General features: G+C 46.5%; 2 protein-coding genes across 3 annotated transcripts; one reads left to right on the forward strand and one right to left on the reverse strand.

Annotated features, from left to right (window-relative positions):
• Positions 1 to 1,772: 1,772 nt before the first annotated feature.
• On the reverse strand, positions 1,773 to 67,033 carry EVC (EvC ciliary complex subunit 1). 2 transcript variants are annotated; one of them, XM_063108200.1, is made up of 21 exons: positions 66,860 to 67,033; positions 63,105 to 63,230; positions 57,142 to 57,225; positions 54,721 to 54,953; positions 52,837 to 52,921; positions 48,091 to 48,189; positions 44,413 to 44,550; positions 41,516 to 41,674; positions 37,194 to 37,410; positions 36,425 to 36,573; positions 34,017 to 34,115; positions 20,457 to 20,669; positions 14,600 to 14,709; positions 11,380 to 11,590; positions 9,803 to 10,009; positions 6,885 to 7,029; positions 5,877 to 5,988; positions 4,990 to 5,116; positions 3,760 to 3,853; positions 2,938 to 3,049; positions 1,773 to 2,405 (listed from the first exon to the last, which is right to left on the reverse strand). In XM_063108200.1, the coding sequence occupies exons 1-21, from the start codon at positions 67,031 to 67,033 to the stop codon at positions 2,324 to 2,326; spliced, it is 2,976 nt and encodes a 991-aa protein (XP_062964270.1). In that variant the 3' UTR covers positions 1,773 to 2,323. The 2 variants fall into 2 exon arrangements, with proteins under 2 accessions (XP_062964270.1, XP_062964267.1); XM_063108197.1 differs by having other exon boundaries at positions 1,773 to 2,408.
• A 2,780-nt stretch (positions 67,034 to 69,813) lies between these two features.
• Positions 69,814 to 219,536, forward strand: EVC2 (EvC ciliary complex subunit 2). The gene is made up of 22 exons (XM_063108511.1): positions 69,814 to 70,041; positions 80,236 to 80,290; positions 83,935 to 84,101; positions 86,699 to 86,755; positions 89,797 to 89,983; positions 92,477 to 92,586; positions 97,364 to 97,417; positions 118,539 to 118,673; positions 120,808 to 120,947; positions 142,156 to 142,480; positions 150,210 to 150,449; positions 153,215 to 153,390; positions 155,305 to 155,464; positions 165,514 to 165,968; positions 169,873 to 170,077; positions 174,190 to 174,312; positions 201,498 to 201,725; positions 208,805 to 209,019; positions 211,034 to 211,121; positions 214,021 to 214,217; positions 216,978 to 217,079; positions 218,942 to 219,536. Exons 1-22 carry the CDS (start codon positions 69,814 to 69,816, stop codon positions 219,207 to 219,209), a joined length of 3,915 nt encoding a protein of 1,304 aa, XP_062964581.1. The 3' UTR covers positions 219,210 to 219,536.
• Positions 219,537 to 224,473: the final 4,937 nt, after the last annotated feature.

Below are 224,473 nucleotides of genomic sequence, written 5' to 3' on the forward strand. Positions count from 1 at the left end.
TACCACCACTCACGGCCCTCTTCCAATTCCACCTCTGTCCATTGCCATAACAACCCACTGCCCACGGAAGAACTGAGACCTGGAGCCGAAGTGGGGGGAGGGCAGTTGAGACATGTCCTGGGGCCTCAGCGCTGACCTTCCTCTTTCTCCCCTGGCCCTCCGTGTGCCACATTCAGCTTTAAAGCCCTCATCAGGGTCAGGTGTCCCCAAGCCTCCTCCCGGGGACCTGCTGGGCATCCCATGTCTCTTCCAGACAGCCACATTTTATGTTAATCAGGGAGGCAATTCCATGGCAGAAGTCACTGCTGTGCTCCTGTTCACAGAAGTGTCAAGTTGTGGTGTGATGAGAACACGACAGTCCTTACCGAGTTATGGGCCCCAAAGTGTGCCAAGCACACAGCTGGGTGGCGAGGGTGGGGCAGGGCCCAAGAGCAAATGACATACTCCCTGGGGCTAAGAAAGCTACATGTGAGAAGCAAAAGGGCTGATGCAACAGCCGTGAATTGGGCCTGCAAGGCCAGTGGAGGGCAGTGGCCAGGGGCGTCTCACAGGGAGGGGTGTGCACTGGCCTTGCGAGCGACACTTGAAATCCACCTGTGATCTCTCAGTGCTCTCATCTCAGGTGGACTGGCCCATCCTGGTGCAGCCAGGGGGCCTGCCTGTACCATACGCACATCCCCAAATCAGGCATCCCCAACATAGGAGCCGTCTGCCTCCAGAATGCCTCTGTGCAGATGACCCGTGTGACAAGAGAAAAAGGATTTCTGTGCAAACCAGGTTCTGAGAATGCCGCAGGAAGGAAGCCATCGCCTTTTACAAAAGACCTCACAGAGTAATGAAATATTTTATTGGGCCACAAGAGGGAACTGTTGGTTAACACTGGAAATCCCGCCTGCTGCCCAGTTAGGGATTTAAGGGTGCTCTGATGGTAGTTTTCTGGGTTTTTTTGATGGTAGTTTTGCTAACAAATGATGTAATATTTATGAATTACTTCTGTGAAGAAGCCATTCTTTGCTAGCTAAGAGTGTCTGATTTAGGTTTTAAGAAATGAGAATTCTCAAATAGCCCAGAATATCCCTGAGCCATGGAACCCACTACATTCTGGGAATTCGTGGAAACATCTAGCTATCATATCCTGGACTTGCCCAGGGAAGGCACACATTGACTTATATCAGTGGGTAATGCCTCTTGGGGATACTGGGTGATGTCTGGAGACAGCTGGGAGGGGTGCTACTGGCATCTAGTGGGTAGAGGCCAGGGATGCTGTGAAACAACCTCCAATACATAGGACAGCCCCCACCCCCAACTAAGGAATTATCTTGCCCAAAATGTCCATAGTGCCGAGGTTGAGAATCCCTGATTGCGATGAAAAGAGCAATTTTCTCTCTGGGTGGGGAAAGCTTCTCCTGGCTTTGGTTTGTGTGTGGCTGATCTGGAAGCTTCTGGATGTTCTCAGCATCCATCAGGAGAAGCAGGTGCCCCTGGGGACATTTCTCCTCAGGGAAGGGGCTGCTGTCTGGCAGAAGAGCTCACCACCCCCCAAGGGTGAATCCCGAGGGCTAGACAAGGCCTCCTTCTGTGTACTTGAAATGCCCCGCCAAGAGAAGACGCTGCAGCACGTATCATGTATCTGTGGGTCCTCAGGCCCCTGGGTGGGTCAGGACAGGCCTGAGGTCCAGAGATTCCTCGGTCAGGGTCAGTCCGAGACTCAGACCCTGCCATGGCCAGGCCTCAGCTGCTGGTTGAGCCAAAGGACAGGAATGTAGCAAAGCTGGCAATCAGTCCATGAGAATATTGTGACAGCCAATGGCCAGGGTGAAAGGGGGAGAGAGGACAGGGTGTGGAGGCAGCAGAGACAAAGGCTTCAGATCCAGAAAACACCAGCATTGCCAGAGACCCTCCCCATCCGGCAGTACTCACGAGAGGCTGGCAAGCAGAGGCCCCTCAGCTGCAATGCGACAACTTCCAGCTCAGGGAAGGCAGGTTCGGGCAGAATCAGGACAGGGGGTGTGGGGTTGGGGTTCGGGGGCCAGGGAAGGGGGGACTCTCCTGAGGAAGGAAGAGCTTGAAGCCAAATGAGATGCAAAACTCACAAAGACATATTTCCAACACTGGCTCCTGATTTTTGCAGGTGGCGGGGCCCCCGCCCTTCTTTATGCTCTTTAGGGCAGGTTTCTGTCCTTTCTCCGTCCACTCTCACGAAAAGCCTGTGAGGCACAGGGAAGACCCACGTCCTCCCGTCCTCACCATTTCTCACATGGCTGCAGGAGGGGAGCGGTGCTCACAGCCAGGGCTTTGGTCCCGTCCCCTGGACAGTCTGACATTACACATTGCTTCTTTTCTGCAGCATCTTCTTTGAGTTCTCGCCGGTGCCAGATTCACTTTCTTGCAGACTCAGCCTTTTGCTGCTTAACACACAGAAGAAATGCAGCTGGTTAGAGCTTTGACGCCGTGCCCGTCCCAATGCAAGAACACATCCAATCAGATTAAATAAAAAGGCAGCAGCAGGAGAGCAAAGCAATTTTCATTTTGACATGGGTTGTTAAGAAAGAAATAAAACCCCCAGTTTGCCTCTGTTGGGGGGAGATCATCCAAGTGCCATGGGAGAAAGGATTCGCATGCTCATGCGACCGAGGTGGCCTGGGACTGATCAGCCTATTGCAAATCCCAAAGTGTCTGTGGCCAGCTGCCGGCCGTGCTGAGGGAGGGGGCTGCCTGGCTCTTCAGGCTGGATGCTGATGGGGTATGGCCCACCTGGCCAAATGGGTCGCAGACAGCAACAGTGACAGTAAAGCCAGCACTTCCAATTATTGTCAAGGTTGTCAACCTCCATATGAATGCCTCCAAGGGCAGTGCTGATTTTCTCACCCAGACTTTAGGCATACAGTGGCTGGTCAATAAGCATCCACAGGCAATTAGCTGGGGATACCCTTGTACCTGATGGATCCTGAGGTGTGGTCGCCAGAGGCTGGGTCATCATGGCGGGGTTCTCCTGGGTCCCCTCTCTCCTGGGGTGGGGGCTTTTTCCTTTTGGTCCTTAGGGGCTTCTCTGTAGAACACAGACGAACCCAGGCATGGCTCTGTGATTTCAGGTAAGTGAGAACTTCTCCCAGCCTCATGCCAACCCAGCCTGACATTTTTTGAGCATGCTCTGTGGGCCAACTATGCACTTGGTACCTTACTGTTCTTATACCCACTTAATTGATAAGGAAACTGAGGCCCAGGAAGGTGCAGTGCTCTCCTAAGCCTGCACAGCTGGCAAGTGGCAGAGCTGGGACTCAGCCTCAGGTCTGCCAGGCTCCCGCTGTGTTTCTGCTCTACCCAGCGGACTTTAAGACTTAACAAAGCAGTAAGAAATTAAAAACAGCACCAGTCCTATAGCTTTTGTTTAATAGGTCTCTGTGTTTTACACCCCCTCCCAAGTCACTCATCCATTACCAGGTTACGACATCCTGTGATATCACTGAAGGGGGAAGAAGGCTTATTATCCCCACTTTACAGATAGAAAAATAGAGTCAGAGATGAGACACAGCTAGTGAGTGGTAACCTGGGAACCAGAATTATCAAATGCCAGAGAGCACGGGGTCCCACGGGGTGTCCTAACTGAGTCTGCTCATTTACAGACAAGGGCATGAAAGCTGAGAGAGGTTAAGTAAGATGCCTAAGGCCACACAGCTAGTTAGTGGTGGACATGGGACTAGAATCCATACTTCTCAGCCCAGAGAGCCTCCCGCGGTAGCCCAGTGCCATCTGACTTACCCAGCAGCCCACGCTTAGTGGAGAACAGTTTGCTTTCAGCCAGGGGCACTCGGGCCAAGGCTGCCAGCTCAGAGATGAAGTTCTGCTCAGCTTCCTGAATTGCAAATGGGAGAGGATTAGCGGGGCCTCTCTCTGCCCTTCTCCACCTCTCTAAATCCTCCTCCACTGGAATGACACCATCTGACATGTGAGATGGCTGCTGGACCGTGTCTCCAGTGTGGAGAATTTTCTAAGAAGCATTCCATAGAGGTCAGGAGCAGGGCAGAGGCTCCTGAGAGGGCAGGAGCTGACATTCACCAGCTCGGGCCAGGTGCTGGTCTTCACTCAAATCAGCCACGGGTCCCTATTTTACAGTTGAGAATACTGAGGTGAGAGGGACTCGGGACCTGCCACAGAGGTGGCCACAGCAGAACGGGAACCAACCCACTTCTGCCTGGCCCCAGAGCTGGAGCACTTAACTGCCACCACTGTGGTCTAAACAGGCAGACTGGAGTCCATGACTTACTGTGGGACCCCGGATGGTAATGAGACCTCTGCAAGCCTCAGTTTCCCCATCTGTGAGTGAGATAATAATAACGCTTCCTCCGTTGCTGGCGGATGACATTAGGAAGTGTGTGTAAAGCTCTCAGCCAGTGGCTATCCGTAACAGACCCTCAGTGCATAAATGTAACTACATACTGTCACTCATTATTGACACTGCTACTATTACCACCAGTGGTGGAAACACTCCGAAAGTGCCCACACTCTGCTAAATGCTTCCTTTCTGGAATATTTGATTTTTTTAAAAAGGTACCCACTTTGCTTTATGGCTGCACCTTGTTATCTCACACAAAAGAGATTTTTTTTTTTCTGTGATGAAATATCCCCTTTCTATCATGACAGCTGGGCTTCCTGCATGTTCTAGATAAAGTTCAAACCTCAGTTACCACCAACACTGCCCAATGGTGCAGGTGTGAGCCCTGACACTGAGGAGCCTGCCTGGTGGCAATTCACACATGAGAAATGCCCATTTCTCGGGTGGTACCATAGACCTGGGCCCTGGCCCTGTTGCAGACCTGCGAGGAGTCAGCACAGGCCCTGCCCAACCTCCAGGGGCTCAATGATGCCACACATGGAGAGAATCACAGGGATGGCTGATGGGGTCTGGAGCAGGGGCATGGGGTCCCCTCACAGCGGCCCCCATTGCCAACCTCTTTAAACTGTTCAAATGCCCCTTTCCATAACTCATACCTGCAGCTGTGTCTCGAGCTGGGCTTCCAGATGGTCCATAACGCTCGCCTTCTGCTTCCAAGCGTCCAGGCGGACCTGCTGGTGCACAGTGAACTGGGCCAGGAACCTTTTCTGCTGTGACAACATCCTGAAGGAAGGAATGAAGCTGTCAGCGTGGCCCAGGACAGCAGGTTAATCGGAGCCCAACATAGGCCTTCCTCAAGGGCTTGCCAAGTGGAGGCAATTAGTGCCTGTTGGACGTATGTGAGCCCTTGGAGGCCCAAGAGGAGACCAGCCTTCTGGGCAGGGTTTGCTGTGGCTACACACACGGTGGACACAACTCGAGTCCCCCCACACAGGCTGGCTCATCGCAGCAGGGGACACCGTTTGATTAACACTTGGGAGTTTACAGAATCTTGCCCGCACACTTTTCACTGCATCTTCAGTGTAGATTGGTGACATCGCAGGACAGAGCAGAACAGTCGGGGGATGGAAGAGCTCAGAGAAGCAGGGCTTCCCTGAGGTCCTGCAGCTGCAGAATGGCTGTGCATCTTATGAGAAAACAGTCTTACCCCCGGGAGGGACGCGCTCCTCTAAGGATCAGGGCCTGCCCACGACCATCCTCACTCAACTCAGATTTGCCCCGGCCCCTCCCTGGTAAAACTGGAAGCTCATTTCCTGGGACGCAGTGTCTGAAATCCTGAATACGGCAGCCTGGTTCATGGCGGCCAGGCGCTATTCCAGGTGGCGTGTGGGGCCAGAGCCTGTGGTTCCACACGGGCGGAGAGGCAGATGAGTCACAAGACAACAGGCAGCTGCGCGCCAAGTCACATGCTAAGAGAGTGACAGAGACAAGCGCCATGAAGGGGTCAAGGATGCGGGACCCCAGAACAAAGTTGGGAACTCACCTCTGGTAGACAGCCTGGGATGCTTTCTGGCCTCCACCTGCCATCCCGGTCCCTGACAAAGGGTCGCCCAGTGCTTGCTTTTTCCGCAGCTTGTAATTTTCCATTCTGTCACCTGCATCCATTGAAGACATGGCAATCAGGGGAACGTTTGGAGGATCGACTCTGCTGGGGTCTGGGGCAGAGGCTAGGGGTGCAGGGGTGAGCAGGATATGCCTGCTGTCAGCGGGTGTAGGGTGTGCCACTCTCGCCAGCACCGGGAAAGGGCTTGTGTGGGTGAGAACAGGCAGCTTCCACCCCAGGCCACGCCTGGGCTCTCTGTCAGCCTCCCCACCTCCAGCTTTCTGGTAAGTATCAGGAGAAAGGGGAGCTGAAGGAGAAAGCCGCACCACCAAGATACCACCACAAAGAACGATGATTTGCCAAGCAGAGCTGCCGGGGGCAGCGAGCCTCACAAATGCTGGTGCCAAAGCGAAGGCCTTCCCGGGAGCTGGGAGCCTGGCCTCGGAGTCACGCCCATTCCTTGGAGCTCTTTCTTGTTTGCAGATTCAGCTGCTCAGAAAACTCTTGGTTTTTAGAAATTTCAGGGTTTTGGGAACATTTTATGGGCCACTTTCCTGCTCCCACTCATAGTCTCTGCAGCCACTTTAACCAAGTAAGTTTTTGTCTCTTTGTCCACTAGAAAGCTCAGAGACAAAACCATTTTACCTCTAAGGGGGCTCTGCTGGGGTAGGCCCTGGATAATGACATAACCCTCACTCCACCTCACTGACCCATCCTTGTCCTGATTTATCCACTTAAAGAAAATCTTATTGTACTGTATGCATATGTTTCTTTAAGTCCTTTTAAAAAGCCTTTTGGGGACAAATCAGGGAATGAAAAAATATGTAAAAAAATTTAAAACTTAAATTTCCAAAAATAAAACTCGAACCACTTCGTATCCCATCCTGCCCCAAACTAAAAGCACGTTTGGCTCGTCTCTGCTGGGGCTTCCCCAGGGAGGTGCTGTACCCTGCAGGGTCTGCAGGTGCTGCAGTCTTCTCTCCTCGTGGTCCTGCACAACCCTCCCAATCTGCTGGTAATACGCCTGCATGAGGCGGCTGATGCCAGCGCTGGTCACGTAGACACTCTCCACCGCCGCCTCCATCAGTGTCCTCTGTGGGGAGGGGGGAAGGATGGGACAGTAGAGAAGTCACATGTGGGAGTCACCATAGCCAACCTGGGACCCCCCGCCCTTGTCCTGGTTCATATCTTCCAACTGGATTGGTCAGGGAGCAGGCAGAGAGTGCACAGCTGGTTGAAACAAGTCACCACAATTTTATTTTCTGATGTTGGATGGCCTAAGGCTGGCTGTGTGACCCATCTCTGGCCAATGAAATGCAATGTCAGGGAGTCTGCTAGGGGTCCTTCCCTTTCTGAACATTGAGGAAAAGCCTCAGTGAGTGAAACACTTTGCTGCTTCCCTCTTTTTGTCTGGAATGCAGACCTGATGTCTCGAGAGGCAGCAGCCATTTTGAGACTATGAGGCAACACAATAACAGCAAGAATGGTGGACCAGGATAAAAGAGCCTTGTCCTTGTCACATCACAGAGCCACTGAGCCAGCCTGGAACAGTCCACCTCCATATTTCTTATGTGGGATAAGTAACTTTTTTTTTTTTGAGCCATTTTAGTATGGCTTTCTGTTACTTGCAGCTGGCTGTATGTATCCCTAAATGTTACACCTTCACACCAAAAAAAGAAAAGAGAAGAAACACTGAGACGCCCCATTACTGGGGGTGTGCTTATTGTGCACTGACAAAGTCACCACCTTGTACTTCATAAAATGATGGGCAAAAGTCAGAAAAGTTAGACTTAAGAGCCTGCATATCAATAAATATTTATTGGGTAGTGCCAGGGTTTGGGCAAGAAAAACCATCTCTTTATTATTGAGTGGTCATGTTCCAAGGGCTGTGCTACTCACTTATTCTCACAGTACCATTTGAGAAATGTGCCTGGTTTTGCAGACATGGACCTGTGGCTGCAGAGGTGAAGAGGTGGTACAGCCCAGGTGGCAGGTCCAGCAGTCTTGTGACTCCCAAGCTCATCCCTGACTGCCGCTGGCTCTCTCCTCCCCCCACCTGACTCCTGCATCCAGAGGGGGGCTCTGAGGCCACTTCTCCATGGAGTCTGGGTTCTGGCCCTACACTTCTCGTCAGGAGCTCCCACTGACAACTGGTGGCCTTCTTTGAATTTCACTGAGGACATGGAAGTCGGGAGACAGGAAATCCCTCCTCTTCTCCCCTCAGGTTGGCAAACCTGCCTGCACCCTCACACCCTCTGTCCACCTGCCTTCCTGCCACCATGGGCAGCTGTCCACTACCCCTGCACACGCCCCCCCCCTTCTCCAGGACCTCAGTCCTTGGTCACCCTTTCTCTCCTCCTCTGCTTTGTCTGGCTGGCATATTGTTTACATCAGTGAATGCATCTGCTCCAGTATTCCGATTTTTCCACCCATCTCTGATCCCCTTCGGGTGCTGTCTGTGTCTGTCCCTCCAGCAGTACAGTCCATGCTGGCTGTGGCCACTTCTTCCTCCATGGTCTTCTCTGCCACTGACAACAAGCTCCATGAAGGCAGGAATGCAACATTGGTCTCTGTCCCCAACAGCCACCACAGGGCCTGGGGCCAAGACGCTCTGTGAGTAGATGTCACATAAATGACCCTTCTTCTAGAAACTGAGCACTATGTTCTTTCTTGTAGGTGTGAAGTGTGGGGGAGGGGTACTCATTTTCTAATTTCAACTCAAAGTCCCTTATATCTTATTCCATTTCATGCAACAAGCATTTATTATTAGGTAAGAGTTGGAGAACTTTAGGGAAAGGGGGTGACATTCCCAATATCACCAGCCGGGCACAGCCTTGATGTCTGGATGACCTGAGGCAGATGTGAGATATTCAGGATGAGACATCGTGTCACAGAAATAGAAATACATGGGTCTAACCTCTTTGCTGTGCAGATAAGCAGAGCGATTCACTTTATGTAAATGAAAAGACTCACTGCGAGGTGCCTGGAAGTGACTGGCACATCACAGTGCAAGTGCTGCCTACTGGTCACAGGTCTGCAACAGCTCTGGTGGCACTCTTTCTGCCAGGATGGTCTGCCACAAGTGGGGAGTTACCTTTTCTTACCACTGGAGGGGGCCTGCAACCAGGCAGATGTGGTACATGCACCAGGCATGCTGCAGAAGACCTGGCTCCAGTCCCAACTCTGCCCCTCACTAGCTGGGAGGCTTTAACCACATCTTCTCCCCCATCACAAGCCTCAGTTTTCCCAATGGGAAGAAAAATGATCCTTACTGTACAGGGTTGTGGGGAGAATCTGATGAGCAGTTAGACTTAGGTGCAATGCTAATGTGACTTCTCACTATTATCACTTTGTCACTGTTGTTTATCATTATTGTCAGTAAAAGGAGTAAACCACTACCTACTTGAGTCAAACTGAGTTTAGAGGCATTGCTCAGCAGTCAGGATTAACTCTGAAAGTCTCAGTGTCTCAGTAGAGGTGGCCAGGGTCTGGGAAAACATGTCTCTCTTGGGGAGAGGGGCTTGGGTTTGGATCCTGGTTCTGCCACTGACCGGCTGTGCAGCTCTGGGTGAAACCACATCCCTCTCTGGGCTGCTACTGTAAGGATTGAGCCAGCGCTCAGAATGATGCAACACAGGGCTTAATAACGGTGAAAAACCTGCCATCTGTTGCAACTGAATCTCACCCTTCTATCAGGGAGAAGTGCCCATCTCACAGATGAGAAAAACAAGGTTTAGAGAAGTCAGGTAAACTCCACAAGGCCAGAAGCTCTCGTAAAGGGTGGCAAGGGCCATACTCAGGCATGCTGACCTCACCCCAACCCTTCCTGCCCCTGCGTTTCCCTGGGATGGCAAGTGGGCACGTACCTTGAAGTCCTCCCTGTCCTTGACTCTGCTCTTGGAGGCCACAGCCCGTGTGTGCCCCAGCAGTGCCTGCCCGATGGCCCTCTCTGTGTGCTGCTGCAGGAGCTGCCCAACCTCCTGTGCCTCGGCCAAGAGTTGCTGCTGGAGCTGCAGCCGCGTCTGCTGCGTCTCATCCTCCAGCCTGCCTGCCTCCTCCAGGACACGCGCCTCCTGGGAAGGAAAGACCGGGACAGGGAGGGACCCACACTGCTGGCCTGCACAGAGAAGCTCCGGTCAGGGCCAGGACATGGGGTTGGCCCTGCTCAGGGTCCCAAGTTTGGAGAAGCTTGGAGAAGGGGTAGAAAGAGCTGGATCTGGGCTTGCAGAAACCCACATGCAATGGATGAGCCTACGTGTCTGTTGAAGATTCCACCCCAAAAGGCATTTATTGAGCACCAGCTCTGTGCCCAGTGCTACCTGTGGCCCCTCACAAGGTGAGGGGACTTGGTCATCCTTCTAGAACACCGTGAAGCCTGAACACTAGGACTGATGAGGACACCAAGTCTCAGAGAAGTTAAGAAACTTTTAAAAAGATACTCAGCAGAGCCAGGTTTTGAAGCTTGACTTGAGCCTGACAGTAGTCTCTCAGGACATCACTGAAGCTGGGGCAGGGCACACAGGAGCCTGAGGACTGCCTTTCCTTGTAGCAAAAAGGGAGAAAGAAGGAAGGGGAGTGGACGCTGGGGCAGTGAGTCTGACTGCTTCCCTCAGAACTCCCCTGGGCAGACTAGAGACTGCGAGGTTGTGCCTCACTTGTGGGTCAAAAATCGTCAGCTGCTCCTGTAGCTTAGCAGCTACATGAGTGGGACCTGGGGTCAGCCTACTTGGGTTTAAATCCCAGCTCTCCAATTTATAAATTCTTCCTTTCAACTTGTTAAAACCTTCGAAGAGATTACAGAGGCCTTTTCTCCCATGCCCCTGAGGACGGCTGTGCCTATCTCCTTTTGATATCATATGGATTTTCTAGTTATGTCACCTATACTCGAACTGTTTGGCACATGGGTGCTCCCTTCAGTGGGCTGCCATTGTCCCCACCTGTTAGGGGCTAAACTGTGTCCCCTCAAAACTCATATGTTGAAGTTCTAACTCCAAGACCTCAGAATGTGACTGTCTTTTACATGGAGATAGGGTCTTTAAGGAGGTAATTAGGGTAAAATGAGGTCATATGGGTGGACCCTATTCCAATATGACTGGTGTCCTTATAGAAAGAGGAGATTAGGACACAGACACACAGAGGGATGACCAGGAGGACACAGGGAGAAGATGGCCATCTGTAAGCCAAAGAGAGAGGCCTCAGAAGAACCAACCCTGCTGACACCTAGATCTCAGACTTCCAGCCTCCAGAATTTTAAGAAAATAAAGTTCTGTGACTTAAGCCACCCAGTGTGTGGAACTTTGTTATGGCAGCCCTAGCAAATGTATGTGCCACCCTACAACAATAGGGCAGTAGCATGAGGGTTTGGCAAACACGGCTGGAACCTGGGACCTGATGAAGGGGCACTGCCTGTGGGAGAGATGGGGGGGCGATGTGCAGATCTTACCAGGGCTTTGAGTAGCTGCCACTGGTGCTCATCCAGGCACTGGGAGGAGCCCTGCTCCAGCGCATGCTGCTCACGCAGCTCCTGGAGGAGGCTCTTCTTCCCAGACAGCCTCATCTGGGTCAGGGTGGTGATGGTGCTGCCACGGAGAGCCAGCCTCCGGAGGGCTGAGCGCAGCAGCAGGTCATGCCCCTGCAGGATACACTGTGTGGACCTTAAGGAGAGCAGGAGGAGGGGCAAGGGGTCAATGCTCTTGGCTTCACTGAGCTACTGAGAAATAACCCAAATAGTCATTCCCAACAGGGAGCCAAAAGAAAGTGGGTTGAAATCATCCCATGCTCTTCTGCCAATTCTCCAAGACATGGGTGCTCACCTGGGTTATTTTCAGCCATCTGTCCTTTTATTAATCTTTTTACCTTTATCCCATCCTGCCCAACTGTCAGATGCATATATGCAGCTGCTGACTGTGTGTATCCACTTGAATTTCTTACATAACTCTCAAAATTAACAGGTCAAAAAAACAAAATCATGAGCTATTTTTGAATTCCTATCTCAGCAACCAATAAAAAATCTCAGTCTACCAGAAAGGCCCACCATTTGGTTTTCTAACTTGAGGTATTTGTTGAGAGGTTGAAAAGCTGAACAGAGGTTTGGCAGTCAGCCCACCAAAGAAGAGAGAGCTTGCAAACACAGGCTTTCAGTTGACAGCCTTTGTCCTAGGACAAGGAATACATCCCTTATAAAGATCTAATTTTGAATCAGCTAAATTCCCAATGTAGAGTTAATCTGCCACTATCTGAAATTCCTGCTATAAGTAAGATAAATCCCCTCTGGAGGAAGACCAGACTTTTTAAATTACCTCTACAATTTTTTATGCATAGTGTCTCTCATTTAATAGAAATGACCAGACAAGCAAACAGATAAGAATTAGCTAAAAACAAAGAGAAAAAACAGACAATAGAAACAGACTCACAAGATACCAGATAGTGGAATGATTATTTTATAATAAATACATTTGAGAAATTAAATAATAAGATGAAAAATTTCTGCAGATAACTGGAAACTATGAAAAATATCAAATGGAAATTCTAGAACTGAAAACACAGTAACCAACATTAAGAACTCAATAGATGAATTTAACAGCAGATAAAGATATAGCTAAAGAGAGAATGAACTGGAAGACAGCTCAAAAGAAAATATTCAGACAGAACCACAGAGAACAAAAGAATGACAAATACATAACAACATGTAAGAGACATAGGATGAGGTGAAAAAGTCTAATAAACGTGTAACTGGAGCCCCAGAAAGAGAGGAGGAAGAAAATAGGCAGAGAAATATTTAAAGAGATAATGACTGAGAAATTTCATAAACTGGTGAAAGAAAGTAAATCACAGATTCAGAAGCACTACAAATTTATTAAACAGGCAAAAAATGCACACAAAACTCACACACTGTTTAGGCATATCATAACAAAGTGATGAAAACCAAAGAATAAAAGAAAATCTTAAAAGCAGCCAGAAACAACTGATATCAGGAGACAACAGATTATCTCTAATAATATTTTAAGAATAACAACCAAACTAGGGTTCTATACCCACTGAAGATATTCCTCAAAAATGAAGATGAAATAAGACATTTTCAGACAAACAAAACCTAACAGAATTCGTCACTAGCAGATCTGAAATAAAGAGAGCCCTTCAGACAAAGGAAAATAATCCCAGATGGAAGTTTAGAGATATAGACAAGAATCAAGATCAACAGAAAGGGGAAAAATAGGTGACTAAATCTAAATGAATATTGACTGCATAAAAGTATAATGATAATATCTTTTGGAGTTGAAATATAGAGAGAATTGTAATGTACAATTACAAAAGCAAAATCTGTGAGAGAGGAATAAATGTGTAACAGTGCATACAATGTCCAGGAAGAAGTAACATATTGATATAAAATAGATTTTGACAAGTCAAGGATGCAATTTGAAATCTCTGGACCACAAAAAAATCATAGTAAAAAGAATATTACCTAACAAGCCAAAAGAGAGATAAGAAAGAATAACCATAAAACACAATCCAAAAGAAGGCAAGAAAGGAGAGAAAAAGGAACATAGACCAAAGTGGGAGAAACATGAAACAAACAGAAAGATGGTAGATTTAAAACCCAAATATACCAGCATTCGGATTTACATTAAACATAAATGGACTAAATATGAACACAATTAAAAGACACAGGTTTGCAGGCTCCACAAATCCCCCAATTGCTCTCTGCTTCATCAGCATGGTTCTCACCAGTTTCCCCTGGTCTAGTCCCGCTTATGTTTCCATTCTCTTCTCCTGATGCTTCCCCTACATTATGCAATACTATACAAGAGTACTTCAAAAAGTTCATGGAAAGATTTGCATTACTGTTTTTTGTTTTTTTTGGTGGCTGGCCAGTATGGGGATCGGAACCCTTGACCTAGGTGTTATAACACCATGCTCTAACCAACTGAGCTAACTGGCCAGGCCTGTATTATCCTTTATTTCTATTTTCCCACTAACTTTTTGAGGTACTCTTGTAGCTATAAACCTGATTCTTGATGTATACACAGATTAGGTTCCTGGAAAGGGCGGGGCAACTAAAAAAATTTATGTCAGAATAATTTTTTTCGTATGAAATAAAAAAAAAGAAATATTTTTCAGCAATTGACAAAAACATTGAAATTGAAACTGCACTGCAAGCATGATGTGAAAAATGAATATAAAAATCGATTAATAAATGGGGAATGACTGCAAATGGGCACAAGGGTTCTTTTTGGGGTGATGGAAATGTTCTAAATTTCGATTGCGGTGATGTGCGCAGAACTTTGTAAATTTACTAAAAATCATTGAATTGTACTCTTAAAATGAATGTATGTAAATTACAACTCAAAAAAGCTAATCAAAAAAGTTCCTATGAAAGGTAACTCTATGAAATAGGTATCATTAGCCCCATTTTATAGATGAGGAAATTGAGGCTAAAAAAATAAGTCATTTGGCCAAATTAATTCTAATTCCAAGCTTTTAATATCCATGGCACTCTGCTATTGCTTTATTCCACATTTATATTTACGGTTTGGTTGTTCTCAAGCTACTCAGTAAGGAAGGCAGGGGAAAGTCAATGTGTCCACCTTACAGATGAGGATGCTAAGTCTAGTGTGGAATATCACACAGACACAAAGCAAGATCCTTGCGAGAGCTGTACTCACTCATCACTGAGGCTGCCGAGTCGGCCCAAGACTCCGTGGACAGTGCTCTTGTGGTCTTCCCGCAGGTGTGTCTGCAGCACAGAGGACAGCGCCCACTCTTCCATCCATGCCTACACCCCAGGACACAGGAACAGAGCATGCACCAGGTTATGCAGCCAGAGCTCATTCCATCTATCACCGCTTTGTTAGATGGGCCTCTCATTTCTTGTTTTAAAAATCCCTACCTCCTTTGATTTCGCTAAAGTTTTCTCCTATGTTTTCTTCTAAAAGTTAAAGAAGTTTTCTATTTGCAGTTAGGTCTTAAAACATCTAAATTTTATTACGTGTGGAATGTGGAAGAAATCTAATTTTCTCTAAATAAATGGATAACTAATTGTCCCAGCACCGTTTATTAAATAATTTATCTTTTTTTCTGACTAGTCAGCTAATAAATAGTGGAGGAGGGACTGAAGTCTAAATCTGTCTGTCCCTGTCTCCAAAGTCCAAATACTTCCTAGCTCCACTATGCTCTTCACCGACTATTTCATAGCACCAGGAGGAAAATGCACCTACGTCAGCAAGACCATGGTACAACCACAGACTCTTTTTCATTTTTCCTGATCTGTAGCTTTTTAAAAGGCTCTACCTCCAGCAGTCTGGAGATGGCGCATACTGCATTCAGAATAAAGACAAAACACAGGTCTGGACAGAAGCACCTGTGGCCTGGACTGCAATTCTTCTGAGCACTGTGGTTCATCACACTTACACTTAATATCACAAAGCCACATTGTGTTACCTGGAACATTTCATTAAAGTCAGCCTCTGACTCCTCTTGTGAGGAATTTACAATAATCAAAGTGCTTGGGAAACCAGAACATTCTAGAAAATTCAACAGGTCTTGATTCTTTAAAAGATGAATTAACATGGTCACTAAAGTATATGGGAGTCTTTGCTGTGCATTTTGAGGATGCAGATAAAAGTAGCAACAGGATTCAAAGACGATCAAGATGCTCATTGGACTAGATGTACCTGCACCTATCCCACCAGCCTCTTGTACATTATCAAACACAGGCTCATAAAATGTCCAAATGCAGAAGCAGCAAGCTGCTTCAGCAGGCAAGAGTGCTGACCCTGGTCACAGCCACCAGGTCATGTTGTGGCCTTGGCTCTGTTATACACTCTATTTTAAATGCTCGTGTATCATGGGAGAAAGGGGAAGGGTGCTAACAGACATGACACCTGGAATGTGCCAAGGGTTTGGTGGTCTGCTCCTTGAAACAGGGAGGGTTTACAGAGGGGTGGGTTCCAGTCCACACACTGGAGCACTGGCAGTGAGGAGGCATAAAGAGCACGGTCAGGGCAGGCTACATTGTGAAGGTGACAGGGGAGCAAAGACCTAGAACAGGGGCAGGCAGGAGCATGCCCGGTGGCAAGGGGCCAGTGAGGCTGGAGGGGAGTGAGCCGGGGCAGAGAGTGGGCAGATGAGCCAGAGGGCAGCCAGGTCCTGGCATGGAGGGCCTCGCAGGGCATGGTGAGCACTCTGGCTGTTACGCTGCCTGAAATGAGGAGACAGTGGGAGTTTGAGCAGAGAAGTGGCAAATGTGACTTAGTGTTTCATATCAAATCTATTGTGCTGACAATTGTGAGATGTCCAATTATTTTGGGTATCATGAACAGAGAAAACTCACTGCCAATTAAATTAAGATGCATCTCAATTTCGGGGATGTTAAAATAAGTTAAATGTGCATCCTAAAAATTAGTGGCATGTAGTATGTTTTAAAAGTTTTGCTCTGGCTGGGGTTGAGAATAGACCACAGGGGCCAGGGTGGATTCAGGGAGACCAGCTGGCCACTGTCATGGTAGTCCAGGGTGCTAAAAGTGGAGGTGACAAGAAGCAGTTACATTCTGGATTAGACTGAGGGTAGAACCAGTGGGATTTCCTGTCGATCACATGCAGGGCAGGAAAGGAAGAGGAGTCAAGGACACCCCCAATGTTTTTGCCCCAAATAAGTGAAAAGACAAAGGAAGGGTAAAGTAAGGTGGCAGGAAGAGCAGCAGTTCTGCTCTGGACACACCAAATTGACGTTTCATTGATCATCTAAATGGAGACCTCATGTGGGGAGCTGACCTGATGAACAGATTCTGAGCTGAAGACAGGAATTTGGGAGTTTTGGTCCTCAGTCCAACAACCCCTGAGGAACCGAATCCTGCCAAGAACCATGTAGGTGCACTTGGAAGAGATTCTTCTCCTTTGATCCTTTGGATGAGACCCCATCCCTGGCCAACACTTTGGATGCAGGTTTGTGAGAGACCCCCGAGCCGAGGACCCAGTTAAACTATGCCTGGATTTGTGATCTATGTAAACTATGAGGTAGTAAATGTGCATTGTTTTAACCTGCTTCTTTGGGGGTTGTGGGGCTGCATTAGAAAACTAATACAGATGGCGTGTGACAGGATGGGATCACCAAGTGCTATGGGTCGAATGTGTCCCCCAAGAGTTCATGTGCTACAAACTCGATCCCCATTGTAACAGTGTTAAGAGGGTGGGAAATATGATTACGTATTTGAAAAGTGGGGCCTTTGAAAGGTGATTGGATTGTGAGGACTATGCTCTCATGAATGGATTAATCCACTCATGGAATAAGGTGGACTGGTGACTTTATGAGGAGAGCACATGAAAACGCTCTTGCAGTTCTTTCCATGTGACACCCTGGTCATCACGGGACTCTGCAGCGACTCCCTCCCAAGAAGAAGGCCCTCACTAGATGTGTCCTCTGGACCTTGGACTTCCCAGCCTCCAGCACTGTAAGAAATAAATTTCATTTCTGTATAAATTGCCCAGTTGCAGTACTCTGTTATAAGCCACAGAAAGTGTATTAATATACCAAGACTGCACATGTAGATAGAGAAGAGAGCCACGGACTGCATCCTGGGGTGCTCAGTGTTCAGAAATCAGGGGGAGGAGGAGTCACCAGTGAGGTGAGAGAGGAAGCAAAAGGTCAAGCAGGTGCTTCAAGGAGGAGGGACACACCAGCCTTGCCAAATGCCACTGCCGAGTCCAGTATGGTGAGGCCTGAGGGCTTTGCACAGAGGGGAGCAGATTTTGTGGGACGTGATAGAAACCCGCCTGGAGTGGAGATGATGAGAGTAGGAAGAGATTCAGGATTCAAAGCCTGGCAGACTGACTCCGGTGCTGGTGTTCTCTACAGCCAGCTAAAGAGTGCGTGGACAGCCACATTCCCATGAAAAATGCAGACTTTACAGAGTGGAATATTAGTTTCCTGTGGCTACTGTAACAAATGATCACACATTTAGCAGCTCACAACAGCACAAACTTATCCTACAGTTCTGGAAGGCAGAAGTCTAAAACGTGTGTCTCCAGGGGCTCAGCAAGGTGTCGCAGGCCCGATTCCTCCTGGAGGGGCCAGGGCAGAGCCTGTTCCTTTCCTTCTCCAGCTCCAGCAGTGACTGAATCCTTCTCACACTGCTTGACTGACACTGACGCTCCTTTTTCACTTAGAAGGACCCTAGTGATCACATTGGGTCCAGCCAGATAATGGGGAAGATCTCCCTGTCTCAAGATTCTTAACATAATCACGTCTGCAAAGTCCTTTCTGCCTTGTAACCCAACATATTCACAGGTTTTAGGTGTGAGGGTGTGGAGCTCTTTGGGGGGCTGTTATGCTGCCCACCACAAGTGGGCTGGGAAAAGCCCAGAAACCTGTACTAGAGCAGATTACACTTTGAGAAACCTGCTCCAATAGCATAATTCTCAAATTCCGTAACTTTTAATAATTTCTCTAAGCAACAGAATATGTAGCCACCAAGGCCTTTTTGGATAGAAAACAATGTGGGAACGGCAATTCATAGTCTCAATGTGTTTTCAATTTTCCACGAACAGTTTTGTGGTTCTTTTCTTCTTGTGACTAATACCCATCTGAACCACAGCAGGTTCGTTTCTCATTTTTCTCATCAACAGGAAATATGGCAAGTGGGAGAGAAAATGGATCTCTAAATATCTTGTGTAATTTAAGGCAGTTAAGCAACCAATCAGTAAATTGATTATGACCTCCACACTTTGTGAAAACAGTTTTGGGTCATATTTGTTTAATTAGTTGATGGGATCGTTAACTTTGCTGTTTGCTTCTTGCATGCAAAAATCATCCTGAAAAACTTTCCACGAGCCAGGAAAGACTCACAATAATATGCTCACAAAGAAAAAAATAAAAAATGCAAAACAGAGTTGCCTATTCTGACATTCGCCTGAAATAACTTAAGGCTCATAACCAGAGTTTTAGATGAATCACAGGTGTTCTATCGGAAAGGAAATTCTGGATTTTTCAATGTTAATACCATTAAAAGATTCAATGGACATTGTGCAAAAGGTCTTAACCTGCATTGTCTCAAAGCAATCTCTTGGGTATTTTGATCCCTAGTTTTCACACAGAAGCTGGGGTTCTGAGACATTTAGCAAGTTGTGCAAAAATCACAGAGTTGTAGAAGGTCAGCTAACTGGCTGAAGTCACACAGCCCATTAGTGCATTTGCTCTGGCTCAAACAACCAGCACCTAGAGTTGGGTGGTCCAGGATTATGACAGTGGCTCAGCACCGCCACCAGGGCCTTGGGCTGCCCACCTCTCTGCTCCACCGTCCTGAGCATGCTGGCCTCCATCTCCATGCAAACTGCCTCTAAGTCAGAGCAAGGCTGGTGCACACGTTCTAGGCAGGAAGAATGGGAATGCTGACGGAGGGGAAAGCATGGTCCTAGCAGGACTCGGCCTTCCCATTAGTAAAGAGGAGCCCTTTGCAGGTTCCACACTTGTCTCAGGCCAGAACCATGTCACTCGGCCACTGCTAGTTGCAAGGATACTGGGATACTGATCATGTTAGTTGTTCAGCCTCTAGAGTGCAGAGAGCAAGAGAGAAAGCAGACGTGGGCGGTCTTGGTGTCTGCCACATTTGGAAATCCCTTCTTCTATTTCACAGTTTTCAATGTTTTAAAATAAAATTAATGTACATCGTGTCAGTTTCCTATTGCTGCTGTAATATATTGCCACAAACTCTGAGGCTTAAAGTAACACAAACTTATTTTCTTACAGTTCTGGAGGTCAGAATTCTGAGACGCATCTTAATAGGCTGAAATAAAGGTGTTTGGGCAGTTCTGTGTTCTTCATTAGAGGTTCTAGGGGAAAATCTGCTCCTTGCCTTTACCAGCTTCTAGAAGCCACCAGGGTTCCTGGGCTCGTGCCTGCATCACCCCATCCTCTGCTTATATCATCAAATCTCCTTCTCTGACTGTGACTATCCTTCCCTCTCGTAAGGACCCTGTGATGACATTGGGCGCAACCGGATAACCCAGGATAACCTCCCCATCTCAAGATCCTTAACTTAATCACATTAGCAAAGTCCCTTTTGCCATGTTAGGTGACATATGCAAAGGGTCTGGGGGTTAAGACGTGACACCTGCAGGGGCCATTATTGTATTTACAGCATATATGTATAGTTTTAATAATCAAATAGGCATCACTGAAAAGCAGGTGCCCCTGTGTGCAGTCCCTCTCACCGAGCCCACTCCCCTGTGAACCACCTTCCCTTCTGCCGCCGTGTGGCTGGTCATTTAATTCCCTCACCTAAAAGGATGCTTTCCTGCTCTTTCTTCATCAATGTAAGGCCTTATCTCCTGGCTTCCTATCATAGGAGAGGCGGTTCTGCTGCCATATCTAACCCACCTTAGTGGGCTGCTGCGAAAAGTTGGCAATGGTCATCTTTGTAGAGGGTCTAGAATAGGCACTGGGGGATGCTCAATACATGAAATCTCTCATTAATCTTCATAAGTTTCCAAAAGGCAGACCCAACCCCTGGGTTCCAGCTGCCACACCTGCTGGTCTTGCTCCAGGAGATCCTGAACAAGTTTCCACTGCTGTCTCCGGAAGCGGTCCGACTTCCCCAGCTGCCGGGCGGCGTTCTCCTGCACCTCCTGCCTCAAGTGTTCACATTCTGCCCCAGGGAGGCCGGTCACGCCCGGGAGAGTCTGAAGGAACAGGACGTCCACAAACTTCTGGAAGGTGTCCATGGCACTGCAGTACAGCTCCTGAAGCCAGAATGACACCTGGGGTTACGGGTCACTATCTCACCCTGCGAGGGGCCTGAGCTTCCCTCTGTCCCTCCTCCACACCTCTCCCAAGAGACACAGGAAATCCAGAGACAAGAACCTTCAAGTCACACAGGCATGCATACATGCGCACACACCTACGCACATAGACACGCACATGCACACACAAACACACACAGAAACACAAATACACACTTATACACAGACATAGACATGCACACATACATAAACATATGTACACACACAGAGATGCAGATACAGAAACACAGAGACATAGACAGACATACATGGCTACACAGACACACATAAACACATGTGCACACACAAACACACAGAGACAGACACACACATACATGGACACATGCACGTGTGCACACACATTTGTACCCACACATACGCATGTACACACACACATAGAGTCTTGGGACACACCCACCACCTTTGAGTCCTCTCACCCCATCCAGTCAAGCTCCAGATCTGCCTCTGACCCTGACCCAATGAACTCTTCACCTCTGGCATCTATGAACCACCATCTAGGCCTCCCCCCAGGTCACCATCTAGATGATTTTCACAAGCCCCTCTGGTCTCTCTACCTCTCCACCCTGTACATTTAGGTGAGTAAGTTGCAAAAACCTCAATTTTATCATGAGTCTTCCCTGCTCAAATAACCCGGAAGACCTCTGTCCCTGTCACAGTAAAATTACCCAGCAGGCTTCTGGGGGGTCCAGAACCTGGCCCCGGTTATCCTATCTCATGTCCCAACACCCTGTTGCCTTCATCACTGTCCCCACCCCAGTTTCTTCTGAAAAATGTTATTTCATTAAATTATGGGGAAAAAACCCACACCACAGATAATAATGATTAAACACCAAACCTTGTAGGTTTGGTTGGAGTCATTTATGTCCCCCTGCAATTCTTTTCCCTCCCTCCTAGCCTCGGGGACAGCCATGCCATGAATACAGTGTCTCTCTCTCCAGTTTACACTTCTGTACGTTCACTATCGATGATGATTGTAAATGTGGCTGGTGTATGTTAATTCACACAGAAACGGCATCTCATTGCATGTTTCATTATGCAGATGCTTTTCCAGACACTCCCTTTGCCCTGCTTCCAGCACATTCACACCTGGAACGAACTCCTCAGCAAAACTGTCTCTAAATAATCCCTTCTCTGTGGAGGGCCCAGACATGCCCTCAGCTGCTCAGACTAACATGGGCACTTCTGACCCTGGGCTCTCACAGCTCTTTGGTTAGCGCACCAGGGAATCTAAACCACAATGTATCTGTCATCCCCCCTGGACCGCAGCTTCCCGAGCACGAGGCTGTATCATACTTAGGTCTGCACCCACGTCTTGCATCCTCCCCAACCGAGCACCAGCATGACTAGAATGCCTCCCTTTCTCTATCTAGGAACTCTCCACCCACATTCTAAATGCAATTCCAGGCAAGGCCCCCTGACCACAGGGTTGGATTAGGTGCAACGTGGCTTAGCTGAACAACTGCTCTCTCCTGGAGTCTGCAGTCCTGGAACCTACCAGGCGGACAGGACCTGACAAAAACCTTGGACTCCTAGCTCAGGTGAATTTGCCTCATAGGCAACATTTCACACATGCTCTCACAACTCGTCATTATGGAAATTAAATGTATTCTGTGCAACTCCACGGGGAAAGGGCTCTGGAAGCCTGTGCCTGGTTTCCTCCAGGTTTCACCCCATGTGCCTTTCCCCTTTGCTGATGTTGCTTTGAATCCTTTCACGGCAATAAATCATAGCCATGGGTACGACTACAGGCTGAGTGCTATGAGCTGTCCTAGTGACTCATGGAGTCTGGTGGTCCTGGGAACCCTGGCAGAGGTGCCCTTCCTTTGCTGGTAGCCCTTTAGCACTTACCACCTGTAGCAGCCACTGGTGGTTTGATTGTATTTTTCGGGGGCTGGAACACGAGGCTTCTTAAAGACAAAGTTTCTCTTACTACCTTTGCACTTGCAGGGCCTAGCACGTGCCTGGCCAATGGCAGGTAGTAATAATTACAGTTGTTAATAGTTATGAATTCTTATCATTGTCAGTGTCATAAACACTGTTCTTGTATAACTTTATTCACTCTGTATAAGACCCCAATGGAGGTGTTTTATTATAATTACTATTATTTTACAGATGAAGAAACTGAGGCACTGAGCAGATAGGTAACTGGGACATAGTTTATAGATGGTGGGTCCTGGCTGTTGGACCCTTGGACTTGTACTTTTCACTACCATGCTACATGGATAACTGGTTTTTTGAAAGAAAAATAAACATGTCTTCAGCACCTGGTATGGGGCATACACCTAGGTCATACTTGGTGTGCTCAATGAATGTAAGTTAAATTTAATTCAAACTGAAGAAAAAAGCATTTTACAAAATTTAAGTTCCATGCATGAGAAACATTCTTAGCAAATTAGGAATGGAAGGAAATCTCCTTAATCTAATAAAAATATCAACTATAGCAAACATTATACCTAATGGTGGAAATCATAAACAATATTAAGAAAAATTAAATAAGTAAGACCTACATCAATGTAGAAATATAGACGTTTCTGGATTGGCAGACTTGATACCGTAAAGATATTAATCCTTTCCAAATTGATCTATAAATTCAAAATCCTAATCAATAACTACACAGAATAACATTCGAAGCTACACATACTCTTTAACCCAACAATTTGACTCCTTGGTATGTACCCAAGAGAAATGTATCACACAAATTCATTGTAAGCCAAACATGTAACAGGCTCAAATAAGAAGATACAGATGTCATCAGCAGTCGAATAGGTAAATGCATGGTGGTGTATTTATCCCATGAAATGCTTCCCAGCAACAGAAAAGAAGGAATTACTGCCACATGCAGACATAGTGATGAACCTTGTGGACGTCAAGTTGAGCAGAAGCCCGGCAGGAAAGAGTACAGGCTGTGTGACTCCACTTACAGATGGTTCAAAAGCCACCAAAGCTACGCAGCAGTGTTCAGGGACATGCTCTGAGGGTAAAACTGTAAACAAAGCCGAGGCCTTGAATTCCATATCTGCAGGAAAACGGCTCCCGAGCGGGGAGGGTGTTAGGACAGGGAAGGGACACAGGGCACGGGGTAGGGGTGGCGGTTCTGGGTCCCAGCCCTGTTGTCTTTCTTGATCTAGCTGGTGGTTACAAAGGAGTGTTTTAAACAATCATTTGTTAATCTGTACGCTTATGCTTTATCCATTTATTCATGTGTACTATATTTCACAATAAAAAACAGTTTAATAATAGGAGAGTATTTACATTTTTTCCTAGCCTCTAAAATTCCCAATTTTCTGCCAGTAGACAGATTTTTAAAATTTGCCTACCTTGGAATCCATCATTCTCCAGCAGTGGTTGCAATACTGAGATACCTTTTTCTTTATCGTTCACGATTGTCACACCACAAAAATACATGGTTTGCAAATGACAGAAAGGTTAACTCTGTAAAAGCTTCATGGTCCAGTAGCCTAGGCTCTTTCTAACAAAAAATGTGCTGAATCCTCTCTGCTGCCCTGAAAGAGTTGAGTCTGTGTTCTTCGTCACACGCTCTGACTGGCCATAAAACACACGGCTTCCCACTTACTGCCGGCATGTTTCGTTTGGGAGATGCTGATTTATTCCATGCCTGAATTAGATACAGAATCAATCTGTGTCACTACTGTCCTGGTATGTGTGAAAGGGTCAGGACAGCAGGGGAGCCAGCTGGTGAGAGAGGCTGGGTGCAGCCTTGACCCCGAGCTCAGGAGGGTGTGCCCTTCCCTCAAACAGAAGCGACAGAGCCCAAGCAAAGGCGCCAGCTCATTCTTGATTTGCTCCTTCACTCAGGTCTCTGCCACTGCAGCCCAACCCAAATGATTACCTGTCCTCCCCAGGTTTCCTGCAGAGAAGCAACAGGGACAGGGAAGGTGCGTGGAGTCTGGAACCTTCAAAGTCACTCAACCTACCTGAGGGCTGGTAAGAGCTGCTTTGAAGCTGATGATGAAGACTAGACATGATTTATGGGGCTTGGCCAGCACACAGCACACAGAAAGCATGTAATAAACGCTTACCAATTATCACTAGATAAAAATTTGAAAAGTGTGTGACTCTCAGTAAGTGTTATCCTTGGAGATTTCCGTGCTAGGAACAAAGCATTTTGCAGAAAAGGGGTGAGAAGGCTCCCTCTGAGCAGGGGCAGTTCGTGTTTCGGTTGTTTGCGGGGTGGGTAGGAGGGAGGGGGCATTCTAGGCAGAGGTGCGGGGGCAGGGGTGGGCAGGTTCCCTTTGGAGAGAGGCAGGTGGCACAGTGGGGCTGGAGTACAGGGTGCTGGGGAGGTCTGGGACTATTGAGGGGGTCAGCCCCACACGGGGGTGCCCAATGCCACACCAAGGAGTGGATTCCTGGTAGTCTGGACCAGGAGGGGCTCCGGCAGGTGGGGAAGTGGCAGGTCTGAAGGTCACTGATGACAGTGGGCAGTTTCTGAGTCAATTAAATGGACGCTTCAGGGTGCTCCAGACATGGCCTGGCCCCGTGACCTTTTTATTCCTCATCACAGTAACCAAAAACATTCCCCTATAGGGACCAGCACCTGATTATGTTGCAGGGACCCAATCACCAACTTCAGAGTAAGGTGAGTTTGGGTCTCTTAAAAATGGGAAGTGGGCTGGACCAACAGCCAGCACCGGGCACCTGTCTGTGCTGGGCCATCCACCAGTAGTGTGACCAAGGACCAACTCCCTGCCCCTCTGGGCCTCTTCTGTCAACAAAGGAGGGTACCTGAGCCACGAACTTATGAAATGTTTGGAGATCACATGAAACACCTGCACAGCTTGACACGTGGCCTCCAATTCTCTCTCTCTCCAGTCCTGGTGCCCCTGCCACACAGCTCTGCAGAGCCTTCCCATGGTGAGTAGGGCAGACCCTCCACCCCTTTCACTCTGGGCTAGGCATGTGACTTGCTCTAGCTGACAGAATCAGTGTGATTTCAGCACTGGGAAACTCACATCAGACTTCTGACCTTGAGGACTGTAACATAATAACTTTGTGTTGTTTTAAGCCATCAAGCATGTGGGAATTTGTTATAGCAGCAATTGCAAACTAATACATCATCTTAAGAATGCCAATAATGCAGTGATTAGTTGACGTATTAACTGATTCATTCATTGATCAATATGGACTGACAGCTGGAGTGTGTGTCACCCCTGGGCTAGACCCGAGGGTAGAAAAACGAACAAGTTCCTACATCCAGGACAGCTCACTCCTCCCTTCTCTTGTCCACAAATCACTGCTCCCCATTTGAATGTTTCCAGCCCTGGGCCTGACTGCCAGGCTCCCCAGCTCAGTGACCTTCAACAAACACTTTAACCTTTCAGTGCTATGCAGTAAACAATTCATCTTGACCAAAGAGGGGTCTGGCCTTTGCCCTTGGCTCCTGGAAGGTGATCTCTTAGCTCCTAGACTTTCTTTTATTTTTTTTTTTTAACATTTTTTTTTTTTTTTTTTGTCGTTTTTTTGTGACCGGCACTCAGCCAGTGAGTGCACTGGTCAGTCCTATATAGGATCCGAACCCGCGGCGGGAGCGTCGCCGCGCTCCCAGCGCAGCACTCTACCAAGTGCGCCACGGGCTCGGCCCAGCTCCTAGACTTTCTGACTGATAGGAGTGTTTTTGCTTACTGGGGCCAGGCAGATAAATCACAACAATGTGATTTACATTGGGGCTTTGGGCACGCGGTACCAGCTTGACCTCTGCAAGGGCTGGAGGGTAAGGGCAGCCATGTGGGTGGTCAGCCAGGCCTATGTGACAGAGCCCAATAAAAACCCTGGACACCAGGGCTCACGTGAGCTTCCCTGGTTGGCACACTTCGTGCATGCTGTCACATGTCATTGCCAGGAGGAGTTAACGCTGTCCCCGACTCCATGGGGAGGGCGCCTGGAAATTGCATGCATGGAGCTCTCCTGGACTTTGCCCCGTGTGCCCCTTCTCTTGGCTGATTTTAATCTGCATCCTTCTGCTGCAATAAATCGCAGCCAGGAGTACAATAGCTGTCAGTGGTCCCTGTGGGTCCTTCCAGTGAATCAAAGAGACTGAGGGTGGTCGTGGGGGCCCCCAATCTTGTAGTTGGTGTCAGAAGCAAGGGTGGTCTTAGGGACTCCTCTCAGATGCATCATAAGTGCCTATGATTATTATTATTCCTGGATCTGTGAGGGCAGAGTTTGATTTTTCTCTTTTTCTCAGCCCTAATCCTATAAGAGACTGAAGCTGAGAAGTCCCCACAATGGCAGGGCTGCTGCTTCACCACCTTCTCCCTGGAGCCTTTCAAGAGAACCAGCTCAGGTGGAGCAGTCACAAAATAAACCCACGAAACGAGCAGGTCTGCATGACACGCTAGTGGAATGACGGCAGCTCCTCTCAGAGCCTGTCATTGTCAGGACAACTCTGGGCTCACTGCGGTGACTTCGTGAGTTGCCGAGACACTGAGCTCATGTAATTTCACAGCATCCATCTCAACAAAACAGAGAATTTACTGTTTGTTTAAAGGCCAAGAGACAGTGGGAATTTAGAAAAATGCACTTTCTCTGCAGCCTGGAGACCGTTAGGAGGCCAGCAAATTTATCTCACAGCCACTGTGCCCACAATCTCATGATGGGCGTCATGCCCAAAGAGAGGGCAGAATCATGTCTCGGGGTGACTGGGCCTGGGCAGCAGCCAGCCAGACAGAAAGGACAGCTGACCTGTGAGCGTATTCTATGCATCCTCACCCTTCTAGATAGTGAATGGGAACAGCAGTGACAATGTTAACATATTCCGAGTGCTCCCTGTGTGCCTGATACCCTTGTATGTGCTTTACAGGTGTGAACTGACTTAAACCTCTTAGCAGATAAAGAAAGCTTGTTAGCTCCACTTTAACAGAGGCAGAGACTGGGATGTTGACCAAAACAGACCCAGGTCCCCACGCTTTCTCACTGCCCCCATCAGAACCAGCCTAGCCAGGCCTCTGAGGTCTCTTGTCTGGGCCCCTGCGATGCCTCCCAGTGGGGCTCCCTGCATCCACCTCTGCCCCTGCAGTCTGTTCTCTGCCCCCAAACCAGAGGGATCCTTGTAAAACATATAGCAAGTCACCTCCCTACTCAAAGCACACCAGTGACTTCCCTTCTCACTCAGAAGGAAATGAAAGCACCTTAGGGTGGTCTGCAAAGTCTTACAAGTTGAGGTTCCCTGGCCTTGTGCCCTACCCTTTGGCCCATACCTCCCCCACTCCCCACTGCCCCCACACTGGCTCCTTACTGCTGCTGCTGCTGGAAGCCCAAGCATGCTCCTGCCCCTTGAGCTCCATAAAAACAAACACTTTATCTACGTGGTTTAAACCTCTGGTACTGAGAACTGCGTGCTGCACAGAGGTGTTCCATATTTGTTAAATGAACAAAGGAATGGGCAACTCTCCCGAGGCCACTGGCTAGCCAGTGAAGAGGCAGGTTTGCACCCAGGACTCCGGGCCTGTATCTGAGCCCAGCAGCAGTGGGCTCAATGCCTCCTGATGACTGCTCTCAGAGCGGGGCAGGTGGGGAGGTGTTTACTGAGCACCTACCGTGAGCCAGGCCCTGGCCTCAGACTTGCCCTCCTAAGCTCCACACTGCCTGAGAGGTAGATAGGGCCTGATATAGTGTGGACATGTTTCCACCCATGCTTGCTCTCCAAGCTCATGTTGGAAACTTAATCCCCACTGTGACAGTGTTAAGAGGGTGGAAAATCCTATTACAGTAATTGAAAGGTGGGGCCTTCAAGAGGTGATTAAATTCTAAGGACCATACCCTGGTGAATGGATTAATCCATCGATGGTTTAATGGTGGTCATGGTCATGGTTCTGATAGCTTTAAAGGGGAGCACACGAGAAGCTCACTCTCTTGCTCCTGCCATATTCGCCACGTGACACCCTACATTCCTGTAGAGTCACCACCAAGAATGAGGCCCTCACCAGATGTGTTCCCTGACCTTTGGGCTTCCCAGCCTCTGAAATTGTAAACTCTAAATATTGTTCCTTACAAATTACCCAGTTTCAGGTATTTCTGTTATAAGCAGCAGGAGCAGACTAATACATGCCCCCTGTCTCCATGCCACAGGTAAGGAAACTGGAGCTCAGAGCAACTCAGGCTCTCTCGTGAGGCTGCCCAGCCAGCATTCCTATCAGCAGTGGAGGACTCCAGCCTCCTCCTTTTGGAATACCAGGTAAAGCAGTTTCCAATAACCAAAGCCAATGATTTCCACAATTAGGAAACATATTACTTAACTTGGTTCATTTTACATTTTGAAGTCAGAGAGTGTGATGCCTCCTGCTTTGCTCCTTTTGCTCTGGATCGCTCTGGCTATCTGGGGTCTTTTGCTGTTCCGTATGAATTTTAGAAATGCTTTTTCTATTTCTGTGAAGAATGTCATTGGTATTTTGGTAGGGATTGCATTGAATCTGTAGATCATTTTAGATAGTTTGGTCATTTTGACAATATTCTTTTAATCCATGAATATGGTATGTCTTTCTACTTTTTTGTGTACTCTTGAATTTCTTTCCTCAGTGCTTTGTAGTTTTCATTGTAGAGATTTTTCACCACCTTGTTTAAATTTATTCCCAGGTATTTTATTTTATTTTATTTTTTGTAGCTATTATAAATGGGATTGCTTTCTTGGCTTCTTTTTCAGCTACTTCATTGTTGATGTATAGAAATGTTACTGGTTTTTGTAGGCTGATTTTGTATCCTGTAACTTTACTGAATTCATTTATAGTTCTGATTTTTCACAAAGGCACCAAGAACATAAATTGAAAAGGACAACCTCTTCAATAAATGGTGCTGGGAAAACTTGATATCTATATGCAGAAGAATGGAACTAGACTCCTCTCACCATATACAAAAATCAACTCAAAATGGATTAAAGACTTAAGTGTAAAACCTGAAACTATAAAACTGCTAGACGAAAACATAGGGGAAATGCTTCAAGACACTGGTCTGGACAAAGATTTTATGAAGAAGACTTCAAAAGCACAGGTGACAAAAGCAAAAATAGACAAATGGGATTTCATCAAACTAAAAAGCTTCTACACAGCAAAGTAAACAATCAACAGAGTGAAGATGCAACCTGAATACTGGGAGAAATTATTTGTAATCAACAAGAGATCGATATCCAAGATATACAAGAAACTCAACTTGACAGCAAAAAAGTAAATAATCCAATTAAAAAATGTGCGAATGACCTGAATAGACATTTCTAAAAAGAGGATATACAAATGGCCAACAGGTATATAAAAAAATGCTCAACATCACTAATCATCAGGGAAATGCAAATGAAAACCACGGTGAGATATCATCTCATCCCAGCTAGACTGGCTATTATCAAAAGGACAAAAAATAACAGATGCTAGTCAGGATGAAGAGGAAAGGGAACTCTTATACACTGTTGGTGGGAATGTAAATTAGGAGAGCCATTATGGAAAACAGTAAGGAGCTTCTCGAAAAACTAAAAATAAAACTATCATATGATCTAGTAATCCCACTACTGGGTAGTTATCCAAAGGAAAGGAAACCAGTATGTCAAAGAGATATCTGCACCCCCATGTTTACTGCAGCACTATTCACAATAGCCAAGATATGGAATCAGTCTAAGTGTCCAACCACAGATGACTGGATAAAGAAACTGTGGTGTACACATACAATGTAATACTACTCATTCATAAAAAAGAATGAAATACTGTCATTCACAGCAACACAAATGAGCCTGGAAGACATTATGCTAAGTGAAATAAGTCAGGCACAGATAGGTGAATACTGCATATTCTCACTTATATGCAGGAGCTAAAAAGGTTGAGTTCATAGAAGTAGGGAGTAGAATGTGGTTTCTAGAGACTGGTGGGGGTGGTTGGGAAGAGGGTGGTTGATGGATATGAACTTACAGCTAGAAAGGAGGAATAAGTTCTAGTGTTCATAGCGGTGCTGTGTGACTATAACAACAATTTATTGTATATTTTCAAATGGCTAAAAGAGAGGAGTTCGAATGTTCTGAATATGAAGAAATGGTAAATGTTTGCAGTGATGGATATGGTAATCACCTTGACTTGATCATTACATGGTGTATACATATATCAAAATATCACTCTGTACCCCATAAACACATGCAATTATTGAGTCAATAAAAACAAAACAAAATAAAAAACAAGTTACCTGGAACCTAAAGGCTTGAGATGAAATGACAAAATAAATCCAGGGAAACCTCCAGACTAATTTTGGGAGACCAGCTGACGCGGGTCTTTGGCTACTTCCCTTAAAACACGCATGAAGATGCACAGAATGCCCTGCGTACCTTCTTTTGCCAGACTCCTTCTTATACAGTGCATTTGCAATCATCTCCTCCCAAGATACAGACCCAGCCAGTCTCATCCACACCTGACAGCTTATTCTGATGCTAGATAAAAGCTCTATCTTTACCATCTTGGCCCAAGCTCTCAGGGGCCAGCAGCTTGACCCACGCACAGAAAAACCAAACGCATGACATCCTAAGGATGTTGCTGAGACAGATGAAGCATTGGCAACAAACCTTTATTGAAATGGGTGTATTTACCAGCACCATTGAGGTTGTCCAGGTGCTTTGCTAGGTATTGCTCTGTTTTCTCCTTGCAGAAATAATTGTGGGTGTTTTATCCTTGCTTTATGGAGAGTGGGACTCAGTTGATCAAGATTTTAGATTCAAATCCCAGCTGAAGGTAGGAAGTGTCGCCTGCTGGAGACTGTCCCCTGCCAGAGGCAAGCTCAGGTGGACCCAGGAAAAACGGGGCCATGTCAATAGCTTCTCCCCTCAGGTGTCAGCCCAGTGGATTCTCATCCCATCCCCTCTAAGACAGCAGCTCTCAAATGTTGCCGTGCATCAGAATGTCATTAAGATTAGGGAAACTGAGGCACAGGTTAGAAAAGTTGGTTCTGAGCTCACAATCAGAAAATGGCCTGGTTGGGATTTGAACCCAGGCCATCTGGCTCCAGAGCCCAGCCTTCACTATTCTCCTGCACAGTCCACAATCAGCAGTGTGGGTAGGGGTGAGAATATCAGCACTGAAGTTAGAAAGACCTTATTTTATATCCCATCTTCACTGCTTGCTGGCTGTGTAGAACTTGAGCAGGGTGCTTGCACAGAGAGGTTAGGTAACCAGCCCAAGGTCACACAGCATGTCAGCACTCAAATAAGGACTAGAACTTGGTTTCTTCACTCCTAGCCCAGGAATTTGAGCACTGATTCCTCAGAAGACAAGGATTTTCCTTTCCTGCCTGGTGGGCCTGGGGCTTTGACAAATTGAGTCCCACCCTGTGCATTTCTCAAGAAGGCCTTTCCTAGCTCCACAAAGAAGAAGGGAGATGCAGTGTCCACCTCACAGGACTCTCATGAGCACGAAATGACCAAATACTCAGAAAGCTCTTACCACAGCAGCTGCCCCGAGCAGAGGTCGGCTGCTGCATTAGTTTCCCGGGACTGTCATGACAAAACACCACAAACTGGGAGCTTAAAACAACAGATATTTATCCTCTCACAGTTCCGGAGGCCAGAAGTTGGAAATCAAGATGTTGGCAGGGCCACGCTTCCTCCAAAGGCTCTAAGAGAGGATCCCTCTGCGTCTCCTCTGGCTTCTGGTAGCCCCAGGTATTCATTGGCTTGTGGCCGCGTCACTCCAGCCTCTGCCTCCGTGTTCCCATGGCCTTATTCCCTGTGTCTCTGTGTCTTCTTGTATAAGTCACAGAGATTATCACCAGTCATTAGATTCAGGGCTCACCCTAATCCAACATGACCTCATCTTAACTAACTGCAACCACAAAGACCCCATTTCCAAGTGTAATCACATTCTGAGGTTCCAGGTGTACATGAAATTTTGTGGGTCACAGTTATGGGCTAAATTGTGTCCCTCCCCCAAATTCTTAGGTTGAAGCCCTAACTTTCAATGTGACTGTATTCGGAGGTAGGGCCTTTAAGGAGATAATTAAGGTTAAATGAGGTCATGAGGGTGGGCCCTAATCTGACGGAGCTGGTGTCCTTATAAGAGCCAAAGACATCAGAGCGCACTCTCTCTTTCTCTCTGCACTCTCACGAGCACAGAGAAAAGACCATGTGAAGACACAGTGAGAAGGTGACTGTCTGCAAGCCAGAAAGGGAGGCCTCACCAGAAACCAACCATGCTGGCATCTTGATCTTAGACTTCCAGCCTCCAGAGCTATTATACAATACATGTCTGTCATTTAACCCGCCCAGTCTGTGGCGCTCTGTTACAGCAGCCTGAGCTGATTGATACAGACAGTGTTCAACCCAGTACAGCCACCATTGTGATGATGGTTCACACTTCCTGTGTTTGCACATGTCTCTCCTGGTCCCTTTGTCTCCTTCAAAGCTTAGCTCAGGCAACCCTTCCTGCAGATTGCTGTCCTTGACCTCACCTTCACCCCTGCTGTGCCTTGCCCCTCTTCTCTGTACTCATAAGTGGGGACATCTGATGGAGGCTGACACAGATTGGGCATGTCCTGAGTGCCAGCTGCTGTCTGAGGGCCTCAAACTCATTTGATCCTCACAACGTCACCATGATGAAGGACCATGACTGTGGCCATTTCACAGATGGAGAAACTGAGAGCTAGAGGGACTAGGAGATGTGCTTGTAGCCATGCAACAAGGAAGGGGAAGAGCCTGGACGCAGACCGAGGCACTCCGGTCCAGATCGACCCTCCTGCATGGTGCTACCCACCCCTACAGCCAGGGGTCCACGTTTCACCTTTCTGACAGCTCCGGGGACTGCCTGAGGCAGGGGCTCTGTCCTGCGTGTCAACCTACCCCAGGGGCCCTGCCATTCTGTGCTCTCTCCTGCACTCTCAAAGCCAGCCTTCGAGGTGAGCACTGTAGGCTTCCCCTCCCGATTCCAGAGTTGCCCGAGGTTGCACAGAGAGGAAGAGGCAGTGCCGACACTGATCCCAGGCTCCTTCCCTGTCACTGCTCTACACCGACGGCACCCACAAATGCCAGGGGTCTGCTTTGCATCCTGGGAGAACTGACTTGCAAAAGACCTTTTCCTATAGGCACATTTGGAGGTGAGAGTCCTAAGCACCCCAGACATGGAAGGTGCCTCAGAGAGAACCTGGACCAACCTCCTGGGTTTCTGATGTGGACAGGGAGGACCCATAGAGGGGCTGTGGCCTGCCCATGTCACCTGGCCAGTGAGTGCCAGGGTTGGACCTGAACCTACCTATGGGGTCCCTCGCCAGGAGAATATGAGGTTCTCATGTACATGCAGATCCTGAGGTCCCATATACCTGGCAGAGTGCAGCCACCACCTCGGTGGTTCTGATGTCCTCCTCTTCCTCCAGGTGGCTCCTTGTCAACCTCTGCCTCTCCAGCACCTCGTGAAAAGCCTGTGAGGAAAACAGGAGCTGAAACTGGTAGAAAAATGCAAATTTTTTTTCCAGAAAGTTCTCTCTAGCTGAACCCTGCCGCTCAGACGGGAAGGAAGTTTGCCCCTGACACATATACATGGAAACCAAGGCTCGGGGCTGCCATGTGGCTTCCACAGCCGAGGCCATGCCAACAAACCTGATTTCCATGGAAACCACAAGCTGTGCTTTTGTTAAACCCAGTGTGAGGAGAGGCCACTGGCCACTCAGACATCATTCTCTGATTCAGCTGCTGGAGACTACCTCCCAGGCCCTGGGAGACTCACCTGGGAGAGCTCACAGGGTTGGTGCAGACAGGTGATCAGAAGCTAGTGTGGCCAGTGACCAGCCAGGCCCTGCTCTGACCTGGCTGGACCCTGCCCTGAGGAGCCCGGCAGAGCAGCAGGGAGACGGGGCAGACCAGTCCATGCAGCAGAGGCCCCAAAACAGTCAGAGTACACAGCAGGGCATGAGAGGGGAAATGTTTAAGAGAGTCTTCAAGGATGAGGAAGGGTCCCCTGCAGGGGAGATGGGGAGCCAAGGCGATCCAGGTGCAAGGACAACAGCAGCAAAGACCAAGAGACAGGAGTCTGGAGTGACGTGAGAGGCCAGTGAGCGAGGCTGGGCTGGAGTGACGTGAGAGGCCAGTGAGTGAGGACAGGGACCAGCAAAGGGAGGACGCCAGGTGTGTGTGTGCTCGAGTGTGGTGTTCATTCACTCATTCATGCATTCAGTCCTTTGTTTTTTTGTTCATCCATTTTTTCCTTCATTCATTCATTCGCTTGTTTGTTCATTCATTCATTCGTTAGTCTGTCTGTTTGTTCATTCATTCATTCGTTAGTTTATTCATTCATTCATGCATGCATTCATGCATTCATTCAACCCTCCCTGCCTCCATCGCATGTTTCCTATACCCTAGCTATGCACCTGGCCCATGCTGAGGTGCTGGGACAAAGACATGGCTCCTTCACCTTCTCCACACTCAGATCTCACAATGAGCAACATGATGTCAGGGAGAAGGGCCCAGGAATTGCAGAATAACAAACAGCTGAATAATCACATCTTATTTTAAATAGATCTTGTCAAAGACAGAAACAGCCCTCCACCCCTTTATGACAAACCCTGGCACCCCCCCCAGCCATGGACCCTGAAAGGGGCTTCCTGGGTAGCAAGGGGCAGCTGGACCAGGGACCTAAAGGCTGCTCCTCTGTTCTCAGGGGGTCCCATCCCTTGGCTTCTAATTGAGGTGCTGCTGCTGCCACCACCACACTGGCCCCCTGGGGATGGCCGCCTTGCCTGTGTGCTGGGCCAAGCTTAGACCCAGACCCTGTCCTGCCTTCACCTCAGCAGAGCAGAGATGAGCTGTACCAAAAGCTAACACAGGGCAAAGGGACCCCGAGAAACAGTCAGGCCATGCTACCCCTTGCTTGGTGTCACCGAATCCTAACAGCACTGTGACACAGGGACTTTCATTCCCATTTCATAGATAAGGAAGCTGAGGGTGGGGGCAGGGGGCGGTAAGCGATGTGCTAGTCACTCAACTAGTTAGCAGCAAAGTCAGCATTCAAACCCAGGGGTGGCTGGCCCTGACCCCCAGTACCTAATCTCCATGCAGATGCCACGGACAAGAAGTCCCTCCCCCACCCCATCCCCCATCACCAGGGAAAACACATGGGGCAGAGCAGTTCTGTTTTCTCTCTGAGACCTGGCAAGCCCGGTCGTTCCAGCCTGTGCTGGCTCCAGCTGGTTCTTTTTCCCTCAAGAGGGTGACATCTTTTTTCCTGTCCTCCTATGTGTCTCCCTGTCCCCTTCCCAGGCAAGACTAAGGGCATGTTCCAGTTGGCCACTCCCCATTTCCTGCCTGCCCAGCCCCACACACAGGCTGAGGGCTCCTTCCCTTCCCCTGCATTTGTACCCGACCCATGAGGGGCCCCATCCTGGGCGTGTGAGCCTGCCTTGCACTCCGGGACACGTGTGTCCCCTCTGGCCTGTGCAACACTCCCTCCATCCCTCCTGCTTTGCACCAGTGCTCTGCCAAGCTCTCTCTATGATCTTCTCACGTCCTTCTCAACAGCCCAGTGAGGGCACTGTGACCCTCACCGCTGGCTTACAGGGGAGGAACGAGGGACAAAGGGGCTGAGGGAGTTGGCTGTGTCCCTCAACTGACACCTGGGGGCTGAAGAGTTGACCTCATGTCTGATGGATGCCTCTGGCTTCCTGTGCTTGGTAATGCGGACAGAACCACCACTCAACATGAGCCACGTGTGCCTAAGGACGGGGGTGTGGATCACCTTGAGGAACTCCTCCCAGTTGGTGGTGAGCCGGGCCTCAGCCAGGAAGCTTCTCCGCTCCTCTTCTTGGGCCAGCGAGAGCTTTGCCATCTCCTCCGCCAGGTGAACTAGAGACTCCCTCACCAGCTCTTTGCCTCTCTGGACAAACTCTGGGATTGAAATAAGCCACAGGACAGGAGGTGACTCTCCTAGGAAGACTTTCAGTGGGGAGCACCCATGCAATCTCCTGCCAAGGGGCAGAGGCAGCTGGTGTTGGCTGCAGAGACAGTACCTGCCCTAAGGTGACAGACCTGGGATTCTCCTTGTGGGTCCCACTAACCTCTAAGTCTTAAGCCCTGCCCTGTCCACCCTCCAAGGTCAGTCCCAGGGGTGCAGCTCAGCCACTCCAGGCTCCCCTCTCCACACGCTCGACCTTGACACACTCTGGCCCACCCCGCAGCTGAGCAGGGCTGTGGGCTACAGCTGAGCAATGCGGGTCCCTTCTGGGCATTTCTGTGTTGGTTTCTGGTGTGAGGCCCTCTGCCCTCCTCTGCCCCTCAATGATCCGGGTGATTCTGCTGCAGGACTTTGGAGTCTCTGCCAGCCTGAACCGCTGATCACTAAAGGGAGCCCTGGGCAGTGGCCAGCATTAACTCTGCTCTACAGAGAAGGGAGGCGAGGCCTGGAGAAGCTGAGTAACCCGTCTCCAGGGCAGGACTGGATGACAGCTGTGCTAGGTCTCATGGGCCACACAGGGACCACGCCCCGGCCCTCAGCGCTGCCCGCTCACCCCTGCCGAAGTGCTCTGCCTCCTCCCAGAAGGCCTTGTGCTGCTGGGTCAACATCTCCTCCTTCTGCTGCCCGGACAGCTTCCCCTCGATGGTCGGCAGCTCCAGGCTGCGGGAGATGGCGGCCAGTCGGCATTTGGTCTCCTCCTGGATCTGCAGCCTCAGGGACTCGATTGTTTTTGCCATGTGCATTCGCCCCATCGTTCTCTCCAGGGTGTCCTGAGAGTAGAAACGCACAGGACAATAGGCCGGGCATCCGGGTCAGTGCTCAGACACGGGAGGGTCTGTTCAGGGTGTGGCTTGTGGGAGGATCGGGTTCCAGTCCTGCACCCCGGCCCCCCTATGAGCAGAGCACGGGCGGACGCACTCTCCTTCTGAGCCTCGGGGGTGCATAAAAACACCTCTCACAGGAACGTGGGGAGGCCCAAATTGGAAAACACTGTAACGCACTCAGCACCTACCAAGCGCTCCACTGAGGGTCACTCTTATGGGAGGGAATCCAACACATGCAAGTAATAAAAAAGGAAAATCCACCTTTCTTATAATCCTCCCTCCCCCAATCCATTTGTCCCTGTGGCCTCCATTCCTCCATTTCTGGAAAAGAACCACAAGGAGAAACAATGAAATTTACAGGAGTTCTTGGCTTTGGCACTTCAGAGAGCCTGACTCCTGGCAATTTTAGAGATTTTCAAGGGTCAGATCGGGTTTGTGTGACTCCCCAGCTGGCAGATGTTAGAGCAGGCCCCTCCCTGCCCTGCCACATGATCATTTTAGGGGACACGACTTGGAAAAGACAGTAGGAAGTGGAGACCAGAGGCAGATGCGGGACCCCACGTGTCTCAGAGAGCAGGTGCTTGTTGAATGGGAGAAAGGGCGGGGTGAGCGGGCAGAGCCACCTCTACCACGCTTGGTGGACCCCGCGCCCCTCAGCTAGGGCTCCGCATTTCTTGACCTGGCCCACAGCCACACCCAGCTCAGGCCCTGTCACCTCTGTCCTGGGCTAACACCATGGTCCGTTCCTGCTCTCCCCCACCCCCACCACCACCACATAGCAGACAGAGACCTTTCAGAGATGCCGACGTGGCTCTGTCACCCCAGGCCCCAAACCTTCCTGTTGCTGCCCTTGGATCAGGTCCAATCTCCTGGGCATGGCACACAAGGCCCTTCAGGGCTGCCCAGCCTTTGCACACGTGGGGCCCTCTGCCTGGAGCACCCTTGCTGAACAGCCTGGCCAAGTCCTACTCATCCTATGGACTCCTATGCACTCCCTCCCTTAATCTTCCCCACCCCTCTGGTCCCCTCCTCTGTGCTCTGCAGTCTCAATGCTTCTGTCTTTGAGGACTAATTGCAAGCAACAGTCCCAGGCAGGACTGAGAGCCCTTGAAGACGGCGGCCATACCTGCGTCACTGGTGTCCCCTCCACCCAGCCCCAGCTCACTGTTTGCTGAACCACGCTGGTTTGTGTGCTAACAATGTGCGACTGGGCAAGGAGAATTTCCCCAATGACAGATGCTTTGATCCTTCCTCTCCTGCAATCCCACAAAACTGGCAGAAGTCGGTTGCCCGCGACCCCTAGAGGGTGCAAGAGGATAAGCCGAGGTGCCAGGTATGGGCGGCGGGAAGGGGCCCAAGCTCTGGCCACCTCTAATTGGGCAAGGTGAGGATGCCCAGAGTCCAATGCAGGGCTCGGTGACAATGGGTCTACATGCAAGGGAAGATGGGCACAGGGAGAGGTGCATGAACAGAGGGACATCGGATGGGGAAGGGTTGGTGTTACCACTTGCCCTGAGAGCGAGCAGAGTCTCTGAGGCACTGGAGCTCAAGCTTGGCTCTGCCACTCAGAGCTGCCCGACCTTGGGCAGTTTCCTCACCTGACCGCTAACCTACAGGGCTGATGTGAAAGTTATGTAAAGCATTCAGAATAATGGCCAGAGCAGAGTCATTGCTCCACGAGCACCAACTGGTCTCCCAATCACCTACGGCAAGTCCCTCACCTCTGTTCGCAACCGTTTTTTTTTCTCATACATCTTGAGATACTGAATCTGATCACCTCCAGAGTCCCTTTAAGGGCTCTTCCAGTTGTGACATTAAGGGATGCTCGTGACACGTTCTAGGACAACTGCCCAGGCTGGAACTGCTCAGATGCCTTCCTGAGAACTTACGCTCTTCTGGAGTTTATCAATAACGTGGTCTGATATACGGAAGTTACCTTTCCCTCTTTGGTACACAAGATGCAGGCAGAGCTGATCTGTCCCTCTTCTGCACAAGCACAAATGGTAGCCTTTCCCGCATCGTTGCAATGATTTGTTCACGGTGATTTTGTCTGCACACGTGTGATCTGCAGGATTCCAATGACTAACACACACTGAGCGCTTCCTGTGTGCCAGGCTCCGCTCTAAGGACCTTACACATTGTCGACTCTTTCATACTCTGAACTTCCCTGGAGACAGCAGGTGCTGTTAGGGTCCCCATTTCACAGATGACAAAACTGAGCCACAGAGAGGTTAAGTAACCTGCCCAAGATGACACAGCTCATCAGTGGCAAGACTGTGGCTGGAGCTCAGCTTTCTTCCTCAAGTCTGCATTCTTAACCTCTGCAATGCCTTTCCATTAGCAGAATGTGGCACACAGCAGGCGCTCACTAAATGTTGGCTGAAGGAGGGCCATGCTGTTAAATTGGATAATCCCTTCCCTTCTACCTATTTGGAACTTACTGGCTGATACAATGGCCAGTGCCAGCTAAGAATCTTTTTTTATCCTGTATCAATATCCTGCTGACAGCCAAACAAAAAAAGAAAGAAAAAAAAAAAGTCCTTCTCCTTTGATGAGCATTAATACGAGTCAGCAACCTTATCATATTAAATCCAAGTCAAAGGGGCCTGGGCAGCAAGCCAGGAGCTTGGGGCTGAGGCTTAGCAGTGTCACTAGATGGGATGAGGACCCTAAATGAGTCACTGAGCTGGCCCCTCAGCCATTCACTGGGAGTGAAGCCTCTGCTGTGCCCATCTTTCAGCAGCGCCGAGCAGAAAAGAAACACTGTGTGCCTGCGTTGAGAAAAAGCATACCAGTTCTCACACAACCGTGTGCACGTGGGGGTCTTGCTAAAATGCAGGTTCTGGTTGGGAGGGTGGGACTCTGCATTTCTGACCAGCTCCCGGGTAAATCTGATGCCGCTGGTCTGCAACCATACTTGGAGGAGCACAGCAGTTTGGGAGAGGCCTGCGGTGAACAGCAGGGACCTGCGCGGGCTTGGCTTCTCCACGGGCCTGAGGAGCTGAGTCTGCACTGAGGGCAGGTGGCTGTTGGAGGGTTCTCAGCAGGGGTGTCACCTGGGCAGTGCACAGGACAGGGAAATGGGTGCAGAGAACCATCAGAGGCATGTTCCCTGGGCCTCGCACACAGAGGCCTTGCACATGGAACAAGCCCAGAGCCTGCACAGAGAAACCCGATGGTGACTAGGGTGTTATGAGTCACTCAGCACCAACCTAGGTCCCGTCTGTGGCAACTCTTAGAAAACCACTCTTTTATAAAAAGAGTAATGGAAGCTCAGAGAGGTTAAGTAACGTGTTCAAGATCACACAGCTCCAAGTGGCTGAGCCTGGATTCAAAGCAGGATTCTGGGCTTCCTCTATACCAGTGGTGTGCATCCCTGGCCTCGCATCAGAGAAATTTTGGGAATTTTAACACCCGAGTTGCCAGGACCTCCATTCCACGCCAAGCAGATTGGAATTTCTAAGGGTCAGGCCCAGGCATAAGAACTTTATAAAAACTCCCCAGGTGGCACAGGGGGCAGTCAGGAGAGCAAACCAATGTTCCACTGACACTGGGGTCATCAACCCCGGCTGTTCACTGTCGTCACCTGGGAGCTCTAAAAACTCCAATGTCCAGGTCAAACCCCAACTGGATTAAGCCAGAATCTCTAGGGTGGGGACACATCTGGGACTCAAGCACCAGTACTTTTTAAAGCTCCCAGATAATTTCAATGTATAATTTAAGGTTTGAGAACCAGTACTCTATGTTGTAGTAACACTGAGCTGGCCAGCACCTCCACTTACTGGATAGATGGATGGACGGGTGGGTGGGTGGATGCGTGGGTGGGTGGGTGCGTGGGTGGATGGGCGGGTGGATAAATGGATGGACAGATGTATGGGTGGATGGACGGATGAATCCACTGCTTTCTTCTGGGGCTCTGTATCCCTACCTACAACATCAAGGAGTTTGACTTAATGATCTCCAAGGTGCTTCAAGCCTCTGGATTCCATATCTCCTGTTTCAATATCCACATGTTCCCTCCCTGCCCCCTCCCTGCCCCCTCCAGCATTACCAGAGCCTGGAGATCCTGAGAGTCACACAATAGCCCTTCAGCTGCAATCATTCTTTCCGTCAGCATCATCATGAGCTGTCGGGCTTTGGAGCTGGAACACTTAAATTGGTCCACAAGAAAGTGCTGGATGCTTTCCATCTGTTTCCAGAAAGCTTCCATCTGTGAAATCAGCATGAGAAGCAAGAGGTGGGGGAGAAAACTTGTTTAAGAAAGCTACATGGTTAGTGCTCGGGAATTACAATTCATGCCTTATCGCAAACAGAGATTCTAAACAATTCTACAATCCCAGCGAGTTTATCTCGGCAATGACCGCATTCTATAGAGAGCTTCCTCCTCCCGCCACGGAGGGTGCCAGATAGTTTTGAGACGGTTTTTCAGCAAACAGCAATGCACTGTTGACAAGGAAGGAAAGTGATGTGCTCGCCCCATGCAAAGACCCTCAAACAGGTGGGAATCACACCTGGGGGCACATGGCATGTGACAATGTGCTCCTGGAAGCTTCAGGATCTTTAAAAGGGATTAAAGCGCAAATGGCCATTTAAATATTAGTTATTAACCTAAAAGCAAAAAAAAAAAAAAAAAAAAAGCAATGTGGGCAGAGATGATGCTGACACTGAAAACATTTGGCTTTAAAACCTTTTTCCTTTTTCTTTCATCTTATCAGTTGCAGAGCCAGGAGTCGCCAAGGAGCTTAGGATGTCAGGGACTTTAATCTGCACCATCGCAACCTCCCAGAGCTCCAAGAACAGAGACACCAGGAATCAAAACCACTCGCCTTCATGGCATGCAGTTTGTGTGCCAGGCTCTGTGCCTCACACATTTTATTTCTATATAAAATATGTATTCGGAGGATATAGGAACGGGCTCTGAAGTTAGGTCACTTGTCAAAGGTCACAGAACTAACGAGAGGCAGGGTTTGGTTCAGGCCCATTTAACGCCACAGCTGGTATTTTCTCCGTCTTGGCTGGGCCTCCCAGGTGCCGGAATGGACACTTCTTGCTGGACGGGGTATGGGAGGGGACAGGGGTTAGTGGCACCAGAACCCCATGCTGACCTTGCTGCTGTGACTAAAGGTCACGGCACTTCTAACACTCCTCTGTTAACCTTAAGTGCTGCGTCAGTCTGGCTCTGCACCTGTATGTCTTGGCACCTCTTCGACAGCTTGGTTTCCCAGCCCAGGGGCCTCACTGTGGCTCTGTAAACCCTGTATCTGCTGCTGATCAGCTCCTCATCCCATCCCCACCAGGAGGGACCACAGACCTCCCCCAGTCCCCCAAGCTCTCCCCCTGCTCTTGTCCTGAGTGCTGTAAGAGAACGCAGCTATCAACCATGAACTCCTGCACATCCAGAAACACGGTTCCAAGTGCACCAGCTTTGCCCCTTCTCTGACAGTCCCAGAGAGCCAGAAGTCCACTCTATTCTCCTTAAAAACTCTCGTTTCCCTCTTAGCTTCCTCAAAGCCCCACACAGTTCCAATTCTCCTTGATTCCTCCTCCTTAAATGCTGGCAGCATCCAAGATTTGGCACCAGGCTCCTTTCTCTTCCCATTCTACACACACTCCTAGTCTGGAGGCATCTCCATTTCTGAAGGTCACCCATACTTTTGGGGGTCTTATGAAAACTATGAACCCTCTCTCTGAAAAATGCAGACATGGACAAGATTTTCCACAGAGCTGGGGAGTCTGCGGACCACTGGAATCGAGGCTAAGCCCCTCTCCCTTAGCCATGTCACCCTGGCTCACAGATCCAAGAACTTACTTGCCTTCCATGACCCCTTACCTGACTCTCACGGAGACCCTCCATCCCCAGGCTCCTCCACTCAACACGTCCAGGTTGGGCTCCCCACCTCCCTACCCACCTGCCACCCACGGTGCACAACTAGATCAGCTCTTCTAGTTTTCCTCCCCTCCTCATCCCTACTGTGGTTGCCCCAGTGAAGTTCCTGCTGGACTAGCCCAATAGCTCTCAACTGCTCTCAACACAGCAACCTGAGCATCCCTCTAAAACAGAAGCTGGACCAAGCCAGACCCTGCTTCTAACCTTCCGTGACTCCCACCTCCCTGACATAAGATGCAAACCCTCTGGCCAGACCTCTCCAACTTTACCTTGTTTTGCCTTCTCCACAGCCTTTCCTGGCCTGTCTCTGCCCACCCACTGGCTGGCAACCACACTTCTCCCAACTAGCCTCTTGCTGGTCCCTTCTTCTGTGGAGACTTTCCTAATCCTGGGGCAAAACAAACTGCTCTCCACTGGGCCTTCCTCAGCCTTCCCCTGCGTTTCCTTCTGTTGCAACACCTGTAACGCCAGGAAGTCCTCATCTGCTCACCTGTCGGTCTTGCCTGACAGGCTGGTGTGAGCATCTGTCAGGTAGGGCCAGGTCTAAATGAATGCTGAATCCCCAGTAGCCAGCACAACGCCTGGCCGAGAGCAAGTGCCGAGGAAATGTTTGTTTAATACATAATATATGAACAGGGGGTGGTGGAACCCAGGAGGAAAAGAAGGGACATCTGGGGAAGCTATCCTCTCCAGAATTTAAAACCCACTTTTATGAGTGATGCCTAGCATTTGAGAAGTGAGCAGCCAGCATCTATCTATCCCAAAGGGCACTAATGACATCCAGCGTTATAGCAATCTTTGCTTTGAATGATAAAAAGACTGATTTAAAATTTAAATGAGGGGAATTCATTATATTTAAAAACCTCCCTCTGTAAATCTTTGCTCCTTAATTACACCTTCTCTATTGCTTAACTTTAGAAACCAGATCCTTGTCTCTGGGGCAGAACAGGACAGGGAAATCAAGTATTAAATGTGTTTCTCAGTATCATCTCTTTAATCAAGCCAATTAAACTGTCCCAGAAACCAAGGTTTTTATATGGGAAAGAAAACCCATCACATACATTATCTATCAGCTGCTCAGAGTATTCTCTCTCCTTCTTCTCCACGTCTGCCAGGGTGGTGTAGGCAGAGTCACCAGCGCCCAGCATTTCTGTGCTTGACAGTTTGACCTGAAGTCCCTTTTCCAATTCCTCCAAATCCTGTTGGGGGAGAAAGGGGGAAGCAAATAAATAAAGAAAAATATCTTACGTTTCTTAAATTCTAGAAAAACAAATGTTTTTTTTTCACCACATCATCATGAAATCTCTCTTAATAACTAAATGCTCTGGGCTTTGTCCTACTTAAGGTTTCATGATAAAAATCTATTTTCTTATTAAACACAGAGCCTCAAGAATAACGAATAATTTTCTTCTATATCACTCTCCTCAAAAAACCCCCAAACAACCCATACTTAAAAAACAGCGAAATAGTATCATTTAATCATCGTGAAGTCCTGGAAAATGTTATGACATCTGGGGGATTGGGAGGGAATGTTTCTTTTCTCCTCTTATGGTTTCCATGGGGAGGAATTACTCACTACACCTTAGGGAAGGGGAAAGTGATATGTATTTGACTGGTGGGTTCAAGAGCAGGAAGTGAGCAGCAGCTTAGCTCACCCAGTACTTTCTCTTTGGGATGAACCATTCAGGGGAGGCCATTGCTCTGGTGTAGTCTCAGCCTACAGTGATCTGGTGAGCAAAGGCCCTGCATCCCTGTGGGGAAGCCTCAAGTAGCCCAGCTTTGCAGGTGACTAGGTAGACAGTTGAACTCATTCTGGGATTCAGTACTAGGAAGCCATGATGGCTGCACATCTAAACCACATCCTTCAAGCCTCTACAGTAATAGAGCTGACATTTCTATATCCGTCTCCCTGACCTTTTGTCTCCCAGTTGATTCTGAACTCAGGAAAGAAAAGGAGTGTCCTATGTATGAAGTCCTTTGTACTATAACACAGAATGTGGGAGGCAGTTCTATTTTCTCCAGAGCTGTGTTCATTGCTGTGTAACTAACACAGTGGGAGTCCAGATTCATTAGAAAAAATAACATTAATAAAAACTGCTACTGAGGACCCAAGTCGAGGCCGTATGTGATTTCTAATCTTCACAGCATCGCTGCAAGAGAGACATTATAGCTCTTTTGCAGATGAGGAACCTGGTATATGGGAAATAAACATACGTTGTTCAAAGGCTCCCAGGCAGGAAGTGGCAGTGCTAGGTTTGTCCCTATTCTTCCAACTTCATGTATCAACCTGATCCAATGAGCCGCTGCCATTTCTGAGTTCTTCTTGTCCTATTCTAGAAGTTTCAAGTCTGCTGCGAGTATTAAATGTAATTATGCATTTAAAGCACTTGGCTAGACTGTCTCAAGAAATAGTAGCCACTATTATAATTAAGATGCTTGCCCGAGGTAAAAAATCTCTGTAAGTGGCAGAGGTGGGATTTGATCTCAGGTCTGCAGACTCCAAAACTCTTATTCTTCCTGTTATAACATACAGTATTGTGTCATTATTACTGGTATAATTACAAATATAATCACCATTGTAATTACTTTAACCATTGGAAAGTCAGTTAAATTCAGTGAGCCTCAGTTTCCTTAGCTGTAAAACAAAATAGTAGTCACTCACAGGCTGCCACAAATACTAAGTGAAATAATGTACGTCAAGCAGTATGTGTCTCGCCTGATGAAGATGATCATGGTAGTGGTGGTACTGAGGATGATGATGAAGATGATTTACCTCCTCCACACTGGGACATAGTGAGTAATTTTTCCCTATGGAATCCAGAGGAGTGGAGAAAAAATATTCCCTCTCAAATCCCCAAATCACATGGTTGTGCTAACAAGGATGATGACAATCACCATCATCAAGATAATGAAGATGAAGGTAGTGGTGGCAGCAATGAGGATGATGAAGGTGATGGTGGTGGTGATGGTGGTGGTAATGAAGATGATCATGACAATGATGCAGATGATGACAGTGGTGCAGAGTAGTAATGAGAGTGATGACAATAATGACAATGATAAAAATGAAGATGATGGCATTGGTGGGTGGTGATAATGAGGATGACGATGAAGGTGTTGATGAAAATGATGATGGATGATGGCAGTAATGAGAATGCTGATGACCACAGCAATGAAGATGATGGAGACAGTGGTCACGATGGTGGTAATGAAGAGGAGGAAGATGGCGATGATGTCAATGGTGATGGTGGTAATGAGAATGCTGATGACTACAGCAGTGAAGATGATGGAGACGATGGTCACGGTGATGGTAATGAAGAGGAGGAAGATGGCGATGATGTCAATGGTGATGGTGGTAATGAGAATGCTGATGACTACAGCAGTGAAGATGATGGAGACGATGGTCACGGTGATGGTAATGAAGAGGAGGAAGATGGCGATGATGTCAATGGTGATGGTGGTAATGAGAATGCTGATGACCACAGCAGTGAAGATGATGGAGACAGTGGTCACGATGATGGTCATGAAGAGGAGGAAGATGGCGATGATGTCAATGGTGATGGTGGTAATGAGAATGCTGATGACTACAGCAGTGAAGATGATGGAGACGATGGTCACGATGATGGTCATGAGGAGGAGGAAGATGGCGATGATGTCAATGGTGATGGTGGTAATGAGAATGCTGATGACTACAGCAGTGAAGATGATGGAGACGATGGTCACGATGATGGTCATGAGGAGGAGGAAGATGGCGATGATGTCAATGGTGATGGTGGTAATGAGAATGCTGATGACTACAGCAGTGAAGATGATGGAGACAATGGTCATGGTGATGGTAATGAAGAGGAGGAAGATGGCGATGATGTCAATGGTGATGGTGGTGATGAGAATGATGATGACTACAGCAGTGAAGATGATGGAGACAGTGGTCACGATGATGGTAATGAAGAGGAGGAAGATGGCGATGATGGTGGTGATGGTGGTAATGAGAATGATGATGACAATAATGACGATGACAATGATGATGGTGATAATGACGACGACAACACTGACATGCTGATGAAGATGATGATGACAGTAGTAGTGATGGTGGTGGTAATAAAGTGAAATGATGGCAGTCGTGATGACGATAGGAGGATGGTGACGACTGTGGCAGTGGTGTGGTACCGAACGTGGCAGCAGCTATGACATATTCACGGCCTAGTGCTCTGCCGGGGCTTCACCCCCATTTCTATTACCCTTTCTGCACACTCATAGGACAGCAATTATTTCATTGCACAAAGAAGGAAACTAGGATTCTGAGAGCTTGTAAAAAATAGAACCAGGACACCACCTTTGACCAGTCTGACCCCAAGCCCTAACTCTTTTGCTGCACATGAAACAATATAAACAATACAAAGCAGTATAAACAGCTATAACCAATAAACAAGTGATACCTTTAAAAATACCCTCTACTTGTGCAGGAAATATTAACAGTGATTGTCTTCAAGAGGTGGGTATGACCAACATTTTTCTCATTTGTCTGCTTTCAATTGTTTTGCAAATTTTAATAATACACATTGTTATTTTTATATTTATATACATACCTTTATATATCATTATATTATGTTTAAAAGTGTATATCGTAATAAACTTTTTATACATGAAAGCAAAAATAGTTTTACATCATAACATTATGTTTTATGTATTATAATAAACTATTTTTTAAATTACCTTGAAATATAGCTTGAAGACATACTCACATTTTCCTGTTTTGAAAGAATTTTCTGGTATAATTCATCGTCAGACTTCTTTTTAGGAAGAAGGTCAAGAAGGCACGTTTTAAAGATCTGAATAAACACCTATTGCCAAAACAGGAAAGATAACAAGAGAAAGGTTTAAATAGCAGCGTCTGCCCCCCCTCCCTCGCTGCTTCTCTCCTGCCTTTCTGCTCTCTCTCTCTCCCCACACATACTTTTTCTATAGGAAAAGACCTCAGATGATAAATCTTGACAATGGCTTATAAGGGATTACATTTTCATGAAGCTTCTGAAGAACCTTCATTTCTTCATTTATTTAACAAACACAGGGTCCCCCTCATTCCCCATGACCATATGAATCCAGGAAATAGGAAGGCAAACGGGGAAGCTTGCTTCTTTGTGAAAGAATCTCCTATGGAATCAGGACGTGTAAAGTCATCCACTGCAGCCTCCTGTCTCCACAGATGAAGATGTCCCCAAAACCAAGAAGGGCCCTCCCATAAGCAGGGACACCCAGAAAAGTGCAGAGTGCCCTATCCACGATTTGTTTAACTATTCACACATAGTAAGACTTCTGGGGGGCTGGCTGGTTAGCTCAGTTGGTGAGAGCACAGCCTTGTAACACCAAGGACAAAGGCTCAGTTCCTGGCACCAACCAGCTACCAAAAAAAAAAAAAGGGCAGGGGGAATCTGGGTTGTTTCCAGGTTTGGGCTATTACAAATAATGCTGCTATAAACATTCACGTATGGGTTTTTGTGTAATCCTAAGTTTCTCGGGATAAATGCCTTGGAGTCCAATTGCTGAGTCTTTTAGTAATTGCATGTTTAGTTTTATAAGAAATTGCCAAAACATTTTCCAGGGTGGCCGTACCATTTTACATTCCCACCAGCAATTATGAATGATCTAGTTTCTCCAAATCCTTGTGAGCATTTGTTATGGTCATTATTTTTTATTTTAGTCATTCCAATAGGTGTGTACTGATCTCTCATTGTGGTTTTAACTTGCATGTCCCTAATGGCTTAATGACATTAAACATCTTTTCATGGGTTTACTTGCTATCTGTGTATCCTTTTTGGTAAAATGCTCACATTTTTTGCCCATTTTCTAATTGGATTATTTCCTTTTTTCGGATGAGTCTGAGATTTCTTTATACATTCTAGGTTCTAATCCTTGGTGGATATGTGATTTGTACATATTTTCTCTCATTCTGTAGTTTGTCTTTTCATTCTCTTAACAAGATCTTTTGCAGAGCCAAAGCTTTTCATTTTGATAAGTCCAATTTATTTATTTTTCCTTTTATGGGTCATGCTTTCATTGTCAAGTCTAAGATTTTCTCACATTTTTTTCTAAAAGAGTTTTATAGTTTACATTTAAGGAGGTGATTTACTTTGAGTTAATTTTTGTATAAGATGTGAAATTTAAGTTGAGGTCCATTTTTTTTTTTGCTATGGATGCCAAATTGCTCCAGGACCGTTTATCGAAACCTTAGCATTCCTCCATTGAATTGCTTTTGCATTTTTCTCAAAGGTCAGTTAGACATGTTTGTACAGTAAACATTTTTAAATGCAGGGGTCAGCAAACTTTTCCTATAAAGGTCCACACAGCAATTATTTTTTGGCTTTGCAGGCCGTAAGATCTCTTTTGCAACTAAATTCTGCTGCTATAGCATGAAAGCAGCTGTAAGTGATCTGTAAAAGAACAGGTGTGCTCAGACTTGGCTCAAGGGCCATAATTTTCAATCTCTTTTAATGGCTGAAGGTTTGTTAAATTCTCTTCTGTGCTAAACTAGTATATATATTACATGGACTATCATGTGGTCTCCACAACATGTGGAGCGGTTGGTAGAAACTTCACCCATGCTGAGAAAGCTGGGCAATTTGCTTCATGTCACTCAGCAATGAGGGACGGAGCTGAGATTCAAACCTAAAACTCCCCCGCCCTTCATTACATTTAAAGTTAGCAGAAGTGGTGTCCTGGCTTCCTACCCACTGCAGCCCAAGGTGGCATACAGTAGCATTCTTTTCTCAAGATGTTAGTAGTCCATCTTCTTTGTGACCCCAAACTGAATCAGCAACATTTACAGTCCTCATCCTATCCCTTTAAATAGGGCCATTTTTTAAACTTTCAATTTTGAAGTAATTATAGACTCAAAGGAAGGTGCAAAATCTTACAGAGCTTGCTCTGCCCGTGGGTTGGCATCTGATGTCACTGTGCACAATACCAAAACCAGGGAATCGCCATTGGTTCCATACTATTAACTACAGGTCTTATCCAGCTTTTGCTCGTTTTTACATGCACTTCTTGGGTGTGTGCGTGTGCTGGCGTGTGTGCATGTAGTTCTATGCAATTTTACCCTATGAATAGATTCGGGTCAGCACTGCCACAATCAAGACACAGAACATTCCATCACCATGAGAAATTCCCTTGTCCTAATGCACCTCTTTATTCAACCCCCACCCCCCACATCCCTGGATCTGTTCTCAGCTCTGCCATTCTGATTTTAAAGGTCACCACTGCAGCTTCCCCTACCTCCTAGACAAGCCCAGGGCCAGCCAGAGAGCTCCAACCTTCTGGGCTGCGTGACGGTCATGCCTGGTCTGAATCACTCCTGAACCCCGACTGATCTCCTCCAGAGAAACAACACTTGTGGTGTTCATGTGCATGGCTTCCCGCGGCTCACCACGTCTCTGCAGACCCTGTGCACAGAGCACACACACACGAGGGTGTGCTCCTGAGTGAACGAAAGGCCATCCTGGAAAGCCACTCTCCCAGGGCAGGGCCACTCCTTTGTGCATCCAGGACACATTTCTTTGGAGCACCTACTACGTGCAGGGTGCAGTGCTGGGCCCTGGGGACACATGGGCCTTGCCCTCGGACAGATCTCATTTGGGTTCTGACTCTGTCATCCATCAGCCGTGTGACCTTGGGCAACTGACTCAACCTGTCTGAGCCTCAGGTTCCTCATCAGCGAAACTGCACAGAAGGAGCCCAGCAGAGCCTAAGTGCTGTCAAGACGCTACCGTAAGGATGCCCTGCACAGAGCCCCGCACAGAGCCCAGGGCTTTGTCCACAGAGCCCTCTCAAAGTGGGACCGCTTGACTTCCCAGTAATCCCACAGAGTAAGAGCTGAAAGGATATTTCCTGTAAACCTTTCCTAAAGTGGCCCAGAGAGGGAAGGTCACTTACTCAAAGACACACAGCTCCTAAATGTCAGAGGGTGGAACAGAGCCCAAGTCTCTGACCCCTAATCCAGTGATCCTGGAACTTCCCCAGGTTCCTGCTATGTCTCCCCAGGGAAGTCTGACCCCTCCCCAGCCCTACACTCACTCAAGTGCCCTTTGGTATTTGGCAGTTGCCTTTGTCACGCTGTTTGCTGTTGCATATTCTGTGATGTCTGTTTACTATCCCTGCCACCCCAGACAGTGGGCTCCATAAAGGCAGGCACTGGCCCCCGGTGCTCGCTCGGCACTGTGCCCAGCAGGGTAGGAGGCCACACACCAGTGCTGGGTGGTGATTGATGGAGAAGGTTCCCCGTGACAGCAGGCTGCCTTCTCAGTGTGTACCTGCTGGCTTCTTCACGGGCAAGGCCAGCCAGAACCACTCACTTTCTGGCTCACTGGGATTCTAAGCACAGAAACAACCAATCCTCCTAGGGAGCACAGAGCCTTTGAGAAAATAGCTTGAGCCACCTGCCCCTAGGAGATCAGGTGTGGCCCACTAAAAGGTGCCCCATGTCCACGGACCTCTGCAGGGGTGGGGCAGGTGGGGTGCAGGGACATGCTCTATTTCTTGAATTCTAGTATAATTTATGGTTGCAGTTCTGCTCACACAGAACCCAAATTTCTTTGAGGTGCATCCCCAGTTTGAGACTCCTTTATTCTCCAGTTTGTAACTAAGCGCCCTTGGGCAAATCTGTCTGTCTGTGTCTCTGGTTCTCTCTGTCACTGTGTCCATCTGTCTTTCTCCTTTTCTCTTTCCAAGAGTCTGTCTCTCTCCTCCATTTTTCCTGTAGGTCTCATCCGTCATTCAACAATCCAGACACTGTGCCTCAGGGAAAAATAATTCCTCCCTTTAACCTCGTAGTCTTGGGGCCTGGCTATGCCCATCGGGGGTTCTGTAGCCGTAGTGGGCTCACCTCTCTGGCTTCCCATAGCTCAGAGCCAGGGTTGATACAACCAGAGACCATGCGCATCTGGCAAAGATCTGACTAGTCTTGTTTTCCTAATGTCTATGGCTCTGATTTCTCATTTATTCAATCAGAGAACACATGCCTATAAAAAGGGACTAGACTCTCCATCTCAGCTCCACATCTGCAGCTTTATGTTTTGGGGCAAGTCTTCCTCTCGGTGTCTCAGCTTCCTCACCTATAAAGTGGAGATAATAATGGTGCACACCTCTCTGGGCTGTGGTGGGGTTTAAATGTAATCCCCTGTTTGATACCTCCAGAACCTAGTACATAGCAAGCACTCAATAAATCAGTGCTCACAAGTGTTATCAGTATTACTGCTCCTTTCGAGATACTGTTCTCACTCATCTTTCTGCTTAAGCCCCTATAGCTCTGGTTAAGGTAGAGGCTGTGCCCCATCTGCAGGCACAAATTGCTTTTCCATTTTGTGGTTGGATGCCAGGTGCCCCCACTCCCCTCTCCTGGGGTGGCTCAGTTTCTCAAGGGTCACAAGGACTCAGGGAGCCCTGTCTCCCAGTTCCTGTCCCCATGAGAGGGAGAGAAAGTGAACATCACCACCTACCATGTGCTTCTCCTGTCTCAGTGCTGTGTCCAAATGCAGCAGATCTTTTAAGTGAAGGTTATAGATACACAGGTCAATGTCTGCACTGCAACATCAAAAGAGAAGCAGAGAAGACTTTCAGAGTGTTTGAAATGAGGAGTGAGGTCACAGAACATTACACATCCCTGCTCAGTACAAGCCACAGCGCATCTCACTCCAGATTTCATTCTGCAGTGTGCTGAGATTCCTAACACCTGCACAAGTGTTTGTAAGAAGGAATCAAATGAGCTGTTTGAAACCCATGAATGATCAGAAGGGAACAGTTAGTGTCAGAGATGAAGCTGCCTGGGACATCCAAGATAAAACATATGAAGAGAGTCATGGCAAGAGAAATGAATATAATATCCTTCTTTGAGCACTTTCACATCTGTCATCATGTGTAATCTTTCCTCAGTGCTGTAATGGAGACATTCTTATGCCCATTTCACAGATGAGTAAACTGAGTCAGGCAGATAAGTGGCAGAGTGTAAATAAAGGTCTTTGACCTTTTTTCCCTCATAGCAAATGCATCTTTAATGATGACACCCCCACCGAAACTATTGCAAATCCTCTAAGTCCAGATTCTGAAAACCACCCGTCCTCATCCTGGGTGGGCTGGTCCAAGAAGGCTCCTATTCAATAAGACCTCTGCTTCCCTGGGCCACCTTCAGGGTCAGCACTAAGCTCAAGGCTCTGAGCCCATTCTTTCTGCAGCCCTGAGCCGGGCCGTGCCCTGGTTCATCACACCCCTTGGACTCTGGGAACTTCAGAGCAGAAGGGAGCCAGAGGACCAATACATGGACCTGCCACACTGAGTTTCTTGAGCACCTACCACTGAGCTGCTGAGCCTTGCTCTGGGCTGGAGAGTTTGGTGACTTAGAGCATGGGCTTCGAAGGGAAGGTGGTTGAGTCAAACCTGGCTCTGTCACTCACTGCTGTGTGACCTCGGGCAAGGCACTCAGCCTCTGCGTGTCTCACTTTATTCTTTGTAAAATGGGGGATATAATAGTACCACCTCATAGGGCTGTTAGGAGCAATTCGTTTATTCATTGATTAATATTTATTGATCACTGAGCCTGTCCCAGGTTCCCCCTGCCAGGAAATAGGGGCACAGCAGTGAACAAGGGACTTGGTCGTTGTGCTCCTGAGATAATTAATCCCTGCAAAGCACTTGGCACTCTGCCCAGTACACAGAAGGCGTTTAGTCCATGCTAGCTGCTGTGATGACATGCACAGGCATGTTAGTGCTTAAAGGAGGAAACTTGCCATCTCTCCCCGGGTGACAGAGTTTGGATGTGTTGTTCCCCCAAACCTCATGTGGAAATCTGATCCCCAATGTGACAGTGTTGGAAGCTGTTTGAGTCATGGGGGCAGATCTCTCATGAATGGATTAATGTTCTCCCTGGGGGGTGAGGGTTCTGAGTAAGTTCTTGCTCTATTAGTTCCCGTGAGAGCTGGTTGTTTAAAAGACCCTGGCACCTCCTCTCTCTCTCTTGCTTCCTCTCACCATGTGATCTGCTTGTATCCACCGGCTGCCTGCCACTTTCCACCATGAGTAGAAGCAGCCTGAGGCCCGTGCCAGATGCAGCTGTCCCAGAATTGTAAGCCAAATAAATCTCTGTTCTTTATAAATTACCTAGTCTCAGGTATTTCTGTTATAGCAACATAAATAGACTAATACACCAGGTTTCAGGCCTGAGTCTGTAACTCCAGTGCAGGCCAACACTGCACAGTAAGTGACAAACATCCCCAGCTCTGACACTGGGTCACTGTGTGTCTGTGGCTGAATCACTTAACCTCTCTGGGCCTCTGTTTCCTCCTCTGACCCACTGACTGGCTCCAAACCACAGGCCTCCTCCTCCTTACCTCTCGCAGGCTAGCACCTCTGGGAAGGTCCTCACCCGGAGGAAGGTACGGCTGAGAACCCTGTTGTCGCTGGTGGCCGAGTGGATGCTGGACGAGGAACTGCAGTCATCCTTCTCGACCTGGCTCAGGCTCCCCAGGCTGCTGGAAGGGGAGGCCTCTGCTGGCTGGTGTGGCAAAACAGCCTGCTTTAAATTTTCATGCAGGGACGGGTTGGAGGATCCATCAGCCAGAGGCTGGAACGGCAGAAGGGAAATCACTGTTACTCCACATGACACATCATGGATCTGTTCTAGCAATTGCCCCTGGTGGCACACGATGGCGGCTCGCAGGAGAGCCTGGCTGCAGCTGACTGGTCAGGGGTGTGAGTGGACACACAGAGCTTCTGCCTCAGGATCACGCCCATGCCCCAGAGACCCGAATCACAGCTTATTTGTTACTCACCTGTCCCCATGAGGCCAGCCCTTCTGCACGTGGCTCCTACCCCTAAGCTTCTAACCTGAATCTATTCCCCAAACATACACCTGCACCCCACCCCTCGCTGCCAATTCTGACCTCCTCCAGAGCAGCCTCCCACCCTCTCCCACCTCTCTCGCTGCTATCCCAGACCCCCGGCCTGCTCTGTCCACTAACCCTGCTGACCACCTGCTCTTCTTCACTTGCACAGATGTGAGGGTCACCCTCCTCCCCCAGGCCCCTCCCCCCAAACAGGCCCCAAGCTCCTGGTCAACGAGCTCAAGCCAGCACACCATGACCTCCTGAATCAGAGCCCAGCACCCAGCACAGCTGGAGACTCAGCAGACGCAGGCTGCCCCCGTCCAGCCTTGATTCTGCTGCTCCTGGATTCACATGCCCAAGCCCTACTAAGCTGGCTGCGGCTCCAGCCCCGCCTGGTCATGTCCTTCTCTGGGGCCTTTCCAGACTCTGCCCCCCCACCTGAAACACACTGCACTGGTTGTTTGCTGGGCTGAACCCCCCTGCCCCTCAGGCATAGACCCCATAGCCCACGCTGGGTTCCAGTTGAAGGTCCCTGGTCATTTCTATCTTGCTTCTTTGGTCACAAGCAATCTCCCATGTATAAGATCTGCCCAGACTGTGAGGGCCTCCAGGGAGAGGCCAATGTTCCCCTGATCACTGGATGACCCCCAGGGGCCACCACAGGGCCTGTCCACAGGGCTGCCCAGCCACGGGTGTTGGTGATGAACAAATACCCTTTCTTCCCCCTCCAGATAGCTATGTGAAGGGCATGGCTCCCAGTGCGTGTTCCGGGGAATGGTTCCGTGAGCTGTAACCAGTTACTGCTTACCACAAGGGTTCTGTGGAAAAGTGAGTTTGGGAAAGGCTGTGTTACACAAGAGAGAGTATTTTTTTTGGTGCAGGAATTCTCAGAGCCTTCAAGGTGTGTGCTGGCTCTCTTCAAAAGCAAACAATAATTGAAAAAATCTAACATACACTGAGAGCTGAGATATCACACTGGTCTAGCCCTTATGTGTATATTCTATTTGATGCTCAAAACAATTGGGTGAGGGGGGAGCACCCATCATCTCCGTTTCATAGACAAAGAAACTGAGGCATGGATAAGTCAGCAAACAGCCACACATCAAATGGCTGAGATGGGAGTTAGGACTGAGTCGGTGTTACTCCAGTGCTTGTCCTCCTGACCACCAGGACAGCAGGCGGCATTTTGCTAAACTCACTTGACTCGAAAACTTTTCCCCTGAGTGCGTCACAGGCTGAGGGCCCCTCGCAGCACCGCGGTGCCACTCACTGCAAAACTCCCAGCCGCAGTGGGAGCTCCCAGTGACAGGTGTAAGATCTGTAGCCAGGTGTGGAGGGTTTAGTCTGGCCCTGCCACTTCCTGCCATTTAACCTCAGGCAGGTCATTAGCCTCTCTGGATCTGTTTCCTTGTGTATAAAGTGGAGACAATATTGTTTACCTCACAGGGACATTGTGAAGTTGACATGCCTAATGCACGAGGAACACTGAGCCCTGTGCCAGCCCGGCAGGAAGTGTTCAGTACGTGCCAGTGCTGGCATTCGTCCAGGGGTCTGTGGATAAAGACGAATGTTAGCAATGGTGTCGGAGTCACTATCTGTATTAGTGTTAAAAGGGCAAAGTGGATGCTGTCCTACTAGGTTGCTGTCCTACTGTGCTGTCACCTGGTGTCCCTGGGGATATGAGGAACTACAGTAATTCCTTACCTTGATATGACATGGGCATGCCTTGTCCTGCCAATGTGGTCATAAAATGGATTAACCCTAAGTTTTGCTCACAAAGCCTCAACATTATGCCTATTAAAATGACTTGCCATAAAACCCTGAAAGAGGGCCCCAAATCACACATCTAATCTCCCCACTCCTGCCCCAGTCTTTAGTACACTATTGAACTAAATGCATTTCTAAGATGGAGCTCAGAACTCTCACCCGGAACTTCTGATTGATGGGGTAGACGACTTTTGCCTTCAGTGCAAATGCTGTGACATTGCTGTTGACAGACGGCTCACCCTCCTGGGAAGCAGAGAAAACAAAAGACACGGAAGGCTTTCTGTAAAATGAAGCGTAAACTGCCACGAGCTTCCAAAATGCCACATTCCATTTGTAAGAGTGGCCTCAGGAAGGGACCACCACAGGTAAGTTTAAGGGACCACCATCCAAGTAAGTGTTTGCTTGCTAGAAGGACGGATGGAGAGATGAGTGGATGGACGGATGGATGGATGGATGGATGGATGGACAGGTGGTGGATGGACAGGTGGACAGACTGACAGACGGATGGACAGATAGGTATATGGAGAGATGGATAGACAGACAGATGCTATCAAAAGAGAATGGCATATTCTTCACTTAATTCTAATTTTTCAGCTTTGTAAGAAATAAGGAGTTGAATAATGAGAATAACTAATGAGTCTCCTAAATAATTATAAACCACCTTTAAGTGGAAAAAGGCAACACACAAAATAATTTTTGCATTTTTGGGGGTATAAATACACGTGACAATATTCACATGAGATTTTGGATTAGACCCCAAAATGAAAGGAGTGGCCGGGCAAGTCTTCTAACTTCTCCCAGCCTAGCCTAGGCTTCCCACATGGTAAACAAGCAGAGCGTCTGCCCCGAGGACTGCGTAGCTAAGGCTCCCAGTTGCGCCGCTGGGACAGAGGAGCTAAACAAGCTAAGCAACAGGCAGCTGCATGTAGCGGTGGTAACAATCTGCTGTCAGACCCTGCTCAGGAATCACCTGCCCCGAGAAGCCCTCCCTTACTGCCGCTGGATGGACTTATTCACAGCCTGCCTTACATCCTGACATCTTCTGTCTCTCTCCTGTTGGGTCGCCCTACTCCTCCTGCACTCTGCAAAGTCAGTGCTACATAAAGACTTTGGAAACAACCAGCAAGTGAAAGAGACGAGCAGACAGGCAGGCCAGGAGCCTGGCACCCCGACCACGAGAAACCCCTGCTGAACAATTCCGAACAGGCTGACCGATGGAAGTGGAATCCGTATCTTAAATGCTTCTCAACTACATCTTGAAGAAAGAGCTCCACAACACACAATTGACTTCCAGTTGCTGAGTTCACCTTGCAATAAGACGCCCTGTCACGGTGAACGTAGAGGATTTATCGCTTGCTCATAATTTGGGGTGTTGAAACAGCCCCTGACTGAGCCAGCAATGTGGCTTGTTTCTGTCTCAAGAGGGCTTCACTGCGACATGCTTGAGAGCAGGGTGGGAGGGAAGCTACGTGTTGGGGGCCGGGTTCTCGTCACTTCTGTCTCATCACTCACGTGGACAGGCTTGGACGACGTGAATGCGGGAAGAGCACCAGCGTGAGCCGCCTCCCTCAGCTTCCGGGCGTCCCGCCACAGAGGAGACCGTCTCACTTCCCAGATGGGGAAAACGAGACACAGAGAGGCTAAGCCATGTGCCCAAGGTCACACAGCTAACAAATGCCAGAACTGGGATCTGAACTCAGATTTGCCAGCCCCAGGTCCACCCTCTTTATCTGGCTCCTTCAGCATGATACAAATAAGGACGAGAGGAAGAGCCATGACGTTTTAAGGGAAGCAGGAGTTCAGAAGAGAAGGCCCTGGGCTTGGCTACACTGTGCCCGGGAAGCCGCGTCAGATGCAGCGGCACCTCGTCACTCCCACACTCCAACTCTCCACGTCAAGTCAACCACAAAACCTAGATATCTCTCAAATCCACAGCCTCGGTGTAAACCACCACCATGTTTACTCTGAAGGGCTGCCAGAGCCCCCAGCTGGCTCCCCATCCATGGACTGAAGGCCTACTATGTGCTCGCCCCTTTGTGCATATGTGCTCATTGAACTATCACACTGTAGCCAGCGTGGGGAGGTCAGACTATTACTATCATGCCCATTTTATGGAAGGGCAAACTAAGGCTCAGAGGTTAACACCTTCCAATTCATTCTCCATGTGGGACTCAAATGATCTCTTAAACACACAATTCCCATCGCTACTCATCTTAAAGCCCTCCCCGGCTCCCTCTGATCTGGGAGTGCACAGCACGGTCTGCTCTCAACCACAGCATCCAGCCTCTCTCTGCTTGAAGATTTTTTTTGTGAATAAGGCTGAATTCAGGACTAGCTTCATAATTTGTGGGGCCCAGTGCAAAATGCAAATGTGGTTCTTATGAAAAATGATTAAGAATTTTAGGCTGGGGACGGCAGAGTCCAGGAGCCTGGGGTGGCCCTGCTGAGCACGGTCCCTGTGAAGGTGCAGGCTGCAGGCCCAGGATGCCGGCCCTGGCCAATTTTCCAGAGGAGACACCTTTGCTCCAGGGAAAGACACAAAAGCAGAAAGGGCCCTTTAAACTGCTCACAAATGAGGTGAAAAGAACAGAAAGGAGGAGATGTCACTGAGCGGAAGCACGGCCCTGCCTCCCTGGAGTTCATCTTTAACAGAGGAGACATGAAACAAAACTTGCACTTGGTCTGAACACCACAATTAGAAGAAAAGGATGCTGGTGCAGCGTCCACCTGAGGCCTGTGGGAGCAGTCCCGGGCACTTGGGAGCCAGGGCGTCTCTTCCACCCCGTCCAGCTGCAGCTGCAATCGCAGCAGGGAGCCCCGAGCACTCGGCACATGGAATCAAGGGGTGAGCAGTCTTCCGCTACCTGAACAGGATGCACTGTTCCCAGCTTTAGAAAGCTCTCCTTATTAAGTTTAGATGTCCTCCAAACTCTGACAGTCTCCTCAGCCGAAGCAACACAATTATCCAGAAAACTGGTTGGAGTGCAAGTGTACAAGGCAAAACTCCTTGAGCTGAAGCAACATAATTATTCAGAAAACTGGCTAAAGCATAATTGTAGGAAAGAAAAACCATTTCACTCACCGATATGAAGATGTTCTTTTCAGCAAACACATACTGCATGCATAAAGGATCTACCTCCCCCTCCCTCCAAAGCAAAGGAACAGGATGGAGAGACTGAAGGAGTGGAGTAGCAGGCCTCGGAGCCTTCTGGAATTTTCTGTTTGTTTTTGGCTGATATGAGCTATTCATTAAGCAGAGTTCATCCAAGGAGTGGCATAAGCCACACACCTTGTTTTTCTGTGCACTAGAGGACAACAGAGTCAGAGCTTGCCTCATCTGGCTAAAAACAGTCCTGGCCACATACATTGAGGAGGTTGGCCTGCAGAAGGTGGGAATTCTGGCAAGCCAGTCACTGGAACAGGCAGATCTTTAACTGAACTCTTGGCAATGATTAGCTTGATAATGCGCATCTGGTAGGTGCAGCTAAACAGTTAACAGGCAAAACACTACTAGGCAGAAAAGAATGAGTTAACCTTGGGTGCCCCGCAAGCATTGACTGAGCTCCTATTCGAGGGCAGGATTGTTCACAGGAGTCAACTCAGCCCTGGGTAACCCTGGGGAGCCACCATCATTACTGTCATTTTAAAGGTGAGAAACCTGAGGCTCAGACAGGTTATATTTCTTGCTTAACATCACACAGCAAACACGTGGCAGAGCTGGCAGTGAGTTCCAGGATTCTGGATTCTGGATCCCAAAGCCAGTGTTGTTTTCATCCCATCCAAAGCCACCCTATGTGGGAGCAGGGTTGTTTTTTGTATTTTTTTTAAACAGTTTCATTGAGATATAATTTACACACCGTACAATTCACTCATGCAAAGTGTACAATTCAATGGTTTTCAGTATATTCACAGATATGCGCAACCATTGCCACAATTTTAGAACATTTTCATCGCGTCGAAGAGAAACCCTGTACCGTTTGTCTATCACCCCATCCCCCCATTTCCCTGCCCCAGCCCCTGACAACCTCTAGTCTACTTTCTGTCTATATAAATTTCCCTGTTCTGGACATCTCTAAGTGACTGGCTTCTTTCACTTAGCATAACATTTTCAAGGTTCACCCATGCTGCAGCACGTATCAGTACTTTATGCCTTTTTATGGCCAAATAATATTCCACTGTATGGATAGACCACATTTATTTGTTTGTCAGTCAATGCACATTTGGGTTGTTTCCACAGTTTGGCTGTTGTGAATAACGTTGCTATGAACATTTGTACACAAGTCTTTGTGTGGACACGTTTTCATTTCTGTGAGCAGAATTTTAATGGTATAGAGAGAGGGGGGCAGAGTGGGGGAGAGAGAGAGATGCTGGAAAGGGGAAAACAAAGAGACAGGGAGACACCACACACCCTCAGACTCACACACGCTGTCATGCAGAGACACGCACACTGAGACCCCAGAGATGTGCATGTAGACAGATGGCCCACAGGCTCCACAGAGAGATATGCAGATCCACACACACGCAGACACATGTGGAGAGACAGACACATAGAAACAGGGACAGGGAGCTGGAGCTAGAGACACACAGCATCCACGTGCAAGTGCAGGCTCACCTCCTGCAAGCCCTGCTCCTTCCTGGCCTAGCAGCGGGAGCTGGCTCTCACCTCTCATGACACTGGTGGGTGCCAGCCCTGGGGAGGGCAACTCTGCTTCCACAGGGTCCCACCCACGTAGGCCAGGAGAGCTCTGCTGCCGGGGTCTTTGGGAAGTGCGGGCAGTGGTGGCTTTTGAAGACTGGTTTTTCAGTGTAACTAGAAGCCTACCCCTGTGGATTTTAAACCTTTGGTGAAATTCATTTTAAGACACCCTGCCTGCTTTCTCCCACAGCAAACTGAGCTGCAGAACATGGGGGAGTATGACGGGACATGACAGAAAGTGGCAGAGGCCATGGGTGAGGGCAGCAGTGCCCCTGGGCAGAAGCCAGACAGAGCCAGCACAGAGCTCAGCTCAGCCACTCCCCAGCTGGGCAACCCATCTCCCTGAGCCTCAGTTTTCTCATTTGGAAAATGGGAATATAAATAAGATCCGCCTCATGGGGCTGCTGAGAGAACTGCATGAGAGAACTCACAGGAGTGCTTGTATTACTCACAGATGCTGTATGTAAAACTGCCTGGCACCCAGCAGATGCTAAAAAAAAGTCAGTTCAACCTTTCCCTCTTCCCAGGATATCTATATATCTATATCAGTAGCTCTATCTATCTATCTATCATCTATCTATCTATCTATCTATCTACCTACCTACTTACCTGCCTGCCGCTGGGCAAGTGAGGCTGAATGACTAACTCTGCAGTACTTTCTTGGGGACCAGAAAGTAGCTAGATATATTGTGCTCTCTCCATGGGGTTCACCCGGGAAGCAGTGCTCCCTGGACAGGCTCAGGTGGGACAGAGGGCACCAGTCGGGAAGGAACAGGGAGTATCCACCTTTGAACATCTCTGCCAGAGGCACCGCACTACCACCCCTAGATTTTTATTTAAAATAAATAAAATGAAATGAAAGCAAGCAGATTTGTACACAATCCTTCACAGCAGCCTTATTCATAACAGCCAAACCCAGAAAACAACCCAGTCCGACAGCCAAACATGCATCAAATGGTGAGCAATGGACAGACCGTGACAGGTGCATGCAATGGACTGCTACCAAGCCATGAGAAGGACGAGTTATTGACACACACGATCAAATGGGTAAACCTCAAAAGCATTCTGTTGAGGGAGTGCAGCACGAAAAAGCACGTGCTTGCAGTTATATGAAGTACTAGAACAACAAATCCAGCCTATGGTTGGAAGGGGGTGTATATGTGGGGGTGGGGGCACTGACCAGAAAGAGGCACCAGAGAATTTCTGGGATGATAAAAACATTCTCAATGGGGTTTTGGTTCCACGGGTGTTCACATATGTCAAAACTCACCACATTGTAAACTTAAAATCTGTGCATATTATCGTATGTAGACTATACCTCAGAAAAGAAGCCTACTGGAAAAATCCATCTGTCAGAGGCTTACGTGCGTGACACCTGGGAAGCCAGGTGGGACATCTGACACCCAAACCCAAGCACAGAGCTTACCTCCAGGGCCCCCGCATCCTTTGACGTCTGCCCTTCTCTCTTCCTCCTTGCCAATGGGGAGCCTGTTTCCGAGGGGGTCTGTATGCTAGACTCCAAGTTCTTGAGGAGGCTTTGAGAGTCGTCTTTCTAAAACCCAAAGAGGGGTGGTGGGTAGAAGCATGTCATTAAAGTCAATCAGCTCAGTCCCCCCTGTGACTTTAGCCAATCCACTCCTCCACCCAGTAGTCACTTCTGTGCAGGCCCAGCCCTCTGGGTGCACTGCCTGCCACCCACACCCAGCTAGAGTCACCATATGTCCTTCAAGACTGTCCAGCTCACCTTTCTGAGAAGTCCCCCCAGAACCCCATGATGCCCAATCTCAGTGCACCCTCAGGACTTTGGAGGCAAATGCTTTAAAAACTCTGGGGGAAAATGATTTCCAACCAACCTGGAATTCTATACCTAACTAATTTAATGAAATTAAATATAAAGACAGAAGAATATAGGTATTTTCAGACACAGAAGTTCTCAAAAGAGCTGCGACCCTCCCTTTCTCAGAAAGCTACTGGAAGATGTTCTCAGCCATGCAAGGATTCACCAAAGACAGGTGAGTGCAGGGGATTCCTGCAACAGGCTCCAACTCAGGAAAGAGATGAGAAAGTCCAGCATCATGGCCCCAGAGGTCTCCATGGTGACAGGGAAAGCCCAGAGCAGATGTTTCTCAAACTTTCAGAACAGGTAAATCATAAATTATCAATCATAAATTGCTGGGAGGCTTGTTAGCCACAGCTTGCTGGGCCCCACCCCCAGAGATTCTCATTGAGTGAGTCTGGGTTGGGGTCCAAGAATCTGTGTTTCTGTCAAGCACCCCTCAGTGTTGATGCTGCTGGTCTGGCCCACACTTTGGAGTGCTGCGGTCTAAGAGAGCAACTAGCTTCAAACTGGAGCATATCAGAACGTTTCTGGGAGTGATATTTTTCTCAAGAAGATAAAATGGATCAAACATCGAATGTATTCAAATGTCTCAAAGGATATGCTCATCAGCGGGGGACAGGTCTGCATTAAATGAATGATGAGTGCACAGAATCTAAGCAAATGAAAAGATACTGAGTAACTACTAATTTCAGGGAAAACAAAATGTGGTACAAGACAGGAAGGTATTCATAATCATAACTGACCCTTGACTTACAGCAAAAAATGTTTACAGAATTGTCATAATGGAAACACTGAATGTTGATTTAACCCAAAGTACCCTATAACTACATAGAGGGGGTGGTGGTATTGGGAGGGGTGGGCCTACTTATGGAAGAGGGGAGAAAGAGACCTAAGTCCTCATTCTCCCCAGGGTGGAAAGTCAACAGCTACTGCCTATAGCCAAAAAACTCAAGCAGCCTTAATGCAGGCAAGTTACTTATAAATGGGAAGTAAATTACCAAAACAACCAGCTGAAAGGATTGAACACGGTGGCTTACGAGAAGTGGAAAACAGGTGCGGGTGTGGCTGCTTGTACTCTAACACTTTAAATTATATGCATGGATAATTTTGATACAAATAAAAAAGTTTTAATGATGAAATGAATAAAAATAATAAAATAAAACAAACACAACAAAAGCAAATTGGTGTAAGATAAAATCACGACTTGGGCCAGAGGACAAAGAGTGTGCCCAGAAGCAGAAGGAGGAGGTGCCAATCTAGTCTGGAGGGTCAGGAAGGCATCCCCAGGCGATCTCTCTGGGTCCTGCAGGCTGAGCAGGACCAGAGGTGAAGGCAGAGAGAACAGCTGTGCAGAAGCACAGAGGCATCTGGGAACAGCACGATGTCTCACATGGCTGGAGGGCAGGGCGGGGTGGGTGCCCAGGCACCCGCATGTTGGGCTGGGAGCTCTGGGGAAGGTAAGCTACCTTATACACCATGGTAGGAATTGTACATTATCTTTTGTGGGCAACCAGATGTCCCTGGAGGTTTTTAATCAGGCAAATCGTATTGTCAGACGTGCATTTTAGAAACAGAGACAGGAAGGAGGAGACAGGAGGAAAGGTGTCCCATTAGAAAGGAGGTTGTTGCAAAGATCACAGGAAACCATAAGAAAAACCCATCAGCCCTGCCTTTGTCAGAGCCCCCTCCAGGCGAACAGCCAGGTCTGAGCCACCACCACCCTCAACTGACCAGCTGTGCGAGCCGAGACAGCTTGGTTAACCCCGTGAGCATCACTCGGCTGACTCAGCTACCAAGTGGGCCACCAGCCATGCAGCAGGTGATTGGAGCTCTGGCTTTGGAGTTCAGACAGATGGGGGTTGGAGTCCAGACCCGTGCTTATTCATCATGTGACCCTGGGCAATTAACAACCTTACAGAGCCTGAACCACCTCATGGTAAAGTGGGGATAATAACAGTTCCCCCACCTCCCAGGCTTGGGGTGACAATTAAGAATCAAATGCCCGTAAACACTCCGCAGGGGCCTGGCACCCTGCAAAGTCTCCCCATGTTCCTTCCCCTCCCGTTCTCACGCAGGAAGCCAGCGTCTCTTAACAGGGTACTTCAAAAAGTTCATGGAAAGACTCACAGTACCTTTCAGTTCTATCTTTCCATGAACTTTTAGAATACCCTTGTAGTGTCTCTTAATCACCAGTGGGATCTGACCATCCCAAACTTACCTACAAGCATCTTGCACTATTTTAGACTCAGCCCCTATCAGCCCTCTGCAGCACAGCACTCCCAGGGAGTCGCCTGCAGGGCAAGAGCCCAGATGCTTACATCTGCTAGACTCGTCTCCTACATCTGCTAGACTCATCTCCTCGAAGGGACCAGGAATCGGGAACAGACCACAGCACCTTATCTCTGTTCCTGCCAGACTTTATCTCTCAAAGAGGCCAAAGCTGCAAGGACCTAAGATGGTGATCTGAATGCTGTCTTATGCCAGACATTTCCATGAATATGCAATTTCATTAGGACAAGTGCCATATGCGGCAGCCATCAACCTCCTTCAGGCAGCCAGCCCTGACCCTCATCCACACAGAATACGGTGGCTTTGGGGGTAGACACATCTGTCATTTTGGCAGGTGACTTAACCTCCCTGTGCCTCAGTTTCCTCATCTGTGAATAGGGACATTAATAGAATGGACTCAAAGCTGTTTGTGGGTATCCCGCGGGACAAATCAGGCAAAGGGTCTAGCTCAGTGCAGGGACAGTCGGTACTCAATAAATGCCAGCACGACTGCCCCTCCACCACAGAACTCACCACGCTGTGTTAGAACCAAATGTTTACTTTTAATGTGTGTCTGTCTTCTGCTTGGGGCTATGAGCTTCAAGCGGGCAAGGGCCGGCTCTGTCCTGCTCATGAATGTGGCATCTAAGGCCCCAGGCCAGTGACTGGCAGTAGAAGGTGCGCAGCAAGCTTTTACCGTGGGAATGAAGGAAGGAATGAACGAACGCCGAGGGGACAGCTGGGACTCCCGGGAGCCAGGATCCACCCCTCAGGGAAGGAAGCAGAAGCAGGAACGGCCTCCGGGGTGGGAATCCCCAGGCCTCCCGCCGTCCGGCGCTCTGAGCTGGGCCTCTCCGCCCGCGTCGGGTCCAAACCCTCGGTGCTACGGACGAGGAGACTGAGGCCCGGAGTGGTTTGGCAGCTGGGATCGCAGAGCAGCGCAGGACGGACAAGGCACTGCCGCGGGACCCCAGGCCGGCGCCCTTGTCACGCCGCCGCCTGCCTCGGACATCACGGCCTCCTGGAGCAGCCGGGGAATCCGAGGCCCGCGGCCGCCGGCTCAGCCCACCTACCTGGCGGCGCGGGCGCGGGCGGCCCTCGCGGCAGCCGAGCCAGAGGCCGAGGCCCAGGCCGAGCGCGGCGCCCAGCAGCACGGCGGGGGCCAGCAGCGCGGGCGCCGGCCGCAGCGCGTCCCGGCCCAGCAGCAGGCGCGTGTCGCTCGCGCAGGCCGCCGCGCCGCGGGCCATCGGGGGCGCTCAGGCCGCCGGCCGGACGCATCCCGGCCGCCGCGAGGTCCCCGCCAGGGCGGCGACGCGGGACTCCGAGCCCGACTTCCCGGCCTGGGCAGGCCCCGTGCGGCTGCTCCTGTCCCCCGCCCTGCTCGGGCCCAGCCGCGGGGAGGAGCCTGGACCCGCCGCCCCAAACTTTGGGCCGCCCCCGCCCCCAGCGCCGGCGGTGCACTGAGCATGCCCCGCAGAGGCGCGCCGCCCTGCCCGTGCCCGCGCTTGACACCCCGCCTCGGCTGCCAGGGCAGACCCGCCCCTCGCCCACCCCGGAGCGCTTTGCTCCTTTAGGTTCACTGGGCGCCTACGATATGCTCGGCATTTAGCCTGGTGGTCTCATTGACTTGCTCAGCAAGCCTGAGAAGGGTACTGTGATCCACCCATCCTGATGAAGCAGCTCATGGCAGAGCCTCCAAGTGACCAATGACTGGATTGACACCAGTCTCCTCTAGGCCGGGACACTACGTCCTTACTCATCCACTCAGCGGTGTGTGCAGAACCCGATTTGGGTGTGGGTGTGGGTGAGGGTGGGAGTGGGGGTTGGGGCCGACGAAGAATCAGACAAGGCTCGGGCACTGAGGATCTCGGGGGTGTGGGGAGATAAACAGTTAGATGAGTTCATCACCGTGTTCTTTCTTCCAGCAGCTATTTACTGAGCAGCTACTAGATGCTAGCCCTTGTCCTGGGTGCTGGGGTGCAGTAGTGAACGCGTGGGTACACACACACACACACACACACACACACACACACACACACTCCTTCCCTTAGGAGCTTAATTCCCTACAAGGGCAAGGGCAGGGGTACCAGGGGATGTGCTTCAACAGAGAAGGGCTTTTGTGTTTTCAACCTGGATATCCAGCTCAAGTTTCTAGTTTCTTCCATCATGTCCTCATCAACCCTTCTAGGTGGGCAAGATGGGAACTACTATCTAAATTTCCTTTCTATAGATGAAGAAACTGACAGCTAGAGAGCAGAGGTCACTCCTTTGAAGACAGAATATAGTCACATCAGACTCTGGGGACCCCGTGCTCTGCTATGTGGAGCTTCTTAAAATGTTTCCTTAGAAGCATCTCCAAGGCTCCTGGGAAGGTCTACAGGGGAAATTGTAGAGGATTCTTAAAGCAAATGTGCTTCACAGGGCCTGGTTTTCCAAAGCCTTGCAGTTTCAAATATTGACCTTGCAGAGGACTGGAAATTTTCCTCAGGCTATAAAGTCTCTGGTGTAAGATAAAGATTTGTAACACACAAGGTTGCTGGCTCAAAGACAGACTAGTTACTGATTGATGTGTAAAGATTCTGGAAAATTGCTGGGGGAGAAGGAATGTTTGCTAGATCCAGCTTTTGTTGGTGGGTCACTTAGTTGTCTAATGGAATGTCATCTGACTGGTTTCACTGAAAGTGACCAGCCTATACTGTTTAACGATAACCCCACCTATGGTCTCTTCCTGTAACTTCCTGGTCTGGAAAATAAGTGCAGGAAGAGAACCCCAATTTGGGGTTAATTTCCCGAGGAAGGGTTGCCTCTCGCTTGAGGGTTCCAGGGCTTCTCACTGCTCAGAAGAGATGGGCTTTGAGTAATCCTTCGTGGCTCCATCACCCAGGGGAAGTGGGGTGACAAATCCATGGGGGGCAAAGCAACAGGAAATAATCTGAAGTTCTTGTTTTATGCTGGGTATTTCTTTGGTTGCTCAGGCTTTAGTTTTAAAAATGTAATGTTCTTTGTGTTTTACTTTTTTAAAAAGTTGCTTGAATATTAAAATCATCCTTTAGATTACTCACCATCAAATAACATTGATGATCCAGTAAGATGCTGGCATTTTGCCTTTGGCCTTGTCACTCCTGGAACGCTGCCAGATACCCCCAAGGCGGCATACCTGATGTGGGAGGCTTGGCTGATAAATTCTCAGATTCTTAAACTCCATCACCTTGTCCATGTCAGGTCAGGGAAGGCCTGTCTTTGGAGGAACGGAGAGATGGGCTTCCTGGCTGAGGCTGCAGACAGCCTGACAGGCTGCCCTGCAGAAAGGCTGGCAGGAGAGAGGCCCTCTCCCCAGTGAACAGATGTGAGCTATCAACAAGGTCCGAAGGGGATGAGGAAGCATTCAGAAGCAGAGCAACTGTCCCCCAGGCCCCCTCTTAGGGTCTCATCCCCCCCTCCTCCTGCCTCCCGTAGAAAGTTCAGAGAGAGCTTGCTCAGCTGCTGCCTGGCTTCGGATACCCAGGTCTGAACCAGCGTTTGGGCGGAACTGAACCCAGCAAGTCGCTTTTCCTTCTCTGCCCCCTCCCTGCGGTCCCCCTCCCTACCCCTCTGTGCTGTCCTGTCCCCTCTGGGCTCTCCACGACCCATGGCCCTGCCTCTCCCAGTGTTTCTCAGTTTTCTAATAGGGGGCTGGTGAGGCTGGGGCGAATTCTAGATCCATCCTGGCGCTTCTGGGAAGACTTCCTAGGGGGGGTGAGTCTGAGCTGAGACAGGACCACCGGGTCGTCGCTAGTGGAGGGGCGCCCGCCGCCTTTGTTACCATGGGAGCGGGGGAGTGACCGGTCTGATTCGGGAGGTGCCGGGCGCCCGGGCCGCCAGCCTCGCTCCGTCCTTCCCGCCAAGCCCCAGATGAGGGTGTTTGTTCCAGAAAACTTTCCGCTGCCGCTCGCACTGAGCATGCTCGGCGGCGGGGCGGGCCTGGGGTCCGGAAGCTCCGGAGGCTCCACCGCGCCCGCCACTTCGGGATCGCGGGTCCCGGCGGACGATGGGTGCCCCGGGCGCCCTGGGGCGCGCCACGTGGGTACTGTCCGGGAGCCTCCTGGCCGCGGCCCTGGCGCTGGTGGGCCGAGGCCGGCTCCCCGCAGGCCCGGGCCCCCTCCGTGGCGCCCTCGGCGCGCAGCCTCCCTCGGATCCCCCCGCGGCTCCCGGAGCCCGGCCCTGCCCGGAGACGCCTCCCGGGCGGAGCGGGGCGGGGCCCCAGAGGACGGCGCAGGTAAGGCGGGCCCGCCCCCGGGCTCTGGGTGGCGCGGGCGGCGGGGCTCGGTCCACACCGGCGGCGGGGAGGCCCCTAAGTGCTGGGCAAGGACTCCGGACCGGAGGGCAGGATCCGAGTGGGATGCGTCGCTGTCGCTTAGGTGCATGTCGCTATGGCCGGAAACCTTTGAAGAAAGGTGGAGACAGCGGGTGCGTGGCTACTTTGCCAGCGGCCCGGGGTCGTATCCCACCCCGCATCCTACGAGGTCACTTGACTTCGGTGCCTCCGTTTCCTGATCTGTACAACGGGGCCATTGCAGAGTCTGCCCCGGGGGTCGATGTGAGTTAAGGTATGCAGAGCGTCTTGCACAGGCACGCGCTGGACGGGAGGGTAGCAGGTGTAGGAAGAGGAGTTGGGACTGCACTGTCGTGGTGGGTGGGATTATTGACCGGTTTTTACGTGACTGCACTGTCACGGCTGGTGAGTTTAGCCACTTGCCACTTCACTCTGGCCCTCCCTCTGTAGTCCCGAAGTTGGAAAGGCACAGAGCCCTGACTGCCACCCTAGATTTCCTCCCACCCCCCCAAAGCTGGCCACCAGTCCTCCTACCTTTTCCTTTTAATTGGCTCTGATGTCTGCCTCTTCGCCTCCTCACTGCCTCCTCTGGGTTCAGGCCCCACCACCTTGCCTCTGGCTCTTAGTGACTGTTTCCCCTGGGTCTCCCCCCAACCCCTTATTTGTGCTGTCTCCCATCCATTTTCCCCCCAGACCTCTACGGTGGTCTGTCCAAGGTAGACATCCCACCACTTCCCTTTCCTGCTTGCACTCTCCCCTCCCCCACCTTTGCTCCCGGCAGCAAACCCAGGCTTCTATTCCCAGGAATGCCCCAGCCAGTGGTCCTCCCAGCTCTCCCTCAGCCCCTTGGCCCTGTCCTGCTGAGTTCTCTACCGGCAGACCCCAGGACACTGGCTGCACGTGCCACAGATGTTTCAGTCTCTTAAAGGGGTTCTGTTCACTTTCTTTGATGTGTTTTCTTAGGTTCTCACTAGAAAAATACTGTATCAATGTACTGAGCTTTAAGATGTCCAATGACAGAACATCTTCACATGGTCTTTTCACTTGCACCTACCCTGTGAAGTGGGCAGATGACAAGACCAAGGTTCGGGGAGCCCTGCCCCAGTCCCTCACGTTCAGGTTCGCAGCCTGCTCACCTGGCCTTATCTACTTTACATCTGCTCTCCCCTCTGAGAAGCCAGTGCCAGAATATCCTGGCAGGCCTTTGCCTCTGTAGAAAGCAGTGGTTTTGAGGGTGGTCCCTGCCAGGAGGTAGGGACAGTGCCCACTGGGAAAAGCCTGAGGCCTTCCAGGACCAGGGTGAGCCTAGGGTACCTCACTCTGAGCACCTGTGTCCAGGTGCCCTTGGTGCCTTGCCTGGGTCCTGGCCTTGCCCACGCCCATCCCGGCTCTCCATCGGGCCAACCCTTCTTCATTACTCTGGGCCTGTCTCAGACAATCCTACAGGAAAGAACCTGGGCCTTGGGCGTCCCTGCCATGGCCACTCCCACTCTGTGGTACCCGGGGCAGGTCACAGCCTTTCAGGACCTCAACTTGTCCATCTGCAGGTGTAGTGCGATTCCTGATGGCACTTGTTCCTATTGTGGTTATCTGAAGACTTAACTCAGGTCTCCCTCCGGTCATTCATTCATTCATTTATTCAATATATATATTTATTGCACCTTTGCTAACTACCATGCTGTGTGCAGGGGCTGGGGAGACCAATGCAGGATGGCGCACGTTGATTAAGTGCCGTGAGGAGAATGATGGGGAGCCATGCAGGGGGGTTAGGGGAGGAAGGTTGTTTAGTTTGGGAGGTCAGAGGAAGGTAATTCAATTGAGACTTGAAGGATGAGCAGGTTTAGACAGGGAAAGAGTGGGGTGAGAACACCCCAGATGGACTGAATGTCCTGGATGCGGCCCTCAGGTGCGAGGGGTTTGGCATGTTCCACATGTGGGTCTGTGGCCCGATGACGTGGGGATATCCCTTGGTGGGAACATTTACGCATTGTTTGGGTTACCTGTCTGTCTCCCTTGCTTGTGGCTGTGAGTGCCAGTGGGGCAGGTTTTGCCTGCTTTCGCTTCTTTGTTTGATGCTCAATGAGAACGCCTCGTATTCCCCCATGGGTCTCAAAGTGGGGCCTAGGAACCTTTGGGGTCACTGAATCATTGCAAGGGCCACAGAGTTAGAGCAATTTTCATAGTAATGCTGAGGCATTACTTACCTTTCCCACCCTACTTTTCTCACAAGTGTCCAGTGGAGTTTTGCAGACATGACAGGACATGTGATATTGCACCAGATTTAATGTAGAAGCAGATTTGTGAATCCAGCTTCTTCTATTATCAGACAGAGATGAGATTGGCAAATGTGTCAAATAATGCCATTCTTCTCACTATTTTTTTATTTTGGAAAATATAGTTATTTTTCATAAAATATTCCATTTATGTTAAGGCAATAAAACGATCATTCCTTTATAAAATGAATTAGTAGACATTTAAAAAATTCTCACTTTTAATTTAAATACAGTCAATATTGATAAATATAATCTGCACAAATAAAAGCTTTTTGAAGTCTTCAGTAATTGTTAAGCATGTGAAGGAGTCTTGAGACCAAGTGTGGAATCATTGTTACAGCAAGTCCTGTCTGGTGACCTGTCTGACTTAGAGATAAACCACCTGCCCCTTTGAAAGATAAACATGTGTTTCAGAATGGGGTCCTGTCATCATTTTCATCACTTGATTATGCTAATAGTATCATTTTGTTGTTCTTTTACTTGAAATACCAAACAACAGTAACTCAAGTTGGTTGTGATGCCAAGTTCAATGAATCAAGTGTGTCCCAGGTTGTGTGAATTTATAGAAAACAAAATTAAAAATCAGCCAGATACTTTATAACATTAAGTGATACATTGTATACTTATGATAGCTTCAAAATAGCAGCCTTGGAATTCCAAGGTGAGGGAACCCACCCTCAAATACTTCTGAGAGCTTAGTCAGGAAGGATGGTTTCTTTGGGGATGTCTCTGCTTCCCCTTGACCTTTACTGGCTGGAGCACCCCAGAGCTCAGTGCTCAGCTCTCTTCTCTACTGACACTTATACCCATGGTGATCTATCCACTAACAGCTCCTAAAGTTCGATCTCCAGCTAAGGTTTCCCCTGAGCTCCAGTGTAGATCCTCCTGCCTACCTGACATCACCCTGAGGGCTCACAGGCACCCCAGAACACGTGCGTGCAACACAGAGGCTAAATCCTGCTCCTCTCCTCCTTTGCTGCTGGTGGCACCTCTGTCCTTTTGTTGGGCCCCAAAGCCTTGGCACTGTCCTCGCCTCCTTTCTTTCTCTACACTCTACATTCAATCGTTCAGCAAATCCCATGGGTTCTGTTTTCAAAAATATTCAGAATCAACAGTTTTCACTCTTTACAACCACCATCTCAGTCCAAGTTCCCATCCTCTCTCTTGGACCATCGTGGAGCCTCCTGACAAACACCCCGCTTCCACCCTTGTCTACCTTCTCTCTTCTCAGCAGAGCAGCTGGAGTGTCCCATTTAAAACAGCCACATCACGCCACTCCCCATGGGGTAGCCCACCAGTGGCTTCCCTTTGTACTCAGAGCAGAAACCAAACTTTCCCATGTGACCTAAAAGTCACTCCATCGCCCCATTACCACTCTGACCCCATGTCCTGTATCTGTTCCTGTCACTCACTGTGTCAGGCACCCCAGCCTCCTTGCTTCTCCATGAACACTCTAGGCATGTCCCACCTCAGGGCCTTTGCACATGCTCTTCCCTCTGCCCCAGTGCTCCTCCGCTAGCTGTCCCCATGTCCCCTCCCTCACCTCCTTCAGGCATTCACTGCTATGTCACCTTCCACATCACTCTATTTAAAATTGCAACTCCCATTACTCTCTGTCCCCCTTTCCTTCTTTATTTCTCTACACTGCTCTTACCACTTTCTAACATACTATTTATGGTGTATTACTATTTTGTTTGCAGTATATTATGTATAGTATATTATTTTTTTGTTTCTAATTTTCCTAAATAGGGTCTTGAGAGGAGGACATTTTTGCGTCTTGTTTGGTGATTATCCCTGTTTTCAAAATAGTACATAGCAGATGACAGAACACACTTGTAGAGTGGATGAATAAGAAGTAACAGAGCTTGGTAGGGGGAGGCGCGGCAGTAGCGGAGAATAGAAAACTGGGGTGGGAGCCTGGAAACATGAGTTCTAGTCTCAGCCCTGCCATTTACTAGCTGTGGACACTTGGGCATTTCAGTCCTGAACTTGTATTTGAGTACCTTTGATGTTTCTGTGCCAGCTCCTGGGGATATAGCAGTAAATATAGTGTGATATAGTGAACATAGTGTAAATATGGTAAATATAGTGTAAATATAGTATACAGTGCAAGTCCTGCCCTCCTAAGGCTGATGGACAGCCCAACTCTGAGTCTCACTTTCCTCACCTGATTTTTATAGTTACCTGTTAGTATTATCCCAGAGATGACAGTGATAATAGTAATGATACAGTAATCACAGTGCTAGTAATAATAGTTATAGTAACATACAGCAATACATAGTAATATGCAGTAACAATAGCAATAATGAAAACAATAGTAGTTATCTGTACTGAGTCTTGACCATGTGCTGGGCACTATCCTAAATGCTTTATGTATGTTGTCTGGTTTAATCCTTTAGAACCCCCTTATGAAGAGAATATACTATCCCCATTTTACAGATGTGAAGATTGAGGTCATGGTGGTTCCAGGTGGGATGAGGGTGGCCACCCAGACCTGTTCATCCCAAAGCACTTGCCCTCAATGCCTAGGCTCTACAAGAAAGTGCTTTGGAAACCCAAACATGAATGCTCCATGTTAACTTAGTATCTCTCCCTCCTCCAGAGGGTGAACTAGTAGGCAGTTACAGCCATTTCCCAAATCTAGGTGGTGAGGGTTGAGTGGGGACCAGGCCTCTGAGGCGGCTGTTCATTCCTGATGATATGCCAGGCTCTGTCCTAGGTGCTTGGGAAACAACAGGACAAGACAGGCCAAGACCAGTCCCTGCTCTTAAGGAACCTAATTCTCAGAGCAGGAGAAAGACAGTAAGTAGTCGTGTTAATATATGGGGAGCAGTTGGTAGATAGGGCTGTGGAGGTACACACAGTGGGCCAGGTGGACTGAGAGAGGTGGTGGTGGGAACCATCTAGACAGAATCGGCAGGGAAGGTGCTTTGAGGAGGTGACAACTGAGCAGAGCCCTGTGTGGAATCAGGGAGGGGCAAGGACGTGACTGTAGGAAGCGCTTTCTGGCCAGGACTCTGTGTTGTTCTGAGTAAGATATGAACCATCAATGGGCTTTGAGCAAAGCATGTCCGTGGCAGGTGCAGGAATAGGTGACAGCAGAAGGGTAAGCAAGAAAACCTATTAGGAGGCAGGTGGGAGACCAGGCAGACGGTGGAGGTGAACTGGACCAGGTGGTTAACAGTGCACTGCTGAGAAGTTGTTGGAGCTTGGGTATATTTTGAAGGTAGAGCCGGTGGGATTTGCTGGCATTGGCATAGTTTCAGAGAGAAAGCAAGGAGTCAAGGACAAAACCAAAAATTTTGGCCTGAGCAAATGGAATAATTAGAGACACTTCTAGCTAATATGCAGAAGTCTCAGAGAGGAAATCAAGAATCTGTTTTGGTCTTGCTGAGTCTGACATGCCTACCAGGCATTCAAGTAGAGATGCACTGTAGAGCATTGGGAGCGTTGGGTGGGTAAGTCTGGATTTCAGGGGAGAAATATGGACTAGAGATTTACTCTGGGCAGTGGTCTGTGTATAGATGGCCTCTAATGATAGAGGGCCTGGCTGAGCTCACCTCAGGAGGAATTCTTGATTGGAAAGAGTCAGGGCCTAGGGCCGATCCCTGGGGCAACCCCACAACTAGTGGCCAGGATGAAGAAAGCACCCAACAAAGGAAGTGGAGAACGTGTGGCTGCTGTGATAGGAAGAAACCAGGACTGTGACCCAAAGAACAGGGGAGAGAGGTGTTTCAGGAAAGGAGGAAAGACCCACCACGGTCTCCAGAGATGCCCACATCCTGATCCCCAGATACTGTGTATGTGCTAGGTTACATGACAAAGGGGAATTAATGTTGTACATGCAATTCAGGTTGCTAATCAGCTGACATTAAAATAGGGAGTTTATCCTGGATTATCCAGGTGGTCCCAATGTAATCACAAGGGTCCTTAAAAGTGGAAGAGGGAGGCAGAGGAGAGGGTCAGAAGGAGGTGTTGGAGGAAAGTCAGATGCAGAGTGAGAGGGACTCAACCTGCTGTTTCTGGCTTCAAAGGTGGAGGAAGGGGCCGTAAGCCAAGAAATGCAGCTGGCCTCTAGAAACTGGAAAAGGCAAAGGTTCTCCCCCAGAACCTCCAGAAAAGAATGCAGCCCTGCCAATACCTTTATTTTAGTCCAATGACCTATGTTGGACTTCCAACCTCTAGGACTGTCAGAGAATAAATTTGTGTTGTTTTAAGTTCTCTCTGTCATCGTACACAACTAAATTTATGGTAATTTGTTACAGCAGTCACAGAAGACTAGTACACACAATATCAAATAGTAAGTTGTGTACGATGACAGAGAGAACTGGTCATTAAATGGGCGATGGTGACCTTGACAGGAGCTGTGTCACCTTGGAGAGAGGGATAACCAGGGAGGGTGAGGCTGGGGTCTGGAAGGCAGTGTCAGCATGGTCCCAGCATGGTCCTTGTGATCACAGGCTGGTGACTTCTCTGGGAGCCATGGCCAAGGTTCCTCGGCACCTGGGGACACCTGAGGGCTTCCTCATAGAGCTCAGCCTGAGTTTTTTGCTCCCTTAGACCTGCCCCTTCTTCCTGAGCAGCAATGTCTGCTGGTAAGGAGAACTTTGTCTCTGGGTGAGGTCAAGGGCCAGGTCTGCTTTGCTCAACACATGATGCCCAGCACAGTGCCTGACATGCCACAGATGCTGATTGAAAGAATAGACAGAGAGTTCTAGGTGCAGGGCTTGTAGAGATGTATGCATTGTGTGCTGTTGGGTACACCATGGCACCATGTCCAAGGGCCACATCAAAGACCTCACAGATATATATATATATTTTTAACTAATAGATTTTATTTTTTAGAACAGTTTTAGACTTACAGAAAAATCGAGCCCATCAAATGGAAGGTTCACATATGCTGCCCCCTCCAGGTTCCCCTGTTATTAACTATGTACTCGTGTGGTGTGTCTGTTACAGTTAATGGACCAATGTTGAACTTATGTTATTATTAAAGTCCACAGTTTTTTCAGATATCCTTGGTTTTTACCTAATGTCCCTTTTCCATTCCAGCATCCCATCCAGGATCCCACATTACATTTAGTTAGGCATCGCGTCTCCTTAGGCTTCTCTGGGTTTTCTTGGCTTTTCTCAGGCTTTCCTTGTTTTTGATGACCTTGACAGTTCTGCAGAAGACTGGACAGTACCCTGTAGGATGCCCCACTCTCGGAGTTTGTCTGGGTGCACGCTGTCAGCAGGACTTATCACTGTGCTGTTGACCTTGACCACCTGGCTGGAGTGGCGTGTGTCAGCTTTCTCCATTGGGAAATTACCTGTTGCACCCTTCTGTATTGTACTTGTCAGAAGGAAGTCACTAGGCACAGCCCAGGCATATATTTTTATCATATTTTTTCCTGCCAGGTGGCAGTAAAGACTTATTCCATCGCCGTGAGGATAGTACAACAGATGGACACATTCTCTTGAGGAAGGGAGCTTTTCTGTACCTTATGGAAGACACTTCCTGGACTAGCAGTTGTCCTGGGCACACACGATTGTCCAAGGAGGCCTCTGGGGACAACATTCACATCAGATGTGAGGGGCCTGGAAGCTGGAACCCCAAAGCCTGGTTTCCATTATTCAGTCTCCATGGTTGTCATTTTTGCAGCTGTCATAAGGACACATGGACATGTGCTCCTCGCTGTCAGAACAAAGCAGTATGGACAGCAGGGAGCGAATATGTCTTCCCCACGCCTCCACCCGCACGCTCCTCTCCTGTCAGGAACCAGTGTTCACTCTAGTGTTCTAGGCTTTAAAAAATAGTATATTATTATGATATATTGTATCGTACATTATATAATTAAATATTTCATTATATGTTAACTATGTAAATATTAGTATTAAGTATATTACAAAATAAGTAAATATAAGATTGAATATATAAATACACATATAAATGTATGTATAAATAAATGTGAGTGTATAAATAAATAGAAATGTATAAATAGATAAATATAATTTATTAAATATTACTAAATATTTTTATGAAATGGGATCATATTATTTATAATTTTGTGATTTGGAGATTTCGTTTGATAGGTCTTAGAGTTCCTTGTAGGTAAGTGTAAGGTTGCTCCATTTATTATATATTGATTTATTTATATTTTTAACTGTAGTAAGATACACATAACAAAATTCGCCATCTTACCCATTTTTAAGTGTACAGTTCAACAATGTTAAGTACAGTTACATTGCAGGGCAGCCAATCTCCAGAATTCTTTTGAATCTTGTAAAATGGAAACTCTGTCCCCATGAAACACTAACTCACCTTTCTCACCTTCCCCAACCCCTGGCAACCACCTTTCTACCTTCTGTCTCTACGACTTTGACTACTTTAGGGTCCTTATATAAGTGGAATCAAACAGTATGTGTCTTTCTGTACTTCACTTAGTGGGATGTCTCCAAGGTTCGTCCTGTTGTAGCAGGTGTTGGAATTTCCTTCCTCTTCCAGGCTGAGTCATATTGCATGGTACGGACAGACCACATGTTGTTTATCCATTCGTCCACTGGTGGACACGTGGGTTGCTTCCACCTTTTGGCTACCGTGAATAAGGCTGTTGTGAACATGGGTGTACAAACATCTCTTCAAGACCCTGCTTTCAGTTCTTTGGGGTATATGCCGGGAAGTGGGATTGCTGGATCACATTGCTTCATTCCATGCAATAGCTGCGTAGTGCTCCATGGAATGGTTGTACTGTAATCGACTCTTTTAAATAGGATTCTTTAGGCTGCTCATTCATAAGATCCATACGACCAAGCTGAAGCCAAAACTTTGGCTCCATAAGCTGGGACTTGCGGGGTGGGTTTGGTGTAAGACCGGCTGGGTCAGCTGCTTTGGTTCCCTCATTCTTGCGCCTTCTGCCTGTCTCCACATCTGTGTTCGCATTTTCCCTCATTCCTTCTGCATCCCTCCACAATGATGTCACATTGTACCCCCGTGGGTGGGCCTCTTCCACGCAGCTGGGAGAGTTGGCCTCCAGCACTGCTGGGCATATGTCCTCCCAGCAGAGCTGCCCTGGCCTGGAGGCTTGGAAGGACTGGGTCTGAAACACACGGCCCCTTAATAATAATACTTCCCTGGGTTATTAAGAGGACTACTTGTATGATTCACTTAGAGTGCACAGCATGGGGCCTGGCTCTTTGAGACGGCTCCATGCAGGGCAGCTATTATTATTATTATCATATTCGTAGTAGTAGTAGTAATATTACCATGATTTTTCAGTAGAGAAGTCTGGGCCTTTCTAAAGCACAGTATTTCACAAAGGTGAGTGGTAGGGTTTGGCTGACGAAGTGTGGACAAATTTTCATCACTGAATGAGGCGAAGCAAGCTGGCAGAAGGCTTTGAGGTCACTTTTCAGAAGAGGGATCTGGGGCTCAGAGAGGCTGAGAGACTTAGTGGGGTACATAGAGCAAGTAAATGGTTCCAGCTAAAACCCAGATGTCCTGACGAGTAGCCTAGAGTTTTCTCTGCCACTCTGAAAACTTGCAGGATTTTGGGCATTCAGAGGCTCTTGGCTTACCCAGGGTCACAGGTTTTGTGAAAAGCAGGGCTGAGATTCGAACCCAGATCCATCTGACTGTATGAAATTTCAGCTGCCGTCCTAGACAGCTCCCAGAAATGCAGTACGACGCAGCTGATGCTCTCTAAGGGGAAGGAAGGTAGTCCTGTTCTCAAAGCTAGCAGGGATGGCTGACTTAGACAAGTTTACTCCAGACTTCTGGATAAAAGTGCGCCTCGTCTGCATGTGAGCCATTCATGAAAGTTACTTCCAACCACATATGCGTGTGTGCTTCAGTTGATGACTTGGTGCCTTTTGACTTTTGTAGGACATGCCCCGTGTGATTTGGCCCAATGTGGAAAGCGCACACGTTAGGACTTCAGGTAAGTTTTTCTTCTGGCTGATTTTTCCTTCTTGTGACATGAAAGAGAAGAGAAGCCTAAAAGCCCTGCCCGCCTCCACCTTTCTCATGCTCAGCTGATCCTTTCAGCATCTCCCTTCCCTGGGCAGATGGGTTATTCCCTGACCTTAAAAAATGAGGGCAGCGTGCCTTGTCCTCCAGCAGCTGGCTGCGGCAGAATTTAGGGTAAGGTGGGCCTGTTGGGAGTCCTCCTGTCTGCTGAATAAAATGCAGAATGTGTGTTAGGCAGGTGTACCAGCTTCCTGCAGCTGCTCTAACACGTTCACAGACTCAGTGGCTTAAAACAACACACATCTATTCTCACAGTTCTGGAGGGCAGAAGTTCCACATCAGTTTCACTGGGCTAAAGTCAAGGTGTAGGCAGGGCCACCCCAGGCTCAGGAGAGAATCCGTGTCCTCGCCTCCCCAGCTCCTACAGCAGCACTGCTTGCGTTCCTTAGGCGGTGGCCCCTTTGTCTTCAGAGCCAGCAAGGTAGCATCTTGCCTCAGTGGTCACATTGCCTTCTTCTCTTCTGTCTGTCAAATCTCTCTCTATCTCCCTCTTACAAGGACAGCTGTGATTACACTTAGGGCCTACCTGGGTAATACAGGTTGTTTTCCCAACTCAAAGCCCTTAATTTAATCACACCTGCAAAGTTCCTATTACCCTAAGATGACATTCACAGGTTCATGGGATTAGGACCTGGGTATCTGTAGGGGCCATTTTGCAGCCTGCCACTCCTGGTGACAGAAATGCAACTGACACTAACTTAAGCAAAAGGGAATTGATCGGCTTATGTCACCGAGGGGCCCAGGAGCGCAGTATTCTCTCGGCTCTGCCTCTCTCTTTCCGTCTCTGTCCCCATTTTCCTCTGGTGAGCACCCTTCTCAGGTGCATCCTTTCCACGTGGTGGGAAAGATGCTGCTGGTAGTCCCAGCTTATAGGAGCCTCGAGGCTGGCACTTGGAGAGCATAAGAGACTTTTCCCGGTAGCTGTGGCAGAAATTCCAGGGAAGACCGTTGGGCTCAGCTTGGGTCTCATGCCTGTCCCTGACCTTATCACGGTGACCAGGAGGTGGAGTTTTCTGGATGCTGTGCCTAATTCTGCCATCCTGGGGACCGGGATGGGCTGGGGTCCGGGTGGGCCTCACTTGTCTATATAGACTGAGCAGGATTCCTGCTCACTCCAGGAGGGGGTTGTTCCCTGAACGGAAGCATCTGTTTGAGTCTTCATTAGAGCTGAGGACCAGGAGGAGCCTGCAGGGCATGAAAGGGTGTGTGCATGGGGCAGATGAAGCCCTTAAGAGTAGGGGTGGCTTAAGATTTATGTCCAGCAAGTCTCCTGGGCAAGCATTTGTCCCTGAGCCCGAGGGTCTGTACTGGGGTCTGGGGATGGGCATCTAGTCTCTCCTAGCACCCGTCTGATTTCCCCGAACACTTCTGACTCTGAGGTGGCAGCTGACCTGACCTGGGGAAGGGCCCCTCTGTTTCCACGCTGAGGGCCGTCACTTCACCGATGCTCAGTTTCTCGATGTGAATAGTTTTGAAGTAGGGACCTTTATCTCCATTCCAACTTTGTGAAATTCAACCACAGATACTATTCAAGGAAAAAAAGACTTTAATTTCATCTGGCACCCAGCTTTGCATCTTTTTTCCCAAGTTTTTATTTTTTTTCTACATATATTTTGAAATTCTGTGGAAGGTTTCAAAAGCACTTCCAAATACCTTGGTATCTATACACTGGGTAAGAAAGACTGAAAAATACAATCATGTCAGTCAAACTACAGTTTGTATTTATATAGAAGATAAATGTTGAAGGAAAGCATAACTTTATGCTCCAGGGCATTTCAAAAATATAAATTTCTAACTTTAAGCATTTCATAGGTTTATATACAGTATGGCGTTTAATTAGCTCCTCAGATAAGATAACCCCGTCTGATTGGTATTTAACCCCATTCCCAGGTGGGGAGCTGAGGCTCAGAGAACTCAGCTGACTGTCCAGGGCTGCTCAGCTGACCGGTCTCTGAGCAGGGCCCACTCCTGCTCCAGGGAGAGCTCCTGACAGAACCCTTTCAGCGATGTTTCTGTGCTTTACACAGAATGCTCATGAACTTTGCAAACACATAAGAGATTTTGGTCAACGACAAGCCACGTACATGATGATGGCTATACCATGCAGCCCAGGCATGTAGCAGGTGAGAGCATCTAGGTTTATGTAAGTACACTCCATGAGGTTCACACAATGACTAAGTACCCTAATGACACATTTCTGAGATCTATCCCTGTTGTTAAACGACACATGACTGTATACTGACAGAGCAAATTCTGGATGGAGTCACCTCACATTGGAGACTCAGTGGGCATTTGCGTCTGGCCGAGCACAGAGTCTCCTTCCAGCCAATAGCCGTCCACAGCATTCATTGAGAGCTTACTCTGCAGTAGGCAGGTGCTCAGAAGGACCCGATGAGGTAAGAGTTACTCTTTCCACTTTAGAGTTAAGAAAACTGAGGCAGAGAGCGGTTAGGGGCTATGCCTAAGGACTCATAGCTGGTGAGTGGCAGAGCCAGGATTTGGACCCAGGGCTGTCTGACGCCATGTGTGTAAGAATCAATCACCCAGGGAACCACCCTTGCCTAGCAGTTCTGATTCCCGGGTGGGACCAGGAATGTAGGCTTTAGTACACAACCCAGATAAGGAAACCCCACTTTAAGAAACATTCTTTTGTTAAAAGTTGAAACATAATTGATTGTACATATCTATGGGGTACAGAGTTGAATATCAACCTGTGTACAATATGTAATGTTCAAATCAGGATAATTAGTATATTCAACATTACACAATTAAATCATTTTTTTTGTGACCCTCTCCCAATTTCTCATAACCCCTACTTCCCCTTTGCCACCTCTGATAACCTCAGTTCTGTTCTCTCCTTTTGAAAGTTCAACAAATTATTGTGATTGTTGTATCTTTCTTTTTTTTATTTGTTTATTTTTTTTAGCTCCCACTTATGAGTGAGGACATATATATTTCTCTCTCTGTGTCTGGCTTATTTCACTTAACATAATTTACTCTAAGTTTATCCATGTTGCTGCGAATGGCAGAATCTCATTCTTTTTTATGGCTGAGTAGTATTCCATTGAGTATATATACCACATTTTCCTTATCCAGTCATCCACTGATGGACATTTAGGTTCGTTCCAATTCTTGGCTATTGTAAATAGAGCTCTGATAAACCTGGAAGTGCAAGTATCCCTTCACCATGATGATGTCCCCTCCTTTGGGTATACACCCAGTAGTGGAATTGCTGGATCATATGGCAGTTCTCTTTGTAGTTGTTTGAAGAACCTCCATACTGTTTTCCACAATAGCTGCAGCAATTTACAGTCCCATCAACAGTGTAGGAGGGTTCCCCTGCGAAACACTCTTAAGTCTATAGCTTCCCAATGACTGTGTCTTCTTTTCCTGGCAGAGATGATAAGCCATTCATTCATTCATTCATTTACTCACTTATTTAGCAAACATTTTCCAGGTGCCTTTTACAGAACTTGCAGTCTTCCTCCGGACTTTCGCCACTGCATCTTACTGTCTTTCTGCATTATATAATGCATGTGCATTGCTGTTTTGCAGTGGAAGCACCACTTGGAATGAAATTCAACCAGAAAACAGAAGTCTTTGACCCACTCCCAACTTCTGCAGCCTCTAGTGGGCTGTGGACTCATTCCTTATTTGCTTTTATACCATCATGGCCTAAGAAGACCTTATTTAAAAGAGAGTCTCCTATAACACACCTCCTGGTAAGTAACTGATTCAATAGTTTAACACAAATATTGGAGGTTGGAAAAAAACCAAGTTTGAGTCAACTGTGTATAAAAGGTCATAGGCTTTTGTTCCTCAAAAAAGCTTATTCCTTCTCTTTCATGTAGTTGTCATTGGGGAGCACATCCATTTATCTTTCCAAAGTGCTATTTCTGCTGCACAACATTTTTAGTGTTTAGATAAGTACGAGCCTTGAATCGGAGCATTCGGATGCCTCAGCTGGTGCTGAGCTTGGGCCCTGCTTTAACCAGACCGATTCACTCTCACAGTAGCAGTGAGCATTTACAAATATTTACTACGTGCCAGGCACTGGACTTAGCAATTTATATCCATAATCTCACTTGAGCCTCATTGTAAGTTTCTTAATGGGGTAGTACTTTTATTCCCATGTTATAGACGGGAAGTTGAGGATTAGAGAGGTTGAGAAACTTGCACCAGGTCCCACAGGCAGAAGTGGCAGAGCCCAAATCTGAAGCCCTGCTCTTACACTCCTCTGTTCTCTGGCTGTTGTTTACATCCTGCTTTGTGTGTTGGCTCCACATAGGACTGTCCTTCAATGTGATGCCTAATGGTGTGGGAGCCACAGAGCTTAACCAATGGGCTACCACGGTGATGAGCCCCTTCTCGGTCACCCGCTAAGTGGTTATATTAGTTGCTTGGGCTGCCGTAACAAGTTACCACAAACTGGTGGCGTTAAACCACAGGAATTCTCTCGCTGTTCTGGAGGCCAGAAGTCTGAAGTCAAGGTGTTGGCCACAGCAAGCTCCCTCTGCAGGCCCTGGGGGAGGACCCTTCCTACCTCTTCCAGCTTCCGGCAGCTCCAAGCATTGCTTGGCTGTGGCCGTGTCACTCCGGTCCCTGCCTCCGTCTGCACTTGACCTCCTCCTCTGTGTCTGTCTTCTCCTCTGTGTGTCACTTATAAGCACACCTGTCATTAGATGTAGGGCCCACTCGGATAATCGAGGATGACCCTGACGTCCTTAGCTTACTAATATCTCCAAGATCCCTTTCCAAACAAGGTCACATTCACAGGTTCTGGGGGTCAAGACATGGACACATCCTTTTGGGGGCCACCATTCAACGCATGACATTGGTCACTGTGGTTCTTTCCAGTCCTTTGGAGTAATGGGTAGTTTGTCACCTCACACCGCAGCCCTGTCTGTGCTCAGTCACCCCTCCTGCATTTATCTGCTTGACAAACTGTATTCATCAATTAGTGTTCACAGGATCCTGTGTGAGGGCACCATAAAAAATTCCTGGAAAAACAGAAAGTAAAGATAATAGAAATCTTTTCATGAGGATCAGAAGAATAGAGAGCCAGGTCCCTGCTTGAGGGCCCTGGCCCATCACAGAGGCATTGGAGTAGATCTGATGGACAGAAAGCTCAGCTGGTCAGAGGCCTGGGGCAGGCTCTTGCTGCCGTGAGGCGTCAGTGCATTCTCTGAAAAATCACATCCCCTTTCTGCATCTTGTTCATTTTCTGCACCATGGGAGGTTTATGTTGTGGAGAGGGGATGTGGGTTGTGGAAAGGCCATAGGATTTGGAGTCACACAGGCCTGTGTAGAGCCCCACACCTCCTGCCTGTGTGACCTTGGGCAAGTGCATACACCTTTCTGAGCCTTAGTTTCCTCATATGCAAAATGGGAGAAGTAGAATTCACGTAGGTAAAGTGACGGTACAGTGGCTGGCACTTGGTAAATGACAGCCCTTGTTATGATTATTACGATCACTGAATGCTGCGATAGCCTGTGACTCAGAATGCAGCTCGTTCCACTGCTGGGGACAGGTGGGCAAGACAGAGAGCCAGGGAGGCATGGCCAACCCAGCGAGGGGAGCCAGGGAAGGCTTTCTCAACGAGGTAAGGGGCCAGTCTGGTCTAAAGGATGCGTTATTAATGCCGTGGGGTCCAGGGTCTGGGGACGAGGAGGATGGCAGGGGTGGAAATGAGCAGATGTAGCCTGTGATTTTGAGGTGAACTGAAACCTGGTGTCCAGAGCAGCAGGAGGCTTGCGCTGGATGGGTGCGCCCTGGCTTTCCTTTGGTACCTCTCCGTGGAAGCTTTTGCAGGGCTGGAGGCAGCCAACCCTGGGTGGATTCTCTGTGTTGGGATGGAAGCAGCTCACGGAAGGCCACCCCCGCACACTGCTGTTTGTGTCACTCAGTCCCACCGTGGGGTGGCTGGTATACTGCATCAGCCCACAGTCGGGAGGCACACGGTGCGTGTTCCTGTGATTAAGTGATGCTTTCATACATAGTTCCACTTGCCTTCCTCCTGCACATGTGTCAGCCCTGGTTTGCTGAGTCCTTGTGACTACAAATGTCCTTCACGTGTACTCAGACCAGGAGTAAGCTACAGTGTAACCTCACATCCACATTCTTCTTTCCACATAGGTGTTGATTCCCAATCCTTTAATGCGCTTTTAGAAAAAAAAATCTTCAAGATTACTTAAGACAGGGATCAGAAGAAGTGGTCCTTCTACCTTCTTTTAAAAAGTTTGTCATCTTGTACTTTTGTTAAATATGTGTAGCATGAAATATTTTTCATTTTCTGATAATTTCTGTATTTTATTGTAGTATGGAGATATTTTACGAAGTTCTGAAAATGGAGTAATTTTCCAGAAATGTGCACTGGTAAGTCTCCATAGGTGGCTTATACTTGAAGAGAAAATAATTGGGTTTTGCCCAAATCATGTTAGTCATGTATTTAAGAACTTGCAAACCCACGTCTGGATGCAGGAGTGAGGAAGTAAACGATGAGGGATCTGACATCTGGCAACACTAGGGTGGAGTTTTTTTTTTTTAATAACAAATTACTGTTAATACAAATCCACAGTGATCATTTAAAATGGGAAAGAAAGCATGATATGTTTTCTTTCAAATTATAAATATTAATATGGTACCTGATGGTTTTAAAAATTTGTTTAATGTTCTTTGGGTCTTTTATCTCACTAATCCCACGACATGGTTATTCAGATTATGCTTGTGTCAGGGGTTCCCATACCACCCTCGGGTTCAGTGATTTGCTAGAAGGACTCACCGAACTCAGATAAGGCATTGTACTCATAGGTACAGTTTATTTCAGTGAAATGATACCGATTAAAGTCAGCAGAGGGAAAAGGCGGGCATGGTGGAGCCCAGGGGAGACTGGGCATGATCTCCCAGCTGTCCTCTCTATGTAGAGTCATGTAGACAGTGCTTAATTCTCCCAGCAACGTTGTGTGACAACACATATGGAATATCGTCAACAGGGAAGCTCACTCGAGCCTAGGGCTCGGTCGTGCAGGCATGGAGGTCCCATGAGACTAACCTCATTTACTCATTCTCCAGCCCCTGCAGAGGTCATGTCAATAGAGGGTGGCCAAGGCACCTATCCCAAACAACTTAGCACAAATTAACAATCTGGTGCGATTCCAGGCCCCAGGTATACAAGAACACTCTTATTAGGCAGGATATTCCACAGGTCTTAGAGGTTACCTCTCAGGAGCTGGTCAAAGGCCAGTCCTTTCTTTGAAACGTGCAGGGTTTGGACAGCCCACGCCTGTTGAGTTAACCATTTCCTGCACCACCCCCATTTTATCACAGGCCCTCAGCTACCTAGTTTGCCTTCCTGGATGCAATCAGTGTTACCAGTTTCTCATAAATCCTTCTAAAGACATTTTCTGCCATATGCATGCAATTATGAGCATAAGTGTATGTTACACTTCTCTCTGTGTAATGGAGATGCAAAAAAGGATTACTCAAAGCAGCATGAATGCGATGAGACGCCCAAGGGGCTGCACCCCAGCAACTCCTCTATTAGAAGGAGAAACTGGGTGCAGCCCTGATTCAAAGTTAGCTTCAGTTTTTTATTGTAAAATCAAGGAAGTTTTACAAGAAAATTCAGTTGATTCAATCATTACAAAAGGACACAAGGACATGGGCAGTGTTACAAAAGTTATCTATGGCTAAGTATAGCTTAACCATGGAAACTAGTGACATCAGTAAAGTTAACAATGTGACATCCCAAAGTACAATTAGTGAAAAGCTAAGTTGGTCAAACTGGCTTATTATCTAAAGTATAACCTCTCCTTAAGCAAAAGTTACATTCTTATGATAAAATCTATGTATAATTATTTCTAAAGTTTCCACCAACAGACAGCTTGCCCCTAGCAAACATTTTTTTCACATCTTGCCCTACAGCAATTCTTAAACTCTCTTATCAGGATCCATATGACAACCACCTGTAAGCTCGAAAATCATTAAAGCATGCAATCCCATACCTAAGTAGTGATTAGATGGGCTGTCGCCCCCTGGCTGTAGGCTGTGGCCTCCTACCCGGGGGCTTTTGCCCCATATATGTATTTGCCTAAAAACCCTATTTTAAAAATCAAATGAGAATCAACATTATTTAATTAGAATTGATTAAATGGGCTTTTGCCATGCTATCTGTAGACTGTGGTCTCCTACCAGAGGGCTTTTGCCCCATACATGCATTTACCTAAAAACCCTATTCTAAAATCAAACGAGAATCAAGATTTCTAACCCTCCACAAGTCTGTGTGTGTGTACATGCATGTATATGTACGTATACCTTCCTTCCCCCCCCTTTTTACATAGGTTGCAGTGTACTATACACAGTTCCGAAGCTTGCTTTTTTTTCCACTTATATTCTGGAGCTCACTCATTTTGGAACATAGATCGCTTCCTTCTCTTTTCTGTGGCTTCTGCATCTGTTTCAGTAGCTCTGGGGAAAGTGGGGTGTGGGAGTGGTGGGAGATAAGGTTTGAGGGAGGGGAGTGGGACAAGGTGGCAGAGTCCTGGAGGTGAGCTTGCTGCATGGGCCACTGGATGGCTTCTAACAGCAGAGTCACTCAAACACGTGGACAGGAAGAACCTGGATGGCACAGACCAGCCAGGAGGCAGGTGACCAGCTCAGGTCATTCCTGGAGATCAAATGTGAAAGGAATAAAATTCAGCGCCAGTTAAAGGATGAGACACAAACGCAAGGCAGCTCGCCGGAGAAGGTTTTTAATTCAGCGGGCACATCTGCTTTTATAGGGTTAGAAGAGAGCTGATAGGTTTGCTGAGGACAGGGGGCGTTCGGGGATCGGATGGATTGTGTTGCTAAGGGGCCAGGAGCAGGGAGCCTGTGCTGACTGGCGTGTGATTCACGCCGGCAGGAAGGTATTGTGGCGCCGGTGGGAAGGAGAAGGTGGAAGAGAAGGGTAGCCAGAGCCATGATGGGGAGTGGCCGAAAGGGTTCTCATAAGACCTAATAAAATGGCCATCAGAGACTCTGGGAAGGGCTCTGGGGCTGGGGCTTTAACTTCAAAATAGCTAAGTATGAAAGAGCTATGGTTTGCTTTCCTTGGTAACACTGGTTGTCACAATTTCCCCAACCTGATTAGGGCTCTGCACTTGGACATTTCTCCTCTAAGATTCTCTGCAGGAATGATTTCACTGCATTTCAGGGTCCCAGCTTCTCTAAAACTGTCTCCGAGCAACAGCTTGGCAAGTGCGGGCAAAGCCCTCCCAGGGCCTTTGAAATCAGATAGATGCTGAGAAGTTCTCAGAGCTTCTATGATACCGCAGTCCTTCCTGGAAACCTAATGTGGACAGGCCAGGTTTGGGCATCGTTTCAGGAAGCTGGACCTGTCAGCAAATCTGCTCTCATCTCATCTCCTCCCGTCCCAGGTGTTTGGGCAGAGCGAATCGCAGACAGTGCACGTGCAGCTGCTGGTGAACAACACCAGGACACCCTTGTCGGCCACCCTCTTGGACCTGCTCCTGCTGGACAACATCACTGGCCTCAGCATTAGGGAGTCAATTGGAAATAAGACCTCAGAAGGATTCCAGGTGTTCAGAAAGCAGTTTCTGCCAGGTAATAGCAGGACATCCCTAAGTCAGGGATGGCGAAGGATGGAAATTACAGATGCGTAGAGGTCAACGTGCCGTGCCTCGGGCTGTTCTTAGTCACATCACCTGTGCCCACACAGTTAATCCTCACAGCAGACCTTCCTGGCAGGGCATCAGAGGAAGAGACCACCACTCAGTCTCTGCAACCAAAAGCTTAATTTCTGACTTACATTAGAGAGAGGTGGGATTTGAGGAAAGAATGGTATTTTTTAAAAAAATACATGTGTTCAATTTTTATTATGGAAAATTTTAAACATACATGAAGTTGAGTGAACCCCAGTATACTGATCACCCAGATGACCCAAATTACCATCACTCAGTACAATGAAGAGTTCATTTTGGCTTGTGCTGGGTGAGGTGGGAGTAGGTTGGCGTCAGCTGCAGAAGCATGTTCATGAGATGTTCACGTGTGTTCAGGCGTGTTCAAGCGTGTTCTCTGGGGTAACCCCACTGCCGACTGGCTGGCTTGCACAGTGTGCCACCATCACTGGTTGGCTTTTAGAAGTGTGTTTCCTGAGGTGAGCTGTCATTGGTTAATTAAGCAAGTTTAAAGCCAATTCTGAGATTCAGTTGTTACCATGACTTCAGAACTGTCAGTTTCCCTAGAAGGGTGGAGACTTCTTTTATTCTTAGTAGGTACCTCGTTTATAGAAAAAGAGACTGAGACTGAAGTGGCTGAGAAACTTGCCCAAGGCCATAGGGCTGGCAGTCCCGGGCTGAGATTCAAGCTCGGGCAGTCTGGTCCCCCCACCCTGGTAACTACTACACTGCGGTGCTTTTCACAGCGACTCAATGACCTCTATGCTTGCTGACTCACACCCACATTGCCCATCGGTCATGCCCCTCTTTCCCTCTGAGCCTAGATGAGGCCTCAGAATCCTTCTTAACACAGTACTATTGACAGAAGCTACTGGTGAAGCTAGGCCACAAATGTGGATTCTCTTTGCGGGTTCGGGTTTAAGTGATGTCATAAAAATTGTTGGTATGTCCCAGCTAAGCAGCCTTCAGCATTTTCCTTCCTTCAATGATATAAAAACAACCCCCCAATTCTTAAGCTGGTGTTCAGAGAATGGAACGTGGGGCTGTGAGCAGACTCAGCCTCTAACAGCCCTGGGCTTGGCTCCTAGCCCGGCTACTTAGCAGCTGCATGGCCTCTGGGAAGTTCGAACTTCTCAGATCTTCAGATGTCATGTGTGTATGGCAGTGCCTTGTACAGTCGTTGTAGAGATGGAATTGATGAGGTCACATGACTGGCTCTGCTGGGCAAAGGGAGGGTGTCTGCCTTCAGTCCCCCCACCAGCCCTCCCCAGCCCATGGGCCTGCCCCGCCTGCCTCTCTCATCAGTTCCCCAGTGGCCTTTCATAGCTCACTCTCCTGTGGGACCCAATTTGACACTCTTCTCCCACTTCATTCCCCGAGGACATTGTCGGAAGCATATTTACCTGTGAATTCACTTCTATGCCAAGAGACGTGACATTGATTATCAACTTAGGGCATAGGTGACTTTTTCCCCAAAGAATAAGCAGCCAACTATCAAATCAAGTGACCTATCAGATCCCAGTTCATTGGCACTCTGACATTATTGTTCTTTGGCGCTTTACTTTTTATTTTACAATTTTAAGTTTTGGAGTTTTTGTTTGGTTTTTCTGATGCTCTACTTTTATCGGAGCCAGTGCCATGTAGAGAAAAGATGACAGGACCAAGAAGGTTAGGGGACTTCCTACTTATGAACGAGGTGATCCCAAGCAAGCCAACCTATCGTAGTTGGAGTTTTTTCTTCTGTGTATTGCAGGAAATAACATGTTCCCCACCTGTGGGCAGTATTTGGGGATCAGCTGGGTTAATGTATGCAGATGCTTGGGTGGTGATATAATCCCTGTGCCCGGAGGAGGTCTGTGATTACCTTCCCCATTATTGCCATCCTCTTATCTTCATCACCTTTGAGGTCTCCAGCAATTGAGCAATGAAGCACATTGTAGCATGTTAGGGCTAAAATGTAACCCCTGCTACGGATGAAGGCAGAATTGAACAAGCTTAGGTGAGCACAGCAGCTGGCAGAGTAGGACGGGCTTTGTCACCCAGGGTCCCGGTCCCAGAGGAGCCAGTGGTCCTGTGTGCTGCTGGGAGCCCACTCTCATGAGCAGGACCGGCTGAGTGGTGATGCACGCCCAAACTTGCCAACCAGATGGGGGGGCTACAGGGACCCTGGTGGCCAGCCCTGGTGCAGGGAGGGCGCCCCAGCTCGTGGAAGGAAACAGCAGGAGTGGGAGTCAGGAGCAGGCATAACCAGCTTTATTCTCCCCAATTCACCTGGCCCAGAACCCCCACTAGCAGGTATGTGGGACCCCAGGGCTCCAGTGCCACAGGTGTCACTGTGCTCAGAGCTGCATCCCGGGTGAGTGGGGTGGGGACATGGTCAAGGCCTTGACGTGCATGTGCTCCTCCCCTCTCCGTGCAGTGGGAGATGCCTACACCGTGAGCTACACAGCCGCGCTGCAGCCTGGAGCAGTCGGGAACCGGGAGAGCCTGACACTGCCTGCCCAGCTCACCTTCCAGAGCTCCTCACCGGTATTTCCATTGCTACTCCGATTTCTCTCTTGTCACTGCCCTGTGATGTTGTTTGAGAAACACTGACACTCGGTGCAAGGTCTGTTAGCTCCTTCCTTCATGCATTCATCCCGAATAAGGGCTTGGCCTTGAAGTGCGACACACACTGCCATGAACCTGACTCTGTTGGGAATGCTCCTGTGACCTAGAGTAAGTTAACTAACCCTCTGGGCCTCACATGGGGTTATCATAAGGGTAATACTTGTTAACTTCATCACTGCCTTGCACATTGTAAGCAGTTAACCAGTCGTTACTGTGGCTATTACAGTGGTCCCCCCTTATCCGTGGTTTCACTTTAGAGGGTTTCAGTCACCTATGGCACAGTACTATAAAATATTTTTATATTTTATAAAATAAAATATAGAGATAAGACACTACATTCATATAACTTTTATTACATTATTGTACTTGTTCTATTTTATTATTAGTTATTGTTGTTAATCTCTTATTGTGTCTAATTTCTAAATTCAGCTTTATCATAGGTATGTACGTGTAGGAGAAAACATAGTATATACAGGGTTTGATGTCAGGCAGCCACTGCAGCTCTTGGAATGTAACCCCCTACAGATAAGTGGGGACTGCTATAGATTGCTGGGGCTGACATGACAAAGTACTACAGACTAGGGGGCTTAAAACAACAGAGTTCTTTTTTCTCATAGTCCTGTAGTCCAGAAGTCCAAGATTGAGGTGTCAGCAGGGTTGGTTTCAGTCTGAGGCCTCTCTCCTTGACTCGTCGATGCCTGTCTTCTCCCTGTGTCTTCACATGGTCTCTGTGTGTCTGTGTCCTAGTCTCCTTTATTTATAAGGACAGCAGTCAGATTGGATTAGGGCCCATCCATACGACCTCATTTTACCTTAATCACCTCTTTAAAGGCCCTGTCTCTACATACAGTCACATTCTGAGATCCTGGGTGCGAGGACTTCAACATGTGGATTTTGGGGGACACAATTCAGCCCACAGCACCATTACTACTAGTCTTTTCAGTTCTCACTTACCTTTTGTGAATCCACATGTGTGCAGTGCTTGCTGGTTGGCTGCATGTCATGGGGAGGCAGGCACTGCACACCCAAGGGACAGGCTGGAGGAGATCTTGTCCTCATCCTCAAGGAGGTCACAATGCTCTGGTTCCTTTTGTCATTTTATTATGACTTCAGCCCCTGGAGAAAATCCCTTTTCACAGACATGGAAAATGTGGCTTAGAGCGTGACTGTGACTGTTCCAGGTCAAATTAACAGAAACAAAATTGGACCCTGCAGCCTCTGGCTCCTCTCTGGGGGCCCCTTTGTCTCCCAAGGCTGCAGGGCTTATGTGACATTTCAGCTGCAATAAGAAAAAAAAAAAACCTAGATAAAATTAGATAAAATGAAAGATGCTGAAAAGATAAAGACCAAATACAAGAAAACTGTATAAAAGTGTTGGAAAAGACAGATCTCTCAGGAAATAATTAAGTGCAAAATGAAAAAACAGAGGACAAAGAAAGATAAAAATAGAGATGAAATGGCCCAGAAGAAATACCATCAACAATTTCAGAGGACAGAAAACCAAGTTAAGTTAAGATCAAAATTTAAGGTAAGGCAAGAGCCAGAAACCAATCCAGAAACTCAGAATAAAATGAAACCGAAGCTTCCATCTTCTCAGGCAGGAGCATCGAGAGCTCTGGCTGGGCAGCTGTGAAACCTCACAGCTCCCGTGTGCCTCGGCAGGGCTGGCTGGGGCAGCAGGAGGTGTGGGGTCAGAGCTTGGCCCCCCTGTGTGCTGTGGGGTGACCTTCCTGGCTCTGCCACGTCCTGACATGGTCCTGTCTGTTACTTTGCTTGGTTCCTTGTCTCTTTGTGATATTGACTCTACCCTCCCAGTAGCCCCCTCCTCCCTGACTCTGATGTCAGCCCATGAGAAAGGGACCTCATCTGTCCTATTCACAGCTGTGTCCCTAGTGCCAAAAAGAGAGTCCTGCACATAATAGGTGCTCAGGCACTATGGGGAGGAGCGGGCCTTTAAAAAGTTCAAGGAAAAATTTGTATTATCTTTTAATTGTACTTTTCCATGAACTTTTTGAAGTACCCTCGACTTTGTTGAATGAATGAATGAACATGTTAATGAACTAATCAATCTTGGGTAAGTTTTTTTTTTTAACTTCTCTGAGCCTGTGGTTTCTAATTTCTGAAAATATCATTTTGTCCATGTCTCCGGTCTTTTGTGGGGTAAAGAAAACGATGTATGTCTACAATGGCTGGCAGTTTCCTGCCCTTCCCAAGCCTTCAAAACTCTCTGGGCAGTTCCATGAACATAAGGCAGGGCCCAGCTCACTGCCTGAAGATTCCAGAGTTGCAAGCTTCATCGGCTTGAGTTCTAAGCTCCTGCCTGCCCTGTCAGACCGTCAGTGTCCCCCTCACCCAGACCCCGCCAAAGAAACCACTTGTAGAAGGCGCTCAGCCAGTGTTTGCTGAGGGAATGAGCTCCAAAAGCTGGCAAAGGGCTGCTGCGCCTCGTGCTCAACCGTTTCATCCAGATGGACTTGGAAGTCCCTTTGGGTGACACCTGGGCTTTCGTAAATGAAGGAAAGAAGGTCATGGTGTATTAGGGGCTGAAAGTGATCATACCCGCAGGCTGAGTGAGATGTATGTCAGCTGCACATGAGAACACTGGTTTTCTATGCTTGAGTGTCAGTCCTAAAAGGCCTTACCTACAAGTGGGAAAACACAGGAATTGTTTAAAGACGCAGTGTGCTCATGGGACGAGGTCCTTCAAGGTAGAAGGGAGACGATGCCTGATGGCTCAGAGGCTGGGACCACTGCCCTCGGTGCATTTTCAGAAGCTGTGCAACTTCTCTGGGCCTCAGTTTCCCCACTTGAGAAGTAGAGGAGTGGGAAGACTTCTCCCAAATCTCTTCTAGTTCTGCCATTTTAGAATTGTAGGAGAGTGTGGAGGAGGCAGTGAAAATAGTTATAACCAATGAAGAGCCTACTCTGTGCCAGGTACGTGTCATCATCATAGCAAGGGAGAGGTACTGTCGGAAGTGCATTGCATTTGGGTCTGGAAACACACACACGTGCGTGCGCACACACACACACAGACACACACACAGACACACACACACACACACACACACACACACACACACACACACACACACGGCTACCTAATCTATATGTAATGGATGAGACAGGACCTAGACGAAGTCAGGTCAAGAGGGAAAAGGCTGGAACAGTTATCTCAAGTTCTTTACAATACGTTATGTAAACTTTATGCCCACCGTATAAAACTATCACCGTACCCCACTTGCTCCGTGTATTCTGACGTCATGCTAGGGTCTAAAACATTCCTCGTGCTTTGCTGTTTTTGTGGTAATGCGGGGGTGAGGATTTATGTTTTGCAAAGCATTGAAGACAAGCTCCATGCACACTTTACACTCCTATCTGCTTAGACCTTGGGTGTCAGAAAACACAGGAGGGAGGATCCCAGAGAAGGGAAGAGCACAGCAAAACATGATGAATGTCGCCCCTGAATTTGGCCTCCAGCGTCCAGCTCAGGAGACCTGAAACTCATAGGGCACCACAAATATTTCAGAGCAGAAGCAGCTCAAAACAAGAAAGGGCTGAGGGACTGCTTCACAGTTATGTCCTCTTAAAGGCTCATATTTAAAATTTTTTCAATATCCCTTCTAAAAAGGGGGCTTATTTAGACTTCCTTTGAAGCCTCCTTGAGGCTGCCCTGCAGTCCTGTGACGGTTTGGGACGCCCCAGTGCTCCCCAGCGTTACTGCTGTAACAAAAGGAGGGTGTGGCCAGGGAATTTTCTACTTTGGGGAAGCCATAGCTGAGGTTAGGGAATTGCACAGGGATTGCTCAGCTCACTGGATGCCATGCTGCAAGTCCCAAGGCCAGGTTATGTGCAGTGATGCTTACGATGCTGCTCCTGCTACCACCAATTGCAGTGACACTTTGTAGCACTCCCCATGAGCCAGGCACTCTTCTAGGTTCTGTAGTAACTAATCCTCACAGCAACCTTATGAGTTGAATATGATTTCCATTTTACAGATGAGAAAACTGAGACACACGTTCATACCTGGCCCCAGGTCAGACTCCTGGTGAGTGACGTAGCCACATATGAACCCAGGCAGACTGGCTCTAACCATGACCCTACACTGTCCTTCTGTTGTAAGATGTTCTGCCTCTATCCCCAGGAGGAAGCACATTCTCACGGCAGGTCTCCTCAGACACCATGCAGTTGGGGAGGTCACCCTTCATTTTTCCATTTTCTGTGTTTTCTCAGCAGAGGAATATTAGTAGGCCTTAGCAGTAGACTGTAGGGAGTCAGGGTTTGGTGAGAGGTCAGAGCTCAGAATTCTATCCACCTTTTGTGAAGGCAGCAGATGCTCCAAGAGTGGGAGACACCAGCTCCCGGTCACACACCAGCAAGCTATGGAGTCTGCGCTCAACCCCAGCTGGCTTGACGCCAACCCAAGCATTTCACAAGGGCATGCCGCCATGACTTTTCTTGGCTCTTAGGGAAAGTGGTATTTGGACTTCACACAAGCCTTTGTTAGAGAAGGTGGGATCATAATTCCACTGACCTTTCCCCCTGAAGGGACTTGAAGACCTCCACAAGCTCTAATGCCCCCAACAGCAGGGGCCGATTATAGTCCAGGCATGGCGGGTTGGAAGTAATGCCGAACATTACCTCAGGTACCAGACTCCAAAGACTGTTGACTAACGCATTTTCTTTTTCCCTCTTCTAGAACAGAACACAGCTAAAAGCCCTTTTCACCATAACAGCAGAAGAAAAGATAACGGTAAGAGAAAACATATGTCCTGACACTCCCACCCCGCCTATCTCAGACCCATGTGTCTTTTGTGCCTGTGTCTTGCCTGTCCGCAGAGCCTAGGGGAGGGGTTGGCTGCTGGCCATGGCACCCCAGATGTGTGTTGAGGCTGGGGACTTCGTGCTGTCTCTTGATGTCCCCATGTGGCCCACAGCTGTGCAGCTAATTTCCCTGGATGATCCTCCATCTGGAGAAGACGGGTCGGCCACTGCAGGGCAGGCTGAGGCTCCACTGCCTGTCTGTGCTGCTGGTCACTGTGCCTCTACCTACCTGCCCCCAGCGTCCAGGTTCTGGTGACATTTTGTCTTCCCAGATCTTCCCAACACTCAGTCCATGGGCAACTTTCCCTGCTTCTGCTGTTCACCATTTCCAGAAGGAAATAGTTCTCCACTTTTGATCGTCATTTTGATCATTCACAGCTCACATATTCACTCACACACATGTTACCCTGCGTTAATTCACGATATGACAACACGTCACATTTCTGAAGCACCCACCGGCCCAGGCACTCTAAGCAGTTTGCATGTGCTGGATCACATCATCTTCACCACAGTCGTGTGAGATAGATACATCACCCCCATTTCACAGATGGAGGAACTGAGGCACACCAAGGTCAGGTAATTCGCCCAAGATGCACAGCTAGAATGTCACAGTCCCCAGACCACGCTGGGTGTGATGATTCTCTAGGATGACTCGCAGGACTTACGTAGAGTTGTGCTCGCGGCTGTGATGTATTACAGCATTAAGGACACAAACAAAATCAGCAAAGGGAAAAGGTGAGTGGGGAGAGGTTTGGAGAAAACCAGCCTCAAGCTCCCAGAATCCTCTCCCAGCAGAGTCACATAGGACGTGCTTAATTCCCCAGCAGTGAGTTGTGACAGCATGTGTGAAGTGCTATCCACTGGTTGCTCCTTAGAGACTCAGTGCCAGGGTTTTCATGGAGGCCATCCACGTGGGTGCCCTGCCTGCATGTACCGAGACTCCAGACTCCCAGAGGATGGCAGGTGTTCAGCACGTGGCACATTGTTTGCATAGAAGGTTTGAGGACAGCGAGCCACAGTTACCTGGGAGTGGTGGGAACCCTCCCCTAATCCACATTTCCTGACACCAGCCAAGGCCCATCCATGCAGGCGGGCCTTTCAGAGGACTGCAGCCCGGGCTGGATATATTAACTCTTCTCTGCCTGGCTATCAGTGGTAGAAGCAGCCTTTGAACTCAGGCACTTTGGCTCCAGAGCCCTGTGTTGAGCATTGGGCCACACTGCCTCCTAGTGAGCTGAAGTCCTGCACAGAAGTTGTGGAATTAACATGTGAGGCCAGCATGAGCAAGCTGGCAGTCTAATGGGGCAGTCAGTACACAGGTAACATCCTCCTGGCTGGTCTGTGAGCTCTTGGCAGTGAGGCCATGTCTGATTCATCCGTGTCCCCCACTGTGCCTTATGTGTAGGTGGCACTCAGCAGGTAAATACCCCTTGATTGAGCTGATCGTCATCAGGGAGGATGATTGCCACTCAGTGGAGGAGGAAACTCGTTGCCGTATGATTGAACAAAAGGCAAAGGACATTCACTTGGCAATTATTTATGAGCCCTGTGTCCCTGCCCCAGGCCCTCTCATGCGGACAGAGATGAGCCATGTCCAGGTCTCAGGAATGTCTCTTGCCCACATGTTGCCTTTGGAGAAGCAGGACTAGGTGCCCCCTGGCATGCAGATCATGGGTGCAGGTCTTGGCAGTGGAGCAGGTGCCCCCAAGCTGTGGACCACGAGCTCACTATTGAGTGGAGAGACAAGGCGTGTGCATGCAGCGGCCCTGCGGTGGTGGTATGGACACAGCAGGATCTTGAACTAGAAGGTCTGGCTTTGAATCCCTGTCCTTCCACTGATTGCGACCTTGGGCCTGTAGTTACCTCTGGACCTCAGTTTCCCCAGCTGTAAGATGAGAGCAATAGGAGTGCTCCCTCATAGGGTGGTGGTTGAGGTAAATGGATCAGTAGGTGTAAAGCGCTCAGTACAGTGCTCAGCATTTTGTAAGTGCTCAGTAAACACCAGCTGTTGTCATTGGTATCGTTATCATACTCACAAAAACAGCACAGCTTTGCCACGTATTGGGTGATAATCCTGAGTGAATGTTATGTATTGGGGTGTCATGCTCAGATGCCCACGGGGGCCACACAGGTGCTGTAAGTGCAAGATTCCAGGGGGTGGTGGAGTGTGGGACAGCCTGGGGACTCAGATTGCCCATTGCCCCATGGTCCTTACCCTTGCACTGAGACATTAAGTGAAAAAAGTAAGACTAAACAATGTGCAGTTACAACAGTTATGACTGAATTTGTGAGTTTATGACTTGAAACAGGTTGTATGTACTGTGTATGCTGAGAGGAGAGAAAGAGAGAGCTCCTTGGGCTGGGTAGACTGGCAGTCTTCCTGGAGGAGGAAGAAATCATTTGGGCCTTAATGGTAAGATTTGGTTAAAGATAGGAAGGGGTATTCCAAAATAACCAGCTGAAAATTCTACTTCAAGGTGAAGCAGGTATTGACGGTTGGTCGGACAGAAGCCAGGATCTCCTGGGTGAGATGCACGTGAGGTGCAGCATGGCCCTTGCCAGTCACAGTGTGTGTCCCTCAGGGCTGACACGGGCACCCACGGAGATGACGTACTCATCTTGGAACGTGTGATGTGATAACAGGAAATGGCTGGCGAGGGCAGTCAAGCAAAGTAACACAGGGTAAGACATGAAGTTATCCACAGTGTGAGTTGGGATTCTGCAACACTTGGACGCTGCCCATCATCTCCTGAATTTTCTGTTACTTTCCTGAGAACAGAACTGACACCTGTCAAGCAAGGAGAACAAAGCCCCGAGAACTTGCTCCTGTTTTGCCTCATGGAGTCTTCTTTCCCTTCTGTCTCCTGAATGAGTAGAGTCTCTTCCAAAGGGAAACAAAGGTCACACTGTGCTGGACATTGAGACCAGATTGTACCAGACGTCACTTACGGCTTCCCCTGTTCACCACGTGCACCATGGAAGGGCTGGGCACTGCCAGGCACTGGGGGACAGGCCACTGTATCCTGCTGCAAGGATCTTGGGTCTAACCAAGACAGAGACCTTTAAACCAGATTCATGTAGAGTGTAATTTAGTGATAATTCTAATGGGACTTTGGGAGGAATATGATCAAATCAAAGTTTCACCTGAAAATATTTATTCACTTATGGAACTAGATGAAAAGTTTTTAAAAATGAAGAGTAAAGTGGAAAGATTTGCCCTAGTGGATATTAAAAATATTCTGAAGCTACATTAATGCAGTATGCAATGGAACAAAAGAGAGTATCTACACGTACGTGTATATAATAAAACAGTGTTTAAAACCATTGAGAGAAGAATGCATCATACATGAATGCGGGGGCAACTGACTGGATCATTCGAGAGAAATATAAAGGCAAATTCCTGAACCAATTAAAATCTAATTAGATAAAATAAATTGTGAAATGTAGATATGGGCTAATATTACATGATCTGAAGAAAACCATGGATTTGAGCATACAAGTAGTTGTAAACTTTACCATTAAAAACTGCACAAAGAAAGATAAATGAGAAACTTGGAGAAATGTTTGTGATGTACATAAGAGACAAAAAATTAATGTGCTTAATACATAAAAAGCATCTATTCATAAGAGCAGGAATGCCTCAGTAGACAGCTACCAAAAGTACGAGAATTTCCTCAATACAAGGTTTTATGAGGTGCCCTGGAGTCACAGTGGAGGTGCCTGTAACCATTGGCAAATCATGGTTTTGAGCTGAATTCAGGGGACCAGGCTGTGCAGGTGATCAAGTATGATCACATCTACCTTCTCTTCACATCATTTGCAAGCAACCTAGCCATTGCCCTAGTTCAGTTCGTGTCTCTTATTTGGATTACTGCTCAGTCCCCTAACTGTCCCTTCCTGCCTCCAGCCTTGCTCCCTGACTGCCCAATGTCCACACTGCAATGACCTTCCTTAAAACACTAACCTGCTGCTTTATGTTCCTGAGGGGGTCCCCACTCAGCATTAGGACAGTTGGCCCTTGCTGACCCTTTCCCTGTGCCACTGGGTCCCCACATTGCTCTGGTTTTGCATGTGGTGTTCTTTTCTTAAGTGTTGTTTGAGCAACTTCTAAATGTCCTACAGAATTCCAGTCAAGATGGCAGGATAGACAGTCCCCAGCGTCACTCTCTCCCACAAATCAACCAATTTACAACTATAAAAAAGCAACAGTATCCAAGCTGGGGCTGCTAGAGCTGAGGGGAAGAGGAAGAGAGACCTATGGAGTGCATGAAGGCAGGAGAAACCATGATGAGGGAAAGAAAAACTGCTCCATCCATTTTGAGACCTGACTGCTTCCAGGCTGGAGCTGCTGAGTGCACGAAGCAGGAGCTGGCAAAAGCCACAGTTGTGCCCTTTGGATGAAGTTGCTTGGAGGTGGCAGGGAAGAAGAGGGCCTTGGTGGCCTCCAGACCAGCAAGACCACTAATAGGGTTCCGGTGGGCCCACATAGGAGCAACGAGCCACGAGAACTGAAAAAAAGGAGCCACTCAGAGGCCGGTGAGTCATTGTAATGGACCAGTGCATGGCCCATCCCATGGGGAGTGTTTGCAGCATGAGCGGTAGAGATGGGCCCACTGGGGGAACACTGGGGCACAGCAAGGACAGCTGATCTGCACCCCAATCAGCAGAGGACCGCTCAGAGGAGACTGGTCAGGAATATAAAATGCATGAGGTACAGTTTGATGAAAAGATTCAGGCCCAGATCAGAGTTTCTACACAACCCAGGTGTACTGGGTCTCTGGAGAGCTAGAAGTACCTATAAGGTCAACCATTAAAACCTGAGCTGCACAAAAAGTCTTCCTTAGGGAATCAGCAGCAAAGCAGCAATTTAGCTGAACCACAGAGCTCAAGTACTGGTCCCCACAGGAAGTTTGACCATTTTAGAAGTAAGGAAAGGACAAAAAATTAGTTCTGGCCCAGGCACACTGCCAGTGCCTTGGGGGCCCCCCCCCCCAGGGACCTGAGGCATGGATCCAGGGACTGGACCCCACTCCCACAACCAGGCACACTACCAGGACCAAGGAGCATGCCAAAAACATCACCTCCATGTGGGTGACCTACCACAGCCACCACAATAACCACTACTGCTGCAAAAGTGGCTAGACTCCATAACCACCATGCAGGTGGTCTGCCAGTTACTGGAGTGCAGTAAGGAGAGTCACCAGCAGAGACCAAAGAAGAGGATGTCTCTCTCCACAAAGCCCATTCCAGAGTGACAGAAGAAGCATCTGCTCTACGATAATCTTGGGGGACGTGAACACACCTCTCAGCATTGGACAGAACATCTAGGCAACAAATCAACAGAATAACCATTACCCTTTCAGAGGGAGAGAAGAAATCTAGGGTTATTAGAGGTGGGAGGGGGGAGGGAGAGGGGGATGGGGAGAGATTGGTCAAGGGGTATAAAGAATAAGTACTATTTGTAACAATAGATATGATAGTAATATTGATTTGATCAACATATGTCAGCATTGAACCCCCAAAATATGTATAATCAATTATGATTCAATAAAAATTAAATGTCTTATACGACGCTGGCCAACTTCTCCCCTCTGTGATTCCCTGGGCTCCCCCAGACAAGCTGGTTGCATCCTTTGCTGGACTCACATGGCACTGCGACATCTGTTAAACCTTGTCACTCTGTGACTTGGAGATTATTCCTCTGGATGGCAGTTCATACGCTTTTGTTGACATTAGAACAGAATTTTTATCCTGGAAAAGACTTTAAGGATTACCTAGTCCCACTTCTTCATTGTAGAGCAGGAAACTCAGGTCCCGAGAGGCTCTGGGAACTGGCCGCTGTCCTAAAGCTCGACAACATTGCTGCAGTGTGAAGTCATGTTCTGCAGCTCGTTCTCTAATCCAAGCTTTATTTGCTAGATTGTTCCACTAGCAGAGCTCCATCGGTGAGTGTGGTTACCTCTGAGCTCTCTCTATCCAGAATTGCCAGCTCAGAGGCCAAGATCCTCTTTGCCCTCAGGGATGCCCCTCAAAGGCTATGGGACAAGGGTCAGCAAGCCACTGATCACTCTGCTTCTTCGATCTTCAGCTCAAAGTGAAGGATTTCAGCTAAATTACTTCTAAAATCTCTTCCAGAGAAATCATTCTATATGGTCTCCAGTTTTCTTCAAACTTTTCTGTGTTTTGGGGGGTGGGTGGGTGGGATTTAATATATGGCCATTGTGGACATTTTGAGGAAACATCCCCTCCACAAGTCCCCCTTCCTCTTTCACATACAGTTGTAAGAATTAAATAGTTATCTCATGATCCCACCACCAGAGAGAAACATTGCTAACATGTTAGCTTCTTGCTTTCCACAAGTTTATGAATATATTTATTGCATAATCGAAGCCAAACTCTATAGACAATTCTTCATTGTGCTTTTGTAACTCAGTGTTGAATTCTAAGCACTTGAAGCTTTCCTTTTTCAAGGCTTTTTTGTCTAGCATCTCTCTTTGTAAATGCAGTGATAGAATTCATCAAAGGCGTCTGCTCCAGCTCATGTGTGATTAAAGGAGTGGTGATAGTAGGCGATTCTTTTCCAGAGACAAGGGGGAAAGTTAGCCAGGGCTCTGGGGGATGGGAAGCCAAGGTAACCACCTCTTTTTCTTTATTCTAAGACAATGAAGTTTATGGTAAATATGCTCTTTGGAATCTATGCTTACAATGATTATCAGTGGAATTTCGCTGCAGCATTTTTAGGGGAAATCTCAAAAGTATGGTTAACTTGGGGCTGATTCTAGTGGTCTAAGATGCTTCGACTGCAGTACTTATCACTGTACCGGTGGATCTCTCCAGCACCAGCCTCCCAAGCAAGACATTCAGGGACATCTTGGGCTCCTCCTGTCTTTGGAATCCTATGCATCTGTTCCACCGGTCAGTCACTACATCCCGTTGATTCTGTCTCCTAAATACTCCTCTAATCCGTGCCCTTCCCTCCTGCCTGACAACAGCAGTGCTCAGGTTTACTGATTCTGTGTGCTACAATCCTGCAAAGTGGGCACTATTTGTGTGTGTGTGGTAAGGGACACATTATATAAAATTTACTGTTTTTGACACCTAGTACATTTATAGTGTTGTGCAACCATCACCACTATCTCGTTCCAGAACATTCTCTTCACTCCAAAAGGAGACTCAGTGCCCATTAAGCAGTTGCTCCCCATCTCCCCCTCCCTCAGCTGCTGGCAGCCACTAATCTACTTTCTGTCTCTGTGAATTTGCTGACTCTGGAAATTTCATGGAAATGGACTCACAGTATGTGACCGTTCATGTCTGGCTTCTTCTATTTAGCATAATGTTGTCAATGTTCCTCCATGCTGTGGCATGAATCAGAACTTCATTCCTGTTTATGGCTGAATAATATTCCCTTGTACAGGTGTACAGCATTTTGTCTCCCTATTCATGAGGACATTTGGGCTTTTCCTACCTTTCGGCTATTGTGAATAGTGATGCTGTGAACATTTGGGTACAGGTTTTTTCTTTGAACACCTGTTTTCAATTCTTCTGGATATATACTTAGGAGGGAGATTGTTGGGTTGTATTATAATTCTATTTTTAACTTACTGAAGAACCACAGACACTATTTTTATCTTCATTTTACAGATGAGAAAACTGCAGCCTAGGGAGGGGAGGCCCAGGGCCCTACAGTGGTGGTAGGGGCGGATCCAGGAGCTGAACCCCCAGCTAGGGCCGAAGTCATTAGTCTTCACTAGCATGTCCTGCTGCTTCCCGTGGCATGTTTCATGTTCCATGCCCCATTGCTTTTCCTTTGGCCGTGGCCTCCAGGCTGAAAGCACACAGTAGCCTGGATTATCTTTCTAAAATATTGGTCTGACCATGTTTCTTCCTGGCTTAAAACCCTGCAGTGATTCCCTTAATGCCCTTAGGATGATTTTCAAATCTCTAATCTGCTCTTAAAGGCCCTTGGGGCCTGGGCTGCTTCTCTTGCCAACTGCAGGCCCTGCTCTTGCTGCTCTCTCTGCCGGCTGTCCCTCCTCCTGGCCTGGCTCATTCTCTTCTGCCCATGGGGGTCACCTCTTGGAAAGCCTTCTTTGGTCCTTTGATCTAGAATAGAGGCTGCCCCCTTGCCCCCTCATCCTCCAGGCTTCCTGCCTCAGCCCAGGCACACTGTGTCATCTGTCTGCTTGCCTGTCCATTCCTCTGCAGGATTATGAGCTGCTTGGACCAGGGACTGAGTCTGCTTCCTCCTTGTCCTTCCAGTGCTCAGCACAGAGCTCTTCAAATCAGTGAGTTAACTAGACATCAGGAACGCTTACCATCACATCGAAACACTGGGTCAAAACCTGCCAGCCCACTGTGATGTAACCACTTAAATAGGGAGATCCAGGAAAACAGAATCATAACAAAGCTTGGTTTCAACACATGTGAAATGGATGTAAGAATTCTGAGTTTAAAGTGTTGTTTGAAAGATAGAAATAGGGCCTGGCCTGTGGAAAAAGCTCAATAAAGATGTTGGTTAAGTGTACTTTTGAAGGAATTATGAAGGCTTTTATCCAGAGACTCAGAAATTCCCAAATCCTGCCCTGCTACTCATTCACTGCCAAAAGGTGGGCTGTAGACTTAGGGTGGGAAAAGGTTGACGGGGCAAAAGCCCTTGATGACCCAAAGCAGGGCTCCTGGTAAAAGGCCAGAAAGGCCAGGCTGGAGCCTGAATCCTAGAGAGGCAGCTGCAGCATGAAGGCTACTAGTCCAGATTGCTGGGTGTGAATCTTGGGTCCATTACTTACTACCTCTGTGACCTTGGGCCATTTATTTAACTTATTTGTACATTGGCATTATAATTTATAAAATAGGGCACACCTCACAGTATTGTTGTGGGGATTAAATGGATTGGTACATGTAAAGCACTCAGGACCATCACTGATGCTTAGTGTCTGCTCAATACATGTTAGCTACAATGATGGTGATCATGATGATGATGGAGATGATGAAGTTGGCAGTAGTGATGATGATGGTACTGATGATGGTGATGGTGTTGATGGTGATGGTTGTAATGCTGGTGGTGATGGTGATGGTGGTGGTGGTGGTGGTGGTGGTGATGATGGTGATGATGGTGTTGATGCTGATGGTTGTAATGGTGATGATGGTGATGATGATGATGGTGACAGTGGTGATGATGAGGATGATGGTGATGATGGTGGTGATGATGAGGAGGAGGAGGACGAGGATGGTGATGATGAAGTTGACAGTAATGATGATGATACTGATGATGATGATGGTGTTGATGATGGTGATGGTGATGATGGTGATGGTGATGGTGATGATGGTGATGGTGTTGATGGTGATGATGGTGTTGATGGTGATGGTGATGATGGTGATGGTGATGGTGATGGTGATGATGGTGATGGTGATGGTGGTGATGGTGATGATGATGGTGATGGCGATGGCGATAGTGGTGATGAGGAGGAGGAGGATGGGGATGATGAAATTGACAGTAATGATGATGATACTGATGATGGTGATGGTGTTGATGATAATGGTGATGATGGTGATGATGGTGATGGTGATGATGATGATGGTGATGGTGATGGTGATGGTGATGGCAATAGTGGTGATGAGGAGGAGGAGGATGGGGATGATGAAATTGACAGTAATGATGATGATACTGATAATTGTGATGATGGTGTTGATGATGCTGATGGTGGTGATGATGATGATGATGATGGTGATGATGATGGTAATTGTGAGGACGATGATGATGATGATGATGGCAGTGATTATGTGGAGCCTCCGTCTTCCCATAAAGCCACATCTTGAGCTCTTACTCTTCTTTGGATCTCTTCATGGAGGAAGAAAGTTGAAATGTAGAGGCATTTTGGGCGGGACAGGGGAGCAGGGCCTAGCATAGTTTAGCAACACAGAAAAGTGAAGGAAGTAGGCATCATGAGTGGCAGGTTTGCCCCATGGAGGCAGGCTCTACCTGGGTTTGCTCATTACTTGCTGTCAGAGAGTAGAAATTGTATGAGAGAGGACTAAAAGATGGTAGGTTCTGCAGAGCTGGCCCTGGCTTTTCTCTCTCCCTAGACACAGTGTTCCTGCAGCTGTGCTGCTGCACTGAGATAGGCCCTGCTCTGCTGAGCTCCCCACATGCCTCCACTCTCCAGATTCTCCTGGCCATGCATCTGGCCCAAGGAGACTAAGATCTCAAGATGCAGACTCAGAAAAGAGAAAAGAGCATGTGTGGTGAGACAGTTCTGTTCTTGCCTTTTACAGTACAGTGACCCTGCCCACATGCAGTTCTGTCCCACTCTTTGTTTCTAGTTCTCACCAATGAGGTAAGTAACTTCCACCATAGTGTGGGAGGCTGGAACTAAAAATGTTTTAGAAAACCACTCAGACCCCTGGACAGTAAGTAGTGTGATCTAGTGGGGAGAATATAGATGTTGGAGTCCAGCAGAGCTAACTCTCATGTTTTAGCTATGGACTTTGGTTAATTATTTAAGCTCTTTGCACCTCCATTTGTCTATCAGTAGTGTGGGGATTATACATGCCCCACAGGATTGCTGGAGATTGAATGAGATAAAGTGTGTAATGCACTGTATTAGTGTCCTCAGGCTGCCATAACAAATCCCCACAAGCTTATTGCCTTAAGCAACAGAATTTATTCTTTCACAGTCCTGAAGGCTGGAAGTTTGGGCACCAAGTCTTTCTTTTTTTTTTGACCGGTAAGGGGATCGCAACCCTCGGCATGGTGTGGTCTGCACCACACTCAGCCAATGAGCGCACCGGCCATCCCTATATAGGATCCGAACCCATGGCCTCGGCGCTACCAGTGCCACACTCACCCGAGGGAGCCACGGGGTCGGCCCTTGAAGGATGATCTGGGTGGTACTCAAGGTGTTGGCAGGGCCATGTTCCTTCTGAAGATTTTATAGAAGCGTCTTCCCTTGCCTCTTCCTAACTTCTGGTAACTGTGGGAATCCTTGGCATTCCTTGGCTTATAGCTTTATCATTCCAGTATCACCTCCATCTTCTCTGTATGTTTCCATTTGCCTCCAAATCTCTCTCTCCTTATAAAGATACAGTCATTGGATTTAGGACTCACCCTACTCCAATATGACCTCATCTTAACTTGATTACATCTACAGAGACCCAATTTCCAAATAAGGTCACATTCACAGGTACTGGGGGTTTGGACTTCAATGTATCTTTTTGGAGGACACAGTTCAACTCACTACATGAACCTAACCCAGAGACCGGCATACTATAGGTGATCAAAATCATTAATTTCCTTCACCTCCTTCTTCCTAAAACTGTAAAAACAAATTGTTGTCTTCTTTCAGAGGGCAAACCTTGAAGACAGATCCTGATCTCCAATGCCTTTGAACTCTTTAGAGAAAGAATTTTTTGTCTCCTATCAGTATTTTAATCTAACCTCCATGCAATGCTATTCATATTTATCCAGTTTATTAACTTTTTTTTTTCTTGTCCAGTAGGTACACAATCAGGGCTCAGGGCTCAGAGGGATATTTGCAGCACAAATGGAGAACATGAATTTCATTGTGGTGCTCATCAAAATTCAAAATTTAGGATCAGGAAGATGTTAGAATGGGTTCCCTAACAATCTCTGATAACAGCCTCTGTGGACAGAGGCTGATTCATCATAGGCAAGTTCTGTGTAGCATCACTCTTTGATGCAGGTTCCAATAAACATCTGGGCCAAAGTTCCTGTATTTTATCCGACCTCGCCTTGACAGTCTAGAAGGTCAGTTTGGCCTTGTTGGTCTGTCAGAAAAATTTAACCTTGACTACAATCTGCATTGTGGCTCCAGGAATGAGGAATAGGTTAATTGTCTTTTTCTAGCTCCTAAACAGTACATTTTCTGTTCCCAAAATGGTCTGCAGGCATTTTGAAGTCAACTTGTCACAGGTTGGCTTTTCTGGAAGTAAGTGCTGAGACAGAGTTTGGGGTATAATATACTTCCCAGTGTGTGGAAAAGACTTAACATATCCGACCTGAGGCTGACATCCTCAGAAAGGCCTGCTTACAATATTGGTTGTTGGATAGCATCTGGGAATCAGATTCCCACCAGTCCCCGAAAGAGGGGCTCACTGTGCCTGAACTGTTTTTACAAGCAATGTAGTCCATCTGGGAGTCTGGAAGTTTGGTACATGCCAGACAGAGGACGCCCAAGAGATGAGCCCCTAATAAAAACCCTGGACATTGAGTCCTTAATGAGCTTCCTTGTTAGAAAGCATTTTACTTGAGTTGTCACAACTCACTTCTGGGGGAATTAAGCACATCTTGTGTAACTTTGCTGAGAGAGGACTCTAGAAGCTCATGCCTGGTTTTCCTTAGGCATTACTCCATCATTTCTTCCCTTTTCAGATTTCACTTTGCATCTTTTCACTGTAATAATTCATAGCTGAGAGTAGGGCCATGTGCTGAGTCTTGTGAGCCATGTTAATGAATCATCAAACCTGCAGGTGGTCTTGGGGACCCCTGACACGATCAGCAATCCCCTGCAAAAGGAAGAACTTAGGTTGTGATCTGGTTTGACAAAGCCTCAGCCAACCTGTTGGGGAGCTAGGAGCAAGTGTTGCCTGTCACAGTGGTTCTTGTCAGGCTGGAAAGGTTGGCCATTATGCCCCTGCCATGCTTTGCTACCAGAGGTGGGCTGTCCCAGAAAGGCATGACCACAGGTGAGTTGGCTCTCTGCAGCAGACTCAGATATTGAAGCTGGAGGCTGTCTACTGACAACATGGTCCACAGCTGGGCACCAAGTCCTTCTTCAAAGGAGGACCTAGGTGGTCCATCTCCTTGTCTACCAAACTTGCCTTAAAATCATTAGTATTATTATTTGTCTCCTGCTGTATAAGTAATATTGCTCATTGAAGAGATCTTAGGAAAAAAAAAACATAAAGATGAAAAACCTCATCAAGTATCACATTCAACAAAATTTTGGAGGATTTTCTTCACAGTTTACACATGCATATTATTTTTATTTTTGTGAAGTTGGGAAGTTCTAATAAGTTACATTAGGATATATGTCTTTTTCGTATCATTAAAAATTCATTTAAAATCTTCTTTTAAATGGTTAGGCATTCAGAACTTCAGGAGAAAGGGGAAAAACTTAAACGTACCAGAAAGCAAAATCAGTTCCTTCTAAAAGGTCATCGCGCACATTTATGTCATAAGACAGTGGAGTGGTACCATCAGCATTCTGAGGGAAAGTGATTGTGGGCCATGAATTATGTACCCAGCCAAGATGTCAATCAAAATGAGGGCAAAGTAACATTCTGAGAGGTGAGATAAGAATGTCTATTCTAAACACATTAACTTGAGAATAAATAAATACTGAGAATACTTCACCATAAATATTTTTAAAAGTATCCAAGAAAAAGGAAGAAATGGGATTCAAGAAATACAGTTACTCTTCCCTGCCTGCCCCCCACACTTTAAGTGGATTACCTTATTTAATATTTACGGTATTTTCCAGAGCAAGCCTTGGTATTATTTCCTGCACCTTTTCTTTTATTGAAATATAATTGATTGTACATACCTGTGGGGTACAATATTGAATATCAATACTTGTGTATAACATGTGATACTGAAATCAGAATAATTAGTATATTCAGCATTACACAGTATAATCATGTTTTCGTGGCCCTTTACCAATTTCTCACTAAACCCTGCCTCCTTTCTCACTTCTGTTGGCCTCAGTTTTGTTCTCTCTTTTTGGAAGTGCAGTGAATTATTGTGACTGTTGTATCTTTCTTTCTTTCTTTTTTTATTAATTTGTTTATTTTATTTTATTTTATTTCTTTTTAGCTCCCATTATGAGTGAGGACATACTGTATTTCTTTCTGTGCCAGGCTTATTTAACTTAACATAATTGCAATTCAGTCTTTCTGATTATTTATAGGTGAATTCTAAAAACTAAAAAGAAAAAAGAAAATATCATTATTATGATTAGGCAAATGTTATTCACCACAGAATAAAGTAATTAAATATCTGCTCCTGAAAGGAGTACATTTCTAATGCATTCCCTTTTTACAGTTTATTCAAAATCACATGGCATTTTCAGTTTGCTTCAATTTGGACCGTTATTTTCCTTACGTAACTTTTTGGTTTTTTTCCTGGGGTTTCTCATTGCCTTACTTTTTTCTTCCTGGCATATACCTATTTCCTTAATAATACTATCTGTTGCAAGGAGTTGATTTTTTTTTTCTTAAAGTCATTGCTCCCAGAGTTCTCTTTCTGATTTAATCAGGAGTGGCTACTTTCTGCGTCTGCTGCACAGCTATCATACTGTGCCGTAGAAATAGAGTTATTCATTAATAGTAATGCTGTGACAATAGAGATGGTAGTGAAGAAAAAGCTCAGTCGGACTGAAATTGACTCCTTGGCTATTGTAAATAGAGCTGCAATAAACATTGGAGTACAGGTATCCCTTCAGCATGATGATTTCCATTCCTCTAGGTATATTCCCAGCAGTAGAATAGCTGGGTCATATGGTAAATCTATCTGTAATTGTCTGAGAAATCTCCATATCATTTTCCATAAAGGCTGCCCCATTTTGCAGCACCACCAACAGTGGATGAGAGTTCCTATTTCTGTGCAACCTCTCCAGCATTTATCATTCTCAGTCTTTTGGATATTAACCATCCTAACCGGAGTGAGATGGTATCTCAAAGTGGTCTTGATTTGCATTTCCTGGATGCTGAGTGAGGTTGAGCATTTTTTCGTGTGTCTGTTGACCATTTGTATATCTTCCTTTGAGAAATGCCTATTCAGCTCCTTTGCCCATTTTTTAATTGGTTTATTTATTTATTTATTTATTTGCTGTAAAGTTGTTTGAGTTCCTTGTATATTCTGGATATTAATCCTTTGTCAGATGTATATTTTGCAAATATTTTCTCACCCTGTTGGTTGTTTTTTTACTCCATTTATTGTTTCTTTTGCTGTGCAGTATCTTTTTAGTTCGATATAATCCCATTTGTTTATTTTACCTTTAGTCACCTGTGCTTTTTGGGTCCTATTCATGAATTCTGTACCCATTCCTACTTCCTGGAGTGTTTCCCCTATGTTTTCTTTAAGGAGTTTTATTGTTTTAGGATGTATATTTAATTCTTTAATCCATTTTGAGTTGATTTTGGTATATGGTGAAAGGCACAGGTTAAGTTTCATTCTCCTACATATGAGTATCCAGTTTTCCCAGCACCACTTGTTGAAAAAGCAGTCTCTTCCCCAGTACGTAGAGTTGCTGCCTTTGTCCATGATCAGATGGCTGTGGGTGTATGGATTGATTTCTGGGTTCTATTCTATTCCACTGATCCGTGTGTCTATTTTTATACCAGTACCATGCTGTTTTGATTATTATAGCTCTGCAATATAGTTTAAAGTCAGGTAGTGTTATGCCTCCAGTTTTATTTTTTTGCTCAGGATTGCTTTGGTTATGTGTGGTCTTTTGTTGTTCCATATAAATGCCTGAATAGCTTTTTCCATCTCAGAAAAAATGGCATTGGAATTTTGATGGGTATTGCATGGAATCTGTAGATCATTTTGGGTAATATGGACATTTTCATAAGGTTAATTCTTCCAATCCAAGAGCATGGGATATCTTTTCATCTTCTCATGTCCTCTTTAATTTCTCTCAACAGTGGTTTGTAGTTCTCTTTGTAGAGATTTTTCACATTCTTGGTCAGCTTTATGCCTAAGTGTTTTATTTTTTTAGTGGGTATTTTAAATGGGCTAGCTTTCTTGATTTCTTTTCTACATGTTCACTGTTGGAGTATAGAAATACTACTGATTTTTGTGTGTTGATTTTGTATCCTGCAATTTTGCTGAAATCATTTATCAACTCTAGGAGTTTTTTTTACAGAGGCTTTAGGCTGTTCAATATATAGGATCATGTCATCCACAAAAAGGGACAGCTTGGCTCCATCCTTTCCAATCTGGATGCCCTTTATTTCCTTCTCTTCTCTGATTGCTCAGGCTAATACTTCCACCACTATGTTGAATAGGAGTGGTGAGAATGGGCATCCTTTTCTAGTTCCTGTTTTTAAGGGAAAAGCTTTCAGCTTTTCCCTGTTCAGGATGATATTGGCAGTGGGCTTATTGTATATGGCTTTAATTATGTTGAGATACTTTCTGTCTATACCTAAGTTGTAGAGAGTCTTTATCATGATAGGATGTTTAATTTTATCAAATGCTTTTTCAGCATCAATAGAGATGATGATGTGGTTTTTGTCTTTGCTTTTATTAATGTGGTGTATCACATTTATTGATTTGCATATGTTGAACCAACCTTGCATCCTTGGGATGAATCCCACATGATCATGGTGTATAATTTTGTGTATGTGTTGCTGTATTCTGTTAGCTAGTATTTTATTGAGGATTTTTGCATCTATATGCATCAAGGATATTGGCCTGTAGTTTTCTATTTCTGATGCATCTCTGTCTGGTTTTGGTATCAGGGTGATGTTTGCCTCATAGAATGAGTTTGGCAGAATGGCCTCTGTTTCAATCTTTTTGTACAATTTGTAGAGAATTGGTATCAGTTCCTCTTTGAAGGTTTGGTAGAACTCTGCAGTGAACCCATCTGGTCCTGGGCTTTTCTTTTTTGGGAGCCTTCTGATAAAAGCTTCAATCTCTTTTATTGTTATTGGTCTGTTCAGATTTTCTGTATCTTCTTGGCTCAGTTTTGGTAGTTTGTATGCGTCCAGAAATTTATCCATTTCCTCCATATTTTTCATATTTGTTGGCATATAGTTGTTTATAGTAGTCTCTAATGATTCCTTGTATTTCTGAGGTGTCAGTTGTAATATCACCTTTTTCATTTTTCATTTTTGTTATTTGGGTCTTCTGTCTTCTTTTCTTAGTTAATCTTGCTAAAGGTTTGTCAATTTTATTTATCTTTTAAAAAACCAACTTTTTGTTCCATTGATCTGTTGTATTGTTTTTTGTGTTTCTATTTCATTTAGTTCTGTTCTGATCTTACTTATTTCTCTCCATCTACTAACTTTAGGTTTGGATTGTTCTCGTTTTTCTGGATCTTTAAGGTGAAGTGTTAGGTTATTTATTTGCCATCTTTCTATTCTTCTGAAGTAAGCATTTATAACAAATTTCCCCGTTAGTACTGCTTTTGCAGTATCCCAAAAGTTTTGGTATGATGGGTCATTATTTTCATTAGTTTCAAGAAATTTTTTGATTTCCTATTTAATTTCTTCTTGGACCCACATGTCATTAAGTAGAATGTTGTTTAATTTCCATGTGTTTGTATAGTTTTCAGAGTTTTGTCTATTATTGATTTCTAATTTCAATCCATTGTGATCAGAAAAAATACATGGAATAATTCCAATTTTTTTGAATTTGTTGAGACTTGCTTTGTGACCTAACATGTGGTCTATCCTGGAGAATGTTCCATGTGCTGATGAGAAGAATGAATATTCTGAGGTTATTAGATGGAATGTTCAGTCCTGTAGATATCTGCCAAATCCAATTGTTCTAAAGTATTGTTTAGATCTTGTGTTTCTTTGTTGATATTTTGCCTAGATGATTTGTCCAATGATGAGAGTGGGATGTTCAGGTCCCATGTTATTATGGTGTTAGTTTCTGTCTCTTTCTTTAGATCTAATAGTGTTTGCTTTGTAAATCTGGCTGTTCTGACATTGGGTGTGTATATATTTATGATTGTTATGTCTTTTTGATGGATAGATTCTTTTATCACTATATAGTTGCCTTCTTTATCTCTTTTAATGGTTTTTGCTTTAAAGTCTATTTTATCTGATACAAAAATAACTACTCCAGCTCATTTTTCATTTCTATTTGCATGATATCTCTTTTTCCATCCTTTCGCTCTTATTCTATGTGTATCTTTACAGGTCAAGTGAGTCTCTTGAAGGCAGCATATTGTTGGGTCCATCTTTTTATTCCAGTCAGTCTGTGTCTTTTGAATGGGGGAATGTAATCCCTTTACATTTAGAGTTATTATTGAAAGGTGTTGATTTACTCCTAGCATTTTACTGATTTTTGTTTAGATGTCTTAAGTTTCTTTTGTTCCTTTCTTTCTAATTTTCTGTTTGTCTTCCATATTTGTTGGTTTCTTGGGGTGATAGATAAACTACTTTTCTCTCTTTTGTTAGCATTTTTGTTTTGCTGGTAGGTATTGTTCTTTCTTGCATATTCATGGCAGTGATGGTTGTTTTTGTGGTATCAAACCCAGTACTTCCTTTAGAATTTCTTGAAGGGCTGGTCATGTGGTTGTGAACTCCCACCATTTTTGTTAGTCTGAGAAATATACTGTTTGTCCTTCATTTCAGAAGGATAGCCTTGCCGGGTACAGTGCTCTTGGCTGGCAATTTTTGTCCTTTAGTATTTTGAATATATCATCCCATTCTTTTCTGGCTTTTAGGGTTTCTGATGAAAAGTCTGATGTTATTCTGATTGGGGCTCCCTTATAGGTGACTTGCCACTTCTCTCTTGCAGCTTTTAAGATTCTCTCTTTGTCTTTGAGTTTTGTCAGTTTGATTATTACATGTCTTGGAGAGGACCTTTTTGAGTTGAATGTGTTTGGTGATCTTTGGGCCTCCTGAATCTGGAGATCTGTGACTTTCCCTATACCTGTGAAGTTTCCTGCTATTATTTCGTTGAATATTTTTTCAATGCCATTTCCTTTTTCCTCCCCTTCTGTAATACCCATGATTTGGATATTTGAGTGCTTAAGCTTGTCAGTTGTTTCTCTTAGATTTTCTTCAATTTTTTGGATTCTTTTTTCTTTTTTCTGGTCTACCTGTGTTAATTCAAACAGCCTGTCTTCAAGGTCAGAAATTCTCTCTTCTGCTTGTTCAAGTCTGCTGGTTAGACTCTCTGTTGTGTTTTTTATTTTGTTGAATGAATCCTTCAGCTCCAGAAGCTTGGCTACATTCTTTTTCCAGGCATTGATTTCTTTGTACATTTCTTCTTTCAGATCCTGTATATTTTTTCATTGTGTTCTCTAACTGAGTTACCTTGTGTCTCATTTAGTTTCCTTAGAATAGTTACTCTAAATTCCTTGTCTGTCATTTCAAAGACTTCCTGATCTATAGGATCTAGTGCTTGAGAGTTATTATTTTCCTTTGGTGGCTATGTACTTCCTTGATTTTTCATATTTCTGGTATCTTTCCTTTGGTGTTTTGTCATTGTGGCCAGGGGTATCACCATCCACTCATTTCACCCTGATGTCTGGCTTGGATCCTGAAGGTACTGCCACTTCTGAGCAGCAGAAACTAGCCTGGGCCAGAAGTCCCACCTGCCTGTCTTCTCTGGCTTGGCTGGCTTGGGGTATGGGGGCTCTGAGTCTCTTAAGTCATTCCCGGAGGCGGGGACGGCCTGGGCTGGAATTCCCACCCAGCCTGCCTTCTCCAGGATGGCTGGCTTGGGGTGTGGGGGCTCAGAGCCTCTTAAGTCACTCCTGGAGGTGGTGACAGCCTGGGCTGGGTGTCCCGCCCCACCTGCCTTCTCCGGCTCAGCTTGCTTAGGTTGCGGGAGCCCCAAGGCTGTTAGGTCTCTCCTGGTGGCGGGACAGCCTAGGCCGGAATTCCCACCCCGCCTGCCTTCTCCATGATGGCTGGCTCAGAGTGTGGGAGCCCCAAGGCTGTTAAGGCTCTCCTGGTGGCAGGATGGCCTGGGCTGGGAGTCTCACCCTGCCTGCCTTCTACGGCCCAGAAGGCTTGGGGCATGTGGGCCCAGAAGCTCTAAAGTCTCTCTATGCATTGGGGAGCAACCTGAACTGGGGTCCCACGGTGTGCATCTCCCATCCGTTCCAGTGCAGATCTCAGGCCCTTTGTCGCTGCTCCTCAATAGCTGCAAATTGGTCGCTCTGTGGGAGAGAGCGATACCAGGAACCAACTACTCTGCCTTCTTGACTGGAACTACCGAAACTTTCAGTAGCTACCTGTATCTGTTTATTTTTAGTTTTTAGAATTCACCTATAAATAACCAAAAAGACTGAATTGTGGTTACAGAACAAAGTATATATGTTATAAAACTAATAAATGCTGGAAGGTAGAAGTGTTTTGGGGAGAATTCAGTAGGTTCATGCTGGTGGAATCCTTAGGCCAGGGGTTCTCAAAGTGTGGTCCTCAGACCAGAAACAGCAGCAGCAGCAGTGTCCCCTGGGAACTTGTTAGAAATGCCACTTCTCAGGCCCAGCTGCAGGTCCAGTGAATGAGGAACTCTGAGGTGAGCCCAGGAATCCGTGTTTTCATAAGCCCTCCAGGTAGTTCTGATGCATGTACAAGTTTGATGACACAGTCTAAGCCCACAACTTGACCCGTTCCACTTGCTTAGTAAGATGTCAACTGCTGTGTTGGCATCATTTTCTAGATCTTAAGGAAAGAGTGGGGAAGGGGTGGGGTGTGGAGCTTTTTGAACTCACGTGCTTCTCACAGTTGTCATTTGACATCAGCTGCGCCTGGACTATCACTTGGATTCACATTAGTCCCTGGGCTGTCGCTGGCTGGATCCCAGAAGAAACTTTAGAGGGGAGAGAAATACACAGGGCATGTCCAGCCTCAAGGGTTGCCCAGCACTTGGCCTGCCTCCTGCCTCCCTGCCACATGCAGCCTCTACTGTGCCCTGAAGTCTTTGCAGGGCAGTAGGGGAAGGCAAGTGTTCTCTGCAGCCTCTGCAGAATTCTGCCCCTGACTCTTGGTAAATGGCATGGATCCCTAGTCATGCCTTAGATTTGCTACATTTTTGATTTGGGAACTTAACGTTCTCAAGTGTCTGTGATGTGCTGGGCTTGGGACTGGGTAGCTCTGTTATTGCAAGCCACTGTGCATCAGCTCCTTGAAGTGTGCATCCTGTTTAAGTCTAGGAGGAAACAGCCTCAGAGAGGTCTGGTGAGAGCCTCAAGGCAACCAGCCAGTAGCTGGTGGATCTGGGTTCAGACACAGGTGGGTCTTCCAGACTCCTGCCCATTCCACTGTGACGCTTAATCTTCTGCTTGTCTTGGGAGATGTAAAGTGCCGCCATGCAGGAATCCCGCTCTCTTTTGTCCCCGCAGGTTCTGCCACACCACGGTCTCCACGCAGCAGGCTTCTTCATTGCATTCCTCGTCTCCTTTGTGCTGAGCTGGATCTCACTTTTCTTCCTGGTTCGACATCAGTGTCTGAAGGGAGATGTGTTTACCAGACATCGGGTGAGCCTTCATCCCCGAGGGTAGTTTGGTTGGTGGTAGATGTGAGGTTGAAGTTCATCCTCCAGCTCGGTGGGTCTCCACCCTGGATCGACGTCAGAATCACCTGGGGAGATATGGGCCAATGCCCAGACCCCACCTCTGGAGATGGATTTGTTTGTCCCCATCGTGAGTTATTTTTGTGACTCTAACCGATAGCCAGGTGTGAGAGTCCCTGGAGTCTAGCACCCACCTGTGTGGGCAGCTTTGTCTTCCTGCCACACCCTAATTCAGGCCTTGTTCTGCATTCCCTGCTGCCATCCTCCAGGTGATGCCCACTCCCTGGCATGACTTACAAAGCCCCTGGAGGATGAGTGAGCAGCAGAAGGGGAGCAGGGGGGCAGTTCACAGAGTGAGACGAGCTTTCTGAAGCTGTCACCAAGGTGCGTTGCTGGGGGTGGGTGTCCTTGGCTTTGTTCCTGCAGGGCCATCGAAGGCTGTCTGACTTGGTGTCACCCAGAGGTGCGACACCTGGAAAGGAACATTGGTCCTCTTTCTCCCTCACTTTATGTTGAGAAAACTGAGGCCCATGAGGTTAAACAACTTGTTTAAAGTGGCCAAGCACAAGCCAGGACCTGGCTCTGGGGACTTCTCTCTGGAGGCTGGAAGTTCTGCCCTAGCCCAGAGGAAGGGCCCATTGCTCTTTTAGTCCTCGCTTCCTGGAGGGAAGGACTGTCATTTCCAAGTGAGGTCAGCCCAGTCTCATTGGCAGGAAGAAAAATGGGCCATCTAATCAGAACTTGTGCTTACTGTCCTGAAGCTGTTGTCAATCAGAAGAATAAAATGCTCCCTGCTGCGCTGACGGATTCACTTTCCAGAGATGAAGGCAGGCTGTTCCAGCTGCGGAGAGGAAAGCAGAGTGTGGGTTTGGTTCAAGGTCTGAAGCCCCTTGCAGTATTTTTTCCCCTGGTATCACAGAGTGAACTCTTTCACAGTTTTCTTTTTTTCTTTTTTTTTTTACTAGCGTGGTGGCAACTAATGAGACAACATGCTTTAAATCAGAAGATAGACTTCAGAGTTAGATTGAGGACAAATACCAGCGTGGCTCTTTCTGAGCTTTGTGACCTTCAGTAATGCTGTTTTGCCTCTCTAAACCTCAGTTTCCTTATTTGTAAAGTAAATAAGGGGCACCCACACTCACTTTGTCATTGTGACAGTTTTATGATATAGCACTTATGGAGCATCCAGAATAGTACCAGGGACAGGAATTCTTGAATGTTAGCTATAGATATCATCCATTTCTGCAGTATTAGTCATATTGAGAACAAAACAGATATATCATCTATCTAATCAGAAGTTTGGACTTAGGGCTGACCCCGTGGCTCACTCAGGAGAGTGCGGTGCTAGGAGCACAGTGGCGCTGGGAGCGCCGAGGCTGCGGGTTTGGATCCTATATAGGGATGGCCATTGTGCTCACTGGCTGGGAGCTCCGAGGCTGCGGGTTCGGATCCTATATAGGGATGGCCATTGTGCTCACTGGCTGGGAGCTCCGAGGCTGCGGGTTCGGATCCTATATAGGGATGGCCATTGTGCTCACTGGCTGGGAGCTCCGAGGCTGCGGGTTCGGATCCTATATAGGGATGGCCATTGCGCTCACTGGCTGAGCACGGTGTGGGCGACACCAAGCCACGGGTTACGATCCCCTTACTGGTCGCAAAAAAAAAAAAAAAAAAAAAGAAGTTTGGACTTAATTATCTCTAATGTCAGTTCCATCTCCCTATCCTGTATTCTGATTAAAAGCCACATCCATGGTGTTGAGGGCCACCATTTCTATTGTGAGTTTTCTTCTACCTGGTGATGATGATGAAAGTGGAATATTTTTGTAGGTCTTTACAGGTTGGAAAGGCTTCTCCAACCATTGCTTCTTTTTATCTGCACAACACCCCTGTGCAGGGCTACTGGAATTATGATCCCATCTCTCTGATGAGAAATGGGAGGCTCAGTGAAGTACAGTGTTTTGTCTGAGTTTACAATGCTCACAGGTGGTGGGGCAGAGCAGTCTCTCTGACTGCAGGTCTCTGGCCTTCCCGCCTGATTCTCCCAGCACGTGGCATTCACAGGATGGCCCACTCAATCATTGTCTGCAATTCTCCCAAAGGTCTGGCGTCACGAGAACAAGCTGGAACCCTCACCGTTCACCTCAGCTGATGGTGTGAATGAGGACCTTTCCCTTAACGACCAAATGATAGACATTCTGTCTTCCGAGGACCCCGGGAGCATGCTTCAAGCCTTAGAAGAGTAAGAATTCTAAATCCCATTATACTTTCACAGACATGATGAGTGTTCTAAGCACAGCGGCACGAGAGCAGACACTGAGTATATCTCATTTGTGCATTCGGTTAATTACCCATCTGTCCCTCAGTAGTCATCAAACAATGGCTACGCACTGAGAACTGTGCATGGCATTTAGGAAAGAGATATATGGGACATGCTTTCTGCCCTAAGGCAATTCAGTCTCAGTCTCATGACGAAGACATAAACAGAGATGACCATGAAGTTTGGTGAGTGTCATGCTAGTGGGAAGATCAGGGCTGGCTGAGCCCAGAACGGGAGGTAATTATTTCTGAGAAGGTCACAGAAATGCTACCCAGAGGAGGTGACATTTAACCAATTCTTGAAGCTTGTGTAGAAGCGTTCCACGTGGATTGAGTGAGGAAAGCTTTTCAGACACAGGGAAGAAAGGGCAAATCCAAGGATGAGAAATGAGGAAGATGTGTTTTTTGAAGTGTAAGTAGCTCAGTGTGATCCATGTGTGGGTTGAGGACAGAAAAACAGCAGAGGCAGCTGGAGAGAGAGGCCGGACCAAGTGATGTGACCTGTTTGCCAAACTGAATTCAGTTATTTTTATTTATTTAATGAATACTGACATTATACTGCCTGCGTACAAAAGAGCATAGCACCAGACACTGTTTTACCAACTCTACAAAATTAACTCATGTAATCCTCTTAACAACCCTATGAAGTAGGTATTGCTGTTTTTGTTGTCTTGTGGGTGAGGACTTGAGAGGTTAAGTAACTTGCCCGAGGGCACACACTACTAAATGATAGGGTTTCAAATGCAGGCAGTCTGGCTCAGGGTCCAAGCTCTTAAGCAGGGTGCTACATCGCCCTAGACTTCTCCTGGCCAGGCACACGGGTCACAGTCTGATGGTTGACTGTCACTAGATAAGGCTCATCAATGTGGCCTGTCCTTCTTTTCTTTCAACTAATATTTACAGATAACTTCTTTATATGTGGGTTTTTTTTTTTACAGTTTCCAATTGTCTGTCAAAAGTCTCAGTCTTATTTTTTATTTCCTCAAACATATTAAGCATAATTATTTTAAAGCCTCTGTCTGAAAACTGTATTATCTCTACCCCTGTTCTGTGTCTATTATCTGTTGTTCCTCTTCGATTTTTTTTTTTAAATCATATTTTCTTCTCCTCATATGCCTGGGCATTTTTTGTGTGCCAGACATTGTATATGAAAATTGAGAAGACAATTTGAGGACTGGATAATATGATCTTCTTCCAGGCAGCTAGGGGTGTAGTTATGGATTACCTTAATTTAATCAGAGATTGGCACCTTTCAAAGTGGGGCTTCGTTTCTTCTGGATCAGATTTTTATTTGGTTATATCTGATTATTTTTATTTTTACTTTCTTTGCTTGTTTGACTGCTGTTTATTAATAACAAGGCCACATGGGAACTCCTCAAATTGGATTCCATTTACAGGAAACCTTTCTGATTCTATATTCTACACACACATCTCACTGCCCACTGGGAAGTGGTTTTTATGGATTTGGGATTATCATGATGCTGATAAACTATAATGCCTTATTATTTTTATATAATACCTTGTATTTGTGTCATATTTGAAAACGTACAGTCTCTTTCACTTACCTTATTTAATTCATAATAAATTAAATAAGGTAATTTATCCTCATAGTAAAATGCTTGGTAGGGCATCATATTTTTGGTATTTGATAGCTGAAGTATCTGAGGCTAAGCTAGATTAAGAGGGTTATCCATAGTTACACATCTAGTGAGTGAAGAATATTGGGATTTCTCACTATTTAGTCTCAGGAACGTTATGTTTTACAAAAAATGTTCTGAGCCTCAGTTTCCTTATCTCTCAAGTGGGGAAACCATAACCTACCACCTTGGGACACTGTGAGTTTAATGATATGAAAAAGACTGGTTATGGTAAAGCAGCCTTACTGCAGTGGTTGCCCCCGAGCCTGGGTGAGATTAGCCTGTGATGAAGAGCATCATTCAGGGTGAGCAGTACTTCCCTGAGTCTTTCTCAAGAAAATTGAAAAGTGCATTGAAAATAGGAGGCTTAGAAACAGAACTGAGCAGCTGCCGGATCCTGTCTCCCTGGATCCTGGACACAGTGTAGAGACGGGCCCAAGACAGAACCACAGACAGCTCCGCCTCTTCCTTCTCAGGAGGGAATACTTGTTGGCCTGAAAGCACAGCTGTGCCATGTCCAACTCATGACGCTCTGTGGGCTGCATGGGTGTTCTCAGCAGAGGGACTCGCCTACTATTTGGAAGGATGCTTCCCCCAAGCTAAGCACCTTTGTGAAGAGCCTGGCCCGGAGCCTCCTGAGTGCAGGTGACCTTGCACCAAGCTGGGAATTGGGCCTCATTAATCCATTTCTGGGTCCAGGGTTGTGTGGCTCTGTTAATTAAGCTTTGGGCAGCCCTTCAGATGCAATTCTTCACTTTAGCTTAATTCCCTAATAAGAATGCCAGGGATGACAAATTAAAATTTGCCACTCTGTCCGAGAGGCAGGAGGGAGGGGTGGACGGGCAATGGGGAGAAAAGTTATTGGCACCAAGCCATAAATGTCACTGGTTGTATTGGGTGGTATGAGCAGGTAATTATCAAAGTGCTTCCTAGCTAAAAGTCAGTTTTCTTCCAAAACGTGAAAAGAAAAGTAAGAGTGACATGATCTGGTTTGAATAACCAGCACCTGAATATTTAATTTGCAAGTATGGAGCACTCTATCGCCTTCTCACCAGAGTACTTAGAACTGTACAACAAGGAAGTTTTAATCCTCCTGTCTTTGTTTCTGATTCAAGGAGCCTAAGAGGCCCCGTCTTCCTTTATCCCTGCGTGATATGAGATTGTCAACGGCTGCTGCAGTTGCTAGCGCTGACACGTGAATGCAGTGGAAATGTGGACGTTTACAAAAATTTCATTCTTGTACATGGCTTAGTAGCTCTGGAATTTTATGTTTATTTCTCCTTGGGAGCTGATCATATTTTGCCTGAAGAGTGTTTAACATTGATTATCAAGCATGACCTGAGACTGTTCAGCTTGAGAGCTAAATTTATCCCTCCCTTCCTCTCTCCCAGCTTCCTCTCTTCCGTCTGCAACATCACATTCAATATTTATTGAATGCCAAATGTGTTTCAGGCACTGTGGTTAGATACCGGTTTTAGGAACCCAGTCTTTTTTTTTTTTTTTTTTTTTTGTAAATCGCAGCATTGTTAATTACTTTTAATCTTTCTCCATCTTTCGCCCCAGTCTTCCTCTCAATTGACTTATAGTCAGGCTTTGGAGCTCCCAGGAAGAAAATGTCACTCAGAATGTCAGGGGCGTAGTATGTATGGAAGTCTGTGATACTCTCCACACTAAAAATAGCTTCTTTTCTCTAGCAAATCACTTATCCTGTTTGTAATTCTTTCATGAGTTTTAGCTGGGATTCTACATAGGTGACTTGATTGCCACATTTCTAAAACCCATCAGAGCCATTACTTTGCTCCAGTTTGCTAATTTATTTTTGACAAAGAGCATTTCCTTGGTTTGCTTGTTTGTCTTTTGCATTGCTTATTCATAGGCTGCCTCTTACAGAGAGCATTTGAGGAGGGAATGTTTCCTTTGATTTTTATCAGGCTCCTTGACTGTTGTCATAATGGAGGTTATGCTGGACCCGGAGGAAGGAGGGGCTGGGCAGGTCTGGCTGGTCCCAGCAGCCACTAGGGGTGTGGAGTGTTCACGGTGTCTTAGCTCCGGCCTTGCTCTGGGTCTGACCACGGCCAAGCACCTGATGACTGCAGTCCTATTTAATCCTCACAGCAATGCTCACTTTTTAAACCAGAAATCCGAGGTTCAGAAAGGTTTATTGGTTTTGCCTAAGCTCATACAGTTGAAAATGGATTTGGGCCCAGGCCTGAGTGCTTTCAAATCCACTGTTCTATGGGCAGAACAGCTTTTTTAAAAGACAGATTTTCCAGAGAAGCAAAGAAAATAAGGAAAAAAAAAAAAAGTCCAGACCTGTGTTTGTTTCCTCTGTTACAAGAAGCAGCCTATCCCTGTTCTGTTGCTACCAACATTGCCTCTAAACTGTCTCAAAAGTATGTTTTGTACAAAGTAGGTGTTTATCAAATGGAGACTTCTATATACGTGTTGAGTCGTTTTTATGTGCCAGCCATATGGTATATTTTTCCAACTACTGTCCTTTCTATTCTTTACAAACACTCTGCAGACAAATGAATTCATTCCTCACCTCTAACAGCCTGCAGCCCAGAGAGATTAAGCAGCTCGCCCAAGTTTCTTCAGTTCATTCTTTGATTGGGCTGCTGTTTCATGCATGCAGTACTTTTTACAAAGAAATTAATTGATTATTTAGCAGCTTATTGCCTTGGCCAGTTACTGGAAAACCAGAGTCTTGTTTTTTGTCCTCACTGAGCATACACAAGCAAAATGCAAATGCACTGATAGCCACGTGATTCTACAGCGTGGTAAGAGCTTTAAAGGAACAACGTGCTCTATTAAAGAACAGCAGGGTCGGGGGGCTGCTTTAGTTTGTAGACTCATGGAGAGTCAGTTAAGCTGAGAGCTGGTGATGAGCATTTGGAGGAGCAGCATGCACAGGAGGTGGAAAGGGATGTGGTCCTTAGAGGATCAAAGAAAGGACCAGGCCAAGGTGGCAGGTGCACGGGGCACAGTGGATTGGAGAGTCACGCAAGCCAGTGAGGGGCCTCACTGCCCCAGTCTTTCTCCTAAAACTCTCATTTTCTTCATAACACTCAAAGCTGCCAGAAACCACTTATTGTATTTTTAAAAATTCATGTTGTTATGGGGTTGTTACAGCGCTATGAGGGCAAGGACTTTGTGTCTTGCTACTGATTTGTCTATCTGCTGTCCCTCCAACAGTGCCTGGCACGCAGTAGGTCCCTGTGTGGTTGATGTCACCACGCAGTGTGGTGCTTGCTGGAAGCTCACCAGCAGATGCAATTAGAGGCTGCAAGCTCTAATTGGTAGCAAAGATGTGGGGAAGGTGTGACGTTGCTCAGACCAGAGATGACACAGCATGTCTCTAGATGTGACAAGTCCTCACAGGTTATCAGAGTTCCTCTGAGGACATCTGGTTGTAGCTGGCTTGACACCATGCAGAGAGCGATTCCGCAGGGAGCCAGGGCTCCGAGAGAAGTACTGGATAGGAGCTGGGCCAGCACCGTCACGGGAGGGAGGAAAGCAGAGTCTGTCGAGGTGCAGGCAGGTGTGTGGATTGAGGGCAGGAACATGCGATGCACCTGTCTGATGCTTGTCAATGAAGTTCAAGCTGAGGACACCAGGGGAGAGAAGAGTGGGACTGCAGAAAAATGTGGACTAGTGCTGATGGGAGCGGGGAGGTGGCCGTGTGAGAGACCCAGAAGAATTGTCGGGCAGCATGGATGAGGCTTCCTCCTGCGTGGTCTGGGTGAGGGTACAGAGGCTGCTGAGGGTGAGTGTTGAGCCAGTGGTTAAAAACTCAGGCTGAGCCGCCACACTAATGGGTTTGAGTCCCAGCTCTGCAATTTAGTGTTTCCATGACACGAGTTGCCTTATCTATAAAATGGGGATACAATGCCAGTGTCACTGTAGTGCTGGGGCCAGAGCTGGACCAATGCTCTGCAGGTTCAGGGCTTTTCCAGGTGAGTGGGAGAGGGACAGGGAGCTGGTTGTATTTGTTTCCTGTGGCTGCTGTAACAAATTACCATGGCCTTGGTGGCTGAAAACAACAGAAGCTTATTCTCTTCTAGTTCTGGAGGCAAGAAGTCCAGGATCAGTCTCACTGGGCTGAAATCACATTGTCGGCGGGACCGCACCCCTCCCGAGGCTCTAGAGGAGTTATTCCTGGCCTTGTCCAGCTTCTGGTGGCTGCGGAACTTCCTGACCTGGGGCCGCCTCACTCCAGCCTCTGCGCCCCACGGTCTGCTCCTCTTCTGTATGTGTCCAGTCTCCTTCTGCCACTGTTTTAGGAAGAAGCTAGTGGTTGGATCTAGGGCCCACTGGATAATCCCCCGTGATCTCCCCATGTCGAGACCCTTCACTTAATCACATCTGCAAAGGCCTTTTTCCCTTAGAAGGTCACATTTGCAGGTTCCAGGAATTAGGACCTGACATCTTTGGGAGGCTGTTATTCAAGGAAGTAATCCTGAAATCACTAGAGAGACTCAAGGGGTCTCGGGGAGAAGCGAAAGGAGGGGTTGGTGGGCTGGACGCTCAGCGAGGGGAGTCACAGAATTGCTCCTGGGAGGTTCCTGAGGATTTCCTCAGACCAGGTGGATGGAAATGGTCACCCGTCCACGAGGCAGTGATGGGTCCAGGTCTTCTGCCTCCTGGGCTGCAGCCTCTGGTGCTTCCTTGCTGTTTATAGAGCATTTGGTGGAGACTCGTCTTGGATTATCAAGAGGAGACTCAGGAAGGGGCAGGGGCCTGCGGTCAAGTGGGGGTGGTTCTTCTCCGTGACCACACTGCAGCTTGCCCACGTCCTCCACCTGCTACAGGGCTGAACGGGGATAAGTGGCTCCTTGCACGTGGCAGGTGCCCAGGAACTACTTGCACAACTGAGTAATTTCCCTTCATGACCTGTTGCTGGATATTCCACTGGAGATTCTTGTGGGGTGCTGTCGGGTCTTACGAGGCCCATAAATAATACCCTTCTCTTCCCTTCCCAAGTTCCAAACTGTTTTGAAACTCTGTCGTCCCTTCTTCCCTCCCTCTCTCTTTTCCTTTTCTTATTTTATTTTTTCCTCCTTCCTTCCTCCCTCTCTTCCTCCCTTCCCTAGATTTTCTTCCTTCGATTTTATTTTCCCGCATCAATTAAGTGCCTAGCACATGCCAGGCACTGCCAACACTGGGCACGTGAAGAGAGCCATGCGTGCTCCTGTATCCGGAGGCCCTCACATGTGGTTTGTGGTGCTCGGGCCATGTGTCTGTTGCCCATATTGGACCCTGTGCCCTTGGGTGGCACAGGTCTAGTGGCAACCGGGAAGCCTCAGCAAGCATCTCTGTGCTGGTCTGAGGGGCCATAGGGACATTGTCAGGAAGTTCCCAGGGGGACCCTTGTGTTCCTCCTCATTCCAACTCCGTGACACACATAATCTCTGTCCAGACCTTTCCTACCTTTCTGGAAAGATCAATATCAGAGTCCACCTGGAGCACCAAACAGCCAGCACGAGTGTTCTTGCTTCACGAGCCAGCTCGGGAGGAGAGCAGCCCTGTCTGCAGACCCGTTCCTCGCTCTGGGTTTCCCAAGAAGAGGTGGCTCCCATAGCACCCGCCACCCCAGAGCAGCATAACGGTTACCATGGCAACCCTCACTGTCATCTTCCCAGCGAGGTGCGGGTTTCTTGGGTTCTGTGTCCGACAACACCTTCTGTTCTTTCTGCGAGTGTGTACTAAGCTCCACTCGATGCCAGCGCTGTGGAGGCTGCATGCTGGGAAGGAAGCCAGGGAAGCAGGGAGCCTCCAGATGCCCACCACGTGCAGGGACAGGCTCCTGATGCGCAGAGAAGCCGGGGCAGTGACGCAGGCCAGGTGGAATCAGCACCACAGGGGCAGCGCCCCCTCCCCATAGCAGCTCTGCTGGGTGCCAGCGATTGACCTTTGCCGCGTGTGCTGTGATGTCCTCTCTGACTTAGCATCTCGTCTGCTACACACCACCCCTTCTAGACCAGGAGGTGCATTCATCTTAGAAATAAAAGGAATAACCCCAGCTGCTGGGAGCGTCCAAGGAGGCCAATGAAGAGCTCCCATCTCCCCCACCCCTACCTTGAGTTCTGAGCCAGTTGGGAAGTAAGACACATACCAGGCGTGTTTTCCAGCCCAGCTCCCCCAAAAGGAAGACACCCATCACCTTATTACTTATACCAGCGCAGCTGGGGGATGTGGCTTCTTTCTGCAGGCGTAACGAGCCCACAGTGAGACACTGCAGGCCTCCCTGTAAAACCAGCCGCGGGGAACTCTGCTCGAAGTCCACGGGGGCTGGGGCCACTCATGCCGCGTGCCTACCCCCAGTCGTGGGTCACTTCCCCTCATGGAGTGCACCCACGTGATGGGGAACATGGTGGGGGGAGCATATGTCCCCTCCCCGGCGCTAACTGTTTAGCTTAACCAGTTCCAACCAATGGCCTCTAGTCACAAACAGGAAGTCCGTGCATGCTGGGGCGGTGGTGCTTCTAGCAGACTTTTGGGACCCTGCTTGAAGGTCAAATCTGTGCTCAACAGGGACGTGGCATCCCCCTCAGGGCAGGAGGCTGCTGGATGTCAGGGCTGTCCCTGTCCAAGCCCCTGTGGCCACTCCCTAGACCCAGCCTCTCCTTACGGATCACCCTCCAGGAGCAGTGGGCAGGTCAGCTTTGGACCCTGAAAGGTTCTGAAAGGGGCAAAAGTAGGATGTTAGTGAATTTAACTTTGAGGCCAAAATGTACCCTAAACTGAAACTTCACTCTTTCCTAATTTCCCATTTCAAATTGAGCTGAATGACAAAGCTCACCAGAGAGTATGAGAAGCTGCCCCCACCCCAAATAACAACATGTAAAGAATGCGCCAAAGTGGAGTGATGTGAGCCCCCTTTAGTTACTAAATTAACAGAGGGGAGTTAACACCCAGAATAAGCCTCCTTGAGTTAAAGCTGTGTGATGTTCAAGGCCTTTGTCTGTCTGTCCCCCGTTGCTTATTCTGACTGAACTCCCACGTGGCCTCCTTCAGCAGCCAGGAGCCTTGGAGTTGACAACCCACCCCCCATGTCAAGCTCGTGTCCCACGTTTTCTCAGCATCAGCTCAGGCGCACCGCGGAGTTTAGGAGACATCGGCAAATCCCCAGTCACCCCAGCAGCTGCCCCTTGGTTCCAGCCCTGCCCAGCTGTTGCCCACCAAGGATCGGAAGAGACACTCAGACACATGGGAAAGGGCAGGTCGGCAGAGTCAGCCGAGGAAGAGAGGAAGCTCTCGGTTAAATCTAACCCCAAGAATGAAAACGCCGACAGGGAGAAATCTCCCGTGAGAGTCTCTGGCACTGTGGATTCTGGAACCTGGGGGAAATTCATGGATGCACCCCCCTTCTTTTAAAGAGGGGCTTTTGAGAGACCCCTTTCTCCCCAGGATGTCTGGCTCTGCCACTGTGGCACCCTGGTTTCCGGGTCTGACCCCAGACGCCCTGCTCCCCGTAAGCTACTTTCAACCTCTTATTTCCGTTTCCATTTGGGCTCCAAGTTCTTGGCATCTCAGTGCTAGGGGCGGGTGGGCCCTGTTTGTAACAGGCACAGATCACGGGGTCCAGGCCTGCTTCTTGTTTATTTAATAGACTATTTAGAACAGTTTTAGATTTACAGAAATATTGAGAAGATAATGCAGAGTTCCCATACGCCCCCTGCCCAGTTTCCCCTGTTCACTCCTTACATGAGCCTGCTACTATTGTTATGATTAGTAAGCCAATATTGACACAGTATTATCAACTAAAATCCATACTTTATTCAGATTTCCTGCATTTTATCTAATATCCTTTTTCTCTCTAGGGGCAAAGACTTTATTGGAGCCTTTCCTCTCTTTGGAAAAAGGGTATTTTCTCACCACTTCAGCTGATAATAGCTAACCTTAAGTATAAAGTGATTTTCCTGGGAAAACAGAATCTTAGAATCTTGATGCTACAAAGGATCTTTGAGGTCGTCTGGTCTAAATTCTTGGACAGAACAGAAATATTCTCCTTGGTATGCCTGACAGAGAGCCAGCCCATTTCTACTTGGACATTGTCAGGGATGGCGAGGGACTGTAGTCTCTCAAAGATTGCTGGTATGAGTTGAATTGTTTCTCCCCAAAAAGATATCTTGATGTTCTAACTCCTGGTACCAGTGAGTGTGATCTTCTTTGGCAATAAAATCTTTGCAGCTGTAATCCAGCAAAGAGGAGGTCATTAGGGTGGGCCTTAATCCAATACGACTGGTGTCTTTAGCAGAAGTGGGCAATTCGCACACAGAGACACACAGGGTGAAGAATGCCACGTGAAGACAGAGGCAGAAACTGAAATGGTGCAGCTGCCAGCTAAGCAACAGCGAGGACTGCTGGCCACCACCTGAAACTGGAGAGAGGCCTGAACAGATGCCCCTGCAGAGCCCTCAGGAGGAACCAACCCTGCGGACACCCTGATTTTGGACTTCTGGCCTCCAGGACTGTGAGAGAATAAATTCCTGTCATTTTCAGCCACTCACTTGGTTGTACTTTGTATAGCAGCCCTAGGACACTAACACAGCACCCTAACCCATAATTTCTGAGCAGAAGCTGAGAGACTGGACCTGGGGATCTGCATTTTAACATGTTTTTCAAGCCATTCTGACACCTAATAGTTTAAGAACTTCCACAGGAGACCAGCGTGACCAATTGGTGCATCCTCTAGTCAGTTCTGAGTTGAGCCACAAGAATCCGTGATCAGAGACTGCAAATGCTCCCAGCTCTGTCTCCCCTACCCTGGGCATTCATGTGCACCCCCCAGCCCTCACTGGCCAGAGGATACTCAGGGTACCTGAACTCCCTGAACAGGTGACTTGGACTTCTGGCCTCCAGAACTGTGAGACAGTACCTTTCTGCTGTTCTAAGCCCCCCAGTTAGTGGTCCTTTGTTACAGCAGCTCAGGGAAACAAATGCAGTTGCCGTCTCGGTGTTCGCTGGTTTATATTCCTCCAAAAGTCCTCCTATTTTTAACAAGAAATCCATGTGAAGAGTTCCCTGTGAGCAAACAGCTGTTGGAACATGGTGTCCTCTTGACACAGCCTCTCCTCACCTCCTCTCTGGTCCCTGCATGGTGCCTCTCCCCCACCCTCCTAGAGCTCTGTCACCTCTTTCTCGAGTCCTAGCCATTGCCATATCCTTGCTGGCCTTTGCACTAACCTCACACCCACTGGTCCATGCTGCATAGACCAGTGGGTCTGACTGGATCACCTGCTGCTGGAAAGGCTTTGCCAGTTTCCTGTTCTTCTAATTCCCAGCATGGCCTGTGAGGCTATGTGTCATTTGCCCGAGGCCACTTAGCCTGGATGGGAGATATTTTATGCTCATGTGATCAGAATCACCACATATCTGTAAGGTTGTCGTGGAGGAGACAGTGGAAACTGGGACAATGATAGAGATTTTAAGGAGGCAGATGTCAGCTACTTATGAAGACCCTTCTAACTATCTGAGCTCTCCTGTGATGGAAGAGCCCACCTGGAGAGGAAGTTGGCACCTGTATTAGTTTGTTTCTGTTGCTTATAACAGAATACCTGAAACTGGGTAATTTATAAAGAAAAGAGGTTTATTTGGCTTACAATTCTGGGACAGCTACATCCAGTGCTGGCCTCAGGCTGCTTCTACTCATGGTGGGAAGCAGCAGGCAACTGGTGGGTATAGGATCACGTGGCAAGAGGAAGCAAGAGAGAGAGAGAGGGAGGTGCCAGGGTCTTTTAAACAACCAGCTCTCACAGGAACTAATAGAGCGAGAATTCACTCACAACCCACCCCCCAGGGAGAGCATTAATCCATTCATGAGGGATCTGCTCCCATGACCGAGAGAGCTCCCAACACTGCCACATTGGGGGTCAGATTTCCACAGAAGCTTTGTGGGGACAACACATGCAAACTCTATCAGCATCTCATCATGGTGGGTGTGCAAAGCAGAGGTTGGAGGGCTGCCTGGCAGGGAAGATGCTGAGGAGCTCTCAGTATTGCTTGGAAAGTTGACTTAGCTGACATCCAAGGCTTATTTCATGTCTAATGCCATCTTTAAATCTTCCATCGTAGTTTCTTTTATATGACTGTCATCTAATCTTCAGGTAGATTGCAGTTATCTTTCCAAATGAGAGTTTCAAATGTTATCTATCCATCTGCCTGTCACTCATCTCTCCACTCATTCACCGGCCCATCCATCCAGCTACCCTTCCCTCCTTCCAACCATCCACCCATCCAACGACCTATCTATTCACCCGCCCACCCATGTGTTTGTTATGTTTCCCCTGCATCTTCTTTTCTTTTCCGTAAGGAATGACATTAAGGAAGACTGCGACAGACATAGCAACAGCAACAACAGTGAGAAGTAACATTTTCCAGCGTCTGTTTGGGGCAGGCCCTGGACCAAGTGCTTTGTGCATGCTGTTGTGAGGTGGTAGGGCAGAGGGTAGAGCAAGAACCCTGGAACCACATGTCATGGGTTCAAACCCCAGCCCTGCTACTTAATAGTTACATGACTTCAAACAGGGTATTTTAATTTTTTTGTGCCTCAGTTTCTTCATCTGTAAAAAAAGGGGTTAATCACCTACCTTACAAGATTGTTGTGAGGATTAAATGGCTTAATATATGTAGAGCTATTAAAACAAAGCCTGATCATAAGAGGTACTATTATTAATCCCCCCAACGACCCTCCTGTGACGTGGGTGATAATACTCTCACTTACTCAACGGGGCAACTAGGCTCAGAGACATTAGTAGCTCACGTGAGCTCACCCAGTTCCTAAGGGGTGAAGCCAAGATTGGAATCTGTGTGGCTCTGTAGCCCGTGCTTCCAAACATAATGAATGCTCACCACCGTGCAGGAAAAGGGGATTAGTATATGCTCAAGAGCGGTGAGGGAAGGTCACGAGGACCTGAAGCAGGGAGAGGAAGTCTCACTTCTCTTTTTCGCTTGTTCCAGAGCTGACAGTCAGGTCACAGTCTGGCCAGTGAGTGGCGTGGGGGGTGGGCAGTGGGATGGAAACCCCAGGATAGAAAGAGTGAATCTGCCCACACGTGTGCTCGCCCTGAGGAGTAGCTTCAGGCTGGAAGAGGGGAGCCCAGTGCTACTTCTAAACACAGAAATCTTTAAGAGAAAAGTCATCAGAGAGGAAAGATGCGAATTGATGATCCCTTGTGTCTTACAACCTAAGTTTATACCACACTAAAAACTTAATGGTTTATCATGTATCTTACAGTGACCGTCTTTACTGTGATTTAACCTCCCATTACAATTTGGACAGTAGATATACTTGGGAGGTCTCCCCCCACCCCCAAATTTCTATTGTCCAGGCCCTCAAATCAACAGTATATGAACATGATTTATGGTTTGGGAAATGAATCTTGTGTTATCTGTCCATGGAAATTAGCTTCTGATGAGGGAAATTTCGGTTTCACTAATACTGAATTGGTTTTTGTGGGTCTGTTATGATTCTCCCAGCTAACTAGAGGATGCCAGTTTATATGGTAAAAGATGGACGTGACTGTTTGGTTTTCCTTCTGAATTAATTATCCTCCATGCGGATGAATGAGTCCTTTTACATTCAGGAGAAGGCTGCCTGCCTTGTGTATCAATTCTATCTTAATTGTTCTGACACCTTGTTTACGATTTAGTGAGAACTTGATTAATTTTTATATGAAATAAACAAGAAAAAAGACATGAATGTCTTTCTCTCTTTTCTGTAGTAGCTGCTCAGAGTATTAATCAGTACTTGAATCTTTTAAGTAGTGCTGTTTCTTTCAGACAGATGTTATCATGGGCCGGCCTATTCATAGGTTTTAATGGCTTAATATTAAAAGTGCTTAAGTGTTTTAAATCACTTAATATTTATTAAGTGCTTCCCAGTGCTGGACATGTCTGCACTCCTTTGTGAAGTCAGTCATTTACACAAGGCACAGCACTTGTACAGTTTGTATATGTAGCTAAGCTGGCCTGAGCAAATGTGTTCATCTTTGAAGGGCAGTGACAGGATGGCATTTTTGTGACCTGAAAAAATGAATGTTCCCTGGAAAAGCAGTGTGCGAATCCTGCTAACATTGCCAAGTTGTTGAAGTGGTGAAGATGTTTAAGAATCAGAGCCCCGCACGTGTAAGTCAGAATGTCTCTGTCTGCCTCATGGAGTCATTAGGGACGCTTGGGCGGGGGGATGAAAAATATGTGAATGAGGGTAATTCAAAAACTTAGTGGAAAAAAAGCACTGAAAGATAATATGGATCTTTCCATGACCTTTTTAAGTATCCTTGTATTTCATTATTGTTTGAATAATTAAAAATGCCAAAGGGGGGTGATGGAAATTTATCTCTTCACCGGTGGACCCATTCCTCTGTATAAATGATGCATACTTAATATTTATTTTCCTCTCCTGTGGTCATTTGGGAAATTAACAGATGAGAATTAGCTTCCTTAATATCATGGTATTTTAGTTGATTTAAAGGGACATTTTTCTTCCTTTTGTGGCTTTGGAACACTCTGACAGTTTTTATTATTGCCACTTCTCACAGTTTATCTGTAGTGATTAACATTAACATTGTTACAATAGAATGTGCCTGTGAGATTGTCTTCCCAGGTACTTGGGAAGGGCGAGCTGTGGGCACTGACGATCTGCAGGTGGTCTCCTGAGAGAGAAGCCTGAAGAATGAGGAAATTGCTATTATGTGGAACCAACAAAATGCCAGACTCTATGCTGTGCATTTTATATTTCTTATCTCTTTTAACCCTGAACCACAATCTACGAGGGTGGTCCCCATTTTGCTGGTGGAGAAACTAAGTCCTTTACCCCGGTCCCTTAGGTAGAAGGTGATCTGAAAGCAAACCACTGTAAAGTACCTGGAACACCACCTGCAATCCACCCAGCACAAGAAGCCACGGCATTTTCCTATGTAAGTTAATGCACTAGTGATTTAATGAATGAGGGATGGAGTGGTCAGGTAAGGAGTATTCGTTTCCTGTTCAACTGTAACAAACTATCACAAAGTTGGTGGTGTAAAACAACGCAGATGTATTATCTTAAAGTTCTGGAGGTCAAAGTCCAAAATGGGTCAGCTCTAGGGAGATCCATTTCCTTGCTGCCTTCAGCGTTTTGAGGCTGCCCTCATTCCCTGGCTCGGGTCCCTTCCTCTGTCTTCACCTCTGACAGTCATCACTCTCCTTTAACACATCAACCTCTCTGACTCCTCTTCTGCCTTCCTCTTCCAATTCTAAAGGTCTTTGTTATTGATCTTTCTTAAGGTCAGCTGATGAGCAGCCTTAATTACGTCTGTGACCTTAATTCCCTTTGCCATGTGACTGAACATATTCACAGGTTCTGGGGACTAGGGTGTGGACGTCTTTGGGGGTGGTCCTTATTCTGTCTCTCACATAAGACTTCATTAGAGGTGCGAGGTCTGTTCTGTCCTCTGAGAGTAGAGAAGTGATTGTATTTTCCGAATTTGCGCGACATTGTATAGTCCATTTGACAGTTAGCCTTGCCTGAGGCACTGTTCGTGTTTGTTTCTTACTTTGTGATGGTGCACAGCACTCCTTGCACATGCGTGTGTTTCATAAGTATTTGTTGAGAAAATGAAATAAGTGAATGGATGAGCTGTTGTTTAGAACTAGACTAATTGGGTTGTGTGTAAAGGACATGGGAACCATTTTGATCTGAGATGGTAAAAATTTGAGCATCAAAAAGAATGACTGCAGTGGATTGAAACACACCAAATATATACAAAAATCTACACTAGGAGGCAGGGCATCCTCCTAGGTTCAGCTAAACATTTGAATTCACAAGACTCCAAAGGTCACACTTGGCCTGTCTGCTCAGAAGGCTTGAGGGCTTGGAACTCAGCTTGCTGTGAGACAGTGGTAGGCGTTCTTCTGCTGTGGGTGACCTCACTGCAGGTCACACTGCAGCCTGCACAGCTGTCGGGAGGTATTCTCTTCCTGAAAGACACAGCTCAAATACAAGGAGATGCAGTCCACACCAGGCAGGGCAGGAGTCTTCCTGGCTTAAAAGCTTCACCCCCTCGTCCAGATGATCTTGTAACAATTCACATGCAGAGATTCCAGGGTTCCCACAAGGGACATGCCCAGTTCCAAGAGTCACCTCCCTTAGGGAAGTTCAAAGTATGGCATCCCTGCTAGGTATTAGATATGGTTTATTTACAAGTCCTCCCATTCGGATGTAATTTACTAATCAGGCATCATTTTTACCATAAGCCCTGTTACCCAGTAACATATTTGATGTCCTTTCCCTTATGAGGTTTCCAGGTAAAAGTTAACCAAAACTCAGATTCTCAGGGAGTCAAGAAAAGTCTTGTTAATATTTTGCCCTCATACTAAAACAAAACAAAGCAAGCAGATAAATAAACAGATCCAAATTCATTTGTGACCATTGAAGGTTGCTACGAGACCAACTCTTCTGTTAGAAAATCGATAAAATACAAGGGGAGGAATCAAACATCTCTCCTATTTATGATCTTTTTGTTAGAGCAACTGAATTGTTGATGAGAAAAAGTTCTTCTTTTTGAAGAATCTCAGATCAAAAATGTAAAAGAAATGATAGAATTATAAAATGTGTATTTTTAAAATTCCTAATGAAGTCCCGGATCTAGGTAACAATTAGAAATGGATGTTAAAACCATTAGGTGAAAGGTTGATAGGAAATTTTATAATGCAGGGATCATGATGGCACCATTTGAACCTACGGATCCATTTCAGCATTACCCTGTTGTATGATCCTGTAGGAAGTGATGCTGGAGGAGAGGGTCCGGGAGGCCCCATTGCCGGCCTCAACCCACCCATCCTCTTATCAGGTTCTTGACTCCACCACAGGAAAGAATTCAAGAGCAGAGTCACAGTACAAATTGAGAACAGGTTTAATATAACAGATAAGAAGTACAGGTTCCATGGAGAGAGTGCAGCATAGCTCCAGAGACTGGGCAAGACCCACACCAAGTTTAACGCAAAAGCAAGAAATATATACTTAAAGCTCAGTACAGAGTGCAGGCTGGCTCAAGAGAGGGAGTAGCTGCTCGCTGAGAGTAAGTTTGGTACAAAAGAAATACACACTCCACGGGCAGAATACAGGCTGGCAGAATACAGCAGCCCTGCCTTCTGCCTGGACTTGGCTTTTATTTTCACTATCTAATACATATTCATGCTATCTAATGAATATTCAACTAAGGGGGGGGTCCCTGTTACATAACATAGTCTTGCACATGCTCCATTGGTCTCCTTTTAGGGAGGTTCATTGGTCAAATTCTATCGCATGCACCAGTCATATTCAAGAATATTCTGTGCTCTTTAGCATCCCTAGTGGAAGGTCATTCAAAGGACAAACTCCCTTCCACTGAGCATGCTCAGTCACTGGAGGCATATAACCTATATAAATTCCCTTTACTGAGCATGCTCAGCTACTGGATTTACGTAGGTCTGCCCCTTGTGGTCTCAATCTCCTCTGTTGGTGCCGAAAATAGGTGCAATAAGCAACAGTAACTTTCCTCTAGGGGAGAGCCTAGAGGAGGGGACCGAGACCTTGGAGAGTGACTTGAAACCCAGAGATGTGTCTTGAAACCCAGACCCAGGGAAACTGAGCACCTCCTATTTCAGAAGCATACAGTACCACTTATGGGGTGTTTCAGAAAACAAATTGACTGATGAAGACATTAACTCTAACCACAAGTTCACAAGAAGAACAGAGGATAGAGGTATAATGATACCCCATGGAAGCAAAAACGTGGGACATTTTGTAGGATGAATGGCCGGTTTCTCCAACAAGTCAATGTCATGGAAGAAAAAAAGGGAGGCCAGATGTTATATAATAAAGTGGACTTAACTGACATTACGGTATTTTATTTGGTTCTTGAATTAAACTTTCAACTGTGAAAAGACATTTCTGACAGTTGGATTAATGACTGGTCAGTGCATGATGTTAAATATTAGAATTATTTTAAACATTTTTAATGTGATAATGGCAGCATAGGGAAGTTAAAATTTTACCTCTAATTTTTTAAGGTCCAAGGCTGGGCCTGAGAATTAAGTCAACATAATGTAGATTAACAGGAGAAAAGCATATAAATTTAATGTAAGCATATAATTTAATGCATGGTAGCCCTCATAAGAAAATGAAGACCCAAAGAAACAGTTAGATTTGAACACTTACGTACTGAATTGGACTAAGAATAGCAAGTTGTGAAAAAGCAATTAAATCATACTGGGAGGGCTAAAGAAAGGTAATTGTTTTAACAAGGTTTGTTTGCACAGAATGTTGCTTTCCTGCTAGTGTAGCGAGGGCACCTTTTACCTGGGAATTTTACCTCTTACTTTTAAGAAGCAGTGTGAAAGTCAGGTTGATCTTCTTGTACCTGCGGGTGTTTTGTTTTGTTTTGTTTTGAAGTGCCTTTAGGGCCGAGCCTGTGGCGCACTCGGGAGAGTGCGGCGCTGGGAGCGCGGCGTCGCTCCCGCCGCGGGTTCGGATCCTATATAGGTAATGGCCAGTGCACTCACTGGCTGAGTACCGGTCACGAAAAAGACCAAAAAAAAAAAAAAAGTGTAAAATGAAGTGCCTTTAACTTCAAGTAGTCATTATCCCAGAGCAGCGTATTTTGGGGTGGTTTGTCTGCTACCCTTCAGCAACAAAGTTAGGTAAAATAGACATACATACATATGTATGTACAGATAGACATATGCACATAGACAGACATATGCTAATAGACAGATGAATATGTATCTATCTATCTATGAATCATCTATTTCCTTGACAGTTACAGATGCATGCTGAGGTGAAATGACAAATCTAAAATTTGTTTCAAAATGCTCAATCATTGAAGGGAGTGGATAAAACACGGTTGGTAAATATACACAATTTTTGAATCTGGGTAAAGTGAGAGTCTTGCTGTTCTCTCTCCTTTTAAGTGCTTTCTATAATAGTTTTCTTAAAACCCTTATATTTTGACAATCAGATGCCATTTTCCCCTGTTGCTTTGCCTCCCATGGATTTGTCAACCCTCATCCTCTGGGTGATGGAGCCGCAAAAGATGACTCAAAGCCCATCTCTTATGAGCAGTGAGGAACCCCAAAGGGGTTAATCTCCCAGAACCCTCAAGAGCAAGGCATTCCTTCCATTTGGGAAATTAACCACGATTTGGGGTCTTCTTCCTGCATTTATTCTCCAGACCAGGAAGTTACAGTAAGAGAACATAGGTAGGGTTATAGTTTAACAATACAGGCTGGTAACATTCAGTAAAACAAGCAATGTGACATTCCATAATGCAATTTGCAAGAAGTTAAGTTGATGCACCAACAAATAGCTTGTCCTTAGTAAATATTTTCTTTTCCACATACTTCCTACAGCAATTTCTTTAGCATATTTAAACAGCATTCAGGCAGTTTCCTTAACATATCTCAAGAACAATCAGTAGTTTAAATAGTCAATAGTCATTCAAGCCAGAATCAAACCAGCAACCAAAAACAGTCAAAGTACACAATCCCATCCCTAAATAGTGATTAGAATTGATTAGATGGCTTTTGCCAAACTTATCTGTGGACTTTCATCCTCTACTCAAGAGCCTTTGGGTTCATTCATGAATTACCTAAAAATCCTATTCTAAGATCAGAGAATCAAAATTTTTAACCAACTACATTCCCCTATCAAAGATTTTTACCATTGCAAAGGGTGGGATGAAGTAAGGATGCTAGTGTGTTGCTGGGGATTCTTCTGGGAAGCAATTTGGCAGCATGTTCCACGAAGCTTTAAAATGTTGCTAACATTTGACTGTAGAGCTAGGGCTGGGTCTGGAGCTCACAGACCCCTCGAGCCCATTCACAAACCCTTCATGTGCAGGTCTTTGAGCTAGGTAACCGGCAAAGAGGTCCTTGGAGCCTTGGTTGAAGAAAGAATAGTCTTTATTCAGCACACACACGTCTAAGAGTTAGGCAGTCCAAAGAGGAACTCAGAAACTCCGCTGCTACCGGCAAAGTCCAAAGAAAAACTGAGCAGCTGCCAGCAGAGTAAACATGCTCTGTTTTTTGACATGAGCTCTGCTGGCCAGCTTCTCCTTCACAAACTGAATAACACATGATAGCAATAAACTAAAAAGATACATAGGTGCACATGCACACTAATTACACCCACACACAGCCCGTTTACAAGAAATGTGCTGCACCACTTCCAACTGGACCTGAGTCAAGGGAGCCTGACTAAATTATTCCATTTTCCTCACAGACTGAGTGATTCCTTTTGTGGGAGTCTATACTGAGGAAATTATTGTGCATATCAGAAGTTCTGTACAAAGCTGTTTACTTCTGAGTTATTTAACATTTTGGAATCTGCAAGTAACCCAAATATGCAACAATAGAAGAATGTGTAATTGTATAGCATTACATCACATGAAGAAATACATTGCAAGTATTATAAAGGAAACTAAGGTTTTAAATACAACTGGAATATGCCTGTAACAATTTTAATTAGAAAAAAAAGGATAAATTTGTATTTGCATCTCTGCAAATAGTGTACATTTATGGAAAAGTATACATAGAACAAAACCGGAAGAAAATATAACAAAATGCCTTTATGGTTCTGACTGAATAATGGACCCACAGCGAATGAAGTCTTTTTCTATTTATCTTTACTTACCCAATTTTTAAAATGATGAACATAAATTAATTCTTCCTATGCATCTTTCTCTGGCTTCATAGAGGTATAAATTAACATACCATAAAATTCAACCATTTAAGAGTACAGTCTGTGTTACTATAAGTGTATACATTTGTTCAACCACCAGCGCAGTCAAGTTTCAGAACATGTGACCTTGTGAAGTATCTGATAAATTTGTATATCTCAAGACGACTTTATTTTTAAAGCACTTTTAGATTTACAAAAATATTGAGAAGATAGTGCAGAGTTTTCTCATAAATCTCGCCCCAGTTTCCCCTATTATTAACATCTTATATTAGTATGGTACATTTGTTACAATTAATGAACCAAAATTGATACACAGGTATTATCTAAAATCCATGCTTTATTCAGATTTCCTTAGTTTTTAATCTAATGACCTTTTTCTGCTACAGAATCCCATCCAGGATGTGACATTACATTTAGTTGTCATGTCCATAAATTAATTTTTAACTCGGAAAAAAGTAAAATAAACTTTATTTTAAAATCCTGCAAATGTATTAGCTATTTATTTTTCTCTCCGTCTCCTTGTTGTTGACTTGTGACTTGTTGAAGACCGTGTCTTATGTTAGTTGTATTTATTCCTTATTGTTCCTAGCATGGTACCTTACAAACTGACTAACTAAGAATCAGCTAATTTAGTAACTGGCCTTTAATAACTGGATGGAGCAGAAGGTGGGAGGAAAGGAAGAGAGAAGGGCCTTGCCTACAAATCATTTAAAACCTCAGAGCTTTAAGGGACCTTTGGTTTCTGTTGCAATTTCCCATAGTGGAATTCTTTTGACTTTTGTGTTTCCCAGGTTGGAGATTGCAACCCTGAACCGGGCAGATGCAGATCTGGAGGCTTGTCGAACCCAAATCAGCAAGGATATCATTACCCTTCTCCTGAAGAATCTGACCAGCAGTGGCCACCTCTCCCCACAAGTAGAGAGGAGGATGGGTGCTGTTTTCAAAAAGCAGTTTCTGTTGCTGGAAAATGAAATACAAGAGGAATATGATCGGAAGATGGTGGCACTGACGGCTGAATGTGACCTGGAAACAAGAAAGAAGACAGAAAGCCAGTACCAGAGGGAGATGGTGGCAATGGAGGAAGCGGAGGAGTTGCTGAAACATGTTAGTGAGAGGGTAGGTAGGCCCTGAAAGGAAGGGCTTCTCTTCTTCTTCTCAGGGACTCATCATATTCCCCACCCACCCACCCACCCACCCATCCACCCATCAACCCATCCACCCAACCATCCACCCACCCATCCACCCACCATCCATCTACCCACCCACCCACCCACCCATCCACCCATCCACCCGTCCATCCACCCACCCATCCACCCGTCCATCCATCCACCCACCCACCCACCCATCCACCCATCCACCCATCCACCCACCATCCATCCACCCATCCACCCACCCATCCACCCATCCACCCATCCACCCATCCACCCACCATCCATCCATCCACCCATCCACCCGTCCATCCACCCATCCACCTGTCCATCCACCCACCCACCCACCCACCTATCCATCCATCCACCCATCCATCCATCCACCCATCCACCTGTCCATCCATCCACCCACCCACCCACCCATCCATCCACCCACCCACCCACCCATCCACCCATCCACCCATCCACCCACCATCCATCCACCCATCCACCCACCCATCCACCCATCCACCCATCCACCCACCCATCCACCCATCCACCCACCATCCATCCATCCATCCATCCATCCACCCATCCACCCATCCACCCATCCACCCATCCACCAGTCCATCCATCCACCCACCCACCCACCTATCCATCCATCCACGTACACATCCAGAGTTAATTTAGCAAGCATTTATTGATCACCTACTGTCTCTCAGTCATGGTCTGGGCAGGGAAGGTACAGAGAAAAATGAGACATGGTTCTTGCATTCAAGAAGTTTGTAGTCTAATGAAGGTCCTCACATATAAAAACTGAGACATCATTCAGCCATGTCATAATAGAGATATGTTCATGGTACCCTGGGAGGTCAGGGGAGAGTAGAAAAGCTTCATTCATGGAAGAGTGTGTCCACAGAGGGCACGGTTTATGGAAGCTTGAGATGCCAGAGTGTGTGTGCCTCTCTCCGGACTACGGTCTGCTAGATCACGGCAGTTTTCTCCAGCACAGGCTCTGGAGTCGGGCAGACCTGGACTCACAGTCTAGTACATTCCACCTCAACTGCTGAAGGCCTTGGTCAGCATCTCTAAGTCTAATGGCCTCTCAGTGTGGCTGGGAGAGAATGTAGGAGAAGCAGCTGCCCTAGCATGGCCTGCAAAGGCTCTTGTACACAGTGCTTAGATCTGAGAGTTCTGATCACTCAGCCTTCCCAGGGCAGGACTGTTGGTCAGAGATCAGCCCTTATTTTTCCAAAAGATGTGTCAGTTGCTGTCCTGGAAAGAATCAGAGTTTTTCCTGAATGTATAAAACCAAGCCTGACTTTGGTCTTCCTCTGTGGAAGAGCTGGCTTGTGACTGGAGCCTACCTATCCCGCTCTGAACATCTGCTATCTGAGGCACATCTAAAAACCACTTAAGAACAAGCTCCTGACCTCAACTTCCATTCCCCAGACTGTCATGTCCACAGAATTCTCCTGGAAGTGCATAAATAGCTCTTCGGTTGATGGCTCATGGCTCACAGATGGCCACCTGTGGCCAGACGTGGGCTGGGCAGTAAAGAGATGAGATTCTCACTGTCTCCCTGGCCTGAATATGCATCTTGTTTTAAGGTGTGGCTTCTGTACTGTTTGGCTCCTGGATTAGTTTTCTGTGGCTGCTGTAACAAATTACCACAAACTTGGTGGCTTGCGTCAGAAATTTAAAGGACAGTTAAAGGATTTAGGACCCACCCAAATAACCCAGGATGACCTCATAAGATTCTTGACTTAATTACATCTGCAAAGACCCTTATTCCAGATAAGGTCACATTCAGGATCTTGGGTTAGAACCTGATATATCTGTTTTGGAAGGGGGTGTCATTTAGCTCCCCCCAGCCTCCCTGGCTGCCCCCGCTCTCTGGTGCTCCATCCACGACTGTGCCAGTCAACACCGCGTGTCCTTGAGCTGACACTTAAGAAGAATGTGTTGAACACACTGTTAAGTGACAGCCCTTAACCATCTCATTATCTCTCTTTTCCTTTTTTTCTAAGCTTATTATAATTTTTTTTTTCTGTAAAAATAATACATGCTCAACGAGGTAGACGTGGGAAGTCCTCAAAAATGGCAGTCAGTCAGCAAACTAGTACCCAGGAACCTGAACCTTCCCAGCTGTTTTTGGAGAACGGTGTTTACATTTTAAAAGAGTTGTAACAAATAAACAAACAAAATCGAAGAAGAATATGTGACAGAGACCTTATGGGGCCTGCAGAGTCTAAAATATTTAACTGGCCCTTTATAGGAAAGTTTGCTGATTCCAGCTCCAAAGCCCCCCAAAAAACCCCTGGAAAACAAAACAAAAAAAAAGTGAAATTCATCCTTCCACTCAGCAACAAAGGTTCATTCATTTGGTCCATTTATTGAGTTCCTACTGTATGCCTGCTCTTGGATACACAGGGAGGCTGAGGTGGCCTCCACTCCTATCCCTAGATTTGGAACTAGCCTTTTGCACATTTTTCTTACAATGTCATGTTTATGCAGTTCATATATTGTATATGTTACATAAAAATCTTTTGATTTTATTGAATACTGTTGAAAAATACGACATGTAACAGTAACTCCCACTTAGTTAGGATGCATGGGGTGCTGGGCATTGTTCTGAGGACCTCACGTGCACCTTCTCATTAAATGACCACACCAGCTCAGTGAGGTAGGGGTGGATACGATCCCACTTTAACAGGTAGGAAAACTGAGATGCGGAGAAGTTTACCTGTCTCAGGACCTGGAGGTGGAGCCGAGACTCACACCAGGCAGTGTGCCCCTAACCATTGAGAAACACTGCCGCCCTCCTGCAGTGGCCTGTCATATCCCCTTGCTGTGCATACCACGTGAACCCATCCTGTTGGGCATCTGTAATGTCCCCAATGCTTTTGCTCCCAAAAGACTGCCTGGGGCAATGCATTTTTATGCAGGGGCAGGGAGGACCGATGTTGGGGCTGTGATTTGCTTCCAGCTGATGCACCTTCTGCCTCCCTGGGGCTTCCTAAACCTGCCTTCTCTGGGGCTTGTCTGAAGCTTCTCTCCCAACCTCACCCCTCACACCTGCTGGCGTGCAGTGAGTGGGCACCATTGCTCTAAATCCCATAGGTCACCCTGTTCGGAGACAGGCAGCTTTATTTGAGCCAAAAATAGCATCTGAGCTGGAAAAGTTAATAGAACTAGTCTCCCTCCAGTCTGTGCAAGCCACTCCATCTTAGAAAACCACTTTATAATTATCTGCCATGTGTTATCTTTAAATAAAACACATGGAAATATTTGGGATATATTATTTCACCAAGAGTTAGTTAAAAAAAAAAAAAAAGCAGAATGAGAGGTATCAGGTTTTTTTGAGTAGAGTTTAGGAATTCCAGTAATTAGTATAGAGATGAAGTCTGCTCGTATTTAAACGCCTATGTGATTCCTTACGCATTTCTCCATTGAGAGGCCCTAGGGAGAGTTGTGAGGGATGTAGACTCAGGCGGGTTGCTTGGGCTTAGATCCTCGCTCTGTCCTTCCAGAAGGCACATGGCTCAGTCTCCCTGGGTCTCGTTTTCCCATCTTTAGAATAGAAATAATAAGGATGCCTGTCCTAGAGGGCTGTTGTGGGAATCACGGAGTTAATGCTTGTATAGAACTTCAGCTACTGCTTGGCACGGTGTCAGCCCTGTGCAGGTGTTTACTAGGATTCATAATTTAATGTCATCTTTAAAGAAGCCTAGAACATGGACCAGTCGGAGAATGTGAAATATTTCCACTTGGAGATGGGGAAACTGAGGCCCAGAGGGGAAGTAGTCATGAACCTGTAACCAGCCACTGGCATTTAGGGTGGTATCTTCTGTCTAGGGCCTCTGCTCTGTGCCCAGGTACTGCCCAGCTACTTATGGAAGAGGAGGCTGCGCACCTGTCCTTCCCTGGGCTACCTGAGGCATCCTGACTCCCCGGTGAGTGTCTTAAAGTAAAAGATCTCTTACATGCAAGAATTTTTATATTTTAACCATCTCTGATGGATTTATTTTTATTAAACACTTTTACAATTCGCCTGTCTTGCTAAATTGAATACAGGGAGTATAATTGAGTACAGTCATAATTTCCAAAGGATGATTTCATGTTTTTGATGGTGCAGCATCACCATTATGAGTAGCAGTTGCTCCAGAACAGCCTGACGCAGGCCTGTGCTGCTCAGACTGGAGTTTAGGGGCCTTTCCCTGAGGTCCATGCCCCCTACTCCCTTCACGGGACGAGTTGCTTTCCTAGGGACTCGAAGCCATAGGATAAACATGCCTCATTTCCCTGAAAAGTCCATTTTATCGGAAAGCTCAATAGAGAATTGGGGATGAGTGATCATTATTTAATATACCTTCAAAAATGCACATTTATTGCCACTATTTAAAATATAAAATTTTACATTAAAAAATCCAGATTCCAGTTTCTATTGCAGAGTGGGAAGATCTGGCTGTGTTGCATCCATGTTCCTGCAGAGCCCTTTGGTGGGCTGAGTAGGGGCTGCCCCTGTGGGCAGGGCTTGCTCTCTCACTCCACCCCAGTCCTCACTGCTCCCTAGTGCCTCTCACATCAGGCCTTCTCACTCATTTCCGTACACGACCTCCCCTGCTTGGCAGGCCTGGGGTGTGCGTCTCCTGCTTTAGGACTTAGTCTTCTCACCTGTGCCATAGGAGTTCAAACTGGTCAGGGGTTGAACCTTGCATTTCTGCAAGGCTCTGAGTTCCCCTTAGGAGGGCAGTGTATGTGGAAGTGGGCACTGGGGTCCTGTCCAAATTTATTTTAGGGAGTGTTTCACTCTGACACAAGTACCTCCTGCATCGTGTGATGGCGGGAATACGTTCAGAGAAATGCATCATTAGGTGACTTCATTGTGCAAACACCACAGAGTGCACTTACACGAACCTAGATGGCGTAGCCTACTGCACACCTAGGCTATATGGTACAGCTCCTGCATGAGTAATGCACTGTGCTACGATGTTACGATGGCTATGGCATCACTAGGCGATAGGAATTTTTCAGCTGCATTATAATCTTATGGGACCACCATCGTATACGCAGTCCACCATTGACTGAAACTTTGTTATGCAGCACATGACTGTACATCATTGCTTCGTGCCTTATTCTCCAGCAGAAATATAATTCTAAACAAGGACAGAACATTTTATTTTAGGATGTGTGTGTGTGTGTGTGTGTGTGTGTGTGTGTGTGTGTGTGTGTGTGTGTTTTGCCTTGGCTGTGAGAAGCTAAATGGGTTTTACCCCACATTTCATCTCTATTAATTAAAATAAGTTGAGATTTGGGGCTTGTCAAATTCTACGCTTTCAAAAAAGGTCACTTTGATGGATAAACTGACCTAACTGGGCACCAGCGATTCACTCATAGCAGGATGTCCCCGCAGGGCCAGAGTCAGGTCCTGATGCCCTCATGTCTGCGGGTGGGTGGCACCCTTTGATGTAGGTCAAGTCTGCTGTGAGAACAATTTCTCTGCAATAAAGTGACTCAGAAAGCCTAATCCAATCCTTTTTTGTAAGATCAGCTTTTTTAAAAAAACCAAGTTTTTATTTGGTGACCAAGGCAAACCGTTCCTATTGAGATGGGTCCCAGCAGTGTGGTGGGAGGGCACATGCAGGTGGCTGCTGCTCTCCTCCACTGGGCTTTGCTGGGAGCGCCTCGAGGCAGGGGCTGTCCTGGGTTGGCAGCTGGACTTCTTTGGGACACCCTCAGTAAAGAATGCTTCTCTTTCTGGCCCAGATTCTGAATAAATTAAAAAATAAGTAAAAGGAGCTGGAAAGGTAGAAAGAGATAGCAATCGCGAATCACCTTCGTGGGCTTTGTGAGTGATTGGAAGTGGAGCTGAGCAGGTGTGTGACTTGGAAATTGGGGAACTGGTTGACTGAGGACAGAGAATTCAGGTGGTGTAGACTCTGCTATGTTGTTTAGCCTGCAGGAGCTACGGCCTCACCCTGTATCACAGCTCCTTCGGCTTTCCTTGGGCCTCCGCCCAGCCCAGCCACGGCACAGCCCCATGCCTGGGCCCCCCTGGACCATTTGGGATAGCTGACAACTGTGACCCTGCGTCCCACACACATACTCCTTCCCTCCTTTGCTCCACTGCCACGCTGCACTGTCCACCGCCTGTGTGGTTTCAGAACTTGGAGCTTGAAGATTTGCTTTCGACGCCTTCCCTCCCCTCCTGAGCACTGGTGAGAATTTGTGAAAGGCCCTGAGCTTCTCTGAGCCTGTTTCTTCCCCTGTAAAGAGGAGGGTGTTCGTTTTCTATTGCAGCGTAACGAACCACCCACATTGAGCGACTTCAAACAACACCCACTTGTTAGGAGGCTGGGCGCGGCTTTGCTGGGTCCTTCGGGCGTCTTACGCTCGCAGGCACGGTCCCAGCTGAGCTGCGTTCTCTGGATCATCTGGTCCTGGTCCAAGCTCATTCAAGCTGTGGGCAGAATTCATTTTCTTGTGGGTGAAGGACCAAGGTCTTCATCTCCTAGAAGCTTCTCTTCTCTGTAGACAGCTTATTTATAGATAGTTTATAGCATGGCTGTTTGCTTCTTTACGGCCAGCAGTAGAGGGTCTCTGTCTCAGGAAGGACCCAGTCCCTCTTTGAAGGACACTCACCTGATGAAGTCAGGCCCACCCAGGATGATCTCTCTTCTGATTAAGTTGGAGTCCACTGATTTGGGACCTCAATTACGTCGTCAAGACACTTTCACCTTTGCCATATAATGGAGTGACTATCCCATTATAATCAAATTTATGCCCACACTCAGAAGGAGGGAATATACTTGACATATACACCTGGGGGTGGGGGCTGGGAATCTTGGGGCCATCTGGAATCCTGCCTACCCAGGGGAGTTAAGACCAGCTCGCCCCAGGGCCTGAGTCTCATTGAGATAAGGGGGTGCGGATGTGCCAGGAGCTCAGGACAGCTGTGTCTCCTTCATTCCCTACATGCGACCACATTATATGCAGGAATCCAGGAGCCAGTTCTTAGCACCTCTCTTGCTGCTCTTTTTACCCAAAATATGTCAACTTGGCCTGATTGCTGGTACTTTTCTTATCAACTAAGTTGAGAATGGAAAATGATGGAAATCTTGTGAGCCTAGCAGCACTATCTATTGATGTTTAAGAAATTTCCATTTTTTGCAGGCAGTTTGATATTTGTGGGTCCTTCACCTACAAGGAATATTTGATATTCAAGCAGTTTGATTTGCAGATTTCCACTCTAGTGAATTTTCTGCTTTGAAATAAGATAACAGGGGAGGACAGGTCGGAGCAGCATTTTTTAGGGCTTAGTAGCCTCATCATTGTCAGCATGGGACTGTGTGTTTGTATGCATGCACACACGTATGTGTTCCATGTGAGTGTGTGTGCCTGTGTGCATCTGTGTGCATATGAGCGGGCATTGTATGTTACTGTGCGTGTGTATGTACTGTGTGTGTGCATGCATGTATTTGTGCCTTGTGAATGTGTGTACATGTGCTCATGCATATGTGCATGCACACATGCACACACATTGCACATGTGCATTTACATGTGTGCGTGTGTGTCCATATGCACATTGTGTGTGCACATGTGTACGCATTTTACGCATGCGCATGTGTGAGCATGTGTGTGCACATTGTGTGTGTATGTGCACATGTACGTCTTCAGCATGTCACTCTCTCACACACTGCCTCTTCTCTCCACAGTCTGCTGCAGAGTGCAACAACCTTCTGCGGACCCTCCACAGCCTGGAGCAGGAGCACTTGAGGAGGTCTCTTGCTTTGCAACAAGAGGAAGACTTTGCCAAGGCTCACCGGCAGCTGGCTATTTTCCAGAGAAACGAACTGCATAATATCTTTTTTACCCAGATAAAGAGTGCTATTTTCAAAGGGGAACTGAAGCCAGAGGCAGCTAAAATGCTGCTGCAAAATTATTCTAGAATACAGGTAATACCTCCAATCAGACTTACTATGACGGAAGAGTAATTTTCCTGAACTGTCTCAGTAAATTTCTCCTCTCCCAGAGTTAAGAGCCATCTCTCCTTTTGTGCTGCCTACCGGTGAGCTAACTTTCTCTTCCTTCTTCCTCCTGATGTGGGTGAGTTTCCGGTAAGCTGGGCGCATGGTGGCTTGGAGCACCAGCCTTGAACTCAGGCTGACCTGGATTTGAGTTCCAGTTCCACCACCCATCAGCAACTTAAGCAAGTTACCTAACTTCTCTGAGCCTCACTCTTCTCACCTGTAAAATGGTGTAATAGAGTATGCTCACTCACAGGAGTGCAATGCAGATTTAATGAGCTGATTCATGGGAAGTTTGTGTTTGGCACAATATATGTTAAATACATAGAGTAGTTAAAAAACAACTATATATGCATATATGTGTGCATGTGTGTATATGTATTAATGTATATGCACATACACACACAGTGAAATCACTGGCTTGCACGAATGTACTTGGTTGGCTGTAGAGTTTTCACTGGTGCCGATAGTGTGCTCCAGGTGATGGTAATGGTAATTACAAACAAATTCTTAATTTACTTTTTGGGATTTTGTGTTTTGAGTGGGAATAGAATATTTGAGAAATGCAGATGTTTGTTAGACAGCCTGCCTCTTCCAGTTTATGAGCCAATCTCTGTTTATAAAGCAACAGGGGTACCTCTGGGTGACGCTTGCAGGATGTAGGCATCGTTTGGTGTCCTCAGGTGCATAAGGGTTAAAGGTATAACTTGCTCCCCGGTCCACTGTCGCTTTCATTTCGTAAATGTAAACCCGTGGTTCTTGAGCGGTGTGTTTTTCTGATGGAGCAGTTGCTCTGCTTTTTCAATTTTATCTTTGTGAGAGTCATCCCAGAGGCTGGCTTGCTGGTTAATTTTCCTCTCTGCCGTTCCCTGCGTGCACTGGAAGTGCAGGCTCCAGCCACAGTAGAATGAACTGTGTCCATCCAGGGTGAATCAATCAAGGCATGTGACTGGGTTCCATTACTGCCATTGTCAAAGCTGTGGGGAAAGATGAAACGAGGGGCAGGTGTGCACGTCCGTGCCTGCGTGCGGGAGCAGGTGCTCGAAGATGAGACCGTAGGCTCAGCACTCACCTAGCCATGGACAAAGACAGGCCAGGGTGGCCCTGCCCATCCCCCGGGGTGATGCAGCCAGGGCCAGATTCCTGCTGCTGGCACAGGCTGAGTGAGTGAGGTCCAAAACAGGGCAGGGCCATCCCAGGAGGAGACCAAGAAATCAACATGGGCCTTTCAAAAAGAGAGGGACATTCTTGGAGGGCACCCAAGACACAAAGTGCACAAGCTGGCCTCCCCATTTCCATCTAGGTTTTTTCCACTGTAACTTCAGTGAGGCAGAGGAAGTTGGAATTCTATTACATGCGTAGTTAGGTATTTGGCTCCATGACATCATTTAGATATTAACAGACTTTGTTGTCATTTCACTCCTCAGATGGGTAACAGCTGGCTCTTAAAGCCAGAGCATTCCGGTTACAAAGAATGCATGTTATCGTACTGTGCTAAAAGAAGTAGCTACCACGGGTGGGAATAGTACTACGGTACAAACTTTTTTGTCCAGAGCTATTAGAGTATTTAAGGATGCCAACTCCATATTTCCTTATGCAATGGCTCACATCAACAAATGCACATGGATCCTGTTCCGTGGAGAATAGAAATATTGCCGCAATATTCCTATTATCTTGATTCTGGTGCCAGGCAAAGCTAGTATACAGCCACATCTGACTGACCATTCAGCTTTCCACTGTTTGGACAGTGCTGATTCTCCAGTGTGGAGATCTGGAGATGTTACGGCTTTTATATAGAACGGAGAATGTCCACGGTGTCATATGACTCTTGCTTAGCAAAGATCCTTTTGGTAACGCATTGCACAGACAATATTTCCATAGACAGAGAAAAGACAACAACTCTAGTCAGTGGGATAATACTACTGGTGCTACTGGTCTGATTACGGCTGGTCTAATTACTGTGCTACTGGTTAAAGCTGAATTTTCAGAGACATCTTCTTGTGGTGTCAGAGCACAGGTCCTGCAATTAGATTGCTGAGGTCAAATCCCTGCTCAACCACTTACCAGCTGTGTGAAGTGGACTCAGTTTCCTCATCTGGGAAGTGAGAATAGTAGTACTTAGGCATGAAATACTCTTCGCTCAGTGCTGTAGGCCCAGAGAAGACACCCAAGTGCAATGTGTCTTATTACTCTCTGTGTCTGGCTGGGTTTTGATCATTTTGCAGACTTAGGGAAATGTCTTGCTGCTCCTTATCCCTGTGCCAGTCTTCTGTCCTTTGTGAGTGTGAGAGCTCCTGAGGGTTGGGGCAAAGGCTGATTTATCCATGAACTTCAGCACCTGTCCTGGCGCTCGGAGCTCTGGGGAACCCCGCAGGTGGAAGTATGTGCATGGATGACAGATGAGTGACCGAGTGGGTGAAATTTAGCTTCCTTTCTCGGGGCAGTACGTTGCTCTGATAACCCTTTACCCTCTGGGTCTAGAACGCACTTTCAAAGTCCTCGTTTCTTGTTCTTGCGTAATTTTCCTATAAGCCTCTTACGGGTAGGGAGGTTAAAGTTGTTAATCCCTGTGCTTCTTTTTCTGCATATTTTCTTCTGAATGGAAAAGTAATAGTTTGAATGTTTTGAATGTTTAGAAAGATGTTTTCCTGAATTTTCATTAGGCATATTGTCTCAATTTTTTTTAAAAACAGGAGGATGTAGAAGAGTTAATGGACTTTTTCCAGGCTAGCAAAAGGTATCATCTAAGTAAAAGATTTGGCCACAGGGAGTACCTGGTCCAGAACCTACAGTCGTCAGAGACACGTGGGCAAAGCCTCCTGAGCACTGCCGCAGCGCAGCTGACGCATCTCATCCAGAAGCACGAGAGGTAAGACTGGACCTGGCCCTGCGATGCCCACGAACCGGGGGCCCAAGCATTGCTCGCTGGAGACCGTCTACTTCTGTTCATTCATCCTCTGCACTGGTGGCTTCTCACTTATTTCTGAAGAAGAATTCTCTAGTTGTAAAAATCCTTTGCATTGTAGAATTTTAAAAGCATACCCGACGGTTGAGACAACAGTATAATGAACGCCTTGTGCCCGTCATTCAGCTTCAGCAGGAGTTAACCTGCAGACCAGTTTGATAGAGCCGTACGTCCCACTCTGGATCATGTTGAAACAAATCTCCAACATTTTCTGGAGAAATCAATGACGGGGCACCTGTCGACCCTGTGTTGGGAGATTTCACTTCTCTTTGGGCTCTACATTCACCTTTGGCATTAAGCATAAATACAGAGATGCTTGTCTTGGCTTCCAAATAGTTTTTCTCAGCAGTGCCCGGGGTACCGTGTGGTCGGGTAGGTGGTGGTGGTGCAGGGTTCTCCTAAGTGCAGTCCTCGCCTCTCTATGGTCCTTCTTTTCAGCCATTCTCTGAGGCGCCTTAATCCTAAACAGGGAAAGTTATTCTGTTTAGGTTACAAGGAGCTCTAAACTGAATAGGGACGTGACTATAAAGTTGGCTTTCTTACAACAATCCGTAACTTTATGAATGGGTTCTGTGACTTAGGTAATTTTATTAGGACTTTGCAGCTCTCCTGCTCTGTTTAATGAGAATTCTGTAAGGTGCAAATTACGCGAGCACTCCTCACCTAAATATTGTAATGAATTTATCAGCACAGTTTTCTTGACATTCCTGATTAATTTGCACTCAAGCAAAAGAAACAGTCCTTGCCTTGACTTGAAGTACCCAAAGGCTGGTAGTACTACTGCGAGCACTTACCAGGGAAGGGTGCCTTACTTTTTACTTTTAAACTCTATCTTAAAAGGCCGGCACAGACTTATATTTCTAAAGCATGGGTTTACTATTTATTCCTTTACCTATGCATTCCTTCAAGAAGCCCTCCATGGAGGGTCTACCTTGTGCTAAACTAGGGACCCAACCCAGGAATGCAGACAGACCAGGAATAATAGTGGTGATGTTGGTAGTAGGGTGTACTAGTGAGGGTTCTTGAGAGACACAAAACCAATAAGATATATATAAGTAGATTTATTATAGGAATTGGCTCATGGGATTATGGAGGCTGAGAAATCCCACTACCTGCCATCTGCGAGCAGGAGACCCAGGAGAGTGGCAAGTGTGAAGGCCTGAGGACCGGGGGAGCCAACGGTGTGAATGCCATCCTTAGTGCAGGAGAAGATGAGATGAGATGTCCCACCTTAAGCTGCAAGGCAGAAAAGAAGGGGCACATTCCTCCTTCCTCCACCTTCTTGTTCTGTTCAGGGCTTTGCCATTTTGGATGATACCCACCCACATTAGGGAGGGCCACCAGCTTTGCTGAGTCCACCGGTTCAAATGCTGGTCTGTTTGGAAACAACATAAACACCATCACAGACACAGAAATAATGTTTAATCTGGGCCATTCAGGTTGACACATAAAATTAATTATGTCTTTGACTTTATCCTCTATTCCTGACACCAGAAACTCCTAATCTATCATCTCCTCTTGGAAAACTCTGTCTGGACCACAGTGATCCCCTCAAATATTACTTTGTCTTGCCAATTTCTGCCCTAACAGGTTATTCTCTCCTGGTATTGAGCTTTCTCTGCCTGTCTCTAATGACACTGACCTTACTCCGCTAGTATTACAGTAATGTCTTTGCCGCCCATTCTCCTGCTCCTGCTCGAGGATAAAGATTTTTCTGATTTAAACCTAACTAATATGGAGATAAATGTTCATCCACAACAGTCACCCTAAAGGTGAGCTTAGAGAATGCACTAGCTGACTTTTGTCTTTTCCATCTAGAGCGGGGTACTTGGATGAAGACCAAGTGGAAATGCTATTGGAGCGGGTTCAGACAGAAGTCTTTGCTACAAAACAGAAGTTGGACAATGACTTAAAGCAGGAAAAGAAAAAGCTCCACCAAAAATTAATAATTAAGAGAAGACGAGAGTTGCTGCAAAAGGTATACAAGACATTATACTATTGTTATAATCCGAGCGAGAATCACACCAAGGACGACTCCAGCCTGAGAATTTTAAGAGTTTATTTTCGGCAGCCGGGACTGCATCAGCCAATTGAAGATGCAGCCCCGAAAAACGGTTTACTTTCGGTTTTTAAAAGCAGATACCGTTCCAGCCAATGCAAGCAAGCCAGCAGTACATAAGCTAATTCTGCGGTTAGCCGGCTCCTTCTGCCCTTTTCCCACACAAGCAGCCTAAGCGGCAGGTTTACACAAAGTGGAGGTTTACATAAAATGGTGGTTCTGTTGCTTGGAACATTCCCCACTGGTTTTCATTATATAACCGAATCTTTGGTTAGGATAGGATATCTGGGACATCTTCCTCTGCTCACTGGTCATAATGAGACCTTAATACCAAAAGTTTTACCGAAGCGATTTGGTCTTGTATGAACTTGGTTAAACAGTTAATAACACAGGGAGCTAGCATAAGCAAAATTATTAAAGTGATGATAGGAGCTAGTAAGGGGTATAACCACCCTTTGAGAGAAAGGAAGGGCCAGGTTTCTTGATTTAAGGCCTCTTGTCTTTTTCTCAGTTGTTCTTGTAAATCTTTAATTTTGTTTTTTCCTACTCCAGACTGATTTACATAAAAGCAACATTCTTCTTGGAGGAAGAGGCACAGGCCTCCCTGTTTGGCCGTCAGGAGGTCTAAACCCCGTCTAATCTGAAGTACTGCATCAGCCAATGAATCCATTTGGGATTGTAGGAGCAGGATGGACTCTCCCACTTGGGTGAAGTCTTGAATCATTTGTTGAGTTAAGTCTCTATATACAGTCAGAGAGGTGGCTATTCCTCCTGCTCCCTGACTGCCCCTGAGGCGGTACCGAGAACTGCCAATATTGGTACGAGTGGGATGGCTTGTTTGGGCCTTGCATATGCTTGTCCAATAAGGGGAATGGGCACCTCTGTGTCTCCTGGTATAATGTCTATATTAGGGAAAAGTAGTGCGAGGGTGCAGATTCCTGTCCAGTTTGCTGGTAAACATTTATAAATTTGATTACCACATATTATGGAAGCATTTTATAGCAGGGCACCTTTGGCCTTTGGCCTGAGTATAATTAGCACATTTGCCTACTGGGACCTGTCCCACCTTAGTAGTGCCCGTGGAAGAGTTCCAACACATTTCTGCTGGGAAAAATAAAGATACCCCTGTAAGGACAGATATCGTGGCAGCATTTGGGGGTGCTGTGAAGTTCCATGAGCTGTCAGAGGTGTTGACTAAGGGGGCAGCAATTATACTGTTAAACTCTTGGCGGAGACACATCCAACAGCCCTGGGGGTAAGCACTGTGATTTTAGGCTTGAAATGAGCTGTTGAGCAAGTTTAGAACAAGGTTTTCTGTGTCTATATTTTTAAGGTTTGAGGAAAGTTTCAGTGGTTTGTAAACTGGGGCCTAGGATTGGAGGGCATGATAAACCTGTTGAACTCACTGCTGAGTTTGTTTTTTGTGGGCCTGATCTTGTACCCCTCTGATCTTGTACCCCTCTGATCTTGTATCCCGTCTGACATTCCATAGTGGGTCGTTTGGTCTAAGCAGGACTGTTTACCTACATCCGCTGAAGTCCATGGGCAATTAACCCCGCCCGTGGGCCTTTTCGTGGTAACCTCCCAGAACTTTCGTCCCGACGCCTGTTTTGACTGACATAAGCTAACTCCTTGGCTATTATAACATTGGGCCTGAGCATACGTATATGAGCAGAAAGCGGAAGATGAGGTCCCCGCTACCCCCAGTTGGAGACACATTTACACTTACAAGGTTGCAGCGAGTTAGCTTGTGGGCTTGGCAGAAAGGCCGGCAAAACGAGCGAGCCGAACACAAATTTGGGAATCATGGGTTGGGGGACTTCGTGAGTCTTATCTTTAAAGCGTTGTCCGATGTCTGGACTGTCCAAGTGTCCGTTGCTGGGTCAGATTGAGCCTCAGCGGGCACCGGTTTGACGTGGGTCCAGTGTGTCCAGGAGCTTTTTCCTGTTCCCTTAAGGGCAGATGGTGCGGTTAGGATCACTTGGTGTGGACATGTCCATCGGGCCTCAAGAGTACTGGAGGGATCTTTTTGACATATACTAGATCTCCGGGCTTGGAAGGGTGTAGTTCTGAGAGACTGGCGTCCTGCTTGGAGAAGAGTTATTAGATAATTGGAACTTATTTCTGAGGTCAGAAGATATCTGGTGGATCTGTTGTACCTGCCAAAGGAAATCCTGTTCGTCAAGCCCTGTTAGGTCTGGTGGCAGGGATTTTTTTAGGTAAAATCGGGGGTGGTCTTCCAAACAGGATTTCATAAGGTGTACATTTAGAGCGGTAAGGGGTATTTCTTACCCTTATGAGGGCAAAGGGAAGGAGTTCTACCCAGTTTTTGCCAGTTTCTGGGTGGAGTTTAGTTAAGGTTTCTTTTAGAGTTCTGTTCATCCGTTCTACCTGTCCTAGACGTTGGGGCCTATAGGCACAATGTGGCTTCCAAGGAACATTTAGGGCTTGGGAGATGAGTTGGGTGATTTTAGCTGTGAAAGCCGGGCCACTGTCAGACCCAATTGATAGGGGCAAGCCAAATCGTGGGACAATCTCTTGGAGGAGTTTTTTTTACTACTGTGTGGGCAGTTTCGGCCTTAGTAGGAAATGTCTCGACCCAACCAGAGTAAGTATCTATGAATACAAGTAAATACCTGTATCCGTATTTTCCAGGTTTAATTTCAGTAAAATCTGTTTCCCAGTGTTCTCCTGGACTCTGTCCCCGGTACTGGATTCTGACAACCTGTTTGTCCACCTTTTTTGTATTTACCTGGACGCATATGGGGCAATGCTGCACCACGGAGTTAACTGTCTCTTTCATTTTATGGAATTTGTATCCGGTCTGGAGTAATTCTGATAATTTAGTTGCTCCAAGATGGGTGGCCTGATGTAGCAGGGAAGTAACCTGAAACCCCATAGACTTTGGTAAAAAGGCTTTCCCATTGGGCAGGTTGAGCCAGCACCCATTTGAGTTTACATCGGCTCCCAGTGTTTGGGCCTCTTCAAGATCAGATGGGGAGTAGTTAGGTTGTCTTGGCAGCTGGGGTTCCGGTAAAAGTACAAGAGTGGGGGCAAATGTCCCCACTGGTTTTAGGGCAATTTCTTTGGCTGTACGATCAGCAAAATTGTTGCCTATGGCCTTGAGGGATTGACCCTTTTGTCGGGCTTTGCAGTGTATGACAGCTGGCCATTTGGGGAGCCATATAGCCTCTAACAGGGCTAAGATTTCTGCTTGATTTTTGATAGTATTTCCCCCAGAAGTTATTAGCCCCCTTTCTCTGTGTATGACCCCATGTACGTGGACAGTGGCAAAGGCATATCAGCTGTCAGTGTCAATGTTGACGACCTTATCCTTCCCGGCTCGGAGTGCCTCAGTTAGAGCTATCAACTCCGCCCATTGCGCTGAAGTTCCCGCCTCCAGGGACTGGGCCCATATTACCTTATAGGTGGTGACTACCGCCGCTCCTGCATAGCGTTGTCCTTCAAGGGTAAAACTGCTGCCATCAGTGAAGAGTGTCAGGTCAGCATCTTCCCAGGGAGTGTCCCTGAGATCCGGCCGGGTTCCATGAAGGCTGGACGGTATTTCTTCACAATCGTTGGGGAAGCAGTTCAGGTTCCAAGTCAGGCAGGAGGGTAGTGGGGTTCAGGGCCGTGGCGGGAGCAAATGTTATTCGCTGGGGGTCTAGCAATTGTGCTTGGTAATGAGTTAATCGAGCATCGGAGATCCATTTGCCAGGAGGGGACTTGAGTGATGTCTCTACTCCGTGCAGGGCGATTATTGATAAATCTTGTCCTAAGGTTAGCTTTTGGGCTTCCTTGGCTAGGGTGGCAGTTGCTACTATGGCTTGCAAACAGTTTGGCCACCCGGCTGCTACGGGGTCCAGTTTCTTGGATAGGTATGCTATGGGCCGTTTCCAGGGCCCCAAGGTTTGGGTTAATACTCCTTTAGCCACGCCGGATTTTTCTGAGATGAATAATTGGAATGGCTTTTCTAAATTTGGGAGAGCTAGGGCTGGGGCCTGTATTAGTTTTTCCTTCAACTGGGCAAAGGCCTTATCTTCCCTGTCTGTCCAGGTTATTTGTTCTTCCATTCCTTTAGAAGATTCATAAAGAGGCTGGGCGATCTCAGCAAAACCCAGAATCCATAATCTGCAATACCCTGCTGCTCCCAGGAATTCAGGAACCTGACGTTTTGAGGTAGGGCGAGGGATTTGGGTAATAGCCTTTACTCTATTGCCTGATAACTTCCATCGGCCTCTGGATAGTATGTAACCCAGATAGCTGACGGCTGGGCTGCATAATTGGGCCTTTTTAGCAGAGACCCGGTATCCTAGGATTTGTAGAGTCTTTAGCAGGTCTTTAGTGGCTTGGATACAGTCGAGTAGTTTTAGCAGCCAACAGAATGTCATCTACATATTGGAGCGTTAATACTTGGGGCTTCCATCTTACCTTGAAGTCGTGGAGATCTTGGCTCAGGGCTTCATCAAACAGAGTAGGAGAATTTTTAAATCCTTGGGGAAGTCTAGTCCAGGTTAGTAGTCCTGAGAAATGTCCCTCTGGATCAGTCCATTCAAAGGCAAAAATGGGTTGACTGGCCTCTGATAAAGGAATACTGAAGAAGGCATCTTGTAAGTCAATTACAGAGTATATTTGGTGGTCAGGTGGTAATTGGCTCAATAAGGTGTATGGGTTGGGGACAGTGGCATGAACCGTCTCTACCCGCTTGTTGACCTCTCGCGAGTCCAGAACCGGGCGGTAATCTTGTGTCCCTAGCTTTTGCACAGGTAGCAGGGGAGGGTTCCAACTGGATTTGCAAGGGATTAAAATTCCTTCTTATATTAATTTATTTATATGGGGGGCTATGCCTAAAAGTGCCTTTCAGTTGAGAGGATATTGTTTGATTCTGATGGGCGTTGCGGAACTAAGTAGTTGTACCACCACAGGAGGCCGATGTTTAGCCAAACCTGGGGGGTTGGTTTCAGCCCACACTCTGGGAATTTCAATTATTAAGGTCTTTAAAAGTTCAGTGTTGTTACCTGAGGGCTCTGACATCTCCTGTGTCGGGGGAAGCAGTTGGTATTCTTCCCCCAATGGGACGGGGGTGTGTGTTAAGAGTATGGTTGTGGACCTCCTGCCTAGCGTCAGACTAGCCACCTCAGGAGAAAATGTGATAGTTGCTCCCAGTTTGTGTAGCAGGTCCCGCCCTAATAGGGGGTAGGGGCAATCTGGCATCATTAAAAACGTGTGGGTAACAGTGCCTCTACCCAAGTCTGTCAGGCAGACTGTGGTCCAAGGGCAGAGACGGGTCTCCCCTGTTGCTCCCTGTACAGGGATGGCTGGCTTTGAGCTTGTCCCCATTGGCTTTTTCAGGACTGAGTATGTGGCTCCTGTATCCACTAGGAAGGAAACAAGTTGGCCCCCCACTTGTAAAGTTACCATTGGCTCCCGGGGGCCTTTATCTTTGGAGCCATAGGCCCGCCAGTCCTCTTGACATCATTGTAAAGTGGCCTTCTGTTGATCTTGTTGGCCTTCCCCTCGATGGTGTTGGGGAGCCCCTCTCCTTGGGCATTCATTTTTCCAGTGTCCCTTTTCCTTACAATAGGCACATTGGTCCTTGTCTAAGGGCCAACGTCCTTGGGTTGACACTCCTGGCTTGCGAGGTAAGCCAGGTCCATTGCCAGAGGCAGCCAGAAGAACCTTAGTTAATCTTTTGACTTGTTTTTCTTCTGGTGGGTCTTGATTGTTATAAACTTGCTGGGCAATTTCTACCAATTCAGAATGTACCTTTCCCTCAAACCCATCTAGCTTTTGTAATTTACGTTTTATGTCTGGGGCTGATTGGGTCACAAAGGCCAAATTAATAGCTTGCCTGTTTTCAGGTACCTTGGGGTCTGTAGGTGTATATGTCCTGTACACCTCTAGGAGGTGTTCCAGGAAGGCACTCGGGGATTCATCTGCCCATTGCACTGTCTTGGTTGCCTTAGATAAATTAGTGGGTTTGCAGGCCGTGGCACAGACACCCCTCAGAAGAACCTGTCGGTACTGGTCTAGAGACTCCTTACCTCTATCAGTATTGGGGTCCCAATAGGACACTTTAAGGGAAAAAGGACAGCCATCTGCTAGGGATCATCAGTGGGTAGCCTATTTGGGCCCAGGATTGAGTGTTGGGCTTCCCGCAGAATTCGTTCACATTCTTCGGAAGTAAAGAGGGTTTGTAAAAGCTGCTGACAATCATTCCATGTAGGCTGATGGGTATAACAGACAGATTCTAAAAGGGAAATGAGCCCCTGCGGCGGAGAAAGAGGGGTTCTGTTTTTTCCAATTATACAGATCACTCGTAGTGAATAGCACATAAACCACAAAGGGACCCTGTGGTAAGGGTGCTTGCCAAAGGGGAAGAAGAGAGGCAGGCTGAGGACTGGTAGGTGCAAGAGGGTGAAGAGGTGGAGGGAGAGGACACGGGCGAGTCTGGGGAGTAAAGTGTTCAAGACCGGGTGTGTGGGGGACAGAGGAGTTCAGAGACAGAGGGTGAAGGGTCAGGATTGGTAGGATAGGGTGGGGGATTGAAGACGTCCAGACTGTCAGGAGCGGCTGGAAGTACGTGAGATCTGGGACCAGGTTTCGGGGGCATTGATCCCCTTGAGTGGGCCAGGAGGATCGTATGGCACTCGCGAGGATTCTTAATCTCCTTTGACGTTCCTGTAAAACAACCTTTCAACCATTTAGGGGGGTCAGTAAGGACGTTGATCCAGACCTTTATGTAGGGGATTTGATTGGGGTGTCCGGGTTTACCAAAAATGGCTCTTCGGACAGCCTGAGCGGTCGGAAGGTCAAGAGTGCCGGCAGAGGGCCAGCCAACGTTGAAGACCAGCCACTCTAATGCACTAAATTTTTTGAGATTAAAAATATCCAGACGGCACCCATAATCAAGCCCCCGTTGTTCTGTATCAGAAAAGTATTTCAGAAAACAGTCAAGAACTGAGGAACAGGTTGATGTTGTCTGTCCCATGTTGCCCTGTAAAGCAGATTTTGGCCAAGCAGACAAACCACAAATAACAGCTAATGAAATGGTCACAAGGACATACATAACAAAGACACACAGAAAGGTTCCTACAACAACCCGATTTGGCCAACAAGGGAGGCCAGTCAGAGGATGTCTTGCAGAGTCCAGGGAGCCAGTGTAAACGGCTGCGTCCAGCCTGACCGCTAACTCCCATTACTTGGGTCGACCCACCTGATTCCTGAAGTGGCAGATCAAACCCGCCAGCGATGAGTGGGGCCGAGGAACATCTCTCGGGAGGTCCCCTTTGTTTGCTGCCGGCAGTCGATGCACAGTGCTGAAGCTCCTCAGCTAGAGTCCGGGGTAGATCTCAATGGGGCCTCCAAAATGTTATAACCCAAGCAAGAACCACACCAAGGACGACTCCAGCCTGAGAGGTTTAAGAGTTTATTTTTGACAGCCGGGGCTGCATCAGCCAATTAAAACTTTCGGTTTTTAAGCTTTGCAAGGCATGAACAGCCGATTGGCAGATACCGTTCCAGCCAATGCAAGCAAGCCAGCAGTACATAAGCTAATTCTGCGGTTAGCACAGCTCCCCTCCTCCTGCCCAAGCAGCCTAAGCGGCAGGTTTACACAAAATGGAGGTTTACATACAATGGTGGTACTGTTGCTTGTAACACTATTTTCTCTTTACATAATCACTTCTGAACACCCACTGAGTACCAGGTACTAAGCCAGGCATTGCCTTCAGATAGCTAGGATGGGCAGGGTGACTGCGCAAGTGAGATGTGCCGTCTACAGTTGACTGGTAGTGACTAATTAGAAGGCTGCATCGAGAAGGTAGCTATCCAGCCTCAGAACGGCAGAGGGACGTGGTATTGAGTATTTATCTAACACTGTATTGCATGTATTATATAAGATAACTTGTTTAATCTTTACATTAACCCTAAGAGAGAAACTACTGTTTTCTCCATTATTTTTTTTTTTATGAAGCTACTGAGGATTAGAGAACTATAATAACATGGTCAAGGTTAAATATCTAGTAAGTGGTGCACATGGCATTAAGCCCAGGCTTGTCTGCCTTTGGGCCTAAGCATTATCCTTGAAACCAACCTGCTCAGCTATCTGTCTGCCCTGAGACAGGAGAGACCAACACATAGATGCATAATGCATCACAACAGGCTCACCTCACGCTATGTGCGTGCACTTGAGTAGTGCAGAGGAGGGTATGACTCTTTCTGCTGGGGAAGGCTTTACAGAGCAGGTGCAGTGTGCACTGAGTCCTGGAGGATAAAGATGCATTTGATGTGTACAAGGCTGGGAAGGACATCACAGGCAGTCAGGAGGCATCTTGTTCCAAGGCAAAGTGCTAAGGCGAGAGTGTGCTGCTGTGTGTGGGAACTCTAAGAACATGATGAGGCTGGAATGTGCAGCGGGACAAGGGCGGCGGCTACAAGAGACCTGTCCGGGAAGCAGCGCCAAGGCAACGAGGGCCTGGGAGGCCAGGCTGAGGGCATGGGGAGCATAGAAGGGTTTTCAGGAGGAGAAAGAGATGTTGGATTTGGTATCGAGGAAGCTCTTGTGAGCACCTGTGGGAAGTACACAAAACCCATGGGAGGTCTAGCACTTGGCCAGGCGAGTGCTGACACCACGCCCTGAGCGCAGGGAGTCAGGAGATGCCAAGGATGTATGGGGCACACGGGACGCCGCCTAGGTACTTGGCTGGTACCATTCAACCTGATTGAATAGACTGTTTGGTACCATTCAGGAGGGAGGGGAGAGACGTAGAATAACTTTGAAGTTTGGTCAATAGGAACTCTACATTTTATTGCCAAGTTTTGGGCCCAGTAGAAAGCTGTGATTCTGACCTTGATCGTTGAAGTCTGTGCCATCCTTGACCATCACCCTATTCCTCTCTGAGTCACTGGTTAAAGGATCAAAACAATGGGGCCCAGGATGCCATTACACTGATGGTCTGGCCCGATGCAAGGTCAGCATCTAGAAGGGTGGATGGACTCCAGATCTTATGAGAGATTCTGGCAGTCTTCTGTGAATATTATTTCTTGCAGCTACTTTCGATCACTATTATGAGTGGCCCAGGATGAGAAATGAAGGCAAAAGTTTATGTTGTGTCTCCAGTGCTGAGGACATTGCCTGACACATAGCAGGTGCTCGATAAATGTTTGTAGAATGAACAAAGTGACATTCTCCGGTCACCAGGACCTGTGAACAAAAGGAAGACCATCTCATGTTCTCACAAGATAGAACCGAGACTATCTGAGGACTCACTGTTATAAATGACACGAGGAGGGGTATTTACACCTACTGCTCTTTCTCTCTGGAATGTTCTTTCCCCATTTTTTACCCCAATTAAGATAAGTCCTCATCTCTCAGGTCTCACTTAAATCTTTTTTCTTAAAAAGCCTTTGCTGGTCTCTTCATTTAAGTTGACTCTCAATGATCTCGGTTTTGTTTTTCCTTACAATATCAGATTTTCAGATACTATTTGCCTGGATATACGTGATAATTATAGCAGGCATTTATTGATGTGAACTCCACATCAGGCACTTTTCTAAGAGCCGTAAATGTATTAAGCAACTCATATAATCCTCATAACTACTCTGTGAGGTAGGTCCTATTGTAATCCCCATTATACAGATTAGGAAATAGAGGCACAGAGAAGGTAAGACACTTGCTTTGGGTCCCTCAGCTTGTGAATAGAGGAGCCAGGATTGAAACTCATGTGGTCTATCTGGGCTTTACCTACTCAATAAATGCATGTTCAATGAATGTTGAACGCATGAAATTTTCACTACATTTTATTTTATTCTCTTAAGGATAATTTTCAAAGCATGACATTTATTGTTGGGGAAAAGACTGTAAACCTTCTGTGCTTTCTGCAACAAACTTCCAGAGTGTTTTCCCAAAGGGCTGTACCCCCTAAGCCCCTCCCCACTTTAACTTTTCTTTCTAAAATTCCTGCCAGCACAAGGAGCAGCGAAAAGAGCAAATGTCCATTGGCGAAGCCTTCCGAGCCGCTGAAGACATTGCCCAGTACCTGTGCCAGTGGCGGAGCATGATGGGAGAGCACAGCACTGCCCTGGAGGAGCTGCAGGAGTGTCTGGATCAGGCGGCCCTGGACGACTTCAGGGCCCTGACCCTCTCACTGTCCGAGAAAGCCACTGAGGAGCTGCGGCGCCTGCAGAACTCAGCCATGACCCAGGAGCTGCTCAAGCGCAGCGTGCCCTGGCTCTTCCTGCAGCAGATCCTGGAGGAGCACAGCCAGGAGATGGTTGCCCGAACTGAACAGTTGGAGGGCGAGCAGCGGGACAGGGACCAGGAGGGCGTCCAGAGCGTGAGGCAGAGGCTGAAGGATGACGCACTGGAGGCCTCGATGGAGGAGCAGGTGGAGCTGAGACACTGGGAGCGCTTGGTCTTCATGTGAGTGTCCCCGCCTGTCCTGATCACCTCTTCTCCATCCCATTGGTGAGGGAGGGATTCCCACCCTGGGGTTAAGGGTATGGCCAAGCTTGTGACACCCAGCACTGATAGCGGTGTTGAGATCAACAGCGGCTTATTCTTTATATAAATTCACAGCACAGGGGAGGAGGACCCCACATGCCAAGCAGGGCCACACAGGGAAAGGAAGACTGTCTCATGTTCTCACAAAATAGAGCCGAGACTATCTGAGGACCCACTGTTATAAGTGACACCAGGAGGGACATTCACACCTACTGTTCTTTCCCACAGCCAGAGCTGTGGGAGGCAGGCTTTGTAGTAGTAAGAGGGTCAAGTGGCCCCTGATTCCCACAGGAGAATGAGATTGGCTCATTAGAATAATTTCACAGGCTGGCGGGGAGCTGAAACCTGCTACTCAGGGGTAAGCAGGAACTGCACCTATCCTCTTGATAAGAAGTGTCTGGCAAGGGGACCTCATCCGTGGGAGCAGAGTGGAGAGGGGAGCTTGTGGTCAGGCCATTCCAGGCTCTCCTGGTTGCACCAAATGTCAAGGTAGCACATGATATTAGGTCTTGGTTTTAGTTCTTACACCACATTTAATTGTCATTTCACCTGGCCCTTTTATTTACTGGCTCATTAACTGGGCTATTTAATTTTATTCCTAATTCAAGAACCATGTAATGACTTTCGCTTCTGAGCAAGATGTAGTAGACCACAGCTGACCAAGTCTCCTGCTTCAATAACTAGAAAATCATAGATAAATTGCACGATGTGGAGAGCTGTGGGAGCAATGAGGACTCGCTGGAGGCAGATTCCAGAGGGGCCAGTGTCCAGCAGTCCTTTATTTCCCGGCAACATTTCCCGGTTCCTGTGCCAATTGGGACTTGGCTCCCAAGAGGGGAGCCTTTAGCAGGGTAGTAGAGACCAGTGGAGCTTTTGGTGGTTGGTTAGGGCTGGCACATCAGACTGGAAACTGGAGGAGACCCAGATGCGGCCAGTGTGGAATGAGATGTGGGCAGTGTCGACCAAAAGACCTGGGTTTAAATCCCAGCACCATCGCCTACTGTTTGAGTGTGGGTAAGTTACCTACCTTCTCTGGGCCTCGTCTCTCTTGCCTGTAAAATGAGGACCACAACACTAAATCATCTAGGATGCTTCCAGCAGCACATGATATGTACTATCAAGTGATTTAAAATATGAAGACAATACCTGGGTGACAGCCTGGGCTCTTCTCAGATGCTGTGATGCGCCTGGGTGGCAGTGCATCTGTCCACGACGCCCGTCTTCCCCCGGTGGAAGTTCCCTCCCAGGATCTTGCTGCCTCCAAGAAGCAGGCCCCTCCTAACACAGTTCTTGTTCTGGGGACTGACTTTGCTACCAGGAGAACAGGTCCCGGATGTTTGCAGAAAGTGATATTATCTTGGTTTGCAGTAAGCAGCCTCTGGCTCTTTCCCGTCTCTCTCTTTTGTGATTCTGGCCTCATTTATTTTCCAGTCTTTGTTAGTTTTTGCTTTCTTGACAAGAAAAACAAGATGCTGTCTTCCCCAAGCCTGTAAAAATCAGATCCTCAAATGCCATTTCTTATTCCCAGAGTGCGTCCAACAGTGTGTATTCAGCTCAGACTACAATCCACCAGACCCTCTTTATACATTCACACCAGCTCTGGACTGTTCATAGTGCCGTCTCCGTAGAATTAGACTTGCCCTGTATGTCACCAGGTGGTCGTTTTCTTCAACTTCATTTGGATCCATTTTTCAGGGAGTACTACTAAAGCCACCGTTGATTTAGCTGTTCACCAGGAAAGGAGATCTCACTTGGCTATCAGAAAACTCTTTGTGATTTTTCTAAGGGTTAAAAAGGGTCAACTCAAAATGCACGCAATGTGAATCTGCTTATAGACTTAGCTTATTTAAGATCCTACTGGGGTGCAGCCTTCATTCTGAGCATTACATGAAAACAACTTTGCCCTATAGTTTTGTAAGCTTCCCGATTACAAGTGACATGGAGTCACTGTAAACCTGGTTTCCTAAAGTAGGAATTAATGAGGAAGAATATTTTTGCCAGGGAAAGTGTGTCTTTGAGACTTCTTTCCTGAGTTCCTGCCTTGATTTTAATCTCCTTCAGGGCAAAGGTCCTGCCTCCTGTCTTTCCGTATTCTCTTGGTGCCCACGTAGTGAAAGAGGAAGACATGAGCACTAGGGCAAGAATAACTACCTGGGTTCATTTCAGAGCTGCTTTCCCCTTGGATTCCAGTCAGCCAGCCAGCAGCAAGGCAAAGGCTCTGCACGAGGGGGTGCAAGTTCCTGGAGGTGCTTTATACACCCATGGTCTCCGTGGGCTGAGGAACCCAAAGCAGGTGTCATGCGACCTGGGCTTAGGACCTTCAGACTGTTTGGGGCCAAGGACCCACATCATCCCTGAAGGCCCTGTTCTATTTCCACGAGAGAGCTTTCTAGCTGAGCCACAGTCCCACGTTCCCACATTGAGATGTGGTTGGGGTAAGCCTGGCACTGGCCTCCCATGGTTGGGATTCTGCAGATATTTCTAATTTTTAAATCATCCACAAAGAATATTTTATGCAGCCAGTGTTGACAGAGCATTGCCAGAATAAATGGACAAATCCGTGATTGTCTGCAGAGAATATTCGTTGTGTGAATGAACGGGCACACATTGCCCAAAGTAGGAAGAGCAAGGGCCTCTCCTGGAATTGCTCTCTCCTGGGTAAGGGAGGAGATTCTGTCCAGAAGTCCCCAGCAGACTGCTCCTTTTACCTCATTGGCTAGAACTGGGTCCTGCATGGCTGGGCGAGTGAGCCTGCAGCCATTCTCCCCTTTAGAGGGGCTGTGGGACTTGCCAGAAAGAAGAGGGACCATTCTTCAATGTCCTCATCTGCAAACTGAGGACAGAGTTGCTTTAAGGATTAGAGATGATGTAGGTTAATGTATTTGTTTCCTAGGGACACTGTAACAGAGTACCACAAACTTGGTGGCTTAAAACAATGGAAATTTATTTTCTCACATTTCTGGAGGCTGGCAGTCCAAAATCAAGGTGTTGGCAGGACCTTGCTCCCTCAGAAGGTTCTAGGAAGAATCTGTTCCTTGCCTCCCTCCCAGATTCTGTGTTGCCGCCAATCCCTGGCATTTGCAGACTTGCAGATGTGTGATTCCAGCCTCTGCATCCATAGTCACACGACCTCCATCCTGTGTGTGTGTCTCTTCTCCTCCTCTTGTAAGGACACCAGGGTCCACTTTACTCTAGTATGACCCCACCTTATTTACCTCTTAATTACATCTGCAAAGACCCTATTTCCAAATAAAGTGACATTCACAGGTACCAGGGGTTAGGACTGGGGGACACAATTTAACCTATAACAGTAAATAAGTCAGCATGGTTTCCACCATGGAATAAGTTTTCACTAAATGATAGCTGTCAGTCACCATCCTTTAAGACCCAGAACAAGGGACCCCCTTTCCCTGACCCCCGGAGCTGGGCTGGGCATCTCTTCTCTGTACCGCTGGTCCCCGCTTATAGTCTCCTGCTGCCCAGGCTCAGAGGACAGTGCTATGTTTTTGTGTCTGTTTCTAGAGCAAGACCAGGTTATCTTTAAGGTCATGAGTGCTGGGAGAAGGCCTGTTGCATCCTCAAAGACATCCTCACCAGCCCATCTCATTCAATTCTCATTTCTCAGCTCCAACACGAGGCTGTATCCAGCACAGCCCATAGGAGGTGCTCGGCAAATACTTGTGGAATGAAGGCTTGACTAAGGACATGATGCTTTTCTCTCCAGATGTGGGTGTGACTAGTGAACTTTGACTTTCCAGCCTCCCCACGGCAGCCCAGCCCCATTGTCCCCTGATAAGAACGTGTGGCTGTCTTTCCTCCCCAGGAGGCTCAGCGCCTCGGCCTTCTCCCTGTCTGAGGAGGAGCTGCTCAGGCTGAGGCAGGAGGTCCACGGCTGCTTCGCGCAGATGGACAGGAGCTTGGCCCTCCCCAAGATCCGGGCTCGAGTCCTGCTGCAGCGGTTTCAGACCGCGTGGCGAGAAGCAGAGTTCCTGAAACTGGATCAGGCCCTGGCTGCTCCTGAGCTGCAGGTAGGATGGACATGTTGGTAGCCTCTCGATTGCAGGGTGGGGGCATCTCCCAGCTGTTGACCCCATAAGGGACCCGGCCTATCCTCTCCAGCCCTGTTGGTGTCTGGCTATTCCTGAAATCACCGAGTTTGTCCTGACCTCAAGATCTATAGTGGACACCACGGGTGCCATGCCCCAATCCCCTTGCCTGGCCCATGCCCTGTCCACCAGTGGCTGCGAGTGTCAGCGTCTCCCGCCTCTCTCCTCTCAAGTATTGTGCTCATAGATGGGAGCTACTGGGCCTGAAACCTTATGCTCCCCACCCCCCTCCCCAGCCACAGCCGGTGACCAACTCAGGGCACAAAAGGACCTTTTGTAACTGGCATAGAGGAGGGATGCTCAGCTCAGCTCAGGTGGGTCAGGAAAAGGGGGTCTCTCTTGCTGGGTCATGAAGGATGATTGACAGCAGCCTCTTAGTGAGCATCTATCATGTGCCTTGGGCAGATGACACTTGGTGTGGTTTTTGCTCCAGAGCCCCGCATGGGCCAGCCCAGGCCAGACTTCACCTGAGCCCACAACCTTGCATGGCCCTCCCCGTCCTGTTCTGGTTCCCTTGTCCCCTACAGGTTGCCCCTAGAGAGCCCTACCTCAGGAATCACATGCCCCCATCCCTGTCTCAGGCTCTGCTGCTGGGAAACCTGACCTAAAACAAGGCTCGTGAACTTGCTGTTTCCTCTGCCAGGAACATGCTCTGTAGCCCACTCATGTCTCAGCTCAAACGTCACATGTGTAGAGAAGACTTTCCCGAGCTCTGTCTAAGATAATGCTGTCCCCAGGCATTCTTTAGCACATGGCTGTGTTTGGTGTCCGCACATTATCTGTCATTGTGGGGAATGTCCTGTGTTCTTAACTTGCTCATTGTCTCAGCTCCCGCTAGAGACAAGCTCTCAGCCCTTTCACCAGTCCATCCCCAGCTCCCAGAAGAGCACCAGGCACATAGCAGGTGCATAATAAATTTTGTTGGCCTGACCATCCAACTACCCACCCCCACGATGTGTGCAAAATGTTGGGCTTCTCTTGAGGTGAGAATATGTTGAGATTGAAAACGTAGTAAATAAAAACCACTTAAGCTTACGTGATCTTACCTGAAGTTCACAGCAGTGCCACGCGGTGATGTGATGCCCCCATTTTACAGATGAGAAAGCTGAGCAGCAGAGGAAAGGTGAATTGACCTATAGAAAGTAGAGTACTGGGCGTGGCGCTGTTATTTTTTGCCTTTAAACCCACTGTTTTTCCTTTAAAGGGAGCAAAATCATTCAGATATATCCTTTCTGAATAAAAAGCAGTAGAAGCAGAGACAACCTGGAAGCTTTTACAGTCTTTCCAATCATTTAAAAAGTGGGTTTTTCTCCTGTTTTTAGAAGGATGTGGAATATACAAAATGGTGGTACTTAAAAAGTCAGGGATAAATTAACAAAAATCTTTTAAAAAGATTTTGGAACAAGGAAGAAAAATATTTCCAAATAACTGAGGTGTGGTATGGGAATGTGTGACCTGCTGTTACCCCTGCATTCAGGCTGATTGAGGGACAGTTCTGGCAGGAAGTAAGTTTCTGGCTTTGCAGTTGTCTGAGGTGCTCGGTGCTCTGAGGGAGGTGGCCCATGCCCGCCACAGGGGCTGCCGTGTCTGCCCAGGCGTGGAGCGCTGGCCGCACAGCCTGCAGCAGGTGCTGGGTCAGCAGGGACTGGTGTCTGCATCGGCCGAGCCTGGCTCCCTTTGGCTGCACCTGCTGTGGGCAGGTGGTGGCAGTGTGTGCTGACGGTTTCCCAAGCACAGGGGAAGCCTGGGGCCAAGGCGAGGCTGATTCACCCAGAGCTGTGCAAAGCAGGCAGCCCCATCTCAGCCAAGGAAGCGCCAGGACCCTGCCCACCCTGCCAGCTTGGGGTGTGGTGAGTTGTCATGTGGGCAGGCGCCACAGGAGCTCTTGCTGCTTTCATGTTTTTAGAAAATGTTTTTTATTCCACATCTTTCCATCTGTAAAATGAGTACAATGAGGATTACTGTGGGCATTAGGGGGTCTAGTGTGCAGAATATTCAGCACATGCACCTTCCCCAGGCCTCCCCACCTGTCTTTCTTCTGATCACTCTGGAGCCCCTCGATTTCCTACCTGTTGACCACAAATGGGGCACTGCTGTAGGCTGTCATAGACTGCCAGTGGCCCTGGACTCTCAGACATCAATGGAACTGAGTTTCAGAGGACTGTGTAAACTCTGAGGACAGTATGAAACAGACTTGCCACCCTATTTCTCCAGGCCCTTCCACAGCTCCCCACCAGGTTCTCGAGGTTCCTGTGGCCTGGCCCCTGACCAGGTGTGTGTGCTAAAATGTCAGTAGAGGTTAAAGGGGGAGGGAAATCCCAACTTGTGGCATTTGCCCACTGCCATGGTGTAAATGCTCCTTACAGGCCCAGTTTCAGGCTTCCAGCTCAATGTCACTGTTCATGGAGCTGGGAACACATGTGCATGATCAGCTCTCCTGTGCCCCAACCCCTGCCCCACCTGGCTTTATCCCCTCCCAACCCCAATCCACACTCAGGGCTCCGGGTCCCACCAGCCTGGCTCTGTTCCTAAGAGGCACTGACATGTAATTTCCTTTTTTTTGGCATTGTCTTTGTTAGATTGGGAGATGGTACCTTTAGCTAACTCCTGGACCTTCTTAGCTGAGCCCAGCCTGGTACTCAAAGAAACCTGGCTCAGGAGGCAGGAAACCTGGGGTCTAGTTCTCAGGCTCCCTTGATGCGGCCTTAGATCACTGACCCTGCTCTCCTGGCCTCAGTCTCCTCCTCTGTCAAATAGGGGCATTTGAACTCAGTGAATGCCAGTCCCCATCCAGACCCAAGTGTCTACATCACTAGGTGTGTACCTGCTTCCAAGGACGTGTGGTCCCCTTGTGTAGTGTCACCGTGGCCAGTCCAGGTCATTGCTTGGGAGCCCGGGATAGAGTCCCATGGGCAGGCCTGTGTCCAGGTCCACAGTGGGCTCTGGTAGATCACAGGCCCTCCAGGGGTGTAGCAAGGGAGAGAAAGACCACCTGCAGGCATCGCACGAGCACCTCAGGTGTCTGTGTGGTGCTCCATTCTGCTGTCATGTGTGTCATTAGGTTGTCACGTGATATTATATTGCTATGTATCATGTTACGTTGTTCTGTTTATTAAGTTTGTCGTATTATGCTCTATTATGTTATATTGTCATATTTATTTCATGTTCCTCAAGTAATCCTTGATGTAGATGTGGTTATCCCCATTTTTTAGGCGGGTAGACTGAGGCTCAGAGATGATAGCACCTGCTACACTCACTCACTCAGTGAGTGACAGTGTGCTGACACCCATGACATCACCTCCACCTCTGTCACCCTCGCTTCTTCCATTCCAGCCCCAGGCTTCTTCCCCCTTCAGTGCCCGGAGCCCTGTGCAACCAGATCTTCACACGACTGACATTTGTCATTTGGTCTTAGGTGAAATGTCACTTCTTCACATTTGTGAAGAAGCAGGTATGTTTATGCAGGTTGTCCACACTGCTGTTCCGTGGGACCCGTCTCTGTGTGCACGGTGGCTCCTTGAATGGACACGTGCAGCTGTGCTCAGCAGCCTGGCACCTCCTGCCAGTGTCTTCCCTGTCCACCCAACATGAGCTCATCCCCACGCACTGTCATGACGTCCACTGTTTCACTGCACCCCTCAGCCATCTGATAGTGTCTTCGCTAGTTGCTTGTTTTTGTGTTTACTGGCTATTTCCTCCAGCATCACGGAAGCATCACAAGCACAGGGACCTCGTCCATCTTGTCCCCTGCTCAGAGTGGCTGGCAGGTCTAGGTTGGAGGTGACTGCAGAGCTCTAGTTGTATCCCTAGACTTCCTCTGCTCCCTCAACTCCCACACCAGAGTGTGTGAAGACCAAAGGCCTGGACACTGAGCTCGTTCCAGGAAAGTGTACGTCTTTCCTCCTCTCGGGCCTGAGGCAGAGCTTTGCGGTTCCGTGAGCTGCAAAACCTTCTCTCAGCTTGCAGAGACCTGGGGGCTGTGTGGACTCGCTGGTGATCACCTTCTTGCCAATGTTTTCTCGGACCCTCTCTAGCAACAGTCCAAGGTGAGAAAGCCGCGGTCCAAGAGTAAAAGCAAGACGGACCTTTTCAAGAAGTGCATTGAAGATAAGATTCACCTGTGTGAGGGACAGGCCCCTGAGGACCTGGCAGAAAAGGTCAGTGCTTCTGCTTCTTCACTGCTCTTTTCTCTGCACGTGCAGGGCCAGCCCGTCCGCAGGCACGCGGAGCCTTGGGGCCCTGCTGTCTCTCTCTGCCCGTCTCCAGGTGGGACACCACCCCTGCCCCGTGCCTTTCCCCTGTGCCTTCTGTCTGGGCCCATCCTCCTCTCCTTCTCCACCTGGAGACCTCTTGTCACCATTCGGGACTCGCCTGGTGCTGCCTCCGCTGCTGTGGCGGCTGCCGTGTCTGTGCCTGGCTCTGTCCTGGGGCCCTTGCACCTGCTGCTTCACTTCCGTCTCCCTTTTCTCTTGCCACCCTCCTCTGTGCCCCTGCAAGCAGCCTGCCAGCCCAGTTTATACATGAGGTTCCAGCACCTGCCACACAGCCTCCTCTGACACTTTTATCTGTGTTCCTCCCTCTCCCTGGAATAATCTTTCCACCTTTCTGTTCCTGCATAAATCACTTTTGTCCTTTGCTGTCCTCAGCTGTCACCTCTTCCAAGAAGCCTTCCCTGCTCACCCTAGTTCTTCCCATCTATCCCCCCCAATCCCCACTACCTTTCTTACTGCAGCACTTACCACACTGTCCATTGGTTCCATAAGTATTTTGGGGGGTGGTGCATCCCAGACACTGTGAACTCTAGGGTTGCAGCAATGACCAGGGGAGCCCTGGCACCTGCTGTCCTGGAGGGCACATTCTAGTTGTGGGGGATGGGTGACGAACACTTAAAATTACAGACGTGGTCAGTGCTACTGGAGAAGGAAGTAAGGTGATGTGATGGTGACAGGTGGAGCTGGGCGACAGTGGGATCGGAGGAGGAAAGGTCTCTCTACAGAGGTGACGTTAAGAGTGGGCGCCGTGCGACGCTGCCGGGTGCTGTCTGTCTCCCCCAGCACTCCGCAGAGGGTGGTGCTCAAGAGCAGTACGTTGAGAGGATGGACATGCCGAACTGTGCTGTAGAGCTGCTGTTTTCCCGACATTCTGTCCATCTCCTCTGCCTAGTTTGTCTTGTTTTTATTTTTTTCGGTGCAAGTGTATTTCTCAGAACACAGGTGCATAATTTGGCAAAGAGCCATAGACATGCTCTGGGCAAGGTTAATGTCTCCTTTCAGGGGTGCCCAGGTTGTTGATGTCTTAAAGGACTCCAGATGTATCACCCCTATTCCTGGCCAGGTTCTAGGAAAAATTGAGAAGAAAGACAGAGATGAGGCAGGTATGGGTGAAATGTCGTCTTTCTTGTTATTAAAGGCTAATTCAGAAGACTTAAATTAGCATGAGAACCAAATGGGCTTGGTTAACCACCTGGGAATTGAACAGTCTCCATCACACAATCACAGGGAGCACTGGGGGACCTGGGGTGGGGGCGGCCTGCCCCTGGGGGAGCAGAGCAGGAGTCGAGCTCCCAACGAGAAGCGAGAGAAGAGCCAGGCCAGCTTCCCAGTTTATTCCTGTTTACCCTTGAGGACAGAGGAGAGGGGTGGAGAGAGGCGGGAGCTGTGCTGGTTGAGCTCCCGCCACATGCAGGAGGCAGCATTCAGCAGGGGACACATTTCCTCCAGCACGTGCTCTGCGACCCTCTGGAAGAGGTCGCACTTGCCGGAGTTAAGCCGGATGTTGCTGGAGGAAAAGCTGGGATTTGGTCTGGCGGAGAGAACGGGCAGCCTGACCCGGGTTGCTGTGCCTGAGTCCCCAGTCACATTGAGGGGACGGGAGGGCAGCCCCATGGAAGAGCCTTCTCGAATGCCAGTCTGAGAAAGACGGGGCCATCTCGACGGTACCACTGAAGGCGAAGAGTCTCAGGAGGAATGACTGGGTGGGGAGATAGTGCGGTGGAGCCTGGCCCGTGGAGAAATCGGATGCAGGTGGCCCGTTCCAACCCGGCAGCTCAAGGCTGTACCTGAGCATCCTCCTTAACGTGCCCCTGGCCCCTGCCCCATCACTCCCTGCTCCTTCTCCTGGTTCTCTCCAGTCTGTCTCCTCGTGTCCCGCCCATGCCTGCACTGTCTCTTTGCCTAGGTATATGCAGCGGACTCCCTATGCTTTCCTAACTTTTTCCCTCTTCCTTCCAGTCAATTCTCCATACAAAAGGGAGCGTCCTCTTCCTGAAGCCCAGATCTGATTCTCAAGGACCCATCTCCTTTGTCACCCAAACTAGTCATTTTAATAGAAGAAACCAAGCCCATTCCTGCCTACAGTGGTTGACTTAAACCATCTACAATCGTTTCTCTTGGTGGCAAGTGTGAAATGTCGCTTGTTTCCTTTCCTCCCCTTTTTTTCTCTTTGCTTTTGTTCTGCTTGGGGTTTTTGTGTCATTTAGAAATTTTTGATGCTTTGTATCTCTCACTACTTTTTTTTCATAGTTTCTTTCAATATTGTTCCATTTTTAATTACAGTACTCTGAGTATTATCAATGAAAAAATCTTAACCTTGTTCTTTCCGTTTGTCATCCATGGTCCTCCAGAAGTCAATCACTCCCCAGGGCTCTGCTTTAGTCACAATGTGGAAAACAGGTCTTTGATTATAATTAACTAGGCTTCTGAGGTAATCAGTATTAACATGACCTAGTAATAGTAAAAGCGAAACCATTTCTAGTCTTCATCAAATTCCTATCAGATCCCAGGCAAATTGCTGATGCGTTTCATGGGTGCTAATCTCCAGACTCACCCAGTGCTGCAAGAATGCCATTTTGAGGTTCATTTTAGGCTCACAAAAGTTAGTCTCCAGCTCAGGGTGCTCCACCAGGTGTGTGCCGAGACCCAGGCTGCCTCAGCCCACCTGTGCAATGTCTCCTGCTTCACGCTGGTGTCCTGGTCCTGTGAAGTTGGTGGGAGGTACAGATTAGTTATTTCTTTTTTAGTAGCATGAACAGAAATCCAAGACAGACAGGGGAAAGAGGTGTCTGAGACTCTCTATGGTGCAGAGAGTATACATGACGATAGCCTGCCTTGGGAATCCTGTGTATGGGGCCACCTCATCCAGTGGACACAGGAGGGGCAGCATCACCAGAGGCTGCTTGGCGTGTCCAGGGCCATCCAGGCAACAGGATATGACCCTCACAACTCAAAGCCATGTCCATCTGGATGGGAAGCCTTGATCTTTCCAGCTCACCCATCCTTGTCTGCCTGTCACACCTTCATAGACACTGCAGGTACTTTTAACCACAAAAGGCACTTGGCAAAAAGAGGGGGAAAAAAAGCGAAAAGGAGATAGACATAAACGTGATAACTGAAAAGAATAGGGTCTAAGAGTAAAAGACCAGCTGAATGAGGACAGGGAGCCTGGTGACCGTGCCACATCATGAGCAGAGGCCACCAAGCCAGGACGAGATGAGAGGGGCTAGGGGTCTGCGGTTTACTGGGGCAGGCTCAGTGTCCTCTCCCTGTCCTGAGCTCACCTCTGTGAGTTTTCATTTGGGGAATACCTTTGTCCTACAACATGGTCCCCATGCACAAGCCAGACCCTTCACCTGGCCCTGAGCTGAGGACACAGCCCTCTGCTCCAGCACAGGGGGAAGAACTGGCCAAGGGTTGCTCCCAAGGCTTTCCCAAGGGCGATTTAAATTTTATTTTTGTCTTATGCACCGACTTAAGAGCTTATTTCCCTTCATAAGATGTGATGGCATCTTGATAAAAATAGTGCCTTCGTCTCTGGTTTGCTTTCAAGTGCCTGCAGTGTTCCAGATGCCTTGCTAAACAGTACAATATGTGTGTATGTATATGTGTATTTGTATGATGTATGTGCATGTGACATGCGTGTGTGTACGTAATACGAGCCATCCACACATGAGCCATATCTGTGAGCTATGCATGAGTATATATGCACACGCAGGTGTCTGTGCTGATGAGGTCTATTGAGAGCTAAGTGCTCTGCATCTGTTTGCTCCTTTAATCCTCACAACCTGCAAGTCCCAGTGTCATTGTTACGTTAGAGAGAAGGAATTTAAGGCACAGAGAAGTGAAGTAACTCCAGGGTCACAGATGGTTTTCATTGCTCGTGTTCTTGCCATCATCTGGCCTGTGTCTTAATCATTGTGCACTTTAACCCTCCCAGCCTCACCAAGAAGCAGGAACAGTCAATATCCCTATTTTACAGAAGTGGAAACTGAGGCTCAGGGAGGTCAGTGAGTTCAGCCATGTTCTTGCCCCAGGCACTGGCAGTTCTAGCACTTGCACCGAAAGCTCTCTGTCTGCTCTTCTTTACCATGGAGTACTCCCTGTCCAAATGCCCTGACCAGGGTTGTCAGGGAATATTGTCACCAGATGCGCTTATTTCCCTCAGTTGCGCAACGTGGGAGGAGCGTGCCTTGGCTCCCACATCTGCAAAATGGGGATTGTGGCAATGATAAACCTCTGGTCACAGGGTTTTTGTGAGGAGCATACAGGTAGGAAGGTGCTTTTTAACATTGGGGTGGGCTACTGTGCTAGTCTTTTCTCCATAATGGAGCAGCTCCACATGCAAGATTATCCAGGCTTTGCAGAGAAAGGCAGCCAAGAGGCAGTTGTCAGCTGTGACCTTTTAATGACAGTCCATCTTCACAGCCAGCCATTTCATTGTGGCAAGTGCCAATAGAATAAGCACTCTCAAGGCAACTGCTTTGATGCTGATCCTGAAAAAGAGCGATCACATCTCAGCACTGGAGCAGCATTCAGAGTTTCATTTGCAGCATAATTATGGAGGAAATGACAGGTGATTGCTAGCAGTGGAGGGTTACTTGGTCATTGCTTGAGGCAGATCCCTCCAGAGGAACAGGAGCAACAGGAAACAGGTGATAGACAGGTAGAGAGGTAGATAGATAAGAGGAGATTTATGGTAGGAAGTGGTTCATGCAATTATGGAGGCTGAGAAGCCCCATGATCTGTCATCTGCATGGTGACAACCCGGGAGGCTGGTGGTGTGATTCAGGCTGAGTTTGAAGGCCCAGGAACCGGAGGAGCTGACGGTGTAGCTCCCAGTCCGAGGTCAAAGGCCTGAGAACTGGAGCAGCCGCTAGTGTGAGTCCTGGCATCCAAAAGCCAGAAAATCAGGAGTGCCAGTGTCCAGCGGCAGGAGAAGATGGATGTCCCAGCTCATGAAGGAGAGAGAATTTGCCCTTCCTCACCTTTTTGTTCTATTTGGGCCCTTAACAGATTGGGTGATGCCTGCCCACACTGGGAAGGGCCATCTTCTTTACTCAGTCCACCAATTCAAATGGTAATCTCTTCCCAAAACACCCTCACAGACACACTCAGAAATAATTTTTTTACCAGCTATCTGGGCATCCCTTAGCCTAGTTAAGTTGACACATAAAATTAACCATACAATCATGTTTTAGAAGTGGGAGGTCCCTCACAGTTCTTGCAGATGAAAAGACGGAGCTAGGGCTTGCTTATTAACTGCCCAAGAGACCCACTGTAGAGCCCAGCCTGGCAGGCAGTTGGGTGTCCCCAGAGGAACTTCAGCTTCACTGTTGGGCCTGCAGAGTGTGCTGGCAGCACCTGCTGGGAGCACCTGCTGGGGGACCCCTTCCTTTCCTTACTGGACTCTGCTGCAGATACCCTCGCCAACCCTCAACTCCAGATTGAGGTGTGCTTTGTCTGGACTCTTCCATCTGACAGAAGGGAAAAGAGAGGTCTGGAGAGGCTGGAAGACTTGCCCAAGGTCACACATCAGTGAGTGGGAGAGCTGGCCTTTGCGCAGGTGCTCTGTGTCCCTCACCCCGCCCTGTTGCAGTGCAATGGGCTGTTGCAATGAGGTGGCTTTACCTCCCAGGATGACTCTTTGGTGCTCTTCTCGTTTCCTCCCCTTTATCCCATTTTCTTTCTTTTCCTTGCCCTTCCCAGCCTTCTCCTTTCCCTTGATTCCCTTCCAGTTCCTCCTTTAAGGAATGTTTTGTGGAGTGTTTTCTCTGAACCAGGCACTGTTGGTGTCTGCCCTTGAGATGTTCACAGCTACAGGTGAGTAATTTGGCCATCAGCCATTTGGAGGTTTGCATCCAGCTTTCAGATAGAAAATCGATCTGATTAATCTGTAGCTCTACCTTGAATAAGTGACTGTGTGGCTACTGCAGAAAGAGCCGCATGACTAATTCAGGGAGGAAAAGACAGACAGACAAAGGTGAGCTTCTGCTGCCCACTTTTTCTGTACAGCTGACAGGTTAATGGGGGAAGGTGTCAGCTCTGGTCATAGGCAGCTGTCCTGTGAGGCCAGAGTGGGGCGATCAGAAGCAGGACACTCGGCCACAGATGCCCAGTCCTTCTGATGGGCTGATGACAAACTCACAAATGCATAATTTGAAACCTGGAAGGCTTTGAAGTTAATCAGTTTCCTAAATAAATTTCTGTTGTGATTGTATTAAGCTTACGAATTAATTTGAGAATTGCCATCTCATTCCAAAAGATGGAATGGTTCTTACTTTATTTGGATCTTCTGTTAGGATCTTTAATGAAAATTTACAATTGCGTCCATAAGTAGAGTGAGCATACATAGCGATTTGCTTGGGACAGTCCCGGTTTCCCCTGTTAGTCCCTTGTGTCCTTTTCATGCTCAGCTTGGATGATAAATCATATGGTGACTTTATGAGGTGTATTCTTTGTGGTGATTCCCAGACAGGTTATAGGTTTGTTTGTAACTGTGAATGATTATTTTCAGTCGTATTTCTGACTTACTCAACATTGGCATCAAGAAATGTAACTAATTTTATAAGTCTTTACAGACTCTGTTTGGGGCCAGAGTGCTGGCCCCAAAGTCCTAGCTCTGACACTTTCTAGCTGTAAGACCTTGAGCAAGTTACTTAACCTCACTGTGCCTTGTGACTTGTCTTTCAAGTGTGGAAAAAGAAGCACCTACTTCTTAGGATTGTTGTGAAAATTTTTCTGTTGCTGCTGTTGATTTTTTGCATAGGCAGTTGTAATGTGACGAATAATTACAGCTCTGTAGACTCCCCTCTGATCCTTGCACCTCATGTCTTTTTCTTGTTGCTGTTTCTGTGTCCTTGTCGGCTTTTTCCAACATCTCTCTCATCTCTGTTGACTGAATTTTCTCTGGGTTATGGATCATATCTTCTTGCTTCTTTGCATGCTTGGTAATTTTTGACTGGATGCCAGGCATTGTAAATTTTACATGTTGGGTGATGGCTTTTATTGTGTTCTCTTTAATAGTGTTGGAGTTTTGACATGTAGGTAAGTTACCTGGGATCAGTTTTACCCTTTCATACCTTGCTATTCAGCTTTGTTAGGTTGGATCAAGAGCTTCCTTTAGTCTAGGCGAACTTATCCCCACTACCGAGGTGACGCGCTTCAGAGGCTTCTGCCTGATGCCATGTGTGTTATGTCATGTTTTCTCTCTGGCCAGTGGGAGCACGTCCTCTCCCCAGCTCTGTGTGAGCTCCAGCAGTTGTTCTGCCTGTTGCTTTCTGGTGGTTCTATTCCTGGCCTTTCATAGTTCTTTTTTCATTCATGCAGAATACTCAGCCACAAACTCGACGACACCCTTCAGATATCTGGAACACTCTCTCTTTTGTGTAACTCCCTTCTCTTTGGGACTCCTCTGCCCCACAAATTCTAGACACAATGGCCTCCACACTTTGATTTTTGTTCTTGCAGCCTGACGAGACTGCTGGGCTCCACCTGCACCTCCCTGCCTGTGCCGCATCCTAGAAACTGCATGCAGGCAGCAGGCTGGGGCACTCGCGGGCTCGCCTGGCCGCTTTCCCTTCTCTCAGCCATCTTGGTCCTGTGCTGCCTGTTTTCCAGGGTCTGAAAATTCATACTGAAAATTCAGGTTGGTTTCCCTGTCCTAGCCTCTGCTCAGGTTAGCTGCAGGGGAACATAAATATATGAGAAGGGATTTATTAGGGCAATTGGCTCATGTGATTGTGAAGGCTGAGGAGTCCCACCATAGGCCATCTGCAAACTGGATGCCAGTAGCATAGCTCAGTCCAAGTCCGGAAGCCACAGAACCAGGGAAGCCGACGGTGTGATTCTCAGTGAGAGGCCAAAGGCCTGAAAGCCCAGGGGTGCCACTGGTGTAAGTCCTGGTACCCAAAGACTGAAGATCCTGGAGTTCTGATGTCCATGGATAGGAGAGAAGAGTGTATCCCAGCTCCAGCAGATGGAGCGAGAGATTTGCCTTTTCGTCTGTTTTTGTTCTCTCTGGGCGCCCAGTGGATTGGACTGTGCCCACCCACATTGGGGCGTATCTTTCTCACCCCATCCACTCAGGCTCTCATGCTACTCTCCTATGGAAACACTTGCACAGGCACACCCAACAACAGCGCTTTATCAGGTTTCTAGGCATTCTTTAATCTAGTCAAGTTGACACCTAAAATTAACTATCACATAGTCTGTCATTTATATACCTGCTTTTTACTTAACAATGAAACTTGACGATTTTCCATATTAACGCATGACAGTTTCCTCCTTGCTTTTTGCAGCAGCACAGCATGTCACAGTATGTATGGATCATAAATGATTTAACCAGCCCTCAATTAACGGACATTTAGGTTGGTTTCAACCCCTTGATATTTGAAACAGTCCTGGAACCTCTGCATGTATCCTACACTCCTCTGTAGTGAGGCAGGTAGAGCAACTATTACTATCCCCATTTCATAGATGAGAATGCTGAGGCTCAGGAAGATTGAGAAGACTTTCCAAGGTCATGGAGCTGGTAAGGGGTAGGACAGAGCCTAGTGCACAGGCCTCTCCTGCATTTCAGGATCTGCATTCTATTAGCAGATCTTTTTGATGGATCCGAAAATGAAAGGACATTTCAGTTCATCTTGGGTGTGTTTCTCCTGCTGTTTTTTTAAGTGTATGTACAAATTTCACATAAATATTCTTTAGGAGCATTTAAATATAAATGAAAACAACACGGCCACATTTCCTATTCACCCATTATTTCTGGCTTTATTTTAATGATCTTGCCCTCCGTCTGGGTGACGTCTGTTCACCCATCCATTATTCATTCACTGTTTCCAGATCTCATAATATGCTGTGCATGCACAGTTCATTGGAAATCCTTTCCCCACAGTAGATTGTATATTCTATTGTGTTTCTGCAGCTGCTGCAGCCGCGGCAATTATGCAAAGGTGGCTGGTGCTTGTCAGGAGTGGCTCTTCACAGTCCTGTGACTTCACAAGTGATGAGAGTTTAAGCATGAGAATAATGTGCTCATTTTCAGATGGCCTAACGAGAGAAGACTGATGGCGCAGGTCCTTATGCAGCTTGGAAAAGAATGTGTACTGAAAGGGAATCCATCTTAGGAAGGGAAAAGAAAATCCACCCATCCACCAGGACAGGGAAAGCCTCAAAGTGTTCTCCTCGTGCATACCAGTAACCTAGATACGGCCTCTGTCCGTTCATCTTCCTAAAGCACTGTTTTGAGAGAAGTTTAACAGCTTCCCACTGCCCCCAAATAAAACCTAGACTCCTGAGCTTGACATTCAAGGCTTTACAGTCAGACTTCAGCTTATTTCTGTAATCTTCTATTCTACCTCTACTTTTCACATACCAGAAGGTTACCATGATTATCTTTGGATGGTTTGAATGTGGAAACTTCTTCTGTACTTTTCTACATTGTCCATTTCGAAATTTTACTTTTCATTTTTATCAAACTTATGCATGCATTCTTTTAAAGAGTCAAATAACACCGTGGGACCTCCAGCCCAGGTCAGTCCCCACCACTTAAGAGAGGCCCAAGCGCGGCCGGGCCCACATGCCCCGAGTCAGCTGTACCAGAACAGGTAGGCACTGTGTGACCCCCAGCCCAGGCTAATTCCCGCTGCCCAGAATTGGCAGTCCCTTCAGGATTCAGGCCAGACATCAGGGTGGAATGAGTGGACTGTGATACCCCCTGCCACAATGACTAAAAACCAAAAGAAAGATACCAGAAATATAAAAAACTCGCTTAAACAACACAATGAAATGAGAAAAAATATACAGGATCTGAAAGAAGAAATGTACAAAATAATTAATGCCCTGAAAAAGAATGTAGCAGAGCTTGTAGAGCTGAAGGATTCATTCAGCAAAATAAAAAACACAACAGAGAGTCTAATCAGCAGGCTAGAACAAGAAGAAGAGAGAATTTCTGACCTTGAAGACAGGCTGTTTGGATTAACACAGGCAGACCAGAAAAAAGAATTTAAAAAATTGAAGAAAATCTGAGAGAGATAACAGAGAACCTTAAATGCTCAAATATCCAAATCATGGGTATTCCAGAAGTGGACAAAAAAGGAAATGGCATTGAAAACATATTCAAGGGCCGACCCCGTGGCGCACTCAGGAGAGTGCGGCGCTGGGAGCACAGTAGTGCTCCCGCTGCGGGTTCGGATCCTATATAAGGATGGCCAGTGCGCTCACTGGCTGAGCGCGGTGCGGCCGGTCACAAAAATGACAAAAAAAAAAAAAGAAAGAAAAGATATTCAACAAAATAATAGCAGAAAACTTCCCAGGTATAGGGAAAGGCACAGATCTTCAGATTCAGGAGGCCCAAAGATCCCCAGACATATTCAACCCCAAAAGTTCCTCTGCAAGACATGTTATAGTCAAACTGGCAAAACTCAAAGACAAAGAGAGAATCTTAAAAGCTGCAAGAGAGAAGTGTCAAGTCACTTATAAGGGAGCCCCAGTCACACTAACATCAGACTTTTCATCAGAAACCCTAAAAGGCAGAAAAGAATGGGATGATATATTTAAAATACTAAAGGACAAAAATTGCCAGCCAAGAGTGCTGTACCCAGCAAGGCTATCCTTCCAAAATGAAGGACAAATAGTATATTTCTCAGATAAACAAAAACTGCAGGAGTTCACTACCACAGGACCAGCCTTACAAGAAATTCTCAAGGGAGTACTGGGTTGGATACCTGAAAAACAACTATCACTGCTATGAATACTCAAGAAAGAACAAAACCTATTGGTAAAACAAAAATGCTAACAATAAGGAGAAAAAATAGTTTATCTACCACCCCAAGAAACCAACAAATACAAAAGACAAACAAAATCAGAAAGAAACAAAAGATACTTAAGACATCTAGACAAAAATCAGTAAAATGCTAGGAGTAAATCAACACCTTTCAGTAATAACTCTAAATGTAAAGGGATTAAATTTCCCACACGAAAGACACAGACTGACTGACTGGATTAAAAAGATGGACCCAACAATATGCTGCCTTCAAGAGACTCACCTCACCTGTAAAGGCACACATAGACTAAGAGTGAAAAGATGGAAAAAGATATATCATACAAACAGAAATGAAAAACAAGCTGGAGTAGCTATTCTTATATCAGATAAAATAGACTTTAAAGCAAAAACCATAAAAGGAGATAAAGAAGACCACACTATAATGATAAAAGGATCTATCCATCAAGAAGATATTACAATTATAAATATATACACACCCAGTGTTGGAGCAGCCAGATTTATAAAGGAAACACCATTAGATGTAAAGAATGAGATAGACACTAACACCATAATAGTGGGGGACCTGAACAACTCACTCTCCACGTTGCACAGATCATCTAGGCAAAAAATCAGTAGAGAAACATAAGGTCTAAGCAACACTTTAAACCAATTGGACTTGGCAGATATCTACAGAACATTCCATCCAACAACCTCAGAATATTCATTCTTCTCATCAGCTCATGGAATATTCTCCGGGATAGATCACATGTTAGGTCACAAAGTAAGTCTCAACAAATTTAGAAAAACTAGAATTATTCCATGTATTTTTTCAGATCACAATGGATTAAAATTAGAAATCAATAACAAATGAAATCTAGAAACTTTACAAACACATGGAAATTAAACAACATTCTACTTAATGACATATGGGTCCAAGAGGAAATTAAACAGGAAATCAAAAAATTTATTGAAACTAATGAAAATAATGACCTATCATACCAAAACCTGTGGGATACTGCAAAAGTGGTACTAAGGGGGAAATTTATCACATTAAATGCTTACTTCAGAAGAATGGAAAGATGACAAATAAACAACCTAACACTCACCTTAAAGATCTAGAAAACAAGAACAATCCAAACCCAAAGTTAGTAGACAGAAAGAAATAATTAAGATCAGAACAGAACTAAGTGAAATAGAAACCCCCCAAATGATACAAAAGATCAATGAAACAAAAAGTTCATATTTTGAAAAGATAAATAAAATTGACAAACCTTTAGCAAGGCTAGCTAAGAAAAGAAGAAAGAAGACCGAAATAACAAAAATTAGAAATGGAAAAGGTGATATTAAAACTGATATCTCAGAAATACAAAGAATCATTAGAGAGTGCTATAAACAACTATATGCCAACAAATTTGAAAGTCTGGAGGAAATAGATAAATTTCTGGACACATACAAACTACCTAAACTGAGCCAAAAAGATACAGAAAATCTGAACAGATCAATAGCAATAAAAGAGACTGAAGCTGTTATCAGAAGGCTCCCAACAAAGAAAAGCCCAGGACCGGACAGGTTCACTGCAGAGTTCTACCAAACCTTCAAAGAGGAACTGACACCAATTCTCTACAAACTATTCCAAAAGATTGAAATGGAGGCCATTGTCTCAATCTCATTCTATGAGGCAAATATCATCCTGATACCAAAACCAGACAAAGATACATCAAAAATACAAAACTACAGGCCGATATCCTTGATGAATATAGATGCAAAAATCTTCAATAAAATATCAGCTAAAAGAATACAGCAACACATCCGTAACATTATACACCACGATCAAGTTGGATTTATCCCAGGGATGCAAGGTTGGTTCAACATATGCAAATCAATAAATGTGATACACCACATCAATAAAAACAAGGACAAAAATCATATGATCATCTCTATAGACACTGAAAAAGCATTTGACAAAAGTCAACATTCGTTCATGATAAAGACTCTCTATAAGCTAGGTATAGACGGAAAGTATCTCAACACAATTAAAGCCATATATGATAAGCCCACTGCCAATATCATCCCTTAAGAACAGGAACTAGACAAGGATGTCCAAGGAGTGGGTGCAGAATTCATGAATAGGACCCTAAAAGCACAGGCAAGTAAAGGTAAAATAAAAAAATGGTATTATATCAAACTACAAAGCATCTGCACAGCAAAAGAAACAATCAACAGTGAAAAGACAACCAACACAGTGTGAGAAAATATTTGCAAAATATACATCTGACAAAGGATTAATATCCAGAATATACAAGGAACTCAAACAACTTTACAGCAAAAAAACAAATAACCCAATTAAAAAATGGGCAAAGGAGCTGAATAGGCATTTCTCAAAGTAGGGTATATGAATGGCCTACAGACACATGAAAAAATGTTCAACATCACTCAGCATTCGGGAAATGCAGATCAAAACTACTTTGAGATACCACCTCACTCCAGTCAGGATGGCTAATATCCAAAAGACTGAGAATGATAAATGCTGGAAAGGTTGCAAAGAAAAAGGAACTCTCATACATTGTTGGTGGGACTGCAAAATGGTGCAGCCTTTATGGAAAATGATATGGAGGTTCCTCAAACAATTGCAGATAGATCTACCATACGACCCAGCTATCCCACTGCTGGGAATATACCCAGAGGAATGGAAATCATCATGCCGAAGGGATACCTGTTCTCCAGTGTTTATTGCAGCACTATTTACAATGGCCAAGAGTTGGAACCAGCCCAAATGTCCAGCATCAGATGAGTGGATAAGGAAACTGTGGTATATCTACACAATGGAATTCTACTCTGCTATAAAAAAGAATGAAATACTACCATTCACAACAACATGGATGGGCTTAGAGAAAATTATATTAAGTGAAACAAGTCAGGCACAGAAACAGAAATACCACATGTTCTCACTTATTTGTGGCAGGTAAAAATAAATAAATAAATACCCAAATAAAGGGTGGGGGTGAAGAAGACACAACAATCACAACAATTCCTTGAACTCGTTAAGACAAATGAACAGATATGATGTAGGGGGGGAGGGGAATGGGGGGAAGAGGAATGGTAAAGGGTCACAAAAATCAACCGCAATGTATATTGAGAAGTTAAAATAAAAATAATAAAATAATAAAATAAATAGTCAAATAATTCTACAAGGCTTGTACTGAAAAAGGCAGATATTCCCCAGACACACACACACTATCAACTCCCCAGATTTCACAACTTTTGACTTTTTAGCTTGTTCTTTTGGTTTTTACCTCCATTTCTCTGAATAGCATACTCTCCTTGCCATTTCTTGATCTCTCTGTGTTAGGATTGTCTATTTGCTCCCCTCTTTGAAAGATGAGGATTTTCTGTTTCTACGCTCAACCTGGTGCCAAACATTATTCCTTCTCTAACCCCCCTACATAGTTAGATTTGTATTTGTGGTTTCTATTATTATGACTACTTAAATGTTATTCACAGCTAAATCATATATTGAAGATCCTTTTTTCTTTCCTATATAACTTTTTGTTTTTCCTGGAGTTAATATTGTCCTTTGGTTTCTTTTTTGGTTACTTTCCTATATATTTATCACCAATTCAGTCTACTTCTTGACACTTGACCCAATATCCAGTCAGGACTATCACACATGTCATGTCTTCTGTTAATTCCATCTTCTAGAGGACATCTTTTTCTGTGCCTCTGGTGTGCTCCCTTGGATGTTGCCCTCTGTGCCTCATGCACAGCCACCATCTGGGGGTCATGCTATGAATTCTCTTCACCCTTGTCTTTCCTGATTTGTTCCTTGTTTTATTGAATCACATCTTAGATTACTTTCCTGGGAAAGGGCACATGGGGGAATTAATATTTAGAAACTTTGCAAGACTGAAAATGTTTTTATTTTGCCCTCATACTTGACTAATAGTTTAACCAATCTTAGAATTCTGGGAAATTTTCTTGAATCATGTTTACAGTTTCTTTCCCTTTTCCCCTCTAATTTCTCTTTCTAGAACTCTATTCAGATGTTGACCTTTTAGTTTTCTTTTTTTCTTTTCTTTACTTTTTTTTTTTTTACTATTTCTTTTTATTTGTCATTTTGCTTTACTTGCTGGGAGATAGCCTAAGTTCTGTCTTCCAAACCTTTAATTGAGTTTTTCATTCATGTTTTCAATTTCTAATCCTTCCAGAGCTTTCCCCTGTTCTATGTATGCTTTTTTCCTACAGAAAGAACAGTCTTCCATTGTTTTGAGACTGCTATTATTTCTTTTATCTCTGTGAGAATGTTAATGACTTTTTTTTCAAATATTCACTGTTACCTGTGTGTTCATTAGAGGCTTTCCTAGGTACAGGGGCATCCTTGGTTGTCTGCTCATATTCAAACGTGGGATAATCAAAGCCTGCTGGCAGACTCTGAGCCTATGACCAGGGCATGTCGACTGTGACCTTCACTCTGGTGGTGAGGCTGGGCCATTCACTTGGAGAATCCCCAGTGTTAGTAGGTCTTTCTTTGAGGCTAGTCAGATTCCCCAGAGAAAATCATTCCAGTCTCCTGCCTGATGGTAAAGGCCTGGCTGCCCAACATCTGGGGAGCCACATGGCAGAAGAGAGCTGGGATTTTAGCAGTCTGTATGTAAACTTTTACTAGAGCCCTCTGTTTTCAGTAGAGAGCCTCCACTTTCAGATGTACCTGGTTTCCTTCTCCAAGTGCAGAGACTTCCAGAGAATAAATCTCCAGTTATCTGCTGGGCGGAGGGAGGGGTAGTGGCCTGCTGGGCAGAGGTTGGGGAAGGGAGTTCTGGGGCTTGTTTTTTTAATGAGATGTTCACCTTTTCTTCAGTTTTAACTTCACCTTTGACCCCCACTTCTACATTTATCTGATGCCTGCACTTTCTGAGACTTGATGGGGATTCTACAGTATAAATTATGTTGCTTCTTTGCTTATTCTATGGCTAGCTTAGAATTCAGCTTTTTGGGGTCTGTTAAATCCCTTACCACTCAATTGTTCACTTTCCAGCTTTTAAAATTTTGTCACTGTTTCCTTTCCCATTTCCCCCATCTTTCCCATCTGCCTTAAAGAAGACAGATGCATCTTATAAACCCACTATCTTTACCAGGAATCTCCATTGTTAAGATTTTCCTACATTATGTGTGTATGTTATAATTATATAATTAGAAATCAAGAAACTTTTTTAAAGGACGGGAAAAATATCCAAATATTACAAACCATTATTTTTATGTATTTAATGCAACTCAAAAGAGACCCTATTTAATTAATAATAATAATAATGATAACAAACATGATAGTAAAGTAATAATAATGACAACTGTTATTTATTAGATGCTCACTAGGTACCAGACACTGTACTAAGCATTGTTTCCTATTGTTTTATTGCTTCCTTTTCACAGACAAAACTGAGACTCAGAGAGTTTTAGCAATTTGTCCAGGTCACACAGCTATTTCAGTAGTAAGCTTATACGCAAGAGATAATGTACCAGTCTTAAACAAAACATAACAAAACTATGCCCAGTGGTGTAAGGCAGTGCCCCTCAATTGTCTGAGATACTTGCACTTTGATTATTATATAGGTGGTACATGTGGTTGGTAGTATCTTTCCAGGCATAGAAATTAATTTTTTGTCTCTAAAGTTTAAGCACTATTGATATTTATTTAGCAAGACAGTATTTCATTCTACACATATTAATCCAATAAAACTTTACTAAGTCCACTTTACTCCTCTGGGCATCTTGCACTTACCCAGCAGAACACAGGTTAAACCATCTGCCTTTTTGAGAGGACCAACCCCAGAGTGGGAATTTTCAAATGCATGCTTATACTTAAACAGCATTTTGTTAGCCTTCTCCTCCCAATGTTTGAATGCGAGATTCTTTATGTGACCTCTCTCTGGACCCCTCTCTTTCTACATGGAGGGACTTTACTAGTGACACTCCTGGCCTCTTGCCTGCTTTTCTCCAAGCTGGACGTTATGTGAAGGGTGCAATTAAGGAAGGATCTGGCAGGCTCAGCTCAACCCCTCCCCTCTCCCTGGGAGCCTGCATGCCTGGAGGAAGCTTCATTCTCCGTCATTAAGTGGTGAATTTGGTGGGGAGGCCTCCTGTTTGGAGATGCATCTGAGCTGCATTCTCCAATCTAGTTTTTATCAATATTAATGCTGACGTTTGATGTCTGTATGGCTCACCCAGGCATCTAGTTGTATTTGTGTCCAGCCTTGGGAAAGAAGGAGGGTGTGATTTACTGAACTCCTTAGAATCCCAGTGACTTTCTGCTTGTTGACATGGGTTGATTTTATTATGCATTTCAAGGACATACCAATGTAGAGAAGAAAGTTCTCCTTTGAAATCCACATATGCTGTCAGGGAAAATTAGTAAGGAAATAGTTTGAACTTCCCACTTTTAAAATAAGAGTATTTAGCAGCATATTATTTTGCAAGTGAATTTTTGTGATTATAGACGGCTTGAATATTTAATGAAATCTGTCATTAATATCTCATAGAAATGCAAATCTGTGTCCTTTCCGAGGGGTTCTTTTAGACAAGGATTAAAACCCTCTCTAGAGACACATCCTTATGAAGCTGGAATTAACAAATTAAGCTTTCCAAAGAAGAAGAAGGAAGGATTTTGGAGAGTCTTTTTAATTTCACTGTTCATGTTCTTACTGCACACACAAAAGGCTTTATGCTTTGTCCACATGCTAGGTTTGCATTTGCATAAATAAAACTTGAGCTGTCCCTTGTGGCCTCCTCTCTCTGCCCTGTATTTTCATTGGGGACTGGGCCTTAAGGACACTTGGACTGCCACCTACCCAACAAGCAAAGGTTGAGACCACATGGAGGTAACATGAAAATCTGAGCTCAGGACAGGTGCATGATAGAGATTTCTCACTCATTTCTTGCTCACCTCCCTGTCACGCATGTTCTTCCCGTTGTGGGTTCTCCAGCTGGCTTGCCACAGCCCTTCCCAGTGTCTCAGGAGGTCACCTTCCCGTGCAGTCAGGGCCTCTGCAGTGTGGTTTCTGCCCAGCTGTGATTGTGTTGTCTTCCGCGTCTCCTTTTAGCTTTGGTCCAATTCAGACTCTCACTAAACTGCTGCCTTGGTGCCTCTGTTCATGCTGTTCCTCTTGCCAAATTGCCGGCTCCTTCAACACCCGGTCCAAATGCCAGTGTCTTCACACTGATTCCTCCACTGCCTCCTAAATTGCCATAGCACTAGGTATGGATCTCCCCTATGGCCCCACCATCTTTTACTCTTGGTAATAATAGTAACGCCACCACCACCACCAACAGCAGCTAGCATTGTTTAAACGCTCCAGTGTGTCGGACACTGTTCCAAGCGCTTAAAAGTATTAGGTTACTTAATAATTAACATAACCTTATGAGGGTCTTCTGCTTCTGACCAAGACAGAATAAAAAGGATTAGAAATATTCCTCACCTAAAAACAAACAACTGAACAAAATATATGAAACAATGGTTTCAGGACCCTGGACAGCAGTCAAAGTGATCCCTAAAAAAGGGTAAACAAATCAGTTGAGCCCTATGACCGATCATCCCAGCTACTCCCTGAAAGGGTTTCCAGGCTGCAGCACAGCAAGAAGGAACCCAGGCAGAACCTGGTGGGTCCCTGAGTGGAGGAGACGAGCTAAGATTTGGGGGAAGCCAAGTCCCCTAGATTTGACAGGACAGTGTTAACCTACCTAACAGACAGAGGGAGGCTCTCTAAAAGAACAATGAGTTTAATTGGGAATAGAGCATTGCAGTGGGCATACACATGCCACAGTATACGGTGCGTACTCACGGAAGTACAGGAAGATAAAGTGTGATAAAGGAAAAGTGATGGAAGAGCAAAAAATTGTTTGGGGATAATTATCTTTGCTACAAGGATCAATAGCAAGGGTGGCACCAGGCTGAGGTTGGACAGACAGTTATTGGGTAGATGTCCTTGCAAAAGTATTTGTTGTGTAAGGTCGCAGCAGTCTTTGTGCAGGTTGTGGTTTTGCAAGTCCATTGTGATAGTTTTTGTTAGCAGGCATACATGCATGAGAATCCTTTACTTCATGGCCTTTCCCTGCTCTGTTTGTCAGACTTTTTTTGTTTGTTTTTGTTTTAACACGAACGACTCCATTTTGACTCTGACTGCTTTCCCATGTCCCCCTTTTGATCAAGATGTTTCTCCAAAAGCATCACTGATCAATCACCCTGCAGGTAGGTTTTGATGTCCCTCGGCACGCGGATGGACTTATCCTGGGTCACAGGTCTGGTCCCGCATTGGAGGGAGTGAACAACCGTGGCTAGAAGTCAGTGTCAAAACCTTTTCAACCACATTTGAGCAGCAAGGGAGATGAGAAGGATATGGTTCTCGGGCTAAGTCTACCTGAAGTTCACTCGTAAGCTCAATTTTGTCTGTCGTGTAGGCATGTTACCATCTCAACACGCTGGGCCAGCATTATTCTGTTAGGGGTGGTATTTGTTCAAGAATTTAACAAGTAACAGGTACAAAATTTGAAAAGAAAAATACACAAGTAAAATTAATAATAATATGACAGTCCCACTTCACATAATGGTTTTGAGCCATGAACCTAAGTTTAAAGGCAATCACTTGAATAAATCAAATGACCTTTATCCTGTCAAGTGAAAAAGGTCTACATTATGAGGGGTAAGAGTCTCCTTGTATATCGTAATATATATGTCGGAGTCTTGTTCTGACATCTGAAGGAAAGCTGTCTATAGTGTGAAACTGTAAACTTGTCCTGGATTGCAGTTTAAATGTCTTGGGTTATGGCATCGGATGGTTTGGTGAACTTTTTGTATGGCCCACAAATCAGGCATGAGACTTGTTCCTTAAAATTTATCTAGTTTGGGGCTGGCCAGTTAGTTCGGTTGGTTAGAGCATGGTGTTATAACGCCAGGGTCAGGGGTTCAGATCCCTATACTGGCCAGCCACAATAAATAAATGTTTTTTAAAAATCTAGTTTTAGTTTATGGGGCTTCTGGAACAGAACAGTTTCCATTTTTAGTAATTCTGTGGAAGAAGGTTGGATTGGGAGAACCTAGAAAAATTTAGGATCTAGTTCATCCTACAGGTAGATCACAAAAACTCAAATACAATGTGCAGGGCTACAATCTATTAATGGGTGTATTATAGCTTTTCTTTAGAAGCATAACTTTTTCCTCTCTACATTGACTGTGTGGAAATCCCAGATTTCAAAAATACCTCTTGAGGCTAGGAAGTCAAACCAAGGCAGACTTTGGATTTTACATTCAGTCTTAAGGTTCTGAGCCTGCCAGGCAGTAACAATTTTTATTCCCTTCTAATGATAGCCAACTTAATCGCACACAATTTTTTTTTTCATAAATTCACACTTCCCGGGCCCTTTATGACCTACTCAGACCTTTGTCAACATGCTCTAGACTCTATGCTGTGTGCTATACGTCCACCTCCTCCACTTTCCTGAATAACCAGTCATTTTACTTTAGGACAAAAATTTACTACACAAGATTCTTTCTCATACACAATTATTCTCTTTTCTGTTTAACCTTCCTAACCAAAAATGCATCTTTATATGTTTATAAATTTCTTCACGTCTCCCTCTCTCCTACTTCTGCTTCCTTTCCACCTTTTTCTGTTTCCTTCTTAAGTTTTCTTTTTTTAAAAACAACCTTAAATAACCTCTGAATTTAGGCAAAATTATTCTTTTTCCCTATAAAGAACACATTTTTATGCCTATTATATCATTTTTCTCATCAAAAACACATTGTATTTTCGTGCACTTTTATATAGAATTATGTATATTAATTAGACTTTTTAACTCTTAGTAACCCTAATTCCTAGTGAAAACTTAGGAAGCAAGCAATTTTGAACAGTTTGTCAAATATCAGTATTTTATAGATGAGAACCATTTTATAATTTTAAAAGCATATTTCCCCATAACGTTATTTTTTATGTGTATTAATAGATTGAAATGTATTTAACCCTTCTATAAAATTTAAAAGCCAAGAACAAATTTATATGTATGTTAAGTTCATTTATGTTTCAGTTTTTGTATCTTATTTGGAAATGACCGAAACATTTAGTGAGTATCTATCATTGAATTTAACATAACTTTAAGAGTTTAAATTACATGAAAAGTTTATTTATAAATGCTTATTCCATTCATTTAGCTAATTTATTTATTCTGAACAATTCTACTTATAAAAACTAAGATATTGGACATAGCTAGTATCTTTTTAAGTTATCTCCCTGTTAACTGTTTTTATAGCTTGCGAGTATGAGATGTTCACCTAAGTAGGAACTTTAAAGTTAAACATATTAGTATCTTGCTGAAAAGTCAGAAGATATAGTTGCTTTCATTAAACCAGCAATATTAAACTAGTCTTACTTAACAAAGAATTTCATAATCAAAGATCATTTTGTTTTAAGCTGGTTTTATAGTTTTAACCTTTCTGTCAAACTCTAACACTTTAAAACATCTAACAGACCAATATTGTCCTTTCTGACCAGTAAACCCAGGCAAAAATGTATGCTGATAATTTTGAAGACATTTTTATTTTTATTTTTATTTTATTAACAAATTTAAAACCAGCTTATTTGTTAAAGATTTATCTAAGTCATGTGAATTAAAAACATTTGGATTAATTAGTATATATTTTATCTGAGCTCTCATTTAGCCAATCTGAATGGAAAAAAAAATTAAGGATCTTTGGCTGACTCTACCAGAGTTTATCATGTAGACACAACATACAACATAATACATGTATATATGTGTAAACACACCTAAACAGACATACAAACAAATGAAGACCTTATAACTTTCATTTTAATCGTGATATAGTAAGACAGACTCACCAGTTATTAAAGACAATTGGATCTAAATTATTTTTCAGACAAACTGGGGCTGTTCACGTCGCTAAACTTTATTTGCCTCTATAGATAATCTGATGATGGCTGTGGACCAAAATTTTGGGTAAAGCAGTTTTTACAGCAGCTTGATTTTCAAAGTAAAACTTTTTACCCTTTTTTTTTTTTTTTTTCAGTTTCAGTTTCAAATGAGTTTAGGGTTAAATTTTTAATGTTTACATTTTAGCTACTAGGTCTGACTGAATTGCATAAGAAAAACAAAACTTTCTAAACAGCTTGAATTTTTAGTAACAAGTCTATCTTTCATTTGCTGGTCTGATTTGTTTGACCAGTCAGTGTGGGTGGGGAAGCATTTTGTAAGTTATTTTTTTCCTTCAGCTTTTTCTGGCCCATTCACGGCAGACGAAGCAAAGGTTATGCTGGACAGAGATAGCTTATATTATTGCTCTGAGCTCAAGATCCTGACCTGTTAGATTTGAGAGCATACTTTTAATAAACATTTATCTAGTTTATTTTATTTTATTAATCCTTGACTTAACTGTTCCATTACCCTAAGCAATTGTTAGTCATGCAAAACTAAATCTATACTTCCAAAAGGTGTCTAGGTTTCTAGGTTATAGAAGATTACCATGGAGCTATTGTAATTTGTAAAGCCATTAACTTGAAAGCCGTTTAAGATACTTTTTAAAACATTATTTTTTAATCTTGGCTGGAATGCCATAAGCAGTGAGTTTTATCTCAATACCTGCAGAAGAGTTAGTAATGTAGGCAGAGTAAAAAAAATAGAGAAATAGAGAACTTAGAAGTCTCTACACGTTAACTCTATAGTTGTAGTCTCTTAGTTTGGTAGTAACTGAAAAAATCCCAAACTTGGGGAGTTCAAATGATCTCCGTGATGGCAATTGAAAACATGCATGAGAAAAAAATCATGTCGTTGGCTGTAGTCTTAGGAAACCCGGGATGCCTTGATGTTTGAGAATCCTATTCCATTTTTTATTAATCTCCCAAGAGCGAAGAAGATCTTATAAATCCTGTCAGAGAAGGTCAAGATCTTGGACCAGACTTTTAGGTGGTGGCATCTATTCTAGTGGCTTTTAACTACTAGCCATCCTGCACCCACCATTTAAAATGTTTAATTTTTCTCTTGAAAGATTTTTAGAAACAGGAAGGGAAAAGAGCCAAGTCATTTACAGACATGTAAACTAAACCAAAATGAGACCAAAATCAGAGTGTTCACAAAAATTTTAACCTGGGCATGCAGATCAAACCAAATATTAAACTATGGGTACAGAATCCAAACATGAATTTACCAGAAAAGATATACCTTACAGAATGTAAATTCAGTGGAAACCAGAGTAGTCAAACCAAAGACAGTTGTTTTTATACCATAAAGGACTTGCCGGAAAAGACAAGTGTTTACTCTTCCTAGGAAGGATGTCAGATCCTTTATTTAAGGCAACCTTATAACCAAACCAATTCCCAATTAAAGTAAGAAAGAACTTCTGCCAGAAAGAGGGAGGCTCTACCTGAAAGAGGACTCACCAGGGCAGAATAGGTGAGTCATAGAAGCAGAGAGCTCAAAGGACTCAAGAGAATACTGCACACCTTCTGTTTCCTCCTGAGGGTGATTCTTACTCCAGGCCCCACCTCTGCACACCATTTATGTTAACAAAATAACAAACAGAGAGAAGCTGTCTGAAAGAATAGTGAGTTTAATTGGGAATAGAGCATTGCAGTGAGAATGCATGTGCCATAGTAAACTATGTGCATATTTGGGAAAGTAAAGGAAGACAAAGGGTTTTAAAGGAAAGATGATGTAGGAGTGCATAATTGTTTGGGGATAATTATCCTTGGCTACAAGGATTGGTAACAAGGGTGATGCCAGTCTGAGTTTGGACAGACAGTTGTTGGGCAGATGTCCTTGCGGAAGTATTTTTTATGTAAGATTGTGATGGTCTTTGTGTAAGGCTGTGGTTTTGCAGAGTCCTTGGTGCTAGTTCTTGTTATCAGGCATATGTGCGTGAGAATCTTTCCTTTTATGGCCTTTCCCTGCTCTATTTGTCAAGGTTGTTGTTGTTTGTTTGTTTGTTTGTTAACACAAGTGATCACATTTTGATTCTGAAAACTTTCACAACAGAATACCAGGAAAGAGAGAGCTGCACAGAGAGAGACCTCCAGAGATATCCACAGGGTCCTCTTGAGTATTCAGCTGAAACCTACTTAGCACATGCATGTGAGGAAATTACCCAAAGCCAGGGGAAGGACCACCCAAAAGGTTTAGAGGGAAGAGTACTCAGTGTTCACACAGGGCTGGCGATAGTGACAGTTCCCTACAGCAAGACTGGAAAACCTCATAATTCAGAGAGCATCTGATACAGTACTAAAAATAGCCTTGCCTCAGCAGTGGGAATAGTGAGCCCTGAGCCAAATTTTGCTCTGGTCCCTCCTAAGAGATCTTAAAAACACGATCAGAAAAAAATCAACCTGTTTCCAGGTAACTTAGCTACATCCCCAAATAAAGCTCAAGAATAATTATAGAAATTCAAAAATATCCAGAACCAAACAAGGTAAAATCCACAATGTCTATAGTCCAATTAAAAATTACCAGGTGTGAAACAAAGCAGGCAAATATGACTCCTAATGAAGAGAAAAATTGATTAATTGAAACCAACTCAGAACTGACACGCACGTTAAAATTAGCAGAGAATGACATTAAAACAGACATTATAACTGTGTTCCATATGTTCAAAAAAGGTTAAGTGGAGATATGGAAGATATAAAAAGACTCAAATCAAACTTCTAAAGAAGAAAACTATGTATGATATATACATGGGAATTGACAGCAGATTAGACATTGGAGAAAAAAAGATTAGTTTACTTGAAATCACAATAGAAACTGTCTAAAATGAAAGCATAGGGAAAAATGAAGAGAGCAAACGTGAGCTGTGGGACAACTTCAGTGGCCTAACATATGAGTAATTGGATTTCCTGAAGCAGGGGAGAGAGAAAGGGGACAGAAAAATACTAGAAGAAATAATAGTTGAATTTTTTCCAAATGTGACAACAATCATACACTCGCAGATTCGAGAAGTTTAGCAAATCCCAAGTTTCATAAGAGACTTAGATGAAAGTATTCCAAGGTACGTTATAACCAAATTGTGGCAGGAAATGGAAAGCATAAGAAATACTCAATCCAGAAGAAGGTGATTAAAGAAAAATCTCAAAATAATTATGCTGAGTGAAAACAGCCAGAAAAAAACAGCACGTACTGTATGATTCCATTTATTTAAACAAAACAAAACAAAACACAATTCTAGAAAGTGCAAACTAATCAATAGTGACAGAAAGCAGATCATGATTGCTGGGGGTGCGGTGGGGGGTGGGATTACTGAGCACATGAGGAATCTTTGGGGGTGCCGATTGTGTTCACTCTCCTGATTGTGGCATGGGAATGTCAAGCAGGGAATGTCAAATGAGCCTTTCTTCCTTCCAGGGAGCCGTGTTTTCCCACCACGATTCAGTGCACTGCCTCTGGCCCCTGACATGCGAGGGCTTTTCTGTAGACCAGATATGATGCAGGAGCTCACAGCGTATGTCCTTGCAGAGCTGTGTTCCATTTCCAGTTCTTCTCCAAGGCCTGTCTCAGGCACCTTCTCTCCAAGAAGACTTTGCATGTCACTCCAGGCAGAAATATCCTTCCCCTAGCCTACAACCTCTAGCCTTCTTTAGAGCACTTTTTTACCTTTTCATAGGATTAGAGTGTTTCCTGAAAAACAAATAGTGTGAAATCTGAGCTTTTCAAACCAAGACTTGTATTCTTCTAAGGGACACATGGACAGGCACGTGAGGGTTGTGCAGTCATGGGAGAAACCTGGGCCGTCATCTCCTGCCAGCCTCTACTCATGTAAATATTTTTCCTGATGTTGACTGCCTTGAAACATCTGAATATCAATGTGTGAATATTAAAAACAGTTTACATACATGAAACAAAATTCTACTTTTTTCTGTTTTTTTATCGTGATAAAACACATATCACACAAAACTTACCATTTTAATAATTCTAAGTATGTAGTTAATGGCATAAGCACATTCACACTGTTGTGCAGCCATCACCACTGTCCATCTCCAGAACTTTTCCATTTTGCAAAACTGAAACTCCGTCCACGTTAAACAACCCCCATTCCCCTCCCAGCCCCTGGCAACCACCATTCTACTTTCTGTCTCTGATTTTGACGACTCTAGGGACCTCATACAAGTGGAATCATATAGTATCTGTCCTTTTGTGTCTGGTTTATTTCACTCAGCATAATGTCCTCAAGGTTCATCCATGTTGCAGCATGTGTCAGAATTTCCTTCCTTTTTAAAACTGAATAATATTCCATTGTATGAATATAACACATTTTGTTTATCCATTCATCCATCAGTGGACGCTTTGGTTGCTTTTATAATTTGGCTGTTGTGAATAAAATTCTCAACATTTCTAAAGATGAAACAAAAGATTTCAAAGAAGTATTATGTTTGTACAGGCTGCTTTTTGGTTTGTGCTTTATCTCGCTGCGCTGTGCAGGGGAGAGGATTACCTATTTACAGTGACCTGCCTTTAGGGGCTGGGGTCGTGAAGTCTGAGAAGCATCAGACAACGTCCTACATGTAGAAATGCTGTAGAGACTATCAGAGGTAGTGGTGGGAGAGAATGAAATGAACTACTCTGTTGAGTGAGAGAACGGAGTGAATGGGTTCCTGCATGCATCTAGAATTTACTGAGTCTTATGTGCTGGGCCCTGCCCTGCCCTGGGGGAGTGCCTGTCCTGGTGAGTGACACATGGGAGACAAGCACGGAGTGAGGAAAACACAGAGAAGTTGAGGATGCTTCGGAGGGGCTCACTGGGAACTAGAGACTCAAAGAACAAACAGTAGATTTTTAGGAAGATGAGGATGGAGGGCGTTTCAGTCATAGCAAAGAGCACGATCCACAGACAACAAAGAGCGTGGAGCGTAGGCAAGTGAATGATCTGGAATGGCAAAGTCCCAGGCGCGTGGGTGGGAGGTGGCAGAACCTTCCAGACCCTTCCAGAGTACTTTATCTGGGATCGGGTAGGAGGGCCTTGGACACTGTCAAGAAGTCTGAACTTCCCACAAGGAAATGAGGGGCCTTTGAAAGGCTCTCAGCAGGATGGCAGTGGGGTTTGGTTCACCTTTGAGGATGACAAATAGGGAGGAAATGACAGCTAGACCTTAAAAGCACCAACATCCTTGCTGCCTTTGGCTGCTCCGAGCAGGTTTCCACCACTTGTTCATTGGAAGCCTTTGGGATGTTCCTCCGAATCCTGAGCTAATGAACTCTGAAGGGCTGCTCTCTCGCCTCCCCTGTCCCCCTACTCACTGCTCTCTGGTTTGGGGCTCATCCCCCCCGCCAGGTGCGAGGAGAGTTGCTGCGGGAGAGAGTGCAGCAGCTGGAGGCCCAGGAGGCATGCTTCGCGGAGTCGCTTGCTGCTCTGCAGTTCCAGAAGGCGGCCCGGGCGACGGAGACCTTGTCGGCATATGCTGCCCTCCTCAGCATCCAGGACCTGCTCCTGGAAGAGCTGAGCGAGACAGAGACGCTGACCAGGTCAGCCTGCACCCAGATCCTGGAGTCGCACAGCCCGGTGAGTCCTCCTGGGTTCTTTCTGGTGCCCGCCTGTTGCTTCCACCCTCAAATGGGCTACAGCCACCTGTCCCGTCTATACTGCAGGGTTGTGGTGAGGATTAAGTGAGGTGACTCATATGAGAGTGCTCGGCACTCTCTCAACCCAAGAGGGCTCTGTTTCAATGCCTCTGAGAAGCAGCGCGAATTGAATTTGCACGTCTCTAAAACTGGGATGCATTTTCTAGTCACCAGCATGTCACCGTTTAAAGGGCAGTATCATTTCTTTCACAGCGCTGTGAAAAACAACAGTGCGTCTTTCAATGAATGACATTTAAATGCAATGATATATTGGATTATTTATTATTTTTGTAATTCTAATTATTACCATGATTCGTACGTGCCACATTTTTTCAAGGTGTGAGAGGTATATCCATAAAATGAAAGCTATGGTAATAAATGTTTGGGGGGCTACTTTTAGGTCCTTTATGTGTAGATTTTAGAATTTCATATATTACCTATTATTGCAATAATTACTTATAGTGAGGAAAAAGGACCTCACATTTATTGAGTACCTCGTGTGAGGCAGGCGAGAACTAGTAAGTTGTAAATTGACAGTGCTCTCATTTAAGCATTAATAACTGTTTACTTAACTATACTTCTTCATTAAGAATCATTTAAGCATGATTAATAATAGTTGAGGTTTTATGCTGCTTTACAGTTACGCTCTTTGTCATACGTTATGTTAATTATTGAGCCATGCTGTGACACAGGTGGTGTTATGATGCTCCATTCTCAGGTAAAGAAAGTGGGGGTTGGGCAGGTGGCAGGTCAAGGTCTTTGTGAAGACCACATGGGTAATAAATGAGAGGAGTCAGAAATTGAATCTATTTCTGATTTTGACCCGTGATGTCATGTTCATGGACTATACCAGTTGAGTCAGCCAAGGGCATTTCCCGTGCTTCTTTAAAACGTGAAAAGCAACTGTAGACTCTGAAGAGTCCAAGACTGTTTTCTGAGCAAACATTATGTATCATGCCTGTGACAACTATTTTAGGAATAGAAAGGAAGTAGAGGCAATATAGGTTTTCCAGCACAAAACACCCAGATGCTGGACAAATAAAAATAAACATACTTTTTAATGCTTTATGAGCTCACAAAAGAATATGGGAAACCTCCAAGGATATCCAAGATATATCCTAGAGTAAGCTGAGCTCAAAGAGGTAGGTAAAAGCAAATTCAGAAGCTAGTTCTGCCATGGGGTGAGGGCTAAAATCTGGAACCCAGGGATTTGGGAATTAACTTTCAGAGAATGGGAAAGGAGGCATGAAATGTTCTAGTGAGGGGTGAGTGGAGAAAGGCACCTGGTGGCAAAACCTGTCTGTCTCCACACCTTCACCAGGTGTGGGGGAAAGAGTCCCTGTGAATTTTTAATCAAAGTCTTCTGCTAACATGGAGAAAGAATCCGAATGTATTTTAGCCATTCAGTAAGGAGTTCTCCAAGGTGATAAGTTAAATTAAAATAGTTCCAGGTTGGTTGGCGGGTACAAAGACAAAATATTCTCAATGGGTCATCTCAGGACTCCACAGATTAAGCTCGCAATTGAAAAAAAAAGTCACTGAATACTTAAAGAAGCAAGGCAAGATGCCTACATGCAGGAGAAACAAAAAATAACAGATTAAGATCCCAAAGACTTTAGGTATTCGAATTATCAGCACAGAATATAAAATAATGTTTTATGAAATTGTTAAAGGAATTAAAGATAATACAAAACTGATTTAAAATTTCATTTGCCTGGAGCATGTAGCAATCCTAAACTTGCATATACTGCATAAAAGACTCAAAATAGCAAAAAGAAAAATTGATAGAACAGGGAGAAATTGATAAACCTGTCATCGCAGGGGACCGCAGCACACTTCTTTCGGTGGCTGATTGATCAAATGAACTGGACAGCACATTTAACAATGTGCATATGTAGAATCTCACAGCCAGCCATTAATGAATATGTACCTTCTTCGGCACACACTGGAACAGTTATAAACAATTGACTATCCAATAACATTTTGGCCACCTTTTGACCGAGGGCAATTAAGTTTAAATCACTTAAAAAAAGATATTTACAAGATGTCCATACCTTGGACTTTGGAAATTTTAAAACATACTTCTGAATAATTTGTCAGTCAAGGGAATCATAATGGAAATTTTAAAATACATAGCACAAGAAAGTAATGTAACTGTGACATGTCAAAATGTGTGGAATTCAGCCAAAGCAGTTTTTAGAGGGAAATTTTTGCCCAAAGTATATATTAGAAAAGAATAAAGGCTCACAGTTAAGATCACATAAAAAGTTAGTGGGTAAACAATGAATGAACCTGTAGAAAGTAGAGGAAGGAGTATAGCGTAAACAAAATTAAAAAAAAAAAAAACTACCATTGAGAAAAATCAATAAAGTGAAAAGTTGATTTTTTTGGAAAAAAAGTCTAACGAAGTATATAAATCTTTGACAAGACAGGCCATTAAAAAAGAGATAACAGACAAATAAACATCACAAGTATAAAAAGCAACATAACTATAGATGCAGTAGAGTTTTTAAAAATAAAAGAATGCTATGCTCAACTTTATGTAGATGAATTTGAAAACTGAAATAGAGAATTTTCTAGAAAAATATAAATCACCAAAATTGACTCAAACAGAAAAAAGTGTGTATAGCCCTATGATCATGAAAGAAATCAATTCAGTAGTTAAAAATCTTCCAACACACACACAGAAAACACCCAACCCCAATAGTTTTACAGGTGAGCACCACTAGACTATAAGGTATTTTGCCAGTCTCATAGAGAAATTATTCCTGATGTTATAAAAATAAGGAATATTCCCCAACTCATTTCATGATGCTCAGATAACCTTGACACCAAAACCAGACATGAATAGTCCAAGAATGAACAATGAAAGTTCAATCTTTCTTGTGGACATACATGTACAATTTGTAAACAAAATATTCAACATAATCCAGCCATCTCTAAAAAATTTTTAATACATCATGGCCAGGTTGAGTTTATCCCAGGAATATAAGGTTGGTTTAACATTAAAACAATGGAGAATAAACATATGATAATTTTAGTATATACAGAATAAGTATTTTATTGACTTGAACACACATTCAAGATAAAAATTAACAAGTTAATAATAGAAGGACAGCTCATCAGAGCACTTACCCCAAACCCACAGCAAGTGTTGCCCTTTGAGGTGGTTAGCACAGAAGTGGACCTCTGCCCTGAGTTCCAGATGGAGGACATGAGCCGTCAGAGGGAAGGACAGGTCCGAGGTCATTTGTGAGTCAGGAGCAAACTGAGAACTAGGAGCCTCTGGCTTTTACTTCACGATTCAGCTACTCTTTGTAAGTGCCTGAGAAACACCCTCAGTCAGCCCTGAAACACCTAGTGGTGCTTTTTACTTGAGACCACCTGATTTCTGTTAGTAACTGGGGAGTACAACACTTACAGTTTCCATTTTATCTTAAAGCTTTTCAAAGCTTCTTATCTCCAGCTTGTTTGGCAGTGAAGAGTCCCTAAGTCCTGTACTGGAAGCAACTGAGAGTAGATCAGATGACGTCGTGTTACTAAATTGCTGGGAAGGCCATGGAGATGATGCGCGTTTTTCTCCTTGGTTTGCATTTGGAGGGAAGGCAAGCCTGTTGTTCTGCTCTAGATAACTAGACTTTCATTCTGCAATTTTATCATTCTGTGTAAATCACTTTCCTATTGGGATTGGGCATTTAAGCTGTTAAACATACAGGAGAACTAAAAAAACATGAAATGAAATGTTTTGGAAGAAATGACTAAGAAAACTATACCAAGTGCACCTCATCTGAAGAAAGATTTAGACTCATTTTGTGAGATTGGAATATCTGCAGGTACAGTTGGATCAGAGAGTCCAGGGGCAGTGATGGGCAAATTTCAATAGGATGGACTTGCTCGTGACAGACGATGTGACCACAAACTAACGGTACCCACCGTATTTGCATTTCCATTTAAATTGCTGTGCATCCACTTCTCCAAGCCTGACCCTTTGTGTTTCCCCTGCCTGACTGCCCACGTGCCCCTGGTCATCCCTCTGTTGATTCTGCCTGAGTTTTCTCACTTCTGACTTTGGCTGCCTGGCTCCACCGCTCTGACATATCTAGACCTGAGAAACAAGAATAGCATTAACATTAGCTAACACGAACTGAGCTCTCGTCAAGTCCGAGGCACCATGTAAGGTGTTCCAACAGTAAGTTCCCCTATGACATCTTTACACCCATTCTACAGATGAAGGAGTTGAGGCTTCAGAAGGTTAAGTCATTTCACTGAGGTCCAGTAGCCTGAAAGCTGACTCGAGACCTTCTGCCTCCGCAGCCCGTGCTTCTGTCCTAAAGTTAAGGTCCACCTGCCTTTCTGAAAGATAAAAATGATCATTCACAGCCCCGTCCCACAGCTCCACATTTAAACATCTCACCTCTCCCGACTCCCTCCTTGAGACCCTATGTTTTAGCACCTGGGTCCTCGCTGCTCCCTAAGCACTCGAGACACATTCAGGCCCCCTCTCTTTGAGGGATCTCTGCCGAGAATGCTTCTGCTGCGCCTCTTGCAAACTCCTCTCCATATGTTAAGAAAAGCCCAAATGTTGCCTTCTCTGTGAAGCCATCATGATTCCCTTGGGCAGCAGTGGTCTCCCAGCCCTGTGCTCCCGTAACACTCCATCCTGAATCTCTGTGAGAGCAGGTGATGGCATTTCCCATCATTGTGACTGTGTTTACACAACTGTCTGCCTCATTAGGTTGTGAGTTTTCAGAGTCTGGGGACCATGTCTCATTCACCCCTTAATCCCTCGAGGCCAACAAAGGGCCTGGAGCTCTATCTATCTACCCATCCATCCATCTACCTTTCTGTCCATCCGTCCATCTTTACATCCATTCATCCATTCACCCACCCCTTCCTTCCACCTAGTCATCCATCCACCCACCCACCCATCCATCCATCCATCATCTGTCTGTTCGTTCATTCAATAGATACCTATGGAGTGCTTACTAGAGGCAGTGGAGATGAGAGATTGATCCAGAGTCAGAGAAACCTGAAGTCACTCCTGACTGTGCCTCTTGCCCAGCTCTGTGACTCCTGGAGACTTACTTATACTCTGTGCCTCAGTTACCTTATCTATACAATGGGATAAGAATAAATTTCTACCGTGTGTTATTTTGTGAAGATTAAATAAACTAATCATGTAAGAATATTGAGAATCAAATCTGGCACAGTATAGGCATTACATAAATCCTAGCTGCCGTCATCATCATTATGATTATGATTATGATTATGATTGTTACTGTTACTTCTTCCATGAGCCAGGCACTGTGTCCCCGTCCTCAGCATTTAACACCTAGTGAGGGAAGCAGATGTTAAAGAACACAGTTCCAGAACTAGGCTTTGGATTCCAGTTGTGCTAAGTGGCAGGCAGATGCACGGGGTATAGCAGGGCCTTGGGAGACGGGACTGGGGCTCTAGGAGCACTTGCCATCAGCAGATTATCAACAGCAAGACTCATTTCCACCTTATTTTCTATTCCTAACCAGGGCTCACACGTTACTCGAAAGGCCATCTCCCATGCTCCACTGCTTCCTCTGGTGACACCAACATGCTAGGGCTTGAGCCTTCCGTCCCCTTACAGTGAGGTGGGGCTGGCATCTCAGTAGAAGTCTGGTCTCTGACCCAGGCTCCTGGTCATGCTGACAGCCTGCAGAACACACTGTTGGAAACTCTGTATTGGATTATGTTTCCATTCAGGATGCTACAGCGAGAGGGACAGTCATAGTTACAAATCTCAGCGTGTTAGAAGCCCTGCTCAGTAGCATTCAGAGGCTTCCCACAGCCCTGGGGACAAAACCCAAGAGCTTGACTTATATCTAAGTCTCTCCGTGCTATGGCCTCAGTTTGCCTTTCTGGCTGGTATTTTTTTTTTTCCTTCTGTCTTGATTCATGGTTCTTGAGTAGTGTTTCTGAGCCTTTGGGGGCTTTGAGACTCTTTCAAGAATTTGATGCAAGCTTTGGCCCCTCTGCAAGAAGGCAGACCATTTTGTACATATTTTAGGAGGTTCAAGGACCACCATCCCCTGATGAAGGCCATTCAGGACTTCTTAGGATTAAACCCCACCCCATCCTCCACCCCTATTTACAGCACTGGACAATCTCATGAACATAGGCTAAATGTGTTTGCATTCTCCAAGGCCTGGGGCCACCCTGCCTACCTGCATTACCCACCTAAGCAAGCTGGCGACAGTTTCTTATGCTGAGATTATCTGATTCTGGTGGTCTAAGAAAGCAGATTTCTTCTGTTTGGCCAGTGAGAGGCAGTGTACCTAGTGGTTAGAAATGCAAACACTGGAGCCCGCTCGCCTAGTCTCAAATTCTGGCTGTCACTAGATAGTTGCATCACCTGGCAAATTACTTTAACTCACTCTGCCGTGATTTCCTCATCTGTAAACAAGAGAGATAAGAGTATGTATTCCAGAGAGTTCTTATAAGGATTCAATGATATTAAGTACCATCAGCATTAGCTGCAGTTGCTATGTTCCAGCACGGCTTCCGTGCATGGTGGGTGCATGCAGGTACTGAACAATGTGCTGGTGACAAGAGCCAGCTGCCAGCTGCCAAGCACGGTGCTAAGCACTGCAGACAGGAAGAAGGAGACACAACACTGCCATTAAGAAGCTCATACTCTAGCAAAAAGTACAGAACAGTGGTTTTGGGTGACTGCAAAAATGGGGCGTATACAAGGTAGTGTGTGGGCACGTGAGGAGAAGGCATCTCCATCTCCCGAGGGACTTAGGGAGCCCTTTGCTGCAGTAAACAGGGGGAGGCACTGCAGGTGGAGGGAGCGGCAGGAGCAGAGGCATTGGGGTGTGAGAGGTTACAGTGCTGCCACATTGCACAGTGGGGCAGGCTGCACAGGGGAGCCAGGCTGACCAGGTTGTGCCAGGCTTCCAGTACTGTGCAGAGGAGGTCAGATTTTGTCCTGTAGCCCTCCTGCCTTCTGCAGTGGGACTCACCACCCGCCCCCTTCTCATGCAGGAGCTCCAGGAGCTGGAGAGGAAGCTGGAGGACCAGCTGGCGCAGCAGGAGGCGGCCCAGCAGCAGCAGGCCCTGGCAAGCTGGCAGCAGTGGGTGGCCGATGGGCCCGAGCTTCTGAACGAGCCTGGGGAAGTGGATTCTGAAAGGCAGGTGTCCGCTCTCCTGAGGCAAGCCCTGAGCAAGAGTCAGAAGTTACTGGAGCACCACCAGCAGAGGTAGGCCATGTGCCCAGTGTCCCTGGGTGGTGTTAGTCCCCTGCAGGCCTGCAGGAACCTGGCTTCTCCAGCTCAGCTGGACATCGTCCACCTGGGATCCCACGCTCCTGCCTAAGGTGTCATCCAAGCGCTCAGGCACAAGCTGCTGGCTTTGAAGCGTATTTCTTCTTCCCTGACATCTTCTAAAATTTATTTACTTATTTTTTGGTTTTAATATCATTGATGTTTTACTAAACATCATATTTTTAAACTTTTTATTTTGAAGTAATTATAGACTCACAAGAAGTTGTGAAAATAGTATGGAGAGGTCCCCCCAGTAGCCCCCAATTGCTCACATCTTGCATAATCATAGTACTTGATCAAAATCAGGAATTGACATTGGCACAAGGCAACAAATTAAAGGTCTTATTCCAATTTCAGCATAAACAAAGTATTTTATATGTTGCTTTTGTGAACCATCTTCTTTTTTTGTTCTTTGTATTCTTTTCAATTAATATTAGACAAATAGCCTTTGCCCATGGCATTAAGAACTCTTTAAAAATCATAATTTTTAACAGCTCCATAATTTTCCACTGTGAATATCATATTGATGTGAAAAGGATAGAGTACAAACTATATACAGTGTGATTAATTTTTGAAAACACACACACAAATTAATTGGAAGGAAACAGTCCAAACTTTAATGGATGTGAGTTCTGGGTGGTGAGGTTACAGGTGATTTTAATGTATATGCTCATGCTTCTCTGTGTAAGCACAGCATCAAAGTGCAGTTCAGTTCGATTGAAATGATCATACGAGGGGGGCTGAATCTGTCGGGTTGGAAGGAAATGCTCAGAGGTGCTGATTTAAGCTGGGATTTTAGGGTATATAATATTCATTCATGTGATCCCTGGAGGAGATTGCTTGTGATGAAGCTTTGCTTTGAGTTGTACCTGCAAAAGGATTAGGTTTTAATAGTAAGAATGTGGGGCGGATCCATGAAGCCAACTTTCAGTGGCTGAGGGATGGGTTAAACAGGCCCCTGCGTGGAAGTCAGGAAGCCTCATATGAAAAGGTCCCACCCCGTCTTGTGGTCAGAGCCAGGACCACCCTTGGAAAATGGTCTGGGTCTGCTCCAACACAAGGGTGCCTGGTGGGTATAGACCCCAGATCTTAGTCTTCCTGGTCATGGCCATGAGGACTCAGGCAGAGTTTTCAAGGTAGGATCACAGATCACCCTGTAATGACACAGAAAAGTCTCCTTATGGCTTTCATGAAACTTCTCACTTTGACGACCCTCCTTGATATGTTATTTGTGGAGCAGTGTAGGCAGGAAGAGGACAGCAAACAAGCAAACCTCTTCTGCACCTCTCTCTATATAGAGGTCTAAAAAAATTTTTTTTTTTTTTAATGATGAAAGAAAACGATATCAATCTGGTCAAGGCACCTAAAGAGGGGTTGGGAGGCCATTTCAGCTTGGGCTTTAGGCACATCTCCAAAGACAACCTGAAGTTTTGAACTCTTGGAGTCAATCACATCCAAAGACACCCTGGACTTTCAGACTTTTCCAGTCAATCACAAGGGTCACAGTCTCCTGGAAAAATAATGCCCAACACATTTGCCAACCACCTGTTGACTGTTATTCCACACACCTCCCATCAGACTGAAAACAAGTCCCAGCTGAGGACCGTCGGACAGACTGCCACCCCAGCCCTTACTGCCTAGACTGCTGAGAGGCGCGCGCACACATCACGGCGTCTGACAGCAACCTTCGTAACCTCCCCACTTCCGACTGGTCTTCTGTCCTTGACAAGCTCAAACTGCTTTGTTCTTCAGAGTGTTTCCCAGAGTAACTGGGAGCATGTCCTGGGCTGCGGTCACTCACACTTGGCTCAGATAAATTCTTTGCTGTTTAAGCTGTGCCTCAGTTTCTCACCAGATCCACAACAATGGATCATCGTAATAACCAGATGATCTTCCCATCGTCTCACTTTATAACAAAACTGGACTCATGTAGATTTTATTTTCACTCTAGTTTGAGAGAGGAACAACAGAACAGTGTTGTGCTGGAAGATTTGCTGGAAAATATGGAGACTGACACCTTCGTGACCCTGTGTAGCCAGGTAAGAACACGCTAGCCGTATTCTGAGTCCATCCCTTGCCAGCCCCTCGCTTCACCCTTTTCTCAGGGTTCACATCTCCTCGGTGGGAGGGTCAGGAACTGCAGAGCAGATTTATGAGAAGCCCCTAGCACAGGGCCCAGGATGCAGAGGACACTCAGTCATGGGTAACAACAGCAACCAGAAGAAACCGCTTGTCGGTTTCTCTTCTGTGATTTCACAGGCACCCAAACATCCTTCCTTCTCTCGATCGTAAATAAGTTTAATATGCCAGGAGTGGGCTACACCAGGAATAAAGTTGGAAAGGGAAAGCTGGGCCAGAGCGAGAGGCCAGTGCACTGCACCCCGCATTTCAGCTTGTCCTTGGCCACAGTTCAGTGCTACCTCCCTTCCTGAGACAGAGCCCTGAGGCTGCGGGTCTGGAGCCATGTGCAGAACCGTTCACCTGACTGCTACCAGTTGTATTTTATATGCATCCCGAGCTGGGCTTCCCTTGCTTCCCAGTTTCTGTAAGTACCAGGAAATATAACTTATGACAATGACTGATGCAGACCACAGGCCCTCTGCAGGAAGGTGCTTGCTGGTTTGATGACATCTGGGGTCACGTTCTGCAGTTCTTTCCACCTTTCCTTCTTGTAGTTCCAGCTGCCATGTCTGTATTCAGAAAAAGAAGGGAAAAAAATAGAACACAGTCACTCCACCTGCCTTCTCTCTTCAAGAAAACAAATGCCCCCAAGTCCCTGCAACACGTTCTATTCACCTCCCAAGGAAAACAGGCCTTGGACCCCACCAGCTGCGAGGAAGCCTGCAAGTAAAATACTTCCTCCTCAGCCTCGAAGAAAAGAGCAGGGAGAAGGGTGGGGAACACGCTTAGGTGTCCAGCAGCAGAATCAGGCACAGCTGTCCTCGGGCACACATGGCTTCCCAAATGGATTTGTTCCCTATGGCTGCGGTAACAAATAACCACAAATCTGTGTTGGTTTAACACAACACAGATTTATGATCCTATAGTTCTGTAGGTCAGAAGTTTAACCTGGGTTTCTCTGGGCTAAAATCCAGGTGTTGGTAGGTTTGTATTCCCTCCAGAGGCTTTAGAGGGAAGAAAATCTGTTTCCTGCTCCTTCAAGTAACTGACAGGATTCGGTGCCTTGCGGTTGTAGGACTGGGGTCCCAGTTTCATTGCTGGCTGTCAGCCAAGGGACAGTCCAGCTTCTAGAGGTGCCTGCATTCTTCAGCTCCCTTCATCCATCTCTGAAGCCAGCAATACTACATCTCTCTCTGACCTACCACAGCAGGAAGGGTCTCTGCTTTTAAGGACCCACATGATGATTAGGTTGGACTTACCTGGATAATCCAAGATGACCTCGCCATCTCAGCATGCTTAACCTTATTCCCATCTGCAAATGTATTCCCTTCACCATGTAAGGTGACATATTCACTGCACTTAGATACTTTGCAAAGTCAGAATTCTTTTTAGGAGACAGTATCAGAAACTCAGCTCAAATTGGTTTGAGCATAAGAGCAAATGTATGGGCTCCCTGACTGTCCCCCAGAAGAGCAGGGCTGGGGTCTAGGGACTCAAATGGCGAAAGGACTGTCTCTGGGTCTTTCTGCCCCTCCATTTCTCTTCTTGTCTCTTTGTGCCCACTGGTAAGCTTTCTCCACACAGAGGGGGACATGCAGCTACCCACCTTGAGTTTATGGCCTTTCAACATCCACCTGTCCTTTGCTGTGTAAAGTGCTTCTCTCTCCTGGCTTTGCCATATAAAATCCCAGAGAAGGTCTCTGGGATTTTCTGGGGGGGTGGGGACAGGTGGCCAGGCATGCCCACCTTGTTACCGGGAGTACCTATTTCGTGTGTCTTTGCAGCATAGAACAGATTTCCATGCCCCAGCTCATTGTGTTCTCACAAAACCCTTTGCCACAGGTATTATTATTACCCCCATTTTACAGATGAGGAGACCAAGGCATAAGAAAAATAAGGACACATGGTTCTCTACAGTGGGGCTGGGAGCCCAACATAATTTTTCTGGGGTGCAGGGTCTACACTTTCTTTTTAAGCTTTTTATTTTGAAATCACTTTAGATTCACAGGAAGTTGCAAAGCTGAGGGTTCCAGACAGTTTCCCCAGTAGTTGCTCTAGTATAACATCAAGACCAGGAAGGTACATTGATATAGAATGCATGTATAGTTCTATGTCATTTTATCACATGTGACTTTGGGTGACGACCACTACCACCATCTAGATACAGAACGAGTCCACTGCCATAAAGATCTCTCTTGTGCTGCCCTTCTGTGGTCACACCTGCCTCCTCCATCTCCAACCCCTGGCAGCCACTATGAGTTTTGTCAAGCCTGGAATGTCACATGCATGGACTCATGCAGCATGTGACCTGTGGGAACTGCCTGTCTCCACTCAGCACAGTGCCCTTGAGTCCATCCAGTTGTTTCTTTTTATTGCAGAGTGGTATTCCATGGTATGGACATGGCACGGTGTCTTTAATTGTCCACTGGTTTAGAGACACTGCAGCTGTTTCCAGAGCCTGCACTGTTACCCCAGTGCCGTATGGCCTCGTGGAACACAAGCAGAAGAAGGGTTACTAATTGCCCAGCTGTGGGCCAGGGCTGTAGCTGTGGTGGTTTGGGGACCACCCAAGTGAGCTGAGAGTGGCCGGAAGGCAGAGAGGAGGCCTTGAGAAATGTCTGTCCTGGGAGACAGGGTTGCTGACCGATAGATTTTTATTGACAGCTCTGTGAATTCAGGAACATGTTTTCCAGATTGAGCTACTAAAATATTTATCACCCTGGGACAAAAAAATCCAAAGAATGGAATAAATTAATAACTGTTGTTCGTTAAGTGTAGAGGCTATGAGGGTTTGAGCTTCCTCCCTAACTCCTGTAGGAGCTGAGACTGGCGTCTTACCTCACGAAGATGACGATGCTGCCCGGGGCCACGCTGCGCCGGCTCCTGAGCGTGGCCATGCCTGCAGCTTCACAGCCCCAGCTGCTGGCCCTGCTGGATTCAGCCAGCGAGAAACATTCAGACCACGCGGCAGAAAACAAGGGCAGCAGGGAGCAGGCCGACCTGGGCAGGAGGAGGTGAGCGCGGCACAGGCCGCCTTTGGAAAACAGGAGCGTGAGCATAAAGGAAACCCATGCAGGGAGGGGGCAGGCCTGCGGGCTTTCCCCAGCTGGCACATCCCTGTTTAGAAGGGTCACCAGGAATCCTTTAAGTCATGGTAGGCTCCAGTCTTTTGTCCAGACTTCCTAGTTTGTCACCACTTTTATTTTTTCAAGTAGAATCTTGAGAAAATGAGGTTACCTGGGGCCACAAATATGTCATACATGCCCATTAAAGAGAATGTAAAAATGCATAAAAGAAAAAAAAAAAGAAATGCCCGTGGGTTCTACCATCTGGACAAAATGGCTATTAGCATTTTGTTACATTTCTTCTTTCAGAATGTTTTCTGCTGGGTTTTGTGAGTGTATTGTGTGTGTGGTGTGCGTTAGTGTGTCTGAGAGTATGGGTGAGTGTATTTGTGGGTTAATGTGTATATATGTGAGTGTGCATGAGTGTGTGGTGTTTATAGGAGTTGTACTTGTGTGCATGAGCGTGTAGTGATCACACAATAAATACAGCACTACATTCTGCTTTTCAGAACCTTACAGCAGAAGCAATTTTTATTACAACTCTTGTCCATACACAAACATCATCCTATGCAATTCTTATCCCCTGTACTATGTTTCCTACTATTTTTATCAATTTGAGATTTGTACTTTCCTCTGTCATTGAAACATCTTTATAGGTATTATTTTTACCAGCTGCCTAACACCCCACCTGAGGGCTGTGGCATAGTGTTTGTAACTGTTATCCTACTACTGGACATTCAGTTGGAGCCCGTTTTTCCCTCAATTATGGGTCAGTCTGAAGAGATACTTGCCTTTAGGATGGGGGTCTAGGTGTGAATTGGGTCAGTAAAGTCTCTTTATAATGAAAGGCAGGAAGCTGGCGTGTGGGGTGTGGTATGAGGCGGGTTTGGGGGACAGCTAGCAGCACCCCCTGAGAATAGGGTACATGGGGGACGCGGCTGCAGCTGAAGGCCAGGCTGCAGAGCTGCATCCTCCGCCAGGTCCACAGGAGGTGGGGACGGGCGTCCAGGAGCCCGAGAGCCTGCTGACCCAGCACGAGGGTGTGGACGGGCGTGTGTGGACAGTATTTTTCCTGAAAAACAGGAGCAATGTCTTTTTATCAGAGTCGTAAAGGGGCCTCTGACTCAGAAAAGTGGGATGCACTGTTGAGGGCGCATAGGGCTGGGGTGAGAGGAGGAGGGGGTGAGGGGACAGCAGTTGTGGGCGGCGGCGGGAGTCCAGGGCAGGAGAGCGGCCCACCGGAGCCCTCCCAGCTCCCGCGCCAGCCAGGGCTCAGGGAGAGGGCCGGGCATGGGCGTGGCCAGAGGGTTGGTGTGGGCGTGGCCAGAGGGCTGCATTTTGCAGCCTGGTATTTCTTGGTGCACAGCTAGGGGTTCATGCAGAGAGCAAGTATTCAAGGTGACCCCGGAGTAGGCACATGCATGGTCACAGGGAGGCCACTTCTACCTGGGGACCACCCATGAGGACCTTGTTGTGGAGCTGCCCCTTCAGCCAGCTTAGTTTGGGAGGCTGGCATGGGGGTTGGGGGGTAGGATGGGCAGGCTGAGCTGGGATAGAACAATAGGACTCGGAGCAGCTGTCACCAACTGTGGAGCATGAGCATGCCCTTTGTCTGCCCAGTCTCATGGCTGCCTGGACTGGATGACTTCTGGAGTCCCAGGCCACTCACCTTAGTCTCCGAGGGCAGGGCAGTCACTACTGTAGTCGCCCAAGCACCTGGCGCCTGGTCATTACATCATTTAAGAGTCTTGGGTTTCAAGGGTCTTAGATTTCAAACAGCAGAAACTGCCTAATCTAAGCAAGAGCTGCGTGTACTGAAGGACGTGTCAGAATCCAGGGAAGAGTCGTCCAGGCCCCAGGAAGGGCAGGGCCAGGGAAGTACCCCGTGCGGTACTGCTGTCAGAGGACCATCCTTTCTGCTCAAGAACTGGACTCCTGGGAGAGAGAGCGTGCCTGGCCTGGCGAAGGAGAAGGGCCGTCTCCATCGCCACTCAGGCAGGTGTGCAGTGCCGAGGCAGGGAAATTAGCTTGGCACAGACAGGACCCTCGGGTCCACACTGTCGTTTATGGACTTAATCTCAACCCAAGGCTGCCACACAGCTCCGTCCTCGCTCTCCTTCAGTCTAGAATCACACACCTTCGCATGGCCTTAGTGCTCCCTGCCTAGCCCACCTTCCAAGCTTCTGCTGTGCTCTCTCGACTTCTGTATTCATATAGTCATAAAACATTTATCAAGCTCCCGGTACATCCACTGTAGGTGCTAGGACTATGGGATGCAGGGGTAAGAGGCAAAGCGCTGCCTCCATGTAGCTCGCTTCTCTCAGTTGTCCCCGCCTCTAGGCAGCCTTCCTCTGTCTGACTGATGTCACCTGTTTGTGATCCCCTGAACTGGGGATCCCTTGAGGGCAGAGACTACATCTTGACCAGGCCCAAGAAAGTGCTTGATCTGTGTGTATTGAGTGAGTGAAAGAACAAATGGAAACTTTCAGGGTTGTTGGTGTCATTGAGGGGTGAAGCCCTGTAGGGCTTTTTAGGATTATTAATCACTTGAAGATTCTTTTTTTTTTTTTTTTTTTGTGGCTGGCTAGTAAGGGGATCTGAACCCTTGCCCTTGGTGTCATAACACTGCACTCTAACCATCTGAGCTAACTGACCAGCTCCTTCTATTTTTTTTTTTTTTAACATAAAATACTCCTTTCTTACCTTTAGGAAACACCAAGGCTGGTGGCAAGCCTTGGAAAGCAAACTGCGAGAAGACCTGATAAGTAGGGGATCAGAAAAGATGCTCTGGGCCCGCAAGAGGAAGGAGAGGTAATGAGGGGCACCTGCTCAGGTGTGCTGGGGAGGGTTTGCCAGCTGCCTGTGGGCCGGGATGGGCAGGCAGGAGGTGCCAGAGAAGAGGAGGGTTGCTGCAGACATACCCTGGCTCCTTCCCTGAAGAAAACCTGTCTTGATTCAGGGCTTAGGTTAGAAGCTGAAGATAAGCCTGTAGCTCTCAGTGGGAGAAGGTTCTCGTAACATTCATTAGCCTCTTAATTACTGTATTTATTTTAGCTAACGGCTATTTTTAATGAAATGTAATTAGAGGAAGAATTCCTCATAGCTCTGCAGACTTCACTGTTCACAGAGCCCTTTCATTTCTTGCATTGAGCCTTCCAGAAAGGGGGAATGATAAAACAGAAGCTCGGGAAGTTCAGATAAAGATGCCCCAAGCCTGCAGCTGGTAAATAGTGGCCATAGATTTTGGGGCCAGCTAAATGTACCCCTTATTTCCCTAAACTTCCAGGCTTGGGCACATATCCTTCTATCCAGTGCCTTTCTCTTTCTGCTGTGGTTATTGTGCACCTAGAGATCAGAGGGAGGTGAGGTGCAGAGCGGTTTTAAATTACTGCACACCATTAACCAAGTGTCTCCTGCGATTCCCACTACAGAAGATTTAGGGGAAAAAAATTACATAGATTTATAATGAGTTTGAAAGTGATATCCATTGTGTGGCTGTCCAAGGCAAGTGTCTTCCTGAGTCCTGTCCCTTCCAAATTTCTCAAGGCTAAGGTGAAGTTGCTGAGGCCAAGCTTCACGGGTTGTCCACGATAAAAAGCTTAGAGCCATTGATAGCAGGCTGGATATCAGAATATAGTCCGAAAGGAATAAGATCAAGATATTGACCCAGAGAAGTAAATTCAAGCTCAGAACAAGAAAATTAAATTCAAGCTATATAACTGTAGAGTGTTCCACTAGGGAGTTCCTAAGCTGCACTAGTAGAAGTAGAATGGGGACAGATGAAGAGATGTGATGGCCCCACTGTCCTGGCCACTGTGCTAGCCTTCGCCCAGCCTAGGGGCACCATGGATCTATGTTGGGAGGAGGAGAGATTATGTATCAGACAGAGCTGGGTTTGAATTCTTGCTTGGACTTACTAGCTGCAAGGACAAGAATTAGTGGTGATGGCAACAGAGCTTGTACCTGCCACATCCCTTCAGGAAGGGCCAGCAAGTGTGCCAGTGATGTCCAGCAGGTGAATGTCCAGTGACATGGGCTTGTCTGCACTTCTTGGGCAGAGAGACAGCCCTGAGGCTTTCAGGTAGCCCAGGTCTCTCAGGGATAGTCACGGCCATTGTGAACAGCAGCCAGGGATTCAGAGGCTAGACTGCTCATGGACAGGATCCCAGCAACCCTTTTATGGGACATTCCCAAAGTGTGCCAGACTCTTCTATTTCAGACACATTTTGGGTAAGTTGTAACTGTTGCTTTGTAACTAGGCTTCATCAGCCTGCTTTTAGTGCGAGGTCCCTATGATGTACTGGTAAATGTTGAACAATTAGCTGGTAGGAAGAGGGGTGCAGAGCTCTGATTTGTAGCCTTTGCCGATTTCCATGGTGCAAATACTCCCACCGTGGCTGATTTCAGGCTAACAATGTGATGAAGAGGGGCTTGCAGAACTTCTGAAAATTTAAGTCGTGGGCCACTAAGATTTGACTGCACACGCCATTGCCACAAGCTTCCACTAATTTCAGGGGCAATGTGGTGACCGAAGGGAAAAAGCCTTTCTTTAAAATGGCACTTGGTTGGGGACCACAGGATCCAGGTGGGGCTTTTCCTGGAGAACTCTATCAGAATACTGAGGTGGGCCGGTTGCCAAAAATGTTAAATTTGATCTTCTGTTTTTTCTTTAGCATATTAAAGAAGACGTGTCTCCCTCTCAGAGAGAGGATGGTATTTTCTGGAAAAGGAAGTTGGCCACACCTGTCCCTGGAGCCCATTGGTGAACTGGCCCCTGTACCTATTGTAGGGGCAGAGACCATGGATGTACTAAACACAGGCGAAAAGCTCTTTATATTCAGAAATCCAAAGGAGCCGGACATCTCATTGCACGTTCCTCCCAGGAAAAAGAAGAACTTTCTGAATGCCAAAAAGGCTGCAAGGGCCTTGGGCATGGACTAGTCCAAGGGAAAGCTCCAGAGGAGCATCTGAAGACAGATTATTTTCTCTTGCCCACCTGTAGGTGTTTGTTTATAATGTACAATTTGCAAACATAACAGCACAGGCATAAGACACAGACTCTCCCAACACGCACTGACTTTCACAAACGCAGTTTAATCTGGTCTCATGAATTTCCAGATGGCGCACTCTGTTGCACATCACAGGACATGAGCACTTATTGCCTCCAGCCCCACCTCACCAAGGACCTGTAGGAGACCCCTGCCCCCCAATTCACATCCCACTATCTGGCTGCATGACACACAGTCTGTATGTTGAAGGCAAGGTTCTCTGTTCTTATATTTTGTGCTTTTTACATATTCTGTTTTTATAAAGGGAACTTTTTAAAAAAATAAATGTATTTTACACAGAGCCCTTCATAGTGGAACTCATTTTGGCTTATGTAGGAACCCTTTATTTTTAATTATTTCTTGTGTTTTGGTCCCCCTGTTGTGGTCTTCAACAGAGAGATTTGCTCTCTATCACTACAGTTGCCAAAAATGTGCCGCCACTACAGTATAGCAATGCCAGTTCGAAGCAGAGTTATTTTTTCCATTTTACAAATGAGAAAATCCAGAGGCATAAAAAGGCGAAGCAATTTTTACAAGATGATAAAGCTAATAAGGAGCAAAATCAGGATTTGCACTTTATAGCCCCAGACCCTTGACCTTGCTCCTGGCCTTGATCACATAACAACCCTCACTCCTTTGCCAAGAAATAAACTGCGTACAAGTCCTTGTATTTTACAAAGTGCTTTTGTATGTCTCGACCCTTTCCATCTTCACAGCAGACAGTGTCTCACTGGGGCTGGGCCACAACATTGCATGAGCTTTGCTGAGAGCCAGGCAAGGAATGCGATTGCAGTGGATCTTTTCTGAGGGTAGGAAATGATTAGGGAGTCCTGTCACCAGCAAGGGGAAGAAAAGGATTGCTGATGAAACGTCAGTCATGTGAGAGTTGCCGCTAGACACTGCTGACTGCTTTAACCCTCTTAATCGTCACTAATACCCCAGCAAGGTGGGCATCCCTATTCCCAGTTTACAGCCAAGGAACATAAGACTCAGGGAGTTTAAGTAACTTGCCTGCAATTACACCATCGATACGGGAGGAATTCTGGGTTTGAACCTGGGTCTTCTAACTTAAAAAGCCCTATCTGCCCTGGATATCCGTTTCCATTAACAACCTGAAGGTCAAGTCTAACTTGCAGCTTCCTGTCAGCATGCATGCTGCACAATGAACATAGACCTCCTCCAGGGGCTGCACTTATCCTGGGGGGCGGCTGGGTAGCATCATCATGAGCTGCCAGTTGGCCACATCGCTGCAATAGTGGATATGCACAGTCGCAGTTCAGTACAGGAGAGAAGAGCTGATGAGTCTGGTTTTCCCATCAGAAGGCCCAGTGGGCAGAGTGCAGACAGAGGAAGAGCAGTGATTTTCACACACAAGATAGTGCGGTGGAGAATGCATGGTCTTTGGAATAAGCAGACGAGTTCCAATCCTGCTCCACTCGTTGGCGGCTCTGTGTTCTTGGGCAAGTCACCTGACCTTTCTGAGACTCATTTTCTTCATCAACAAAATGATGAAATTCCTTTGTTGTAAGGATTAGATGCTACTAGATCTGCAAAGCACTTGGTGGCGTGGGCATGCCACATCTTTGTCCTTCTTTACCTCTTGCAGGTGACTGTATGACTTTTTTATACATTCCTGCTTCTAGAAGGGCTCTGCTAGAATCATTCATGGTTGAAAGTAGGTTGCACACAAGGATTTCAAAAAAATAGTTCAAAATCATAAGCTGAAGGCTGATTGAAGAGGCTATTAGCAACAGGAGGTGCCCACGCTGTTCAAAATCCAGCATTTGAACCTAATAAAAACTCCCTATGTTAATAGACAGAGAAAGTCTAACTACTGATTTACCTTTTATAAACCTACTGCATGAAAAACACCAAGATGTGTTGAGGAAAGCTTGTGTTTCTGGAACTAGGTAGATCAAGTTTCAATCCTGGCTCTACGATCCTTGAGCAAGTCATTTAGCCACTCTGAATCTCAGTCTCTTCATCTGAAAAACAAGGGTCCTAATATCTACTTTGGAGAAGAGATGATGTAAACAGTGAAGATATTGGATATTATGTGTACAGTACCGGATAAAATGTTGGGGGGCAATAAATGTAGCTTATTATATTTTTATTTATTCACAAAATCAAGCTTTGCTGTTCTTTTTATTCCTGTGGCCACACTGGATGAAGGCAGTTTTCTTGCAGGGCTTTTCCTGCCACAATCTGTGGACGCCTGCTCATGAGAGAGAAGCTCCAGGGAACTTGGACTGAGGACTTGAACTCAAGTCTGGGCTCTGTTACAAGCTGCGGCAGTGGGAAAACGCTAAGCCTTTCTGAGGCTCAGCTTCCTGAGCTTTGTCTTCTAAGAGTTTAGACTAGTTGCATTGACAGACACAAAAATAAATAATTTTTAGATGAAAAAGATAAAACACATACATGAAAATCCTGCTGTGGGAATTTGGGAATGAGATCGAACCTGGCAGGGGATATTTGGAGATAGCTTTCTGCTAACGACTCCCAAATCTTCATCTCCAGATTGGACTTCTTCTTGGGCTATAGACACAATGAATGCAGCTGGCTGGACACCTCCTCCTGGACATGTCACACATGGCTCGACCTCAGGATGGCGAACCCTGAACTCATCAGCTTCTCCTGTAGAACCCGTTCCACCATGCATGTCCCCTCTATGACTGGATGGCACCAAGCCAGAAACCTACAAGTCATCCTAGACATCTCTGCTTCTCGGCCCCCAAATCCAATGACTAGATCTCACTTATTGTACCACTGAATTAGCTTTCACTTCCATGTGCTCCTCGTACCTCCACGGCCACCCAGGCTGAGGCATCATCCCTCTTTCCCAGATGGTGCTGGCAACTTGTTTCCCTCCAGGCTGGCCCCAGCCAGTTTGCTAACGTGAGAGCCTTGTCTATCTCAGTCATGCCCTTGCTGAAAAACCTCCAAAGGCTCTCCATTGCCTACAGACCTCCATGGGTTGTCCTCTGATTACCTTCCTAGCTGAGTCCATGGTGGAGAAGCTCCTATTTCCAAGGAGCCATCAATTGGCAGTGAGACCCAATGGGTAAGGTGGATCTGGGTTGCCTCCTGGATCTGCCATTTCCCAGCTGTGTGGCCCTGGGGAAGCCACCTAACCTCTGTGAACCACTGATTCCTCACCTGCTTTACAGAGTTAGTGGAATGATACTAATAGATCTGCAACATAACCAGAGCCACTTTAGACAAACCCAAGTACAAAATGGTGACGCCCACCTCCTCCCCTCCCCTCCCCCCTTCCATTTACGAGAAGCCTCCTGACTTAAACAGAAACCCCTTTTGCTTCCACAAGGACACAGTTCTCCACCCAGATCCACATGAGCATAATGCCCCTCCTTGATGGTATCAGCCAGCCCTTGGTGCACTGTATAAGCTCTACCACCCCCACACTTGGTGCTGTCCCCCATTTTCAGGGCAGCCCTGGGCCCTGTGCCACTCTGAGCACAGCCCGGCAGATTTCTTTCTTTAATAAAGCTTGAACGGTACCCGGCATCTCGGCTCACTTTCTTTCAGGTACCTACCATGTGCCTGACACAGGGGCACGCACAATACTTGTTAGCTATTGTTATCATTGTCTTAGAAAGTTTTTAAGCAGGAATAACAGCAATCTGACTTGTGTTTTAGAAAGGTAACGCTAAAGGCCCTGTGGAGGATGAACCAGAAGCAGAAGCAGTTACTCAGGCCTTTTGTTGACTTCCGTCCTCCATCGTGCAGCTACAGACAAGAGAGTGAGATCAGTTCCACTACTGCCTTGTGTGAGCCCTCGCCGCTCCGGCCTCCGTTTGCCAGCAGCAATAGCAACTGCTACCACAAAAGCAACAACTATGCCATCACTATCGAATTTGCCTTATCTGTACCAAGAACATTATTTGAAGCTTTATCTAAATTTTTTCTAACCCTCAAAGAGACCAGGCAGAAGAGATGTTATTCTTCCTATTTGACCGGTGACAAGCTGTGAAATGACTTACCCATTATTACATGCACGGGGCAATGACCACTTCTCACGCAATGGCATTCCCCTGCTTATCCCCAATTTTATAGCACCCCACCTTCATTTGGGCAATAATGTGCTCAGAGGAAAGGGATTCCTTCCCCAGACCCAGGAGATGAACCATTATTAGTTGTCAGAGTTTTGTTTACAGGCTGTGGGAGTGAGGCTAACAATCTTTGCCTTTTAACTGGGGATGGTTAGAACATTAAATTTAATGTATCTATTGATAGGCTTACATGTCTTTTTTTTTTTGGCAGCAGGCTGATAACAGGGATTGAACCCTGGACCTTGGTGTTATCAACACCACACTCTAACCAATGGATGATAGTCTTACATTTCAATCTACGATATTGCTATTTAGTTTCTTATTCATCCATTTGTTATGTGTTCCCTTTTTCTCTGTTTCTGCTTTCTTTCACATTACTTCAGTATCTTTAATGATTCTGTTTTATCTCCACTATTGGCCTATTACCTATATCTCTTTTCTTTTTGTGTGTGTGGCTGCCTTAGTATTTACAATGCACATCTTTAATTTATCATATTCTACCTTAAAATAGTATTACACTCCTTCACTTACAGTGTGAGAACCTTGCAACATTATACCTTCATTTCCCCCTTTCCTCCTTTTTGCCGTTGTTATCCACATTTTACTTCTATTTATATTATAATTCCAACACATACTAATATTATTTCACTTTCTATACTCAGTTATCTTTTAAAGATACTAAAAATGAGAAAAAAATCATTTATATTTATGAAAATATGTACAATTGATGGTGTTCTTTTTTCTTTTATGTAGGTTCATATTTCAATCTGTGATATAATAAATGTATTTAGTCTCTGTCCCCAGATCCTGGTACTGAGCTCCTAAAACCCTTGAAATTTCCCGAGTGATAGGAGAGTCATGTGTTATTCCTAATGAGCCCTTTCAGTCACACCTGAGTTTATGCTAATGTGCTGACTTAAGATGTGGCCCCTAGATAGCCTCAGGGTGGGGCAAAGACCACGTGATTAGAGGTTTGGAACTTTAGCTTCAAACCCCTGACCACCAGGGAGGGAAGGAGGAAGGGCAGGCTGGAGATTGAGTTCTATAGGAACTCTTGAACAAAGAGATTTGGAGAGTTTCTGGGCTG

Source organism: Cynocephalus volans, chromosome 9 (genome assembly GCF_027409185.1).
Source record: "Cynocephalus volans isolate mCynVol1 chromosome 9, mCynVol1.pri, whole genome shotgun sequence".
NCBI lineage: Eukaryota > Metazoa > Chordata > Mammalia > Dermoptera > Cynocephalidae > Cynocephalus > Cynocephalus volans.

Coding starts and splice junctions, on each gene's coding strand:
- EVC2 (XM_063108511.1), top strand. CDS start 69,814: ATGGGTGCCCCGGGCGCCCTGGGGCGCGCCACGTGGGTACTGTCCGGG. Junction 155,465..165,513: donor GACGAGAGTTGCTGCAAAAG/GTATACAAGACA, acceptor AATTCCTGCCAG/CACAAGGAGCAGCGAAAAGA. Junction 170,078..174,189: donor TGGCTGCTCCTGAGCTGCAG/GTAGGATGGACA, acceptor GACCCTCTCTAG/CAACAGTCCAAGGTGAGAAA.
- EVC (XM_063108197.1), bottom strand. CDS start 67,033: ATGGCCCGCGGCGCGGCGGCCTGCGCGAGCGACACGCGCCTGCTGCTG. Junction 57,226..63,104: donor AGGATGCGGGGGCCCTGGAG/GTAAGCTCTGTG, acceptor TCTGCTTCCCAG/GAGGGTGAGCCGTCTGTCAA. Junction 44,551..48,090: donor TTCTTTCAAAACAGGAAAAT/GTGAGTATGTCT, acceptor CTCCCCCAACAG/GATTTGGAGGAATTGGAAAA.